At 36.1% G+C, this 288,358-nt stretch overlaps 1 protein-coding gene across 5 annotated transcripts; it reads right to left on the bottom strand.

The window, feature by feature from the left end:
• Nucleotides 1-62,444: 62,444 nt before the first annotated feature.
• Nucleotides 62,445-190,288, bottom strand: CDH7 (cadherin 7). 5 transcript variants are annotated; one of them, XM_033087710.1, is made up of 12 exons: nt 190,168-190,288; nt 177,644-178,050; nt 137,906-138,200; nt 133,903-134,022; nt 126,912-127,079; nt 123,996-124,183; nt 107,783-108,036; nt 93,792-93,928; nt 92,650-92,771; nt 91,859-91,976; nt 89,237-89,488; nt 62,445-69,383 (listed from the first exon to the last, which is right to left on the bottom strand). In XM_033087710.1, exons 2-12 carry the CDS (start codon nt 177,851-177,853, stop codon nt 68,890-68,892), a joined length of 2,358 nt encoding a protein of 785 aa, XP_032943601.1. In that variant the 5' UTR covers nt 177,854-178,050; nt 190,168-190,288; the 3' UTR covers nt 62,445-68,889. The 5 variants fall into 5 exon arrangements, with proteins under 5 accessions (XP_032943601.1, XP_032943600.1, XP_032943603.1 ...); XM_033087709.1 differs by lacking the exon at nt 190,168-190,288 and adding an exon at nt 189,360-189,580; XM_033087712.1 differs by lacking the exon at nt 190,168-190,288 and adding an exon at nt 188,841-188,974.
• Between the last annotated feature and the right edge of the window lie 98,070 nt (nt 190,289-288,358).

Raw genomic sequence — 288,358 nt, 5'->3', positions numbered from 1 at the left:
CAGTGACAAATCCAATGGTTTTTACCTGATTGTAATAAGCACAACTGAATTTCATTTTGCTTAACTGGACAGCAGAATGTGGAGATTTTATAGAACAAATGTATATTTTCTTTGATATTAATCTGGATTTTAGTAATGGTTACACATTTTTGCATGTGTTACACTTTTAGTAAATTGGGACATTACAGCCTAGAATAGAACGTATTTTATTTTGTTGTTATTATTAGTTTCAGGTGTACAAAACAATGTAATAGTTAGATGTTTACACACCTCACAAAGTGGTAACCCCTCCCCCAATCTACTACCCCTCTGACAGCGTATATAGCTGTTTAGAAAAGAACATATTTTAAAGGCTCAACCCTGGCTGTAGAGATGAATTCAAAATAACGTGGTGGAATGAATCTTTTAACAGCAGGGAATGACCAGATTAGAGCCGTTTGTGTGTGTGTGTGTGTAGAAAGAGAGAGAGAGAGAGAGAGAGAGAGAGAGAGAGAGAGAGAGAGAGTGAATGAATGTATATTTATTCTAAGGAACTGGCCTATGTGATTGTGGAGGCTGGCAAGTCCACATTTCAGGCTGGCATGCTGGAGACTCGGAAGAGTTGATATGGCAACCCAGCCTGACTGCAATCTGGAGCCATAACCCTTTCCATTTATAGTGGCAAGTGCAGCAAGAGGTTTCACTCACACTGGTTAGACTGCAGTCTGCATGGTGGTACGCGACTGTAGAAATGGCTTGCAAGCCGATGGGAAGCATAGGACTGTTTGGTGACCTTAAACATTTTGTGAAAACATTAAATATTATGGTGCTGGTATGAATGCATAGGGAAATGAAAAAAAAATAAGAGTAGTGTTTTCTTAGTACACTGAAATTTAACATATTAAAATGTTGGGAACTAGACTCTTTTTTTCTTTGTAAAATGTTACCCAGACTAGGTGAACAGTTCTTGCTTCCTTCTGATCATATAACTTACATTAGAGGAGAACTTTCTTTGGATCATTTAAATATTTTTAATATTCTACTTTGTGAATCTATTCTAGCTTATTTTGCATCTTTTGTTATTCTTTTAGTAATTACTCTAAGATTAAAATGTATACTCTTGGTTTTTAAAGTCTAATATAATTTAGTTTTATTACCATTTTCCAGAAAAGACAATTATTTTAGAAAACTTTAACTCCATTAGTTGCCCTCTCAGGATTAAAAATAGTAAAACAATTTTTCATAGATTGTGTCCAATATTCTATCAACCATGACCAAGCTTACCAACAAATAAAACTACATGACTGAAAACAGAGCATAAAACAGACCATACAGCATACCTATAAGAGGTTCTGGTATCAGAATACTCAGGTACAGTTCTTAAATGTGTGGGATTTATATATTCCAGAAATTAGATGACATGATAAGGAAATACATCAGAGAAGTCTCTACTATGAAAAATATCAAGTGGAAATTCTGAACTTCAATAATGCGGTAAATGAAACTTAGAGCTGAACAGATAGATGGATCTAACAACATTTTAAAATAAAGGAGCAGATTCATGAACTGGAAGATTAGTGCCAAGTTGGGTTTATTCCAGAAAACAAATTTGGATTACCATTCAAAAATCAAATACTTTAAGTTGCTGCATTGATAGAATAAAGAAAAAATATATGTATTTCAATACATCAAAAAAAAAATCCATAGCCAGATAGCCATTCTTGGATACAAATCTTAGCAAATTAAGAATACAAGGGAACATGTGCAATAGTATAAAGAAGACATATCAGGTAAGTAAAATTTCAATAGGATGATTCAGTTGTGCTTTACCCTCATTTCTATTTGGCAAAAATACTTGGTTTAGTACGCAAACCTCTCTCTCTCTCTTTTACCTTTTGTACATAGTTGGAGTTTAATTAGCATGAGTCTTTTGTGCTGCAATTCCAAACACTCCATCTGGTGGGTCCCTGAAGATAGAAACTTGTGCTTGTGTGAAGACACAAGCACACAACTGTGCTTATATATGGATTCTCCTGACAACCCTCATTTTCCAAATCTCATGTTCTTTGTTTTGTTTTTGTTTCTGTTTTTTCAGTTTGTTTTGAACTCAGAGATAGATGGGAAAGATGTGATGTGTCATCATACCTAAATCCAAATGAAAAATATATTTATGAACTTGGAAAAGATAACTTTCTTAAGGAAAATATGTTATAAATATCAAAATTTAAAAAGTAAAACTGATGCTTTTGACTACATGCAAATTAAAAACTTTCTGGGTAAACAAATAAAAAAATGAATACAACTTCTGTTGGACAAAAGATTTATTATGTCAAAAATATTTTAAAAATACCTACAAATCCATGAGAAAAACTCCACCAAATGTGGAAGTTGGCTAATTATCCTACTAACTGAAAATACTGTTTCTCCTGGGGCAAATTTAATTTCTTGGGTATGTTAGTCTACTGATGAGTCCATCAAAAACATTGTTCATTTCTTCACAGTGTGATTGATTTCTCGTGTTTCCTTTTAATGTTTTAATTCGCATGTCTATCTTTCTGTTTACATGACCCATCTGTTCTTTCATGTTGTCTACTTTTTCTGTTAAAGCTCTTAGTGTGTTAATCAGTTACTTTTAATTCCCTGCATAAGAATTCTAAAATCTGTGCCATATCTCAGTCTTATTCTCATAAGACTTTCTTTTAAGACTGTTCTTTCCTTTTATAGTATGCCTTATGATTTTTGTTAAAAGATAGACATGGTTCATTAAGTAATAGGAAATGAGGTAATAAGTCTGTAGTGTGACATTTTAGTTGGTCTGGTTGAATTGGACTGTGTTTAAAGTTTGGTGTAGCTGTAGCTGTCAGAGGCTTCAATTCTTTTTTGTGTTCTTGTTTTTGTCTCCTTTGCTGTCTTTGGATATCCCCAAAAACTTCTTACAGTCTGCATTTCACAGCTCTTATAGCTACAACCCACTGTTGCTGTACTGGGGTCCGCTTGGTGTGGTAGAAGGATGCAGGGATTTTTATTTTATAAAATTATGATTAAATCTCAGTGTTTAGTTGACCTAAGTTCTTCATCTATGACCTTCACATCTGTGTCTCAACTTTGTTCTTCCCTTATATGAGACAGGAAGACTAGAGGGGACTGGAGTCGAAGAAATGCCCTCTCCAGTGGGGGATAGGGTTCTAGCAAATTTTTTCCCCTTGGAGATCAGGCCTTACTTAAGGAGAAGACTCTGTGTTTCCCAATGGTTACACTTTCTCTTCCACTGCCACAGCCACCGGGGGACCTTTCTGGGCTCTCATTATGAGAATTGAGTGGGGCTAATAAGAGAAAACCTATGAAAATCGGGCCCATCCTTAAGAACTCAGACTGTGACCCTCAGAGCTTCTTGTTTTCATGCTGGTCCACACTCAGCCTCTAGCAAGTTGTCAAAATGAATATGGAAGTTTTCCTGCCAGCTTATGGCAAGGGCTCCTATTCCAGATGAGGTGATGTGGCTGTGAGTCTCTGGATCTGCCTGTCTTTCAGATTTCGGGCCGGTGGTTTGTCCTGTGATCTCAGTTTTTAGAGAGGTCCAAGAAAGCTCATTGATTTTTCAGGCTGTTTTGATTTTTTTTTTTTTTCCTTGTAAGGATGGAACAGAAGACCAGCTCATTCCATGTTGGGCCTTTAGATGGACCCTTAATAGTTCAGTGACATACACAAATACGAGCCCATTAGACATTAAAAGTAGCTTCTATTTGTGTGTTGAAAGAAATGATTTACAATTTGTCCTGGCGACCAAAATTGTGTTACACAGAATGATCTTAATGAAAAATTAGCTAAAGAAAGCCAGTATTAAATGACAGAGTCCCATTGATTAAAAAAACTGTTGAATTAGTTTGTTATAAAAGCCAATTCGTAGACCTGCACAATCTCTGTGTGCCTCAGTTTGTAAAGATTTGTAAAGGTTCAGTTTTAAGTGGCCATCTGATGGGATGTATTCATTTACTTGCAGTGGGTATGTTTTGTTATTGTTGTGTATTAGGTACCAAGCACTGTTTAGGCACTTGGGGTGCGGTAATATACAAAACAGGCAAGGGTCTTTGCCATCATGGAGCTTACTGTCTCACGAGAAGATAGAGCAAAACAAGTAAAATATGTAGCATGCTGGGAAGTGATAAGATACAAGGGGGTCAGGGAAAAGTAGGGAATAGAAACCTGGCAATGTCATTTTAAACAGCATGATGAGAAAAGGGCTCATTAAAAAAAGATGATATTGGAGTAAAGGCCTGGAAAATGTAAGGGACTCAACCATGCAGATAAAGGAGGAAAGTATTCCAGAGCCTCACGGGCAGAGGCTCTGAGGCAGGTGTGCCCAGTATGTTAAAGAGAGACAACCAGGAAACCAGTGGGGCTGGGGTTGCATGCGGAGGAAGGATGATAAGTCGGAAAAATAAAAGCAGGGTCGGGGAGGAAACTGGTTGTTGTCTACCGCAGATCATTTTCACATGGCAAGGCCTTTCATTTCAAATCTTAGTAAGACATAAAGCCATCGGAGAGTTTTGATCAAAGAACTGACATAATTTGCCTTCAGTTTTAGCAAAATCATTAAGCCAGCCGTGCCTGAATGGGGACCAAAGAATTGAGAGATTTTTTTTTTTAAAAAAACTAGCTTTTATGCATTTTTTTCAGACATGTTGCTAGCTATTTATCACAAAATAAAGAGAGCTTCATCTTACATCAAAAGCCACTGTGGCCATGACAAATGGTGAAAGTGGTGAACTCTAGGTCTAATAACATTTGATTGGAAGAAGATGCAGGAAGGGCAGAGGTACAGATAAGAGGCAGACAGGACCGATGCAGTTGTGTCCTGAGGGTCCCAAGGGCAGCATGGTGACCTGGGACTGGGGTTAGAGGTCAGCAGAGGAGAAGAGAGGCCAGTGGAAAAAGGGCAGAGAATCGCAAGCAGAAGAGATAATACACTTGGAGTTTTGCTAAGATTCGGCTCTGAGAACAGCTTAGTTTGATTCTAGTGCGATTCCTACAGTCAACCAGGCATGTTTACATAACATTTTTTTTTTCTTACTGGCTACCTAAGATATAGTTGCCTTGCTATTTCATCTGAAAGTTTTTAGCTTGTTTCCTTGACTCATATATAATTTTTATTATTCCCTGGCTCAGTTCCCCAACCTCTCCATATAAATACTTCCTTTCAGACACATTAACGTGTGACCTCATTTTCTGATAACCGTGTTTCTCATGTGTATCACAGCACACCCTTTTTAGGAATTCAAGAATGATATATTTTATACTTGCTGAGTATAACTTTAATTTTCTATGGTGATCAATGCAAACAAAATAAATTCCTTTAGGAACTGTGTCCCTGGGAGAAGAGAGAAACATAAGTGAAACATGAAACTGACAAGAAAGGAGAATGCAATAAATATTTGCACATTAACTTGAGAGCACTTTGCAGCTTGTTGCTGCATTTTCCTAAATTAGGAATTGATATAGTGAGGCTTTACAAGAGATTTTCTCCTGTAAGAGCGTTATTCAAGTTATTCACGCTCCATCTGAAGTCTTGGATTATGGAGCATCATCATCTCTCTGTCAAAGCAAGTATTAACTAATTGGTAACAGGGGAAAGAAGGTGGGAAAAAATACACGGTGTATTAGAGGTAATTTATTTCTTGAAAACAGTTGTTGACAGTTGACATTACATTCAGTTAACACTTCTAGGGACTTTTTAAATTATTCTCCCTGTCAGGCAGGGTACAGGTTCTATGCTTTCACAAGACTTATGAACAGATATTCCTTTTTCTCTTTTCGTGCATTTGAAGTGAAAATGCAAACCACTGCTTTACTGTCTTTCCAGATGCTATATCAACAGTTTTAACAGCTGCAATGTCCTCTAGATACAAATCTAATATTTCACCTCTCAAAATGATAATTATTTTCCATATTTCAAATTTCTCTTTGGTGAGAAAGGAAGATCCCAGAGTAAAGCTGAAAATCTGTCCGAAATAAATTCAAGAAAGGGGAAAAGCTTAAGCAGTTGACAGTAGCACCATGAATAAGGGCTGTTTTTCTTGTTATAGGAAACAGTCTACCTTTTTCAAGCGCCGCATATTTTAATGTAATTTCTACAGTTCCTCGGCTGGATGGTGGTGACCTTTCCTGATAATAAAATTTTTGTAACTGAATTCTGATTTTGAGGTTTAAAACCAGCTGGAACTGGGCTTTGCTGGAATATTTTAGGGATTGTAAAAAGTGCCTAATACTTTTACCTCTCTGCTCTCGTGACCACAGCTGCCCAACCAGCTACGTAGCTTAAACCCCAAATGACTTAAGAGTAGCATTTTTTTTCCATGATTAGAGATAAATTTGGAACTACAAGGTTTTCGTTGGCCTGGTTTTACATTAAAAATGATTCTGATTATTTCCTTTAAGCAAGTAACTCTTAGTATGTGAAAGGAGGAAAATGAGAGCCTAAAGGAAAAGGGCACTGTAGAAGCAGAAAAAACAGAATCTCTAGCTTGGGCTTACTTTCCAGGAAAATGTAGCCTAGCTTTCATTAAACATAGTTTTTCAGTGAGGTGCTTTGTACACATGAAATCTCAGCATGAAAACACTCAAAATGAGGAGACAATGAGATACTAAGGATCATTCAAAATCCAGTGGCTAGATTACCAATTCCAAACCTCTTAATTTTTCAAATCCGTCATATATTCTGACTCTATCAAGAAAACAAAGGTCTTTTGAGTCATTTTAGACTTGAACCAAAGTTTCACTGATCAGGAGGAAGGCATGAGTTATAGAAGGTAAGTGGAACCTCTCCTACTTCTCCCACAAGGAGACGAGTTTTTTCCCACTGTTCTCAAGGTAAAAATTGTCTCACCTCTAGGCATTTACTGAGTAAGCGATCAGTAAATTCTAGCTAATTTTTTTTTTTAAAGAAAGATACATTGCTTATTTAAAGACCATATATAAAACTAAGCCATCTGTACCGCTTTATTGTTTCCTGCTGTGAGAAAACTGTCACGGATTGCTGAAGAGAAGGTTGTTTAAATATGAACATTGAACACCACTGCATCTAAGTATTTCAGTGTGTTTGCATATAAACTGATTAGTACATATTTAATTTATGTTCAATAATAAATTGGAACTGCCATCAGGACACACTTCACTAAAATGAAAATCAGCAGAAAAGCTGTAATATTCATTTTTAGGGACCAATTTCTATGTCAAACATGTTCAAATGGATAGTTATACATTTAAAATGTAAGTGAAACAAAATAAACTTCACTGAGACTCACTTAAAGACATTTAAAAGTCAGTTCAAGTTACTGATACCTTTTTCAACATTTCTAATAGATCAACCCCAAAATAGTAATGCTATTGACAAATATTAATAAACATATTATCCTTTAAGTCTAAAAAAGTAGATGCCTTTTTATATTTGAAATGGTGTATTTATTTATGAATCCCAACATCAGCAGTAAGATAGAATTTCCCTTGTAGGAACATCTCTGAAAGTTTCACATGTTGTATTTGCATTCTTGATGGAACCTGTAATTTATCTCACAAGGAAAATGCCACTTATGCAAAAAAAAAAAAAAAAAAAAAAAACAACAACAAACCAAAACAAAACAAAATCCCTTTTTGCACTGATTAAAGAAGAATGAGCAAAATTGACACCATTGGATAGCTCATCTTCGAATGGGTGGTAGGCCTCACACATACTGAAAACAGTGTGGATATTCTCCCAGCCTTTGCCCAATGAGGGCAGTCCAGATGCTTGCTATCAATATGTTGTTACACATTTTCTGGAAGACAGCTGAGGTTTTTTTCCCGCTAACAATTTGAATACACAAAGAAATACCAAACATATAAGGTATTTCACCACTGGCCTAGCCTGTCATACAGAAGTTGGGTTACGGCTGCCTTGCCAGAGACTTCTATCTTTAGTGAGACACTGAAACATCACAGATGAGTCAGGAAAGCAGAGACGATTTAGTCCTAACCTTCCTTTTCAAAAAGAAAAGTGGAGCCTAGTTAGATAAATTTCCCAAACCTCATCATTAGTGGCAGAACTGAGACAGGTCTGACAACTGCACACCGACATCTGTGCAATTAGGGGCTTGCATATTAGATAATTGTGGATCCACTCTCCAACCTACCTGGTTGTGATACAGGAATCAATGGTATTGGAGTATATGATAATAATTCTACATAAATAGAACCTGATAATTCTCACCATTAGTTGATCATGAGAAAGCCAAGAAGTCTGAATGTAAAAGGTACTGAATTCCTAACAGCACGACTTAGTTATCCATTCTTTCCATTAAAAAAAAGTCTCAGGTTGATGTTATTGATCTTTCAAGCATCAATTTTTAGAGATATTTGATGAGTATATAGAAAATCCATGTACATGATTCAATAAATGAAACCTTGTCAGCTAAAGAGTTATCTTATAAAGCACAGCACATATCTGTGACTGAGACCTCTCATTCTGTTTGAGATTGAATCCATTAAATTAAAAACAAAATATAATTGGCCACAGTTCTAACATAAAATGTAAGGATGCATTCTGTTAGGTATCTGCCTTACATACACAATTCCATGATTTTTTTAAAGAATGTTTCTTTGGTTAATTGGAGTTATTTCAATGAAACTAGAAATGGAATAATGCAAAATTTTAGCAGACTTCAAAAGAATACACCATTTCAACAAAGAGACTGACTCCCAACACAATTCAACATATGGAGATTTAGGACAAGGGAACACATATAAATGACCACTCTTTCTCTGTCAGAAGGGACTTTAATACATATTACTAAAATAAAATGTAATTTAAACACATAGACATGTAACAGACACAGAAAACAAGACAAACTGTAATGCAAGATATTATAGTCAGTCCAAAGGGGATATTTTAGCAAGCAGCTGTAACACCTGGACTTGTTTTTACTAAATTATCTAGAATTACATTAAAAAATACATTGCTTTGAAAGTTTAACAAAAGAAAAATGGACTAAATAATTTTGCTTAATCTGAGAAGATATTCTAAGGGATCCATAAAAATAATAATTCTCAGTGGTAGTTCCTCCTGCCAAATCTACCATTGAGGAAAGTGCGATACATAGAATTGCCCATGGTCACAGTCAAGAAGACAGAACTGGCGCTTCTGCCCAGGAGTACAAAACTCCAAGGTCCAAGCTGAGAGTATGTTCAGAGATCGTGGGAGAAGGAGAAAGAGACTGGTCAGCTCCTGTTAGAGCAACTCCAGCCCCAGGGCAGACATTGAAGAAGAATCTAGAGAAGTATAGCTATTGGAGCTGTGGCCACAGAGAACAACTCATTCAATTCTTCCATCTTTCACTGAACAGATATCGAATGAGCTCCCAGAATGTGTTAATGCTGTTCAAGATGTTGGCGATCGTAGTGAGACAGACAGGCGAGATCCTTATCAGCATAGAGCTTACGTTCTAGTCAGAGAGACAGGTAAATAGACGTTAAAGTATACACCACTGTGCTATGAACAAGTCACAAATTAAAAGATAAATAAAACTAAGTAAGATTATGGACTGTGTGCTCTCTTAGAGAGCTTCATCAGAAAAGGCATCTCTGAGGAGATAACATTGGAGTAAAGGCATGAACAAAGCAAACAAGGTAGTGACCCATGAGAGCATCAAGAGAGAAAATGTTCTAGGCAAGGGAACAAGTAAGAAAGCCTGAGATAAAAGTGAGTTTGGAAGACCTCAGAGACCACAGTGACAGGCATAGACTGGACCAGAGATGAAGTAATAAGAAATGGTGCCAGAGAAGTAATAGGGAGCCAGACCACACATACGGCCCTGAGTCTATAAAAAGGAATTTGATTTTGTTCTGCATGGTGTGAGTAACCATTGGAGGATAGGGGGATGGGAGCCACGTGATCTAATATAGACTGGGGTCACCAAAACAATGTATACAAGTGGACACTTTGGTTAAGTTGCTCAAGCAGTAGTTCGCCGTAATCAGAAGTGTCTGGATGCTGACGGGAACCACTTTGAGCACCTCTTTTCATGGCAGAAGTTGAACGTGACTTGTATTCATCTTTTGCTATTGGTATATATTCAGTATTACAATTTCAATACAGTTTTCCTTTCTTAAAATGTGTACACATTTTTTTGGCACCCTCTGTATTTTCAGAGGCCACTCTGACAGCTGTAGGATGAATACACGGTGAATGACCTTGACTTGCAGTGGAGACACCTCTTAGGGGGATGAGATGGAGGCATCTATTATGGGGATTAGGCCAGTTAAACAATGACGTATTGGTATTACATCATTTATGTATGTACTCTGAGACTAGACAATAATGATTCAAGTAGTGAGAAGCAGTGAGATTTAATATATGTCTGATTATAAATTCAACTGTGGTTTGTATATGGGATGTAAATTCACAAAATGGATTAAGAAAAATTCCATATTTTGATCTAAATAGTTCTCTTCTGGAAAAAAAAAAAGACACTAGAAGATAAACAGATCTGGGTGAGGGAAAGTCATGTATTCAGTGTGGGCATGTCACATTTGAGATGCACTTCGTTTTCCAAATGGAGATGTCGAGTAGCAAGTTAGATATACAACTCCAGTGTTCAGAAAGAAGTTAGGGCTCAAGATTTATCTATGCAGGATTCATTGAGCTGATGTTATTGAAGCAATGCGACTAGAAGATTTCACCTAAAGACAGTTGATTTGAAGACCAAGACTGGAGTTCCTATAACTCTTAGCTTTGGCAAAGACATGATGGATTTAGTCCAGGGGAATGACGAAAAGTGGCAAATGATGTAAAAGGGTAGAGTGTCATGTTCTGAACACCAAGTGACATAAGTGTTTCAAGAAGGGAGAGATTAGCTGTGTCAAAAGTTGCTGAGGGAATGAGAAATTTGTCATTCGTTTAGTTCACGTGGACCTACTGTTTGCCACCAGAGGGGCAGAATGATTAACTTTCACAGTCTCAGTGGATACTAGGAGAAGAGAAATATGGAAAATTCCTAACCTGAATTCCTCCAGAGAAAGGGGAGAAGGTCAGAGAAGCTGTACTCTACCAGCACATCAGTGAGGTATTCCTTCTCCCAGAACAATACCCTCCTTAGGCTACTATGTAAGGCCCTCCCCTAACCCCCAAGACAGAGGATCAGAATAAGTGACAAGTGTGGTGTGGTAAAAGGAGTATATTGAATTTGTGGTCAAAAACTGAGATTTTGAAGTGAAGAATTGGGTTCAATGGCTTCGTTTATTAATTGGGATATTCTTCCCAATTTGCTTAACTTCTCTAGGCCTTTTCTTCAACAACAAAATTTAAAAAAAAATGTTGCTACCACATAAATCGGCTTTAAGAGTTCAGTCAGTAGTATTTTGGTTATAATTCTTGTAGTGGCAGCAGTAGCGACAGGTGAGACCCACAGAAGGAACACCTCACACACAGAGCATCATCCCTCCCGGATGGATGCACTGTTCACTTTCCATCCTGAAACTAGAGTAACTTTTCCAAATTCAAATTAATTTATTTAAAATAGCTCAGGGAAGTCCCATGGTGTAAACATGGAGACCAAGATTCTTAACATGGTCTACTCAGCCCTCTGTGTTCTGGCCTCGTCTAACTTTCTGGGGCCACGGACGTCGTACTCCCCGCGCTCTCTCAGCTCCGGGCAGCGTGGTCTTCTTTCAATGTCTGATGTATCTAGGCTCCTCCTGTAATTCGTGCATTCTCTTCCTTGGTTCTGAGGAGCCCATTCTTCTGTGCATTTTGTCATATTGTCCCTCAGACATCACTGCCCACGGAAGATTTTTCTTAACCCAAGTATCTGAGTCAAATCCCCAGATCATTATCCCTTTTAACTCTTATCAGAGCTGTGACTAAACATTAATCTGAGTCATTAATTTAAGGCATTCTCTGAAGTACACCTTCCTCTCTCATTAGCCAATGAATAGAAAAGGGCAGAAACTGAGTCTGTTTTGCTGGCTTGTACACATCCCACTCTGCGCCTATTTCAGAGGGGCTTATGGAGGCAGCAGAGAAGTTGGCAGTGTCCAGATAGGGTTCCTGCCATTGTATAGGTGACATCTGGTGGTAGAGGATCACATCATTGTGTTGTAAGGAATTTTATCTTTTCATAGTTCATTGTTTTGTTTTGTTTTCTTGCTAATACTATAGGCTAATTCATGTCCTCTTGACTTCTCTCCCCCAGTTGTGCCCAAAAGTAAATTATTTAGGATTCAATTAATAACTATTGCACTTAGAAAGTAAAACCTCAATTTTAGGAGTTTATTTACTGTAACAAGAAGATGATAGAAGGCTGTAAGGAACATCAACACTCTGTGTTGCTTCCATATACTACAGGTGAGGGATGAGTTCTGTAGTAGGAGTGACAGTGATTTACACAACCTCGTGAATGGAAATGGCCAATTTTATTTTACTATTTAAAATTTGAAAATTTAGAGTGTTACCAAGAATTATCCGAATGTGCAATTGGAAAATTCAGACACAAAAATTAAAATAAAATATAGCTCTATATCCTCAGCCAACAGTGGATAAAAGTGTATGTCATATGCAGATAAAATACACTGTTCATTGAGGCTAGAACATTCTGTTAACTGTGAATGAAGGTCATAGCATTAATACTAAAAAATATTTGAAGTGTATAATAAGTAAAACTTTGCAATAGTAATATCACCACCTAGTCAAGTATCAGGCAAAGTAGGGGGGTCCAAAATGAATATATTTTGAAAAAAAATGCACATTGGTAGAGTACCTTATTATGAGAAATAAGAAAATATTTAGTTTATGGTATGTTATAAAAATTACAAATTAAATATGTTGTATTTAGTAAATTATGTGTGCATATAAAACTAATTTGAATGTTTTAATAGAGAAAAGCTCAGGAAACATTAAGTACTGCTATTGTCTCATAGCGTAGCTCTGAACATATTCAAGATAAGAGTCCTGTGATTTAGGGAGAAAAATTCTCTGGATTAGTTCAAGGATCTTGTGCCTTCCGAGTTATTATTCTATCACATAATTACCTTTCTAAAGATTGAGTAAAAGAAATTTGAACTGAATTATTATTTTAAGAAGTGTATGAATGTGTGTGTGTGTGTGTGTGCGCTCAAACTCTTAATGAAAAATAAACAATAGTGATCCATTTATATAGTCTCTGAGGACTGGGTGGCCAGTAGTGTAGCCAGGGTGCTGGGGGGAAGTGGGAACGTAAATTGGAAAATTGAAGTTATTTTCACCTTGACTTGGACTTAGAATGGTACTATGTTCACTGATATTCCTGAAATGCAAAGAAAATTAAAGAGACAAATCACGTGTAAAGCAATGATTTACATTTTCCTCTTGTCCAAGCTGCCATTGGATTTTAAGATGGTTGTGGATGATGATGATGATGATGATGATGATGATGATGATGATGATGATTATTATTTTTATATAACCCCCTGCTTTAATTATCCAAATACTTTAATATCCTGAAACAGCTAATTCAGCTGGCTAAACTCACTAGGATCAAGGAATGTTTGAAACACTATGTAACTCTAGTATAACATTACAGCAATGGAAAATGATGAAAATAAGCTTTAGTGGTCCACATCAATGAGATATATCACAGCTCCATTTTTTAGTAAGAATAATCATTAACACCTCTCTAAATGGTATCTTGGCAATATAAACTTTAAAAAACTTAAATTCTTTGTAATGAGAACATGGCTATTTTAAATATGCTTCTCAAATAATTGAGGCTCCTGGCCTTGCAATTCAGTAATGTCCAGATAATCCCACTAATGTATTTAAATGTGTAAAAATGTATTTCATGGCTTTCTGCAGACCATCTTTTTATTTCATGAATGTAAATGGCCTCATTAGCCAAAATTGCCATGGGCATAAAGCATCAACCAAGTCTAACAGTGCATCTTAAGTGCTTTAATAATTCTGGGGCACCTTTTGAGAATTTTAATGTTTTATTTTTAACGGTTATTCATGAAATTAACAAAACTAAAAAGAAAATAGAACCTTTCTACAGCATAGAAGGAACAAGGTAAAACTCAGAAATGCATGCCAGAATGCAAACGTGGCTCCTAGGTCTCCAAACTAAAGATCCCGTTTAAATTTGTCTGAAAAGATTTTAGAGGGAAATGAAGAGACTGGATTTTTGAAGTAACATCTCTAAGGGAAGTCTTGAGTAAAATAGAAAACTCAGAAAATCCTAAGGGAATTGGAAAGTTGAAATGACAGAATGCTACCACCCACTCCCCATATGCCATAATCTTTTGTCAGAACTTGTAACGAATAACTGTTTCTAATTGAGATTCTAATAAATGCTAAGGGAGCCTGACTGTATATTTGGTATTTAAAGGGGGAAAAATGGTAAAATAAATGTTTTAACAAAATCCACAAACTGTAATGGGTCAGTGGTTAATTGATAAATTATTAGTCTTCCAATTATCATGAATTTACTTTTCAAATGTATAAAATCCTAGCATTCACAAGTTGGGATCACATCATCTGTTTGATTCAGTGTGAAATACGTAGGTGTCTTTGCTCCTCTTCTTACCCACTAATCCACTGTCATCAGCATAGGGACCAGGCAACTCTCATTTTTTAAATTAAATTTATTATGGTGATCTTAGTTAGTAAAATCATATAAGTTTCAAGTGTACATTTATATAATACATGATCTGTATATTGCATTTTGTGTTCACCACCCAGAGTCAGTTCTCCTTCCATCACCATATATTTGACCTCCTTTACTCTCCTCTACCACCACTCCCCCACCCACTACCCTTGGTAACCACTAAATTGTTGTCTGTATCAGTGAGTGTTTATTTGTCTTGTTGGTTTGTTGATTTCAGTTTTATATCCCACACAGGCAACTCTCATTTTAACAAAGCAGAACCACTAGCCTGCGGTTTACCTCCTTACTCAGCTAGCTCTGCCATCTTCTATGCATTGCATATGGCTAACATCCCGTTGTCAAATTAAAGGCTGTGAAGAAACTTCTCTTTAAATAACAAACTATGCAATCCCCAGGCCAATTATATTCTTATGTTAGTAGTAAGGCTTTCTCTAGGTGGCAGGAAGTCATGACCTCCCTGAGGTCTAAGTCCTGGAAATAAGTAGGAAGTTTTTGATGATGGTAATGGTGACTTACCCTGGGCAATCTAGAGAACTCTACTAATTAAGGAGGAAATGCGTTACAAGGATCTTCTCTCTGACACTCAGGGTATTAGCGCCTGGGTGCCTGATAGTTACTGAATCCCGGAGCCAGTCAGAGAATGAGGTGGGAGAAACGAAGGAGTTTTTGCCTGACCCCAGAGCCTACATACCCTTCCTTCTTCCCCAAACAACATAGCAAAACATGATGGGACCTCCATTCTTGGGCCTTCGTTCATTTTCACCTGCTCACCTGAGCATTTGTTTGTTGAACTTTCTTTCCCCTAAGTAAAAATTCTGTAATATTTCTCTTCTGCTGTCTTTCTAAATGGCTACATATAAGAGTTTCATTTTGTCAAATGAAATAAATTAAAAAGGAAACTTTTTTTGTTTTGTTTTGTTTTGTTTTTTGGTGGGGATAGTAGATGTTGGATATGTTACAGTCACTCATGAGCATAAGAAAGAAAACAAAAACAAGAAAATCACTGAGTGGCATAACATGATGTTCTCCAAAATTGTTGCATGCGACAACAGCAGGTAAATTGTTTGACGGTAGTTTTCAGTCTGCTCCCACCACTGAATTTACTGTGGACAAGTGATCCATCTCTATAGCGCCTTCTATCAAGTTTGCTTGGTTTAGAATTTTTTTCTCTATTTTGAGGTGGGGCATTCCTGTAAGTATTGAGTTTTTGGTAGAAGTTTCCATTCCTTCTCCTCAGTATCTAACCAAGCAGGACAGAAATTCATAGGGGCTAAATGGCTGTAGGAAGGTCACAGAGGGATTTGAAATTCTAGCAATTACTAACGAGGAGAATTTGTACAAATTGATTAATCTCCTTAAGCCTCAGGAGATTTAGAAAATAAGTAGTTACCTTATCTACAAGCAGTTTCCTTATTTACTAAAGCAGATAGAGAACCTTCCTCATTTTGTTGCTAGTTATCTTACGACACATATATATGCTGCAAAATGTTAATTTGAAAATATTTTGTGAGATTTTGCAATATAGTCTACTAGATGATGGGATTATAAAAATGAAGAAAATACTGTGCCTTTCCACAGAATGTTTGCAGCTTACTTGGAGATTCACACAAATCTGTTCGAGGTTACCCTATGGGGAGAGTTAAATTAAATGTTACAGAAAGGGAAAGTGAAGCATCTCTTGATCTCTATGGTTATTGTGGATTGTGGACAGCAAGGAAAGGAGACGAAGAGAGCCATCTTGGGAGGAAGTTTGAGAATATAATCTTTGTTTATGAACGTGTTTCTTTCCAGCCATTAGTTTTCTACTTAGCACAACAGTGTCTGTATTAAAATAGAACAGAATTTCTTAAAAGGGAAATAACTGAACATTCTATCAAGAACTGACTTAAGTAGGTGGGTAAAATGTAATGTAGAAAATTACGTTACCATCACTGTACAGTTCGTATTTAGATGAAAAGGGCAAAGTTATTTTCCTCACAAGAAATAGTCATCATGAATGTAATGAGTTTTATTAAGATAGAACTCTAATGCTTACTTTAAACAATGGGGACTAAATTGTTTAAAGAATGTCATATGTCTCAAGAGTTCTTTTCCTTCTTTACCAAATTAACTATTACTTGCTCTGCAAAACAAACTCATGGACTACCTCTTTCAAAGACTGTTTCGAATTTCCTTAAATGTCCAACCACCTGTCCCAGCTGAGTCTGATCTATACGCTCACATATGATGACATTACACTACTAGTTAATTTACTAATCTGTGTTTCTAGCTAGACTTTACTCTGTTGACGAGATATAATCTACCCTTAGTTTTTTTTTGCATTTCCGTTTCTAGTACAGTACTTGATTATAACTCTCAACAGATGTGTGTTGATTTAATTAGTGAAAGCATTAAGCTAATCAGAGTCACATTTTAATGACATGCATGACATAAAGATCCTGGAGATCTGAATAACGTCCATACTCCTGAAGATGCCCGTATCCTAATCTTCTGAATCTGTGACACCAATAGGAAACAAATACCTTTAGCCACTTTGTGCCATGTACATTATTTTTAACTAAAAATAATGTCTAGTATTACTTTATGATCGTCTATGTCCATAAAGATATTGTGCATTGTTATGAACTTTAATATAACATTCAAGTATCTTTTTGTGTAATTTTATTTATTAAATATATTACATTTGTCAAATGAAGGACTATTTTTTTACAATCCACATATTTAAAAAAGTTTAACACCTGTCAATAAATAAGATTTTCATCTACTTTTCTCAGAAAATAACACAAGTCCTAAAATACAAAAAGTAAATCCCATTGATAAAACACATTGTAATTTAGATGGCTGAAATATGCCTAATGCTTTTCTGTAAAAATGCTATATGATTACTTAAAATAACTCAGTTATAATTAAATGAGTAAGATGATAAATTATGTTTCTTTCAAAATCAAACTTCTAATTAATTTTATAAAATACTTTATAACACTGGCACAATTTTGTGAAAATATTAAATTTAATATGTGTACATATATATATGTGTTTGCTCAGACTTGTATCAATATATAGTCTCAGTAATTTCTTATTGATTGGATTATTATATCTTAAGTTTACACACATCTATCTTCCATATATAACATGACTTCTATAAATTATTTATTACACATCTAAATCAGAGCATACACTGTACAAATGGAACTTGCCCTTAAATTACTGAGTTTCATAATATAGATCATCACAATTTAAATATATGTGAATTATATCTGACTACAAAATAATAGTTGAGATTGTTATTTCTCTGTCCTGCAGTGTCTATTAAAAAAATTATTTGACCATAAATTAAAAATGTGCAGTTCCTAATATTTTCAATTAATGATGTTTCTTCTAAAGAGCATTTCTCGTAGATTCAAAGAAAACTCCGCTTGATGTGAAATTGACTCCAAATTATTAAGAAATTGATATTTTGCCTGAATTTATATTTTGTTTGAACTTCAGGTTTAGTTGTTTGCATGTTTTGTCTCATTGTTATAAAACCCTTTAGAGTTTTAATGAGCATGGGTCTGTATGAAGCCTCTTTTTCAATTCATTTATCAGAATGCTGACTTATTAATATCTACCTTTCACTAAATTGTAAGCAATGTGAGATCTACAATTAGATTTGTTCTCCTCATCATTGTTTTCCCAGCCCCTGACACAGTAACTGACATAACTCTAATAGGAACTAGTAAGGATTTTTCAAAATGAATGAATAAATAAATAATGTTTGCCAAAACATGATATCGAGAGGTTAGTAATTTTGAGTAGAGAGCAGCAGTTCCATTAAACTACCCTGCAATTCTAATTATTCATTGCATCTGATTCTCAGCCTTTTACCAAGATAACGTGTTCATGATTTCTGCCTTCCCAAATGTTTGTTTCTTACTGTTTAAACACGGCTTTGGGTGAACATATAATGATATTTAGTTTAAAGATAAACTGAGGTAGACTTGTTAGGTGACTCAACGAAGGAAAACCCTGGTGTTACAACCCTGGAAATAAAGCTCAGGTTTTCTGATTATAAAAAAAAAGTACAATTTTCTTTGAACTAGGTGTGTATTTCTAAAACAACCTGACTCAAATATTGATGGGGACATTCATTAGGTATTCTAGACTAGTGCCCACTTTTTTTTTTTTTTTCCCTTCTGGGACATTATCAAGATCCTGTCATCTTAAGACCTCAGAGCTCCAAAAGCATGTAAAAATTGAGTAGTTTAAGAGCATATAAAAATCAACATATTCCAAGGGCTTTGAAAATCTCATAACTCAGGAGGCAATACAAAATCCAAGGTAGAGAAACTAAAGAAATGTGATGAGTTCATCTAAATAATGCCAACATCATAAATTAAATATTTGTATGAAAGTATTACCAGGTGATAGACGGTCAAAAAGAAGAAAAATTTAATAACATAATATAAACATTAGATTTGTGTTGAATTCTTAAGATTTGATATTTTGATGAAATTCTAAAAGAAGTCAGATTGAGTTATACATATATATATGTATAACTCTGAAAATATTACCTTTAAAATTAGTTTTATTAAAGTATAATTTACATAAACTAAAATTCACAAATTTTAGGGGCATGACTTAATTAATTTGGACAAATATATACACCACAATCTAGATATGGAACGTTGCCTTCACCAAAAAAAATTTGATTGTACCCTTTGCAGGCAATTCCATTCTCTTTCCAGGCCCCTGTTATCTACAATCAACTTTATATCTCTATAACTTTGCCTTTTTTAGAATTTTACAGAAGTGGAACTACTCGTATATAATCAATAGATTTTTGTGTCTGGCTTCTTTCACTTAACTTAGTGTTTTGAGATCTATCTGTGTCATTGCATGTATTATTGGTTGCTTTTTTTTTTCCAATTGGTTATTTTCTATCTTATACCAACTTTCCTTTCATATTTTAAGCAAATATTTTTTTTATATAAATGCTTTAAAATTAATGGTAGAATTAATTTAAAATCAATTGCTTTGATTTTAACTCTAAAGGAACGATTCCTGATTTTCTGCTTTCAAGTACCTCTCCTACCCATAACTGAGGTCCTAAGACTTTGACTTTCACCGTCCAGTACTATTACAGGACCTAAAAAGGAAAACTAGTTCATTTTTGTCCTTGACCAACTGTCCACATAAATCTATGTGTTCTGTATTCCTCTGGACGGATCTTCTTTAATCACATTATCTTCGTCTCTTATATACTGAAGACTGACAAAATTGTATGCTCAAACCTGCCTATTTTCCTGAGTATCTTGGTCTTAGATATCTCTACTCGAATGTCCCACAGACAAGTCTGTCAAGAACTGTGACGTGTCTAAAATAGTATCCTACTTGCAAGCTAACAAGTTAACCTGTTACATTTTCATGGATCCTGATAGAAGACATGAGACTCCTGGGTCAGAGAAAAAGTCCCTTATTACTTATGACACAGAAGTAGCAGGAATGAAGGTTTTGTCAGTATCCCTCCCCAGAGCCAATCCCTCCCCAGAGACCAGGGAGTGGCCCTGGTCCGTGCTGTACACACAGCAGTAAATTGAGTCACAGTTGAGATGCTATAACCTTAGGAGCCTCCGAATTTTAAAAGGGATTGCAAGCAACCCTGTCCAATCCTTGCCAGATATTATTAGTCACTCAATTATCCTAGATAGCAAACAAATCTGTCCACAGGGAGACACGGCATCTTTATTTGGTGTGTATATATCCTTAAAAAGATAACCTAGAAAAAGAGCTGCTATACGAAGAGCAGAAACTTGAGAAATTCATGGAGAATTGTCTCTTGATAATTTCAAATGTCAAAATCCCAAAGTGTAACATCTTCCGTGATCTTTCAAAAAATGGTTGCCATTGATTTCTTTATCCCCGTTAATAATACCACCCAACCTGAAAATATGAGAATAATACCAGATTTTATTTTTTTCAAAACTCAGTTATCTCATTCCTGAAAACTGAAGTTTTATAATCTAAATACTTATCAACAATAGCCCCTTCTCTCCATCCTTATTGTGTATTCTTACTTTGTGTCCTAATCATTACTGTCCTTAACTGTTGCCAGAATCTGGATCGGTGATTCTCAAATTGTGGTTTCCAGACCACCAGCAGCAGCAGCAGCAACATCACCAGAAACCTTTCTAAGAATGCAAATTCTGGGGCCCTCTCAAGACCTACAGAATCCGTAGAGGTGGTTGCTCTCTCACAGCTTTTGTAAGTTCTCCAGGTCTTTCTGATGTATTCAAAGTCCAAGAGTCTCTGTGCTGTATTATACAAGTATTATCTCTACCCTGACTTTCCTTGAATACAGTCTCCTGTCACCAGAGTAGGCCAACAAAACACAAACCTGATGATATCATTCCTTTTAAAATTTTTTAGCATCTCGGTCACCAGAAGATAAAGTCCAAGACTCAGTTTAGGTAACTCCTCCAGAAATCCCTTTGGAAGCCGCAGTCTGTGAAAGAGCCTCCTTCTTACCTCTGGAGTATCTGTGCATGTTTTTCATGCAAAACTTTAGAGATGGCTAGAGCTTAGGCTCAAGTTAGACAACCCTGGGTGTCTTTGCTTTGGCATGCACTCGTTGTGCATCTCTGATGAAGTGACATCCTCTTGAACCTCGCTCCATATGGAGAATTCTGTAAAGTTGAGACAATACTGGTGTCTGCCTTACAGTGAGTGTGAGTATGAAATTCAACACTTAGCACAGTGCCTTCTGCTTAGTAAGCACAAACTTCATTGTCATTACTTATGTATTACTTCAGTAATTACTGTTTATAATAGTTTTTTAGTTCACTATGACTAACTATTATTATTATGGCTGTAATTCTGGCAACACTTCACATATTATGTTGCAAGTACATGCTTCCAAAACAGTGTTCTCTGGTTTGAGTGATATCAGCAACCCTGGCAAATAGTGTGTTTTCAATTAACGCTTCTCTACTAAATTCAGTTAATGTATCATCAACCAAACATAGAAGAGATACCAGGAGAAAATAAGCAAAATCAGCATAAGATATATATAAATAGAAGCTCATTCAGGTGAATGGTAATTTATATATTTAAGTCACTGTAGGTAACAACACATTTCAACTTGCATCGATTGGGCACTTGTTCTGTGCTACCTTTGAGAATACGGCAATTGTGCAAACATAATTCTGTCCTCAAGGAGCTGGCGGCCTGTGGGGGAAGACATACACAAATAGGTAAATTACAATGATGTATTGTATAAGGATAAGAGCTATTGAAATTACACAAAAATAAATTTGACAGGAACACAGCCTGGGCAGGAAGGAATTGGGAAAATGCATCCACACTCATAAAATAAACTGCCACATATTGAGGATATCAAAAATACAAACTGGCAGCGAAATGTAGGATTTAGTCTCTTTAAAGTTTTTCTCTCTCTCTCTCTCTCTCTCTCTCTCTCTCTCTCTCTCTCTCTCACTGCCCAATAAATTTGGTGACAACAGCTTCCTGTTGCATGGAGAAGAAATAACTTACTCAGGAAATATTTCTCATCCAATTGGGACTGAGGATTGATAAGATCTTGACAAATGCTATGTTGGGAGGTTTGCCAAGAGATATTTCTAAGTGAATAGCACCTTCAGAAAGTAGGACGTGCGTACACATCAAAATCGGGGCAAAAGCACACTCTGTCCTTCCGGAAGTAGAACTCATTAGCAGAGAGGATGATGTGCTTCCCATACTGGACCTATTTTAATGTTCCACGATCTTCTCTGATGTGACTGAGGCTATCAGACACCATGTATTACAAATTATGACTAAGTATATCGCAAACTGAGTTAGCCACAAAATGAATAAAATCATCACGCCCAATGAGGCTTCTGAATTCTTGTAATTTCAAAAGTGCAAATGACACTTTTGTGTAATTAAAGGTTGAAGTTCCTGGACGCTTGAAAATTTACTTAATATTGTAATTTACATCAGGTATCCTTTAAGATCTGAGGATTTCAACAACTTGTCCCCTGATAATCACATGACATCGTTGCTGTCATTGTAAACCATGTTGAAATGGTCAGTCTTTTCCTTAACACTTGAATTTGATACACAGTCCTTTTTTTTTTTTAATTGTAGGCTATTTTGCCTTACACTCATTTTCAAGTTGGAATATTTGCCTAGACTGCTTGACTAGGCTTTCAAGCAGAACTATCACACACAGGAAAGTGGTTTTCTAGAATAAATAACTTTTTGGAACTATACATCCTTCAAGGAAATGGGATAGGGACAGATTCTAGAGTGCCCCTAATATACAGCAATGTCTTCAATTTGATGTCACCTTTAATAACCACAAATTATTTTTTAAAATGTGAATTATATTTACAAAGGGTTTATAAAAACTTACTGAAAATATTTGGACAACCCACCGCAGTCAGGTGTCCAGCTCCATGCAGCGTGAATGATGGCTGTCGCGCACAAACATCCCCTTTGTGGATTAGGACACACGTCTGCTCAAGTGAGCTTTCCAGGTTTTCTTGGATCCTCCTGTGCAACTAAGTGTGTTCCTTCATAACCCTCCTGAATGCTCCTGGCCATGCATTATCCTGCCACCTCCCTCTGATGATACGTTCCTATGATAAATCATCACAGCACACCGCTGGTCTGATGAGCTGTTGCTTCAGCACACCACTGAAGCTGTCACACGGATGATGTATGAGAAAGGCGTACTGATGGTGTTTTACGCAAAAGATGGTGCTGCCCAGGGAACAAAAGGTTTAGGAGAAAATTCAACATAATTACCTGATAAAAGTCAACCTGCACACAGCATGCTAGGAAATGCATTCACGGGAAGTCTTTGCTGCCTAATGTGTGGTTTTTCTGGTGCTACTGTCATGAGCCTCCTTCCCCGAGCCATAGGTTGATCTAGTGTAAACATTTTTTTTTATTGTTTTTAGTGAAAACCAAAGCTTAAAAAGTGCACTTAAAATTTACCTAAAACTCAAATGTGTACGTTAACGCTGAGAATCTGTATTATTTTCCACTTGCAGGTAATTTGCCATTGCAATCAATTAGTGCTGAAAATGTTCTTGTAATATCAGAAATGGAAGGACTCCCCACTTGTAATAACCATGCAGGACAGTCCTAGCACAATATCAGTGCCCGGCCTGAAATCAGGGATTACATCTGGTTTACAATAAACCCTTACCTTATAACCTTCAAATGTGGGCAGAGCCACCAGTTTTCATCACGGCTGCTGAGACAGTATCCCAAATAATTTATTTAATTGAAAAATAACCTCTTGATCCTCATTCATCTTGCTAAGGAAAAGGAACACATGATTTGAGGGGAAAATGTATAGTTTCTTTAGGTTCTCAGAGAATAAAATGATTGACTCTTTCATACAGTTCTCCACACACAGTCAATGCTATATAAATATTTGCTGATTTGAGCTAAACTCCATAAATATTTGTTACTTTATGATCTCAGCTCTAACCCATGATAGGGAATGTCAATCAACCCAACATGGTGAACAAAATGAGTAGAGAGTATTCTGGAGGAGGAAAGGAATTTTCGTTCTCGGTTTTAGGACTTTTTTTTTTTTTTTTTTAAGTTAAAGCCTTTTAAAGGAAGATATGTAAAAATACCTTAGGACCTCATGGAATCAGTTAATCACTATTTTGCTTATTTTTTCAATAAAATTAAAGTGACAGGGAACTTGTTATTCATGTCCTGTTTTCATTTTCTCTTATGAAAATTCATCAAGGCTGGTAGCGGTAGGTTTAAACAGAATCATCAAAAGAATACCTTTGAAACTTATATTTGCTAGAACTGTTAGAAAATGTAGGCTACTGTCAAAAGAAGCCATGAAAGTCGTTTTTAGTGCTTCCTCCTGGAAAGTTCTTAAGTTAGCTCTTCTCTGGAAAGTTGACAACTTAAGGCCTCTCATTCTTAATAAGGTTTTGGCAACCTTATAAATAAATCTTTACCTCACAAATCTTTACCTCTTCATTTTTGCTGTGTAAAATTTACCTCAACTATGCTGACATCCTGGAGGTGTTGCTAAATAGCTGGTCATTTGTTGGAACAAACCTCTCTTGTGACCATCTGCTTTCTGGTAGAAGCCAACAAACTCTCAACGTCTAATATTCACTGCCAGCTTGGGAACTAGGGACAGCAGGGGGTGATAGAAATCAAACACTCTGTGACATCATTTACTGTTGCCTCTCTGTTTGATTGTTCAACATTTTCCATCCATAATGAACTTAGGAGATTTAAAGCGCCAATTTACTTAAAAATAACTGGAGACTAAAACCAGTTGCTTATACTTTCTCTTGAGTGTGATCTTCATGTTTCAGATGTTTTGGTAAAAGTCCAAGAAATGTAGAATCATAGGACTAAGTACAAAATATTTAGGAATTGAATTCAGTCCATACTGACTCTTCATAAAATGAATGGTTTGGCGGGCTTCCTATGTGGCAAGCACTGTGCTAAAAATAAATAAAAATAATAATAATAACATGATCCATGAGGTTGATAAAAAGAGTTACACTGAATTAATAGTTTTCTTTTATTAAAAAAAAATAACTGGAATTGGTATGTCTGAGTATTTGAGAGGCTAAAAAGTTACCAAACAACATCCAAAGGAATCAGTTGACACCAGAATTATTTGAGAAAAGCAATGTATCAGATAATACACGTGAAATACATTTTGTTTATAAAATGCTCTACATTTTGTTGCATGCCATTTTTTATATAAATGGTCTGCTCCGATTGTATGAGTTGAAAATTCTGTCAACTTTTTTTAATTATAAGGACCATATGTCAGGAAAAAAGAAGAAGGAAATAAATTTGAAGCATAAGAAAGAGAAGAGGGACCGCTTTTTATAGTAATTATTTGTTTATAAATATATTTTTCCATTAAACTGTAGTTTATTAGGATGGAGCATATTTTCTTACTCTTCTTAAATCTACTTTACCAAGTCAACCTCAGGATTCAAATAAATCTTGAGTCAGTGGAGATGCACAAAGAATATCATAAGCGACAAAACATGAAGTGTGAGCATACTACATTCAGTATTCACTTTAGTATAATATATAGATGTCTATACAGCCAGCCTTGGTAAGTACATCGACTTAGACGTTGTATATAATTACCCCTCACCCATGCATATGTGCTCAGTAAATATTAGTCCTTCCTCTTTCTGAAGGGAAGCAAGCGTATCTACATCGTGTAACTTCTGTAAGGGACTGTGGCCGGCAACCACCTTCCAATGGAGAATTGGAGTGGGCTACTCAAATTTTGATTAACATAGTGGGATGGAAAGAACATGTGCTGTGAATTCAGGTAGACCAGGTGTTTGTAACTGTTTCAACCATTTTTGAAAGTGTGAATTTGAAAGTGAAACATTTTTGAATCTCATTATTTTTACATCTAAAATAGAAATTATAACACCTATCTGAAAGGGTTACTGCAAGTGTACAGTGAGTGACTTTAGAGGGTATAATTCTGGTTGAAATTAGGCACTCAAGGATGTCAGTTGCATCCTTAACTCAGTTAAACCAGTTTAATAGATAATTGGCACATCCTTAGATTGGTGTCAGGATGTTCTGTTATGAGACTTCAGGTGAGGTTACTAATATTTTTGGTACTCTGTCAAAAATAGATAGTTACTTTATACTTGCATAGCACATGTGCTAAATTATCTAGAACTCAGTGACAATTCAGAGCACAATGCAACATACAGGAGGGAAAACCAGTTGCAATTTTCGTCTATGGATATGTGAAATGGGTAAAATGGTTATTAACACTTGGTTTGTTCAAATCCAAAGCACACACCCTTTTTATTATACTAGGTGTGTGTGTGTGTGTGTGTGTGTGTGTGTGTGATTTTTGCTTTGTAATTTGCAAAACTGTTTCAATCTACCAAAATCTAGATCAGACTCTAAGTGGCTCAGCCTAGATTTTATATACCAATAAAATGCTCCAGATATTATCAACTTATTTATCGCGGTCCAAAACCATTATATGATATAAGTAAAAGTCTCCTGGTGAAAACTACTGAAAGACAGACTTCCCATAACTTTTGTGATTATTGCAAATCTGAAAATCCTGATTTCATAATAAGAATCTATGATATGACATCTGTTTGAGCACAGTGTGGTGTGCTTTTTAGGGAGACGTCATTTTGAATATTATTGCATTTGGCCTTATACATACATATTTGGTTCAGCAAATAAGCAAAACCAAGCATTAACAAAAATAATCCAAAACATTGCAAACTAAAATATAAATAATGAAGATTGAACAGTGCTGCACAACTGTCATTTCGCTAGAGTAGTAGATGATTAAAGTATTTTCAGAATTAGGAGAAAAAATAGGCCATAAACAGAAAACACTTTGTTATAGTAGTTCCAGCTTTTAAATTTTAGCACTCCATCTGCTTTTTGCAGGGTAATAGTAAAATACCTCCAATTTTAACACCAAGGAGAGAAATGCATTGATATTTGTGAACATCATTAGTACTGTTTTATGTAATCTATATCTATTTATTTATAACAATATAGATATCTAGTCATATAGCTGGAAAACTGTTTCTCGTTCCTACCCTCATTTATCAGTATTTTAGAAGTCATTCACTTCATAATAAGCAAGTTAGTGTAAAAAAAAAAAAAAATCACATGACCATAGCATTGCACTGAGTTCAAGATTCACTAAAATTGGCAATTCAATTATTTTTCAGCTTCAGTTCTTTTAAGCGCATCCTAACTTTATTCTGATAGTTTGGCTGATGATTCAGGCTCTGTCACTTTGCTTCCTCTATGTCATGTTCGTTTTCTATTTTCATCAAACGAGTCATATTATTATGTGCATAACCCAATAAATGCAGCCTAAAGTGGAAAACCATCATTTATATAACAAAAGTACCTTGATACCCATGATAGTTTTTTCCATGTAGATTTGGAATTTGACATAGCAACTTACAAATTGACATAGCAATTTGTAAGCTCACAAAAAGGAATTTTGGCAAACGTGGGAGTACATTACTTTGGTAGAAGTTGTATGCTCTATTGTATTGTCTTGTTAAATAGTGGTATCTGTCACACATTTTAACTAATGAAAATTTCAACAGAATATTTTGTTGTACATGTGCATGTGCCCACGTTTTAATGGTTGGAGAAGGAAAGGAACTAAAGGAGAAACAATTTGAGTACTGCCTATGCATAATGTGCTGTTGCATCTCAAGGCAGAGTTTATAAATGGGGCGATGCTTGCAATTGTTTTTGTTTCTGTTTGTTTTTAGATGGCACTTTCCCTCTACACTTATACATTAGAAAGTCTGCACAAGTTCACCAAATTTTCCTTCTTGAAATAGTCTCTCATGGCTGTTGCCACCATCTACCATAACCATTATGTTCTCTGCTTTCAGTTAGGTACTTTTTTTATAACACTGTTTTTTTTTTTTTTTTTAAATGAGTGATATGAAGGAGGCCGGCTGAGTACTGGTACACAGCCAGGGCTTGAATTTAAACCAAAGCAGAAATGTAGGTACTTATAGACTAAGCATGGTGATGACACATGTCACATTGCCATTTGAAGGGAACTTGGTTGTGGAAAGCAAAGATCCTGGACCGGGAGACAGAAAATTTGGTTGCAGCACTGGTTCTATCACTAAGTAATATATGATATTTAGTAAATGGTTTAATGTCCTTTGTCCTCAGTTTTATTATATTTATAAAGGGGATATAGAGTTTATGATCTTTGTTATCCCTGCCAGCTCTAATTTTCTACAACATGGGTATGATTTCATAAGAAAAAGTAGAGGTGACTTTTTTTTTCCAGCACAGTTTTGGACATAAGAGTTTTTCTGGCAAAGTATATATTAAAAGGCCCAAAACAAAAGTAGCAAGTCAGCAACACATATAATGCAATCTTGACTATAGGATAACAACCAGTCAAAAAAAACTGTTAAATCATTTAGTTTTATACTCTGCAATTCGTTCCCCTTCAGAGCTGTGTCTTTGAGGAAAACTATTTAATGCTGTGACCCACAATCCTATATGCTCCTGAGTCAATGTCTTTATGTGGTCTTTGGATCATGTAGTACAATTTGCGTGTCTGTGTGTGTGTGTGTGTGTGTGCGCGCGCGTGTGTGTTTGCTTCATGAAGAGCTTCATGTTTTATTTCACTTGTTTGGCTCCAGCAAGCATTAAGTCACACCTATTTCTTCCCACACTGAGTGACCCACTACACTCAAAATTGAATCTGATAGAAATTACCATACCAGTATCAAGCCCAAGTGTAATACACACGCTTACACACACACACTCACGTACACACAGGTCAACATTAGGCAAAGAAGAACTACTAATTCTAGGTACAAAGGAGTAAATGGTGGCAGACCAACAGTTTCACCAAGAATAATAAGAAAAATTAAAAATGGTACAAAAGTATATTTAAATCAAGGCTCAATGGCATTGTAACAGCTATATACAAGGTCGGACAATTAAGTTCACAAACTCATCCTAGAAAAAGTGCTCCATACCTCATTGCTGAATATCACTGCAGTCGCCTTCAAAGAACTCCCCTTGGGAAGCTATGCACAGATGCCAGCACCTAGTCCATTCTTCAAAGCAATTTTGGAACTCTTTTCCTGGAATAGCCATCAGAGCTGTCATCGTATTACCCTTGATGTCCTGAATGTCATCCAAATGTCTTCCTTTCAGTGTTTCCTTTATCTTCGGGTAAAGAAAGAAGTCATTGGGGGGCAGATCAGGTGAGTAGGGAGGGTGTTCCAACACAGTTATTTGTTTACTGGCTAAAAACTCCCTCACAGACAGTGCCATGAGAGTTGGTACATTGTCATGATGCAAAAGCTATGAATTGTTGGCAAAAATTTCAGGTCATCTAACTTTTCGTGCAGCCTTTTCTGCACTTCCAAATAGTAAACTTGGTTAACTGTCCAGTTGGTACAAATTCATAATGAATAATCCCTCTGATATCAAAAAAGGTTAGCAACATCATTGCAACAAGTTTGCAAACTATATGTCAAATCTCGTATATATGATGTCAGAGGGGTAGTAGACTTGCAGGGAGGTTATCACTTTGTAAGGGGTATAAATGTCTAATCATGATGTTTTGTGCACGTGAAACTAGTAATTAAAATATAAATAAATAAATACATAAATACATACATACATACATACATACATCAGGACTGCTGAAACAAAGAAGAAAAAGGTGTTAAGATTCTGCAGATGAAAGTGCCTCAGAGGTGAGCTGACTTTCTGAAGTAGCTCTTCCTTTGGAAATGATGAATCTTTGCACAGGACAAGAGACTAGAAATAGTTTTACCACAACAGGTAGCTATGACAGAGGCCAGGGAAACCAGTATAGCTATTTGTAATCGCTGAAATTTGGAGAGACAACATATTAAAATTTGGGGTCTCTCAAATATGGAATCAGTGCCCTCCACAAGTATTTACTCAATTCTGAATCCAGGCTGGGGAAATGTCTAAAATTCTAAGCAAAGAGGCTTTGGAAAGCTGTGTGTAAAGCGGTCTCCTGTGGTCATGACACAATGATTAGAACAAAGGTGTCTTGAAGAGCAGGGTCTGATAAACACACAGGCTCCGAGTTGAATGTCCGATGGGATGCCTGTAGCAGAGGGGAAACATCAGCCTAAGCTTTCCCCAAATTTACCTCACCTGTTAATTTTAAGTTCCTAAGGCAGTGATGTCTGGTCTCCTCCTGATGCTCTGTTGCTGCTTCTGGAGCCTGACTGAGGGAATGGGGAGACAAGTTGAGGGGTCTTTCATGTGTCCTATCATTTCCACATTGTGTCTCTGCCAAGTTCAGAATTCATTCTGTACTTGGTGGACACTCATGAAATAAGCATGCACATCTTCAGGACTTATTGTGTAGACCAAAAGGTCCCGTCCTCAAAGATGATAACTAGTATAAAGCAACACATTTCACAAATGAAAAACAGTGTATGTGGTTAGTTTCAAAATGTCTTCTGGCAAAACCTTAGACTCAATAAATTCACCTCACAAGGAGTTGTATGCAAAGTCAATAGGACAATAAAATCATTTTTTAGAAACAAATGATGGTCAAATTTTAAAAGTGATACTATTTGGAAAAGCATCAAAGACATTATATCGCAAAGACCAAATCTAAAACACTACAATTGTAATGGAAAGAAATTGAAGAAAATGTAAATACATGGAAGGATAGTTCAATGATCCTAGACTGAAAGACTCAATATTATAAAGATGTCAACTTTCTTTAAATTGATATGATTCAATCCAATCTCAATCCCAGCAATGTCGTTCTCCCCCCACCACCACTTTTATGGTGAAAATTGACAAACTGACTCCTAAAGACATATGGTCGAAAACATTCAAGAGACTCTTCAACAACAGCACTGGGGTGCTTATACTACCATATGCTAAGGGTGATTATAAAGCTATAGTAATTAAAACAATATGGTTGTGGGTCTAGGGTAGACAAATATGAAAATGAAATAGAATACAGTCCAGAAACATACCGACTCTTACAAGGCATCTAATTTATGCCATTCCCCAAAAATGAACATTGACCCACTTCACATCACAAAAAAGGAAATAAATCTACATTAAGTGTTGATTTATATGAGTATGTGAAAGCTAAATGATAATGAGGATATTTTAGAAGTAAATGTGAGAAAATACCTTCATGTCCTTCAGATAACAAAATTGCTTCAAGGAGAACAAAAAAAGTACCAACCAGAATAGGGAAAAATATAAATTGGATCGCATTAATGTTAAAAACGCTGTTTGTCAAAAGTCACTATTAAATGAATAAAAATGTGAACCACTAGAGTAGGAGAAGATATTTGAGAAACACATACTTAACAATGACTTTAATGAAGAACACACAATAACTCCTAAAAATCAGCCAGAAAAAACAGACAAAATACTTTTAAAATAAAAATTTGGATGTGCATTTTATAAAAAAAAAATGCCTAGAGCCAATTAATATATTAAAAGGTGTCCAATTTCATGGTTGTCAGGGAAATGCACATTAAAGTCATAATTCAATCATACCACACATTCACCTGAAACGCTACAAGAAAAGAAACAAAATATGCCAATTATCAGCAAGCATTTGAGGCAACCCTGCCTCTTGTATACTACTAGTGGAAATGTGAGTTTTCTGACCATTATGGAAAACCAGCACCACCTATAATTCTGAAAAAAGATATGTTTCCTTATGAATTAGCAATTCTTTTCAGATACAAGGATATCCAAAATAAATGAATGCAGATGTTCATCAAAAGACATTTACAATTATATTCTTAGCAGCCCGATTTATAGCAACCAAATTGGAAAAAACGAAAAACAAATGTACAAAACTGGTAAATAATGTAACATTCACACCATTAATACTGTATTGCAATGAAGAAATAAACTACATTTAACACGATGGATGGATCCCTCAAACCGAATGTGGAGTGAAAGAAGCCAAAACCAAATGGTACACAGATTTCATGATTCTGTTTATATCAAGCCCCAAAACTGACAAACTTGTCGATCGTGTTTGGTCAGAATAGCCACTCCCCTGAGAAGAGGGGATTCTGGGGACTTGGTGATGTTCTCTTTCCCCTTCTGGGTACTGTTTATAGTGCCGTGTGAGCTTGGTAAAAAAATCACTGAGCTGTGTACCATTGCTATTTATATACACTTTACTTTATATGTGCTTTCAAAAAACGTTTACTTATCAACACTAAGACGTGGTAGCTCTAAAGGGTTATGTGTGTAAGCATGTGAGCTGAGTGTCACAGGCTGGGTTTCTTGGGAAGCTGAGTCTGAGTGGAGATGAGCATTCGAGATGCTTCTGAGGGTGACTTCTTGGGGTTAGTACCCGCATGTGGAAGGGATGGAAGCAGGATTGGATGGTGGGAGAAGTTGAGCTGCGATGCACTGAGGGACTCGGCTGTCCTGTGTGGAGCTCTGAGGCTGGGCAGCCCTTCAGGAAGCTTCTCCCAAAAGTGTTGCCAGGTCTGTCCTTTATCCTGCTGTGGGACCAATCACAGCATGAGGCTGCCATTGAAGGAGATGTGATCTGAGTGAGGCTGAGGAAGTTTTCTTCAGTTAGGGTACCCAAAACGGGATACAGCATCTAGCAACATTCTCAGAAGATGGGAAAATAAATCTTCGTTCCTGACGGGGCTCGGGCAGCAAGTTGCAGTGTCTACCACACACGGAATCCCATCTGAGGACCTGAAGAAAATAAGAGGTGACAACAAAGGGAAGCGAAACAGTTACACAGTGTTAGAAAGGGTATCTCCCATTTAACCATCCCAAATTCTCAGGGAAATTCTTCCCTTTAACTAATCCTAATCTCTCATGGGGCATTTTTAAATTCTTTTAATCTGGCATCACAAAGTCAAATAGCTGCTGAACAAAAGAAACTTTACTTCTACCCTTTCAAAGCCAACGCTATAATCTACAACCTAACACACAAGATTTTAAATGGCTGAGCTAAACATTTCAATCCGCAATGACTTCTCCATTCTTTCTTAATTTGTAAAAGCCTTTGAAGGAATTCAGTGGAGTAGCAACCTTCTTTCATTTGCCATACTTATGATAAGAAGTGAGGCAGATTAGAAAATAGAAAAATCACCCTCTTAAACAATTTAGCAATGTTTAGACTTAATATTTTCCCAAATTCGAACGTGAATACTTGGATATTTTTGTTGCAATGAACTATTTGGCAATAATCAGAGGCATGGATGAGGTTGATTAAATGACTGTTATGGTTTGTTTCCTTAAGGTTGACCGAGATAGTAAGAATGCCTCAAATATTTACTTTCACTATGTATGCATATTAATTGCTCTGCCTATTATCATCATAAATCATCCTTTCAACTAATGACATACTCTTCACACTAATAAGGGAAAATTACAAGAGCAAACAAACTCATCTGTAGCAGGAAGGCGCTTGATGATTTAGTAAATTAAATGAAGCTGAGCCATATATCTCTTTCTAACAACTGTCTGGATTATTTTGTTCCTGACCCCTGTGCTACAAACGCCACCTGCATCTTAGGACACATGGAAATTCTGTTTTTCTTAGATATATTTAAGGTGCCACAGGAAAGAAGGAGATATGCTATCACTGGAGAAAGGGCCAGGCCATGGTGCCAGCAAATTAATCAAACCTGAGGGAGACAGAATCTTGGTACACGAAAGCATCTCTACCTTCCTGGAACTTGATATGATAAACATCATATCAGATCATATGTTTCCCTCCTCTGAATTCACCCATACGTCCAAAAGTCAGGAATAAAGCCCACATTTATGTGTCCTACCCATGGAATTAATGCCACTGTCATTAATTGAAAACTTTCACTTTGCCAGACCGCAATCTAAGGTTTTACATTCGTCAACCATTTAATCTTCCAAAGCCCCTATCAGATCGGTTTCTATTTTTATCTCTGTTTTAGAGATAAAGAAAGAAACTCACCGAGAAATGTAATACCTCACTCATCTGTTCCAGAAACGAGATGGTGGTGGGATTTGAACCCAGATATCCATAGAGGAGCAAGAACTGAGTACCGAGCTGGTGGACTGCACTGCACTTGCTATAGTTTGAAAAGCAGTGTTCAAGTCATTATGTTCTTCGAAAACCATATGATTTCACTCATGTGTGGGATATAAAACTGAAAGCAACAAAGGAACAAGACAGACAAACGAAGAAACCAAAACTCATAGACACAGACAACAGTCTAATGGTTACCAGAGCGTAAGGGGGCAGGGGGATGGTAGAAGAGGATAAAGGGGGTCAAATATATGGTGATGGAAGGATAACTGACTGGGTGGTGAACACGCAATGTGATATATAGATGATGTAATACAGAATTGTACACTTGGAACCCATGTAGCTTTGTTGACCATTGTCACCCAATACATTTTAATTAAAAACGTCATATGTTCCTGTCAGTCACATTTTTTATTCATCATGGTATTTCCATATTAGTTCTGTGTAGTAAAGGATGTGATTTCTGCTAATCTGTGTAGTAAAGGATGTGATTTCTGGTCGTGGGAGTGTTGTCAGTGGAGTTCTGCTGATGGGGAGACTGAGCACATGCCCAGTGTGGGAGAGGCTTCCTCAGGCTTTCCAAGGCTGGGGACCGGTGTTCCAAATGCTTTGTTGCGTCACTGTCAGAATCATCAAATGGCATTGTGTTTTCCTTTGTAAGAACTCATGATCTCTTGATGGGTGAAGGCATTATGCATTTTAATCATCTGGTGATCAAATGCCCCTCAGAGCTCCTGTCCTGACTTGAGTGCAGGGAACAGGACAGATTGTACCTGTTATGTAGCACCTGCTGCCTGCTGTGTTCCCCAGAGAAGCAGAGGACCCCATAGAAGCTGGACATCAGCAGATGCCTTTCCAGTGAGAAATTTAGAGCCTTATTATTTTTTCCCTCCCAAAACACTCTGCAGCATCGTCTACAATATTCGAAAAACCTGTTACATTGGTTAGTAAAATTACATAGGTTTCAAGAGTACAATTCTATTATACATCATCTGATATTGTGTTGTGTGTTCACTACCCAGAGTCAGTTCTCCTTCCATCACCATATATTTGACCTGCTTTACCCTGTTTTACCCTAATCGAAGACATATTATTTAGAATGATTTTTTTTAGGGGGAAAAGTAAAGCATTATAAATTGCACTCCTACTTATTGTCTTGTCTCTGCTTCTTTATCACTGCCAAAACCCCTTTTCCTGGCCTGGGCACATATAATGAAGAAAGAATAAGATCACTCACAAAATCAATATACAGTTCCCATACAAATTCTTAGAGTAAATTAAGTTGGTCTAGATTGAGTAAAAACGGTGCCTTTCCCAAGGGTGGAATTTTCCTATTTGGAAAAATAATGAAAAATAAAAGTCAATTTCATTTTATTTCTTTTCCAAATTTAATATATAAGGAATATAATTCCTAATATAAATCATCATGGTTTTTTTTTTACTTCCTAGAATCCAAAGAAGTTCAGAATCAAATTTTAAACTCAGTCTCTGAAAACAAATAAATAATATTTTCAGGTAGCTTATTTGTATTCTTCATGTTTTCCTCTGTCCTGATTTTTTTTTTTCAGCTTCTTGTTAAAAGTGAGTTCAAATATGTTTTAGAAAATGTCAAGGAATAAATAAAATTAAAATGTTTAGGTTTAATATGTCAATAAGCAGAAAAAAGCATGAATGCATCGTGGAAATGAAAGTTGTACTTTGATGGTGTGAACAGAGGTCATAATAGTTCCACAATATTTATATTCATATTCTGGAAGTAAAACTTTTATGCTACTTTACTTATTGATGCAGGTATAAATGTAAATATAATGCCACCTTATACCGTTACATGGTAGCTGCATATGCCAATTTTAGTCTGAAAATTCATTCAATGTAGCCATAAAATAAGTTTCACTAGATGATTGTCATTCAAGAAAAAGAGTATACTTTTTCTTATATTCAATTTTCCATTACTGCTAATCAACCAAACAAATAACTTTTACTTATTGTTCAGAGGAATAATTATCTAGGTCTTCAGTGGAAAAAAGAACTCGAACTGTCCTAAGGGTGATAAAGGGAGATCAGTAGAATCAGTAGTTTGAGTGGTGCTGAAGCTTCAGAGTGGGGTCCCTGTGAGTCCGATTATCCACGGTTTGTGGAGAAGATGAGACTGAGACTATTTCTGAAAGTGACTCAAATTACAGCAGATGAAAAAACAAATTCTCAGAGCTGCAGAAGCTGGAATGTTCAAGGCTTGAACAAGGTTCACGTGACAGCACAGTGAGGAACCTGAGGTGGAAACAGTGTCACACTCAAAGAAATGGCAATTATGTAAATAAAAATAATAATTTCCCCTTGATTCATACCTGCCTTGGACCCAATTCTCCATTTTATTTCTCCATAAAAGGAGCTAGTTTTAATCCCATAGACTAATTTTCCCCCATGTGCTCTGTGTCTGCAGACAAGTGACAAACTCTCCGTGCCTCTGTCTCCTCATCTGTAAAATAAGGATACCAGTATCTAACTCAGTGTTGCTGTGAGATTCAAATGTGTCGATGCAGGGAAATAAACACTTAGTACGGGGTCTGATACATAGGAAGCCATCAGTAAACATCAGCCCTTATAATTACGTCAACACTAACTGAAAACCTCCTTGAGCCCATATATACTAAGGCCTCCTGTATCAATCAGCTCTCTTTCCTCACCAAAGTCTAATAATATCTCACTATCCAACCTTACTCGATTTTAAAGTTCGTATATTTCACTGTAATGCTTTCTAAAACCTACTGCAAAATTTGTTGATTTCTGAGTATCCCACTGAAATTGTCGTTAGTCATGGATGATATTCATAGGCTAGCTGTCATTTGTTTCCCTCAGCTAAGTTGTCCTCTCAGCTCCACTGGACACGCTTTCACTCCCTTCTTGGCTTCGGGAAAACTACCTGGTCCTTGATTTCCTCCCACAAGTTTTCTTATCTCGGCCCCTTTCCACCTAATCTCGACATTTTGAGTACTTTGAGCATCTTGCCCTTTTAATAGTACATGTGAAGGTTATTCACTTATTATCTTTTAACTGCAAAATTGTCCTTTCATATTGTGCTCTGTGACATGGACTTGGAACTTTACAAAAGTACAATTCTCAGACTCCTTTGTCTGATGTGTCATGGGTGGTCTGCCTCTTTGTCAGTCTCTGGAGAGAAAAACACTAGAGGATGGAAGAGGGAGGTTTGATATTCCCGTCCTGGCTCTCTGGTAACTGGTCATTCTCAGAATGCATGTCGTTGTACGCCTTCCAGTACCACCAGGCAGGAGCCCTTTCTCCAAGCCCTCCTGTCACCTTTGGAACATGTTACAGTCCTGCTGTTTGCATTTACAAATGGGTTTCTGTTTTCCTGACTGGTTCCTGACTGATACATCCTTACATGTTGAATACTCCACGTTTAGATAGCCAGCCCCGAGCTGGATTCCTACTCACCTAATTCATTTCTTTTTCTTTTTAAATCTTTGCTGTGGTATCATTTATATGCCATCACATGCATTCACTGTAAATGTACAATTCAGTACATTTTAGTAAACGTACAGAATTGTGAAACCACCGTCACAATCTCATTTTAGAACCTTTCCATGAACTCCCACCCCCAATTTCCTATGCCCGTCCGAAGGCCCTCGCCATTTTAACTTCAGCTCTAGGCAACAAGTATTTTGTTTTTCTATAGATTGTTTTTTTGTGAACATTTTATATAAACAGAATGAGGCAATATATAATGTTTTGTGGCTGAACTATTTTATTTAACATAATATTTTTTGAGGTTCATCCAAATTGTAACATATATCAGTACTTCATTTATTTTACTGTCAAGTAGTAATTCATTGTGTGTATATGCCATAATTTGCTTTATACATTTACATTTTGATAGACATTTGCTTCTCTTTTTTTCCCTACTTAACGGCCACTAGCAATAATGGTGCTATGAATATACACAAACAATTCTTTTTCTGGACACATGTTTTCACTTCTCTCGGGTACATACTTGGAGTGAAAATGCTAGATCATATGTTAACTCTATTTAACATTTTAAGAAACTGCCAAACTGTTTTCCACCATTTATACCATTTTATAATTCCTCCAACAATGTATTAATGTTTCAATTTCTCCACATTCTTGCCAAAACACGTTTTTGATTATAGCTATTTTTGTGGGTGTGAAGTGATATCTCATGGTTTTAATTTACATTTCCCTAATGACATGATTTTGAGCATCTTTTCATGTGTTTATGGAACATTTAAACTGCTTTAGTAAAATGTCTATTCAAATATTTTGCCCAATTTTAAAAGCTTATTTTCTTATTATTGAGTTGTAAGAGTTCTTTATCCCTTCTCAGATATATAATCTGAAAATTCTCACCGTTTGTGGCTTTTCTTTTTACTTTCTTAATAGTATCTTTGAAGTATTAATGTTTTTAAGTTTGATAAAGTCCTATTTCTTTTTCACTTATGATACTGGGGTTGTATCTGAGAAATCTGTGCCTTACCAAAGGTAACCAAGATTTACTCATTTGTGTTTTTTGAAATATTTATATTCTTGGCTCTTACATTTGGGCTGTAACATCTAGTCTTACAAAGAGTACGATTTTACCTACCTACCTTTTACTTGATGTCTTCACTTGGATGACTAGCAGAATCTCCAACTTAGCATTTCAAAAAGAGGGTATCCCTGGAATTTTTCACAAATCTTGGAATTTTTCTCTTTCTAGTCACCCCTTTCCAAGTAAGTTTTGCAATTTTGTCCATTTATTTACTAAGCGACAAACCCTGAATCACCTTGAGTACCGTCTGTTCTTCACTTCTCCCCATCAGCGTTTGATCTCGCCTTCTTAGCATCTCCATTCTGTCCAACTTCCCTTGCGTTTTCGCTACCATCCATCCACTACTCAGCCACTTTCCCAACTGATCTCTCCACTTCCTTCTTTCTAGCCCCAATCCATGCTCCACAAAGAAGCGAAAGTGGTTTGTAACACTTGTAAGTTTTGATGGTGTTTTTTATTTTATTTTGTTTTGTGCTGTAGGCCCCTTGGCAGTCTGGGGAAACTTACAGGCTGCTTCCCAGAAAAATGGTATTAAATACCATGGAATAAAATACATAGTATAACAAAGTAAACTGCCAAAAGATAGCCATGAAACCATTCTTAATTTGTGAGATCATAACATAAGGGCTCCTTTTTAATCTATTGAGCAATAAAATTAGTGACATGTTGAATAACTATCGTACTTACATTGTAGTGACAAGCATACATGATTATGGAGACACATGTAACAACAATATTGTGCTACGAAAATTTCTGGGATTTCTTTTGGCGACAAAGTCACAGGTTCTTCAAATACTACTCTAATTTGTTCAATTTTATTTCGAGGTTAGGGGAAGTAAAGATGTCATGTTGACTTATTCACGTTAAGGACCCCTTGACTTCTATCCACATACCTCCAAGGAAGCACGCCCATAAGACTCCTTGTAGATAACTGCATTTAGAATGAACTCCTGACCGTGGCTTAAAAGACCCATGTGATTTAGCACCAGCCTTCCTTCGCCCTTTCGAGCTCATGAGCTCAACTCTAGTCTGACTCTGTCTTACTCTTATTCTGTCAGTTGGTGCTAGAATATACCAAGCTGGTTTGGCCTAGGGTCTCTGCACTTGCAGCCCCTCCTACCTGGAAAGCTATTCTGGCCTCATCACCGTCTCTTCCTCCTGAGAGTAACTTCAGGGTCTCCTCTTTGGAGAGACCTTCCTGATCAATCTCCTAAAGTAATGGTGTTCCGTTAATCTTCATCAATGGTTTCCGTTATTTGCCTTAATACAATTACAGTATTAAGAATTACAGCCTTTTATTAGTCTATGCATTTGTTTGATTCATTTAATAATTTGTTTTTCTCTCCCAATAAAATGTAAGCTTGTTAGAGAGCATATTTGTGATGCCCTTCATTCTACCCAAACCCTGGCCTAGTGGAAGGGCACAGTTATAAGGGCACATTGATGGGTTAGTGTTAAATTTAGAAACAATGGCATGAACCTCTACAGCCTGTACCCCAGATGTTGCCATTTCCAAATGGACTGTACAATAACTGCAATCCTTGCTTTCTTTCCTGTCTCACTCCGAGTGTACCAGCTGGGATGGTGCTTATAAAATGTATAATGCATTGTACTCTCTTGCTTTAGCATCACTCAGCGGCATACTTGGACGAAATGCATCATCCTTACTTTGCTTAGGAGGACATTCCTGGCCTCCTTGTTGCTTTACTTTTTCCACTTCATTTTTCCCAACTCTTATTAAGATCCTTTAATTTACTGCTTTGTGCTACTTGCTAGTGTTATTTATTCTAATGGGATTAAGTTTTTCTGTCTTTACTGAAAGGTAAAGATCCTTCAGTTCTCAACCTAAATGTCACCTCTTGAGAGAGAACATGCCTGAACATGCTAATGAACTAGGTTCTGCCCTGGTTTCCATGATCTGCAAATGTGCCAAAAAGGTACCGCGCTTTGCAATGGGCTTGTGACACTGAGTGTAGATGAGGATTTATCATGAAAGTACTAAGAGGGCTTAAATTTCAGGGCCCCCTTATTTGCATGAACCCTCTTCAAGACTCTTGGAAAAGTCATAAGTATTTTTAAAAGGTGATATGTCTGTAAAAATCTAACTGCAGTTGGTTCGGACAACTCTTTCTCTATATTCTGGCTTCTTCTTTATCAGCCAGTCACTAACACTTCCAGCAGTGCCATAGTAATAGCTGTGGCCATTTGTCAACTATTTATTCTCTTAAAGAGAACCAGGGAAACTTAGAGTTACCCTGGATGAGCAGAAAATGGCATGGTCCACGCTAGAAAGTATATAGCAGTATAGTTTAGTGAGAGACATTAAGCAAAGAATAACACATATTAGTGCAAAAATTAATGTGAAGAGGCGAATCATGAAGGATTCTAACAGAGAAGGTTAACAATCATTTAAATAAATCTGCCAGGTAAATGTGAGAGATATTATCATTAACTCTTTTAAAGAATGAATCATAGATTGGAAACATAATTTTACTACAAATCAAGGCAATGCAAATTAAAATAATGAAATACTAGTCTTCACCTATCAAATTGGCAAAATTGAAGAATAATATTAAATGGTGGAGAAATAGCCATGTGACACTATTTCCGAGAGTTGGGAAACAATTGGGCATATGTATCATGAACTTTCAAAGATTTTATAGACTTACACCAGTCTATCAAGGTTAGGAGAAAAAATTATGTTCAAAAATCATATATTTCAATGTTATTTACAGTAGCACAACTTGGATAACTGTAAAGTGAGTAAGGGAGGAATGGTTAAATGTTCCACATCCATAGGATAGTGAATTCATATTTTGTTTTGTAGGATTAATGAAAGGAGAGAATATGCATTATGTTAGGCAAAGGAAAAGAGATAAAAAATCTATATGCACAGTATGATCATTTACATGTAATTACTGGAGACATATATATATATATATCAAAATGATGGTAGTAATCTCTAGGCAAAGACATAATACATTGTTTTGATTTTCCATTTTTAATTTTCTATATTTCAAATTGTAAATGATGTATTATTTATAGAATTTGGCACAAGTACATACTACATCATATTAGTAACTGAAGTCCTTTTGTTAGAGAAAACATGCTCAGAGTTCAGGCTGCACCCATTCAAGCAGCCAGGTGGAAAGCAGATAGATTCATCTTGAGGGATAAACCTTGCCTCTATCAGAGATCCCCTTCTTTGATATTCAGGTGGTGTTGGGTCATTAGCATGATGCTTAAAGATGCTGACTAGAGATGTTTGAAACAAAGTTTTTGAATTATTAACGAAACTACAAGGGCAGAATCAAATGATTCAATGGAACATGTGCTCCTAGAAAAGACCAATGACGAATACTAAATTTTAATGAAGTCCATGGTAACAGTGAAATGCATCATTTAATTTGCTGTTAACCTTTCTGATATGCTACTTGGAGGTCTTTAAAGTCTTAGTACAGGATGCCGTTTAATGACAAGGGCAGGTGACTGGTTCCTGGAAATGAGCATTCTAAGTGGAAGATGGCAAAGGAAGAAATTCAGGGATGGTGATATGCAAAGAGATATCGAAGATTTAGAGAGAATTATTGCAGGTAAAACAAGCAAGCAAAGGAGTGTTTTTCACAGAATTTAGCCAACGTGTGATACTCCTGCACATGTTTCAGACATAACACGTCTATTTTAAAAAGTAATACAAATTTTCAAATGAATAATATCTTGTCAGATATCTAACAAGAAATGTACTTGAATCGCACAAAGATTTCTTCAAGTGTTTATTCAAATAAAACCAAATCATTTAAAATTTCAAGAGAAGTCCTGTGAAGGGAGCAATTCAGGAGTGGGATCTGAGTTGGACGGGAAATTGTCAGAAACTGGCAGCATTGAAACAATTTGCAACATCTCTTCTAACACATTTTATGGCGATAGAATATTGTAAACATCAAAGTTTCACTTTCGCAGCCCAGGTTCAGGATGAGCCAGGTGGCACAGTGGCATGATAGATGAGTCAAAAACACAGGGCGCTATTTCACACTGAACTCAAAGTTTTGAATTGATTTTATGTTTAACTCTGTCGTTATCGAAATGTCACCAAGAATTCAGAGGCAAGGCCTCCAGTCTTCTCCTCTCTCTTTCTCTGTTCTCTCCCTGCAACTCTGAGTCAACCCCCCAGTGAGGGCAGCTGATCCATACTGAGGGCCAAGCACTTAACTGAATTATGGTGACTCCATATGATACCTGCTTCCTGAAGCAAGGCTATTCATTTTCATTTGTGCTGTAACGACTTCCCACAATGCAAATGCATTACTTCACGGTTTTTGTAAGTCAGAAGTCTGGTGAGTTGAGTGGATCGTCTGTTTAGGATCTCAAGCCTGAAGTCAAGGTGTTGGCAGGACTGAGTTCCTCCTGGGAGGCTGTGGGGAAGGGTCTACTTACTTCCAAACTCATTGAAGTTCTTGGTAGGATTCCGTCATTGCAGTTGTAGAACTGAGGGCCATGACTTTTACTGGCAGCCAGCCAGTCTAGTCTTTGCTCTGAGACACTGTCCCCATTGCTTTTCATGCTTTCTATGTGCCCCCCTCCAGAACTGGGGGATGAGACCCTCTCATACTTCAAATCTCTCTGAGTTCTCCTACTGCCACATCTCTCTGATTCCAGCCAGAGAAATTTCTCTCCTTTTAAGGAGACATTTCTCTCCTTTTAAGGACCTTTGTGAAAACCCAGATAATCTCACCATTTAAAATTAGTACCCTTAATTACATATGCAAAGTACCTTTTCTCATATAAGGTTATATATTCAGAGGTTCCAGGGAGTTGGACATAGATATCTTAAAGCAGTCATTCTGCTTACTACACAAGAATACTGGACGGGTGTCAGATAACATATTAGCTCTCTTTTTGTGTGTGCATGCGTGTGCATGCACACGGAGTTTGCAAATTAGAATGATAAAAGTCAACCAGTTTTGTAACATTTTGTATCTTTTCAGAATAGCTTTAATTATTTGGTCATTTAGGATTTATTATAGCTTTAAATTATAAATTCATCAAATCCGTCAAAGCCATAGGACTTCTGAGAAAACTTGTGGCATTTGCTGTTTCATTTATTGGTATTTTGACAAAAACTAACAAGCAAATCAGCTGACAAGAATTATTCAGCCATTAGTAGCTGCTTTTCCATCATTAAATTCAAGAAATCAAGCATGAATTGATGACCGGTATTTCATTAATTTCTCTCTACCACAAAACACAAAATCATTTCCAAATTAGTTAAAATACATTAGAAAAAGGGCTAACATCTATCCAATTTTTAAAGATTGAATCTGTGTTTTGACCATAGAGGCCACTTCTGTAATTCCCGACCAAATGTCCTATGTTAATATACTATCCACGCTGGGCCGTATGATAATATGTGCAGATGTGAGAAGATCTGCCCCTCACTCGGGACTGGCTACTGTTCAGGGAGAACCTGAAGACGTTTGAACCAAGTGTCAGCATTAATTCTGCCTTACTTACTACACAAACCCACTATTATAGATGTAGTAACTGAATCCCGGCTTTTCATTTTCTCTTTGAAGAAGCTATGCCTCCAAATCAAATTATGGAGTGACAAGAATTATAGAATGTTTCCCCATGCTAGCATCTTACCCATATTCATTTCCTATTATTGCTATAACAAATGACCACAAATGTAGTGGCTTAACCCAATACTAAAATTTTACATGTCTGGAAGTCAGAACTTTGAAATGGGTTCCATTGGGCAAAAATCAAATTGTTAGCAGGGTTACATTCTTCCTTCCTAGAGTCTCCAGGGGAAAATCCATTCCCTTGCCTTTCCCAGGCTACAAACACCACCTACATACCTTTGCTCACAGCCCCCCACCTTCCCCCTTTCAAGCCAGGAGAGGCCAGTGATGTGAATCTTCCTCACAGCAGGTCACTCTGATACCGACTCTTCTGTCTCCCTCTTCCACGTTGAAGAAGCTTTGTGATTATATTGGACCCACAGGTATAATCTAGAATAATCTCCCTATTATAAGGTTAGCTAGTTAGCCACTGTAATTCTGTATCTTACCTTAATTCCCTTGTCATGTAACATAACATATTGACAGGGGCTGGGGGTTTAGGGTACCTCTGAGCAGTTGGGAGAAGAGATAGAGAAGTAGCCAAGGCTGTACACCAACCAGGCATTAAATATTCAGGGGATTAGTTTGATTTTTTTCATAGAAATTAGAAAAATCCTTTGAAGGATTTTATGCAAGAAATTGCCATGATCGTGTCCCCATTTTAGGAAATCATTATGGAAAATTTCAGGTTTAATTGATTGGGCAGGGTTTTGGTGAAAAGGTTACAAATGAGAGATAGGAACATTAGTAAATATGCTGTTATAATAATTTAATAGGAAACAAGGTAATATATCATTCATGGTGATAGAGAAAAGTTAAGAAACATTTCAGATCTTATCGAAGAGAATGTGTCTAAGCTGGGGATTAGTGAATGACAGGAAGAGTCTATGACAGCTCCCAGTTTTTAGGCTGTGGGTTGGATTCAGGTTTGTTTCACGTGTCTCTTACAGAGATAATCAGCCTAAAGGTGGCATGGCTACCTGGGCATGTTCTTCTCATAGTGATTACATGAGCCATGCAAACCAATTTAAAACCTCTGCATGTATCAAATCTACTCATTACCTTGGCTAAATTAAGTCATATGACTATGGTCCTAATAAAAGTTGGATCATATATATCCTCGTATTTAGGGGAAAGCACTGCAAAATCACAGGAGAAATGTATAGATACATAATGCTACTTCCAGGAGAAAGTGAAAGATTCAGAAAAATCTTTTGACAACACACTACCAGTTTGCTCTGTAAAATGGTGACACCATTCCACGCAGCCACCAGCAGTGCCCAGGCTACCACTTCCCCACATGTTTAGCAATATTTGGCATATCAATCATGGTTGTTTGTTTTTTGTTTTTTGTTTTGTTTTGTTTTTGTTTGTTTTTTTTTTTAAATCTGAAGTATGTTAAATAGAATCTCTATGTTTTAACAAGCATTTGTAAACTGAAAAGTAATTGGAGTAAATTTCATATTCTTTTTAATCATTTAGAGTTTGCCCATTTATAAATTTAGGTTTTGTCTCCTTTCTCATTATTTTCTAGGACTTTGTTTCGTATTCTAGATATTAGATGTTCCTGTACTTCGCTCATATGCACATATCACCTTCCAAACAGCCAGTGATCTGTTAACCTTGTCTACTCTATCCTTTTAAAAACAACTCTTTAATTTTGATATAATCGAATCCATTAATTTTTAGCTTTATGTTGTGGAGGGTTTTGTTTTGGTTTTGCATCTTGTTTAGCCGGTCTTTACCATATACAGCACAGAGACATTCTTCTACAAGTGACATTACCTGTATAGTAATACTCGTCACATTTGGGTTTGAATCCATCTAAAGTCTAAAGTAAGGATTAAGCTTCATTTTGTCTCTTTCTGACAAACTAGTTTTCCCCAGATGTTTAATAGTTCATTCTGTCCTTCTGATTTGGACTACTTTGTCATAAACCAAGTTCTTATAAAGTTATATTTCCAAAAAATATGTGTCACTTTTCTGATTAGACTCTCCAAAACTTTTATATAGTTTAAATGAAAAATTCTTTAACATGGAATTTATTTACTCTTTATTCCAAAAACACTTATTGATCGTCTACTATGTGTTAAAACAACAGTGTCAGAATTAAATGCTGCCTCTGCCTTCATGAATCTTCCTGTCGGGTTTTCTGCCATTGATCAAGTAATTACAAATGGGTGGTGTTACGAAACAGGATGACTAGAATGCCATCACATTGAGCCAGGAGTGCCTGCGGAAGCATGGGATAGGACAGACCACACTGTGGGAATGCCATTTCTACCTGAGAAGCCTAAGTAGGTGTGGGATGTGACCAAATGAGGGACAGAAGACATATGAAGCATGTTTTGAGCAAATGCAACACTATTTTGAAGGCTCTGGAGGGCGTGGAGGTTGTGGGCCCCTTCTTTAGTACAGCTGAATCTGAGAAAATGACAGGAAGTCTCTTCTTATACAGAACTGAAGGATGCCTTCTCCCCTCATGGGCTCTATCTTAATAATTCAGGTGTACTTTAGATCTCTGGCAACCATGGCTCAGGAGATATCAACCTTCCCCATTTCAAAATAAACTTCACCATGATCAAGGTCAAATACTTGAGTGCTAATCTAGTATTTGCTCAGTACCTTTGCATCTGGTTATAGGTTCCATGTATAGGTAAATCCATATTTATTTTGCCATTTAATTTTTCTCAGAGCAGTTAAAAACACTAGTGTTAAGTACTAAATTATAGGACACATGGGATTACAAAAATTATAACAAACAAATTCTAGTGTTGAATTACTAAACATAAGCTTAAATATGATTAATATGTACCCCTTAATGAATTCCTATGGTAATAATGACTAGATTAAATGAAGCAATAATAATTCAGAGGTGATGTAACATATATAATGTTATAATATCAGATATTTTAATCCCAAGCCCAGACATAAATTAGAACTAGTAATAAATTATTGTTTAGCTCAATACACTGTGTGTTTATAGTTTAGATTCTAAAGAGACAGAACTAGGTAACAGTCAACCATACACTCCCCTTTAGCACATTCTTCACTTTGCTCCATTTCTATTTTTTCTGCTCAGTTATAAATTCATTGCTGCTCAGTTCAGACACAGAATCAAGCACCAAGGGACCATGACAACAAAGCGATGTTAGAAGGTCAGCATGAATCATACTCACTAATTTGGACCTCCATAAATGAAAAAAAGATAAATGTGACAACCTATCCATAATTTTCATATTATACCATAGTAGAGGACCAACAGATGTGGACAAATATTTGATATCTGCTAAGCACTTATTTTTCCAATCCATGAAAGTGTACATGAGTTTAAATTACCATTTTATGTTGTAATGGCAGTCTTTGGAGAGTTATACACAAGATGTGTTGCCAAGCAATACACAGGAGAATTGACCTTGAGCCTTTAGAGGTGGAGGAGGTAGGAAATGTGACACTTGGCCAGAGTCAAGAGAATATATGATTAAAAATAAAAATACGAGACTGGAATTTTAGAAACTTAAGCATTCAACATTTAGACAGCTTTAAGTTTGAAACAGGAAACTAAAGGGAGACTCTATCCACTGGTGTTATTTATACATCATACTTGAAGAGTAGAGGTAATTTAGCAGTTAAAAGACTATGTGAGCTGAAATCTAACATGAAAACCAGAGGGCATGGACTTAAGGGTGGGATGAGAGCTCAGAGAATGTGAATATTTTCCTTTTCAAATGGAAGTAGTTACCCTGCACTGTAAATGACAAAGACAAGATATTAACATAAAGAGTTTTTGAATGTTGTTAAAAATGATCATAGTATTTGAAGAACTCATCAAGGTTATATACATTATAAGGATTATATGGAGCTTTTCCATCTTTTCAATGTACTTCATGGTCATTGACTAGTAATTAGCAGAAAAAGTTGTTCCCTCAAGAGATACACATGGAAATGTATTATTTGCCCTCCTTACCATGTAAAATCTTCTACGTACCTTTACTTAGCTTGTAATGGACTTAATTCCTTGTTTTTCTTAGTATCTACTGCAAGTCTAAACCTTTATGATTTATACTAGTGTATTTACAGAATGATTTAAAACATCCTTAAGAAGTTAGTATTCAAACACCATTAAATATTTAATACTGAGGGGATGTTAAAAGTTAGCTTCTGTTCTGTGAGAATAGCATTAGAGAATACAGGAAAAACTTATTACAACTGCAGAACCATAACAGCACCAACGTAAGAGAATCAGAAATTAAAATAATTGCCTCGAAGAAAACAATGACTAATGGAAACGCACAGATCACAGTCTTGCAAGTAAACTGCTTTCATTGACAGCACATAAACTCACCGCAGGAGGTACTGAGGGTTATAGGAAGGAGAAAAAACAACATAAATTAAATCTCACGGTAACCATTTAATTTACAGATGAAGAAACAGACTGAGAGAGACTGATTTAATAGTCCAAAGAATGCAATAAGTGACTGTCAAAACAAGGATTCCAAGTTTATCTGATTCTAAACGTCCTCACCTCCTTCTCCTTCTGTTTTCATTCAACATCTCTGCCACTTTGTCACGTGCATGTGCTGGGTCATGCATGCTCTAAGGATTTGGTCCCTTGAAGAATGGCCTGTCTCCAACTTCCTTTAATGTAAGCTTCAAAACAAATACTTTTCAAAATGAGTAGCATAATGAGATAAGGAGGGAACACCAGAGTTGTGCTGCTGTTGAAAATTCTGCTTTGTGGCAAAGCCTGGCGATTTTCCTATATACTGCCTTGTGTTAGTTATATACAGACAGGACTACAGACGTACCTTCAAATAGAAAACTGGATGCTCTGTGGTGCTTTGGAAATGATTAGCCAGCTGCCAAGATTAATTCACATCTGTTTATCCTTGAAGTACCTCAAACATGGCTTAACTCTTACTATTATCTTTTTAGATTCATGCTTATGCCTTGTATCTAAGCGGATACTCAAGCAATCGATCAGAGTTCCAATTTATAAAGCTATCATTTCTCTGTATATTGAAAGCTGGTAAATATTGGAATCAACTATACTGACTTTACCATTTTATTGCAGTATATTGAATTGGATTCTTTGAGATTCTTGTTTTCCAAACAGTGAAAGGACCAGATATAAACTATGTCTGACAGGTAAAGAAAAGATGGAGGGGTTCAATAGGTCGTTAAAATGACTTCAATGCAAGCTATAAAAAGGAAATTTTTATAGAAAAATTTAGCTTTGTCACCATCACTGGATAACCTTCTTTTATATGTTGTCATCATTTAGGGCATATGTATATTATCACCTGTATTATTTTAAATTGAACAGTCTTCACTATTAGAGTGATTTCTAGAACAATATTTAAATGCACACAGTAAAGGCTGATAAGAAGGTCAAGGGAAGGAAGGAATTAATTTTAGGAGGAAAAAATATCATAATTACTAGCCCATTTTGCTTAATTAGAAAGAAACTATTTAAACTTATTTTACAAACCATGATATTGTGCTATGTTATCAAATGCCTATCCTAAATTTTATATCATCCAGTTTCATTCTTATCAAGCTCTGTTTTGCCCATATCTTTAAATTGCTTTGATACAAGGAGATCTGTGCAGGTATTAGTTGAACAGACTCACAAGACTACTATTTGAATAAATGTAATGAATAAATGATAGACATTTTCCTGGGTACATCACTTTATGGCAGTCACAAACTCTTGAAGTAACAAAGTAAGATGATTTACAACAGTAGCTCTCAAACTTGAACTGTTCAGAATCACCTGGAGGGCTTGTTAAAAGATTGTTGGGCCTCACTCTCTGAGTTTCTGATACATTAGGTCTGGGAACAAGATGCTGGGTGAGTTGGGCGGGAGCAAGAACTGGATCACTAACAAGTTCCCAGCAGAAGCTGTTGCTTCCCCTTAGTGACCAGACTTTAAGGACTACTGCTATACAGAAAGGTGTTTAGCCACCAGAATATTCTGTAATATACATCATAACATTTACCAGACATATCAAAGTAATTGTGAACCCAATAATAGAAAATATGATTCCATTGTAATGAATAATTCACAATGTAGTGATTTCAAAAGACTTCACCATCAGGTGAAGGAATTTTATAATATGGATATATCTTCTAAGTATTCTTTGAGCTGACCACACAGATAAGTCTTTCTGGCTGAGTCCACTCTCAAATCTAAGCTAGTCCAAATCTGTTTAAATTAAGCTGAGGCTGAAACACTGAAATGCATGAAACCCAGAAACCAAGTGTTATTCTACTCACCCTTTAGTCATCATGCAAAAAATAATAAAACAGAATAAAGCCAAAACAACAATGACATTTATTTCAGCTCTCTCTGGGATTTTTTTAAACCTCATAACCTGACATATTTTGGTGTTTGTTCTGTGGTTTCTCATATGAGTCACCCACATCAGACATCTCCTTAATGGGAGATAAAAATGGTAAAATACAGGAAATAGATCAGACTCACACAGTAAGCAGGTTACTGCCTCATATGTATTTGACCATGATCAATGTGATGGGACCCGATGAGATAAGACTTTCTCAATTTATCTGTGTTAAAACAGAAGGAAGTGATAGATTGGAACAAAATATACATGGTTCATTAAGGGAAAAAATATTAATTTGCTATGTTCATTGCTTTGAGGTGAACTACTATAATTTATTCAACAAAAAGATGAATGCAAAAAAAAAAAAAAAGAAAGAAAAAGAAACTTCCCTTTGACCAAATATGGTAATTCTGGTTTAATTATCTAGGAACTAGACCCAAAGAAAAGAGATAATGTTTAAGGTCCAGGACACACTTAATATGTAGCTGACTGTGGGAAATACAATTTAAAAATCTAAACAATTTATAATTAGGAAGCTTCTAGTTGATTTTCTTTTACCACTATATTCCTCTTTTCTTGTTACTTGTGTTGATAGCTTCTATAGTTTGAAGTTGTAGTTATGAATTCATTTAATCAGAATCACCCAGCTCCCTTTCTGTATAGTCCTGCAGTGTGAAAGCGTCACTTAAAGTGATAGAGAAACAGTTTTCAATATATTTGGCAGCACAAATGGACCCAGTAAATATACATTGTTTCCCTATGTTGGGGTGAACCATAAACAGATTAGCTATGGATGCTAATTATTAATTCCCAATCATTTTCGTAGTGCCATATGAGAATACATTCAACTATGGAAAACACTATTATTCAACTGCAGTAATTAGAGAAGATAATCAATGACTTGAAACAAATTTTAATGATAGTTCTTTGAATAGACCCAAAGCTGGCAAATGGGAAATGTGTACAGATACAGTAAAAATGTACAATTTAACAACTTCAGCAGTAGTAGAGGGTAAATTCCATGTTTCTAGTAACAGAGAAGGTCAGAATAAGTGTAGAAATCCCAGATTAATTTATTTATACCTCAAGTGTGAGAAACTGAATCAGTATGATAAAAACAGAATAACGTGTGTAGAAGTTATGGTCCCTGGGACCCTTTTGATGGCAAGTCTGAGAAGCATATAAGAAACAAAAAAAAGTATTGAAATACTTAAGTCTAAATGACTGCTGTGTAGGTAAACTGTACATGGATTCATTGCAAGGATAATAATTTAATCGGGAAGATAAGAACTTCTACTAGCCAAGATGGAATAACAGACTAGATTTATTCTTTCACCTGAAATAACTACAAAACAGAACAAAAGATATAAAACAACAGCTATCATAAGGCATCAAGAAATAAAGGCCAGTGATCTCTGAGTGACACAAAGCAAATTAGGTCAACTGTACAATTTCCCCGGACCTTTCACCAAAGAAGATACATGGATAGCAAAACAAACAAACAAACAAAAAAAAAATGTGAAAAATGCTCAAGATCATTAGTAATTAGATTAGTGCAAATTAAAACCACAACTCCTACTATAAGTAAATCTACTTAAATGTCTAAAGCTAAAAAGACTGACCATACCAAGTATCGGTGATGTGAAACACCTGAAATGTCCATACACTATTGGTGTAATGTAAAATTGTACTACTATTTGCAGAACAGTTGGTGGATTCTTATAAATTTAAACACCTATCCACCACATGACATAGTCATTCTACTCTTAAAGAAGATGAAAGCATATGTTCATGCAAAGACTTTTTCACAAATGTTCATGGCAGCTTTCTTTGCCATTAGTTTTTAAGCTAGGACTCTTGAAGACCATCCACTAGTTAGAATTTTGATAAAGTCATTTAGGATCCATGTGAAAGGTAGACTAAAACATCTTTTTTAAAATTGAAATAAGGACTTTAAACTCTTCCACATGCATTCATAGATAATCCCCAAGATTCAGATGTTCACACTTTGCAATATTTCACTTTTTCTTTGTGTTGTCGGTATGTGTGACTCAGTTGATATATATGTATCTATTTGTGTTTGGAAAGATTGTTGTGTAACCTGTAACCTCTCTGGGTTTTTCTTTTCATCGTCTTACAATTATCTTGACAAAAATAATTAAATAAATAAAACCAATAAACAAAAAACAACCAACCAACCAAACAAAAAAACAGAAGAAAAGTACTCAGTTTGTTTACTGTGCATCTATGTTTCACACTACATCTAAACAGTTAAATGTTATTATGGTGATTGTCAGAAAACTAAAGAATTTGCATGGATAAATGAATTTTAAGATATTCCATCCAGAATTGAAATATACTTGGTAGATACACCCCTAATCTGAAAAAACCTAGTTTTCCACTCCAAATAATAAACTATCTGTTACTTCTGAACTGTTATTCTGTTAGAATATTTGTTGTTATTCTTCAGGTTGATGTAGATTTATTCTACATAATAATCTGATATATTTATATTACACTATCAAAATGCAAGCACAGTTTTCAGAATACAATTTGCGTTATGCATCTAACTCAGTTCCTCCTTAACACATTTTATAATATGTACCGTATATCAAACTTATTTCAAAGTAACTTAGCTCTTCACTGACTGGAGTGAGAAATTCTCATATAAAAAGTGAAAGAGCACAAGATAGAGCGAAATAATCAAGAGTCAAGTGAACCACCATATATTTTCAAGTTGCTCAAGGGCCAGGCAGCCTTGGAAAACTAGCAATTGCCCTCAAAATGGTCTCTTTTCATCCCTCTGTGTATTTTACGCTTATTTTAGAAGCTCAAAAGAGCTGGATTTATTTGCTTGTAGAACACAATTTATATATTAGTCTCTTGTGTTCAACTTTACATTTTCCAAAATGCACTAAATTTAATAAATCTAAGTTAACAGTTCTCCAGTGAATACAGGCAATTGTCAACACAACGTCTTATTTCTGAGCCATTCAGAGGTTGTGGCACAAACTCTAGAATCATGACACTGGGACTATATAAGCATAGTATTCAATGGCTTTCTGTTGCTAGCAAATGATGTACAATTAAAAATTAAGTTATTTGATTTGATTTTAGCTTTAAATACAAAGCTTGGAAAACCACAATAGAACATTTAGAAATTGAAGGTCAAGGACCAAGGATACCTGCAGAAATACACAAAGAAATATTAATGTATTTTTAGAAGCTCTATTATATGAACCTCTGAATTACATCCTGTTGTTCTGCACAAAGATAATGAATATACTACTTGAACCAGTACGCACTTTATACAGAACAAAAGTCCTCAAAAGTGAGCCATAACTACAGCTTCAAAGCCAACTTGAAAAATAAAAGTAGAGGAATTTCTTTTGTATTAATGTAGAGAAGCACCTAGAAAAACAAATATTCATAATTTTTTGAGGAACCTCCATACTCTTTTCCATAGTGGCTGTACCAGTTTACATTTCCACAGCAGTGTATGAGGGTTCCTTTTTCTCCACAATCTCTTCAACACTATATGACCCAGCAATCCTTCTTTCTGGGTATTTACTCAAAAAATCTGAAAACATTTATCTGTAAAGATATATGTTCATTGCAACATTATTCAGAGTGGCCAAGACATGGAAACAACCAAAGTGTCCTTCAATAGATGATTGGATAAAGAAGATGTGGTATATATACACAATGGAATATTGCTGCGCCATAAGATTACATAAAATACTGCCATTTGTGACAACATGGATGTATCTTGAGATTATCATGCTAAGTAAATAAATCAGACAGAAAAAGTTGAGAACCGTATGATTTCATGATATGTGGGACATAAAACTGAAAGCAATAAAGGAACAAGACAAACAAATAAACAAAAACTCAAACAGGGACAATAGTTTAGTGGTTACCAGAGGGTAAGGGGGGAGGAGGCTAGTAGATGAGGGTAAACGGGATCAAATATGTGGTGATGGAAGAAGAACTGACTCTGGGTGGTGAACACACAATGCAATATATAGATGATGTATTATAGCAATTTACACTTAACCATATATAATTTTACTAACCAATGTCACCCCAAGAAATTTAATAAAATTTTTTAAAAAAGAAAGGAAAACAACTATTCATGTAAGTTCTTTTCACTGTAATATAAAAAGTTTACCTCTAAAGATAAAAAAAAAAAAATCCTGAATGATATAAAATGAATTTCATGGAATCTGTTTAATGAATCTCTTTCCTAGGAATAAGAAAATGGGAAGATATCTTTAGGGATCCTTTAACCAATTTTGTTCACAAACGCCCTTTACACTCATGTGACCGGTTTCATTAAAAAGGGGCACGGGCTTGCTTGATTTTCCCTGAAATATACATAATTATGCTAACAATTTGCAAAGGGACAATAATCTGTTGGCTTGCAAACTATCCCATTGCTTGCCATTCAGAATTGATTCTTGGAATTCATTTTGATATCATGGCAAAATACAGATATACATACACACATGCATGCATAAAGAGATGCATATTTGACATCCATCTTCTTTTCTTTCATTAGTAATTCTGGTGGTATTTAAAACATTTAAAAACTTTCCAAATCCTACGAGTTTGCATAGTCTGAATAAAAAACAACAACATTGACTCTTCAATATCTGCAAGCTGGAAAATAAACCTAATTCTCAATATTAAATATTTAAAATAACTTCTTAAGTTGTCTTTTCTTCTTTCTTTAAGTGGTATTTCTTATTTTTAATTTAATTATTTTTCAGAAAAGTAATTTTCTGTAGTTTAGAAAAGATTATTTTTCCTTGAAAACAGTATCCCAAAGGCTTTGAAATTATTAAATATTTTTTTCTTTATTCCCATGTTTCAACCTAGTTAACTACTGGAGCTCTATTTTCTCTATACATACAAAGAATAAACGAATGAATAATTATCAAGAAGTTTCCAATAATGTCTTCTTAATACTTTTGCCATTATCTCTAGGCTTGGCAGGGCAATGGGTATGGTAGAACAGAAACACATTGTTCAACCTTTTGTTTGTTCTTGGGAAAAAAAGGAATGTTTTAATTTTTATACAATTCACAAATCCTTACTGTGTCCTTGACTGTAAAATGCAATGTAATATCACACAAAGTTACTTATTTCTGTGTGGGTGTTTCCTGTAAAGCAATGCAAAATTCTTTGAGAAGCAAAGGAAACCTTTGAACAGCATGTTTTAAAGTCAAAAGGGCTCTATCACTAATACTTCCCATGGAACGCATTTCCAAAGAGTGTAGATCCGTGCAGTTAAATGCCCTGTTATATCTTAATAAACACCTCTCCTGGGTAGAGCTCAGCTCTTGCTGTGCAGCTTTTAGGCAGCTCTCAGGCACTTTTCTTTGTCTTAATTCTTTGCTTCTGAATTACGTGGATTTGGACCACTTCAGACCATGGCTAGCCCCAAATACCCTGTTTCCCCAAAAATAAGACCTAGCTGGACCATCAGTTCTAATGCCTCTTTTGGAGCAAAAATTAATATAAGACCCAGTCTTTTATATCATATTATTATATTATGTTATATTATATTATATTATATTATATTATATTATATTATATTATAATGATCTGGTCTTATAGTAAAATAAGGGTCTTATATTAATTTTTGCTACAAAAGATGCATTAGAGCTGATGGTCCGTCTAGGTCTTATTTTCGGGGAAACACGGTACTTTATTAATAAAATTCTCACATAATGTTTTCTTTCTTTCAACAAGTTTTATGTGCTTAGAATGCCAGGGTCAATAAAATCCCTAAGAGAAAACATTTCTTTTAGAAGTCTGATGTTTGTACTTTTATAGATTTGAGAAAGAATTTTCATTCATTCAATAGACCTGGTCTTTTAAGATTCCCTAGACCCATCTACCCTCGTATCACTATTTAAGGACTGCCTTTTGCCCAAGCTAAAGCCAACCCTTATGTCCTTAACCTCTTCTCCTCTCACCTCAGAACTGTAGCTTCAGAAATTATCTCCCTTTTATCAGCTTAAAATACTGACCTACAGTCCCTTATCTGAAAAACACTCTCTTGACCCCACATTCTCCTACAGCTACTCCCTCATTTCTCCATCATTATCTGCACTATAACTACTGTCAGTGCCCTATAGTTGAAAGACTACCAGTAATGGACCTATAGTTCACCAAAATCGTGTTTAATCACACAATACAACAAAGGAGAACAAACAATGCAGAGTTGTTGGGAATCTCAGTAAGAGGGTGTTAGAAAAAACTTAGGATTTATGTTAGATGATTTGGGGAAGAGCTCAAGAAAGCAGAGCTCTGCTATAAATTAGTCGCTGTCAGAAAAGGAGGATAATTCTCGGTTGGGGTATCTTAATCTTATCCAGAAGGCAGATGAATAAAGGGAAGATAAAGGCATTGAGTACATTATACAGATTGATAATGTAATCGAGTTAAGACATAATTTAAACTTCTTCCTGGAAAGACATTTGAAGATATTAATAGTACTAATTGCATATAAAATTGTAATTATATTATATATTTTGCCAGCCATTAAAGAGGATAAAGTACAGGACCCCCATTTTATGTTATTTTGTTAGAGCATACTTTGTCAGTTTTACTCTCTTATTAGAGATAATTTAAATTTCTTTAAACATTTTAATGTACAAAATGTTTCACTCATATTCTGGCTCTATCAGGAAAGTGTTTGACAGCAAAATATCGAACACCTACTTAGCAATGGCTCAAACCAGTAAGACATTTATTATTTTCTTAACAAGTACATACAATGAATGATAAATAGACCACTTAAAAATCACATCATAAGTTTTGTTACAGCAGGTATAGTTCCACAGTTAACATTTTCTAAAGAAAATTCTAATCTTAAATGAATATGAAGGTTGCCAGTAAGTGAATCTATACCGATCCAATCAGATACCCTGTCATTCCCATCATGGGAAAAAAAAAGTGATAATGTCCATTACTAATTTTATAGACACATGTGAAAACTAATGGGATTGTAGGAAAATTAGCTAATGCCAACTCACATTCTCTTGGTGAATATAATACCTTGTGAAGCATCTTTTAGAATTTTATAACAAAAAATACACTGTCATATGGAAAAAGGAAGGAGTGCTTGGCAGCAGATTGGGGTAGAAATTCTACTCACATCTGTATTGTCTGCAGTAGCATTGCCATGGGCAAGTCTCTTACTATGTTTTATTTAATTACCTATTTAAATTTACCTTGACTACTAAGATAATGCTATCTCTTTAACATTCTGTTTCTACCATAATCAAAGATTCCTTTGGTTATTCACCAAGTAGATAAAGGGGACGTCACGTTGTGGTCTGGCAGAGGCTAAATTGGCCTTCAGTTAGTAGTTTCATAAAAGCACTTGAAAAAAAAAAAGCCTTCTAACTCTAAAAGTATATGCATTTATATCTCTTTATTTTTCCTTAATCTAGAACATTCTTTAGCTTTTAAAAATCTTGATTTTACCATTTACAAAAAATACACAGGCTCATTATTTTGGAGAATATTTCTCAGTTTGAGTTCATACTATGTGTCTTCCTGATTAGAAATAGATGGTGCACAATCCATTAGGAATGACACAAAAGTGGTACGTCCTTCTCAGTGCCTCATATCAAGAGACATTTGATAACAGTTTGTCCTAATGTTGGTGATTAATTAGCTGATTAAGACAGCGTCTACCAGATTTCTCCACTTAAAGCTATTCTTTTCCCTTTGAAATTATGCTGTGAGATGGAGTATGTAAATAATATGTTTATCATCAAACATTATACACTAGTTTTAATATCACTGAAAACTTCCTAGCTTCATTATTCCTTTTTATACTTACTTGTTTTAATTCTATCGCAAGGAAGAACTTTTATTTACCCCTAATTTAATTTTGTATTCACTTATACCAACATGAACTCATGGATTTTTTTTTTAATTCACTATCTATAATCCATACTATTAATATTTATTTTAATATTTAAATTGCAAAAGACAATTTCACTGACGATCACTGATTAAAAATCACTGACGATTATAAGACTTTCCTTTCCCAATGTAGAGATCAGTTGGATCCATGGATAGTTTTAGTACTAACACGTAAAGAATTTTATCTGCTGGTCGCCATGGTGGACAGTCTGATGTTGGTGCCTGTTTTCACTCCCCTATGGCAGCTCTTGACATTTTAGATGATGTCCTGAAATGTAAGGGCTCCCACTGCCAGAAATTTTAATTCAACGTACATTATGAAGTCTGCAGAAATAAACTTTCTTAACAAGAATGTCATTACTTAGTAAGAATGGTTTCCTTTGATTTAGGTAATCCAGGAACCACATACAAATAAAACTGTTTTGTATTTGTGTAGTCATAGTATGTCTCATTGGTTAAGGGATCTGTGTCTGTCATAAAAACGTGCCCTTATTAAATTCTTACGAGACCAAGTACTAGTAACACCATACTCACCTCTGATCCTCTTCTGATGCTCAAAAGAAAAATAAATAAATCTTTGCCTTAAAACAGTACTGAACAAATCCTCTTTACTCCCAAATTGTGAAGTGGCAAAACACAGTTCTGCCATCTTAATGAAATTTATAGACAAAAACATCTAAGCCCCCTGAGAAGAGGTGCAGGTTAGAATTGGTGACTGACATCACCTGAGAACTGCAGAATGACCCAGTCCTCAACGGGCTGCATTTTCTGGCTGTAGAACACATTCATGACAGGATCTGGGGTGGTTAAGGAACTGGAGAGAGTGCACTTGGGAGAAAAATAACCACCGTCTTGAATTATGTCCTTATTATATTGTATCCTTTCTGTCTAATCAAGATAAACCCCTTTCCTATCAGCGGAGCAATTTAGGGCTTCATTTTGATCTTCAGTAATCACAGATGAAATAATCCTAACACTCTAGAGAGAAAGATAAATTAAAACGCAGAGCCTATATTTAATTACTGAGTTTCATTCAGATTGCTTAAACATCCGGCTCACTCTTCTTAGGTATGCTATGAATTTTGATGAATGTACACAATTTATTTTCAATAGAATTGAGGCTTCATACATTTATAACAATGTTTGTTAAATGGATTACTGAGCTGAATAAATCGAGCTCTGTAGGATAGCAAGAGTACAGCTTGCTGTAAAGTGAGGGGCATAGGTGGCTTCGGGCAAAGTTGAACTATCATTCAAAGATAGGAGTCAAATAAGGCAATAAAACATTCTACTTAAATTCTAAGTAGAAGAGATCACAATAGGTAAAGACATGTTAGATCTTCACATTTTTTTCCTTGTCCCTTAAGCTTTTGCATATATCTTTTTTTTTTTTTTTTTTAATCTATTCCTCAGCCTCGGTAATTTCTTTCAATCTATCTTTTAGTTTACCAAGTCTCTCTTATGCGGTGTCAAACGTAATCTATAGTCTCTCCATTGAATTTTTAGCTTCAAAGATTACATTATTCATTTATAATTGTAAAATGTGGGTCATTTGCAAGTATACCCCCTCATTCATTATATTATTCATGTTTTATTCCATCTTTGATTTCATATTTTATACATGGCTTTTCTTTTTATGTTTTTGATAATTACAATATTTGAAGTTCTTGGGAGTTTCTGTGAACCATTTCACTCAAGTGGTTTGTCTCTTTATGTCATGATTAATTGTTCATTCATATTTGATTGAAATAATCTGGGAGCTAGTAGCTCAACTAGCCTCAAATGATGTGAGCACCTTGCTTAATGCAGGTCCCTTGCTCTGTTCCTCAAGGCCAGCACTGGGTTGACAACTGCCCACCGGGCAACTTCCTGTCCCTGATGGTTTACAGTTCATCTTCATGGTATTCTGCTTTTTCTCTTTTTAAATTATTTTTCTTTCGTTTTGCAAAGGTATAAGTCTTGTTGGGATTTTCCTTACACTCTCATGAGACAACAAGGTAGTAAAAACTATCTGCAGAGAGGGTGACCTTCAGAATATCTCGTCTGCCATATTGCTATGATATTGTCTATTCCTGGGACAACGAACCCTCTCAGAGAGACTAGACAAGGATCAGAACATAGTGATGAAGTGTCAGATTATTGGCAAACTAAATATTGATGTTTTCTCACTACCTTGGAATATAATTTAATGCCATTTTCTCAATGAGAATTTTTTTAAGAATAAAGAAATCTCACACTCTTTGTTGGGAAACTAAGGTCTAATTTAAAATTGGAGAGTCTGATTTTGAAATGAGTTTCAACTTCCTTCTTATCCTCTGAAAGAAGAATACCAATTTTGAGGGTCTATAATAAAAGAAACACACACAAACACACACACACACACACACACACAAATAAAATCAGGCAAAATATCTTAAGGGTTTTCTTCTTCATCTCTACCACTTCACATGTTTTCTTGGATAAGTTACAAGTATCCTTGTCTTCATTTCTTTCTCCTTTGAAAAAAGTATTAACAACACCTTCCTTGTGCAATTTGTACACTTGTAAGAAAATTGAAATCACATATTACATTAGACTGTCCTTAAAGTGAAAATCGCATAGCTGTGGAACATTTTTATTAAGATAATCGTATATAAAAATCAGTCACCTGGAAGAAAACATCAAACTTTCATTACAATAGGGCTCGTTTTCTGTATCCAGTGGTCAGGAGGTGTAAATCAGAAGTCTGGTCGGCGTTACCAGGCTACAGAAGTTGCATTGTATCTCAACTCTTTTGAGTTATCAAAAATTTGGGAAATTATTTTCTTTTATAATAACTTTATCTACTATAATGTTTCTTTCCTTTCCTTTCCTTTCCTTTCCTGCCTCCCCCCTCCCTCCCTCCCTCTCTCCTTCCCTCCTTCCTTCCTTCCTTAACACAGAAAAGCACACATCAAGAAAACATGGCAAAACTGAGCTTTTTTTTTTTTTACATCACTACCTGGATTCTGACTTGATTCATATCCATTGTGTACAGGTATACACTTACATAGTTCTGAATTGGTACTTATTTCCTATGTCTGCCCCTAAATATCTCAAATACTTAATACTATAAGAGAGTATCTGCTTGAAAGGCAGTGCTTGAGCTGAACAAAAATGATCTCTTCAGGTTCTGAATACATTCAGACTTCAAGTTCTTCCCTAATGTCTCATTTCCAAACCTAAATGAAACTAGATTTTCAGGATCAACTTTGTGGTCAATTGAATAAGCATTTTTGAAACTCTTTTATATCTATTTATTCAAGTGACTCTTAACATAAGTAAAAGCATTGCGGGAAAAAATGGATTCAATTCTTTTTATATAGTTATAATAGAGCCTCATGAATATGCACTAATAGTTTCATTAAAAGTGATGCTGTGTGGTTGACTTATATGAATTGCTCTAAATTCTGAGAAATTATGAAATCTATAGCAAATAACAACTTTACAAATGTGCAGTATTTTTTCAGCATGCCCACATAATTTAATTTTAGAGGTTGGATCCAATAGCTATAATCATGTTTAAAAATAAAAACAAAATGTTAAAAGCCATTGCTTCACTTTAACATTTAACCTCTGTGTGTGTGTGTGTGTGTGTGTGTGTGTGTGTGTGTAGGCTTGATATACATATAAGCTCAATATATACTTAATATATACAATTTGAAGCCAAATATAATATAAAATATAGTATAAACTTGGATAAGAGTTATTTTCCCTTTCATTTTTTGCCTTTAAAATTATTATTATAGATAAAACGAATCTGTTATATTGTTATTTGATCTGTTGCTTTAAAAAGTTGATTACTTTTGAAGTATTGGTCATATTCAACATGCCACATATTCCAGATCTTGGCATACCAAAAAAAGTAATGTTTATATGTACAACAAAATAAGCATGAAGCACTAAGGTAGTAAATCATATGATTTCCCTGCCTATAAAAATGTAAACCATTAGCATAATCTCATTAATTAATGCAATGATAATGTCAGAGTTAACGTTTTGAGTGTATGTTGTACTTCTCAACATTCTCAGTGCTTACATAGTTATTAATGTATTTGTTTGCAATGCTTGTTCACATGAACTTTAAATAACCAGATAACTAATAGCTAAAGTTGAGTCGAAGGGCTTATTAAATCTCATTTTATGAGTAGGCGATCACTGACAAAGCAGCAGTATCCTGTGTATATTAGTTTTTAATCTCCAATGGCTTCTTCATTTATAAAAGGCTAAGTTAAGCTACTGTGAGATATTGGAAGTGCTTTTGAATTATCAAAACAAGAGTACAGGATAGCTTTCATGTAAAGTCAATATTAATGTACTCTAATTCTTTGAAGTGCATGAATTATTAATTACACATACGCCACTCAGGACTGACAAAATTATTAAATTCTCTAGAACCTCATTTTCTTTATTTCCTCTGGATGTCTGCAAGATCACCTAGCTTGTACTCATTAATTGTGTTCTCCATTCCAGTGTATTTGTGATTTGTAACGAGGCTAAAATCATCGAAAGGCCTTCACCTTCCACTCAGTCATCATGAGTGGGAAAGAATTGTTTTTCCTTTGTAATCCCTTGGCCATGCTGATATCCTTAATTCTTATTAATGATTTAATTAGTCTGGGTTAGACTCCAACCTTTAAAAGCCTGATAAAATAGCTGGTTTTCGGCAGTGACTTCAATTAATTACCCCAATTGTTTCTTTGAATATTCTTTCCCAATTTAGAATAATTATTGTTTGGGTTTTTTTTTCCCTTAATGTGTATTTCCAAAACCAGAAATGATCTGTGTTTACCATATAACAATAAATATAATCAACCTTATTACATAATTTCCATTATTTCCCCTAATAAAGTCATATATTTTTACAGTGTTTTACAGTTTACACAACATTGTCATTTAATCATCTCACAGGTCTCTAAAACAGACAGGATGGTACTTAACTCAATTTTAATCATGAAGCTCTAAAGGTTCAGAGAGTTATAATGGCAACCAGGGCCACGCCAAGAGATGCTGGACTTGGCCTCTGATCCAGAGTGTATTACCACAGACTACCGATACTCTTACACCACACTGATACTCAAAAGGCCAGAGCCCAGGACACACCATAATCAATACTTCACACTCCGCATTGTGTAACAATGAGTTTGGGCACACACAATAAAAATAAAATGAGGGAATTATCCAGATAGTTCAGCTAAGTGCTCTCCCTTTAGCACCAAAATCCTTCTGATTTAAATTAAATTAGATTATGGAAGCAAATAAAATATTGTTCCCTTCAGTTAGTGTCAAATTTTCTAGTCTTATTGCCTATCAGGCACCTGCCAAATGATAATAGTATACTGGCATTAACAAGGTAATACTAGGCAATATTTTAAAGGTCGCTGCAGACATACTTCCCAATGCACCCCAATCTCTCTCTCTCTCTCTCTCTCTCTCTTCCTCTCTCTCTCTTCCTCTCTCATCCTCTCTCTTTCTCTCATCCTTTTCAGTTAAACTCTGAGCCAGTACAAGTTAGCATATCAATGAAAAAGTGTCAGAATGTCACACATGCTGGCTGTCTTGTTTTTGCCTAAAAAATTACCCCTGGAATTATACTTTACAATGCCTGCCAAATCACAACCTCAGATAACTCCCATTTTTCTTAAGGGCTTATCCCACTTCTCTGAAACAATATCAATTACGTTCAAAATGTAAATGCTATTACTCCTTTCTTCCTCTTTTGATTATGATGATGATTTGTCAGCAAGCATTGTATTAGTTTTCCATGTCACACTTGCATATATTATCATATACACACACTATACATTATCATTAATTTAACAATAACTTACATTTTTAATATCAGATGAACATAGATTAACAGAAAATATTTTCCTTACCTATTGTCAAACATTTCACATGCTTCCAGCTGCCTCCAGACCAGAAAGAGTTAAAAATCGAAGCTTTTTATTCAATTTTAATTAGATCAATTGTAAATAAACCTTTAAATAGTGATTCAGAAACAATTATGGTAATGAAGAGTTTATGAGTCAACAGAGGTAAAAATTGGAAATTTGAAAATCAATATTTGCAACTAGTGTTTAAAAATTTTTAAATATTTGAACTAGTGTTTTCTGCCTCTTCCAATATATTTATCTTAATTCCTTTTGAGCTCCTTTAGATTTTATATTTGAATGCTAAGACCATCTGCATGTAAGTTTCTTTGGACATGTGGGCAATCACACAAATAACACTCATACTTTGTATAACTACACCATTTACATGACAATAATTTCTGAAGCCTATTCATCATCCAATGTAATTGTGCATGATGTTAAAATAATTTAAAACATTCTCAGAGGGCAGAACGAAAAGGCAGCTATCATTACCTAAACATTATTACTTCCTGTCTATCTTGTAGTTATCTAACCAGGATTCATATCAAAAGGAAACTTTGTTCCTGGCTACCTCTAGGTAATTGATCTACTCACCGCCTTCCCCTAGCCAATCTTTTCGTGTTGTCTCCCTCCTACCTTTGCTCTGCATCTGACCTTGGAATATCGTTTCAACATAGAGACCAATTTGTGAATCCAGAATGGCAATTTAGGCTTGATCTGTTCAAGTTCACTTTCTGCGTAAGATTTAGTCTTCGTATTTGTTATGCTGGCTTAAAATTATGCATTGATAACATTTCAAAATAGGGGCTTGGACGTATTTCTGTGACGTGGACAGTAACAAGTAAAATGCAAATGATTTTTCTTAAAGAAGTGAAATTGTTCAAAACATGCATTACTTTGTGTACCTTGAGTTTCCAATGGTATCCCCATATTGACAAATGGAAAATATGTAAATGCATTTCTTCACTATTGTCTGGACTTGAAATTATTAAGCCATTGCTTCCCATATTGAAGTGCATCAATCCTTTTCCTTTCTACTCATAGCTCCAAGGATTTGATACCAGGAAATCACCACCACATGCGTATATAACTAGTTGTAAGAAAGAGCATAAATTCCTTTCATTTCATTATTTGATATTCTATTCATTCATACTGTATTTACAATCATGAGTTTTCCTTTTATAAAGTAACTTAAGCAGGGGAGCATTGGTATTTTTTTTTTAAGTTTATTGGGGTGATAATTGTTAGTAAAGTTACATAGATTTCAAGTGTACAATTCTGTAATACATCATCTATACGGTGATGGAAGGAGAACTGACTCTGGCTGGGTAAAAATTTAACAACTGGTTCTCCCAAAGAAAAAAAGTAGTGTTTGCTGATTTCCACACTGGTCTAAATATAACTACCATGGCTGACTTCAATATATAACTAAATATAACAAAATGGCATCTCTGGAAGTGGAGTTGAAAGAGATGGCATCATTGGTTCTTGGGAATTGGTTCTAGCTGGCTCTGTATACCACTGAATTTTAGTGACCAGATAGTACTGTGTTTCCCTGAAAATAAGACCTAACTGGAAAATAAGCCCTAGCATGATTTTTCAGGATGACATCCCCTGAACATAAGCCCTAATGTGTCTTTTGGAGAAAACCTTAGTATAACACCTGGTCTTATTTTTGGGGAAACATGGTAGGTATTTATTTAAATGTTTTTGGAGACCCTCTTGACTTGTTTTGACATTTTTTTTTTCTTTTTAATCGATCAACAGTTCTACTTTCTGGTTTTAAAACATAGCGTATCTCTCAACTATTACACTAGATAGCCATATGTAGCATTGGATTTCTGAAAAGAAAAGAAAGCTAAATAACAAATTCACCATCATTACAATTAAGCTCAACTAGAGTACTTCATATAAATTCCACCTATGTTACGGAAATTCTTCCAATCACATCAAGCATTTTTTAAAAATACCATTGAATTAAGTTCAATACTGCACTGATACATAATCTTCCACATATAAAATGGCAGTTGGGTATATGCAAGAATTTCAAATCTTTATTTAATAACTTGAGTCTTTTCCCAATATATTACTACCAATATGAAAAAAAACGAAAAACAAAACAAAACAAAACAAAACAAAAAACACAAACAAAAGCCAAGAAAATATATTCTTTAAAAGGAGAGAAAGCAAGGTGAATAATGTGGTATTTCTTTTCTAAAATACATCCAAACCTCCATTAAGTGATATGTGCAACAATCAGCAGTTTTGACATCATAACCCAAATGTTCTAAAGTATTTTATTGTCTTGCAGACAACAAGGGGATTATTACAAAACTGTTGTCTCAGCACCTTCCTGACTCAATACCTACATAATTCCTACACCACATAGTGACTTTCTTGAAAAGGATATAAGTATACTATGTTTTGTTGTTTTTAATTTGAAAAACTTATGTATGTGACTAAAAGTAATGAACAGTATCTCTGTTATGAAATTGGTTTTTCATATATATATTAATACTGCAAGAAGCATATCTATTTAGTCATGAAACAGTGTCTACAAAACTTTATTCAAATGAAAGGACTGTTTGCAGATGATCAAATTTATTCAATTACTTTGATGAATCTGAAGGCCACTTTCACATACTTCATTTCTAAAGGTGGACTGCAAGTTCACAGACTGCTACGTGGTTTCTCCTACTGTCATCAAAATATTGATATTCTAGTTATATCATTTGTCTTTCAGGAAGAAGCAGTTTTAGAACATAATTTTCTATAGTGTCCACCATCTATAGATTAGGAACCCTACAATTCTTTATAAAAGAACAAAAAAGAAAAAAAAATTCCATTTGTCCTTGTATATATGCACATTAAACTATTTTTTGGGAGAAAACTGATAGGTAGAAATATTACTTTAGTTGTAAAATTCTTCTTTTTAAAGAAGCACATCTCAAGCTTAAACACATGTAATCATTTGAAATTTCTCTCCTCATTTTGGCACATCTAAACCAGTATAGAAATTATACATTGCATGGTTTATTCTTGAGGAACAAAGCTGCATCAGAATTTAAAGATGGGTTTTGAAATTTATAACATTATATTGTTTAAGATATATTTTTAAAAGTCAGTCTTTTACTCAATATGTTTACAGCAAAAGAGGTTGGGGTAGAACAAATTCTCAAAAGTCTTTGAGGCATATAGAACTTGTGACCTTGAAAAAATAAATCTTGCATCAAAGAACAGCTCAATTCTCTCTGAAATCTTTCTAAAATACAAATATTTTATTCCGATGTTTTGTATATTCCAATGGCTCAAATGACTTCTGTGTCCCTATAGCTGTGCTCCTCTCTGAGATATGAATTGCAACAGGACTCAAGCACTCTACTATTTTTCCTCCATTTCCATGTTTCATTTCCTTTGTGTAGCTCAGAGTGGAGAAAAATCAGCATGTTCTGACGAGCTAGACAACTATGAGGCAATAAGATAGACCTGAATTTAATGGAGATTGGAGCTCCAAAATAAATATAACACCATGTGTCAAATAAAAAAAAGAACTTACATATATTCTCCTGTACAAATCAGAAGAGATAAAAAACATCAACGAATAGACAGCAACTTTTTTTCATACCTACACAAGCATCTCAAAACGATTGCACACATTAAGAATGATTTACCTTTTTATTTGGAATACTTCACATTTATTTGCTAAACAATGGTTTATGTTGCCTTAAACCAAATTTTAGTGGCTTGTATTGGAGGATTGGGGAGGATTTTCTAAGAATTTATATATTGCTAAATAAAATATACTTCCTAACTCACAGCAATAAAATTCTGCTGGATTCTCTAATCTAACAAGCTAAAAGCATCACTATAAATTCAATCTGTCCCAAGTTTTAATATGCAAGAAGTTGCAGGACTTTTCAGTGGCACATTGTGTTCTATTCTTCTCACTAGCAGTACCATGAAGGTATGTACGGGGCACCCTTGGTTCACTGACGACATCAGGCACTACTTTCTCATAGAGGTTAGGTGCCTTTGCAGGTATCTGAGAGTTGCTATCTATTCACAAACCACTGAGCATTTCTTTTTATCAAAAAAGCCTTCAAACGCTCAGAGTCTGTGGTCAGTGCGGTCCCTTGGATAAATCTAATGAACATATGCTTCACCAAGGCAGAAACCTAAACAGTTAAAAATGGAGATATATTTACAACCATTTTCTCTAGTAAGTGGAGTTCTTGGGTTCTGCGTGTAGTGTTTTTTGCTTTTACTTGGTCTTCAGTACATTCCAAAGGAACGTTCCAAGGCTATGAGTACAAACTCTCCTGGCCGGTTCCATACATGTCTGCGAGTCGTTTAAAACGGGGCCCCCAGTCACTTAGGTAGTCGTAATTCTGATCAGAGTTTGAGCTGATGGAATCTAAGGAGCTCAGGGATTCAGCCACGGAGCCATTGCCTTCAAACGCGTACGTCTGCAAGGAGTCATACGGGGGGGCACAGGGGTCCACGTCAGCTTCTTTCAGTCTTTCCCAAATAAATTCCCGAAAAATGACATTATCCGGGATGCTTTTAAAAGTCGGTCGACTCAAGAACTGAATTTCGGGCGTCACGTCCCTCCGGGTCTTGGTGTCTCTGATGACGTTGAGGTTTCTCAGGGCCGCCATGTCAAAAGCTTCCGTGTCTTCCTCTCCTCCACCCTCGTCATCGTATCGGACGATATTTTCTCTGATATCTCTCTCTTCATCAAAAATGAGGGGCTCTTTTTTCCGTCTTCTCATGGTGACAATCAGGAGGATCAACACTGAAACAATGAGAAGCAAAGGGAAGGAGTCAGCAAGGTCTCTGTCCCTCATCACGCCCCCAGGAGGCCTCTGATGTTGATTCAGATTTTCTGCCCTTTAAAAGGAAATGAATTGGCTGCCAGCTTACATGGGAATTCACAACAAGCAGATGTGTTAAAACTGCTAAAACGCCTTTAAAATAGAATGCTTTATTACATCAAAAGAAATCCTTTTCCACACCTGTTCAGAATTGATTGCCTCCCTCTTCAACGTAACCACCACAGTATTTGATAGAGTAAATTGAAGGGCCAGTTCAGGATAAATATAATAATTTCAAAGCTATGAAACACAAAGGGATTTTTTTGAACTCCTTAATTGCTGGAAAGGCAAAGCGACATTCATAAATGTTTTGGGTATAATTTAGCAACTGCAATTTCAGAAGGAAATGGATTACAGCATTTGGTCAGGTTCTTTGAAGAAATGCCTAGTGCTTGTCTATGAAACTCAGCTGTTAAAGAAAACTCAGCGTGTCAGGCCACATACAAAGATTAAAAGCGTCTCTGTAATAAATTGAGTCCCACATTTAGTATGAAATATTAAACTTGGTCTTTATGTATTATACCAGGAGAGATAATGTAGGTTGTGAGATTTTCAGCATTAGCTAAAGATAGATTTAAGAAATCAAACATCCCTTCAATGTTAGGAATTTTCCTTCCCATATCAACATTAATAATTAGATAATAAACCGCATGTTTGTACCAGAGAGCAAAAAAGATCAAGGACCCTCGCTATACACATGAATAAGGAGCCGGCTCTTCTGTGAGTGCTAGCTGAAAGGGGAGCATTAGATTTCATGGCACCTTGATTAAGTCAAAATGCAGTAGAATAGATATTTTTAAATTTTGAATTTTAAAGATATACAAGTTAATGAATTATCTTTAATGGATTTTTTAAATTTTAAAAAGTTTTTCAATTACAGTTGACAAGTAATATTACGTTAGTTTCATGTGTACAACCTAGTGATTAGACATTTATATAATTTACAAAGTGAATACCCCATTAAGTCTAATAACGGTGTATGTGACACCACACATAGTTACTACAATCTTATTGACTGTATTCCTTGTGCGGTACTTTACCTCCCCACGACTATTATTATAACTGGCAATTTGTACTTCTTAATCCCTTCACCTTTTTCACTTATCCCCCAATCCCCTCACATCTGGCAACCATCAATTTCTTCATCATAGACATGAGTTTGTTTCTGTTTTGTTTGTGCGTTTATTTTGCTTTTTAGATTCCATGTGTGAGAGAGATCAAATAGTATTTGTCTTTCTACAGCTGACTTATTTACTTAGCATAATACCCTCTAGGTCCATCACATTGTCGCAAATGGCAAAATTTCATTCTTTCTTATGGTTAATATTCCATTGTATAAGTGAGTATGTACCACCTCTTATTTATCCATTTGTCTATCGATGGATACTTAGGCTCCTTCCATATTTTGGCTATTGTTAATAATGCTGGGACAAATATAGGGGTGCATATATCTTTTCAAATTAGTGTTTCAGATAAATACCTGGAAGTGGGATTGCTGGGTCATATGGTAGTTCTATTTTTAATTTTTTGAGGAACATCCATACTGTTTTCCATAGTGACTACACCAATTTACAATCCCACCAATAATGCACAAGGGGGTCCCTTTTCTCCACATCCTAGGAAACGTTTGTTGATTTGTTGATGATGGCCATTCTGACAGGTGTGAGGTAATATACCACATTGTGGTTTTAATTTGCATTTCTCTGATGATTAGTGATGCTGAGCATCTTTTCAAATGTCTTTTGGCATCGGAATGTCCTCTTTGGAGAAATGTCTATTCAGGTCCTCTGCCTGTTTTTTAATCATATTGTTTATTTTTTAGTGTTGTGTGAGTTCCTTACATACTTTGGATATTTACCCCTTATTGGATGTATCATTGGCAAATATCTTCTCCCATTCTGTAGATTGTCTTTTCATTTTGTTGATGGTTTCCTTTGCTGTGCAAAAAATTTAGTTTGATGTAGTCTCATTTATTTTTTCTTTTGTTTCCATTGCCTGAGGAGACATATCCAAAAAAAAAAAAATATTGCTAAGATTATGTCAGTGTTTACTGCCTATGTTTTCTTCTATTTAATCTATTTTGATTTTGAGTTTATTCTTGTATATAGGAAAGCAATCCAGTTTCATTTTTTTGCATGTATCTCTTCAGTTTTCCCAACACCATTTATTGAAGAGACTGTCTTTACCCTATTGTATATCCTTGCTCACTTTGTCATAGATTGATTGACCATATAGGCGTGGGTTTATTTCTGGGCTCTCTATTCTGTTCCATTGATCTGTGTGTCTGTTTTTATGCCACTACCATGCTGTTTAGATTACTATAGCCTTGTAGTATAGTTCGATATCAGGTACATGCTATCTCCAACTTTGTTCTTTCTTAATATTGCTCTGGACATTCAGGGCCTTTTGCAGTTCCATATAAATTTAGGATTATTTGTTCTAGTTCTGTGAAAAATGTCATTGGTATTTTGATAGGGATTGAATTGAATATCTTGCTTTTGGTAGTATGACGACTTTAACAATGTTAATTCCTCTGATCCACGAGCACAATATATCCTTCCTGTTATTTGTATCTCCTTCAATTTCTTTCTTTAATGTCTTATAGATTTCTGAGTACAGGTTTTTCTACCTCCTTGGTTAAATTTATTCCTAGGCATTTTACTCTTTTTGAAAGAATTGTATATGGGATTAGTTTAATTTCTCTTTCTGATAGTTTGTTATTGGTGTATAAAAAACGGAACTGATTTCTGTATATTTCTATCCTGCTACTCTACTAAATTCACTGATTCATTCTAATAATGTTTTGGTGGGTTCTTTATGGTTCTCTATATATGGTATCATGTCATCTGCAAATAATGACAGTTTTACTTATTCCTTTCCAATTTGGATGCCTTTCATTTCTTTTTCTTATCTGGTTGCTGTGGCTAGGACTTCCAATACAATGTTAAATAAAAGTGACGAAAGTGAACATTATTGTCTTGTTCCTGATCTTAAATAAAAAGTTTTCAGCTTTTCATTGTGGGGTATGATTATTAGCCATGAGTTTTATATGGCCTTTATTATGTTGAGGTATGTTCCGTCTATCCGCACTTAGCTGAAAGTTTTTAATCATAAACAGATGTTGGATTTTGTCAAATGACTTTTCTGCATCTACTTGTATGATCACATGATTTTTATTCTTCATTTTGTTTATGTGATGTACCACATTAAGATTTGAGGCTATTGATCCAGCCTTGCGTCTTGGGAATAAATCCCACTTGATCATGGTGTGCAATCTTTTTAATGTTTTATTGAATTCAATTTGCTAAGATTTTGTTGAGGATTTTTGCATCTATGTTCTTTAGAAAGATAAGCTTATACTTTTCTTCTTTTTCTTTTCTCTCCTTTTTCTTTTCTCTCCTATTTTTTTTTTTTTTTTTTTGTAGTGTCTTTTCTGGCTTCATAAAGTGAGTTTGGGAGCCTTCTCTCCTTTTCAGTTTTTTTGAATAGTTTGAGAAGGATATGAATTAATTCTTCTTTGAATGTTTAGTAAAATTCATCTGTGAAGCCATCAAGTCCAGGGTTTTGGTTCGTTGGGAGTTTTTCAATTAGTGACTTGATTTTGTTAGTAACTAGTCTGCTTAGGTTTGTTGTTTCTTCCTGCTTCAACCTTAAAAGATTGTAGGTTTTTAGGAATTTATCCATTTCTTCCAGGTTTTATAATTTGTTTGCATATAAAATTGTAGTATTTCCTTATAACCTTTTGTATTTCTGTGGTGTCAGTTGTCACTTCTATTTATGATTTTATTTATTTTGGTCCTCTTCTATTTTACTTTGATGAGTCTTGCTAAAGGTTTATCAATTGTGTTTATCTTTTCAAAGAAACAGCTCTTGCTTTTATTGACCATTCTGTATTTTTTAGGCTATATTTTGTTTATTTTCACTCTGATCTTTATTATTTCTTTCCTTTTACTCACTTTGGGCTTCGGTTATTCTTCTCTTTCTAGTCCCTTTAGGTGTAAGGTTAGATTAAGATTTTTCTTGTTTCTAGAGGTAGGCCTGTATTAGTATAAATTCCTTCTTAGAACTCCTTTGATTATGTCTTATATATTTTGAGTCATTGTACTTTTGTTTTCATTTGTCTCCGTGTGTCTTTTGATTTCTTCCTTGATCTCACTGTTAACCTATTCATTGTTTAATGGCATGTTATTTAGCCTTCACGTGTTTGTGTGTTTTTCAGTTCTCGTAATTGATTTATAGTTTCATACAATTGTGATTGGAGAAGATGCTTGGTATGATTTTAAGCTTCCTACATTAATTGAGACTTTTTATGTGGCCCATCACATGGTCTATCCTGAGAAATAGTCTATGTATTCTTAAAACAAATGTGTATTCTGCTGCTTTGGGTTGAAATGTCCTAAAATATCAAATCCATTTGATCTCTCTATTTATGTCCATCAATATTTGCTTTATATATTTAGGTGTTCCTCAGTTGGGTGTGTAGATGTTTGTGAGAGTTATATCCTCATGTTGGGTTGCTCCCTTTATCTCTTTAGTATGGCTCTGGTGTCAGCAAAATCCACCCTTTAGGTGTGTCGCTTATAGAGCTGGTTAGGTGGTACTCTAGTGTGGTTTGAAGCTGGCCACCAGGTGTGTCGGTTCTGGAGCCTCTTGGGAGGGCCTCCAGTGCAAAGTCAGCTGCAGGCTTGTGGCTGCCTGGTGGGAGCTACAATTGATCTTTGGTTGGTTGCCACCTATGCTGAGCTTGCTGACACTTGCGATTAGCTACACTGTGAACCAAGGCCAGCTGCAACTAGTGCTGGGCTTGGGACCATTTGGTAGGCACCATACTGTGACCTGAGGAGAGCCACCAGTTGTATTGGGTTTGTGGCCACTTACGTGAAGCTACATCCCTAGCCATCACTGGCTGTGGCTTATACTAGGCTTTTGGCCACATGATGGGAGTTACAAATTGAGACTGGTTACCACTTATATCCAGCTTGGGACTATTTAGCAAAAAGTGCAAGACATGCTGGGGCCAGCTGCTGCTTTTGGGGGATTTGTAGACCTTTTAGAGATTTTTGGAAAGCCCACAGTGCCATCAGAGGCCAGCCACTTGTGTGGAAAAGCCCCTGGGAGTGGCTCAGGCCGGGTGTGTGAGTTGGGTCTCGTGGGGTATCAGGGAATCACCAGGACTGGGCAAACTGGTCAGCCAGGTTAATGGAGAGATCAGAATTAGTGCCCATTTGTCTGCTGGCTGGGTGGGGGAAAGATTCAACAGAGGAACAATGGTGACTGCCAGTGCTTCGGTCCCCATAGAGAGCTGCCCTGTCCTCTGTCACTCCAGCTCTCACCCTGTAGTCCATCGATTCAGTCCCTCACCATATGTCTCTGGTACTTTTCGAGCTACTGCTCCTGCACTGGAGACGAGAGTGAGTGGCTTTGTGAGTGAGTTTGGGCAGGGCCCCTCAAGAGAAACACCTGGGACTCCAGCAGCCGTCCATCTCACTCAGATTCCATCCCCTTTGGTTTTCACAGTCAGATATTATGGGGACTCCTCTTCCTGGCACTGGTGCTACCATCTGGGAATGCAAGTGTGGGGCTGGGACCCCTTGACTGAGATATCCTGCCTAATGCTTAACTGCAACACGTGGGTGGGGAAATGCCAGTTCTGCAACTACACCCCTCCTACCAGTGTCAACATGAGGTCTTCTCTGTATCTTTAGTTATAGAACTTCTGTTCAGTCAGTCTACAGGGAGTTCTCAGGGATGGTTGTTCTATAACTTAGTTGTAATTTTGATGTCACGGGAAGAGGTAAGCACAGCATTTACCTCCTGCGCCATCTTGACTAGAAGTCATAAGTGGATTTTTTTCAATAAAAATGGAAAATTTTTTTGGCGATTTGTGACAATTTGACAAAATTTGCAGGTAAACCATGTAGTGTAGAACTATCAAAACAAATAAGAACAAGCTAGGTATGTCATGCATGTATACAGTATATATAGCTATTTTATCATTTACTACCATAAAACATACAAAAATCTATCAAAAAAAGTTAAAATCTATCAAAACTTACAGAAACACAATACATGGTGCCATTCGTGGTCAAGAGAAAGGCAAACAAATGTAAAGACGCAGTATTAATTCCGAAGTGCATACAATTAACTGTATACTTACTACACTATAGTAATACTTTCGCAGCTACCTCCTGTTGCTTTCGCAGTGAGCCCAAGCGTTGCCAGTATCTGCTTCCAATGCCACGTGACGTTAATCATCTCTGTGTGAGCATTTCATCTCCCCAGTTAACTGTGGTATCTCGTGGTTCTCACATATTTTTCACAGTGTTTAGTGTAATACCATAAACCTTGAATAACACCATGGGACCCATTTGCAGTACCACTAGTGGTGCTGGGAGGACTCCCAAGCAGGAGAAGTCATGACATGACAAGAGAAAGTGGAATTGCTTCATATGTACTTTATATTGTGGTCTGCAGTTGTGGATGCCTGCCATTTCAAGATAAATGTATCCAGCATAATGACCATTGTAAAAAAAAAAGAAAAGGAAATTCATGAAGCCATCACTGCAGCTATGCCAGCAGGTAACAAAATCTTGCACATTTTTTGTGAAATACCTTTTCGTCAGTACCTTGTACTGAAAATACAGCTTTTATGTGGGTGCAGGATTGCTAGATGAAAGGCATACCTGTGGACTCTAATAAGATTTGAGAAAAAGCAAAGTCATTATATGAAACTTAAAGCAAAAAGAAGGTGACAGATCTAAAGCTGGAGAATTTAAGGCCAGCAAAAGATGGTTTGATAATTTTAGAACAGTTTGGCTTAAAAAATGCCAAGACAACAGGAGCAGCAGCTTCTGCCAATGGAGAGGCAGCAGAATAGTTCCCAGATGCAATTAAGAAAATAATTGTGGAGAAAGGATATCTGCCTGAACAGGTTGTAGAAACAGACAAAAGTGCCCTATTCTGGGGAGAAAAATAGCATACAGCACACTTATTAGTAGGGAAGAGAAGCAAGCAGCAGAATTTAAGGGATAAGCTAACTGTTCTGTTTTGTGCTCATGCAACGGTCCAGTTTTTGAGCCGCACTGCTCTTATCTATAAAGCTGCTAACCCCCAAGCCTCAGGGGGAAAGATAAACACCAGCTGCCAGTCTTTTGGTTGCACAACAAGAAGCCCTGGACAACAAGAACCCTTTTCCTGGATTGGTTCTAGCGATGCTTTGTCCCTGAAATCAGAAAGTACCCTGCCAGTAAAGGGCTGCCTTTTACAGTTCTTTTGATTTTGGAAAAAATGCCCCCGCCACCTAGAACTCCATGAATTCAACACCAGAGGTGTCTTAGTGGTCTACTTACCCCCAAACACAACGTCTCAAATTTAGCCTCTAGATTGGGGGGCATGAGGACCTTTAAGTCCCATTATACACGGTGCTCTTTAGAAAGGATTGTCAAAGCTATGGAAGAGAATCCCGGTGGAGAAAACATCGTGCAAGTCTGGAAGGATTACATCATTGAAGATGCCAACATTGTAATAGAAAAAGCTGTGCAAGCCATCAAGCTGGAAACAGTAAATTCCTGCTAGATACAACTGCAGTATGTTGTGCAAGACTTCACAGATTTATGACAGAACCAGTCAAGGAAATCTGAAAGAGATTGTGGAGATAGCAAAAAATGGTGGGGAGGTGAGGGTGGGTGAAGGGTTTCAAGATCCGGACCTTGGGGAATTTCAAGAGTTAATAGACACCAGGCCAGAGGAACTAACTGAAGATGACTTGATGGAGATGAGAGAGTCCAAACCCGTGCCAGACAATGAGGAAGACGTAGAAGCAGCAGAAGGGTTCTGATTATTCAAGATGGCTTCTGACTTCATTTACGACATGGACCCTTTTACTATGATATGGGCACTGAAACTAAAGCAAATGGTGGAAGGAGTGGTACCACATAGAAACATTTTTAGACAAATGAAAAAGTGAAAAGGTCAGGTAGCATTTTCTGTGCATCTCTGTGAAGTTACACCAAGTGTGCTTGCCTCCCGTCCCCCTTTGCCAGCCCCGAGGCAGCAAGACCAGCTCTTCCACTTCCTCCTCAGCCTGTCTCTCTCACTCTCTCTCTCACACACACACACACACACACATACACACACACACACGTAACAATTCTTTTTTATATTCTATTGTAAATATATTTTCATACTACCAATACATTTGCCTTTTGATGCTCACGTAGAGTGTTCAGTAAAGGTGAAACACAAGACACCCCTGGGTGTTTCAGTTCATAGATACAATACACGTTAAGGATATTAATATATTATGAAATTTATCTTATTTCCCAGACTTACTTGAAGCTGAAAAAACTGTGAAGTGGTTTAGAAAGTTAGACAAGTTAACATTTCAATGACTTGGGAGAGTATTTTTTTCCAACTATTTGAGGATGTAAAAAAATAAATTTTAACCTTTATGTAGAGTAAGAAGTAACTGCTTTTCAGGATCTATGGAGATAATTCCTGTATTAAAATTACTTTCTAAGTAAGCACAAGATTATGCAGTTTAAATGTTTTGTTACATGTCTTTTCTGTTCCTATAGACTATAGGTGTGAGCAGAGACTAAAGAAAAGATTTAGGTCTAGCTGAAATCTAGACATGTACTTATATTGTGCTGCTTGTTCATGAACTTACATATCCATTTAACAAACAAATATATGTTAACCATTTAGTATATGCATTAGGTATGATGAGATCATGTTGCACTTACAAGCAGGGATAATACATTTCCTCACGGAACTCACACTTAAATAAGGACAGTTAAATACGACGACTAAAAGTAAAAGTATTTTTCTGAATGAAAGAGGGAAAAAGATATATATCTTTAAAGATATATGTTAGGGGAAACAGGTACAGACAAAGAAAATTTAACTGAGGGTAACTGAACTTGGTTTAGGGGGGCAGAGGTGATATTCTTGGCACAGTCAACCAATGAGTGACTTGGCACAGTCAACCACGTGACTGGAGAATAGATAGAGAAAGAGTTAGGAGGTAAGGTTGGAGGATGCAAGCACCTAGAAGACCCTGCAGGCCCAAGAGCCAACGTGCTTTATGAAATACGTGATATGATCAGATTTGCTTTTTGGAAAAAATCATTCTGATTGGACCGAGGATAGGAAGACGGGAAGAGCAGATGTTAGAAAAGCATTAAGAATGCTACTGCAGCAGTGAAAGCACAACGCCGACCTAAATTTCTGGTTTTAGAACTCAGTTTCATAACATTCAAGTCAACATTTCGTGAGTATCCCAGTGTGTAGGCAATAGTGCTGGGTCCTGGTGAAACCCTACCAAGAGTTTTGTAGGCTTTGTAGGCTGTATATACACACAGTAGAAATCCGAATGCAATTCATGTAAGAAGGCACAGAGACACACAGATGTAAAGAGGCATGCAGGCCAGAACAACACCATTCTGCCCAAAATGAGAGAAATAAAATGAATGAGGGAGAAAAATACAGAAGCATAAAACACATCCCATACTATAAATTACTAGGCCCCTTTATTCTCACTTTCACTGTGGTCTGTGACAGATATATATCCAGACATTTAAACAGGAACATGGTTTTTACTTAGTCATCTTGAACGTATTTCAGTCCTACGTTCCTAACCAACTTCCTAGAGGTTAACCATGACATCAGTGGCCCCTACAATTAAGAAGCCCTTATCTCCACTACACTTCTATCAAAAGATGTCTTATCATCTTGAAGACGCAGACACTTTAAGTCATCCAGATTTGCTATAAAAGAACTTGGAGTGTGGTCCTCAGCTCAATATCTCAGTGTCATCCTGAATGCCCTCTGCTTATGAATGTATGCATTCTCAATATCGAGTCTTGGTATCCAGAACTTGACAGAATTCGGCAGATGTGGTACAAAACTAAATAAGGTTACTTATATTGAAGAAGGGCTCTTTCCTTTAATGTATTTAATTATTTTTTTTTACACGTATTTCAATGTTGAGTCTGGGGTTCATTTACACCTACTCAGTTATCAAGCCACATCTTTTCCGTTCTAAAGCTCTGTAAAAGGTTGTCATTTTAAAACCAGTTGCAAGAATTTATATGTATACCTGTTAAATATCACTTTCTTAAGTTTAACCCATTGTTCACAAACTATGACCAAAGTGTTAAAGCTGAATTTCATTTAATCCAACAGTATTTTTACGGAACACTAATTTGCTAAAACTGTAAGCTTATGAGGGCAGGGCTATTACTCTGAACAGATGTGTCTTATGCACAAAGAACGATACTTAATGGTAAGTATTCACTGAATAAATATTTGTTACAAAAAGTACAGGCAATGTATTGTCACTAGAGATGCCGACAGCCCTGATCATTAATAAGTTCAATATTCTGTATAAAAAAGAAAACAACTATTATATAATGCAATAATTATGCAGATATATAACATTTGCTAGGAAAATATGTATGGGAAGGTATGTTCTGGCCAGGATGCTCAGAGAAAGTCCCACAAAAATGATGACATTGAGGTAAGACTTGAAGGATGAGCTAGCCATCATCAAGAGAAAATATTTTCTCTATAGTCTATATGATAAATCAAAATGTATTAGTCATAAAAGAGTTGCCTAAATCTTCATTATCCAATATGGTAGCCACATGTGGATACTGAGTGGGCTATTCTGAATTGAGACATGCTCTAAGTATAAAATATCCACATGACTTTAGACTTAATTTTTATAAATGAAAAATATGTTAATTTTATATTAAAATGATAATAGTTTGGTTATACTGCTTTACATAAAATACGTCTGCATTTATTTCATTTCTTTTTATTTTTGCTAATGAGGTTCTTTGAAAATTTAAAATTACATATGTGATTCACAATTCACACTTGTGAAGCACAATATATGTCTTTTGGACAGCTGATGTAAATGAACGATTCAGAATACTAGAACAAGTTTAATTGCATATGGTCTTAAGGAATGCTACTACAAAATTTTATTGCCAAATGACATACTAAACTGTGAAACAGCAATTATATTACAATTACTACTGTTATCTATAAGATGTAACTGAATATGACCTACTGTAAATGAAAAATCTGCTAGAACAATCTGTGTGCAATTTCACAAATTTATTATAAATAACTCTGTTTTTTAACTCTTTGCTCTTGATCCTGTTGATTTGCATAAATATTACTAAAATCGGTTACTTAGGCAAGGTATTTTATCTCCCTCTGCCTCAGTATTCTCCTCTCCAAAATGTAGATTATAAATAGAACTTATCTTAAAGAAACTAGTCCATAGTAACATAATGAAGATTAGTGAGCTTACAGCATTTGTAAAGTGCTTAAATAGTGCTACACATAGTAAGCATTACCTAGTTTTGTTAAATATCATATATTGTGAACTTCCATAATCAAGTCAAAAAATTCAGTTCTATTACTTTGGGTCTTATAAAAGTTTTAGTCATAGAGCTGGTTCACAGAAAGAAAGAAACTTTACATGCACTCACATGTGATTTTGATAACTCCCGCCTCAGATAGCCTGATACCTTTGAGAGGTGAACAGGTATCAGGATATGTCTTATTTTGTGAGCTATGAGAAACATGTGGATTTTATGTAAGTACATTTGATGTATATGAAATGTTTCAAGAAAATAGTTTATGTTTTGAAAAGTGAAAGGGTAAGAAAAACGTAGGGGTTCTAGTTCAGTCTAGCCGTGATCACAAAAGGATGTCACTGGAGGTTAACATTGAAGCTTAAATCTAAAGGATGAGAGAAGTCAACTTTTGTGCTACAGAATTACAGATATATGCAAATCTCCAGTAATCGAAGGCCAACATTGTATTTTTACATATGAAGCTAATATATTATTTATAGTCACAACGATAAGTAAATATGTATAACTAATAAAATCCAAGTGTGTGACTGAGATAAATTTTAACAAATGAAGTATCCTTGAAATCTCTACTGCAATATTTTCTTTATATTTAATCAGATTCTAAACTTTACATGTTCTCATTATTTTTGTCTTGAGCCTTTACATAGTTCTAGGGCCATTAACCTGAAAGTATAATTTGAAAACTTTTAACCTGTGCCATATCCATTTTGTATAAAAATTAAACAGATAGGCTCAAACTCAGAAAAATGTCTTAAAACCGTATAATCTTAGGAAATGGGAAAATCAGGGTCCAATAGAGATACTACTTGTGGATAATGGGAAAAATAAACTCAAATGTTCTTTTCCACTAATGATTGCATTCAAAGCATTCATGGGTTCTTTCGGCATGCAGGTACAGCTTGCCTTCTATGTATCAGATCTGCATGTTATGAAGTTCCAGGTATATAATGATACAATAATGCTCAGAGGACTGGGTCAAGATTGCAGAGTACATAGACAATGAGGTCACCTCCAGTCACGGACATACCAAAAAATCACAACTAAATATAGAGCAAAAATCAGTGAGAACCACCTGAAGACTAGCTGAACAGAATTTCTGTAACTCAAGATATAAAGAAGAAGCCATGCCAAGTAGAAGGGACGGGGCTGGTCAGGTCCCAAACCTGCAGTATGGCAATTCAGAAATGGGGGGTATATCCCTCCTGAGCCCCACAACAGACTCCCTCGCCCAGGGTATGTGTGTGGGAAGAGGAATCCCCACAGTATCTGGGTTTGAAAACCAGTAGAAGTTGTGTCAGAGAGAGATAAAGGGCTGTGGGAGACAGAGACACAGCTATTAAAGGGCTTGCACACAAACTCATTCACACCAAACTCCATCATGAAGGTAGCAATTTGAGAATCTCTTGGGTCCTATGGGTGGAATTAAGAAGGCTAACCTTTGGGCAAAGGCTGGAAGGGCAGGAATTGGTGCAAAGTCTCTCTGGAGACAGAAGCACTGGCAATCACAACTGTTTCCTTCTTCTGTTGTGTTCTCCTTCCACCTGTTTGGCTCAGCACAGACAGGTGCCAAATCAGTCACTCTCCATTAACCTGGATAACACTGTTCTCCCTTCCTCATCATTGCACTGAAATGCTGCCCGCCAGAGCCTTCCCCAAGTGGCTCCAGACTTGCCAAACCTGGTGACTAGCCTCAGCTTACATATTAATAGTAACCTTTCCCACACAGCCCCAAGCCTTGTACAAGTGGTGACCTGATTCAGCTTGCACCACAGGTAATACCAAGTAGCTCCAAGTCCAGCACAAAGAGTGACCAGCCTTGGCTTGCATCAGAGCTACTACCAAGCAGCCCTAAGCCTGGCACCAGTGGCAGCCAGCCTTGGCCTGTACCAGAGCCCCTCCCAAGAGGGTCAAGATCTAACGTATTTGGTGCTGGCTTTAGCCTGCATTAGAAATCTCACCCAAGCATCTCAACAAACTGCACACCTGACAGTTGGCCTGGGTCAGCACCAAAGCCCCTCCAAACCAATTTTACTCCATGGGGCCAACTCTACACACCAGATCATCCACAAGATATAGTGACAGTCCTCAGAGCCAGTTGACCTGAGGGTCAACTCCACCCTAAGATCAGGTATAAGACAAGGGTGCCCACTCTCACCACTTTTATTCAAAATAGCATTGGATGTTCTAGCCACAGAAAGCAGACAAGCAAAAGACATAAAAGGCATCCTAATTAGAAAGAAAGAGGTAAAACTGTAATAATTCACAGATAATATGATATTATATAGAGAAAACCCTAAAGACTCCACCAAAAATTATTAGAAATAACGAATTCAGTAAAGTTGTAGGATACAAAATTAACATACAGAAATCAGTGCCATTTCTATACACTAATCATAAATTATCAGAAAGATAAATTAAGAAAATAATACCATTTAAAATTGCATAAAAAAATACTGGGGAATAAATTTAACCAAGGAAGGAAAAGACCTATATTCTGAAAACTATAACACATTGATGAAAAATACTAAAGACAATACAAATAAATGAAAGGATATACCATGCTCATGGATTGATTGAAGTAATATTGTTACAATGTTCATACCACCTAAAGCAATCTACAGATTCAATACAATCTCCATCAAGATACCAAGGGCATTTTTCATACAGCTAGAATAAATGATCCTAAAATTTATATGGAACCACAAAAAACCCAGAATATCCAAAGCAATCTTGAGAAAGAAGAACAAAGCTCGGGGTATCACGCTCATTGATTTCAAACTATACTATAAAGCCATAGTAATCAACACAGCATGATACTGGCACAAAAACAGACTCATAGATCAATGAAACAAAACAGAAAGTCCAGAAATTAACCCACATTTATATGATAAATTAGTCTATGGCAAAGAAGGCAGGGATATGCAATGGGGAAAAGACAGTCTCCTCAAAAAATGATGTTGAGAAACCTGGACAGATACATACAAGATTACTTTCTAAAGGTGGATCACTTTCTTACATTATATGTAAAAACAAACTTAAAATGCAAAAACCGACTTGAATGTGAAAGCCGAGACCATATATTATAGAAGAAACCATAGGCAGTAAACTCTTTGACATCAGTCTTACCAATATTTTCTGATTATGTCTCCTCAAGATAGGGCAACAAAGGCAAAAAATAAACACTGGGATTGTAACAAATTACAAATATTTTGCACAGTGAAAAAAAAATCTACAAAAATAAAAAGACAACCTACTGAATGGAAAAAGATATTTGCCAATGATATAGCTAAGAGGGGGTTAATATTCAAAATATATAAAGAACTTATACAACATAAAAAAAATCCAATTTAAAAATTGGCATAGGACATGAACAGAAATTCTCCAAAAAGATACAGTCAGATAGCCAGCAGGAATATGCAAAGAGGGTCTATGTCACTAATCACCGGGGGAAATGTAAATCAAAATCCCAATAAGATATCTACCCATATCTCCCGGGAAAGATCTTAACCAGAGACTTGTTAATCATCTGCACAAAGGAGATAATGCTTTCCATGTCTCAAGACAGGGAAACGTTTAATCACAACAGGAATTGTCCTTCCCTTTCCCCTAAACAAGTATCAGAAAGTTCCTCTGCATTATATGTGCGAGTTAGAATCATTTCATGATTCTCAAGTAAAATAGAGAAAAAATGACCTAGATACAAAGACGATTTTATGCACAAAGTTGATTGGTATATTATATTTCAGTTGTACTGAAGTATGATCTCAAATTCAACACAGACAATTCTATCAAGTTTGGAAGAAATCGGAGGATCCCTTAAGTTAGGCACTCAGAGTTGACCAAAGAAGTGGGAAAGCCTCTGTGTGAAACCAATCAAAGATACTGTGGCCTCTCATTTGTCAGTGCCTGGGCTGCAATCCCCACAGACCTACCGGCCATTTCCAGAGACACACAGGGTTTCATACTGCAAAACACACAGGGGGAAATCCCTTGGAACGGGCTTCCAGAAGGCAGACTCGTCTGCGTCTGGATCCTGGCTCTGACACCCTGTAACTCTGCACGTTTTCTCTAATTTACAGTTTCCTCATATAAAAAGTGGGCATAATGATACCACTTAGTAATACTTGCCTAGGAAATGTGTTATTAGAATTAAATTAGATAATGCTTGTGAAGCACTTGACTAATGTCTAGCACTCAGTAAGTACAAGCTCATTAAATGTAAATTAATTTTACTATGCTCGCACTTGTTTGAAACAGGAACACATCTGCTACCATAAATTAGCCACTGTCATCTGCTGTTTATCATCACTAGGACTGCTATGGAAATATGTGCTATGGTCGGTTATACATTACAATGGTGATCAATCTTTTTTTTTTTTTTTGTGGTGATCAATCTTTTATAATGTCATCATTTTTTCTCAGCAATCTAATATATATATTACCTAAGTATTTATGTAATACTATCACTTATGTAACCAGGAAATGTTTTCTTGTTGAATAAAATCATAAATGGCCACAATAACAGGAGAGAAAATATAGTTTAGCCTTTGGTTGATCAGGGAAGAAAAGTGAAAAGCTGCATGACAGCAAAATATCAAGCTGGCCATCCTGGTCACTCTGCAAGAACATGAATTTGTGGGAAAGTGCTTCCCACAAATGCCTTATTTAACCTGAAGCTGGGCCAGTCTAACTCATCCCGATTGTGTCTGAAGAGCCAAGAGTTGGAGGAAATGCTACGGGACTTCAGTTACTTGGACCTAAAGGTCCAACTAGAGAAAAAAAACAAAACTTAATATAATAAATAATGTGACAGTTTTAGTGAGCAGGATAAAAGCTTGTTTTTCTATACTAACAGAAGAATCTAACTGTAATATTCTCTGAATAAAGGCACAATATTTAATAGTGAAACCGTATTTTAAAACAAATGAAATTCTTTCTCTCTGATTATTTCTTAAAATCCACTGGTGTAATAATTTAATGTACCAGTCATTCATAGAATTTGTTTTTAAATGCTTTCAGCCTGGTTGAAAAATAACTGCATATATATCAATAATTATTAAACTGTGCTAAAAATGAATAATGAAATTGGAGTTGGAGCAAAATACATATTTTAGCATTACAACACTAGAGTATCTTGCCAAATATCAATGCAATTTTTATACATGAAAAGTAATTGAGGCATCTGATTAATCACTTTTTCACGAACCTTGAATATGATACTAATGTCTCCCTTTCAAGTCGTACTTAGTATAAATAAAGGAAACCATGTCCTCTAATTCTGGATCATCTCTTTCATTTAAGAATTCAGGTACAAGTACATTAGAGACAGAGGGTGAGAGCAGGAGTGAGAATGAGAGAGAAATCAAAAGATATCACCCATAAAGCTAGAAGAACACAGATATAGGTGAGCCTCACAAATCCAACTTCACATATCATAAGTTTCAAATCTTGAGACAGGACTACATGTGAACAACATTTTTTATATTTTCAAGGTGAATTCCCTTTGTAGTGAAAGCTAAGAGCAGGAACTGAGGATACGGAGAGCTAGAATCACACACACATTTGCCTTAACGGCCACTAACTTGTTATACGGAAATCCTTGAACCTGACTGTACCTTTTCTTCACCCAATGAAAACTGCAGAGGTTGGGGATGGATTGATTTCTGTGCCACCTCTCAGCATTCGCATTCTGGGAACGTCAGTGCCTCCCCTTCTGTCATATTACAAGTAGCTATAATTTGTCACATCCCTGGAGCACAAACATGCAGTAAAGCATGCTTGTCTTACAAGTATAAGGCTCAGACCCTTCTCTAGTTTCATCCTTAAATTGAGCTTGATTCTCAAGTTCTTCTTCACCATTCCCAGCTCTTCGCCTGGCGTCTTTCTAGCAATATTTGTTCAGAAGCCTGAAAATGTTTGAGTTATCAAATCATTATACCTAGTGTCTAGAAATAGGATCCACACCACTTCCTGAGGTGTCGTAAAGAAAGAGTCATTTGTGCACTAGAAGTCAAGTTTCACACCTAGCTGTGCATGTGTCAGCTCCCCCTCTGAGTACTCAGTCCCATTGGCTTCAACACCTATCGTGAAAACCCAGAGTCTATAATAGAGGAGACAGAACCAAAAGAGTATGAAAAGTCCTGATTTTCTGCTTGGAAAGACCCAGGAAATGAGACACAAAGAGACCCAATTCTGAACTGAAATGCTAACATTTGGACATACTGATTACCAGGCAGAGTCCCTACAGGAAAACAGAAGCTGTGGGCAGAAACACCAGGTTCAAAATAGTATTTTAGTACAATGAACTATTTTGACATATTTTTGTAGACTTTCAGAAACTTTAAAAAACTGAATAAAACATAGGACATAAAAATCTGATCCTTAGAAGTGGAGAAAGCATTCGTAATTTGGGGCCTATTTAAGAAAAATGTTCAAATTTAACTAAAAGAGTAGTCACACTTAACTAAATTTTGACAAAATTCCCCAAATCTATAATCTTACGCTGATATATGTATTTATATACACACACACATACACTCACTCACTCACTCACATATCACATGTAAGACTGAAATCTAGTAAAACTATTTTCCTTACTTGCAGTAACTGCTAGGTAATGAGTCTTAACTAAGTAGAATCATCAAGCAACCTAAATTGCAAAGACTCTTGAAGTCACAGGTGAAAATATTCTGTAAAAATAAGGCAGGCTTCATTAAACAGACAGCCTCTAAAAAAAAAATTTTTAAAAATCACAAGTTAATTAACTGTTGGGTAAGATTAAATTCTGGAGAATACAATTTTATCTTATTCCTTTGAAGTGAAGTATAATCTAAATTTTCTATGATGAACTGGTCAAGTTAAGTTTAAAGAGTCATCCTCACACCATCCACCTATCCCTTCATTTATTAATTTTTTTTTTTCTGATTCTGGGCTAAAGACATTGTCATTCTTAATAGTAAGAAAAATCTTTATCTTTTTATCTAGGTTATTCAGCTACTATAAAATAAATATGCAATTTACATCTTTGCTATTATGTTTTGGAACCTGGCAGAGCAATAAAAAGTAATTTGAAATGGTTCCATCTTTTTCAAAATTTATTCTAGCCCCTCACGTTCTAATCAGGCAATAACTGGGAATTACTTGCCATTTCTAATGAATTTCTGCCACCTGTGTGAAGCTATATGGAAAAAAATATGTTATTCCCTTTTAGATTTATTTGATTAGCTGAAGTTATTGAAGATAATATCTTCCATTTTTTTAATGAGATCCTTTACACTGTATTAGTAAGGCTTAGCTTGCTTAATAGGTTGAAAACTTGCTTCATCAATAGCACTTAAAATTTATGAAACGTTCATAATATGGTAGGCACATGAATTAACTCATTTAATTTTCACAACAACCTTACAAGTCTAGTTCTATGATTTCCCCCTTTTAGATTAAGAAGCCAGCCTCAGAAGAATGGTCCCCTGGTGAAAAACCAGCGCAAGCTGGAGGCACTAATAAAAGCTACGTTTACCTAACTCCATAAATCCTGTTTCTAAACATTGCACCATGATGACACCCATTGCGAAACTCCGCTTTTACAAAACTATATTATACATGAATTTACAAATTGTAATGAAACCCCAAGTAAAGGCATGGTACAGTCTCAGATGCAGCGTTAAATGCTTGCTGCCCTTGTTGCAGGAAGTTACACAGGGAAGGGGAATGCAGCTAAGGAATTCACCCACTCACTACCCAATGCCCACGATGGATGTCTCCCAATTCTTAAAAGGATGCTGCGTAATCTCTTACAAAACAGCAATTCTAATGAGAGTTATAAATCTAATTTCACCACATAATAATCATGGAGTACCATTAAATATGTTAGCTCTTCTTTGGAAATTAGGACTCTGGTACTGCTGAAATTGCAATCTTTTAAAATTTGCAAAAAAAAAAAAAAATCCACCTTAAATCTATTCTGAAAAGAGGTAGGACATAAAGTATGATTTCTAAAATAAGCATATTATCAAAACAACATAGAAAAGATTCTCTGTACTATGCCTCCTCTGCAGAATATTCTATGGCAAATAACTTGGATATGGTAAATCAAACAAACAAACAAACAACAAAACCTGAAGACAATTTTAAACGTAACCCATTTATCTTCACTGTTGTTTTAAAAATAAAACTGATATTTTGTTTTCTTCTGAGTTATACTTTAAATATACTACTGGAAAGTGTAGCTAGAGATCCCGCGGTGCTCAGTGCACAAAATACCATCAAATAGAATATATGTCTATGTTGTCGAACAGGTGCCAAGAGGCACAGAAAAGAGAGACGTCATGACATACGGTTATTGTGATTGTTCTTACAGCGCAAGCGCTGAGAACAGGACCTACCCAGTAACGTCAGGACACAGGCAAGGATCGCGATCAGGGCCCCGGTGCTGAGGCCGGCGGGCAGCACGTAGGCCTCGGCGTTGCAGGTCTGGGCTACTCCCTCTGCGTCACAGTCACACACGCGGATGGTGAGCGTGTTGGTGCTGCTGAGTGAAGGCGACCCACTGTCCACGATGAAGACGGGCAGATAGTAGACGGATTGCTCCTGCCTCCGAAAGCCGTTTCTCCTGGTGAGAATCGAGGCCGTGTTGTCTTGGAGAAGGAAAGCAAAGTTATGACACACGATTCCTGATGGGATCCGTCCTGCCAACTTCATCCCATTTCAGTCACTCTGTTTAGTTTCTTTTGACCGAGCGCCCTACTTCCCAATACTCGTTCATTTTCATACATTTTAGTCTGTTTGTCACTCTATACACTTATAATCAAAGAAACAGTTATAAGCTAAAACTAAATATGAAAATATTTATGCGTTACTTATACTAACTGCAACTTGGTAAAAAAAAAATACGTATAGTACATACACCCTTTTACTTACCTTAAATTTCAAACCATACACTTAGGATGATAAACATTAACAGGTTAAGTATTTCTGGAGCATCACCAACCAGCACAAATGAAATTCCCAATCTATCCTTTTTTGGACACATTCTAAGCCCCATATAGAAATAAGTGAAATAAGCCACTCTCGCTTTATTTGAATTGAGTATGCACAGTTATTCGAGAATTATTGTATAGTTTTAAAAAATCCATATTGGTATACATTGTTACCAAAACCTCATGTGCATAAACATTTTGTCAGTGATAAAATGCGTCATTGTATTTGATTTATATTCAATACTTTATTTCTTCTACACAATCATAGTAATTATGAAACATTTAACAGTAATCATAAGTTTGTATCACAAGACTGTGGTTTCCATATCTGAAATAGATTTCTTTTATCTGCTAGCAATTTATCCAACTAACTTGCCTTAATTAACTAATTAGGAATTTATATGATTCTTTAAATTTACAGCTATTAATCAAAATAAAGGAAAACTGGGACTATAGGTTCATCTAGTGTGCTTTAATATATATTTCCTTTCCAAGCCGTCAAAAAGAGATTTATCCAATGTTACTATAAAAGAATTAATAAGATTTTAATGAAAGAGAAAGCTGAAATCTCTCCCAAACAGCACAAAACAGCAAGCTTCCATGAGCCTGCAGAAAACATACAGCCTGCAATTAAAAACGTGGCAGGAATAAAACTTTGATTTTCAGATTCCATCTGGTAGGCTTTTATGTAAACACATCTTTTCTTTTAAAATGGATGAATCTGAGAAGTATTCATTAAAAAAAATACTACACATGGAGTTGTTAAAACATATTGTTTGGTATGTTTCTATACAGTAAACAATAACACACATGCACATGCCAACACACATCTGCGTCTCTGCCTCACAACCACTCAGATGTTATAAATGTTTATGATTTGACGTACAAAGTTTTTTCGAAGTTGTTGATTAGTAATCTAACATGGCTGACATCAAATCACACACACACAACGAACTGAAGAACACATGCTGAAATGCCCAATAGGTGAGAAGAGAACCCTGTGTTCAGGAAAGAGATCATAAAGTTATTTATGTTTTGTATATGCTTCCTGAGATGGAAGCCACTGTAAGAATTGACGTTCTTCCTATTCCTACATGTTTTCCTTCCAAGCTAGGGAGCTCTGGACTTGACTTCGAGAAATCTTTCAATCATGTCCTGAAAATGGTGGTACGGGATGATGTCACATAGGAGAACTAATCACAGTTACTTTAAAAGTTCTTATAATTATCTATATACTGTCTATATGTCTATCATTTTATATAGATATAGATATACACCTATGGCTATATGTATATCTAATTAAGCAAGACCAGAATTTACTTATAGGTATTTGTAAAATCATTTCTATACATAGGAAACTGGTGACACATAGGAAACTGGTAAGTGTGTTCACCTTTGCAGCAGAAAAATGGGATTTGGGTGACAGGTAATTCTTTTGTTCTTTTTTTTTATATTTTTTTGCATCAGGGGTATATATATATTTTTTACTATTTGCATGGATTACCTTTATTTTTAGATTAAAATCAAAAAATAACTGACATTAGTTATTGAAAATATAAAGTCAATGTTGATTTAGGTTGAAATGTGTAAAGTCCAATTATTTTCCTGATGTCTCAAGTTATACCTATGGAGTATAGTCCTGATGAAGGCATTTAGCTGCCCCTCAGCTGATCAAATAATTTAGATAGAAAGGTAGCATGCAAATTAAGAAGAAAATGTCTAGAAGAAAAGACAGAGAGACTTGGTTCTGGCTTCCTCCCCATTCGGATTTAGGCCTAAAATTATTTAAGCAGCAGCTTCTTCTTCATGACAGCAAATCCATAGATAAAAATTACTTGAGGGCCTTATTGCCCTATAATTAATGTCCTTACTGATTTTATATATATATATATATATATATATATATATATATATATATATATATATATATATATATCATATTCATATTCCATCATCAGCATTTCCGTGAGGAAAAGCACTTGTTTAGAGTTTATACCTCTGCCTCCATCGGTGACAATGACACCTTACCTTTGTTATCTTTCAATGAGAAGTTGTGGTTGTTGGTTGCATCAGTTGTTAAGCTGAAATAAAACTGGTGTCCATTGGATGGCTCGTCTTTATCAACAGCGCTGATTTTCTGGATAACCTAGGGACAGAGAAGGTAAAACAAGAGGGCACGCTGGTGTGCTCTATGAGGTTTTCGGAGGCAGGACAGAGCAATGTTACACCTTCTAAGAAGTACCACCTTCCTGAGTGAGCTGGGGGGGAAGGAACAGATACACTGATATGAACCCAGTCTCAAAAGGGCTCTGAAAAACAAGGCATGTCCTTTTCAAAATTCATGTTTGAATTTACCTTTGTGAACCTCAGAAATAATAAGCTAGCCGATCGATTATTCCACTTCAGTAAAGATCACAAGACACTGAGCAATATGAATGTGTAGCACAAACCACAGCGAGATTAAACCACATTTAATTCTCAGAACTTCAAGGTACTTAAGCCCTGCTGTGTAATGTGGGGAAACAGCCCCATCAGGCTTCATATGCTGTATTTCTCCTTTAAAGGAGGTTAAGCCTTTAACCATTTGCCCTAGCTTTTACAATGTTTACCTTTCTTCTTGAGGAATTTTCATCATCCCAATTAAACCAGAATTTGAAAGTTCCTTTAATATTAGTTTATGCTCCACATCAAAGTGTTAGTTTTGCTGAAACACGCTGATTATATTTTATCTTAAAGCTGGCAGAATTTCAAAGGCAGCTGCTGCTGGTGCTTTTTAAGGCAGTCACAAATGAGGAGCGCGGTGTTTTGAAGCTTCTTACCTGCCCTGGCTGGGCATTCTCACACACAGTGGTTTCATAGTCCATTGCAAACTCAGGGGCATTGTCATTGATGTCCAGGATGGTGATAGCCACATAGCCTCTTCCTACTTGAGATGGATTCTCTAATCAGGAGGAAAAGCTTTTGTCATTTATTCTCAGAGTAATGCTATTATTCTGCTGCCTTTTATTCAGTAGAGCTACTTCTAGTCAAACTTTTTAATATGTTTCCTTTTACTCAGGAAACATATTAAAAACAAAATGGTTTGCCTATTCCAAGCATAATACTAATAAGAAAAGGGTTAGTTCTCAAATAAAATCCACAATCATAAATAACACTGTAGACTTCAAAGGGTGCTACAGAAAATCTGATCCAAATGCCATAAAAACATATCTAGACAGAGATATAGATATAGATAGTATCTCTTTCGTCCCGGATAAGAAAATTGTCAAAAGAATGAAAAATAAATCATGCATTTCAATATTCTTTGATACTAGAGCTCCTATGTGTATGGATATACATATAAAATGTACATATTATATATGTACATATACTATATATGTATATAATACACAGAGGGTGCCAACAAATGTATACATATTTTAAGAAAGGAAAGAAACTGTATTAAAATTGTAATAATATACACCGATAACAGAAGATAAACACAAGTCATATGTATACAGTTCTTTGGCACCCCCAGTATATAGCAATGTATTATAATTATACATTGTTCTTTAAGTGCTTTTCTTATTAGGAACTAAAATTAGTTCAATATCAGAATATGCAAATCTCGGTGTCTCAGAAATCAATTTATATACTAATTTTTGTTCGCTATTTCACCAACTCCATGTCAGCATAAATGCAGCATATGAAACAGGACCACAAAACAACAAGAAGCTCTCTGAAGGTAATTCAGACCCTTTATCTTATAGTAGTCATCTCTTTTTATTAACTTTGTAAGTATTAGCATATAGAATCAATACCTATTAATATAATTCACATCTTAAAATTAGGGATTTTCAAGTTTCTGTTCAATTGAAATAAGCACCTAGTATAATTCAAGTTGAAACCATAACTTCATGACAACCCATTCTCCACGCTCACTGTCATCCATCCTAATTTAATTTTAAACCTTACAACTTACGGCTCTCCATTGCGAGGACTGTGATGTTATGCACAGCATTTGTCTCCCGATCCAATGATTTGGCAGTTGTGATAACTCCACTGTTGGCATCGATATTGAAGTATCTTTCCAAGTCTGTGTTTCTGTCAATTGAATACCTAATTGAACATAAAAAACAAACAAACACACATACAAAAAATAACAAAACAAAAAAAAAAAAAACAAAGAACCTTCAACATTTATGTTTGGTTATGATTTGCAAAATTTATTTCATTAATTGCACAGCCAGTGACCAAATCCCGTTGACTCCAAATCCCATTCACTGTCATATTAGTGACATAAATTCATGCTTAGTTTAAAACTTCACCAACATTATGGTTGGTTCTTAACCTGCTTGTCAGAAATCTCTTTACTTTTCTGTCAGATGGTACAAAATAACACCATTGAACAGTGATTGTCACAGTAGCTTTGAATATGCCATTATAAACTTCAAATAATTCATTTATTATTATTATTATTATTATTTTGGCTTCTAAAAATCATTTACAATAGCCCTGGTCATGCTGATGGGTCCCTCTAAAATGAAACATACAAACACCTTGCCTATTCAAATATACTTAGTAACATCATTTGTCTTGATAATACCAACCTGATCTTAACCCTTTTTTTTTTCTCATTCAGGGGTCTTGACATGGGTTCCATAGATGTTTCAAAGTTGAACCCCTAAAATGTCATGACTACTTTGATGGGTAAAAACTTTTCAGAAAACATCCACTCTCCAAACATTAGTGAAATACCACTGCTCTACTTGTATTCTTATTGTGTGTAATCATTTGTTCCAATACAGAAAATTCATTCTTCCAACAGAAATGAGTAACTTCAGATTCCACTCTGACTTTTTATTTGGGTGAAATAATGGCGTTCATTTGTAAAGAAGTAAATAAACAAAAGAACAAACAGATAAACAAATACACACCCTATTTAGGTTAAGCAAATGTTTTAAGTTTATGTAGTACTCTATTGTTAAATAGAATTCATTTCCAACTCTGCTGTATTACAAAAAGGAAGAAACATGAAAAGGAAAGACGTGGCAACAGAAAATGTTAGAAAATTAAGCATAAGCCAACAAATATCATTGTCTTTATGCAGTACTAGGCGTTTCAGTGTTGAGAATATAAGGAAGTTATTTTTGATGGCTTCTATAGTCTCGACGGCATATGAGACAAGGTTATCAGCTGAGACAGCATGGAGAAGAAGGTAGTTTGAAGAGAAGGAGAGAGTAGTAATGTTTTTAGAATGGACATAAATATGCACAAGCACACGTGAAAGAGGAGAGCTAAGCATTGTGGGTTGCCCCTGAGGTTTGTGCTCATTAATTTAATGTGCAACCAGTCATCTTGTTTGTCTTACTCCATTGTCATCTTTGTGTCTGAAGGTCCATAAAGGGCACAGGGCTGGATTTAACCAGTTGTGGACAATGGAAGGGGTGAGGGGTAAAGGAGGAAAGGATCTATGCACAGGAGTGATAATAATGAAGGCTCATGCTATGTAAGATGGTAAGAGAGAACTGAGGACATAAAACACAGATGTTGAGAAGTTGCCAGTAGCATCAACAGATTGCCGGTCTTGATCAGGATGCAGAATTGCTAGAGTGGGTGGTGGCAGGCAGAGAGTGAGGCACTTGAAGTAGCTTTTAACAGTAGTATGTGTATGAGAGTTGACAAGCCCAGAACATGCTCATGAGACTCTGTGACTGAATTGGGGCAGAGGAACAGATCACAGGAGCCAAGAAGACCAAGAGAGTAAGACAGCAATGAGTCTGATGGGTCATGGGTGTCGCTGAATCAGTTACTAATCATCATGCCAGGAGTCATGGTGGGAAGAAATAACCTGATCTGGGTACTGAACTCCTAAGTGAAGCCTGTGCTCACTGTATCTTTGGTGGTTGATTGCAAATGGCGGATTCCGAGTAAAGTCTGATGACATAGTCTACGAAACAGTTAAGAGTTTTGAAAGAAAAAGAATATTAAAAAGTTTGGAAATGATAATGGCAGTACAAAATGTATTCATTCTCACCTATAGGATATGTGCTCCGTGGGACAAGAAAGGAACATAAATCTTACTTGAGATTCCCCATACTCCCTCCTTACTTTACTCCAAATCAAAACTCAACCCTTCCACTTAAGCTGCACATCCCACCTGATCTGACCTTCTCAAGAATGTTTTTCCTTGGAATTAGATATTTTCTCTCTTATACAGCTTTATTAGAATCAAAAGCAAATGTGATATATATATATATATATATATATATACACACACACACACATACACACATATGTATATATATAATATATATGTATATGTATATATACACATGTATGTGTATATGTATGTATATATACATATATATATACATATATATAACATTTGCTTTTGATTCTTATAAAGCTGTATGAGAAAGAAAATATCTAATTATATATATAAAATTATATATATATATATCTCCAAACTATATATATGTATACCAAACAATATAATCTATCTATCTATCTATCTATCTATAAATAAATATATATATATATATATATAAAGCAAACAAAAAACACAAGTTTCCTTCATTTGTGGCAAGTTCATCATTGGCCTCATATTATCATATATACTACTCACTTCTCTGTTATTTCCTTACTGTCTATCTCACTTAAATATATACAGTTGAATACTCACTCCTCCTCAAAACACATTCTCCTTTTGCCCTTATTAATAATACCACATCTTCCCTGTTTTTTTGCTAACCTCACCATCTGCTCATTTTCCATCACCTTGCCTGGTTATTCCTCTTCATGATCTCTAATTACTTGAACTCTCCCAAAGCTCTCCTGTGGGTTCTCTTCTCTTTTTGATATAAACACTTTTTCTTGGCAACTTATAGTCACATGACTTAACTACCTTGGATATTTTTGATGGCTCCCAAATTTCTATAAAATCTCCTTGGCCCACTAGACTAATATACTGAATTACCTACTTCATATCACCATGTAGATATACAACATGAACTGAAATGAAACATGTCCAAGTGGATGTTACAATTCCTACAGTCTCCCAAACCAGCTCCTCCTTCACTTTTTCCCATCTGAGTAAATGATACCACCAGTGACTTGATTCCTCAAAATAAAAATCTAGATTTGATCCTTGATTTGGTTTTCTCTCTTACCCCCAAATAAGACTGTCAGCGATTGCTTTCATGTACTACCAGCCCAAGTTACCACCGCCTTAGCTTAGTTCTGCATTATTTTATCCTTTATGTTTCCATTCTTACTTTTTACAATCCACTTTCCACACAACAGCCATACAAACAAGAGAGAAGTGTATTTAGTGTTATAGACTTTAATTTTCAATTACATAGAAAAGCTACATTTCTTTCCTCTGAAATGCTATGAGTCGAGCCATTGCATGCCGATATTTCATATTGTTAACATACTGTACCTATAACTATATATATGCATGCATTGTGTGTGTATGTTTGTGTGTGTATACTAAAACATGCACAAATATAGACACATATGTATATAACCAATGTACACATATATTCCTTTATTTGTTATCCAATGATAATAGGATAATTGATATTAATGTTTGACAAGAGGATTATAACTTAACGCCCACGAACTCATGCATCGATTGAGCTAATACTAAAAGCCTGAATTGTTCATTTATTCAAATCACTATGATAATGTCTGTATATTCAGGAACAAATAGACTTCTAGATTATAACAAACAAAAAAGTCCTTGAACTTGACATGTATATCTGTCAAAAGCAGTTCATTTAATCCCCGACAGAGCTAAAGTCCATGACTAAATCATTTGCCTCTATTATCAATCATCCAAAAGTTCTCAGGATTAGAATAAAGGGCAATACACTTGAGAATTCATTTAATATGTTAAATGTCTCCAACTTCTATCCCCCTCACAGAAAAATCTCTAATCTTTTAGAGACCTAGTTATCAACTAGGCCTCTATATGTTTTGAAGAATGGACACCAAAGTTTCTATCATTCAAATATTAGTCATTTCTAAATCATAAACCGTGTAGCGTCCACTTATAAATGTGCATATTTTTTGATACCTATAATTCTCACACAGGTGTTACTAAAGAGCGTAGCTTCATATATACATACTTGGTAATTTGTGGGTTAATCTGACATTCTTATGTTTCCCTTTCATTATTCATGCAATCAACAATTATTCTTGAGCAACTGCACCTGACACTATTTACGAAAAAACGGTATATAATTAAAATATTTTTTTTTAAATAGCAACCTATAATAAACATTTAGGAGGAAACCAACACATCGCTATCCAAGAGTCTGATGAAGATGTCCGGGCAGATGTGGGAGAGAATGAGGCAGGAGCGTAAGAGATGGAAGACCTCGGCAGATCAGGGAGTTGACAAACTGTCCAGAACGGCTATCGCGGTTATTATGTTTCTTAGTCACAAGGACTTGGGATCACCCAGTACTAAAGGGGTCCCCTATTTTCTACAGCCCCTCTGGAAATGCAAAAGGCTAGGATTTAGGTATGAGGCACTACCTAATGTGTAATGGTATCTGAGAAAAGCAACCCTTTAACCAAGAGAGAGAAAGAAAATATGGGCACTTTTTTGAGGGAGAGGTGCCAAATATCTCCAAATTAGAATCAGGGAGGGCTGACCGAAACCAAAAAGAAGAAAGACCCTGAAGAAGTACGGGGGACAACACTTAGCAGTTCTAAATCTACTGGCCGATGGAAAGAGAAATGCAGATGCCCGTGTCAGAGGCTGAACAGGAAGGACTTGGTGTTGCTCTAAACAAGAACCAAAGTTATTTTCCACGTACCTCCTGATGCAGTTAGTGTTGTGTGAACCCACACTGGATCCCTTTAGTTTCTGCAAATTACAGCCTAAAATACTTGGCCTCTGTCATTGTTTGTCGGAGTAACCAATTAGAGAGATCACGCCCATAGTTTTGCAGCAACAGCAGCTGAAGCTTCTGCCTTACCTGTTTATTATGTAGACAGCGTAAAACCTCCATATCCAGCCTCAGTCTCTTCCCTGAGATTTTGTAAATTACTCTACAGACCTACACCATCGTCCACTCGAGATCAGATGTCTAAAAACAGATTCATCAGCCTTTCCCCAAAACTATCCCTCCCTCTAAACTTTCCCATTTTTACAATGTGTTGAGTATTTAAAACACAGTTCACTTGATTTTTCCTCATCCTCAAACAATGAAAGGTCATGTAAAACACAGACTTCAATTTGCATGCCTAACATCCACTTGCCCTTAATTTTTACTAATAGAACCCTGCTTTTGTTAGAGGCGGCCATGTGTCCCGCTGAAAAACTACACTTGTAGGATGTACTGTCCTTATAGCTAAGTTTTAGCAAATGAGATACAAAAGTAAGTTGTTGGGTTGAGCATCATTGAAAAACTCCTCAGAGGACAGGAGAGAGTTGCTAATTCAGCTGGCATTTGATTTGTGCCCCTTCTCCTCTATCTCACCTGGGACACGGACCCAAAGTAAACATATCCAAAAGCCATCTGGTACATATGAGGCGATGAGCACTTAGTACAGGCAGCCGAGACCCATGATGATGTCACACTGCCAAACGGCCAGTCTTTGCATGCAGAGCTCCAGACTTCTCATTAGTAAGTCAGTAGTAGTAAGCTCTGTTGTTATTAGCCGAGCACAGTCTCTAACTAAGAGGAGCAGGCACGATAAGCACCTATTTCAGCACTGGACTCCAAAGTCTCACCGTTGGCTGTTGATAAAGCCAAGAGTCAGAACCACGTCTGTGTGAGCCGTCTTTGCAGTTTCTACCACATTACCTAGAAATGAGCTTCTAGTCTCTGCCACCTACAACTCCGTGACCCAGCTTCTTTTTGTTGGTTCCCAGGGCTCCTTTATCTAAAACCCTAAGCCAGTCAGACTGATGCATTATTTGACTCATAAAATATCCCATGCATCTCCATTTCTGTGCTTTTCCTCATGTTGCTGCTCCCTTCCAATTATTTTAGTCCTACAATTCCTTGAGGACAATCCCCCAGCATGAAAGCAGCAAGCATTTCCAATTGCATCAGAAATCATGTCTTTTTTGTACTCAGGGCCTCTCCAAGGCCCCCAGGTGAGGCACAGGCTGTGAGGGGTTGTCTTAGCCTGTCCTCCAACTCGCCCCTCCCCCCAACTTTCAGCGCCCTTGGAGCCCTAACACCTGAGAATTAAGTGCCCTCCCAGGGATGGCACTCCCCTCTATAATCGGAGACCCTCAGGCCACCAGGATTTGGAGCTCTGCCTGTGGAGATGCACAAATGGTACAGAATGTGGTTGATTAATCTGTGATGCAAACGAAAGTTCAAGAGACATCCTTTTGAGGAAAATGGATAATGCTTTTAGAGCAAGAAAGTCCAAGAATTGTATCAGAAAGCAGAAAGATTTCATCTGAAAAGCTAACACCTTTAAATTTTTGTCAAACCAGTATCCCTTCGTTTTTCAGAGGTTTCTTTACCCTCAATTTACCCCACTGCAAAAGTATCAAGTTTCTGTTAAATCACACCAGTAATAATTTTGGAAAACATCATAAAAAATAACGTAGTAGGATGCAAGATGAATAGAGACCACAGGATTAGAAGTGAAGAGACCCTGGGGTGTTAGTGCCAGGCCTGATGTGATTTCCTATAAGAACTATCAAGCACTTACTCCCTTGGCTCAAATTAATCAGCAAAGTGAGGGAGTTAAAATAGAGATCTCTAATTTTTTTTAAGTGTCTGACCTTCGCAATCATCCTACATTATCATAGATAGCCATTGCTTATTTTTGTAACTGGATCAAACCAACAATTAGGGCACTTAGTATAGGGAAATCAAGGATGTACATACAGCATATGAGCAACAACAACAGAAAAAAGCCCAATTCTTAGTCAAAGTAAAATATCTAAAGCTTAGTCCATCAAGCCATTTGGTTTTTAAAATACAACAAAAGAAGGTAATTCAAAAGTGGACCTTGTTGTTTGTATAAAGAATGCAGGCTGTCATTAAATTATTTTACGCTTGAGGGACTGAAGAATAGAAAGAGACACATTTAGATCTATGTTCCCTAGATCTTACAACTTTCTTTTACAATGAATTATTTTCTTTTATTCAATTTATTTAAACCAAACACACCAACAATTCCCAAGGCATGCCCTTTTAAGGAAGACTGGCATACGTATGGTCTGTGAACTGCACCAGAAGCACCTCATGCTATCCCGCTATGAACCAGACCGGGGATTAAAGGACATGAGACCCAGGACCCTGCCACTGACCCACTGTATTAATTTGGCTTGCCAGTCACGAATTGTACTCTTCTGTTTCTTTGTGTGCAAAATGAGAAAGTTTTAGAAGATAATTTCTCATTTCCAGATTTAACCCTGGTTTTTTTTTTTAATAAGTTTGTGTGTAAGATCTCTTCCACAGCTCGGCAACAAGACGGGTGGGAACACACAGTCTACATCTGTATAGCCTCAGTGTTCTGCACATCTGCTGCAAAACCAAGTCCCTAATAAACGCCTATTAGTTTCACTGCTGCTGTCAGATAACCATGAAGATCGACTAAAATGCTCTTTTTCATATTCACAAGCGGCATTCTTGCCGCCCAGCTATTGATATGCATGTCAAGAGTCTCAAATAGAATGTGCAGGTGAGGGGTGAGATTAACACAAATGCATCATTGCTTCGCCCCAAGTGGTAAAAGATAATGGAATAAACAAACATGGAGAAATCTGAACAACAGAAAGAGCGGAATCATTTAAGTCAAAACCTTAATCTTTTAAGAAATTGTCGCATATGTGTCTGTGTGTCTGTGTGTGTGTGTGTGTGTGTGTGTGTGTGTGTGTGTGTGTGCTATGAGTGTGCAGGTTTTGATACAGACCTTGCTAAAATCCTGGAACCTCATTTTCTAACTGCGTGACTGAGCTTATGTTTATTTATAACAAAGGAATGATAGTGCTGCCTTTTATAAGACTTTAATGAGAAATAAATTACTTCCAAATAAACGATTGAGTTCAGTATTCAGCACTGTCCCTGTTCGTACCCTCACCTCCTCCTTCTGACAGTGGCAACTCAGTTTGCCTTTGGGAATTTAAATCTCCCCAGACGCATGCAAAGTTGATGATACTCCAAATCAAGATGTCCAGAACTTCCTGGGCACGAGATGGACACATGCCCGAAGATGGGCCAAGAAACTATCCAAGAAATGTGAAGCTGAAAGAGAAGCCCAAAACGGTTGGCACTGGTCCATCCCACGACCCCATCCTGTAGGGACTGCCTGCTCATTCTCACTACTCACGTTTATAGACAAACCTTTACGCCTTTCTTCTTTGAAGATTGGCCTTTCAATGTTCCCTTTAATTCTGTGAGCTATCCCCAATTATTTCAATAAATGCCTTTTTGTTTCAGTTCCCTCTGGCCAATTTCTGTTGATTACAATTAAAGAATGCTTCCAGCAGAGTACAAGATAAATAAATATTAGCTCCCTAATCTTTCAACCTCATACATTTTTCCCAAAGACTCACACCAAAAACATTACGGATGTTGTATTCTTCTATTAATCAGACTTTTCAACAAGCATTTTAAATGCGGAAAATACTGCAAGGGACAAATCAAGAGAAATGTAATCGTCAATAAGCTCATTTTACCTGGAGTCTTCCTAAAAGCTAACTCCAAATATCTTTCCTCTGAGTACCATTCTAATTTTACAGCAATACAATAAAAGATGAAAAAAATGGCTCAAATAAATGAGGACTCTCCTACTCAATCAGTTTTGAAAATTATCTCTGGATAGATATTAAGTACACTAGCTTAATAAAAACACATTTTTCATTTTCACCATACCTGAACATATGATCATTTAAAAAAAAATTAATGATAGTTATATTAAATGGAGTAACGTTTTGAAATAGATTATAGCTCATATTTTCCTCATGGAATTGATTTCTGCTACTTTTCAAATGAACCACTACTGTTCTGTATATACCTGGCTTGCTAAAATTCTTAAAATAATCAGATACCAATAATTTAGATCAAAATAATATGTCCAAATATACACATGCATACAAGCTACTTACAAAAAAAGCACTGAATTATTCAAATACCCTAAATGTGCTCAGACTAGTCACACTACATAATGTAATATCTGATACTATTTTATCTCCTTTTATCTAAGAACATACAATAGCAAGAATACCAAAAGAGCCTGCAGGTAAATATTATCCCAGTATCCTGGAACATAAACACAAATGTCGTGCTGTTCTTAAACTGGTTAGAAATGCTGAAAATGAGACTCATTAATTTTTATCCACCCCTCTTCTCATGGGCTCTTACTTGTAATAATATTATGTTGCAATTCATTGGCTATTGTGGGCATAGGGGCTTTGGGCTCGCTGTGCTGCCCACAAAAATAAATTAGCTGATTTCATAATAGAACACTAGACTCTGAGGCCATAACTAAATAAAATAAAAACAGATTTTGCATAATGTCTTCTTGGCTTGTCCAAATCCAGCCATCCTCATACCCTGTTTTTGCCACCACTCCCCGAAATGAAGTTTCATGTCCAGTGAACTCTTAGTGGTGATTCTTTATCTGACAATTTGCCATGTCGCAGCTCTGGAACTTTCCCCTGTCATATTGTTTAACTTTTATGGGATCTTCCTCCTTCAATCAGATTGCAAGTTCCTTGAGGTCAGAGGAAATGTTTTATTCATCTTTGTTTTTCCTGTCAGTGTTTTCCCCAGTGTCAACCATAAGGAAGGCTCTTAATGTGATGATTCATTTATCAGTCTACCAATTCTGACATGAGGCATGAACAGTCCTCCAGACTCTTACCTGCTCTTACTGTTTTACCAGCTTATTGATGAGAAATACAGAGGTGAAGTTTCTACGCTTCAGAAAGATGATCAGAAACAGAACACAATCTGTCCTTTCAAGTTTAATAGACAAAGCATGATATTTGGTATGCAGGGCCAGAATTTACATGAAATGATAAGCAAGTGGTCCAAAAAAGAAAAAAAGAAAAAAGCCAGAACCTGCTGATCCTTAATTATCCACTTTTGCTTTCAAAATGGCCTCTTATTTGTTTTCTGGCTAAGTAACCTCAGGTATTACATAATTTCCTATTTGGGCTTCTAGTTTCTATTTGGTAACAGAGGAAAGCAAAGTGTACCTGAAACAGTGGGCTAGGGAATCTGTCTGGCTGCTAGGCAAGCTAGATCAAGGACATAACATTTCACCTGGTGTTGTATTCTACCCAGTCACTCTGTTCTGGGTTTCTTTAATCTTTCTGCCTAGTGCTACTATACCTCTAAGGAGCCCAAAGCCTCGAGGGTGGTGCTCAGTGTCCCGTTCTTTTCTTAAGGAAAGGGCAGATGCACAGAGAAGAGTTATGCATAGCTTTTGGCTAATTCCAAAATTAGGTAAACATTTTAAAATGCTAGGCAAGGCCAGGATCCTGTGGAATGAGGATCTCAATTTTACATTGCTGGAGGCAAGTCAATGTATTCCTTGCTAGAATTCTAATCTCTTGCAGTACATATCAGTAAATATTCCACATATAAATGAAATATGCTAGCTTTCAGTATTCTACTACAAAGCATGTTAATAAATTCAGAGGCTAATTATCCAACTTCCCATACTGCTTTACAATTCAAATCCTAGTGGCCTAATTTTAAACAATTACAATGAAACAAATACTGCTTTTCCATTCCTCTAAGAACTTGGTACAATATTTCTAAATGTGTAGAATCACAAAGCTTACAATTGTAAGACTTCAGGCTCCATTTCATTCTGGAGAACACTTCCCAGGACCGCAAAAGATTGCACTGTCTACTATGCATTGGCGTTTGTGGAAAGGCTTACATTTTGGTAATTACTTGAGTGCCCAAGGCTAATACACATTTATGTCCATTGAATAATTACATAATATTTTCTATACATTGGAACATATGTGAATACAAAACAATCTTCGATATAGGTTGCCAGCATAGTTACTTGTGATATATGTCTCCTGTTACTGATATTACCGTGTTTCCCCAAAAATAAGACCTAGCCGGAAAATCAGCTCTAATGCGTCATTTGGAGCAAAAATTAATATAAGACCCGGTCTTATTTTACTATAATATAAGACCGGGTCTTACATTATTTTTTGCTCCAAAATACGCATTGCAGCTGATTGTCCAGCTAGGTCTTATTTTTGGGGAACAGGGTATTGACTTTGAAATAAAAATGGCATGAAAACACGACTTATAATAATAGTAATGTAAAATGATACTATTTCCTTACAAGTCACAATTCACAGTTTAAAAACATTAGTTACTTTCCCTTTCTTATTTAATCCTCATAAAACCAGGAGTAAAGCAGGGATAAGCGTTGCTTTTCCTTTTCACTGGTTTATATGCAAACTTAGCAGGCTAAGTGACATTCCCTAGGTCACTCGGCAAATAGCAGTGCTGGGAAGAGACCAGTCTTGTAGAGAAGACACAGTTCACATCTACTCACCACACTACAGAATGAGGAGACTGGCTTAAAGGATATCATAAATGGACAGGGAAGGAGAAAGATGTGAGAGACAAATCCAGAAAAATGTGAGCTATGAATGACTTTGCTGACCTTGCACAACATGGTATAAGGTAAATAAATGTTTTTAAGAATACAAGTATTAAACGTAAGTCAAGAAATTAATTTTACAAAAAGCAATAGAAATATTCACATGCAAAATAACATTTTCATCCACTCTGAACAAAGTCTGTCTCTCTCTATTTGTGAGATTGAGGGGTTAGAGAATGAAACAAAATAGTACTAACCTGAACTTTTAGGTCACTTTCATTAGTTTTAAGAAAATGAAAACAAGGTAGATATATGGGGCTGGCCAGCTTCTTTCATTGATGAAGGTCACAGAGGTCATTGCCTCCAAAATCAGCAGAGGTCACCCTTTGCCCTTTCTATACCTGGAGCTCACTCCATTTCTAACTCACTCCATTTCTAACTCGCTTGAGCCAGCTCTTCCCTCTTCTTCCCCAAATTATTATATACTACATTTTTTTATTCAAATAAAATACTACAAAAAGTGAAATATTTACTCTACAAAGCTTTAACCGGATGGTACCTAAAGAAATGGGTAAAGGAAACATAAGAAACAGGATAAAAATATCAATGCAGTAAGCCAAAATTTCCTTAAGTCCTCTTACTCATTTAAGTACTGAATTACGATATTTACTAGTGCATCTCTTTCTTTTTCCACAGCACCAACTTCAGGAAAGCATTCCCTCTTCCTCCCCATGAAATTAACTGATTGAATCCTAAGTAGCTGATGGATGCCTACAATTGTGCTGGGTTGACTGTTTGTGAGGGAAGGAGACTGAACTTTGTCACTAAGCGATGCGAGGCTCGAACAAAACCCACATTCAAATTTGTGCAAGTCGAGAAGATGGAGTGGATGGAGTTGAGCATAACTCACGGAAGGCTGGGCTATTACAGGGGGGAGGGAAGGCTTATTCTCACTGGTATATGTATGATTCACAAATATTCTAACGCACAGATGATATCTTAGAAAAGGTTTATGATCACTGCATTTAAAATACAACCATCTGTGTAGCCTGCATTTCTTATATAGATAGGGACACGATGACTATGACCAGTTCTGAAATAACAATTACGTGTATTTTATATCCATTCTTTACTAGGCTATAATATTAATGTCAGACAAAGGAGAAGAAGAAATAGATAGATAGATAGATAGATAGATAGATAGATAGATAGAGATAGAGAAGATATGATAGATAGAGAAGATAGAGATAATATTATATATATAATATGTATATATAATATATACATGTATATATGTATATATATATATATATATATATATGGGCTTATAATTTTAGGGAGATAAAATTTATGAGCTTTTCTGAACTGATAATCATTGCCTAAATTATTGATATTTTTCCATAACACATTGTAGTCAATGTCCAGACATAGCTCAGAAGTTAGATCAAAAGCACTTAGAATTGTTAAGTATCAGTTAAACCTAAAAGGCTGTGGGTGGCTTATAAACTGAACATATCTGAATATAAAACGTTGATTTTTTTTTTTATACTTCATAGACTTTGTAATCAAAATCCAGACTGTCACATTGAAAAGTCTTACTTATGAACCCAAATTATGACCTGTAACACAATGTAACTTCAAGCATGTTCTATACATAACATTCACTTAAAAAGACATAATTTATCCTATGTACACACACAAACACTTGCACACACAAACACATACATGTAGACTTCAGACTGTAAATTATAGGTAAAAAGTGTGAAACGGAATACTATGATACTTTGAAATGCTCTAGGACTAAATTATCTTAGTTCTAAAGAGACTGGTTGCTTGTCACAATGTGCCTAGTCTCTGTACAGGACTGCTGAAAGGACATTTTAAAATAATCCTTCTATCTAGATAAGGAATTATTTCATTTTTTATAAGTGAAACTAATAATAAACCGAGTAAACATATACTATCCAAATAGACCAATATGAAAAAAAAATGATTAGTCTAAAAATGAATCCCTAATTTCAATTATTTATACAATTAGTTTTCTAGCACGTGCATAATCCTATAACGAGGACATGCATCACTTCATCTCTGAACACAGTTTGCTGTGAAAGAGCTCAGGATAATTGGTTGAAAAGAACACCAGCTATGTCTTGTGGATAATAATGGATGCCTCACAATACTGCTACATAGTAATGGCCTTGGAAAATCAGGTGACATGTGTTGAATCAGTAAAATGTGAAGTTGGGCTGGTCCTGTTTCGCTCTTGCTGCTATGGCTCAATACGTACACAAAATTGGATTTGATTTCCCATGAACCCAAAGTATCATAATGTGGGAACGTGCGTTAGGACTAAAGCACATTGTTGTAAAATCAGAGACAGAGAGAGCAGGGAGCTGCTGTTACCTGACGGGGCTGTTGGAAGAATCTGGGTCATGAGCTGCCACCGTGCCGATGATGTTCCCAACCTGAGTGGCCTCTGACACCTCCATGGGGTACAGGGGTGCAGAAAACACAGGGGGCTCGTCCACATCTTCTACGATTATCTTCACAGTCGTCGTGTCACTGAATGGCCCCAAGCTTAGAAAGCGAGGGTCCGCATCTTTGTTGGCAGCTTCTATCCGTAGTGTGTAACTTGTTTTGGCTTCAAAATCCAGGTCCTGCAAGATAGTGATTAGGAAAATTAAATCACCCATGAAGTGGTCAGGAAAGCACAGCCTTTTCATTTATGAACGTCAATAAGCCTAGGAAGCGCTCGGCCACAAAATGCACCACCAGCATTCAAAAGTAATAAATGATGCCAGGCAGAACCCTCAATGCCTCCCTGGCTCCCAAAGGTACCTGCTTTCGAGCAACTGAATCCACTCTGCTGCCCTGCACTGCTTGGGCAAATACAGGTCTTTAGAATATTATTTGAAAGACAACAGGCAATACTTAAAACCTTGTCCAGTAGGAACATCACAATAATCATCTTCAACCATGTAATTTAACTGCCTATCCCCGGGGGGACATTAAACACAGAAAGAGAAGTGTATCTTTTCATTGAATTACTTTCTCATTTAAAAGGTGACTTTCATTGATTTGGGGGTTCCGTTACAATCTTGAGGGTTCAGATGCTCCACATGTGGTCACAGTACCAGAGGGGGCGTGGTGACACTGTGCAATCTGACAACCCAGGGACTCTCCTCGCTGAAGCCCCCACTGTCACTCCCTCAGCTATTGCTCTGTCAGTACACACGAACCCTCTCCTTAGTTGTATTAGGTGGTTGTCAGCTACATTCCAGAGTCTCTATTCTGTAACTTTTCAAGAGAATTAACATGCTAACGCTGTCCTCAAAAATACTGACCCGAGTCAAAGAGTAGGGTAGCTTAAAAATACACACACACACACACACACACACACACACACACACACTCTCTCACACACACGGTGAAGTTTTTGTCAGAATAACATGCTTCTCTTTTTTCAAAGGGTACAGTCACAATTTTTTGTGATTTTCAATCTCTATCTCACGACTGAAAAAGTGCCCCCAAATAGTCTTTACATTTAAAGATGTAAAACAAAAATTTTAAAAAGTAAAGAAATTGCCAGAAGCACTATCAGATACAAAGCATAACTTCAGTAATTGTCAGTATTTAATTAAAAAGCATGAAGAAAAATGGGCTGACAGGTAATGTTGAGAATTATAACCCACATCAACCCATGTCTCTGAGCATGTGTGCACACCTGTAGTTATGGATATATTCCATCTCAAAATATATAAAAGAATGTAGTTATGCAAATATAAAATAGGATATATGTATACAAACACACGTACATGCAACATATATGTAACATACATGTTGCATATACATGTACAGATACATATACAACCTATAGTATACATACACTACTTATATAAAATATAACACATACATGCATATACTCGTGTACATATATAAAAAATAAAAATATACACTGTACATGTGATATGTGTGTACATAGGTTTGCACATAAATATTACATAAAAAGATAACATGGCTCATGTCTGATTAATACCGAGTTAAAAATATATAAATCAATGCTCAAAACCAGTTTGTGTATCAGTCTCAATATCGAGACCAGGACACACCTACTGAAATACTTACTGGCTTAATATCTGTCTCATCCTGTAGATTGTAAGTTCCAGACTGCTTAGTTCATCACTAGCATTCTCTGTGCCTATTATGAATTTGGTACATAGAAAGGGGTCAAAAAATTCTTCATTAATTAGAAAAAACGAGAAAGCAGCTCTCCAGGCCACAAGAGCTGTAAAACTGATGGCCAAAGTGGGAGGTGGGGAAAAAAAGTCAAATGTACCGTTTTTCTTAACCACAGAAAACTTTATATAATTACTGTGGGAAAATATTTAATTCTTATCTGAGGTTTCACATGAAAATGTTGGGGCACCTAGTCGACAGCACCCTAAATAACACCTTATTATTAGATCGGTACAAAAGTAATTGCGGTTTAGAAGGTTAAAAATTACAAAAACCGCAATTACTTTTTTACCAACCTAATAACAAATTCAGTGCTTTTTTTTATAAGGCTACCGTTTTCTTTTGTCTGTTATCTAAAAATATATCTAGCCCAATGGTTCTAAACCAGAGGTGAGAGTCAGAACCACTCTGGTACTTTCTAACACATGCCTGGCCCCTTCTAAGATTTTGATTGAGCAGATCCGGGTTGAGGCAAAGGCAGGTGTTATTTTTAAAAGGCTCATCTGGTATGGGATGCAAATCATCTTGTAAGAAACCTGATCTCGTCATTACAATTTTCTTGGGCCTATACATACAAATCCAAAATTTAATTTGGGTGCTACGAAAAATAAACCAAAGCATTCTTACTTATCTAAATATTAATACATTTACTTAGAAACTCTACACATACAAAGAGCTTGTGTGTGTTCTTGTATTACTTATAAAACTGACAAATTATGAGAGAAACCTTACTTTCATATCTTATGTGTCCATGAATGACAGACAGTGTTTTCTAAAAACATCCTGTTCACCATCTCCTTTTAAAACAATTGAAAACCACCACAACTTTTAAGACAGTCATTCAGCTTTACCCAAAAGGGATACCAAGTATTTCTGAATTCAAGTAGAAATTTGACTGACTTATGAATAATTTAAAGTTTACTGAACAAATGAGTGCAATTATTTTATAGCAACCTGCCTTTTTTTAATGTGTCTAAAAGGCAACAACATGAGGTACAGACATCTGGATGCCACTAAGTCCTAAAGAAACACAGTATCATGCATTATGATTGGCTGCCTAAAAGCTATTATGAAAATAGAGCAATAAAAGAATTCATATGAAAGGCTATGAATCAAAATTACAGACAAAAAGAATTGCTGCATGAATTGATTGCCAGAGCAAATCAGAATAAGCCAGGCATCTAGTTTTCAAAGAGGGGTGTGGTGTGATGGATAGGATTGTTAAACTAATTGAAGAAAAGGCTTTTGCAATAAAATTTTAATTCCTGTTTCTCTTTCTTATTGATTTTTGCATAAGACATTTCATAACCATTAGATTTAATGAGCATGGCTATACTGGGGGAAGAAAAGTTACAATGACAACTGAGGAAAGACGAAAGAAAAGGAAAGGGAAAGAGATATAGGTAATGTCTAAACAGATCCTATTTGATATTTGAACCCACATATCACTGGAGACTATATATGTAATTGGAAATGTAACCAAAACACTGTTAGCACTGTCACCCACAATAGCAAGCGATATGCAGGATTCATAAGAATTGGGTATCAGACGTGAGTGATCCCACAGAGCCATTCTGGGGGGGTCTAGAAGCTGCTCTTTCATTTGTCAAGTGGCATCTATGTCAGAGACAGTGAAAGAGACAAGCAGCTTGTTTGGTATAGTCTTTCCCAAACTATAAAATAGAATTGTTTCAAGTTTTTGCCATCAAGGGATGATAAAAATTTAGTATTAAACAATACTAAACACTGTAATTAAGGCAGGAGTTGGCGACCTTTTCCTGGAAGGACCGGACAGTAAATCATTAGGCTTTGCAGGCTACACGTTCTCTTCCACATGGAAATAAATCCCTGTGGCCATGTGCCAATCACATTTCATTTACAGGCACTGAAATTTGAATTCACGTATCATGCACACGACATTCTTCTTTCGATTTTTTTCAATCATTTATAAATGTAAAACCACCCTTAGCTCTTCAGCTGTACAAAAACAGGCAGGCTGCTGTTTGTCAATCTCTGATCTAAAGAACCCAAAATAATAAGCTTATTCTTACAGACTGGATGCTCATCCCTTGTCCTCTCACCCTTTTTATAATAAAAAAGCACTATTCACTATAAACAGGACACTTCATATGACCTGCTGCTCCTTTCTAACTTTTCCTGCCATGTTTTACTGAAATCTTCCAAGACCAACTATTACCATGTTTATAAGTGTTCCCATAATCCCCTTACATAACTAGTAATAAAACTTCTTTATGTTGAGAGCTATCTTCAAACAAAGAGTTTACACACATCTTTAACGTGCACTAAAAAGATGCAAGGTTGGTATTACTAATTAATGCAAAATCTAAATAGCAAAGAGTTCCAGTGAAAGCCCACAATGATATGTGTACTAGGGGTAGACATTGTACGTGAACTCAAGGCCATGTGTGTCCACCACACATGCCCTTTCTGCTCTAACAAGCAGGTGTTCCTGAGACACCGAGAGCCATCAGGGCTTCATACTACATGGAATTATCTCATTTAGGTACCTACCTACCTCACCAACCTCATAGGGTCACTGTAATTTATTTATAAATTTAAAGCACCTGGGAGCAGTGACTGCCGCCGAGTAATCACTGTAGCGATATTAACTGTCTTACTATTACACTATTTCCTGCTAGATGATGAGCAACTCAACAGGAAAGCAAAGTGTATTTTCATTGGTTCCCCTATGACACCTAGGCCTGTATCACTGGCAAAGTCGGTTTATAATATTTGTCTCTTTAATGTAAAATAAAGTAATAATAACTGTCACAAATAGTGGGGGTTCAATAATTCCCCGACATTGTTTAAATCTTTTCAATAGTAAAAACTAAGTTAAAATACACTTTTGAATTAATTTAATAAAATCATTGCACTGCATTTTTTTCTCCCTATTGCTCGGCTCTGGTCTGTAGCCACAGATGCTGACAGTAAGCTCAGTGACTTCTAGCTTTTTCACTTTCGACCAACGCTGTTGTTGATGTGTCAGCAATGTATCCCAGTGAAATCCTTCTGGAAATTTTTCATTCTGTTCTTCTAATCAGGGCATGCTTCCATGAGGCCTGTGTGTGTGCGCGTGTGTGTGTACACACACGTACACATGTGCATGTCTAAATTTGTCTTATGCTTTATGTTCATTTTGTATGAAAGCACTAAGATTGTCATCTTTAAAACATTTCTTTCACTGGAGACTCCACCTGTCTTTTGGATCAAAGCACATTTGGTTGCTTTCAGTATCCTCCATCTCCTTAATCAAATCAATACAAATCTTTTTTCCTAAGTAAGTGGCTTAAATGAGCCTATCCAAATGGAAAAAAAAAATCGCCCTCTGTCATGCGGGGTCTCCAGTCCCTCTCCCCACACCAGAACACAGGATATGGTGAGGCCAAAAAGGAACACCAACGGAGCCAAAGACAGGGGAGTCATACCACTAGATAGTCTTGCTGGTGGCTGGGTTGGAGACACAGGAAGCAGGAGCCACACTATCCACAATCTGCCGTCCGCTTCTCTGGCAACCAACCAACCCCTTAGCCTGGCAATTATACCAGTGGCCAATGGCTAACCGGTAACAGCTGACGGCCAACTAGTCACAGCTGATGGCCATCTACTACCTGAGCCAGCACCTTTCCACCTGAGGCCGAGAGCCTGGAAACTGCTCTCTGGGACTCTGCCCCCATACCCTCAGTCTTCACTTTCCCTTTATGATTATTTTACTCTAAATAAATCTACTACCCAGAACCTTAGAACTCATCTACAACCTTTAAAAAGGTGTCTCGGCAAGAATAATTTTGTACATTTAAATACAAAAATGTTCTCAAGGTACCCACAAGTACTCTCAAAGGTAAAGCACACCTCTCTTAGTCACAGCTGCAGTCTTGCCTTTATGATCTCCCTTCCCTGGCTTGTGCCCACGAAAGCCGAACATGTCCCTCAGCTTGACTAAATTTAGACAGGCTTCTTCTCGACTCTAGGCCCGTGGCCTCACTTTTCTTAGAGCCGTTACTTTAGAAAACTGGTATTGTAAAGCCGGGTTCTGCCCCTGTCGGATGTAAATGTTTTAAAAAGCGTCTTGCCATTTCATAGCCCAGAAATGTCTTCCTCCAGGAATGGGGAGCTGCCTCTCTGAAATGTCATCATCCAGAAAGACAGAGGTGCCAGGGGCCAGCTGTTGTGATGGGAAGGAGAAGCCAACCTTCAGCAGGAGCCCCCAGGTGTCAAACTACCTCCTGTCAGGAAGCTACAACATTCGCTTTTCCTTTGGCTAAAGGCAATTTGCAAACACAGATGAGCTATGATCCACAGCCCCAAGCCGTCTCCCAGCTCTTAAAATTCTTTAAGAACAAGTTGAGTTCAGGCGGCAGGCATTGGGGTCTTGCGCCCCTACTACAATATCCTTGAACTCTGTCTTACCTGCTTGACTGTGTCCAATGTGATTTTTGCTTTGACAGTTGAAAATGATTTTAGCAGCTATATGAAACTTGTACAAGTCTTGAAATTTTTGTGAATCACAAACCCTACATCCAGATTTAGTCAATAAGTTATTTGTTATGGAGAAGATAAGGGAAAGGTATCTTCCTAATGTTATATACACAGGAGTCCAGATGTGGTTACTCCATGTGGATCTCCTCTTAGAGGTCTGTGGGTTAAGAGAGAGAAGAGCTCTCAAGGTCTGGTCAGCTCTGTGTGTGCAGGGGGACCCCTAATACCTGCCTCTCTGTGCTAGACTTTGAGATCTGTGACAGGAGCCAAAATGTATTAATCTTACATCTCTCCATTAGTAACGACGGTCTTGGACATAACAGGGATTCACTGATTGCTAAATGAAGAAAGGAAAAGAAACCTAAGGACAAATCATTTGAAAAATAGCGAAATAAGTGTAGGCAAATTTAAACAAACAAAAAAGATTACTGGGTGTCTCCATGTGCATTTTATATTTCTTAGAGAGCCATTATTTTAGCTTTAAAAATTATATTTTGAAATAGCTGCTTATTGGGTGCTTGATATAAATATTCGTGTTTTGCCAACAGACTATTACCACTACATAGAAAGTATCCGGTGCTCTGCAAGTAAATTGGGACCCTGACAAAGGTATTATGAATAATTGCAAGAATGTTTAAGCCTAAAACATCAAGTTACATTAAGGTATTAGGAATAAAATAGGGATATAAATATCAGGATTTCCATCAGCTAGCTATACAAGTGTCCTCTGACTTCAATGAGTACTTAAATTAACATTTTAATCTAGATATAATGAGTCCTGAACATTTTAAAAAGGCAATTCAAGCAGGTATCATATCTCATTTTTGTAACAATTTTTAAAAAACATCTAAGATCACCAACTAAATGCATATATATTTCAGGTTGTTAGTTGAATTTATTAGCACCGTAAACTGCTAAACGTATTTCCCATTAATAGGCATTTTTTAGTCCTTACCACGTTTGGGTTATTGTTCTAAGAGTTTTACAATATTAACTTAATTGCTCATGCTCATTGATTCTCAAACCACCTATAATATGTAATATAGCTTTTAACAGATCTTTTTGACAAATTTGGAAACTGACTCAAAGAGAGGTTGAGTTTCTTGCCACAATCACACAGATAGCGTGACTCCCATGTCTGTGTTCCCACAGACTAAGCAAAAATCAGGATGAACTGGAAGTAGGACTCTGATAATCCACAACCAAAAAGAGTAGTAGTCGTTAAACCCAGGATGATGCTGAAAGAAGAAAGTGGGATAAGCTCTGTAAAACTGATGTGGAAACCAAGTCCATATTGGAGAGGTGAGATTCAAGAGAGAGAGAGAAACTGAGAGCTGCTATCACTGACACACATACTGCCATGATATATTATTTTAGCCTGAACACAGAATGTTTATGTGAGCCACACGCATTCTTACCCAAATCTTGTTAATGAATGTCTTGCTTTCTCTTTTATTCATAACCTCCAAGACATATATTTACCCGGATATCACAGGTACCTCAAGATGTAACATATTCCAAACCACCCATGCTGAAGGGACAACACAACTATTCACCAAATTACTCATACTAGAAACATTAGAATTGTCCTTCAATTCTCTCTCTAGCTTTCTTTATATATTCAATAATTCCTCTCTTATCTATTTATGAAATATTTCTTTCTTGGAATGTTACTCATTGAAACTAAGAAAACAACACACCATGGAAAAAGACAGAAGGACGCTTTTACATTATCTGTGATTTGTACTAAGCAAAAATATAAGATAAAATTCACAGTGGATTCATGGGAAAACATCACGGACATACACATATTCTGAGAAAAATGCCCTGATAACTGTTGAAATCAAAGAACACAGAAAATATTCCTAAGCAAACAGGGTTAGTCTGATCATGTCTGTCATATATTGACATTTGCATCACTGTCAACTTTTTTCAGAGTGTTGATTTCTTATTTTCCTTTTAAGACTCTACATCCATCTCTAATCTGGACTATTCAAACACAGGTAAGTTTATATCATAATAAGCAGATGACAGTCTATATGCATGCACACATGTGCAAAATGATTCAAATGATTTTAGGATCTACTTATACATTACACAGTAACCATGGGTTGAATAAATTGGAAAATATGATCTGAAATTCAGAGGTTCACCAAATACAGTTACTGTATTAATCTTATCCAGCCTTTAAGACTAAAATAATCCAAAACATACTATGCCTGTTCACGGTCAAATGAGAGAAGCATCTGCTCCATTTTGAGAAAAGTGCATCCACAGCATCAGAATTAACTGAATAAAATATTTGAATGAAAAAGGTAATGAAAAGGAGAAAAATAAATTGAAAGTGTTGTTTTGATTTTCCTCCACCACATACGTATCAGCAGTATTTTTGTGCAATACTGAAATACATACTTGACTCTGGGATTCAGCCCCTCGTTACTGCAAGTCGTAAGCAACAGACACATTTCAATAACAAGATAGGAAACGCCAGAGCTTAGGAATCTGTGCCGCTGAGCCGAAGGTTCACAGGACACTGGGTATTCTAGCCTTCCTCCCCTACAGTGAATGGAGGTCAGCCACATTATCAAACCCTCCACAAGGCTCTATGATTGGATGGTTTTGACTGCATTAAACCTTTTTGAAGGGGATGGGCATGAGGAAATGATGAATATACTACAGCAGAACTGGCCTATCCAAACTTAAACATGTTATTTAATAGAGTGAAAACATGAGCCCACCAGTCAAGCCAGGCACTGGCAGAGACTGGATGTGTTCTTATATTTCATAGGAAAAGCCTTTTGAAAATGCTCATTTTTTTCTTTTTTCGTACTGTGCTGTAACTCTATAGTATTTTAGAGAAGAAAAATTCCACATTTAATCCCCACTGAGGTCTTATATTGAAAACAGAGGTACATTGGAAGAAGGATTGCTATATCCTAAAGGAAAAATAAAAGACTAAAGTTCCTATAGTGAAAATTATGACACAGAAATGGAAAAAGAAAGAACTCTATGTGGAAAGAAATAGTTTTCACTCACATGAGATCATATTTATGTTTATACATTGTGAATTTGAAAGCCGTTTGTAACTGGTGATAAAGGATATCATCGAATCATTCAGAAATGGCCATACAGGAATTTTGACAGTGCTTTAACTGTTTAAAACAAAAGTTTTGTCATCATTTTTTAAATATTTAAACAATATAATCTTATTTATTCTTAAGATATGGAAAGGGTAATTCAATTATAAAAAATAAAATTATGTGACAACACCTACACCAATCGTTAGCCTTGTGGAGTCTCCATTTGATCGTATTAATAAACATTTTCTATATGAAACATTGGAATATTAATAACATGACTAGAGATAATCTTTCATAATTCTATACTTATTTTTTCTTTCTAACATATCTTTTTAAAAAGATTGTTTTTATGTTCTTCACTCTGTGTTCCTAAGTTTACCCTATGCCAAGTATGGCATATGTTGAATGTTTCAAAATATCATCATACTTTTCTCAAACTGGAATAAATCTCATTATAACCATGATGGTGCATTGTTTACAAAAAAGCAGAGGGTTCAAGTTCTATTAGGCTGTTGAGAAAAAATAAGTTCATATGGTGATCAAGCATGGTTCACAGGTACAAAATAACCTAATTTCAATAGAAATCACTTTATCTAAATGGACACCGGAACTCTACTATCCTAATGTGAAGTATTATTTAGAGACATTTGGAATCATCAGAACATATACATTTATGTCTTCAACAAAAATCTTGTCAACATCCGCGCGGTGCCTGGTTGTAAATGTTTTCCTAGAGTTAGGAGAGACTGCAAAACCTATCAACAAATGGTGCACTTTTTGTGGACTGCCCAGAGCTTCCTATTGTTTATCTCAGTGAAAATTTAAAAATGTTTTGAAAACAATGGAAGAAGGCCTCATCTGTCTTCTTTTGGATTTTCTTGTTTTTAGTCAGAATGCTCTTGTGACTCGGATTCAGAAATCCAGTCTCAGTTTCGCAGATGATTCCACTACTCGGTGGCAGAGAAAGGACACTGAAAGGACACAGACTCCACGTGCTGTGAGGGGTCTATGAAAATGTTTTACCGGGGAGGGAATGTGGACCCCAATTTCATGGACATCTTGATAAACAGACCTGAAAATCAAAATCCGGTCCTTGAGGACCACAAGCAGTTGTTAGCTCTGACAGAGAATCAGAAAATTTTAGGGACAGACGTCCTTCATTCTGAGAAAAACCACTCCAAGGAGATGTTAGTTTAAAAAAAATGTAAGCAAAGACACTTTTGAAACGGAGACGGGAGATACTGTAGGTTTCGTGATGGAAAAGCACTTGGACTTGGGGCAGGATTTTAGGGGTGTACACAGAGGGATGGAGATTCCATACGCAACCCCAGGAAGCTGAAACCCATGGCTGCACTGAAGGTCAGGAGCTTATACTATTGCTCTCATGAGCTATCGTGAAGCTATTGATTTTTAACTTACTTTTGTAGCTCTCATTATTGAAAGCTCTCCTTAATTTTAATAATTCTTCAATGAATTCAGTGACAATTTCTAAGTTATGTAACCTCAGTAGTGATTATTTCACCACTTTCTTTCAATTTGCTGTGTTATCACTCTCTCTTATTCCCTTGGTATAAGGTAGGTGATTTTCAAACTAGTTAAAATGAGAAAAATAAAATGACATTGAGTTTTGAACAGCAATTTAAAAGGATGGATTTAAGAACTGAGGAGGTAGAAGCAGGCTGTGAGCTCAGGAGCTATTAAAATAATAGTTTGGGAGTGAACAAATGAGAGCTAAACTTAGGATAAGGCCGAAGAGAACAGAACAACAACAAAATATATAGCCAAGAGACGTTATGGATCACAAGGGGCAAGAAAAGCAACTAGAAATGACTTCAAGGCTTTAAACTTAACAATAATGATAATAATAAAAGGTACACTGTTTGACTATGACCAGGAAAGTAACATTTTAAATAAATATGGGTACTCATTATAATACAGCCCTTTGAAAAGAAGAGAAATGCTTGAAATGAATTAGAATTATCACAGATAATTCCAATAATGAGGTTCATGAGAAATTAGAAAATATTATAATTTTATATTCCACAGTATACATTTTATTGTAGCTGTACCTAAAATCTCATCTCATTATTACTATTTGTAGTCCATTCTTATTTGCAAATTATTGGATACATACATTCCTATTTACTAATAGGAGTGAACTTGCAAAGGAGGCAGGAAGGTATGAAGAAGCTCTGTCACTTACATTGCTTCATCTGGTTCGAACATCCCCTTCCACGTTACACTCCAGTAAAATTTTTCTACTTCTAATTCTCTGAACTCAACATGCTATCTCACATGCGGAATCTTTGCACAGGTGGTTATCTTTTTGAGAAAGTTCCCCTTCCCCTACCTGGGGAAGACTCTTATGGGTCCATTATTCAACTCCTTTCTCGGGCCATGTTCAAATCTTTGAGACTAGGTGAGACAGACCACTTGACTGGCAGATAGGGCCTGAGCTCTCCTGGTTACTTCGACAGAGCCTTGGGTATTTACCCACATCCTCATGGCCACAGCTAAGTCCATGAAAAACCCACGGTGTTTGTGAAACTGAGACAACTTCATTATATTTTATTAGACCGGCTCCTGTCGAAAGGAATCTCTCTCTCTCTCTCTCTCTCTCTCTGTCTCTCTCCTCTCTCTCTCTCTCTCTCTCTCTCTCTCTCTCTCTCTCTTCCTTGAACAGGACAAACAGTTCCTATAATTTCACTCCTCCTGTTTACCTATTTGGTTTCAATAAGGAAGTCCAGGAGCAATTTTCCGGACTTGAAAGATGAGTGAGAGTAAGTGGACAAAGTTGCAGAGCATAGAGGACTCCTACAGGAAAACAGGATGTCTGAGCAGCTAGAAGAAAATATATCTTGTTTCCAGGAATGAAAAGTAGCTCAGTGTCTACCCTAGATCTCTGGATGGAACTGAGGAATGGTGGGATACATAGCAGGCAAATACCAATTTAAAAAGTTCTAGGAGTCCAATAGTTCCTTGATGTCCATGTGAGAAGCTGGACTATGAGCCAGCTGGACTATGAGCCTTATTTAAGGTTTTTAAAGAGAACAAACCCTGGGTTCACACAAGACCTGAGTACAGTGCTACACATATTAGCTGCATATAAAATGTGAGTTACATTTTGAATAAATTAATGAAAGAATTCTTGAAAATGAGAAAATTATGGATTAATAGTTTTACATCTAAAAACTAGATGAATCTATGCCATACATTTTTCAAGTGAAAAAATTCCATACTCAGTAAGCTTGAAATTCAGAGAAAAATAAATATATCATTTCCACTATTTTTAATCAACTCTTACAGAAACCACTTATTTATATTTGTTTATTTCAATATCACTAAGAATTCTGAGTTGGATTGGTTAGACACTGGAATATATTAGCAAACCATGAAAAATAATAATTTTTCAAAATGAGTTTGGGGTGGATTCTGGAAATAAAAATTACGCTGATGTATAACCAGGTAATTACCCCAGTATCTATTATTTACTCAAAATTGTGTGGAGAAGGAGGGTAAAAAGAAAGTGTAAAGCAACATATGCTAACACTAAAGAATTTTAGCATGAAGAAAACTGTGAGATTTTTATTTCTATTTAGTTCTATGTAGGTATTATCTGTATATTATAAACACCATAGGTTTGTTTAAACTTTACCTTTTTCAATTAGCAGAATTTCAGATAACCTGTCCTAATATTCATGCATTGTATTATAATGAGTTAATAATTGTTAAACTTTGTAGAACTATACTGCTTAGGCTCATGTCAATCTGTTGCTGTAGAGTATTTTGCTTTCCAAATCTACTGGTTCTGCCCCAATATGATTGATATACATCCACATGAAGATAAAACTTAAACATCAGATCAATCTTCCATATTGGCAATGTTAGAGCAAATGTAAGCAACCATGTTAAAAGTAACAAACCATTACTCATTTCTTAGTCTAAATTATTTTTTGTATATATAAAGTATTTTACCAGACTCAAAATGATACATAAAATCCAGTTAGCATTTAATAGCTGGGCTTTCAAGGGATTTCTTTAAAAGTCCTGTATTTAACTTAAATGTGATTTTTCTACCCATCATAGCTAGATGGGCAATTCGGTTCTACACTTTACACAAGTTCAGAATAAACATAATTTGCTTTATTAATTCTTCAATTACTTGCTGGTTACTTATGCCACAGCAATAAAACTGTGAAACTCCCCACCATCATTCCTTCTCAAAGTTCTCCTGTACCCTGAGTATGCTTAATTATTCCAAAACAATCACTGACATTATGGAAGAAAACAGGTAAAAGAGGAGAAACAACAAAAATTAAACAGTATTCATGTATTAGAAGTGGCAGGAGAAAATAAAGTTTATTTTTAGTTGCCAGGAATTTAAACTGAAAGTAACACAATTTTGGTCTTATATTTAGCATAAGAAATTATTAAAGTACTTTGTTAACTTCTCATACAATGATTTTTGATAAATCTCTACCAATTATTAAGTACTTATTAGGTGCAAAACATAACTCGGGTTGCTGTGCAGGGGTACAAATCTCTAGTATCAAAAATTAAAAATCCATTAATCTAAGTGTTTAAAGATTCAGATTTTTTTATCTTAATTCATTAGCTAGGGAATGATTTCGTTTTTTTTTTTGTTTGTTTTTTTTTTAATACCTGAGAGAGCTTCAACAATACACTAAATTTGAACCCACTATCTGACATCTCTGTGACTTATTTTGGCATTTTGACAAGAGTTTTCATTCACAACAATATTCAAAGTAAATAATAAAATGCTGTTAATGAGATACTTTATGGTTTGGCCTTTTAATAATGTATTCATGCATCTAATAACATTGTAGCTATAAAAAATAACTAATGGATATAAAAGTTGTACAGATAAACTCCAAAACAATTACTGTTAACATTTTCACATTTTTTAGTGCAATGAAAAATTTGATGTAAATGCTATTTTATGTTTTATTCTATGTAAATATACAATTGTCATAAATTTAAAATAGGGTTTATAAAATTTTGGATACTGCTTTTTTACATAATGTTTTTATAACTATTTCCCAAGTTACACATAGTTAATATGCTAAGGAAATGTCACATCATTGTGATGATGTCAAGATTCCATAATATGGCAATATCAAAAATCACTTATCCTTTTCCTCTTTTGTTGAACATTTTATAATATTTTCATATTTTTGCTGCACTAATAATATCTTGATGAGATTGTTGAGAAAATCAAGTAAGATAAAGCCCTTGTATTACTCAAAATAAAGCCTAATAGATATTGCGCATTACCTATAAAAGTAATAACAATTATTTATGTTATCTTTATATTATTATAAATTATAATTAATTTTCACCTCATAATTTTTTCATGAGTTTTATGCTTTGAAATTAAATGAATTTTTATCCATTTTTTTATAGCTTTCTTTTTAACAAATAATTCTATAAAACAACTGGATATAATATTAAGGAATTGACAATATTTTTTTCTAATATTGAATTAAATATCTATTATTTATATGTATACATATATACATACATATATATGTGTCTAATTATTTATGGTACCTCATTATAATATATGAAATATATGTAGGTGCTTATTAACAATAATTTTCATACATATTTAAAAATTCCTGAATATGAACAGATTGATTTCATATGAATCTTTGAAAAATTTGAGTAGCAGTATACTTTATTGTGTTCCTTTTATTTTAGACAACAAAACAAAATATTTTACCAACAGTTGGCCAATCATAGTTATTGTAGCTTTTTTACAGATTGTCACCAGCTGAGCTAAACAGCAGCTGTCCACTGGAAATAATTGCAGAAATGTTTTGCCCATTGGCCTGAAATCAAACATATGTTTTCCTATAACAAGTGAAAGAGAACTTTTTATTTATGTATGTTAATTATTGAGGAGAGTTAATTACAGAGTTATATACCGGGACAGTCAGACTGGCATAAAATTCCAGCATTTTGGAGGTAGGGATTTTCATAAATATTTTAATTTTTCATGTTTCAAAAATTTGAAATAAGAATATATTCTGTGATAATTCCTTTTGATACTTTTCAAATTTAACACGTGTCAAAGATCATGTCTATACAGAGGAGTGGGAGTGAAAAGCTCCATTCCCCCCACATCGAATCAGTGTTGGGAACTAACTGAAATACAACATGGCAAATAGTCTTTAGTTTGGATGATAACGATTTTCTATCGCCTTCGAACTTACATAGAAGGAATTATGATAGGCTTCACAACTTTCCAGCCTCTGTATGAATTCTTCAAGCACTTCAATTAGTATACATCTTAAAAAAGAAAAAATGGTAATATAGCAAGTTTTCAGCATTTTGGTTTCTATTTCCAGTTTAGTTTGATTATTTTCTTGTATGTAGAGTGCTTGTCTAGTTTGCTTATAAAAGCTTTTGGTTGATTTTAGGGTTTCATTACTGGAACAGTCAACAAAGAAGCATAATTATCTCTCCAAGTAAGTCACTAAAAATAGCACATTTCCCAATGTGCTTTAATGTTATAGAACTATAGGTAAGTGTTGTGGGTTTACTCAGAGAATAGAATCAATAAGGTGTGATTACATAAATCATTCAAGATTCCCTAATCTTCTGACACCCAAAAATAAAAGCACAGCATTTTTTCCTAAAAGTAAAACAACAATGATTCCATATATGGCTATTCAGTTTGTCTAATGCATTCTTCCATCAAAGCAGACATGACTTCTCAACAGAGTCATCTCTGTGATATTACCGTCAAAGAAAATAAAAATAAAAATAAATATTACCTTCTGTATAGTAATGATTCCTTCCTGTGTGTCTCTGTCAACAGAAATCTTGAAAACCCCTAATCCATCACCATCCACAATTTTGTATTCCATTTCAGCATTAGCTCCTATATCTGCATCGACAGCTTTAATTCTGGCCACAACAGAGGCCATTGGCAATGATTCTGGGACATTATATTGGTAAGATCCTGTAAAATTCAAAACAAAAAATGAACAAAACCTTGCACCAAGCTAAGAAAAATGTAACTCTTCAGCTATTTTGCATCATCTATTCAGCTATTTTGCATCACCTATGCTTGTTTTTATTTTTTGGTAAAGAAGATGCTAAGGCAATATGAGGCAGACACCAAATTTCATAGAGCTTCAAGTTATTTCATGGGGATGATTAGATAATAATCTATATGTGACAGCAGAAACAGATGGCCTGAGGAAAAGCAAGAGAAGAATTTTCATTCCTGTATTTCTAGAGAAATATGCTACTTTAAATACAAGAAGAAATTTAATATAACTATACATATAATATATAACCACTGAATATAAATAATTAAAATATAATTTATATAAATATTACAAATAAAAAATAGTATAGCTTAGACTTCAATCAGCGATTATGAACCTAAATAGTTCTGATTCCTTAATGCTGGAATGTACATAATAGTTTCTTTTACTTTGAAAGTTTCAGAAAACAGGACAAGGAAGTTTTTAAAAGACAATATTAGTCTTGTTATAGTTCATAAATTTACCAAGGGTAACAATTACTTGTGTGGGTTATAGGTAGGACTGATGTGGCGCACAGAGGTACAAGAGCAGAGGCACTATTATCTAAGTAGGAGGAAAGAGAAGAAAAAAAGGGAAGAATAACTTAAAAAAAACAAAAAACAACTCTTTTGTACAAATTTGTCTTCAACATCCCTCAACAAAAAAAATGAAAACTAAAAAGTTTGGGAAGCAGATGAAGTACATGAACCATCCCCCTCAAAACTGCAAAAGTCCTTAGTATATTATTCTCCTTCACCATTTTTCTCTAATCATCGACTTTTTCCTGCTTCCACCACCCTATTCCATTTCCTTGTGGTTGTTAAATGTGGTGAGCATTCACTTTATTATAAAGAGAGAAAGATTCTCTTGGAGAGGAATACAGAAAGGAAAATGTATCTATATGAAGGGATCACATTTTAGGCTGAGAATTGTTGCTGTTTTCAAGTTTCTAAATTTTGTGAGTAGTTACTGATTTTTTTTAAATGAATACAACATATACTTAAAATTTTTGAGTGACCTTTTTCACATATCCAGAAGGGCCCTTAGTAGAATCTAAAATGTTCAAGGTTAGAATAGTAACCAAATGGTAGAGAAAATCCCAGCAAAAATGAAAAACCGAATGACAGCCCCTTGACTTGCCTCACTTGAATAAGTAGGAGAGGATCTAATAGGCTAGAAAAGCTGTGCTCTATCTTATCAAATCATGACAACTGAAGCCACAAAAATACTAAGTATCAATTCTTATCACAGAAGGCTCAAAGAAAAGAGGAACAGTTAATTTTACTATGAGCACAACATAATTACATTATTGTTTGTATTTTTTTTTTTAATGCTACAATCCTCTCCTCCCTCGTTATAAACCCTTAAGAGCAAAATCAACTTCAGGTTCATTTTTTTTAAATGCTAAACTCAGGGAATTTTTTTTTTTTTTTGGCCAGGAGATATTGAAATATCTGTTGTATAATAATATAAATACTAAAATATGTAAAATAAAAAGGAATATCTAAAGAAGCAGTATTTGAAGAAAACCCAGTAACATTAATACCTCCAGAGAAAGCTTCCTTCTTTGACATTATTTGCTTCTAAGATCTGTTTGTAAGAGAGCTTACTTCCCCATTTCTATCAAACAAACATTTTAGAGATACTGTATGTAGTTTGTACAATTTCCTTACATTCGTGAGCATGCTAAAGCAGTACTATGTACACGTACAAAAAAGAAAAAAGTCAATTAAAAGACAGTAAGATCAAATGCTTTTTTACAATCAGGACATCTTTAACTACAGAATTTTTTTCTCCTGTTTTTGGTTAAGTCTAAAGTAGGGTTTCCGGGAGGGAATTCACGCCCGTTCTCATGAATTTTTTTTTTTTGCTTTCCCATTTTTTTTTGGATCCCGAGAAAAGATGGTCAGGAAATCGGGAAAATCAGCTCCTTGAACGCTGGTGGTTGGTAGTATTGGCCATCACTCTGTGGAAATGATTCATCATGGAGAACAGAAAACAGTTTATATCTCAGGATTCAAGAACGGGAAAGCGAAAAAAATTCCTGAGAACAGGCGTGAATTCCGCCCAGAAACCCTAGTCAAAAGCCACTTTGGTCAAAGAAACGAAGTTGAGGGCATGTAGTTTTCTGGTTTTTTAGATTGATTTCCTTTGAAACACTGAATGTTTGCTCAAGAAAGATGTGTTAGAATTGCTAAATGAATGTTCATTATACATAAAATGGTTAAAAAAGGTTTTGAAAAGAAAATGAACAAATTCGGTATTCTTCTATTTTGATCTTTAAATATAAAGCCATATTTTTATATTACTAATCGGCAACAACCACGTAACTTACAGAATGTTTAAAAAAATAAGTCTTAGAATAAAAAGATTAACATATAACCAAATGTAATAACTGTCGAGTATTCAAATAATGTGAATGAAAGAACCATATTATATGTAATATAGAAATAATACAAAGATATGATTGTTTCTATTTATTTTCAGTAGCTTTATTATTCTATATTTCTGAATTAAAATCATACCCCTGGTAGAACAAAATTGTGGGAGAATGTGGTACGATAATTATTTGTTTGAGAAGAATCTGGAGAAATTCCGTTTTAAAGACATTTTTATAGACGAGTGCACTTGTGACACTGAACAAAATGGCATACTTACTTCGAGGAAAGCGAGGTGGATTATCATTGACATCAGTTAGGGTCACGGTGACTGATGTGGTCCCTGAGAGTCCTCCGTTTTGCCCAACCATATCCTTTGCCTGAATAACAAGCAAATACTGGTCTTTAGCCTCTCTATCCATGTTTGGGAGGGCGGTCTTGATGACTCCTGTAAAATTTCAAATCCCAGTAAAAGGCATCATGATCCACTGAACTCGTACTAGTGAATTCACTGACATAGGCAGCAAGTTGCTCTTGAGGTGTTGCCTTTTGTTGTTTTGTTTATTTTTAATAATTTTCATGCATAGGGAAGACCAAAGGGATATGATACTGATATACAATATTACAAAACACAGAAAATGCTAAACTGCAGAAGGCCAGGACTTCTTAATATTGGATAGAGAAAATTATCTTTAGTTCTTATGGAAACGTGGTTCGGGCATACCAACTTATAAATAAATAAACTGAGCTCCTTATCTAGAATAATGGGTAGTAACCATTACAAGTATATGACAATGAAGCTCTCCTTTTCTTCTTTAACCCTCTCCAAAAACTGAATTCCCAGTGGTGGCAAATCACTATAACCCCTTCAGCTATGGTCCCTACTATCTGTCTTTTAACAAAATAATTTAAATGCTCTACAAAGGAAAGAATGAGAGGTGTGTATGTTTAATAAGCAAACACCAATTCAAACTGTGGTTATGATGCTGGTTGAACATTGAACCTAAAGGTCGGAGGAAAAGGACTAAAGTTGAGAATCACTGTAGTAGTACAGAGCAACAAATCAAGTAGTACAAATGAAGTAGTAAAAATATCGGTGTGTTTTACTGTTGTTCATTTCTAATCAATTGCATTTAATATTGAAAGCGGTTAAGAATTGAGATGTATGACAAAAATTGATTTCAGAATTTCATGTTGCTTGATGGAGAAACTTAACTCAATAGCCATTGTTGCAGTGAATTAATTATTTTATATTAATAACTATGTAAGTTAATTACCGTTGTTTCCCCAAAAATAAGACCTAGCCAGACAATCATCTCTAATGCATCCTTTGGAGCAAAAATTAATATAAGACCTGGTCTTATTTTACTATAATATAAGACCAGGTATAATATAATATAAAATAATATGATATATAATATAATATAATATAATATAATATAATATAATACTGGGTGTTACATAAGACCACATCTTATATTAATTTTTGCTGCAAAAGAGGCGGTAGAGCTGATTGTCTGACTAGGTCTTATTTTCGGGGAAGCAGGGTATATGTAAGTATATTATGCAATAATATCTAATTATGGGATGGATTTTAGTTTACCTATGTCATATGTAAATATACAAAATAACATACATACATAATATACTTAGTATATGTACACCTAGATAATATTAAGAAAATGTATTTATTTAATTTAATATTGATTTATATAGACATTGAAACTAGCAATATGAGACCATATTTACTAATTTAATGTAAGGAGTCTAGGTCCTATTTAATCATTTCTTGCACTTTCATCTTTTCCATCAAAGTCAACGCCTGACCTATGTACCTAGGTTCCTTTTGTTTATTGTCGTAGTTTAAAAAATGTCTAATTTATTTTATTAAAGATATTCTAACATTTAGGGGGAAGTCAGGATTTACTGAGGAAGAGGCACTCTGATCTCACGGACTTTTCAGGGGCAAAATTGATAGAGGATGATTATTTAGGAAGAAAATAATTATATGCAAATTGGGGTAAACATTCTTTTTTTCCTCACGTTCAACATAAAAATGATTTCATACCCTCCAAATTTACCATTTTTAAATTTAATTTTAAATTTAAATTGTTTAAAGGCTGATTCTTCAATGGACACATAATGGTCTGTGTGTGTTATATATTTCAGCTCTACGCATAAGTTATCAGCCTGGGTTATACTATACTAGTCCTGCCCTATACTTCATAATATTCTATAGTTCTGTAACTGTTCTATGGATGGGAAACAGATGAGAAAACCTTTTCAATAGTTTAAAAATAATTTAAACTATTATTGGTTCCTAAGATTCCAAAATGCATTATAGGTTCCTACTATCTTAAGTAACCATATGTTTGTTTAGAGCTGAGTACTAGGTATCAAATACACACAAACACACACACACTAACAATAACACATCAATATTTTCAGTGTTTAAATTACACTTCTTTGAGCAGACTGTGTTTGCTTTATCACTTATTCTAATACATTTACTGTATTGGACACTTGCTAAAGTCACAGTTAATACAGGGTCATTTTAACTCCTTCACTGAATTCTTTTGGTTTTCAACACACCACTTACAGTTAATTTTTAAACTATCACTATGAAAATCAAAAGAAACATAGCATACACCCATTTGACTCTGTTGATAATTGTTTGATATATAAATATTCCTAGAGCCATAATGATTCTATGACTACTTCATGATTGTTTTTCAATACTTCTGTTAATTATAACACAACGAACGCTGACCTAAGTTAACACCCATGATCAAGCAGAAACAAGCTTTGTCTAAGAGTTCTGGGACATACATGTCCACCTTTTTCTTTCTTCTTCTTCTTCTTCTTTTCCAGATGTTAATCATCCTTTATTTATTTATAATACTTTTTTGGTAAATTGATCATTGACTATCATAAATGTCTGACCAAGAAGAGTATTTAATCTAGATGACAAAATATTAATGTTTTTTAAAAATGTCCTACTCATTCAATTGTAATTTTTAATTTCTATTCATTTCTCATTTTCCTTCTAATGTCAATACATCTGAGTTTTTATTCTTTCACATTCATTATGGTGGAGAGAGGTCCACAGCCTTTCAACTATCAGCAAAGAAAACACTGCAGCCTCATCCTCTCATGGATTTGTTTATTGTCATTATTTTTTAAAGGGAATACAGAATTATTGGGCGAGAAGTCCGACAGTCAAAGTTACTGATTTATTTTGCACACCTCTAAATGTCTCTTTACAAGTGATCCTATAAATAACACTTTTTCAAAGCAAAAATCATGATAAAGTTTGCAAAGTAATGCAGATGGCAAAGGTAATTTCTAAATACCTCAAATATTAAACGTAGTTTTGACAAGAATAAAATAATTGGGAGAGAACTGAATTTAAATAAGGACATTCAAAAATAATAGATTTCCAGTTCTATGACTTTTGCTAGCTTTTCACTCTCAAGTATAAACTGTCTATATTTGGAAAAGAAGTCGCATACGTTGGATTTGATTTATATTTTGCTTTGTATTATGTAGACACACACATTAACAGGGTAAGGAAGGCCAGTCTTGTCTTGTTGGATCCCTACAGTTCTATGAAATTTTATGGAAGATAGTAATATTTAATTTCAATAATCAATAATTTTAAACTACTTATGATGAGAGGGATATATCCTGTAGCTTTTTAGAAAAGAGACTGGCTTGGATTTTAGCCTTTCTGAACAATAATTTTTCATCTGACCCAGTACCCCAGAACTTTCTATTTATTTATAATCCATGTCCACAAACAAGTATAGTACATATGAAACATACACTTATCACTGTTATTATTCAACAACTGCCTGGTTTTTAGTCTGGAAATAAATTTTGAGATGATGTTCTAATGTCCCACCAGCCATTGATGTTTTTTTTTTTTGTTGTTTTCTTTTTCCTTTAGCATATTCTGTTACCCTAGAATCTTCCTGGGAATGTATATGTGTAGCAACGCAGTGTAGGGAACCAAGCAATCATTGGAGCCTGCATTCTGTTAACTCGAGCTCTGGATTAGTCTCAGGAATCTAAGCAATCATATGACCCAAGTAACACAGGGCTGGGTGTATTCATGCTGTAGGGGGTCAATATATATTAGAGGTACAAAGCGCATCACTTCCAATAATTTGCATTTCTTTATAAATTTTCTGTCTATGCCTTGTCTTATTTGGTTTCTCTACCTGTAAGTGAAGCATATAACAAAACCATAAAAAGACAGAGAAGAGCAAACAATAATAAAGATGGAAGCCCCTAGAATATCAAAGAATTCCAGAGCTGGCATCAAATAAAGCTTCTGAGGAAGAGTCCTGTAATCTGTGAGGGGCTGTCCTCAGCAAACCCTGACAGGAGTGAGGTCCTCCACACCATGAGCTGTGCCACAGAATGTCACAAGTGTGGAGGGCGTGTTTGCAAGGAGAGCTTTGTTAGGTTGGCGCAAAAGTAATTCCAGTTTTTGCAATTATTTTTAACCTTTTAAACCACAATTACTTTTGTATCAAGCTAATATATTACATAAAGTTATGAGGTAACAAAAAAACATGCAATAGATAATGCAAGCACGATGTAGTCAGTCACGCCTCAATGTTTATGAAAGAACCCCAAATGACAAGTGATATTTAACACTCAATCCATTTTCCAGGGCCGGCTTCATGGCCTCGTGACTGGTGCAGTCACGCTGGCCCCATGCTTGGTTTCTTGCTATGCTGATGACTTCTTGAAATCCTTCTAATGTTAGAACAAGAAGACTGCATTTTCATTCTGAACTGCACATTACGTAGCCAGTCCAGTCACAAATGAAATAGATAAAAACACGAGATCTATTTGTGTGCAGGTTTACAGAATAGATGAACACATTACAATAATCCTCAGTCTCTCAATAAATTGGGGGACACTGGGAGTGTAGGTGCTAGGAATCTTTGCAGTCCTTTTAACAGTGCATCACCTTGTTTATAGTGCCCTTCCATTTTCTTCTTGAAGTAAATTATCAACATTGGTTTTTACAGCGACTCACGTTCTTGTTTCGTGGATGGAGAAATTAAGGTAGAAAGCATTGTAACCCTCTGGCCATTTGGCCTGTAAGTGCTACAGACACAATATGGGCTTGGAGGCTTCAGCCATGCTAGGGTAATGATAAGAGATTAATAAACAGTAATAGTTATTATTAGTATTACCTTCTTAATAAGAAGAGTAAAATTCATCTTATTCTCTTTATGAAAAGAAATTAAAAGTTAAACAAATGTATAGAAATGTACACAGTGATTTCCTGGGCCTTGATTTAGCTGATTTTCAGCATTTTTTTGTGTATGTGTCAGAAGTTTTACTTTCTTCTCAAAAATCCTTAGATTTAGAGATGAAGAAAATAATGGGATGAAGAAAATAGTTACTTCTCACATAGATAAAAATCATACTGACACCAAGTAAAGCAGCCTAACTCAAATTTAATTTATAGCTTTTCATGCCCCTAAGGTCTGAAAATTTTCCATTTTTGTTAGAAAAATACCTTTTTGTTCAAAAAGTGCATTCTCCATATTATGAATTAGCAGAGAGGACAGAAACCCCCAGAATATCTCTGAACTAATGACCATAGAAAGAGAAGTTCCAATGATTACAGCACTTAAAACTCTAAACAACACAAAATTAAACTTTATCCATCTCTTGTAATACACGATCCTTGAGAATCTGAAATTAAATTAAGTTTGAAGGACTAATGATATGATCCTATGCAATAGTTCATTGCCCAGTTAATCAATCAGGTAGGTCTTACGTACACAGGGCTTCTGGAAATTTATCTTACAACAAAACTAAAATCACAAGACAGTCATTAATAGCAGCAAAATATTTAACCTTCAGAATTAGTACAGGCTATTTTTAGACAGGTTATATAATGCAGGAGTATATAATTTGTGAGCAAATTGTTAGACATTTGTCAATGTCTGTTGAGGCTGTGAAGAGTGGATACATCAGGGAATTGGGTAGGTGTCTGAATTCAGGTTCCCAGGATCTATCATGAAATCAACCTCACACACACACACCTGCATTCACAGGATCCATATCACAGATCGAATACTTGCATTTACTTCTCCTTCAATACTTGCTTAATCAGAACTATTTCTTCTCTACTAGACTTTTCAGGTAGCTTCCAAACTCGACCACTATAATGGTATAGAATATGCAATGTAGCCTCTATGAACAGTCTAATGAATGATGAGCTAGGATTAAATTTACTTCTCTGTTCATGCATGATTACAGCTGTCATTCTCAAAAGACATTTAAAATAGTTATCCCCTGCAGGGATTTGAGAATGAATTAATATTGCCATTTTTTAAATATGAAAAACAGAATAAACTGCATTAAAATATTCATTTAGGATCATAGGTACTATTAAATATTCATAATCACAAACTTGGCTACTTGAAGAAGAATTCTCCATGATAAAGGCAAAATTATTAAATTATAGAGAAATTTTGGATGTTCACGGTGATGAAGAAAATCCATGGCACACATCCACCGATCTTCACACCTGCTCACTCTTTCCCACCCACAGAGCAAGATACACAGAATCAATAAAATATCATTTGATAACCAAGAAGACAGTGCTCCAAATTACACTCTTACTTAATGTAAACTATTTCAGCCTCAAAGCAAAATACAACATCTAGCCAAAGAACTACATATTCTATCCAGGCAGTCTTACAACTCATCATTTTTTTTTCTCCTAAAATTAAAAGAATAGTTATTTAATTTCATTTTTGATTTAGCAGATTATCATCCTGTTTGTTATGTTTAAACTAATTTCCCTAAGAAAACCAGCCTCTGGAAGGAGAAGCTGAACCTACTACCTATTCTACTGCAGGTCACGGAGATTTCTGCTTGAGAACTAAATTTGATTGTGAATAAGTCCTATGTGAATTCATTAAAGAAAAGAAACCAAAAATAAAACTTAAAGGTGAATAATCAACATTTCCTTAATACAGTCAGGAGAGAGCAGTGGAAATGCTTTTGAATATAAAATATTTTATAGGTAGGAATACCGATAAATATAATAAAATATTCTTATAAGGTGCTATTGCCTCTGTAAATAATATGCTACTTCTTACCATAATACACATATTGAGAGAAGTACCATAAAAATGGTATCAGTGCCAACTGCATTAAGTAAAAATAATGAATAACTAATATGCCAACACAGAAATAATGGCTTTACAAGGAGCGTCGCATTCAGTGTTTACCTGTCTTGGGCTCCACCGAGAAGTATGGCTGCCCTTGCAGAATGCTGTAGACCACTCGGGCGCTGTTACCGTAAGTAGGGTCATCAGCATCCGTCGCTGTCACTTGTACCACGGAGGTCCCTACAGGCCAACCCAAAAACCAATGAATTAAAAACTTCCAAATGCCACAAAACATAAGAACTCACAAAATGCTGGTCTTAATTTTGGATTTTTGCTTCAAGGCCCATGAAAATGTAATATACATGCACACACACACACACACACACACAACACAAAACCAAACAGGTAACAAGTGTTAATTAAGTCCTCAGAAATATTTAAGGGGTATGAAAAGAGGGTGGCAAAAATATAGGATTGATGATGCACGTGGGACTTGGATATACTCAGAATTGGATGGGACTCAAATTATCGGCATCTGATCCATCAGGGTCAGGTACCAAGTTTTTATCAAGAATAATCTCTATATGTCTCAGTTACTATCCAGAAGGCAGCGTGAGAAATAATAGCATCCTGACACCCAAATCATTGAGGGAATCTTACTATTGTAGCTAAGTAGAGCCAGACAAAAACTGAAACTTCATTAATTGGAAAAAGAATATTGGATTCATCCTGTTCACTGGATATTAGTTAGCTACCCTATCTCTTCAAATAGTTTTATTTATTTTTTATTTGTTTCCACTGATTGTTTAAAGCAAAAACATGAAATAAAAATTTAAACCCAACCCCCAAAAGAGGAAAAGCATGACAATTTTGATAATTCAATAGTTAGTTGTTTTACTACATTTCATGTGGTAGAACGTCATATAGTTCATTTTATCACATATTCACTTATTCCCTATGGAAAGTATTTATTGTTCTGTTCTTTCTTATTCCCATTTAGAACATAATCTTTAAAATATTAGATACTTATATTTGCTAAGTTTATATTGTTAAGCACATGCTATTTTATCATTTATGTCTTATTTGATGGGGATGGGAAAGTTCCCTCTTTAATGTAGTCTTCTAAGATTCAAGTTTGGCTCTAATAATTTCTAGAGAATATTGCATTTTTAACTATGACTTTTAATATAGTCCCATATAGATCTCCAAATGCCGTAAATAGTCATTAATGCCCATTTTGTTATAAATCTATTCTCTTCTCCACACTGATTTCCCTTACCAAGTCCATTTGTTTTATATTTGGGTGGAAATTATGAAGTGATATATATGGCACCATTTTTTTTTTTATCCTGAAGATGTTTTGTTGTTATGTTTTTTGTTTTTTGGGTTTTTTGTTTGTTTGTTTTTGTTTCTGACAGACTTAGGTGATGATTGTGCCTTGTGGATACCTGGTAGGACCAAGTGATAGATGATTGATATTTGAACATTATTTTAAGAACTAGATTTTGATTTATTTAAGAATTTTAGAATCAATGACATCGATGTTCTCTATATTCTCTGTAAGGCACCATCTTTAAAGCAATATCCTTTCTGGCCATAGGTTTAAGTACTGATTTCCTACTTCATTTGAAAACTTTAAACAAACAAAATGATGAAAATTTGGTTGTGAATACTATATGGTTTTTCTGAAGTGTGGATTAATTTATTGTACCTACACATATGTCCACAAATAATTTAAAACTTCCCATGCTTATCTATGCTCCTCTGGCAATGGATACGCAATCCTAAGGGCTTATGAGTGTTTTAAATCTTAGTAAGCATGTAATGAAAAAAAGACTCACTTTTAGGAAAGCAATCTCTGTAGAGTAAGCGAATTGTGTTTAAAGGCTCAGAATATTTTGTCATACTTATCAAGGGGATCACTTCATAGACTGTGTAGATGCATGACCAATGCTCTGTACAACTGAAGCTGAAGTAGAATAATATTGTATGTCAACTACAAGAATATATATATAGCCATGAGAGGTGGAGCATAGCATAAGGAAGATAGTCAATGGAATTGTAACAGTTATATACGATGTCAGAGGGGTAGTAGCTTGGGGGAAAGGGGTTATCACTTTGTGAAGGGTGTAAATGTCTAACAATTATGTTGCTTTGTACACCCAAAACTAATAAAAAAAGTAAAAAAGAAAAAAAATAGCCCTGAATTAAACAGTGAAAGCTTGTGTTGTATATACCATACTATGTAGTGGTTATTATAACTATTTTGGTTAGAATTCAATACTTTGATAAACTATGGCTAAGAATCCATGTAACATATTTTATGTAGATCTTTATTGTTCTTAGTTCAAATGTTGATATTAACCCAGCAATCTCAATTGGTGTCAAGTAAATCTTGAAGCCGTTTGAAAATCATTTTCTAAAATATCTGAACCCGTTGGAATGATTCAAATCAATAAAATAACTGAACTTGTATGTATAATAATCATGCTGTTTGATATCAGAATGTTATCATTGAAACCAGAGCTGCACTGCATCATTTAACCCCTAAAAGAAGAAGTTCGCCTTAACCCGATTTGCACTGTTCCATTCTAGGTTGGAAAGGACAACTTAGCAAGCCCGTGGAGAGTGCCCACGCCCGTGAGAATGGTTAGTTGAACTGAATGGCTCAATGGCTCCTGAAAATGTCCTGTTTTTCTAAACACCACTACTTTCAGGAAGGACAATGTGCCTTCTCTCCTCCTCAAAACCTCCAAAATCCGGTTGTTGCTACCGTCATGGTTGTTGTGTTTGAACATACTGTGATGAAGCAACAAGAGCAAGGAGCATTCTGAAGTTGTGGATGTTACAGACCAAAGTGCCCACAGCCTGTTTGGTCCAAGAGACGCTCACAAAGAAGTGAACTAGCGTGAGGTGCTGCCACTGTGTTCCGATATTCTCCTGACCACAAGCAGTGATTCCTCTGGCTCACTTTCCATTTGGATTTCTGTAGCAGAAAGAGCCATGGTGCCCTACATCATTCTCCCTCTCCCATCTAGTAGGTACAGAAATCTAGGATCACTAAATCCTGACCCCTCTCCCTAAAGGGCACGCACAACACACATCTTTGTGAGGCCACTCCCCAGCACAGCAGATGTGTTGACTGAATGCTGGAATGAATGAAGTGGCCTTTATTTCAAGTAAAACAAATCACACTGGGTAAAAGTTTTACATGTTAAAATACAAGTTCCATTGTTATTTTAAATAAAAGTCTTCTTTCAATACTAAAAGCAACAGGTAAAAAACATAAATCAACTGGTCTCTATTCCAGCCCCATAATATTTTATTGTTTTATATAAACATCTATATTTAAATTACATTCTGGCTGAAAACTACTCCAAAGGCACCTGAATACGCGGGATTTAAAAGAGTATAATATAGTTTAATACAAATTATACATTAGAAGTACTTTACTTTCTATTTTTTGCAATAGTGGGACAATGTCCAAGGGCCCTTGAACAAAATAACCCTCATCCTTCTTTTTTGTATCTCTCAAACTGAGGATCACTTTACCATTATTATAAATTCGACATAAAGATTCGTGCATTTACGTTTCTGGAGAAATTGCAAGAATTTCTCCAGAAATTTGTGGCTTCAAGAATGTTCTACAACAAGAAGCCCAGTGGATCCAAATGCGAGGCTGGCTAAGACACCGATGACCTGGCCACAGAGATGTGCATAGAATCATCATCATCTTACTATCAGGACCAACAAAAGTAAAAGATCCCAGGTCTGTGTTTGGAAGGATTTTTTTCCTGAACTTCTTAAGCGTCACTTGAATCATTTTTAAAAATGAAACTGAAAAGGAAAGGCAAGATCTAAGTAATTTCCTGAAGACAATGAGATAGCTGTGTGAAAGGAAGTCTTTCCTACTGTTCCATACAATAAAATAATGTGTTGAAGAATAGGATTTGGGTACTGGCTACTGACACAACTCCCACATTCCCTTCGGCCTAACTGGCAATTGCTACACAAATACTACGTGATCCTTTTTTTTTCTTTTTCCCCAGGACATATGATGATTTCATTTTTAATGCAAACCCCCAAAAATCAGACACCGCAAATCAGCGTGTTCCTGACTTACCCACAGGAGACATTTCGGGAACCCCGGCGGTGTACGGGCCGTCCAGAAATTTGGGTTCATTGTCGTTGATGTCCTGGATCTTGATGACAAACTCAGACTCGGGTTCTACGGGCTTGTTGGTGAGCCTGTCCAGCGCCTGGGCTCGGAGCGTGTAGTAGGCCTGTTCCTCACGATCCAGCCTCTTGGTGGCGTGAATATCCCCCGTGTTCTCATCAATAATGAAAATGGAACTTGCCCCTTCGCCTGACAAGATGTATTTGATGGAACCATCTCCTTTATCAACATCAGAGTGAAGCTGGTGAAAAATTCATGTGAGATGAGATTAACTTACAAGAGGGTCAGTGATATGGAGCTACGTCAAAATAATTCTTAGGTCACGCAGCAGTGCACAAAATTTTATTGTTCTTGGGAAGATAAGCGGCCGCTTAGTGCGCACAGCAGAAAGTCTATTAGAATGTGTCAGCTTGCACTGGTGAGCAAGACAATTTCATTTCTTCCTGTAAATAGTCTCATCTCCAAAGGTATTTTAAATCATTCCCAAAGTTAGGAACTTGTGGTGGTGTTATATTTGATTTGGGCTGTCCTTGCCAGTTTGGGCCATCTTCTTTGAACAGAGCAACATTCAGTAAGCACATATAACTGGTGGATTTGATCTTACCCCAAGCAAAGGGCCTTGCTATAGGATATCTGCAAATTTAGATCTAACGTAGTATGTAATGTGCTTAGAAATCACCACATTCGTAAGGATACCCTTCCCTCACGCGCCCACTCTCACTCATTTTTATAATTATCTAGTATGGATGGATGTCCATCATGAACTTGGTCTCCAAATCCTGTCCTATATTTTGAAATTTGAAGCTGGAAAAATTTACACTGCTCTCTGAAGTAGGAATTTTAAACTAATATGTGCCTGAGACTTCAACGAAAACCTTTCTCGAAATACCAAGAACTGTATTCAATTTGCATGATTAACCCGGACACCAGCAGCGGGGGCAGCGGTATTGATTTGCATTTCATATCTGGAACTGTCCCTTCTGTATGTCAGAACATTATGTTGAACAGAGGAACCTTAGGAAACTCAGAAATAATTACACATTTTCCTGAACTTCATCACCTGAGAAATACAGGACTCGATCTGTCATTTCAACAATCTTTCATCCCCTGGAACGGCCATCATTCTGGACTGTGATTAATTTGAATGCAAAAGCCCAATTTACCAAATGACAGGGCTTTTCACTGCCCTACAGAATTACGTTTGCATTCTTTAAAAGACAAGGGGCTGAAAATATAAAATAGGGAAACTGCTTCGGAAAGTGTGTGCCCAATGTGTCGCCATCCTTCGGTGGGAGCCGGGGAGGACGTGTTTTTGCACCAGATTTCTGTAAGTGATGCTTCCACTGCACTGGAACAGCTGTGTTTATGCCCTGCCTCAGGATACTTACATACCTGATTTATCCCTTAGTTTCTGTAGTTTTTAGTCAGGACTAAATAATAAAAAAACTGAATTTCTAGCACAAGTTATAATTTAGATCTGTTCAGTGAGGAATTACCTAGTGGATCGACGTGCTGTATGTTTCCCAGCACAGGGAGAAGGTGCATTCTTGAAATACAGTGAATTACTTAACTTTTTAAGTTCTTCTCAGGGGAACTCTTACGTACATATCTCCTTCTAATTTAAGACGAAGAAAGCAGAGAATTATCATGGTTTGAATTTCTGAGTGCTTCCTATATGCCAGGCAACATTCTTAATGTTCTCTACACAGGAACACATCCCAGGCTCACACTTGACTATCCCTATTAACAGATGAGGAGACTGAGGCAGAGAAAGGCTAAGTACTGTGTCTGAGGCCACACAGCCAGCTCTCTGTGGCTACACCAGGATTATGAAACCCAGAGGCTGGTGGAAAGTCTCATCTCCACTCCCTACAATGTGATCCTCCCTTTGGGAACGGGGCTGCTGTCCTATGAGGTGCGGACATCAAAACCTGCTGTGCAGAACTCAGGGGAAGATGGGTACATGCAACCCACCCCACCTCATCACTCCCCAAATCTTAAAGAAATTCAGTGCCCCCAGTGATTTCTATCAACAGATTTTAGGACTTAGCAGAGGGTAATTACATAACAGCAGTGAACTCTACCAGCCTCAACAGCTCAAAAAGCTTGAGTCCTGAGACAAAGGTGGACTATGGATGAAAACAGTTGTTTTCAAGCCACTAACACCTCCAACTCCTCCCTTACACACTTCTCACAGCCACTCTCCTAAGCCCGCCTTTCCCTTACCTGTGCCTCTATGGCTTAGGAGTGTCTGCACACTATTGCCGACACAGGTGTGAAATGTTAAAATGTGATGACCACAGAAATACATAAGTAATACACGGGTCATCGTTAATCAGAGGTTTGCTGTATCTCTAAATCTCATTAGGGACTCTCATGTATAGAAATAGCCCTTAGGATTCATTGAACTAATTCCTGTCAACTGATTCTGTTTTCATGGCATCAGCAGTTATGTAGGATCAGATTCCTTCTCTTCTGAATCCCAACACACACACACACACACACACACACACACACACACACATCTGTTTCAGGGGCCCTTGAACGTTACTATCCTCCCATCACTGACACTTTTCTCCCAGCTCGGCCCATCACTAGGCTTAGTGATGGTCGTGATTACCAGCTCGGTAATCACTGCCAAAATTCACAAGCAGAAAATCACTGTGCGTCTAAGCTCAGCCTCCTTGCAAGGGTTATTATAAGCATCTGCAGTTAAAAGTGGGTGCCCAACTTTAAACTATTGTGCTGGATACATGATTATCAGACACATTCAGATATGCAATCTGTGAGACTATGTGCACTACACTAATAGTATTACTAGGTGGAGTGAAACCCACGCTGCTAGTGAAACTTTTCTTCTGTTCTGACAAAGTATGCTCAGTAAACACTGCAAGTGGAGAACTAATGAATGGTATTAGTAAGTTGACACGTGTGTGTGTGTAGGCATGTTCACACACACACACGTATGCACACACAATCTTTGCGAATGACTATTATAGAATGGAGAAGTTCTGCTCTCCACAGTGAAAACCTCCAGCCAGGGCAAAAAATAAAATAAAATTCTGAGGTCCCACAAGATGATAAATGAATCAACAAACAATAAATGAAACACACAATCAAAAATAAATATTTGCACTCTATTTGGGACACGAAACTCACGATGTTATGTCTATTTCACTGGCAAATATCCTTGTAAACATCTTGTGATGCATCTAAACAACAACAGCGACAAATCTCAATTCATTAATCACTAGGCAAAACTCTGGGTTCCTAAACCCTTTTCAAAATATTTGTTGTGACTCCGAAGTAAATATTTAAATCAGCATCATCATTGTTATTATTGCAAATGAGCACAGTGAGAAGCACAGACCCCTTAGCTGAGTCTAGCTCATAAGGTGAAGGAACAAAGGAGACAGAATCATTACGTGAATCCTATACGCCTGTATGCCAGCACTGTGTGCGGTAGGAATGTAAGAAATATCAAACTGCGCTGGACTCTTCATAATCTGCACAGGCCAGGAGAACAAAGCACACTTTATAGGTACCCTAAAATATAATCTGTTTAATAATGCATTGTGGCTCCATCCTCCCCTGTTTGATCGACTACTCACCCATTATCTCTAATATACCAACCAACCTTTTCTTTTCAGTCTGTCTGAACAATAATCCTCATTTGGAATCTTAAAATCTTTCCCTTGGGCTATTATAAAACTCTCCAGTTTTTCTCCACCTTTAATAACTCACATCATCTAGGCTGTCATAATGCTTGTCAGAAATTATCTCCCTAAAATGTACATTGAATTATATCACACCCCTCATCAAATATATGTAACTGCTTCCCATGGTCGATGGATTTAACCCCGGATTCTAAGCATGGGGCGCCAAGTGGCCGTATGCTATCTCCCCGGCCTCTCTTTCCCACATCTCAGAGTACACGCCGTGCTCCAGAGGTGGACTGCCCACCACTGCCTGAATACAGCAAGCACGTCCATTCTTTTCAAGACACATCCGTCATCATCCTGCCCACCAATCGACACCCAACATGGCTCAACACAAGTTCCCTTTTACTGAAGCCTTAACAATCCTTCTGCTTTCTTCCACGGCATGTTGTTTGAATTTCTATGACAGAATGCATTTAATTCTGTTTTATATTGAAAATCTGATTTCATTGTTTTCATATCCAACCCCTTCTTGAATGTATACACTCCTTCAGAGCTGGGTTCTTTTTATCACTGTAGTCCACATTCTTAGTAAACAGATTATTGAATTTAATTTAGCAGTGTATAATCCACTTTGCAAAACAGTCATGCTTGTTGTATTTCAGTTTCTATCCTTTGAAGTTTTAACAGCATTAGGCAAAAAGAAAACAAACAAAACAAAACATCCTCTATCTCCTCCCGTTTGTTCTCCCTAAGCCTCCGAACTGCCTAGATAGAGCAGATACCATGTTTGGTATGCCCACAGTAACGCTTGGCACATTATTTTGTAGTACCTAGGCATTTACACGCTTCTGCTCCCCAGGAGACAGAACCCATGGGGGCAGACATGCTTTCTTCTTCTTCTCTGTCTCCCTAGGTCTTACACAGTAGTACACATGGGGACAGAGAAACACAAACACAAACTCACACTCGCATGCACACATGCTCCAGGAGGGTTTTACAGACCCTTGGATGTGCTCGCACGGCAGAATCTCCATGTATTTGATTAATTTTTTATCCACATTTTTTCTTTAAGATTGTAAAGTCCAAAACCAAAAACAAATCAATGCACTGCATTTCTGACAATTTTCTTACCTGTATTTAATCAACTAGTGCCTGATATCAAACTATCTGGTCTAGTACTTTCAACCCAGCTGCTTAAAAAAATAAAAATTCTGAAAATGGAGAATATTCTTCAATTTAGCAAAGACTAAGGTTAAAACAATCAATTAAATAAATATATTGATCAACTTTTCTTCTGTCCATAAACATCTTAAACTCTCCTTGTTAGGTGATCTCAGCGATGATCTGGTCTTCACTCTCTGACTCTTAGTCTCCTCATCTATAAAATAGAGACCAAAACATCTACACTGGAAATTGTCCGAACAATTGTGGCTACTACTGGAGATGATACAGTAGAATGTGACTCATAAATGACTACAACATGATGCTTGTACTTTTTAATGTTTTTGCCTTGAAAACACTACATTTTTATGTCACAAAAAAGAACAAATCTACACATAAGATGAAACTATTTGGAAAGAGATAATGTTTATCATGAAAACTTTGATGCTAAAAAAATAAAGCTAAGCAAAAAGCTTCTGTGATCCACACAGACCTATGTATGAAGACGGAGTTATAGGTTTACATTCAATTTTTCCTTGTAATGAACATTTAAATAAGAAAAATGTCAAATGCATTATTATATAAATAAAAGATTATACTGCTACTACATCTGTGTACAAAAATGGAGTAATGATGTCTGAGTAAAAAATAAGCATAAGCTGCTTTGAGCAGCATGTTAATAAATCTGAGAATAATTTATACTGAATATTAGCAAAGGATTGCTAAGGTGAATTTTCTACTGTGGGTTTATTTATTATAGAGACCCAATTTTTAAAGTTTAAAAATATATTACAGATTGTCAGAACTGCAGTTTATTCTGACTAAACTTCTACAAGGTTAAAATCACAAGTATGAAGGGAAGATTTAAACAATAATCAGCAGACATAAAACTGAGTATATACATTACATGCAAGTTTTCTTTCCTCATTATGCTTTTCAATAGATATTTTCCACATGCCACCAGATACCATGTAATTATCAAGCTGTTAAAGAAACATTACACATGCAAACAGGGGTATGAGTCATTTTTTTTCTGGTTGAAGTATTCCTAATTTATAATTATGATTGTGGTCCAGGGTAATGGAACACAATTTACTTACAAAGCCTCTTTGATGAACATGCATAGTTTAAGAAGTATAGGTATTAATTATTATGCATCGAGGAATATAGGAAAAACAATTTGGGAAGTGTTTAGGTAAGGTTAAAATTGCCAAGAAAATCACCTATCTTTTTTTTTTTTTTTAAACTAACAATGAATAAAAAGAAAGGAGGGACTACTCAGATTGGTTTTATTCTCAGAAAAAGTTCACACTAATTCAGTGGCAACAAACATTAATTGTGGGGTCTTAGTTCATTTGCTTAGTAGCAGAGTGGTACAACTGTTAGGTCAATGCAAAGGACCCAGAGGTATGGCTACTGAATCTCTGCTCTGTTTCTTATGTTCCTGTCTCTTTTTGCTCGGAAGTCCCAGTTTACCCATCTGTGACAGAGCAGCATCTGTAAATGTACACCTGGCCTTGATCACTGAAGCGAGGATAAAAGGAAGTCATGCATTTGGAAGTATTTTGTAAAATGTAACTGTGTACCCATTTGTACAAGGGCACGTATAGTGGTATAATGGAAGTACCTGCATTCCTTGGGGGGAAACGTGCTTTTGTTAGAAAAGGTTCTACATCTGTGCCTATGGCTGGCTACACTCACCCCATTAAGAGGCACGTCTTTTCCATCAGGGAGCCAGTGATAACAACTCAGGAAAGCATTCCCGGTTCCACACAGCTGCATGCACCTCTCTAAAGAAAACCCCACAGCTCTCATCTCCTCCTCTCCCCAGTAGCTGTCTCCAGGCCACCTCCCAAACTTTCAGACTTAAGCAGTCTTGAGTCAAAGTCTTCCTTCCTGATGCAAACGCCATCTGGGCGAACGGCACTGTGTGTACGTTATGTTCTCTAGTTCGGGGGTCCTGTGTAGCAGCTCACTCGTTTTAACTCCAAGGATCGAACCAGAGGCAGGTAAAAAGCAAATCCCTCATAAAGGGTAAGCTTGCAACTTTTAATCTTGCTTTTTAAATAGAGGTTAGAGGTTGAGCAGAATAATGTATGTCACCACAGACTAGAGCAGTGCTACTCAAAGAATAGTCCAAAAACTGGGTACTGTCTCTCCAGGTGCAGGTAAGTATGGAAATTGAGAGGAAGGGCTTTCATACTCATTTTACAGAGAAATTTAATATGTGTGTCGAACCCATTAATAATAATGAAAAACCAGGCATTGGATTTTTTTCTTTTAATCTAAGTACTTCATTATTTTATGTAGTTATAAAATCATGAGGAGGTCACAACAGAGTATGTCCTGTATTCCTAAAAACAAGTAAGCTTGTGAATAAACAACAACAACAAAAGCTTGGCCGTTCAGCACACATCAGTTGAGACGCCTCAGGTCAGTGATAAAACCCTACAGGAAAACTCTTTTGAGAGCATCTAGGCAGCAATTAGTCTAAAACTCTTTTCCTGCCCTAACTTGAGGGGAAACTGGAAGTCACTGCCCCCACGGAGGCCTGGGACAATCTGCAGAGGCCATCCTTCTGACTGGCACAAATGTTCTGTGCGTGGCACTGTAGAGAAGCAGCTCAGGGAAATGATGCAGAGGGCAACAGCCTAATGTGTTTGCAAAATAGTTCCCGAAGTCTTCTGCATTGCCTTGCCTTGCCTTGCATATTCAGAAACAGAAATAGTTAATAGTTACAACCATGGAAATAAAAGTTTGGAGTCTACATGTGGGTGAGAAAATGACAACACTTGCCAAATGGCAAATCGGGTAGAGAGATCCACTTTGCCAAAGGTAATACTTCTTTTGGGGCCATCCCACCTCCAGCAACCAGCTGATGGAGGGCTTCCAAGCTCCTCTTCCTCCCCTAATTTAGGACAACGCTAAAAAGCCTTCCCAGCTCCAGAGCTCTCCAGAGGTTGGCCAAAGTCTAGGATGCAACTGCACTGTCGTCCAGCTCCTACCTGCCCAATCCTCCCTCCCTTCCTCGCTCCCTCCCTCACAAGTGTTGATTCCAAGAAGGCACTCCAATAACCTCCCGATGGGCAAATCCGTGTCTCAGAGTCTGTTTCCTGTGAATTTGACCTACAACACACACCCGGGTAGCTGGCGCAGGAAGTCATGAGTGGCAGAGCTTGGCTCTCTGCATACATCTGTCCTCTTGCATGCCAGGATGTCTCCTGCAGAGGCACAGGAGGGGAACGGCACATTCACAAAATCGGTGAGATGTGTACCTGTACATCAAAAGCAGCAGCGGCTGAGGAAGAAGCTGCAGGGTGGCAAACTTCATAAAAGACATAACCCCGGGCAGAGTGCTGCTTGTTTCCTTCAGTCTACACCTGCTGTACTCTTATTTTTTCCCAGGCTCCCAAATGCTGTAATACTAGAATCTTCACACAGTGAATGAAACAGTCACAAGAATGAGGGGGATTCACTGTGATGTTTTTCTTTGGGGAAGAGAAAGAAGTAAAATGGCCTTAACTCAGTGAGCTCAGGGGCCAAATCTGTATGTATTTCTCCTCACAAAATGTCCTCTCCACTGTATTTTCCAGGCGCAGGGCGAGTGTCCTGTGTTCACTCCAGTGGTATGATGCCCTTACCTGCTACAGACTACTTCAAACAGAATATGTGTCTACGTCCCGGGCTTTTTTATTATTATTATTGTTATTACTATTTTAAAACCTCTCCGGGTCATGCCATTATACACCCACTGTAAGAACCACTGGCTTAAAAGAAGAAAAGACTAGAAGAAAAGCTGAGGGAAATGTGCTTCCATTTTACTGATATCAGTTTGAAAGATAGAAGGGGAAAAAAAGGTTTACCAACTAGATAAAAAAGGAGAAAACAAGCATGTCTGCAGAGAGTAGGCAATCACTTGCTGGAAAGGTACAAATTTTAAAAACATGCCTCAAAAAATGTCTGGCATGAACTCAAAAAACACAAAAGCCTCCTAAATGAAGACAAGAACCCATTTCACATGACAGGACCCTCCGTGGGCTATGGAACTGTCTCACCTAAAATATAGAGGGTGCACAAAAAATGCATACACATTTTAAGAAAGGAAAAAGAAACTATTAAAATTGTAATACAATGAACGACGCCAGCATTCATTTGATTAATGCCATCTTTGGAGCAAACATCATACTACACATCGCTACTGTAATTCAACTTCTAAAAGTAATTCATAGATAACATCTCTTAATATGTGTGCATTTTTTTGGCACCCTCTGTATAGTAGGCATAAGAAACAAGAATGCCACATTCTGGCTCAGGGAATCTAAGAAGAAACCAAGACCAGTTTTCTTCTCTTAAGCAAATTATTTAGAAATAAATGAGGAGAACAAAGCCCCCTGAGCCATCTTGGCTCCCACTGCAACCACAGCGATTTCAATGTCCTGCCTTCAGCTACTGACAATCTTGACCACAGTGTTTAATGTCCTAAGGATAAAGGATCTTAAGATTATCATGCTAAGTGACGTAAGTCAGACAGAAAAAGTCGAGACCCATATGACTTCACTCATATCTACGATAAAAAATGGAAAGCAACAAAGGAGCAAGACAAACAAAAACTCATAGACTGGGACAACAGTTTAGTGGTTACCAGAGGGTAAGGAGGGTGGGGTGGTAGAGGAGGGAAAAGGGGGTGAAGAACTGATGACTCTGGGTGGTGAGCACGCAACGCAAAATACAGATGATGTATTATAGAATTGTACACTTGAAACCCACATAATTTTACTAACCAATGTCATCCCAACAAATTTAATTTAAAACGTTCCCATAACCAAATGTAATAACATTAGTAAATCTACAGGAAGTAAAAGGAGAAAAAAAAAGAGAATACGGTGGAAGGGATGCACAACAACAGAGCAAAGTCCATAACTAGTTGACACCAGTGTGACATATCCTCCAACCGCTCTCCTCTGGCGGACTCAGGGAAGGCATCCTTGGTTTTCCTGGGAGAGATTGGCCTGGACTGTCTGTCTTTGTTTACAGGTTGACCTGGTATCAACAGGAGGATTCCACTAGCACCATCCAGAGAGAGGTGGCTGCTTCCCAGAGCTAAGCGAGCAGCAAAGGAGGATGAGTAACGCCATTGCATAAGACCGATCTGGGCAAAATTCTCTTCGGTGTTTAAACTGATGAAATTCTGTCTCATATTAAAAATGCAGTAAGTTCTCTGAGGATTTTCTTAACAGCCCCATGTATGTCAGAGTATGACTCTTTGTCCCTTCTTTTCAAATGGGCATTGGACACTAGCACTGTGCTCTCCATTTAATCCACCAACTGAGACTCAAGACGAGTAAGAGAAGCTTTCTGGCAGCACATCCACAATTGCTCTTAGAATAAAACCAATTCCCATCTGTATTAGCAGCATGACATAGGACAAGATGGGGCTAGTACCACAGATGCTGCTGAGATGTTGGACGACCCAAGGCAGTTAGGCGCTTCTCGGACATTAGTTTGTTCATTTACAAAATGGATCGAACTCGGGGCTTTAAAGGCCCCATTTATCCTGATGACTCTCTATATCCTCTCTAAATACACTTTGGGAAACTGTAAATATCCACCCAGACTCCTGGTATAGACTGGCCATTCCAAGAACTGCAAAAGACACTGGGGCTGAGTGTTAGGTGCATCAGAATGCCTCAGTTTAAACAATTTTATAAAATTAAAAATAGGAATTGTGTGATTATGCCACCTGTGAATGTCAGGAGAGCAGAATATATTCAGACGATATATCCTCAGAAAACCCCAGAGATTTATTTTGTAAGATTCTATTCTATAATTTTTTTAAGTTTATTGGGGTGACAATTGTTAGTAAAGTTACATAGGTTTCAGGTGTACAATTCTGTAATACATTATCTATATCTCACACTGTGCACTCACCACTGAGCCAGTTCCTTTTCCATCACCATATATCAGACCCCATTTACCCTCTTCTAGAGACCCCTCCCCCCTTATCCTCTGGTAACCCCTAAACTATTGTCTACCTCTATGAGCTTTTGTATCTTCATTTGTTTGTCTTATTCTTTTGTTGTTTTCAGTTTTATATCCCACATATCCCACATAGTGAAATCATATGGTTCTCTTTTTCTGTCTGACTTATTTTGCTTAGCATTATAATCTCAAGATCCTTCCATGTTGTCGCAAATGGTACTATTTCATCTTTTCTTATGGCCAAATAGTATTCCATTATATATATACCACATCTTCTTATCCAATGATCTATCGAAGGACACTTTGGTTGTTTCCATGTCTTGGCCACCATAAATAAAACTGCAATGAACATTGGAACACATAATGTCTTTATGGATAAATGTTTTCAGATTTTTTGGGTAGATACCCAGGAAAGGGATTACTGGGTCATATGGTAATTCTATTCTTAATTTTCTGAGGAACTTCCACACTGCCTTCCATAATGGCTGCACCGGTCTGCATTCCCACCAACAGTGTATGAGAGTTATTTTTTCTCCACAGCTTCTCCAACACTTGTTACTATTTGTCTTGTTGATGATAGCCATTCTGACTGGGGTGAGGTGATATCTCATTGTGATTTTTATTTGCATTTCTCTGATGATTAGAGATGTTGCACATTTTTTCATATGTCTATTGGACATTTGTATTTTCATATGTCTATTGGACATTCTCTTTGGAGAAATGTCTCTTCAGGTCCTCTGCCCATTTTTTAATCCTATTGTTTGTTTTTTGTTGTTGTTGTTGAGTTGTATGAGTTCCTTATATATTTTGGATATTAGCTCCTCATCGGAGGCTTTAAAATGCCTGTTTTGTAGTGGCTTGTGAAAAATAGGGATTAAGATGTTTATTTCAGAGAATTTGGGAAGGAGGGCCTGTTTTCCCCATGTGTACCAGCTAGCAAGTTGGTTAAATAATTCAACAGAAGTAATTAGCTTTTGACTTAAAAATGTATATCAACAACATACACAAAGTATCTTTAAAGGGTACATCAAAATAATATGCCACCTAAACACAACTGTAAGGCCAAGTTCACTTATTTAAAGGGAAATATTATTAATGATACCTACCTATATCTGAAATCTTATGCAACATTCAACTTGTATCACAAATGTACACCCATTTGCTCTCTCTCTGCCTGAAATTTACAATGTTATACATGTTTTATCCTGCCACATGCTAGATACATGGCTTCGATGTATTATCCTATTTCAGTCTGAACTACCCCAAACTCCTTGCAGCAATAGTGGGATGATAATGATTTCCTGGTAGAAGCCTGCTGCCCAGGAATATTAATCCACAGAAACATTCCTGGAGGGCACTATTTTGGGTGGGTCTCCTCCTACCCTTGTTTTGTTGCTTCCATTAACTAAAACTTCCTTTACTGTGGACGAAAGAAAAAAAAAGTAATAAACAAAAAGAGTGCCAACTGAATTTCCTTTTACATTACTTGTGATTAAATTTAAAAACAAACAAACAACAACAACAAAAAAACTCCCATAATGAAATAGGCACATGCTGTCATATGTCAAATACAACACAATTAGTAATGACTGGGGAATTGATTCTGGACTGCAATCCTATGTGAAAAGGGACCATTTTAATCATGATGAAGTCATGACAAAATTGTCCTGCAGGCTTGATCCAATCTAACTCAAATCCCATCACTCCTCTTCAGAAAAACGTAGGTCCCCTAGTCCTTTCTGTAATCTTACACTTCTGTGCTGTATATTTGCAGTCCTGTTATCCACTCTATATTGTTGTACAGTTCTCTTCTTCAAATAGCTAACATGCATAGTGTGTAACTATGTGCCAGACACTGTGGCAAAGGGGACATTGATTCTCCTAACACACTTCAGAGGTAGGCATTAAGCATAGGCCTAATTTTATACACCAGGAAATTCTGATTTCACAGGATTAAGTACCTTGACCAAGGTTACACACTACTGTCACAGACTTGAATCTAGGTATTCAACCCTTTCTTACCAATACCACACTATCCCCACTCATTTCCACCTATAAGAGATGAATGGCCTAGAAGACCCTGGATTCTTGCATTTCCCCATATGAAAAATCCAACCATAAAACATGAATTTATACCTACTGAGTTTCTGAGTTTTTGTTACAGATCCCTCCTTCTCCTTTTCCATCCCTAACCCCTATCAACGGTCACTTCCTAATGCTCCACCTTAATAGACTTGCCAACTCTGGCATTTTGTCCCTGCATTGCCCATTACTGCCCTGAAGCAGGATTTCATTATTTCTCATATACATGAACAGCATAGCAATTTATACTTTACAGAAAATGTGCAGACTCTTAACTGGTCTCCCTTCCTTGAACAGCTCAAACACACAGTATTATATGATTGTCACATGCATCTTATCAAAGCACAGTGATTTTATTGCTCCCCGGCTCAAGGTCACGAATGGCTCCTACAACTTTCCATATTAAAGCTCAGCTTAGCCCTTGATGTCTTCAATAGTATGAGATCGATGACTGTACCGTGTGCCATAATCATACATCCTGCCAAAAAAGAAAAAGAAACCTGTATATGATCATTTGAAGATGTCACTGATTGTACCAGGCGTCCTCATTTCTGAGGGTAAAATGTGAAAAAAAAGTGCATCTTATCCCTGATAGACTGTGCTGCTTACTTTTGCTTCTTATCTGCTATTTTCTTTCTCTAAGTCTCCCATATTCTTCTTCTACGTTCCTTCTTCTGCCCTGGAATGCAATAGGCTCTTCAAAGCAAGAACATATTACCTGAGGCTTCCTACAATCAAAGCCACAGATTTCCATACCAAAATTATCCATGTTTTGCATGTGTCAAATAGGAAAATCGAGACAGCCAAATAAAAGTGAAAAGAGCACATGAAACGTTGATTGTTATATGTTGCTCAAAGAAACAGGATGACAACAGCTTGGATAAATGACAGCATTTTGTTTAGCACTGCCATTTCATGCGTTTTCTCCAGAACATCTTTTAAGATTATTTTATTCTTATTTTTTTTTACAAAATTAAGTATCCATTGCAATCTCACTGAGTGATAGTACACTTTGGTGATAAGAACAGTGTGATGAGATGCTATAAGCCATTTATACTTACCACCAGTGACAAAAAAAAAACCTTATGTAGTTCTTGGAGCTCCAATCTACAGACTGGGGTTTAATGCTACTGTTACACAGGCTTTTTATGTACTGAAAAAAATGTTTCTGTTTTGTAATGAAATGTAAACACGTATATTCAGTGGAATTTCTCTTAGGTTATCTATGTAGAAGAAAGGTCTCCTAACTTTATGGGATGGAGATTGACACATCCACCTCCTCCTTCCAAACACGCAAGTTATAAAAGATAATTACTATATCCCTCTGCACAAGTAAAACAGAGAGAAACCAGCAGCTGGATCCTCCATGGAGGAAGTGGAAAAGAAAACCCACTAAACTCTTCAAGACAGGGTCCCAGGGTGGGACAGCCAAGGCCAGATGAGAATTTGTTATATCAGATATCAGATGAGAATTTGTTAAGTGGGGTGCTATATGGCACACCCCATGGCTTCACTTAAATTTAATGATTGTTCAAAAAATGTTGCAAAATGCTTGGTGTAATTGGAGTCTTTATGGAAATTAGTAAGAACCGAGTTTTGATGCAGGCCAAACTAGCCTGCGTTGAAACTGGGTAACAATGAAAAGAGTGAAGAGAGTTTTTCGGTAGTCTGCTGCTCTGGAGAGCACAGAGATGTAACATTACAATGGAAGTCTGGAGCCATGGGAGAGATAGAAAAGAAAAACATGGAAAGGCACATTGTTCTAGAATACAGAATTATTCATATGCTTATTAACTGAAGAAAATATACACAGTCTCCCATCTGCATTGTCTTCTTTTTGAATATATATATATATATATATATATATATATATATATAATAACACACAGCCCTAGCATGGAACGGTGCCTGCTATTTCATCCATAAGCTTCTGTGAGGTGGATGACAACAGAGTTTTTTTTCAAGGTTTAGGTATTTGCTTATTTACACTTCTACTCAACAGACATTGACCTCCTTTTGAGCCTTAGAAGACACATCAATTCATTCCTCTGGAGCATAGACATCAGGAAACCCTCTCTTTCCCTTCCTTTCTTCTCCCTTCCAAATTCTCTAAGATGTCCTCCATATATTTTGCCACACTTGAGAAAAGACTGGCTGCAACAGGCATCCTGAGACTCTATGGAGTGCAGCTAGAACTCCAAAGGGCCGAGTTTTTAATGCACAGAATGTCGGCCTCAGGGATTCTTAAGAAAAATATCTCGTACACCACCATAAAATGAATATTTAATGTAGTTTTCAAAACTCAACATCCAAGTGCTATATAAACAAATCAGCATACTAAACAGAGAAAGGCTATTTAGTCAAATATCATTTAATTAAAAGCCAGAGATGCCCATTTAAAATAAAGGCCAAAGAGAAACAGATGAAAGATCAGGAGAATTGGCAAACACTGTACATGAGACTACTAGGACAGATGGAATCCAAACAAGTCAAGTTGTATTTGTTTTCCCAATAATTTTGTCATATTCTGAACTAATGATAAAATTAGTGACAGGATTTGTTGGATGGAATCCCAGAGTGAACATCAAATTATTATTATATATGATGTCATTTAACATGGCCCCGAAGAATTTTAGTGGAGTGTCTGGCATCAGTCTAAATAGACAATGACTAACAGTAGAAAGGAGAAGATGGTCTGTGATCAGAATTTTGGGGCCAAGGCTTGGGTCTATTGCTAATTAGCTATGTACATACCTTTCTCTCAGCTTTATTTTTCTTATATATAGACATTAACCAGTAATAATCATGTTTCTCCCAATTTGAAAGAGTTTTTGTAAAACTCAAGTGAGATAATGTGAAAAACATGGCTTAAAAACTACAAAATAAATACTAAGTAAATAGCAGTTTTTATTATGTTAGTGCTATTTGATTAAGAATACTATGCAGAAAGGACAGAGACTCAGACCAAACTATTTTAGTAATCTGTAGCCATAAATATGTGCAAAAGGCTGACTGGTTAGATGTATGACACTTAACTATACACATACAAATATACATATAAATATATGCAATGTGTGTATATGTGGGTTTGACAATTAAGTTCACAAACTTATTGCACTGATGTTGCTAACTTTTTTTGATATCAAAGGGACTATTCATTATGAATACCAACTGGACAGTTAACCAAGTTTACTATTAGGAAGTGCTGAAAAGGCTGTGTGAAAAAGTTAGATGACCTGAACTTTTCACAAACAGTTCATGGCTCTTGCATCACGACAATGCAACCAGCTTACTCTGCACTGTCTGTGAGGGAGTTTTTAGCCGGAAAACAAATAACTCTATTGGAACAGCCTCCCTACTCACTTGATCTGGCCTCCAATGAGTTCTTTCTTTACCCGTGGATAAAGGAAATACTGAAAGGAAGACATTCTGAAGCCCTTCAGGACATCAAGGGTAATACGATGACAGCTCTGATGGCCATTCCAGAAAAAAAGTTCCAAAATTGCTTTGAAGGGTGGACTAGGCACAGGCATCAGTGCATAGCTTCCCAAGGGGAGTACTTCGAAGGTAACCATAGTGATATTCAGCAATGAGGTATGGAGCACTTTTTTTAAGGGTGAGTTCATGAACTTAATTGTCAGACTTTTGCATATATGTACACATACATATACACTTATAAATGTTTTATGTTTCAAATGGAGATGATAAACACAGAGACTAAAACACAGAAGTATTGTTTCTCACTTTTAGATTAGATCCTTCTTAAAACATTTTCTAGATTTAGAGGATAGTTGCTTCACAAGGAAGAACATTAATGAAATCTTCAAACATTTTTCAATGTTTCTGGAAGCCCTTTTGTAAATAAATAGATTTTCTTCTGTTCAGGGCGTCTAAAAATGAACATATACAGAGACTCATAGTATGTACTTCATAATTTAGTGAGTATATTTGGACCTAGTCAATTACCTTTCATAAATAGTCCATAACAATAGCTTTTTTACAGAGTATTAAGATTTAATGCAATATTTAAAAAAAAAAAAAAAGGTTTCTGACTACCTGCACAAACAGGAAGAGAATGAAGAGGGAGTGAATATAAAAACCAGTGTATTGTATTGTGTTTACCCTTCACCCCTAGTGGGCCCTGTTAATAACCAAGCTTAAAAGTCAATTCTTCTTCATTGAGTCATCAAATCCTACATACTTCACTTTCATCCTGGTTCGATAAGTTGTTTTTCTCATCTATCTCCTGTATCCAGGGATCTGAGTGTTCCATTAACAAATATCTTTATGTGGATATCCCTCAGGCAACTTCAAGTTTAACATTAGCAAATTGCAACTTAATCTGATATTGCCTGTCTTGCGCCAGAAACATCAGATTTATCATCATTGCACAGCACTTACTATGTGGAAGGTCCCTTTGCTGATGTTGATCATACCACAGTGAATAAGATAAGCAAACCCTCGTCCCACCTCCTGTACATGGTCCTGACATTCTCAACTCCACATTTAAGTGCTAAATATCTCACAACTACTCCACTGTCCAAATAACTGCCATTCACCTCGTCCCTGTTTTCCTCATTCCCACTGCCACATTTCAGTCCCAACCACCTTTCGCCCGGAATATTTCAGCATCACTGGATTGACCTTCTGCCTCGAGCAGGCTTCTTCCAATTGAAAACCCTTTGACACTAGCAGAGTTGGCTTTTCTTGAATTCAGATAGGCTCAAAACCATCTATGTACCAAAAGACAAACCAAAAAAAGAAACAAGAAATTCCTTAGCAAGTATATTAAACTTTCATGACGTGGCTCTTGGTTGATGCTTGCAGCTGTTCTTCCTTTGCCCTAGCTTTTGGCCATCTTGGTCACTTACAGACCTCTAAACAAATTGTATTTCTCACATTTCCACACCTTTCATACACCCCTCCTTTGGGACAAGAGTATCTCCTTTTCTTCTCTCACTGACTGGGGACTCTTTCTCATCCTTCAAGGTTCAGATGGAATATTAGCTCCTCTTCAAAGATTCCCAGGCTGATTTTTGTACTCTTTCCTAACCTCCCATTGCATATTTACAAAATCCAGGATCAGACAACTGTGAGATGACTGTGTTTCCTTATGCTATTGTGACCTACAGATAGGACAAGATTATTTCATTGTATATTTATATCCCCAATACATAGCCACAAGGGTGTAAAGCTTTTGTATAGCCTGTGTACTTCATAAATATTTGAACAAAAAGTGAATGAATGCATGTCTTGAAGAATATTCATAATTACATGACTTCTTACAAGACCATTCCAGACCATGAATTTCTTCTTTTTTTGTGCTTTTTTAACCCATAAATTTGGTTTTGAACCAGGTAAACTGTCTTAGTTACAGGTCAAATCTAAACTTGGAAACAATGGAACTATCCAGAGTAGATTCTTATTGAATACTTTGACTTGTCACTGAGTGGCTTACAATCTGGAGACTTCCAGCTTAGTAAAGGCTTTTCTCTCTTCCCATGGATGACACGCTATGTAGCATTCACTTTGCTATTCTCCGGATTATACAGATGTCTGGTAAGTGGCATCATCAGAAATGGCTATGAGGTCGGTGAGGTGGTGACTTAAGGAGGCTGTGAGCTGCTAGAAACTCAAGCATTTGTATCAGTGGAGCAGACAGACAGATGGCCCCTGTGCGCTCTGAGCGAGGGATTATCTGTAAACCTACCTGCTCATACCACATAGCAGGGCCTATAGCTACCAAAATGAACTTGAAACATAATGGGACAGGTAGGGTTCCCTCTTTCTTTCTCTCTCTCTCCATGTCTTTCTTCCTCCCCTCCCTTTTTCCCTCCATCCCACCCTTTTTGTTTAATTTCATATTTTGCATTTATAATTTAGGATGAGCAGATTCAATAAAGTACTCAAAGTCAACTATTCTAGTGATCGTGACCCCCAATGGTTTCCTGTTTTTAAGTTTTGGTCTTTTAACCTCTTTGATGATTTGAGCCAATAATGTAGAATTTGCTATACGTTTTAATAGAACTAGCTCCAAGTAACAACTTACTGGGTTCAAAGATTGCAAGGGTGCACTGTTTATTGACTTAACCACATCAGCGTACTCATTTTATTTATTTTTATTTATTTTTGTTTTTATTTTTCTTTTCTTTTTTTTAGGATGCTCATTTTAAACCAACATGCCCTTAACCAGCCATATCCCGGACAGTTTTATTCACTTGAACTTGGATCAATTCCTGATTACACGAGCTTGTTTTCAGAACATCCAAGTGAAGGACAGAGTTCAGGAAAAGTACTATAAAAACAAAAATGCTTATAGATAGTATCTGCCTTTCCTCTTGCTTAATATGTTAAGGCACATTTTCAGTGCTTTTATTTTACTAAGATCCATCCCGCCAAAAAGAAAATTTTGAGTAACAAATGATTTGCTCTTCTCCATTCTTCACATCACTGGGTTACTCCTTCTGCCTTGAATTTCACCAACTTATTTGGGAAAAATAGTATCCACACATCCACTGAGAGCATAGTACTACTCAGTCTCAGTCTACTTAGAAACTGTAGTTTCTTAGCTATATTCATCTGTGTAATATATTTTTAAAATACTTGTATCAGACCATCTGCTCAGTGATGAAAATGCAAAAACCAAAGGTACAGACCCCTCCTCAAAGAGCTCACCCAAGAGGAGTCCCAAAAGCAGGTGACTATAGCTCTGGCTCCTTACATTGTTGTTCCTGCCTTCTGAACACCCATCAAGTCTTTCATGGTATAGAATTCAAAACTAAAGCAGCTCTAATTTCGTTCTTCTATCTATACCCTGCCCACTTATCCCAAATCCCTGAAATGTAGGCTAAGAGTTCCTTAAAATATATTACTTGTATTTGATAATTACTTTCCATCCTCATGTTTGTAAGAAAACTCCTGCCGTAAATTGTGGAATGAACGACACGTACTCTGTAACTCTTGTCCAGTTACATGGAATGGATTGCAATGCCACCTCTACCTGCAGCAACAACAACAATGCAGAATAGCCGACGGCCACGTCCCCAAAATCAAAGCTTCAGCAATCCTTCCCCGACCCACGACCACCTAGATGGGTGCTGCATAATTCAATGAATTTAAAACATGGATTACATGAAACATTTTGCAAGAAAAGCTCTTTCTACATATTCTCAATACACATAGATGTCAGATTTCTGCTAAAATTAAAAAATACGTAATTTTTCATAAAATGTAAGTATTTCGTGTATGACTTTCAAACCACATGTATCAATAAATGTTGCTTATGATAATGATCTTTAATTTGTCTTGGTCAACACACATAAAAATATGAGTTTTGTGTCAGAATTAATGGGTTTTCAGTAATGGGCATGAAAGCAAGGCAATGATCTGACCCAGCGAGCTGTCAACCCTGACAGCTATTCTTGTACAACAGCATTGGGAATGAGAAGCCAATGCCTTCACAGACATCACGTTAGTCTCTTCAGTTAAACGTTTTCAGTAAACATGGATGGTTGGCTCTGCAGCGTGGGTTTCCTCTGATGATAAAGCAGCTTGTGTGTGGGTCCCTGCACTTACACAGGCCATTTTTCAGACCTAGGCAGTGGGAGGTGGCAGGCTTAGCAATGCAATCGCAACTTTGAAAAATGTCCAAAAGCAACATTTATATTTTTTTTCTTATGAAGCTTTAGAACCCACAAAACTCAACTTTCCTGGTTGTTGTTTTTTTCCAACACTAGGGATGTTCCTGAAATGTTATGTGTCATATCAAGACATGTAGCTGGAAAAGTACTTTGTCATCAATCTCCATTATATAGTCAGGTCCATTCACTGTTGAAACACAAACCTGAATATGTGTTAAATGCTACCATGAAAATGGCTTCCCTACCAGTTCATGGTTATAACCGTATTAATGGGCAGCTTTAACTCAGATTAACAACCACAATTTATTATATGCCAGGTAATATCTCTGGGCCTAGGGAACCACAGATTCTGTATACCAGTGGGGGAGAAACATGAAGTAGCAATAAACTTATAACACATTTAATTACTTATAACACATTTTAACGTGAATGTTCAGTACCTTATTCTAATATGTTACTTTAAAAATTCGGTTCTCTATTTATGATTGAAATTTTTTATTTCTTATATTACTTAAAAGTTTAATTTTGTAGTAATCTTTGTTTCGTTTCCTTGTGTAGGAAATAAGTCTCCTTCTAAATGAAAGCACTTAATCATACTCTTCATGCTTTCCTTTCTTAGACAATATCAAAATCAGGATAAAATTAATAAATATTCCCTCCATGAGGTACACAGTGAACTCTAGAAGTAATGCCACTGGAAAATGATATATATTAAGTTCCCCAAACACCATTAGATATTTTTTCATTGTCTTATAATTTGGTTGTTTTCCCAAGAATTTTTTATTTTTATTTTTTTCCTACATATTATGCAATATTTATGCACTGGGCAGAGCTGTGTTGGAATGCTAGTGAAGAATTTATTGTTAATGTATTTTCTACAAATAAGTATTCTGAGGTAGAGAATGTGGTTCTTAAATGACCAGCATTTGCCTCAATAATGATACAATGAATTTCATGCTATCACTATAACCAGACACATTTTTACTGAATTGTACTGAACACAGTATATAATCTTCTCTACCAGATTGTCAGCATATTTGAAGGAAATGATCCAGTTTTCATTCTGTCTCTGTAGAGAACTATATGTTATACATGTCCCTTTGGTCTGAGAATTACCCAACACAAATATGTATATATCAATAAGCACATGTGTCATATATATCATTTAAATTATATATATATATACACACACATATATATCTCACATATATCATTTAAATGATATATGTGACACATGTGCTTATTTTGTACATATCATGGTTTTCTAATAATTAGTTTCATTATAATTGTTAGATAGAATATATCGGACTCAGTAAAATCATAGTTTAAACATACTGTTTTGTAAGTGGATTGTTGCAGTAAATTAACCAAATTCCAGTTAACTGAAGATCAACGCAAAAGCCATTAATTGAATTATAGTTGCTGAAAAGGTCATAAAAGGACACAAGATCAATTTCCTCATCATCTGTGTATTTCTCCACCTGTCTATCTACTGAATACCTGGTTCCAGAGGGGACTTATGATGGCTTATAAGGACACTAAATAAGAGACAACATACATGAATAGCAAGGATGACATAAAAATAGCAAACGTGGCCACACAAAAGAATTTAGTGATGACGGAGTCAAAAGACGCTACCAAACGTTCTTGACATCTGTTGTTACTGGACAACAAACTAAGTTCTACACATTCTGGCAGGTCATGGACAATATCTCCACAGCAGACCCGGGGATGTGTTACCTAGGACTTATTTCCTTAAAACACGCTTGATCTGTAGTTTATTGCCATTACAGCAAGGAGCACTACACTACCTGGATTTATAGAGCTTTTCAGAATTTTCCACTATCGCTATTCGTGCTCTGCAATTATCTTGCTGTTAATTTATCTTCATCATTATTGATTCACTTTTCCCCTGATTTATTTATTTGTAGGAATCTGTTGCCTAAAAATTAAATGTTCAAATGTTCATGCATTGTGTTCCAAAATATCGCTCATGCTAAAGTAGACACAGCTAATCTTGCTCATTTCTGGATTCCATATTTGTGATTTTGCCTACTTGCTAACATTTATTTGTTGGTGGTCATTTATGGACTCAAGCAGAGCAGCATAAAATTTAAGTCTCCCAGTTTGCCTGTTCCCAACTAAGGTTGAACAGCGTAATGCTCTGCCTTCTTGTTTCAGCTCTCTTACTGTAAACAAGTGCTTTTTTTTTGCTCTCCATAGAATATTGTTCATTATTTAACTTGAAAGCATTCCAAGACCCAGATACACAGGTGAACTCAAGTCCACGGGATTTCATTTTGGAAATCTGAAACTCTTTGGCATGTCTGTAGGATAGAGGTATGACGTAGGGACAAGTGCTCATTTTGCAGTCTGTTTCGTGCCATGTTTTTTGTTTTTTTGTTTTGTTTTTGTATTTCGGTGCTTTTTGTTGGTGCTTTTGCATTTCAAATGGTCCCCAAATGTAGTGTTTAAGAGAATGCTGTACACTTTCCTAGGCACAAGACAACTGTGATGTGCCTTAGGAGGAAAAAAGTATGTGTTCGTTAAGCCTTCTTAAGGCATGAGTTACAACACCACTGGCTGTGAGTTCAATGTTAATAATCAACTATAAATATGTCCATATTAAACAAGGTGTCTTTAAACAGAAACACACATAAAACAAGGTCATATGTTGATCAGTTCACAGAAACGTTATGACAAGAGGCTCACAAAAACCAAACCCTGTATTTCCCACAGGAGCAATGGTTTGGTATTTGTTAATTCGGTGCTCGCAACGTCTTTCCAGAACATAATGATCATAAACACGAGACTCAATTGTGCATCCATAACCACCCTTCCAACAGAAAATTCTGCTCCACTCGAACACATTTGTCATCCTTGAATTCCATTTCTACCTGCAAGTACATATCAACCAATATGGTAGTGAGGAAGGCAAGGTCCTTTTTGCCCTATTTAAGATAGTATCTTACGCATCAGGCAGGTATCAAAATGTGGCAGAGGAAGGGTAGGGAAAAAGGGATAGAGAAGAGAGAGGAAAAGAAGTGAGAAAGGTAAAAATAAAAAGGATTTGAATTGTATATAGTCTTTCTGTTTTGTATTCCCTTCTTTCTGGTAATATCACCTTTTAAAATGTCTAAAAGGTTGACTTGTAGATGCAAAATTATTTTTTTCGCAAGTAGCTCTAAATGTGTACCAAGAAACTACATTTAAGAATAAAACATGCTTAGAGTAAAAAATAGTTATCATATGTACATTTGCATATATTTGCATGAAATTTATATGCATGGTCAGATTATAGTCATTCTATTTTAGAGAAAAATTTAAATGATGTTAACCTGATTTCTTATTTAAATCAATGTTTCTCTTTTCAATTATTTTTTATCATCTGCTAACTGTGGTTGACACAAAATTCAGTCCGTCTGAAAGGTATCACAAAACGAAAGCTTGAATAGGACCAATCAAAATAAAGGGCACGAAGCACCACAATCCAATCTGAGTATTCAGTGTCAATTCTCTGATAAAATGGCAATGGTACAACCATAAGGCAGCCTTAAATTCAAGGTTGGCAGATGTTCCTTTTGGAGTACTGAAAGAGGCTGTCAGTTCTCCCCATCCTATCACCATCTTGGGCAGTTACGTAATGTGTTTTACAGCTCTACTGACTTCCAAAAGTATTGGTGAGGACCGAATGTGCCTTAAGTGGAGACCATAGCTAGTGCAAATGAATTTGTGTCAGGGATTTGCAGAGTAAAATCCTCTTCTTGGCTTCTTTGCCAAAAGGCCAGGACTAGAAGCAAAACAGTTCAGGGTGCAGGGTCTAAGAATGAATTTGCTCTTAGACAAGTGCTAACTATCTCTATCCTTGCGTTTCCCTGACAGCAAGAACCTCCTGAAGGGTGAGGCACCTGGGGCACAAAACAGAAAGAGGTGCTCAGGCTCATTCGTGCAAATTTGGATGGGGGAAAAAAATGAAGGGTGACGTGCATCCCTAGGAATAAAAATGAACCAGTTTTCTCTGTGCAGGTTTTCCTATTTTGGTTTTGTAATGCAGCCTATCACGTTTACATAATTCTGTATTAGTTCAGGGTAATGTGCTTTTGAATCCACATGGCACAGTTTTTGAAAAAAATATGATGACAGTCACTTAGGTATACTTAGCATTTTCTTATAAATCGGCATAAAGTAAATACAAAAGGAAAGTCACTGACTCCCTGAAATATACAGATTAAAATCACCAACTGGCTGAAGACACCTTTCAATGAGATATGATCAACAATCAACGCTGAAAAAAATGAGTAAAGAATTCAGTCTCTCTCTGCAGATATTGTTACAAAACCAACAAAAGGGTCATTTGTAAGATTCTTATGTACACTTATTTTTACTATAAGAATATGCTCCACTTATGTACCATACTTTTATACACCTTTCTGCAAGCTGAGTAATAGTTATCCTTTGGTGGTGTATGGGAGCGGGGTATAAATTCTCATTAGTATTCTCACTTCTTTTATGGCAGGGGATAAAGGAGAAAGAAGATTACCCCAAGTTATGGTGTCAATGAGCAGAGAAGCATTTGTGAAGCCCAGATGTGTACTGTCTGCACTCAACTAAATACTTCCATTTGGATGAATAAAACACAGATTCATCCATTTGTGTGGACAAATTTGAAGAGTTTTTTCTTTTCACCTACAGGCTTCCCTCACTGCCGAGATCATATAACATGTTTTCCCGAAAATAAGACCTAGCTGGACCATCAGCTCTAATGCATCTTTTGGAGCAAAAATTAATATAAGACCCGGTCTTATATTATATAAGACACTACCAGTATATTATATTACATATGATATTATATATTATATTATACCCGGTATTATAATTATATTACACTACATTATATCATATTATACAAGACCCAGTCTTATGACATATTATATAAGACCCAGTATATTATATTATACCCGGTTTTATATTATATTATAGAAGACTGGGTCTTACATTAATTTTTGCTCCAAAAGATGCATTACAGCTGATGATCCGGCTCTTATTTTTGGGGGAAACACAGTAATAAGTCTCCTATGAGCTTTTGGGTGGATTTAGCATTCATTTTATTGAGAAACCTTGAACATTTTCATGCTCAAATGTATAGGCTTTTCCCTAAAATCCATGTAGCTTTTGTTTGGATATATTCAACTGACCTGATTATTTTTCTACATGAATACTTATTTACAGATTTATGTCTTCAGCTTTATGTAGAATTGTTATTCAGGAAATCCTTTGTCCTTTGTATCACATAGCCTTTTGATGGTTTATTTCAGAATCCTTATTTTATTTAATTTATAAAAGGAGGGGGTGAAATAACTTTGAGCTTTCCTTTTCCTTCTGTTTCTTCTTTAATTATATCTGCCTACCTGAACTGATTCCTTTGCAATAGCAATTACTAAAAGTTCAGCAATATTACCTAATATTAACTCTCTGTGGCCCTCCTTCTGCATATAAGGCTATCAGAATTGCAAAATATTTGCTTTCTTTTTATCTGTCCAATGACACAAAGGAAAAAAAAACTGTTAATACAAATATTCTAATTATACCAAGATGTTCAGTACCTTTTTTTCCCTCTAAATGTCAAAATTTCAGTACTCCAAAAATGTTCTGCAAGCAGTATTCATTCTCAACACATAAACTGGAGATGTTTAAATGTTACCATATTCTGGAACTGAATGACTAAATGAATTAGTCAAACTCGGTTTCTAAGTTCAGGACTTAATGGACTATAAGATGGGTAAACCCTTGCAGTAGGTTTGAGCCAAACTTCAGACTAAATGAAGTTCTGACCTAAGGCACAGTCGTAAGAGAAAGAAAGAAAGAAAGAAAATTAACTGAGAGATTAACAAGCAATCCCATTTATCTAGTTCTATTAAGCATCACTTTTCTTCAGTAGAATCCTAATGGCACAGGAATCTCATGCCCCCTGGGAAACTCTCAAAGACGTCATTAGCGTCCTAGATTTAGAATGTATTTGAGAATAAAACAATCATGTGTGCGTGTGTGTGCATGTGTGTGTGTGTGCCCTGCCCTTTCTTCAAATACATGGTTTGAAAAGCTGTCCTACGTAATTTTAAATCTGACTATATAGATTCTAAATATATAAAATATAAAACAGCAGTCAAATCCTGGAAGAGTTTTTATGGTATACATCAAAGTATCACACATCAATAATTACCAAGAGAGATTATCCAAATATTACTCATCAATAATTAACCAAAGAAGAAGGGTACAGGTTTTGTGACCTCTGTTCCTACCTTAATATTCTTAAAGATAACTAATAACTGCTCCTCCCATTAAAAATAACTTTTATTTAAGGTTGACTACTTTATATATTTCAAAGCACTTTAACAGATATTATCCGTCAGAGGTTCTGACTCGAACTTTGCACGTCGTAGGGCGATCTGGCATGGCCATCCCTTTGTGATAGATGAGAGAACAAGAAACAGTAATTTAAAGCACTTGTCTGTGGACACGCGGTGTGCCAGTGTGATGAATCTTGCTTGGGTTTATCCTTGTTTTCTCCGTAGACTCTGTGTTGTTTTAAAAATATGCTTTGAAAAGAAAATACCTGACTCAGATCAATTATAGAAAGCAGTGATTGAAGGCAGCAGACAGGCATCACTATTATTAACAATAACAGCCAAGCCTTAACGAACGCTCTCTCTCCATCAAACGTGAAGTACTTCACATATATTATCTTATTTAGTTCTAAGGACTTTATCACATAAAAGCTATTTTTAAAACCCATTTTACAGAGATTAAGCGGGTAGAAGCTGAGTAATTTCCAAGCAAATGGTGGCTCTGAGATTCACACCGAGATCTCTCTGATTTGTGAACCTGAGTTACAGGATTTAACAACTAGTTCACCTTTCTCTAAATGTACTGGAATAAGCTACCGATTCATTACCGCATGTATTAGGTAACATATCCAAAGATGACCGTGTAACATACAGATTGCCGTATCAGTTCCAATCCCTTAAGAGAAAACAAAACAAAAAGCTTTCATTTTACTTTCCTTAAGCCCTTATTTGTGGGATCTAATCCCCATTTCTATTATCCTCTACATGTTTCCTCTCAGGAAACCAACTGAAATATCCCTGCTATCACTTGCATTGAACATTCCAGACAGCTCCAAAATAGCCTAAGCCTTTCCCTCCACCTCTTGTATCTTTATTTCCTACCACTGGGTTTATTATAGATTTTAAAATTAGGCCAGGGTCCTCACAGGGATTCTAGGAATGCTAAAGTCTGTGATCCCGGTCATCAGGTTGCGCTAACTATCATTCAAATCCAGGCCTCTCTGCCGCTCGGATCCCACCTCTTTCCAAAGGACTAAACTGTATCCAAGAAATGGGTGAGGAAATGGTAGGAGCTTTAGGTAATACCAATGACAGCCCCAAGGAAATCGTGCCCACTTAGATGCATCAGACCAGTAACGTGGAAAATGTAGCATCCTGGCCCCACAACGGTACGCTACATCAGCAATGCAATGGGCTGTCTCTCTTTCTGGAGCAGAGAGCCTATGATTTATGAAAAAGGCTGTTTTAACTTGTAAAACCAAAGGAGAGTACTGAGAGACCTGGAGGGAAGGGTCAGAGAAAGAAAACAGTGGCCTGTGCAGGAAGTTTTCAGAGTTTGCTATGGAAGAAGATATTTTAATCTCCTCATTTAATGTTTTTTTTCCCCCCTGGGGAAAACAATGTTTGGAGAGATCACTTTTGATTTTCCTAGTTAATATTCAATTTTATTATAGCTTCCTTTCAGCATATACACTAGTTATTTTATGATCATATAGATTGAATCTCAAGCCCTAATTTTTTCTTACATTCTTTTCCTCAAGACATATTCATGCTAACCACAATAGGTAATGCAATCATGGTTTGTGTTAATGACAGAATTCATAGCAAGAGAAATGAAAATCTTGATTTTTCTTGTTTGTGAATTGACTGCATCAGTTATAAACTATTAAAGTTTAATCCCTATAGTTACATTTCAGGACATTGAAAAACAAGTGCAGCCTAATCTGTGGACAGTTCTGGACATGACGAATAAAATGCTTGTGATGCAGTTACTTAATCTTCTCAAGCATTTATTTTAAATGGAGCAGGGAGTGCAAAATAGAGGCCTTCAAATATTTTAACAGCTAAAAATAATTCAAGTTCCTCAGGTTCAGAGTTGTCCTAAAACCCACTATCTTCTCACAACAACACTCACAGTCCCACAGGATTTTGTCAGCTTTCCATGCATTCGATAACCACTCATGGAGGACATCCAGGCACTAAGCATGGATGGCACACCATTCCTTTCTTCACAAAGCTCACTCACTTTTGGTAATGCGCTCTCTCCATTTTACACTTTGATTCTTTCATATTTACTCTTTCTTTTTACACTTACAACAGCCTTGCGAGGTTATTACTGTTGTTCCTATTTTATAAGAAAATGAAAGAAAATAAGTTCCTTGCTCGAAGTCACACCATTGATGAGTGCCAGAGCCAGTACGCAAGCCCAGCTCCTGTGACTCTAAAATGTGAGCTTCCAACACAAGTCCAACTCTAAGAAGTAGAGCCCAGGTTGCCAGATCACTACCCAGGGTACTGTGCAAAGAATCCCTGAATTCAGAGAGACTGGAGGAAATGAGCTTTAAAGCCCCAAGCAGCTGTAATATTTAAAAAGTAATGTGTGACTTCTCTTTCTCATGCAAATATTTGTATTAATATTTAGATTTCAATATAAGGGCACGATTTGAAAAAAACATTATATGTGACAATGTGTATCTCACAACCAAAATTACATTTTTTGCTGAATTCCAAGAGAGGTCATTGCTTGGAAAACTAGTATGAACTATCGTATGACTGCTGAAGCCTCTGAAAGAGCTTAAATTCCTTCTTCTTTAAGCTTCTACTTCTCCCACCCATCCCTTAGCTCTAAGTAGAAAGTTAAAAATGAAATACCGTGCAAAACTAGATTTTATCAGTGTGCCTGGCGTTTACAGAGAAATCAAATTTAAACATAAATGAGAAGTTACAGATAGTGTGAAGAGAGAGGCACTCAGAAAACAATATATTACATATTACCAGATATTAATCATTTCAATATTAGTACCCTATAACTTTTGTAATGAATTCCATTGTGAAATCCTAATTGGATCTTAAGAATGCACTTTCTCCTCTGACCTTAACCCTGAATTCTCATTCATTTGTGTATATTTTCCATCATCAATTGTACTCACATCTTCCAGGAATGATCTAATCAATGGGAAAGCAGTCTTGTTTCAGATCACACCACAACTACTCTCCCAAATCACTGTTCATTTTGGAAGACAGCTGTTGTTCCACAGGTAAAAACCTACGTGCTGGTGTTATAATGACTGACCGAAAAGATAGCATTCTTTAAGATAAAGCTTATATTTTTAATTTCAACATCAAGTTTTATACTATCCCATCATTCAATACTAATCTTTATATAAAGAACTTTTCCAAGGTTGTGTATCTGCTCTACAATTTAAGTTACTTTTCTTTTAGACATGGCTCACTTTAGTCTTTCTTCATACACTCCATGTATGATTTCAATATTAGAAATAAGCTCTCGCTATGTGTTATGGCCATGTGATAATCCTGATCTATTCCATTAGTCACCAACCATGTTTTGCTATTCATGGAGTCACTTTTCTTAGAATTAAACTGTATCACAGTGATGACAGCTTACCAGTACCTATTTCTCCTAAATAAGCAAAATCAGTTAGCCTCCTCAATTCAGCTCTGTTATAATTCAGTTGAGAAAATTATATAAACGGTGTGAGGGTTAGAGTAAATGTGAGACAGAGCTGAGTTTCTTCAATCTGTTAGGGAAAAGAAAATACTGACTTTCATTTCTTCCTCATTTCAAAGAACCGAGTGGAGAATGTATAATCTTTTACACTCTACGCAGACTCTGCTCCATTGCGAACCCTTAAATGACTCACAAGTCAGAAAAATCTAATTTAAGCATGGGTTGACTAATTTCACTAGTGATCATCACAAATCTCTTAAACTCACATCTGTTGAGCATTATGTATGTGTTGTCCAAATCTTGATTGTGTGTTTTCAGTTAAATACCTTAAAACATGTCGGCATTTTAACTGAGAAGTAAACATTCTAAGGGAAGCATTCTTATCAGATAATTGTGCACTGTTTACACACACAACTTGCTGGAATGAAGTTAATCATGTTGCTTCTTGTAATTACCATTCCTGTAACACAGCCCCTTCTTGAGAAATTGCTCCTCTGCATTTATCTCACAGAAGACAAGATTCTAACTTAACTAGAAATGTAGATGGCCTCACCGTACCGTCTTGCTTCCCCTCCCCCCCCCCCGTATATTTTGGGCTCTCTCTCCTGTGGGTGGGGTGGACAGAGGCTACTTCCCAGGTTCTTGGTCTGAAAACACCTAATGCAGGTTGAGTCCAACGTGAGTATTTTGCTGGCAATTTCCTTTGCTCTGGCTATTATTTACGGAATGTATTCAGACCTTCTTCCCTTTGACTGAAATGTTAAGCTATGAGATGCAAAAGGAAGCTGAGCTGACTTTTGAGCCTATCTCAACCCACGCCCACCTCCATGGGTCCACACCAGTTCACTGGAATACGGCACTGCAGTGTGGATCCAACTAGTTACAAATGGCTCTTTATTTTTTTAACACCTCTTATGAGGTGGGTTAATGGTCTTCACACTTATTTGAAAGTGTATTTGCACCAGTTAAAACTCCTTGAATGTATTGTACATTTCATATACCAAAAACTAGAATGCTTTTATTAAAGGCTGAGATGTTTTAAAAATTGAGCAGAAGTCCTAAATATTTTCTTTCCAGACTGTCAATAGTTTGTTCTTTTTGAACACCCTATCCTAGAAATTTCTCTTCTAAGATTCACTTCTAATATTTCTCTGTCCTGGCTAAATACCATTTTAACCTCCCCATTATTACCATTGCTTATTATTCTAACTATTCAGTTTCAAGATTTGTTAAATTTTAGGAAGTAACATGTAATGATTTGAGAGCCCTAGTAAGTGTATCTCTTTTTCTTGAACACATGCCGTTTTAAAGGTAACGATTTCAAAAACATATATTAAAAGGGCTTGACAATAACTCAAGTAAACCTGATTCTTTGCAAGCAAACAAAATATTTTCATAGTCATAAAACATCTTAAATAATTTTCAGAAATTTACTTTTCAGAATTGATATGAACATCCAAATTTGCTTTCAAATTCTTTTAAATTATAGCTCTCATGATTGTTCTCTATTTGTTATACTTTCAAATGTATCTCTAACCTCATCTCTAGTATTATATAAGAATACCTCCTTTCTAACTCACAAGGTGCTTCTAAAGATGCAGTCAGTATTGACCATGAAACAGAAATGTTATAGATCTAAAAAATATTATTAAGAGGAATCTTTTCAAACATCAAAAATAATTCTATTCATTGTTTAGATTCCAACTCTCATGAATATATTAAAACATAACACATTGGATTGTATTTTCTTGAGCCCCTTCTATACCATAGCTGACTGTATCTATTATTTTCCCAAACCATGTTTTATTTATAATTGCGAGTGTTAAATTGCAAGTGGCACACCTTACAGTGTAAAACAGTTCTTTATATTTTGTACGCAATGGGGGAGAAAGCTCTGGTTTTAACTCCAGATCGGTAGACAGCTTCTTGGAATCTTGGACTATAGAGAATATTATTGCATGGTTAAGGAAAACAAAAATGATTTCCCTGATAAATCCTAAATTGATGTGATTTTTGAGAAACAAGATCAAGTACTACATAAATTTATAGACGGGACCTGATAGTAGTATAGATTTCAATTTGACGCACATTTCAGATGAAGCCACTCGTCATCCTAAAAATGGACAATGGCCCTTAATGAATCATCCAATGCATCCCCCTTGAACCAGCGGTAGTATTTACTCCAACCCATTATGACAGCTTAGATAATTTTATACCTCTTCCAAGATTTTAAAACTTCCAGATATGTGTTTTTGTGTTGGTTTGGTTTGGTTGGTTGGTTTGTTTTTGTGGCAGAATCTGGCAGACACCCCTTAACCAATTAATCAAAGTCAACATCACCAGGAATGAGTCACATCAATGTCCTGTACCTCCTGACAAGGTGTCCAAGCTACAGTGACCTGAAATGGATAGTTAAGAGAAAACCAGAAACTAACTCTGATTGTGAGTTGTGTCACCAACTTACTGGTCAACAATGACAATCTGAAACTGCCTGACAGAAAAAGAAGGGGACAAGACAAAGTCAAGATATAATTCCAGGTTGCCTCCTACCAGGAAAAAAAGAAACAAAAAGACATTTTGTTGTAACAATTGGACAAATTTGAGTATGATCTGTTGATAGGTAATCAGTATTATACCAATGTTAATTTTCTGGTTTTAATAATAGGTGTAGTCATGTAAGATTAACATATGGTGAAGCTGGATTCTGAAATAATACTTAGCAACTTATTGGTAAGTCTGCAATCATTTTCAAAATAAAATGTTTTAAAATTTTACCTATTTGATCTCCATCTTACCGATAAGAGGATAGAAAACACCGAGAAGCTTGCAAGTATAACCTAGGGTTCATATTTACTGATCTTTCTACTACATAAAGCTTTCCCCAATATACTCTTAGAAGACTTTGTCCTACTTTCTAAAAGGATATTTTTTTTTGCCTTGATGTGGAAATTGTATAAAAGGACAGAGGAGTGCCACGTTATCTCATGCAAGTGTTTGTCCACAGATCCATGAATGAATTCCTCTTTCCCACCCCACAGCTGTAGATTAGCTGTACAATTCACCACTTTCCCTTGTTATCTGGTTACCTACACAGCTTATCAACCAGACTGTGAATTTCAAGAAGAGTTTACTTTTATAAACTCGCCTATCTAGCACAACACCTATCACAGAGTAGGTATTTAAAAGCATTTGAAGAACAAAGGACATACCGTGTTTCCCGGAAAATAAGACTTAGCTGAACCATCAGCTCTAATGTGTCTTTTGGAGCAAAAATTAATATAAAACCCAGTATTTATTATATTACATTATATTATATTATATTACATTATATTATATAAGACCCGGCCTTATATTATAGTAAACTAAGACCGGGTCTTATATTAAGAAGAGAACATGAAAGGACAGGCTGAATAGCATGCCAGAGAGAACTTCTGGGGTACATTGTTGAGCATATTTACATAAAACACTGTTTCTCTCCTGTGATCATAATCACTTTAGCATATAATCAGTATAAATCATGTAAAAACCAGGCAGATTAGGATGAAATTTCTCCCAGTATTGTAGTTATCTATATACACTGGAATCAACAAAGGTTCAGTGACTGTCCTGTTTATCTAATCCTGTCACTTATCTTGGTGAATTACAGATACTGCTGTGGATCCTGTGACTCCGTACCAGGGAGCACTGCACTGAGAGCTTTTCAAACAATTATAGTTCACTTACTATACAAGGTCCAATATCATCATTTTAGCTTATCTCTTGTCTTGCACTTAAAAACGACAAAGGAACAAGACAAACAAATGAAAAAACAAAATCTCATAGATACAGACAATAGTTTAGTGATTACCAGAGGATAAGAGGGGGAGGACGGTGGTAGAAAAGGGTAAAAAGGATCAAATATATGGTGATGGAAGGAGAATTGACTCTGGGTGGTGATCACACAAAGTGATATATAGAGAATGTATTACAGAATCGTATACCTGAAACCTATGTAACTTTACTAACCATTGTCACCCCAATAAACTTAATAATAATAACAAATGAATACAACATAAATACAATGTAAAACACAACTAGTGTACTTTTTAAAAGAAAAATATTTGCATTTTACATCACCAAATGGTTGCAAGCGTGTATTAAACACACACAAAAAAAAGCAGTAAAGAAGACAGCATTTTTAAATGATTTTGATCAATACAGACAATCGGAAAAATTAGAGCCACTCTAGACTATCTAGTTTGACTACAATTAGGTTTATAACTGTAGGCCCCTTCTCCTTCCACTCTTAGCTATGTAGTTTCATCTGACAAACCTTTGGTGATCATAACCTTCTTTCTAACCTAAGATAACTTGGAAGACAAAATGAACAATATTAAACTGAACTAATGGCAGGTTTCTGCATTTTAGTGGCAAAATCAGACATAGTTTATTTCACTGTGGTTGAAAAGAAATAAAACAAAAACTTTGAAGTGTTGATTTTATGTGGAGAAAGTGCATTTAATACTTTATAGCTACACTGGAGTATTACAAGGGCTCAGAATAACTGCCAAAAAGCATTTCTAAGAATCTGAACATATCCACGTCCCATGGAGCTGATCCAGGTCCAAATTCCCTCTGAAGTCATCAGGAGTTCTCCATTCCTACCAGCAAAGTAACAAGAGAAGGACAAAGTCTTCACAAATCACTCTGGTTCTAAAGATGCTATGAAAAGAGGGTTTCTGCACATGCATAGGAAAAACAAACTCTGTTTGCTGTCTTCTAAGATCGAGGCCAATTTTCGGTAATCCCCATAATAAGAGGACACTTTTGTAGCTGTTTCCCCTCCATAATCTATAAAACATAAATTTTGCCATGATGAATATGTGCTTCCCTAAGTAATACATATTTGGGATTCATTATTTTCTTTTTGTGTATCTCATATACATTTGCCCAGTAAAGGAACCTAATTCCTAACTCAATTTTTTTTTTTTTTAAACACACCTTTCAAGATGAGACTTTCTTTTTCTGGAACACTGAACCTAGCTTTACTGATCAGGAGACAGAGAATCTCATAGTGAGCGACGCAGCGGAGCTGTAATTAAATGCATGGAAGAGGCTCGCCGACACTTTCGAGCAAGCTGAAATTTAGAGCAGAGTGAATCTCACACTGCATGCCTATGTATTTGATTTTGACCAGGGTGATAGCAATAAATTCTGCCTGAATGAGTGGGGAAGAAAGGGGAGAAGCAGAAAAGGCCAGAGTGATGTTAACGGCTGAAGAAGCAGACTGTGGAAGAGGCACGGAGCACACATTTCAGGGAAAGTCATGGTCTGGAGCGCGGCATTTGGCTGGCAGCCCATGATGGTGAGGCGAGATGGAACACACTTAACACCCGGAACAGAGGCTGGCTGGTTTTGTAGACAAAAATTTTTGTCAGGTTGTTGGGAGACGTTAAGTGAGAAACGTCAAGGTGAGGAAAAGACTGGACTAGGAAAATGATACAATGGTGGCTGTAAACTGTCAGTTCCTTCATTCTGCAGACAGCCGGTTCAGGCTGACATAGTCACGGGGAGACAAGGAAGGCCTCTCCAGCTCATCCTCCCTATAAAAGGACAAGACAACAGGCCTGACAGTGATTAAGAAACACTCCTAAGGAGAGGCACACAGTCATTCTTTAACACAGAACTCCATGCAGCACGGTGACTATACAGTTAGTCACACTGTATGGCATGCTTCCAAGTGGCTAAGCGAGTGGTTCTCACTACGAGAAAAATTGTTTTTTATAACTATGTGTGGTGATGACTGTTAACTAGACTTATCGTGGTGATCATTTTGCAATATATACAGATACTGAATCATTACATTATATATCGAAAACTAATGTTAGATGTCAACCATACCTCAGTTAAAAAACTCCATCAGAGTAAGATCTAATGACTCTTTCCTTAAGCCTTTAGAGTCAGCAGCTTAGCAACTCACAGCACAAGAGAAGGTGGGATCCTAATGATAGAGGTCAGATTCGAGCACAGCCCAGGAACTCCGTGCCCTGGATGTCTCTTGGTGAGGGTTCTAGAATCACTCCTGGCTCCCTTCAAAGACTGTCCTACATTGGTCTTGGGTTACCATGTTAAACAAACCCAGTGAATTGGCTAAATAAAGTCACAAATCATCTTGTGACTTCATTATCTTCAGTGTTTTGAGGACCAAATTTTATTTGCTGTACAGTCATTTAAGCTATCTTGTTGCCCACCAGCCATGACCATGATCTCCAAATTCAAAGGTCTAAAACAATTTACAGACATGATTTCTCTGATATTTGACAGCCCTGTGTTTAAGGATTGAATCATTCACCCACAAACTGTATTTTGCCACAGTCTAATCATAAACAAATATAAAGACATGATGTATTTCTAAGCACATAAAGCACAGACCATTCCTCTAATTAATTGTCATAAGTTTAAATACTACTTAGTTCATACACTAATGCCTGCTTTCATCTGAAGGATCACAAATACAACATTTGAGACAAAATACAATAGAGTATCCATAACTCAGTTCATTTATAATATGTAGTGAAGTACACACATATCTTAATGTCCAGATTAATTGAATGCATGTTCCAAATATTCTGACCTCATTTACTCCCAGCAGGAGAGTTGAGTTGTAGAAAGCATCGTTCCCATTTTACAGACGAGGAAGCAACTTGCCCAAAGTTATACAACTCGTAGGAAGTGGTTGCAATAAAACTGAAGTCAATCTGACACACACTGTACTTATCCATTATGTGATCAAATTAAGCCATCAAGTTCATCAAAGTCATCATCTGTATGTTCCAAATTACCTAAGTAGCCAGATTTTGTCAGAAAGACTAAAAGTGTGGCCATCTAACTAGTGTAGGTTAAGTATATCTGTGAGAAGTTCCGATGAGCTTCCCTCTTTCTTCCCATGATCACCTGCCTGGCCATCCTTTCACATCTTCATCTCTAATTTTTCATCCCTCTCTTATAAAAACTCCTGGTCATAGTTACTACCTCCCTCGACTTTGCAAAACTGGAAATATATCCATGCCACCTACCCACGCGAATGTACCAAGGTCAGATTTGTTCTCGTACCTCTGTTTATTCAGCCCACAACCTTGACAGACTCATTGTGATACCTCATGCGGACAATCCCAAGTGCTCCGGTTCTCTACCACCTTTCCCCGAGCAAATCCATATCGCTCCCGTAAGGCCGTTCATTTGTCTCTCTTGTCTATAAATTCTCTCTCCGTCTCAAGTTATTTTACTGCCTTTGTTCTGTATGTTAGTCATTTAAGATTGTTTGTTTTTTTTTTAACCCTCTTCCATCCTAAACATTCTGCCGTGAGCATCTGTACTGAATTCCAAGTATACATCATGCTAGACATAAACACAAACTCGTTTCCTGTCATATAAAATCTGCCACGTGATTGCTCCCGATTAAATAAAAGGTAAGCACAAAACACTTCTTGTTACCTAATCAGGACCCACACAATCTCTGTTAGAAAAAGAACAGCATTGCCCACTGGCTTCATACGCTTTTGGAATTGAAGGAACCTTAGGGACATGCATTTTCATAACTTTAAATTGACTCATCGGGATTAGTTGCATATAAACATTCTGAATTATGTGAAGACTGTTAAATTTAAAAAAAAAAAAAGAGTATTTTCAAATGTTTTAAATTACATTTATCGCAAAATGTCAACTTCACTCCGGGAACTCCATTTAAAACCAAATTAATGTGAATATTTTAGTTGTCTTTAGAAAATTTTACATTCTCACAAAAGCGTGATTTTACCTAATAACTCCTGACTCTTTCTGAATTAGTTCAACATCATAGATCTGTGCATTTAAAAGAAGTTTGATGAATTTGTTAAATGTTCACTAAAAAATGAATACAATTAAGATCTAGATTCTTAGTCACTAACATTGCATAACGGTTACTGCTCTTACTTTGTTTAAAAGAAAATGAGAAATTTCGTACATGAACAGTATATATGACAGTACTATTTATAAAAGTAGAATGGCTATGAAAAATTTATATGGAAACACTTATGTACTTACATATCTTTTCTTAGTGCAGAAAAAGGTTGACTCTGGACTAAAAAATAATCCTAAGCCACATTCCTAGAAACCATGAATTTATTCACATCCTTTTGTTTGCAATAAATGTCTGTCAGTGTTAGTAAATTATACAGGCATTAAATTAAAATAATAAACATTACCTTGATATGCAGGCACCCATCAACAAAAATTGATTTTTTTCACCCTTAAGGTTGTTCAAATGTAAACATAACCCATCCAATAAATAGCAAAGATTCTTCCTTGATCATTTCAAAGTTGAAAATTCACTCATGGATAAATTCAACAGTTTTATCAGGAATAGACACATAAAACTGACAAAGTAAAAAAGTAAAAATGCAGATGTATCGATTTCTTCCCAATGCACTCTATTTACAAAACATTCGCCAGTGCTCATCACCAAACTGAGAAATTCAGGAAATCTTCACAAATATGAAAATTTCAAACCTATAGTAGACGAGGGACTGGAGCCATGATATGAGATATTAGGGGGAGAACCACATTATCCTGATGTGCCCTTCAGTTCAGAAGGTGCTCACATGAAAAATCCTGCCCAAATGTTCAAACAGAAAGAAGCTTTGAAAAACAAAAAGGCTCAATTTGGCTATCATTTGGCCACCAAACAACTGTGCACACAGTGCTCACCAGTGGTATGATATCACTTCTAACCGACTTCTGTTTACATTCATTTGTAACCAAAAAGAAATTTTTAAAAAGCAAATTAAAAAAAAAAAAAAAAAAAACATCAAAATGCAAACACTGCTGGGAAAAGTAGGTTTGAATTGCTCATAATTTAGAGGCAATAGGCTCAATAACTTCATTTTGCAGTTTTTCAACTGCAACAATCAGGAAAGGATAGGTAAGCATAAAATTAGCATGGACACCATTTACATAGTACCCCCCAAAAGAAACTAAAAAGTCTCCTGACTATAAGAATCCACTACTCTTAATGGATTAGTGAATATTCCTGCTCTAATTTTGGAAATGATAGTTTTCCTGGCATGCCACAATCATGATAAACTAGTCATCTGTAGCACCGTCATCTATTTCTAGGAATAAAGCATCACTCCTTAAGTGATGCTTCAGTTTTATGGACAATACTTGTATTATAATTTCAGAGTGGCTAACCAATGCCAAAAACTTCAAAAACTATTTATAGGAGTGAGAGTTTCACGTGTTCCACCCCCAAGCAAAAACTTGCAGTTCTCCATCCAACCACAGACATTCACAATACTCGTTTGTGACCTTGGAAAGGCGAAATGCCCTACCTTTCCTACATAGAGGGGGTCTGAGCCCATGTACTCCTCCAGCACAAAGAACTGGTTCCACACCCAGCTGCGCTTGGTCCGGGACCTCCCCGATTGGAAATAGGGTTTGGATCTTGACCTTGAGAGTTCTGCTTGACTCATCCCAGAAAAACACAGGAAAAGAGCGATTAGCTGCAGAAAATGGCAGAACTCCACTTTGCCCAACTTCATCTTTTTTTTTTTTTTTCTTTTTCCTCTGCAAGAAAAAAACCTTGACAACAGAAGAGGCACAGTTCCAGTTGGCTTAGCAGCTCTTGCCTCCGGCAGGGTGTCAGCTGGGAGTCCAGAGATAATAATTTGTAGAGTATTCGATTGGAAGAGGTCACCACTGCTGAACAGCGTTCGCCAAAGAATGGTGTAAGAAGTTCCTATCAGAACAAAGAGAAGAACAAGTGTCAGAAACCAAAACACATAACTTTTAACTTTCATTTGCTAACTTCAGATTTATTTTCCCAAGATACTGTTATTTGTACAATTATTAAAACAAAAATGGTAACTTAGATAGAAATGTGCAATAACCATTGCCATATATGGAAGTTGCATAAATACTGCTGATGGAGAATTACTCTCATTCCATAACAGAATCTTAAAATTCTGTGTTTCTTCTAGGGCATTCTATTTGAGCATATGGTTTATTGAACACAAATGGAGCAACAACAGTTAAAAATTATTTCAATGCTTGCTTTTATTTATATTTATTTTATTGTTTATATTAGTCAGTTTCACTCCTTGGTATTAGAACATGAAAGCAAAGGAGCTCAAAACAGTGATTTAACCACAAAAAAAAAAAAAAAAAGAAGAAGAAGGTCATAACACTGGTTTAAATCTCTTCTGTGAAACTGTAAAGAGAAAGAAGTATGAGGTGCTTCAACACCGGTGGATTGAGTCTGAGTCACAGAACACCAGCTGTTTTGATGTGTTCTGATTCGATTGTGATCAGATGAAAAGCTCAGGCATTTCCATTTTCCATCCTTCACACATATTGTCATGGACGCTGTGTAGCGAGTTGGGTTATGCGATTATACTGTAGTTATTTTCAAGTCCATAGATGTTTTCCGAACACCTCCTGGCACGTGTATGCATAGTGGGGCCTTCCCAGCAAATATTTATGGAATTGGATCATTCTGGCCATCAGAGGGTGAGGAAACTCAACTGTATGTGTGAGCCCCGTTCTCCGTTGGCGTGCGCCCAGGTGGTGCTTCAGCAGCACAGGAAAAAACCTTTTTTCTAAATGTCTACTTATTTCAGTTACAGAATTCTGATTATGCAAGAGATATAAAATCAGTTATAAAACAAATTTCTAAACACCCCAAAACACAGAGGAATGAGAATTTATGACAAACTGCTCACTTAAATTACTATAATGCACTGTGGCTTATGAATTAATTTGACTACCTATAAATAAATCGACAATAGAATAATTAAGGTGAAGGATGAATGTTTGTTTTTTTGTTTTATGGTTGCTGTTTGTATTTTGAGGGAGAGGAGAAAAGTACAGTTTTAAGAACTTGAAGCCAAAAGATAGCTCCCTATCAAAGCAGACAATACACTGTATTAGAAGCTTTTCCATCATTTTACCTGTCCCTCCTATAACAGGAATGTCTGTTACTCAGATGATTTCTGACAGTCAAATTGCTTATGGAAAATGCCATATATTGTAGAAGAAAGGTGACATTTAATATGTTAAAATAAATAGCCCACACAACAGGAAGAAACAGGTTGCACTGACTTCAAGCTCTATTCAAATGAATGTATTCATGTTACAAATATTTCTATAAAGTTTTGAAATTCCAGAGGACACTGCAGAATACTTGGGTGTATCGCTACTTGATGTATACTGAGAAGCACCAAAGTGGGTAAACTATTGGAGCATATTAACTGCAGTCTGTGCATTGGACACTCTGTCCAAAATCCAGATCTCGCATCTAAGGAGCAAAACTGAATTTGGTCCATTGAGAAATCACCCTGGGTGGGGTGGGGGGGGAGGGGGCTAATTGTTCTAGACTTAGAATTATAAACAAGTAACTTGGGGTCATGTATTGATATCCTACTATAGGCCCCTCCGTGAGATTGAAAGTCCATTGTAGGGAGATATGAGCTAACCCACCCAACGGAGTGACAGGCTACCTGGAGTTATAGAAGGTAAGTAGGTGCTTGGACAATGGTGCACTCGTGTACAGGATTGTCTCTGACCAGCCAGGAATCACAGCGGGGTCCTCGTGGTGAGTGGCCTGTAGTAGGACCAACTGTCATCATGGTGACAGGTATGATCACTCACGTAGCTTCCTTTCTACTGGTGGCAAACCAGGTTCCTGGGGACAGGTGGGTGGGGTTATAGCTTTCGTGACAAGACTGAGACTGGCAGGTGAAACCAGAGGCCAAAGAGCATTTCCAGTTTCACTCTCTCCTTTCTCGGGAGAGAATAGATTTTCTCATAAAAACAAGGACAAACACTTGGATCCCTGACACACAATTTTTAAAAATGTCATGTGGCTAAATTATATTATTTAGGCTACTTTGTGGATTAAGTGAATTTGATAACATTGTTTCAGTGTGAAAATGTATCTAGCTTCTTAACAACTAAGAGGCAGATGCACTTTAGGAATTCAAAATTGGGGGAGTTCTAACTCAACACGAGTAAAGCCTGGGCATCGGCGTCAGATAAAGGCTCAATTCTGAGTCTGTTATGTCTGGGCTATGCAATCCTGCACAAGTTATTTCAGTTCTAAGAAGGTATGTTGCAGAGATAAAGCCCCAAGCCTCTCCCTTACACAACGAAAATGAGAATAATGGCATTTACTTCATAGGCTTAAATAAACAAATCATGAAAAGCTAAGGATGGAGGCTGCCACGACTAGAAGCGTCAAAACAATAGCTGTTGGAGTTATTATTATCTGGATGATATCTTTTAAGTTGATGGTAGTTAACATTTGTTTGTGAAGTGACGTTAGTTGTCATTTTAATGTGATCTATAGTAAAATGTTTTAGAAAACGCTTATACTGAATGGACACATTCTTGATAGTTCTAGTCAGTGCCAGAGAACTATATGGATTATGAACCAAAAAATCTAGATGGATACAAACAATCACACAAAGCACTTTTTTTTTTAAAAAAAAAAAAAAGAAGAACATGCTGCCTGCTTTCCTAAATGCTTGTCCCCTGTAATTTTTATAAGTTGAAGATTGGCATCAGAATTGGAGAAATTTATTTCAGCTCACTCAGGATGTTCACTGAGCAGGGAGACGAGACACGTGGAGGGGACAGGAACACTGGCGTCTGTCCTAAAACCGCCACTATTTCTGGAGAACCTTGCATCCTTCTGGGATTAATTTTCCACCTTCGCAAAAGAGCTGCTGAACGAAATTATCCTATCGTCTGTCTTTTGCAGGTCTTACGTTCCTGCTTTTGACAATTATATAGAATTGCTTTTGTGGGCTTTTTCTAAGCTATGGAAAGTGCACACTCTCGTTCACGATATAAATTATACAAATGTCTAAGCTCTAATGCTGTACACCTGAAATGGATATAAAATAATAGTGAATGTCAACTGTAACTGAAAAATAATTTTTTTAAAGATCAAAGGTAGAGAGATTTAAGAAAGCCATAGGAATGTAAAAGAAGCATTTGGCATAGTTAGAAAATTGAACATAAATTTTAACGTAAGATGTTTCAATTACTCTTCTTGCCTCTTGAAGATTGTGTGTCCTTAACACAAGATTATGGATTTCTCAAACTAGCTAAAACATATAAAATAAGTGAGTTACAGAGCATGCCATGGGTGATTTACAGCCATCGAGGTGACACTAAAGAAGGAAAGATTCCTGGGAATGCTATTCGTTCCTAGTTAAACCAAGGGTGTTAAAAGCAGCTGATCTGAGTATAAACCTTGAAGAACAGGGATGTCTGCCCTGTCTTTGTATCACAGTACCTAGAACAGAAGCAGACGCATAACTGGCTTTCAGAAAATATGTATGGAATGTTTCTTTTCATTATAATTGACTTCATTTTTTTATATGGAAAATTAACCATATACTAAGTCAGAAGACAAACTCCTTGGTACCTCTATCCTGTTTATGAGTCACACTCATTTTGAAAACAATTCCATTACGTATATTTCTCTACAGTATCTGAAGCATTTGCCAGATTCTTGAGCCAAATGTTCTTTACCTTCCTTGAAGGTCTATAAGAGCGTACAGGATACTTTAACTGGCTGTGTGTACATTACTGGAGAATGAAATGCTCTGATGAAGCAGAAAGATGCCTCCGTAATACCCTTTGTAGAGTGCACTTGTAAAACTAGGAAATTATGTATGGATGATTGTGTTCCGAGTGGGTTTGTTTCATAATGAGTTCATCAATTTGTTTGGTAGTTACTAACTCAGGAATGCACACCCATTATAACAGGGGAAAAGTTGTCTGGTCACCGATCAGCTGTCCCCTTTCTTTATCAGTCTTCTCCCAAATCTTCCTTCCTTTTCAATCAAATCTGGTTTTCAAGGTAAAGCCCAGTACGGTAGTTCAACCCAACTCAGCTTGTCCTGTGTTGGGATATCATGAAAAAAAATGAAGGGCCCTGAACCATAATGAAAAACCTCCCGTAATCTACGGTCATCAAACAGAAGTAACCAACATTTGAACTTGAGATTTCCTATTGCATACCCTCTCCAAACAGACTCCCTATCTTCCCACATACGTGAACATGTATAAAGGTACACAATAATATTTTCAGACATAAATGAATGTGAGCACACAATCAATCACAATCGTTGACTTTTTACACAATGTGTTAAATATTGCCTCACGAATCTGTGCCCCAAAGCAAAACCTGCACCCTTCTTTCTTAGACTTCCAATGTTGTTTGTCTTCTCCCTTTCTTCTGCTTCCTCTCCTATCTGAATTTCACATGCAGGCATCCACCTGGGGCAAGTCACAGCAGAAACAAGCAAAGACCTCTGCACCCAAATTGTGTCGTGTGTCATCTTGTCCTCCGTGGGAAAGCGTAGCCGAGCGACCTTCTGGAGATCCGGGTCGCTGACCTGTTCACCATTACTAGCTCAGAAAAAAGACAGTGCAGAGACATGATGTATGGCATGTAGTTCAGGTAACTTCTGCATATCTGTGCCAACTTCTGGACAGTTACAGATATGTAGCCTTATAACTTTGAGGAGGAAAACAACAGGAATAGGTGATATCTGAGGAGAGAAGAACTGAATAGGGGCCAACCACAGATGTTTAAAAGTGTAGTGGTGGCTACCGAACTGACAATCTAAAATTTAAAAAATTATTTAAGATTGAAAATGTGTATTTGGCTGATGCTGTAAACCTAAAACTTGTATTTTTAAACATTTATAACATTTAATTTTTTTCAAACTATACATACATGAAAAATCACCACACACATAACAACTGTGATCAGCGTGACACACCTTAATCAAGAGAATAAAAACCTCGCAAAGGAAATTGTAAACGGATTGAAGTAAAAAGGAAAAAGACGGGGGGTGAGATTCAGTCAAGCAGTATTTACGAAATCAGCATCACTCATTCGACCTGAAATCACTTTATCATGCTACCTTTTGTTCGAATTATTTCTGTTCAGCTAAGTGGCAAAAAGTATTTCCTAGTAGATGGCTTATTATTCATTTAATCTTAATAGCTGATATTATTTTACCAAAACAAATTACTTATTATAAAATTTTCTGGGATTTTCTGCTCCACTGGAAAACTCTGGGAAACACTTTTAAAAATGAGTTCAAGTAACTATCATACTCTGAATCAACGTTTTGTTCATATCTAAAACCAATGACTAAAAATCCCTTAATAACAAAAACATATTGTGCATCAGCATACCAACAACTGTTCACAAGTAAAAGCAAACCTTCCAGAGCCTGTTCCATCTAAATGAAAGCAACAAGCTAAGAATATAATGAGCAGCATAAAATGGATCCTATTCAGCCACTCCCACTCATATCTAATCATAAATAGTTGTAAACACATGCCTAATTAACAAATAATTTATACATGCTAACCTGCTTTTAAAAGGCACAGTGCTATAGGCCTTCTAGAAATAAGTTGAAGTATAAAATATGGCTATCAATGATATTAAAATAAAATACATTACTATTTTAGGTTTTGTGGCACTTAAATTTAAGCTGGAATGTGTTTTTGCAGTCCAGTATAAGTATCCGATGGTTTTTATTGGTTCAGGGTTTCATTTCATCACAGTTTCTCTAAATGAACAAGATCCTCACGCTTTTGAGTCCTGAGTTTCCATCCGAAGTGGGTCTTCTGCAAGTGTTTTGAAAGCTACTTGGTGTGTATTTCAACCCTAACACATTTTATTATCTATTGGTAGTGCTATCTTATAGTTGTGCCTCCCTTTTAAAGAGACCTACAGTTCACAATTAGGTAGAATGTGATAGCACCAAAATAAATTCAATAATTTGCATTTTCTAGGAAAACAATGGAAAAGATGACACTTGAGGGTGGTCCTTGTACTTGACAGAAAGTAATCCATGAGAATAATAATAATAAAAAAATCCATAATAGATGACTGGCAAACATGCCAGAATCTAACTGATATTCCCCATAATGTTTGCTGGCTGACCTATAAAACATAACAGTACAAGAAATCAGAGTTTTGTAACAACAATAAAATGAAAAGAAAAAAAAAATCTCACTGTTGGCCTATTGGGAGGAAACTGTCATTTCTAAAAGCTGAATACATTCTGACAAGCAACATGTTTTTAAGGAATACTTATGAAGGGTGAACAATATACATGCTTAAAAGGGGAAATGACACCACTTCGCAGCAGTGGTTAGAGGGCACTGTGACGATATTACCATTGCTTTAAGAAGGACCTTCCATTTACTCGTTCTGTTGTATAGTCTGGGGAAAGAAGCATGTTCTTTTTCTGGATATTCCTTGGGTATTAAATGGTATTATTTAAAGTCAATGACAAGACTGCCTCCTGATTCATCCAATGTCTTTTTTAAAGACCTTCATTTGCCCTTGCTTTCCCCAGGACAACTGTCACCTGTCACCAAAGGGGTCCCTCAATGTGATTTATCTCTGTACACAAACTCAGAGTAGTTTGTTTTGCAACAAGGATACTATTTCTTCATTGTTACTTTTCTCTATTTTTAAAGTAGTTCTACTGAATACATTTGGGAGACAAGAAGGGAAAAAGATATATTCTAATGCCTTCCCATTTGTGAATGAGCAGATACTCCCCCAACAGAGAGAAAACAGTCCTGGACCAGGAGCATTTTAAGAGCTGTGTCCACACTATTTCCGACCATAACATACAAGCTCAGTTATTAAGGGCAATATCTACGGGATAAAGAGAATGTCACTTCAGTACTGAAGAAGCTAATTGCTTAGTTCTCCTGAGGGTTCGTGTTAGAGAAACGAACATAAAGAAGTCCCCGAACCTGCGGCTCCACTTGTCTGAAGATTCCTCAAGTAGTAGAAACACAGATGAAGAGCATACTTGAACTGGAACAGACATTGGAAAACCTAAGGCAGTCTCTCCTTCTTTATTAAGGACAAAACTGAAATCTAGAGCATCCGAGTGAAATGCCCAAGGTCACACAGCTAGTTCCTAATAGGAATGAGCGTGACTGGATGCAACGGATAATTTAAAGTGCCTGTTAAACATTTCTCACTCTCATAATGAAGATCTATATTTTTTTAATTCATTATCTTTGGAATTTACCATCTTCTCCAAAATTCAAGAAGAGCTGATCTTCCTTACATTATTATATGACCATGAGTTTGAGTTTTCAACGTAAGAAATAATCACAATTTTCATCCAGGAGGGTCAGGAATGCAGAATAAGAGGGTGAAGGATCTATTGTTTAAGATTATATGTCTTTATGTAACAAATAAAATGGGCAGTGAGCAGTATCCAACTTTAAAGTTGCCCTCCCCCCTTCTAAACATCCCTGGTGATCAAAAAATATGTTCCTACTGTACTGTAACACTGTAGTTAACTGTTTCTGCTGAAATGTGAACAATGGCCCATTCGATGTTTTAGAAACAGGGTACCAACTCGAGAAACTATCTTAGCATATAAGAACGTACGTGTATGGTTACTTGGTTGTTGCTACAAATCCTATCATCTTTAGAGATGACGGTCTGTTCCTAATATGCCCATTATAATAATTCTAGATTTAAATTGCCACCTTCAGCTTCTATTACAGAAATATACTACCATTTAATTTGTCTCACCTATATACCATTGAGAGTCGAGCATTAACTTCAGTAAGTTTAATACTGATGAAACAGCCCTCTTCTTTTGTACATAAAAGGTACATTTTTTTTTTTACATTTTAATGAGTAAGGCTGGGGACGCTCCGTGATATGTGACTTCTCACGTAAAGAAACTGTGATCGAATCCATTAACTGCCTGGGTCAGATAACATTACAACCACAGACCACAACCTCCTACTGTTAACTGGCCTAAATCCTCAGGCAGGGGCCTTGGAAATGAATCACAAGGCTTGTAGTGTGCATCTGGTTAACAGACATGGAATGAAAACTTCTCTAAGTGGATAACAGTCAATTTCAACTACACACAAATAACCTCTGTCATGGGTGAAAAGAATGGGAAAAAATGAAAGGAGGAGCAATAGTTTGTAATTAACTAGAAGCATCCTGTGTCAATTAAAAAGAAAACAAAGTTGCAAAGCACAGTCCTTCTGAGCTATTTACATAATAACAAAGTGATACAATTATATTTAAAGGGTGTTCCTTCATACTTGTACAAGCTATCTTAGCTGTAACAATTTTAACTGTGAATTTACCCTTGCATTTATATCTAGCCAGGTATGACTTAAGGTGACTTTAATAAAAGGCATCATGTTTCAATAAACACATTGCAAAAGAGCTGAAAAGAAATTCTACCAGGATGGAAGTCTGAAGCATAATCTGAAATAAATGTATGGACAGATGTCTGCATATTCATTTGCACTGATCATTTTGTCACTGAGGAGTCTTGCAGAAGGACGAGGGGCATATGTTGGCAGGGGTAGCTTTCTGCAGAACCCACAAATTCCCAGAGGAGGCACTAGAGTACTGCTTGTTACAGCGAGCTCTGCTCTGCTCGTCAGAGGCTGATGGTCACACACAGGACTCTGATCACATGGCTTCTTTCCTTGTCCTCAGCTCCCCTTTAGCACCCCATGTAAAAGCAACTGATTCCTTCATGCCAAGGAGAAAAGCTTCTCTGTCACAGTCAGTTTGCCATCAACTAACACGTGTTAGTTATTTTCGAAGTTTCTGAAACTCCCAACTTAAGCTAAGGCTTTTTGAAGCTTCCAAGCAAGTTAAAAAAATAAATAACTAAAAAATTGGTGTGTGTGAGAGAACCATGATGTGATATACAAACGACTAATGCAATGAATGCAAACCCTTACAAAATCGAGGAAGGCTGAAATCTCGGGCATCTTCACTCGGGCATGAAGAGTCACAACATTCAACAATTCATGGGTTCGGTACATCGGAAGAGATTCTTAAAAGATCTGACAAAAAGTATTTGCACACAAAGACGTATTCACTGCCTCGTGTCAGGATACATTCTGAGAAGTTTATATCAGCTTTGCCCTCCAAAAAACCTAAAATGCAGAATGATAAGGAGCCCAGCAAGGACAGCATGCCTGAGAAGACACAGTGGGATGATGTTTCCATCTAGGAAAGCTGAACGGTGGCTGGCAGGATGCTCCTCACCCTCTCTCTCTTTCACTGGACATTAAAAAAAAACTAGAGTCAATTCAAGGGTAAACTGCAGTAATATAGATGCTTTACAATGACTCTTTTATAAGAAAGGAGAAAGCTCTGTGCTATTAAATCACTAAAAGTAGACTTAAGAGTTGTGAGTCTGTCAGCTGATGGTTAACAATTCTCATGACCTATTGCAGCCCTTAATTACAATAATATGTCACGTGGCAAGTGCACAATGCCCTTTTATTAAAGCTGCAGATCTTAATAGCTTTTAGCAGGGTGCTGGTCTGCACTACTGATTATTGTTCCCTTTATTTTTCTTTCCACAGACTTTCAGCTAGCTTGACCAGATAAGACTATTAACATTGGATGCTACCTAATTGCGTTTGCCACTCCACTCCATATGAAACACTAACCTATAAGTAAGATTTCCACCAAGCTGCCAGTTTGACTACTTGCCTCAATTCTTTTGCATTTTAATTCACTCTGCTCCAAGTGGCCCTGCAAATAATGAAAGGGATTCTTAATGTATTTCCCCTTTACATAGGTAACAAGAAAAGAGCTTAGGTAAACCTAAAATATAACTAGTTCTTTGGGAAAGAAGTAATGGTTGGTGAATTACTGAAAGCTTCCAGTGCAATTCCTTTCCTCCTTAGCTCTTCCCCCTCCTACCAACTTGTCTTCATAAAGACACACTTTAAGCTATTTACATGTTGCTGGCAGTACATGGATGAAAACTTTCCTTAAAAAAAAAAAAAATGCTGCTTCTTACAGCTCCTAAGCTCTTTTAAAATACACGTTTTTGTGATGTTAATCTGACTTTTAAAATACATATTTGTCACTCAGCAGGAGCTATACATTCACATGTCACTTACATTTCTCTATTTTTCCCTCACAAAGTTCTGTGTCTGTACTTCTGCATTGAAAATGATCTGATCACCTGTCTGATGACAGGGATTATGAAGGGTGAGTCCTACTTCAAGATCTGTCACTTAATAAATGATCTAAGAAAGAGGAGCTATTTCTTGCAAAATAAAAGGTGTTTTAAGTATATTCATGCTTCTACTTGCAGATCTCCAAAGCTCTGAGACACCCAATCCTTGACGCCTTCTTCAAAGGGTCCCATTTGCCCAGAGCTGGGTGCACTCAGTGCCAATCCTTACTCACCTCGACAACATCTAAGACATTCGTAAGGTTAACGATCTAAAACGTGCAGCCACTACAGACAACGGGCCCTTCCTCATTAATCCACGCTGAGAGGTCGAATACCAGCAAGCAGCCGGAGTGCCATGTGCAACCACGAAGAAGTCCACCCCGCATTCAGAGCACCCCTTTCCCCAGCGCACCCCTAAGGAACAGTCAGGCGGAAGGGACACAGGATCCCCTGCAGATTCGCGGTAGCAGCAGAATACTAATTACAGCAAAAAGCAAAGCACCCTTAGATGAGTTCTCCCTTCACCGCAGGTACAAGGAGTCCAGAGCGGATGGCAAAGGGCTCCGGCACACGCAGACGCACACCCCCTTCCAGTCTCAGACCGCCGCAGAGCCTGGCGGCCCAGCCGGTGCGGAGTTTGGCCGCCACATATCCCAGGTCCAGGTAGCGGCCACTGGTTCTCCCCTTTGAGGACAGCGGTCCGGACCGTGTTTACCGCTTCGACTGGAGAGCTTTCTGGTCTGTGCTTTCCCTGAACTCCCGAACTCGCGTTGCCCCTGGTGTGGGCCAGCACCAGCTCTCCGGGCCGGGCGCCCACCGCTCGGTGCGCACGCCCGTCCTGCCCGGCAGAGCAACGTCCCACGGCCACAGAGCAGTAACTTGGGGACGCCAGAGAAACTCCACGCGGATCCCCCCACCCGCTTTCCGCTCCCTGCTGCGTCCAGCTTCCAAATGCGCACGCCGAGGGCGCGCGTCTGCCCAGCGGCGCTGTCCCCAGCCCCCAGCAGCCAGACACACTCACCTGGGGCCTCGCTGCCCTCCCCGCGGCGTCGGGCACCTGCCACCCGGGCGTGTGCATCCGAAAGGACGCGCGCTCAGCGGCCGGGCGCCGGCTGGCGCTCCGGGACCCCAGTGCGCGCAGCTCGGCGCGCGGGGCGGACGGGCGGCGCAGGTTCGGGCCCCCCTGCGGCCGCGGGACGCGGGCGCCCGCCCCGATCACAGCCCCCGCCGCGGGGCGCGGGGCGCGGGGCGCGGGGCCGGGCCCAGCCCCGGCCGCCGGCTTCCCCGGGCGGCTCCGACACCGGGTCCGAAGCGGCGGGGGCGCGCGTCCGGAGAGAGGGCGAGAGGCGAGAGCTGGAGGAAGGGGAGTGGGCACCGGGGCCCGGCCCGGGCGGGAGGGCGCGGATCAGGAGGGTGCGCGGCGGCGGGCGCCCGCAGCCAGGGGCGTGCGCGGCCGGCCCGGGGAATCACTGGGACTTGGACACTTCCCGGAGCCCCAGTGAGGGCTGTTGGAAAGGCAGCCGCTCCGCCGCCACGCGCGCACACACACGCGCGCACACCCGCGCGCCCCTCCTCCACCGCCCTCCTGACAGATCGGTACAGATGGAGTCCTTCGCAGGAAAATCCTGAGGAGCGGGGAAAGTAGGAGGGGCCGCAGCCCATCCATCTCGGGGCGAGGTATTTGCATCTGAAAGCGCGGAGCGAGAGGGGAGTTTTGAGAATTTTTGAACGCGCCCTTCCCCCTTCGCCTCCCCGAGCTGTCCTGAAAGCCGTGATCAATTGAGCTCCCGAGGCATGTAGGCAAAGTCATAAAACTAAACAGAACTTACCGTTTCCTTGCGTGATAGTTTTGCCCTTTCAATCTCCTCGGACTGCCCTAGTTCCACTTTCTTTACTTGCAGAAAATGTCCTCCCCTGCTGGGCTCTCTAATGCAAAACTTCCGTGGTGCATGATTTACGCGCTAGGGGGGATGGAGGACCCTCTGGAGGTGGGGAAGGGGGTCCGGTCATTTATTTAGAACGCGCCGCAGCGGGTGGAGTTGAGCACGCTTTGTTTTCCTCTCCCTGCTCTGGTGCTAGATTCCACCTGATGGCTGCGCGTTCCGTCCTAGAGGTTAAGAAGGTAAATAGATCATTGGCAATTGTGTTTGTTAACATTTTTCTCCTTCTGCCAAAGGAACTCGCCCTGCTTCTCTTATCCATCCTTCACATCCTTAACAGCCAATGTTCGGATGATGGTTACGTGGGCATAGGCTTGGTTGGTCAGTCAGCACCTTGGTTCACTCAAGCACACTTGCTTTTCCCCCAATCCATCACCTCCCGCCCATTTAGCGTGCATTTCTCCTCCTCTATTTAGTATTTAAAACTGAATTCTATGCTAGTAATTCTAACAGCAAACATTTTTTGAGCTGAAGTTCCAGATAGTAGGCTAATCTGTGTACTTAACACTGTGCTTCTCTGTCTGGTCAAACCAAAACCTTCCCCGCTCCAGACCTGCCTGGATGGCCATTTCATGGTCCACTTCCACTCAACTGCCCATCGTCACCCAAACTCAGGATGTTTAACAAAGAGTTCCTTATATCTTAGATATCACCTTGGATTTCCCACTATGCACTTCTTTGTCTGGGGCTCCATGGTTCATCAGGTATCCAGACATTTAAACCTTGGCTTCATCATTGAGGCCTTTCCTGTGTGCGTGTGTGTGTGTGTGTTAAATCCTCATTTTTTCCTTAATGTCATACATCTATAACTTCACATTTGTCTTGCTTTGTCTAATGAAATTCCTTCTGGGCTGGGACCTGTTTTTACCATTGTTCTGGACTAAAAGCTTCAGAAAGGCAAAGAGTGATATTCAGTGTGATGAAGACCAAGTGTGGCCCGCGGTGAATATCCATTAAATCAGGGAGTGAATATTTGTCTCTCCGTCAGCCATAACATAACTCCAAGCACACCAACCTATCTGTCACCTGCTTGCTGATGGCCTGGGTCTTCCACCTGTGAGAGATGGTGGTGTGATCAGGAATCAGGTACTGTACCATGTTCATTAAACTAGCTTTTTTTAATGAAAAGACATCACATAAGGAAAAAAATAATAAATTACCACATTTTTTTAAAAGTTATTTTTGTTATACTTTTCCTCAAATTTTTCCTCTTTTGGTGCCTCTGCATAAAAGTTCATCACGTTGGGGCTTCCGTCTTGAATGAGATGTTTCCATGCTAAACTGCCTTCCTTTAAAAAAAAAAAAATAAAAAGAATTCTTAAGCCATAAACTTGACACAGATTCTAGAAGAGGTCAAATGTGTTCAGTTAACCAGAATATTGCTTCTGATCTGACATTAACAAGCTTAATCCTCCAGGAAGGTCTAGTTTCCTCTACACACAGAGGATACAACGTAGCAGTAAAGGTTAAAACCAGGGATGATCAGACAGTAACTGAAGGACACATCCTTATCTAAAGAGGTCACAGAGGTCTCTCTCTAAGGACATGGCACGTAAGCTGAGATATGATGAGAATGAGTTTGATTTGTGAAGCTCTACAGGAAAAAAACAATCTGGGTAGAATAAACAAATGTCTGCAGAAGGAAAGATTTGGGTGTATCTGAGAAACATCTTGGTTTGGTAGCTAAGGGCAGAAGAGAGCTAAATCACTGAGAACTAAGAAGTTCTAGAAATTCTGAGGAGTTATGGGTAGGAAAACATAGACGTGGTAGAAAGTAAAAAGCACTTACATACTCCTAAGGCAAGCTCTCAAAATGTTGGACCATTATGGTTTCTTGTGAATGTCTCTCCCAATCTAAAATTGTAAATACTAGAAATATACCTTTTCATTATGCAACGCTTAGCATTTCCCTGAGGATGCCTATATTCTTCCAATTATTTAATTAGCTGTGCTTCCATCATATAACTTTTAAAAAAAAGCACTTAGAGAGATTTCTAGTTGTATACACAAGGTCGGACAATTAAGTTCAAGAACTCATCCTAGAAAAAGTGCTACATACCTCATTGCTGAATATCACTATGGTCACCTTCAAAGTACTCCCCTTGGGAAGCTATGCCCTGACACCAATGCCTAGTCCACCCTTCAAAGCAATTTTGGAACTCTTTTTTCTGGAATGGCCATCAGAGCTGTCGTCATATTACCCTTGATGTTCTGAATGTCATCAAAATGTCTTCCTTTCAATATTTCCTTTATCTTTGGGTAAAGAAAGATGTCATTGGGAGCCAGATCAGCTGAGTAGGGAGGGTATTCCAATAGTTATGTGTTTACTGGCTAAAAACTCCTTCACAGGCAGTGCTGTGTTAGTTGGTGCATTATTGTGATGCAAGAGCCATGAATTGTTGGCGAAAAATTCAGGTCATCTAACTTTTTCATGCAGCCTTCTCAGCATTTCCAAATAGTAAACTTGGTTACCTGATTGTCCAGTTGATACAAACCCATAATGAATAATCCTGTGACATCAAAAAAGGTTAGCAACATCATTGCAACAAGTTTGTGAACTTAATTGTCACCCCTCTTACTCACTAACTTGGTAAATGTTCACTGAACCCCTGCTGTGTGATCCTTAGACTAGGGTGATGGGAACATGGAGATGAATAACACGCAGTTCTGATCTTCAGGTACCTTCTAATCTGTTGTGACAAAAAGGAGGTGGATACATCTCCATACACTATGATAAGCATTGTGACGAGGTATGCACAAAATGTCACCTATGGGAGAACATAAGAGGTCAGATGATTAAGTCTTGGAAGGGAAGAGGAAATGTCTGCAATGCACCATGAGGATAATGGGTACCACAGGAGTTTTCCGAAGAGAAATTACCATAATTACAGGAGAACAAGGAACAGCCGGGCAGCCTTTTACGTCAGCTTTGGACTGGAGGTGAAGGATATTTAGGAAATTCCTGCAGAAATCCAGAAGTGAAAAGTGTTGGCCTGGATTCTAGTTGTGGCTCTAATGTGTGAGAGTCTCTTGGATGTAATCAGAAAACATAAGTAGATTTAAAGACTTCTTGATTACAGTTTTTAAGAAGGGAGCATAAAATAAACACTGAAAGAAGATAGACATGCGTACATTTGCATCATGGAATCACCCTAGCCATCTCACTGGTGACGGTGCCTCTCACAGAATGCTAGACTGGAAAACTCCAAGATCTCAGATAATACAACTGTTTTGCTGCCTAGATGTTCTCAGAGGCTCCTGCTTCATTATGCAAAAAGTCAGTCTGTCCAAAACTGAATGCCTACGTGGAGATTATACTTCTCAGTTAAAGGGCCCTGCAGACATTCACAGAATAAAGGAATGCTGAGACAGCACAGAATTATTTAGGAAATGCCAGGATGCCTAAGTGGGTCTAAGGAATTCTCTCCTTTGAAGTTCCTCTGGCTGAAAAAGAGGGCGCCAGGCCATTCAGGAGCCTCCATCCTTAACCACAAGGACAATCAGCAATCAGCAGTCTGGAATGAGGGACGAAAACCCTAGGAGAAGATTTCTTCCAGTCGTTCAATTTGTGTTGCGCAAGTTGCCACATGGGCTCTGAGGCTGCAAATAGCTGACTCCTTACCTGAAAAACAAACAAACAACAAACAAACCAACAAAAAATCCTCACAGAAAGGAAATGGGCACAAAATGACACATAGTGGGCCTGGAAACCCAAAGTGAGGAATCCATCTTTCCCCTCACCTAAGCAAAGGACGATATTGGGACTCTCAGTTCCGGTCTCCTCCAGATAGCCAGGACTTCTCGGAGCTTCAGAGTATCTGAGACTTTATGGGTCATCGGTTATCATCTTTTAGCAGAAATAGAAATTTCTTCTGCTACAGGTCAAATTTCTCAACATGCTTTCTTCTGAAGTGCAAACTCAAATTGATAAATGTGTGAGTTGGTTTGGGTATGGAATACCAACGCAAGGGGAAGTTGACTTATTTAAACAGTAGATGATACTATGGTGTGCCAGTGTATCTCTGAGGGCATAATAGTTGGAACACAAATTACGTCCCAAAAAGTAGCTCAAATCAAAAATGTCAGAAATATCATAACAGAGAGACCTGTGCTGTCTCTTCCATTTACAGTTGCTTTGTAAAAGCCTTCTAAACCCATCAGAAAAACAGTAATGTACATTTCTGCTAAACATTGCTCTATCACTCTGCGATAAGCCATAGAATCTTTAAAAAAAAATGGATTTCCCCAAGAAACTCATTTCAAAAATATTTATTGAGTGTGTGCTGTGTCCCAGGTTTAATGGTGCACACACCACACGCTGCAGGAGCTACGAAGGGAGGTAAGGCCAAGGCCCCAGGGAATATTCCAGGCACATACACAACTGTAAAAAGAGGAGAGAGGAAGCTAAACTCAGTAAGAGAACAGCGAGCAGTGAGGTATGGCCTTTGAAGGAGAAAGATAACAGTAGTTTATGGTTTAAACACCATAAACCAATATGACTTTTCACTTGGGTCTGGGACATGAGCTGTATATATAGACAATAAGAGACGGAAGACTATCAGGAGAGTATTCAGAGCACTTTAATCAATCTCCAAGGAGCAAATGGATTTAATAGGGGAATTATTTTCCCCAGATAAAATTAGATTCTTATGCATAATCCTCTATTCCCCCTAGACAGTTTGGGGGCTCCCTAAGCATGCATTCACTTGTCCCACGTATCTTTGGGACACTCTGTCACCTGTGCCCATTGCACTCTTCTCAGCAGCAATGACCTGAGTGTCCCCTGCGTGCAGATGCAGAGCGAGATTGCTCTGGCTTCTGCAGGTTTTATGGCTGGTGCCACGCAGTTCTGTTTAGTGCCCTTGTAACACACATAAAATGTGCATGTAGGAATGACCCTGCTTCCGGCAGCAGTGTGGAGCCAAGAGCATAGCTCTCTAGAGTACATGACTTTTCAGGCTAAACTCAGATTCAGAAGGAAAATCCAGGAGGGAACTATATGAGAGGATACTATATACCTTACGAAGAAAGATTACATGAAATGAGCCAGTTTCTTCAAAGGTGAATTTTTAGGAAGGTAAGCATGCTTGATAAAATACTGAGAGCAGCCACTCCAGAAAATACTTATGGTTAAGGAAAACAGTAGTCTTTTTATGAACTTGAACTACTTCAGGCACAAAGGTGAAATCTGACGCACTCATTATCTTTCCAACTGTAAGTGGTTCCACTTTCCACTTTTAGGTCTGAGTAATTATAAAAAAACAAAACCTGCATCTCTCCTTCTAAATCTAACAAAATGGTCACTGTAGACTCCAAATTAAGGGAGGACCCTTACTACAAAAGATTTAAAAAATAACGATTGAGACTAATATATTAGCACCAACATAAACAAATGAGACCTCATGAACAAAATAAAGCACAGTATTTCCTAATGCATTTGTCTATTTTGAGAATAAGTTGTGGTGAAAATGAATACTCATTATGCCATGTTTATTTAGTTAGGGCTTTTTACATCTAATGCTGAGAAAAAAATATTACAGTAAGTAACTTAAAGATTTCCTTCCAAATAATGGTCTAAAAGGGTTAATGAGCCTCAGTAAACAAATAAATTACCACCAGTCGTGCGAGGACAACTGGGCTCAATACTTTATGTGTGAAATGACCTACATAAGACAGCTTTGAAGATACTTATGCATATTCCCTTATTTTATCAATGATGAAACTGAAATTTAGAAAAATAAAGGGATTGGTTCATACTCTCATGACACAGGTTTGGGAATAAGAATCAAAACCCAGGAATGAAAGCATGCTGGTTGGTCCATGTTTCAATATCCAATGTGGGGTTCCCAGAAATGCTAGATATTCAGACGTTGTTATTATTTGATATTTTGCATTTCAAATACCAAGAAGTACTTTTTTGTTTACATTTCATCGTTTTTCAAGGCAATGGAGAAAAAAAATTGGTTGTAGGCTTTCTCGTTTTTAATTTGATATTTTTTATAGCTTGGACAGTAATGAATTCATAATTATAAAAATGAAAAATATTTTCATAAATAATTCCGTAGACATGGCTTTCCATCACACCTTAAAATTTTATTTAAATACCAAAGTAAATGATAATTCTCATTAGGAGAACATGAATTGAATAAGTTGGTTGCTTTGGGGTAACAGGCCTATAATTTGGAGGCTCTACAGTCAAATGAAAAGCTCATAGCAAGAAAGCCATGTGGTATTAGAATCCACATTGATTGATGATTCACTTCTTTACCATATGAAATATCAGTATGAAATACCACCCCAAAATTAAATAATTTAAAAAAACTAAATGTTTATTTAAAATATAGTTATGAATAAAAATAGTTCTATCACTTGTTACCAAATTATTAGGTACTCTTTAAATATTTAAATGTTCCTCTACAGATTAAGGCAAAATATATCTTTCTGAATTTCTGAAAAATGGCTCCTTTACTGACCTAGCAGATTTGCCCAGTTTATGTCTCATGTTTGAGTGAATACAAAAAGGAACAAAACAAATGCTTTAGGTGTTTCACTTATTGAACCAAGGTGTACAGTTCAGGGCTCCTGTGATTACACACAATCTGCAAACATGTTTGGCCCACATAGTTTTTTTTTTTTCCTACTTTTTCTTTTTCTTTTGTCTTCCAGAATTTGGTACGGGGAGAGTATACATACAAATCTCTATTTCTGACTTCTAACACACTGAAAATCTGACCACACTGAGGCTGCGTTTTCATATTATAAAGTGTGACTGAAGTTGAGGATTCTCTAATCCCTTGAGAGGAGACATGTACACTCCAGTTTACCTTAGACAGCTTACTCCTTAATTTAACTGTCGGATCTTGGTAGGTATATACATTTAGAATTCCTAGTATGGAAGGGAAAGTGTCTTAGTCTGCTCTCAGTGCTGTAACACAATACTGTAGACTGCAGGCTTCAAACAACAGACATTGAGTTCTCAGGTCTGGGGACCACAAGTCTGAAATCAGGGTGTCAGCATGGCAGGGTTGCAGTAAGCACTGTCTTCCTGGCTGGTAGACAGTAGCTTTCTTGCAGTGTCCTCACATGGCCAAGTGAGAAGTCTGTTGTCTCCAGCCCCTTATGTGGGCACCAATCCCATCACCCTCCGGAGCCTCATCCAAATCCAATTACGTCTCAAGGGCCCCACCTCCAAACACCATCACATTGGGGATTGGGGCCTCAACATATGAATCCAGGGGGAAACCACATACTCAGTTTTTAGCACGAGCTGTACAAGTAGGCAGATTAAAATTCTAAAGACTTTTTTTTTTTTTCATTTAACCATTAGGCACAATTAGATCTTACTTTCTTGTGTATGGAAGTTACCTGTATGGTGTATCTGAAGTGATTGGAAAGCTCACTATTGGCCCATCTGCATGACCACATTGCTTAGTACCACCTACGGGGGGACACATCTATTCTATCATATGGCAGTCTGCAAGTGACTTTTGATTTTTTTAATTTCCCATTTTATTTATGCTATCATGGTTTTCCAGGCTCGGCACACCTATGGATTTAAACGGGATCTCAGCATTTAGATAAATCTGTTAGAAGCAAGAAAATCAACACATGAATCATCCCATCTCATGACACTAATTATGAAACCCTCTAGTAATGTCAGCTGACCCGTCCTGATGGGATGTTCTAGATGGTGATTAACACCCACTTTGTATGAATCCCTTTCTTGAAATAATACCACTATTGCAATTGTGTTCACCATATTCTTCCATATTTATAATGCACGATCTTTACATTCCTAAATTCTACTTTTTATACTGAATTTGTTTTATTATTTTTACTTTTGGTTTTAAAATAGGCAAACTTGATCATCATTAATGGAGTCATAGGAGGTATGAATACAATATCGTACTTTCATATTGTTGATTGCACATATGTAAATAGGATTGGAAGTATAGAAGTATAATTATGCAGTTAAACGAAAAGGAATGTTGTTAAAGTCTTTGAGGCATTAGCATTTTAATTTTAATTTTGGAATAAAATACATTATTACCGATTTTAACTAGTAAGTGTAAAGGACATTTAGAAACAATTATGAAGTACGTCACATGTGAATATACTATGTTGGCACAAGAATCAAAGGACCCATTATATTTTTTAAAGAAATGTATAAATTCAGATATTTTCAGAAACATGTCTTTATTATAAATAGGACATGTATCATGCTTTTAATCTATACAAATCTATCAATCTCTTAATAGACAAAAATCTTTATCTTTAGATTTTTCAAAATTATGTGAAGGATTCCAAAAACATATATCAGGTCAACAAAAGTATAGGTATTGGCATTGGGTTTTATTTGTTTTGTTGCATTTTGTTTGAAGAAACAGAAGGCTGCAGGAGGTAATACATATATCAGCTGCATCATATCTTGTTTATATGGCAAATTGTCATGGTTGGAGTGAACAAAATTGCTCATGAAAAATACGTTGTGGGAAAAAAAAAAGCAGGTAACTGTTCCTACATAAATTATCTAAATTGAATGGTTATTGCAGCCCAATTGTTAGGTAATTGGAGTAAGATGAACAGATCAAATTCAAGGCAAAAAAAATAATCAGTGTGAAATAGTCATTTTTACCAAAAAAAATAAAGAAAAAATAAAGAACCTAACAATTGCTCCCTAAACTGTCTGGACTGAGTATAAAAGTTAAGAAAACTCAAAAGTAACAGATGTGAAAGAATGTACACCATAAATTCCTTCACATTTCCGATTAACTAAGTGTAAGACTGACATATCAAGAATGAATGCAAGTAGGGGGAAAATGTAACTTTGCTACATTAAGTCCATGAAGCACTCATTAGAGAGGATTTTTTTTTTTTCCTGGCAGTTTCATCAGGGGGAAAAAAAAAAAAAAAACTCCTTCATGCCCATTCTGACAGAAGGCACAAAGGCCTCCTCTGTGTGTGGGGAAACATGTCCACACTCCTTTCAGTTGAGGGCTTTTATTTCACCCCTGTCAACAGGAACTCAGTCCCCTTTTGAAACGTATTGTCCTCAGCTAAGACCCTTGTGAAAGGCAACAGATGTTGCTAAGATTATACCAGCCTGTCCTGCTCTCCTGTTTCAGTTTTAAAGGAAGGCAAATTGAACCCGAGAGGAGAAAAAAAAGAGAGGCCAAGCCCGGCTTTAAATCATTGGACCATTTGGCACTTGAGGGAAAGTGTTTGCACATGCTCTGCCGGCCTGGCAGGAAGAGCTGAGCCTTTCACGTTCGGCTTGAAGCCCGGCCTAATGGGATGCTCAGTGGTCCTCACGCCTTTCACATGAAGCAGCTGCCTCTGATTGCCAGAACAAATTGAGGTGATTCAAGCCACCAGCAGGGCTTAAGTATAACTTCCATTCACCGGGAAAGGAGGAAAAAGCTCAGAACAGACCAACTAGGGTTGCCCACAATAAACCGTAGGATTAGATTTGATACACTGGCTATGAAGACATGTTCATTTTGAAAAGTAGGCCATAATGACATAAAAAACTACAAGAGAGGTATATGAATGACAATGAAGGGAGCCAGTACTTGGCCTTTATTAAGTTATACCTAATTATTAAATGCTCTATAGTCCTGTGTCTTCCTGACACCTGAGGAATTCTCAATGTCAGTTAGATAAAAAAAAACTCTTTAGGCGTACATAACACATACGAGAAGGCTGAAGACATTTATAAAGAAAAAGACACCCATTAAGTAGGAAGTGATTTTAAGCAAAGTGATGGTTAGGAAAAATTTGATAGATCGTATACTGATTTAAGCATAAAATTATCTGAGTAGTTTAAAACTAATATGATCAATTTATTCCCAAAACAAAGAAGAAAAAGTAAAATGTTCTTACGATAACAGAAATTAATTACATAAAAAACAGCATAAATTGATTGAAAGGACACTATCATTTTTAATCAGGGCTTACGAAATAGTTCACGAAATTTTAAAGGACATGCTTCCAAGATCTCATATTTACTTTTAAAATAAAATGTCCCTGATGCATTTGTTGAGATAAAAACATTAAGCAAATATTGTCTAAGAATAGATGAGCCTCTTTTTCTTCTTTGATGGAATTATATTCTTTAAATTAGTAGCATCAATTCCACCTTTTTCAATTCCCCCGATTTATTATTGTGTTAAAGTTCAGGATAATTATTCCATGAGCTCCATTCAATCCCACGTCTCCCATTTATCTGTAGTGGTGAGCTTTTTATGTTAGAACTTTTGCCTCAGAATATTTTTCTTCTTATCCCCACTAGAACTGCCATTATGGAGGATGGGTAATATTCCTCGTTCATATTCAAAGAATTTAGTAGAAAATCCTGCATAGTATAGGCACTCAGTCAGTAAATGAGTTATGTTTAAATATTAATTTAAACTACTTTGGTGTATAATATCATCACAAAAAATAACATGCAAATATATGAAAGACACCGCACATTTTCCCAACCGTCATTAAGCATACAGGACATGTTTCGACTATGGTAGTCACCTCCTAAATTATGAGGGACAAATTATTTTGTCAAGTGAGAAATCACTGGCCTTTGCTTCACTTAAGTGAACACTGACCTTTCAGTGAATTCCATGGTCATTTAAATAGAGATTGGCTCTACTCTTTCAGAAAAGATTATCTAAATTCTGAATAGTATTTAATACTGGGCTCTGTTTCATGTGGCATCTATATTTTGCTCCTGTGTGTAGCTCTTTTCATGATAGGTTATTTACATATTCTTCAACTTACTCCTTGCTTAATATATCTTAAAATTGTACTATGCCAAGAAATGATGTCCCTAAGGTCTAGAATTCACATGGACTTTGGAATTTAGCCACGAGTTCTTTTGATGTGAATTAGATGCAAATGGAAGTATTTCTTCAAGAAATACTTGAAGAATGGGAAATGGCATTTCGGTTTTGGAAGTTCATTACCTTGCTGATACTGGCGCTAATAGCTCCATACCAAATATAAATTCACTGTATTGATCTGTTAAGAGTTGACACCAGAGGATGCCTGGTAACACAATGAAATTTACAGTGAAATTAGCAGCAAGGAAGTTAGTTCCTGAGTATAAATTGTCATAGAAAATGAAGACATTTGGCACGGGGGAAATGGAGCCAGTGACATATTGTGAAAAAAACAACAACAACAAAAAAAAACAGTTTATCAAACACATCTCCCAAACCACTGGGGGCAATATATTATAACACAAGTATATAAAATATAAATAGACAGTTTTTTTAAAAATCAGGTGACCTGTAGTTGGTAAAACACGACAGAGCAATGTATTAATCATTCATAAGTGTTCTTTTTTTTTATTTTTAGAATAACGTTCAAAGATTAGTAACACTTTTAACCTGTGTAACTCTAGGCAACAGGATATGAATGAGAGAAAATGATCCTAAGATAATTAGACGTTCACGTGAAGAACGGTAGCACTTGCAGTTACAGTACACGAGCTAGGATACAATTACAGCAGCTGTCAATCTTCCTGCTTCTGGCAGAAGCTGCTCACCAGACGGGTCAGGGAGATATTCCCCCTCCCCCATGGGATCGTATTGTGAAATTAAGTGTGTTATGGGAGACTTATTCCTCTCAGAGAAACATCTGGCATTGGCCGCCAGATGAGATGGACCCTCTGTCTGTTCAGGATGCGAACTCCATTTTTTCTCACAAAAAGATTGCTTCTACCTATTGATGTCCTATGGGTTTTACGTCTGTGTTGTGACCCAGTCTTCAATTCTTAAAGAGTGTTGAATTTTTGTTGAACATCCAAAGGAACAAATGGGGAAGCATTTGGAAGTAGGGCCCAATTATTACTGAATTTTTATCTGTCTTTATTGAACACATAATATAACACAAACAAAAGATGAAAACTATCCACAGTGACAGGTCAAGCCTGGCAGCTGCCCATCAATAGTGGTCTTTGATTGACTTCACGGGCATTTGAGCAGAGGACATTTTTCTGCCTGCCTTGAACTGCACGAGGTCAGGAACCCAAGTTCTCCTCGGTGGAATGGGAGCAGGACTCACACCCACCTCACTAGCTTGAGAGGAAAACCCTGCTTGGACTCTTCTGCTCTTTCCCTTCCCAGAGTGACCTTGGAGGCTGCATGGAAATATGGCAGAGCCATTGTCCGCCTGGGTCATTTGGTGGTTTTGCTTATCTTCCCTGAAACATTATCTGAAAGCTAAATAACCTTCCATCTTTTGGGTCCATTGCCTCTCCATTATCACAGTTTTCCTACCTTCATGCATTAACAATTTTCATTTTTACAAGTTCTGATTCCCTTTCATGGGAACTCAGAGTCTCTAAATAACTGTAAGCATAGTATACTTATTTACTTTTTAAATTTAATATTGAAAAATATACCATATATATAGTAATATATATATTGTATAGAATTTAAATACATCCTACTGATTTGTTTTAGTACCTACCACCTTTTCAAAGTTCTTTCCCCTCCAATTTGCTACTTCCAGATTGAGGCGCTCATCACGAAACCATATAGTGTTGGGGTTGGGTATCTGTCTGTTGAAAGTCAAAAAGAATGGAAGGCCATTTATTTCAGAGACACTGTAGTATCTCTGTTAGAAGCCAAGAAGCCTTGTATGTAACTTACTTCTTACCTGGGATCTCTATGGTGTAAACCAATGATTACTGGAGTGAGTCACAATGGAGCTTCTCTCTTTGTATTAGACCTTAATAATATATTTTATGCAATCATTGATATAACTGAACGCAGCCTTCATCCTGGAACTGATTTTAAGCAACAGGAATTTGCAGTGGAGTTTAAAATTGTTTTTCTGTACATATTCACCCACATGTGTATGTTTTAACTTTAATTAATTCCACTTTAAGAAATTTAAAAGGTACTATTTAATTCAACATGATGTATAGCAGCTGTCTTCATCTGCAAAGTGTACTCAAAGGAATCTCTTTCAGCAAATGGAGTCTACACCCAGACATCTCACTTTGCATACTATGGGGACGTCAGCATGACTTCTCAGTGACAAACCCCAACTAATCAGGAGAATGAGACAAATCCAGTGTAGAAATAACAGAGTAGGAAGTTGCAAATCTGATGATATGTGTGTGTGTACTACATATATATGTTATATATATATACATATATATATACATATGTCTATGTAATATATATACATATATATGTATATATCATGTATCTTATATAGTGTTATACAGATGGTGCAAAAAATGTATACACATTTTAAGAAAGAACTGTATTAAAATTATGCTGATGGTAACCACTTTGAGCACCTCTTGTAATTGCAGAAGTCAAATATGACTTGCATTCATCTTCTGTTAGCTGTATATATTATTACAATTTTAATACAGTTATTTTCCTTTCTTAAAATGTGTATACATTTTTGACACCCTCTGTATATAATACATATTAGCATTTTGTTATGCATATATGTTATATTATTTTATAAAATATATATTTTATTTCTACTAGAGCCAAGGCGTAAGTCCCTGTGATACTCCAGTAGTCGGATATTTCTGCTCTTCTCAAAAGCTTATGGGCCTCCAATAGGGGTCATCATCGCACAATTACACAAGTCTGCAAGAATTCTGGAAAGGGTAAAATGACTTAAAAAATACTCTCATTACAAATTAAATGAATTCAAGAAAATCCAAATAGTACAGAAAATTATAAACAAAAAGAAAATGTTTCACTTCCCTTTTGATTACCATCCCCTCTCCTCCCAAAAAACCACTTTTAACACCGTGACAATTTTTCATAGACCTGAACTTCATTTTCCCTCCTTAGGGAATACATGTCCTCAGCTGAGACACAGGAAATCCCAGTGAGACACAGTGGGCACCACTGAGGCCAGCAGGCCCAGAGGTCATCTGTAGCTTGTGCTATGGCATACTACATGCAGAAAGCCCAAGGGAGCTGTTCCAGGAAGTTCTGAGAGGGATCTGTGCCTAAATGACAGAGAAAAAGCTGTATCTTTTGGTACCGGTTCATTTTAGATTCACAAAAGAATCATAATGAAAATGTCAAGATCAATCTCAAGATTGGTCCAGCAACCTGAGTTCTAAGTAGGGCGACCATATACCCTGGTTTTCCTAGAACCGTCCTTTTTTACAACTCTTTTCCTATTGTGTTTTCACATTTGCTCACTGTTCCATTTCACTCCCAAAAGTGATCTGGTACAGAACTCTGAATTACAAGGTCACTTATGGGACAGCACTGGGTCCAACATGCTACCATGTGGGTTATCTATTCCTGACCTCCCCCACTGCCAACAGTGGCAATTACTGAATTAAATTCACAAAATTTTCAATCAATGAGATCTCAGGAGTCTTAAAGGAAGACATTTCTGTCAAGGAGCTTCATAGGGAGGCAGCCTCAAATCCATCCTGATTCAAGGGTTGGCTCTAAGTCTTGGTGGCTTAGAAAGCTGATTCATCAACACACCCCAGGAGCAGGGGTGGTCTCACGTTATCCAAGCTCAGAAAGAATGATGCACACCAGTTTATCAATTTATAATGAGTAATCTAATTGGAGAGGCAACCGGACACTCCACCTGCAGGCATGCCAAACGGGAAGCTACCCTGTGATCAGGCTGTTACTTGGCAAGCTTTAAGTCAGAATGTTAGCTATGTGATTTACAAGTGTCAAGGTGTCCAGCTAAAGTAGACTCGTGCATGTCTACCCAAACAGGTTATTATTCAATACTGTGCTTCCTTTGTTAACCTCTCTTTCTTATTAACCCTTCTCTAGATATGTTCATCAGCATCGTGTTGTTTTGTTTTCCTGAGCCCTGTTTTATCTGGGAGCTATTGTCTCCTCTTTAAAATGGCCTCTCTGATGTCACTCAATCCATCCGGTGCCACAGTGGCGTCTGTCCAGTTCTGAAGTCCTTCTTTCTCCACTACTCTCACCCAGAGCAGTGCTAGAACCCTGAGCAGGAATATTTCCCCGTAGTTTGAGAGGAAAAGATGTGGGTGAGAGCTTATAGAAAAGCCCAGGGATGGTCACTTATATTTATTGCATATTAGAATGAGGCTGTCACATAGAAACAAGCTTTGGTATCTGAGTGAGGGGCACCTTGAAAAACAACAACAAAAAAAAGGAAACTATTACCATTCAGGAAAAGGCTTTATGAAAGATGGGCATCCTTAGAGTAAAAGAGGAAGTGGCTTCTTAAGATTGATTTGGGGAATGTGCGTAACTATAAGTATGTGCTCTATTGTCATGCACTTCATTTGATTCCTCTGCATCGTATCATATGTCCTACCACACATGAAGTAGTGTAAACTGCTGTGTTTTACTGTCAGACAATATGTACATTTTTTAAATGACAGCATTTGTCCAAGAACTTCTGCAGTATTTGTTAATAAAGTGTACATGCAACAATGATGGCTCTAGGATTCAAGTCCCTTTGGAAAAAATCATGACAGAACCTTCTTTATATTTTAAATGGGGGGTATAAAATCAAAGAAAGTCTTTTGCATTCCAGTTTTTCAATCTATTTCTTCAGTAGCTTCCTTTTTCCACTTGAATTAATTTCAAGTAAGACAAGGAGGAATAAAGTAGCAGGCTAATACTATTGCAGCCTTTTCAAATACTATGAATAAGTAACATTTATGGAGTCCTTACCTTGTGCCAGGCTATTACTATCAGTTCTGAAGGTGAAGGTTAGGTGTAGGTGCCAAGACAGCAGATAGGGGACCTTTTGGAGCTTCCTCCTTCTCTGGAGATACTAGTGGCTTGTTCCCTTATTCGTGATAGGTTCCAAATCAGCATTAAAATATTAATATAATTAAGCTCTATGGTCATAACTTTGTAGATTAAGTAAATCTTTTACATCATATAATTCAACCCTCTCATTTTACAAGTGGGGGAAACAAGTCCTCAAGAAGTTAAGTGACCCCCAAGATCTTTCAGCCTGTTGGTTCCAGAGCCTGGCCTGGCACCCACGGCCCAGAGCCGTTTTGCATATAATGCATTGGCCCCCTTCACTGTGGGCAGGTTAACTCCTCCACAACTCTGGGGCACACAAAGCCTTTGTAAGCCACCTTTATTTCCTCAAATAGATTTTCTTCCCATGGTTCCCCTCCAGGCACATTTCTTCTACTAACCTGTAGCACAAGGATAAATATAAAAAGTCAAGAGTTCTCGTCTGAATTGGCCTCTAGATGTGTATCTTTCTTCTCCCTATATACCTATATTCTTTACTTTCTGTCAGTTCTCCAAGTCACCTGATTTGACTTGAGAGAGAGAGAGAGAGAGAGAGAGAGAGAGAGAGAGAGAGAGAGAGAGAGTGCTGGACTCGTTTTCTGCCTTAGGCCATGCACTTTATTAGGCATGTAATTATTGCTATTTTAAGAATCCATTTATTCATCTGTGCAAGACTGATAATATCTGTATCTCCTAGGGCTCCTGGAAGAATAAAATGATAGCATGAAAGCACTTTGTAAACTGTAGGGCACTGAACAATATAAAATACCTGTTTCCTTACTTCCGATTTCATAGTCACAATCAACAACTCTGGAACGTCCTTTCAGTGCCTCACCTTCTGGGTCATATTGGGCGAGCTGCATTTCCTTAGCTTGCTGCTTTCCCACCTGCAAAGTAAGTAAATCTGTATTACAGAGTTATGGGGACTAAAGGAATATGGGCATTGTGGTGCAGGCCCCGGCGCATGGTTTAATAAATGGTATTATTGTTATTATTGTTATTACTTCCCTAGAGCCTCATTTATTTTCTGGTTTTCCCTACCCATGCCTTAATACTCATAACATTTCCATGATGTATTTGGACGGGTCATTTTGTTTCTATTTTAGAATTGCATCCTCTTGACTCACGAAGTGGTTACTGAACAACCCTGTAAGATTCCTTAGTTGCCATACATGAGGCAGAGGAAGAACCATGCTAAGATGCTGCTTTATCCACTCAGTTGATGGCTGGATGCAACTTTCACCTACTTTCCAACACTTTTCATAACACACTTAAACAAAAGCCGATGCCTATGGAAACGCTGAATATCCTGGTTGCTTCCGATGTGTATTGTTATTGATATATCCCTACACAATACACAAAGGAATTAAAAAAAAACCAGAAAGCAAAGGGACTTGTGTTTGAAATACTTCATCTTAAAGCTGACATTCTTGACAACAAACAAATGAGAAGGAAAGTTGAAAAGGAGAAGAAAAATATTATTCACCATTGATTTCTGTTTCCAAATCGGATACTCTACTATCCCTGCACCCTTCTCCTTTCATTTAAAGAGAGCATGTCTTGCCTCTCTGACGAAAAGAAAAATGCAAAATTAAAAACTCTAGAAACATCATTTAAATGTACTAATTTCCGTTTAGCCCTGATATGTTTATAGTGTTATCATTTTCAGGTGTTATTTCCACACACGTTACCAACATGAAAAAGGGAGCCTTCTCTTATATGTAAAACTATTTTTCAGGCAATTTTTCACATCGTCTATAGATCACAAAAGTCTAAGGGGATTAAACTTTTCACTGTCCCGAACGTCCAGGCATCGGATTCCGTATATGGGCTACTAGGTAACACTATATCCTACCTGAATCTAACATTTATATAGTGTACTCATTTAAATTCTTCATAGACACAAGCACTTTCCCCAATCTAAAGAAAATCAGACTAGGCGCAAATCTTGCAAGAAATCTGGAGGCAGAAAATGGCTCATCTGCTTTTAAACATTAGAGCTCACTGGCTCCCTCCTCGAAGTCCCCAGCTAAGGGCTCATTCCTGCACGTTCTCTTTAAGGGATTATAGACACTAAATGGCCACAATCATGTTTCTGCATATGAATGTGGTGTTTGATGAGTATAACTACAACAATCACAAAGCGACAGAAGGAAGGAGAGAAATGCAGTAAACTATCATTTTTAAAATTGCCACATTGAAGCAAAATTATAACGTACACACTCAGAAAGACAAAAAAAATGCCCAGCAAATACGATGTAGTGGAGAGGAAATTTTATTATAAACGACAATAATAACTTGGTATTCTACTTTGTATTATACAAATTAATGGTTGTGTTTGGCCCTTAGACTGAGGTGTGTGTTGTGTGTGCGTATGCATGTGTGACACGTAGTCTCCTTAACATGTATAGAGATATATGCAATAAATAAAAACATTATAGAGGAAGTATGCTAGATAATGCAAATTCAGACCTTAACTTAGAATACGAATTGGAGCCTTTCAATTTGCTTAAAAAAAATGAACTTGGGCAAATACTTTTAATTTATCTCTTACACTTAATTCAGTGTCCTCTTACAAAGTATGCACTTTTGCCCCACCCAGTGGCCACCTCATAAATAGCCACTGTTTCCATGACAGAGAATCCTTCACCGAGGTAGGTTTGGTAGCAGACACAAAAGGACAGAACTGTCCCTGTGGCTGACTTTCATACAGGAGGCTGTCATATCCGTCAATGACTCTGCCATCTGCACGGAGCTGGGGGCAGTTACCAGAGTGCCAGCAGCTACAGGGCCACCACTGATGCTTCTTCATGCAAGGATGTCTACCAAGTCAGCTATGCATCCACCCAAACTAGCACAGGGACAGGAGACGTACATCTAGGCTAGGGACAGTGACTGATGACAGGAAGAGGAAAGAGACAGATCTGGAAGCGTCCACTCTCTGCTAACTATTTACATTCGGACAATTCATGACACCATTGTTTCCATATCTTTAAAACATGGAGGGCTGTATTTTTATTGCTTATACATTACTGTAGGGAGAGAAATGATACATTTTAAGTATAATAAAGTAACTGGGAAAAAGTACAACATCTGAAAAATTGCAAGAAAAGACTTTGTTAATAAAACATCAGAAGGAGAAATTAAAAAAACAATCCCATTTACAATCGCTCCAAAGACTATAAAATACCTGGGAATAAATTTAACCAAAGAAGTAAAAGATCTATACTCAGAAAATTATAAGACACTGAAGAAAGGAATGAAGGAAGATATAAATAGATGGAAACACATATCATGTTCATGGATAGGAAGAATTAATATAGTTAAAATGTCCATACTGCCTAAGGCAATATACATATTCAATGCAATTCCTATCAAACTGCCAACGTCGTTTTTCACAGAAATAGAACATATAATCCTAAAATTTATATGGGACCATAAAAGACCCCAAATAGCAAAGGCAATCTTGAGAAATAAGAACAAAGTGGGAGGTATAACAATACCTGACTTCAAATTATACTACAAGGCTACAGTAATCAAAACAGCATGGTACTGGCATAGAAACAGACACATAGATCAATGGAACAGAATAGAGAGTCCAGAAATAAATCCACGCCTATATGGCCATTTAATCTACGACAATGGAAGCAAGAATGTACGATGGAGTAATGACAGTCTATTCAATAAATGGTGCTGGGAAACCTGGACAGACACATGCAAAAAAATGAAGTTGGACCACCTCCTTACACCATATACAAAAATAAATTCAAAATGGCTTAAAGACTTAAATGTAAGATCTGAAACCATAAAATACCTAGAAGAAAATATAGGAAGAAACTTCTCAGACATTACCCGGAGTAAGGTTTTTACTGATATATACCCTCGCTCGAGGGAACTAAGAGAAAAAATAAACATGTGGGATTATATCAAACTAAAAAGTTTTTTCACAGCAAAGGAAACCATCAATAAAACAAGAAGGGATCCTACTGAATGGGAAAAGATATTTGCCAGTGATATATCTGATAAGGGATTAATATCACAAATCTATGAAAAACTCACTCAACTCAACTCCAAAAAAACAAACGATCCAATTAAAAAATGGGCAGAGGACTTGAAGAGACATTTTTCTAAAAAGGACATACAGATGGCAAACAGACATATGAAGAAATGCTCAACCTCACTAACCATTAGAGAAATGCAAATAAAAACCACAATGAGATACCACCTCACCCCAGTCAAAATGGCTATCATCAATAAATCAACAAACAACAAGTGCTGGCGCGGATGTGGAGAAAAGGGAACGCTTGTGCACTGTTGGTGGGATTGCAGATTGGTGCAGACACTATGGAAAACAGTATGGAGGTATCTCAAAAATCTGAAAATGGAACTACCCTATGATCCAGTAATTCCACTCCTAGGTATCTATCCGGAGAAATCCAAAACTTCAATTCAAAAATCTTTATGCACTCCTATGTTTATTGCAGCACTATACACAATAGCTAAGACATGGAAACAACCAAAATGCCCATCGGTAGATGACTGGATTAATAAACTGTGGTACATTTATACAATGGAGTATTATGCAGCCATAAAGAAGAAAGAAATCTTACCATTTGCAACAACATGGATGGATCTAGAGAACATTATGTTAAGTGAAATAAGTCAGACAGAGAAAGATCAGTACCATATGATCTCACTTATTTGCGGATTCTAAAGAAAAGAATAAGTGAATGAACTAATCAGAAACAGTTTGGGAGACAATGAGGAAAAACTGAAGGTTGCTAGATAGGCGGGAGGGGTGGGGGGTGGGGGGGAGGGTGAGGGGATTGGAGGGCAGTTGGTGACCATAGGATGGCCACGGGTTTGAAAATTAATCTGGGGAACGTAATTTGGTGGTTACCAGAAGGTAAAGGGGTTGGGGGGTGGGGGATGAGGGTGAGGGGGATCAAATGTATGGTGATGGAAGGGGAGCTGACTCTGGGTGGTGAACACACAGTGTGATTTATGGATGATGTGATACAAAATTGCACACCTGAAATCTATGTAATTTTACTAACAATTGTCACCCCAATAAATTAAAAATAAATTAAAAAAAAAATGGACAAAGAAAAGTCTCAAACAGGAAAAAAAATAGAATAATAGCCTATTAAATTAAAAAAATAAATAAAAAATAAATAAATAAATAAATAAAATATATAAATAAAAAAAAAAAAAGAAAAGACTTTGTATCTGTATTCTGCAGGCCATATATTATTTTTTTCTCTCTGCATCTCTCACATGCATGCACAAACTCAGAGACCTAATTTTACCATCAATACTAAATCAGAAGAAAATAAAATAATAAATAAAATGCACTCGCAGAATTATCCTGTCAGGCATTGGAGAGAGGTGTAATAAGCCTTCCTAAGCTATCTAGCTGTGTGACTAGAAACGATGTTTTCTCTTTTATTGTGAGAGTTAGTTTTTTGTTTGTTTGTGTTGTTGTTCTTGTTGTTGTTTAATTGTTTCCATCATATTATCTCCATGTAGGAAATAATTTCCAAATAAATTTCTAAATAAATTAAATTTCTAAATAAATGAAATTTCAATAAAATATTTTTTCAGGTTCCAAATACTAAGATTAGAATAAAAGCAATGCTACTTTTAAAACCACATTAGCAAACCAAAATAAAAAAAGGAAGAAACTTGCTTTTTAACTGTAGTGATAGCCAGATGTCTGTAAGATGTCAAATTCTTCACCAGTGTAAATAAATACAATTTTCTCACTTGCTACGCTTCCAAATCTTCTCAGAACATGGACACTTCTATTATTTCCAAATGTTACAAGGTATAGTATTCCTTTTTAAACAGAATTTCAAACATTTTCCTTCATCCACTCATTAGTTAATTATCCATGCTTTTTTTAAAGAGTGATTCATTGTACTCTTAACTTGTGACTTGGTCCTAATGATTGGAAGGACTTTCCCAAGCCCCATAAGGGCTGGCAGTGTAATGGGTGGGGACAGTAACTAAAATTGATTATGATGGGGTAAAGAGAGAGAGAGGCTCAGATTTTGTTGGAAAACAGAAAAGTGATCTGTCCTGAAATAGGTATATTTGTGGTTGTTTCCTAACAAATGTGTCATTCATATTAAGTCCTGGAGAATGGGAATAACCCTAGGTATGACACATCTGTATCTACCAGAAATGAAGTCTTTTTGGCAATTTGGTTTCTAGATAGATCTGTGGTTTCAAAATGTGGCTAAAAGTTCCCTGGCATCTGAGACTTTTCAGGGGTCAGCTACATCCTCCCTTTCTGACTACATATCCAGGTGAGGTTGGATTTTCTTTATATTCTTCAAACAGAGCAACCCATCTAAACAAATAGGATGCAGAAGCAAATATTAATATCTGTGTCTTTTACTAAGCCAGATGGTAATAGATTTGCAACAATGGAAAACACTGACAATTTATTTTTCAGAAATATTATTTCACACAAAATATTTATAAGAACACGAATGGGTCTTTATTGTTTTTGATTAGCTAATAAAAACAAATTTAAAATTTTTATGTTTGAATTTATAATATGGTAACTATCAGTAGGTATAGTTACCAGATTATACAATAACACATTAATGAAAGCTCTTAAGGTTCTCAGCAATTTTAAAATATGAAATGATTCCTGCCCTCAGGAGCTCATTACCTAATGTAAATTTTTCTAATCAGTTATGCAACTTTGTATTTTTAATGCTTTTAAAAGTCACAATGCAGAAAAGTCAGACTTTCGTAAAAGATAAGTTTTGTTTCTGCTTCATTTGAAATATTACATTAGAGGAAATAATTTGTTAATTACTTGTCAGTATATTTCTATAAATCAAAGATTTCTAATATTGTTGCATCGCATTTTTGATTAGCAGGTTGTTGTTGTTTGCTTATTTTATATTTTGTTGGATTGGGGGATTTTTAATTTTTTATTGGGGCAAAATATATGTAACTCAAAATTTGCCATTTTAACCATTTTAAGTGTACAATTTAGTAGCATTCTCTATCACAAATTTGTGCAAACATCACCACTCTTTCCAAAACTCTATCAACAACCCAAAGAGAAGTTTTGTAACTATTATACCTCCTGTCCCACCCTCCCCCCAGCACCTGATAACCTCTAATGTACATTCTGTCTCTGAATTTGCCTAGATATTTTATATAAGCGGCATCACACAATATGTGTCGTTTTGCATCTGGCTTATTTCACTTTGTATATTGTTTCAAGATTCATTCATGTTGTAGCATGTATCAAAATGTCACCACTTTTAAGGCTGAGTAATATTCCATTGTTTGTAAATGTCACATTTTGTTTACCCATTATCTGTTGATGGATGCTTAGGTTGTTCTACCTTCTGCTATTGTGAATAATCATGCATTAAACATTGTTGTACAAGTAACTGTTTGAGACCTTATCTCTAATCCTTTTGGGTAGTGGAATTGCTAGGTCACGTAGTTATTCTATCTTCAGTTTTTTGAGGAACTACCAAATTGTTTTCCACAGCAGCTGTACCAGTTTTCATTCACACCAGCAGTGTTCAAGCTTCTTTCTTTGTCTTTGTCTTTTGAAAATTTGATTATATTTCTTGGGTTCAGTCTCTTTTAGTTCATATTACTTGAAGTTCTTTGAGCTTCTTGGATGTTTATATTATTTGTCTTTCATCAAATCTGAGAAATTTTCACCTCTCATTTTTTCTACTATCCTCTCTGCCCCATTTTCTCTCTCTTTTCCTTCTGGGACTCCAACAGTGTGTATTTTAGTTGCCTTCTGGTGTGCCACAATTTCCTTAAGCTCTGCTCACTTTTCCTCATTTTTCCTCCCTTTCTACTTTCAGATTTGATTGTCTCACTTGTCCTAACTTCAAGTTCTCTGGTTCTTTCTTTTGCCTCCTCAAATCTGCCACTGAATTCCTCCAGTGAACTTTTCCATTCAGTTACTGTGTTTTATGCATCAGAATTTCTTTTTGGTTTTTGTTAGGCAAAATGGTTTCTGGTACTTGACTTGTTAACCTGACTGGTACCCTCTTAAGAAGCAAGTTGCTCTCAGTGACCACCAGTTCACTCTGGGAGGAGTGGGCTCCTATCACCTGAAAAGAATGTTCTTCCATAGATAAGTAGGCCCATTAAGTTATTTACCATTTTAGAATATTAAAAAGTAAGTGCCACTTTGCTACAAGCCACCTGTATTTCTGGATGCTATATATATGGAGCTTTCATCTCATTTCAGGTGCATAGATCCATCATCTTGCTGACTCCCAAGACTTTGCTTTTGTCCATAAGTTCCATTAATAAACTCTGTTTAATTCTGGAGTTATCAGCCTCTTTCTTTATTCTCAAAGCCACATCCTCCTTTGGAGGTTGGTTCCAGTACTCCTCAGGAAATTTTCCCAACAGGTTTTTTTCCTCTTTATTGGTGTTTCTATTTTGTGTATACATAATTTTCTTGACGTTTTCCATATCTTCCATTAGTTCTTTGAGCATCTTTAAGACTGTTGTTTTAAAGTCTTTGTCTAGTATATCTGCCATTGGGTCTTTTCCAGGGACAGATTCTATTTATCCCCACCCCACCTTTAAATGGGTCACACTTTCTTGTTTCTTTGTATGTTTTCAAATTTTTAGTTGGATACTGGATATTTAAATCTAATAAGGTGGTAACTCTGTAAATCACATTGTCCCCCTTCCTAGGGTTTGTTGGGTTTTACTTGTTATTTCTTAATTGTGTTTGTTTATTGTAGGCTGCCTCTGTGTCAAGGATCAGTGTGAAGTGTAAACATTAGGTCTTTCCAGTCTTTCTGAGCCCATGCCTTTCTCTGAGCATGAGTGATCACTTTTCAATTTTCCCTGTATATGCAGTTGTCTTTAAATGTCTTATTCTTTGATGTCTGTCTTTCAAAAGGGGGAAAGGAGCAAAATGAAAGGGGGAAAAAAAAAAGAGTGAGCCCTTTAAATCCCCTGGAAGTCACTTAAGCAGGAAGGGGAGATACTTAAGTGACTTCCAGGGGACGGAGTGGGGGGCTGGGAAGGAGTGAAAAAAATGTCCTCATCTTTGTTGATACCTCTGTGATTAGAAGCACCAATCAGAACACAGGCCCACCATATTTTTAAGACAGGGTTATTTTTTGCCTATCCTGGCTCCTGCAAAGTGTCTGCAAGCTGCTCCACAAATATGTGCACAGCTGCCTGCCAGGGAGATAAGGGGTGGGGGTTGGATAGCTGTAATGGTGCTGATAGCTGAAATTGACCAAGCTAACTGTAATTTCCCCTCAAAGCCTTTCCTTGGAAACTGCAGGCCTTCAATAGACTCAAGATTTCCAAAGTAGTTACATCAGACAACTTCTGCCAATGCTACTGTTTTCTAGGTGTAGAGAAGGTTTCCTGGTACTTTCTATTTTACCATCTTCCCAGAATCCACCTTATACTTATGCTTTTAATTGTCACAGCTTCTTGATGAGTTAATGCTTTATCAATACATAATATCCTTCGTTGTTTCTTATAACTTTTTTTCACTTATAATCTATTTTGTCTGATATTGATATAGCCACCCTGCTCTCTTTTGGTTGCTATTTTCTTTTTATCCATTCTTTCACTTTTAATCTATCTGTGTCTTTGGATCTAAAGTAAGCCTCTTGTAGACAGCATATACTTATTTATTTATTTATTTATTTATTTATTTATTTATTTATTTATTTATTTATTTATTTAATTAATTAATTAATTCTACCAACTCCTGCCTTTTGGTAGGAGAGTTTAACCCATTTTCATTAGAGCAATTATCGATAAGGAAGGACTTACTTCTGCTAGTTTGCTACTTGTTTTTTGTGTGTCTTAAAGATTTTTTGGGGGAGTGGGTCCCTCATTTCCTCTAGCAATTCCCTCATTGTGTTTATTGTTTATTAAACTCTTTTGATTCCCCTTTCATTTCTTTAGGTGTATATTTAAAAAACGTTTTATTTGTGATTTTTATGAAGATTACATTTAACATCCTAAATTTGTAACAGTTCAAGTAGACACAAACTGAACTCCCGTAGTATACCAAATGATACACTTCCATCCCCCTGCCCTCCTTTCTATTGTTGTTACAAAGTATATCTTTATATATTATGTGTTAAGTAACATAGATTTATGATTACCTTATGCATTTATCTCTTAAATCCTGTAGATTTTTTTAAAAAATTCTTATTTCTTACTTCTACTGGGAATAGAGTGTCTTATAATTTCTGTAATCTTATTTTTACATTTCTCTGTACTTTGAAAAGAAATCAGCCATTCAGGATTTCTTACTGTGGACTAAATTTATAATGCTAATTGCCTTGTCATTTTTTAAAAAAAATACAATCAGGTCTTAAAACTGAATTGGTCCTGAAGTGTTCTCTTCTCAGTGTATTATCTATTAAATATAATTTTACACCCACTTTCAATACTACCTTATTATACACAGAAAAGTGAGTTGAATTATAAAAGCACTATGGCAATCTAAATATTATCACATAATTTTCCATTTAAGAGAAAAGTACCTTTAATTTATTTTTGCAAGTTGTTCAATTAATAAAAGATTAAAATGAGAATACTGCTATTATGACACCATTGAGCATTATATGACTTTCTGTGTGAGTGTTTTATGTCTAGTTTCTCCATATGCAAATTAGCAATTATGATGGATGCTTATTTAAAAGGGAAGATACCATCTCAAAATTAAGATAATTATTTTATTCTAAAGTTTTATGATATATATATATAATATTTCAATGAGGTTCAAATATTATTGTATTATAACTTATCTTAAATTTATAAACCAAACAAAAAAATGTGAAGTGTTTATCTGATGTCACTTTTATTACATAAACCCTTTTACTTTTGGTTTTCAACACTAAAGGCACATTCTAAAAGATTTCAAAGGCTAAGACAATGCTTAAATGAGGTAGGCTCTCCTGTGTTCTGTAACCATAAAACATTTTTCTCTGATGTAGTGCCTTCATTTGCTAGTTTCTTCTTTTCCAAGTCTAGGTTTCAATCTTACAGTTATTCCTTTCAGTTTGTCAATAAATATAGGCTTAGTCACCGAAAGGCTTCCACTGAAATACAACTCAATTAATTTGGAGTCTTGGGGGTGGGGGTGTCTCTTCTGATACTTCTAGAATCAGTCTATTAACTGTTTGCCATTTGTAGATGTACGTAAACGTTGAATAAACGTGTACCATTAAGAGTCAATACCTTACTTTGGTGTCTGGCAGCAGACTAGGCACTGAATGATATTAGATTTACATTTTTTAATTGTTTGTAAAACATGCGCACATACACACACACATACATACACACACACAAACATATACACACAACCGAAGTGAAATTAGTATTACAAAACCTTGGCACATTTCTCCCCCAAATCCCAATGTTTTGATTTTTATATACAGAAGTAGAGACAGGTATTCAGGCTTTAAAAAGTGATAATACTAACAATAATATTATTAAGAGTCATGAATGGAAACTCGTCTATTGAAATGAGTTTGACCCAGCAGAGGGAATGGGAACATGGGTGCCCAGCCCACGAGGGACACAGAGCAGGCATTTGTGCTGCGTGGGTGACCCTGGCAGAAGCAGTCAGACTCATGTCCAGCTCTCTGCAGCGTACTTGGTCCTCGACATGCTGCAGTGTGCAGAGCATGGCTTCTCCAGTCATTCTGCACTGACTGTCTCTCAACAGACATTTTGAACTTAACATTCTCTTCTAATTGGTAATTTATTTCAACTCTGACTTTTCAATGTTGAGTCCGAGTATATGAATTAACCCAACAAACTTAAACCCAGAACAAACTTAAACATAATGCTCCGTAAGTCACCAGGAGCGATGTAGATGGTGATTAAGTTAAGCTTCCTGTTCTTTATCTTTTGCAGTTATGATTACAAGTTGTCAGTTCATTTGGATTTCCAATCTTAGCCCTCATGTAAAACATAGTTAAATATGAAGGTGTAGTGTATTGATCTGTTAAGACATCCTATGACTCCATTTCAGTTGCTTAACTTCTCTGGAATTCAATTTCCATTTCTAGAATTAAAAATATTTTATCTTATGTATAATTTGACAAGGTTACTTTTGCTTCACTTTTTGGACTGAGAGCTATGTAGGCCCAATTTGTAACATCCATATAATGGGATCGTATGAAGGGGTTTAAAAAGGGAGGCATGGCTTTATTCCTCTTCGGGAACATGACTGCAATATATTTAGTGGAGGAAACGTAGTGCCAACTGGTACCTATGGGAAACTAACTAACATATGTTAATGCCCTCCAATATGGTGGCCACCAGTCACACATGGCTCCATGAAGATAGTTCAAGATAACAGGGGATCTCAGTATAAAATACACCAATTTTGAAGATAGTATAAAAAAGTAGAATGAAGGAAGAAGAAAGAAAGAAAAAAGATAGATAAACATAATCTCCAATTCCAGGTTCATCTCACCAGATGATTGACGTCTCATTCTATCTATGCGCAGGGAGAATACAAAGAGCTCAGAAAAATCACCAAGGATCAATATGAAGCCAATCTCATTGCTGATATTACCTAATATTGCATGTGGTTCAAGCAGTATATATATTTATATATATATATATATATATATATATATATATATATATATATATATATATTTTTTTTTTTTTTTTTTTTTTTTTTTACCCCCCCTTGATTCTGAAGGACAAGCACTACATCCTTTACCCTTAAACCAGCGAATGGAACCTGCTGAGCTCACATGATGGCACAACACACCACTCTGCCCAATCTGTCTATCACAATGCCTCTGGCCCTGCCCATCTCTTTGGGGGAAAGAAGTTCTGTATCTCCATGTCGGTACTCCGGCTCTCACTGACCAGGTGTTTCTCCACTTCCACCCACCCTGGAGCTGATGCTCGGACTGCTCCCGATCTCTTCCTCAATCATTCTGTCATGCATATCATTGATGAATATAAATGAATGATATTCACGCCTCCCCGTCCATTGTCTGAATCTCAACACACTCTCTCTTCTCATTCCTCCCCAACGTCAAGTGCTGGTTTAAGGAAGAGAGATAACACCAGTGTAAGAGAACTCACAGAGCTGTCAGGACAAATCATCTTTAAAAAAATCTTAATAGAAATGAATATTACCTGTTTTTCTCAATCTTATTTAACATTATTAGATTCCACTATGTGCTAGGCATTGTGCCACTGGAACCAGCCATCTGTTTTATTATTATTCTTTTATTTTTAAATGTTTTAATGCACGTATTTTAATTTTATTAATGTACTTACATATCATACTGTATTTCTTCACTACATTAAATCTTCTACAAGCTTATTTTAACAATTTTCTTCATGGACATTAGATTACTTCTATTTTCATTACAAACAATTCTATAACCATTAGCCTTATTGTTACCATTGTGCATGTAGCCTTTCACATCACGTTATTGCCACGATGACATCTTAGCAGTTTAACAACTGAGTTGAAAGCTTTACACTTTGGGGCATATTGCCAAATAATTTTTCACTGATGTTACACCCATTTACTAGATATGGAATAGCATGCCTCTATCATTGGACATTTTCCAGTCTTGAATATTCACATTAAATAACGGCATTTCATTTTTAAATGTTTGTTTGTTTGTGTATGTGTATGTATATACGTATGTATGTATTTTAATGCGGTAAGAACATTTAACATGAGATCTACCCTCTGGAAAACTTTTTAAGTGCACAATACATTATTTACTATACAAACAACGTTGTACAGCACTTCTCTAGAATTCATTCATCTGATTCATAACTGAAACTATATACATGTTGAACAGTAACCAATATCTCCCACCCTCCAGCTCCTGACAACTGTGAATGTACTCTTTCTACCAGTTCAACTTTTTCAGATTCCACATAGAAGTGACATCACACAATATTTGTCTTTGTCTGACTTATGTCACTTAGCACAATATCCTCCAGCTGTCATATGTGGCAGAAGTTTCCTCTTTTTAGGATGAATAATATTTCATATATAGAAAGATATAGATAGATAGATAGATAGATAGATAGATAGATAGATAGATAGATAGATAATCACATTTTCTTTATTTATTCACTGGTCGACAGACACGTTGGTTATTTCCATGTCTTGGCTGTTGTGAATATGCTACAATGAACATGGGGGTGCTGACATCTCTACAAGATCCTGATTTCAGTCCTTTGGATAAATATCCAGGAGTGGGATGGCTGGATCATATGGTAGTTCTAGTTTTACTTTGTTGAGAAACTGCAATTTTCCATAGCAGTTGCATTATTTTGCATTCTTAACAACAGTGTATAAGGGTTCCCTTTTCTCCACATCCTCAGTAACACTTATCTTTTGACTTTTTGATAGTAGCAATTCTGACAGGTATCAGGTGAAATCTCATTGTGGTTGTGATTTGCATTTCCCTGCTGATCAGTGATGTTGAGCATCTTTTCATCTACCTGTTGACCACCTGTATATCTTCTTTGGAAATATTCAAGTCCTTTGTTCATTTTTAATAAGTTTATTTGTTTTTTGTTTGTTTTTGCTATTGTGTTCTATGAGTTTCTTATATATTTTGAATGTTAACCCCTTATCAGATATATGGTTTGCAAACATTTTCTCACGTTCTCTAGGATGCCTTTTCACTGTCGATTGTTTTGTTTGTTTGTTTTTTGTTGTGCAGAAGATTTTTAGTTTGATACAATCCCACTTGTCTATTTTTGTTTTTGTTGTCTGTGCTTTTAAAGTGTCATATCCAATAAATCACTGCCAAGATCAAAGTCATGAAACTTCTCCCCTATGTTTTCTTACAGGAGTTTTATAGTTTCAGAGCTTATGCTTAAGTTTTTAAATAACCTTGAGTTTGTTTTTGTGTGTGGTGTAAGATAATGGTCCATATTCATTCTTTTGCATGAGTATATCTGGTTTTCTCAACTCCATTTGATGGAGAAACTGTCCTTTTTTCCATTGCCCCTTGTCAAAGATCAGTTGACTGTATATATGTGGGTTTATTTCTAGTCTCTCTATTGTGTTACATAGGTCTATTTTCTGTTTTTACGTCAGTGCATTCCAATAGTGTACCTTTAAAACATTTAACTAGTTTAAAGCATGCTAAACCCACCACTTTTGGCAGGACTTCAGTTCATTTTTCATTAAGATAGACATAATGATTGTGTACAATGTGGGAGATTATCACGACAATTTATTGAATTATTAAAAATTTCCTATGTTCCAGAAGGAAGTGGTGCCAAATTAGTAGGTTATTGATTTTTCCCTCCTTATATTTAGCCATTTGTGGATGGTATGAAAAATCCAAAAAAAAAAAAAAAAAAAAAAAGACATCTTTTATCAGTTCCTTGGAATTAAGCAAATTTAACAATATACTTGAGTGAAATGTTGTGGCCTTTTATTAGATTGGTGCAAAAGTATTGCAGTTTTTGCAATTATTTTTAACCTTTTAAACCACAGTTACTTTTGCACCAACCTAATTCCTGCGACATTATCTATTTTTGAAGCTGCCTTCTTTTAGCATCCATCAAAAAACTTTCTTTGCTCCTATTAATGAACGTTTTCCCTTTAAAGGGTTACATTTGAAGGGGTGTAAAGTGTCTTTAACTGATGTGTGAAACAAATGCAAAAGACAGATTGCCTGTGAAGCAAATAAATAGTGTTTAGATCAAGTTTATAATATTTAGACCAAATTTTTACAATGTAAGATGGTGATATTTATTTCTTGACTAGTTCATTATAAACTTGTCATTTGTCCTAACCCCATTTCCAAATGCTTGGCTCCATTTTGAGGTCCTATTACAATCAGCTAAAGGAGAATCAATAATTTTAATGCTCTTATATGAGTATTGTCTTATTTGTGATCCAAGTATACAGTAACCACAGAGAAGTGAATATATACTTCTACACCATTTCCTCAAATAGTCATTTATGACCTGCATATAAAATAATTAAAATTTATCAAAAATTGTTGTTCAGAATATTCTCTACATGTCAGCAGAGCTGGAATACATACTGGTATCTTTAGTAATTTCTACAAATTGATATTTATTTACTATACCCCAAATAATTGGAACTCATCAAAAACTTTTTAAAAACACTCTAAACATGTCTTATCAATATCTAAACATGTACAATTTGTATCAAAAAAATAAAGAGAAACCAACCACAAAAAGCTAAATTTACACATGAAAAAGTAAACTCTTTAAAGAGTTTAGCCAGCTTAAACAACTAATTCTACAATCACATCTAAAATAGCTAGTTAAACCAGTGAAAAAATTTACATGAGAAGTGAGTCAAAGAATTTGAGTTAACCATTGTTTAACTGAGTTTCAGCCACAACAGATGAACCACTGTGGAAACACACAATGTCTCCGATTCCTTATTGTTGATGTGGACACAATGGATTCATTAAATTCACCAGCAGTTCTGTTGAGCCTGAAATATACAATTACTCAGACACTACCTCCAGTTCCTTGAAGGAGTCTCTCCATTTGAAAGCCATTCAACTTTTTGAGATGACATGAGCATATGCCATTAATTATTTTCTTACCTACAAAAGAATTTACTAAAACAAGTGCACTTGCTAAGTGAATGAAATAAGTAAATTAAATAATTAAATACATTTTAAGAAAAAAAAAAGACTAAAAATGGGTGATGAAAAATAAACTGGTAAAGTATTAAAAGAAAATGATGACACAGAACATATCTATTTCTAGTATTATTAAGTATAGTGCACTATTGCAAAGACAATGTTTTAAGAGTGTTATATATACATTGTGTGTAAATTGTATATAAACAGGTAAAATATGATAACATGATGTTGGAATACTTTGGAACAATATAAATACTTTAAAAACAAAAATTCAAGCTCCACTTTGAATATAATATATGCAGTGGGGTATAGTATAAATGACTTAATAACTTAGACTGGTTTTACGTAATGGTAAAATATTTAAGTGAAAATCGAATGATTTAATCAGTTTTGTCCACACTGTGGTCTATCAAGGACAAACCACTAGATTTTGAGACATTGCCTTCAGAGCTTTTATGTTCTACAGTCAATATTGATAGCGTGATCACTTACTATAAATGATAGGTGTGCTTTCATTTTGAAAGAAATAATTTTGATTAGAATGAGTAAATAATCAGCTTCATCTCAATCACAAGTAAATTTGCTACATTTTTTTGTATTTAAAAAAGCGTATTTGCTCAAGATTAGTAGGCCAACTGTGAAATATCTCCCTGAATCCCTGTTAAGATTCACAGGAGCTTTGAGCTTATTTATTTTACAAAAACAATCTACAGCCACCATAAAAAAAGAGTGTTCAAACTGGTGACCTCTCTTTTGGTGACATTATATAATAGACAATTCAACATTTCTTCCTTTTGCTGTTCTTTCAACAATGCTCCACTTTGAGATCTTAAGTTAACAATATTCAATATTGTACATACCCACACATTACATTTATGAATATTTATATTTGATTTTATAAACGACATCTAAGTGAGGAGTACAGACATCCTTTAAGAAATTTTTACAATGCTTACAAATATTTAACTGATGGGTAAAAAGCAATGTTCTCCAAAGCAGATGGCACTCCCACTTCATATTTCTAAGGCTTCATAGTAGGGTACATTTTTCCCATTCTTTATGTCACCACTCAATACACCCACAATTAATTTGGAAAAAAAATATTATCTGTAATTTAATCTTTATAAATGTGGGATGTATTATGCACTCTTAATCTCCTGCAATTTGCAAATATGCTGCTGTGTAAATGGATGATTAAGTATTTATTTTTTAGTAAAAATATTACAATAGGAATAATCCCATTGGTTAATAAGAATGTCAACAGTTTGTCTATAAACATTTGGTCCCAAATGATCCTCCCCTTACATTCTTAAGAACTGAAGTCAATGATAATATATAATATCACATATGTATATATAATGCTTATGAAATTAAATACATAAAATTAAATTAAAAATATAGATAGAATACAAATATCTAATAAAATAAAAGAGGAAAACTTTGTAGTTACTTTGTCATTTAAATTTTAAAATCCCAGTTAGACATATTTTATTATTGCTCTTTATTTTAATAGTAAGCCAACAATTTCTAACTCTCAACTCCAGAAAAAAGTTACTAAAATTTACATTTTATTTATTTGATGTGTATTAAACAATCTTAGATGAAACAATTATAATTGCTTCATAATATTTTATTTTTCAAATGGACACATAGATTGTTCTTAATTTTTCATTATTATGATATACTTTATTATAATAATTGAACTAAACATTTTGGTATTTGCAAAGAAATCGCAGTTCTTGTGAAGAATGATCAAAGTGCAAAGATTTTTTTTTAAGGCATGCACTATTTTCACATCAAGACTATACTATTAACTCTACTAGAAAGAAGTTCTGTTCTGTCACTTAGAAGTCAGAGGGCATGCGTGTGAAGTTCCTATACATAGCTCTTCTTTCTTGTGCATCCCTAAACACATGGCAAAATCTGTCATCTTCTCAAATAGTGGCCCAAAGGACACTTTCTCAATTACATCTACCCTAACAACCCATTGCAATTACAAATCCCTCTCTAGGATTCCTCACTCGCCTTACTTGGCTTCAGTTTTTTTTCTATAGCCTTAATCAGCTTCTCACATACTACATATTTATTGTAAGAATAGAATAGCAACTCCAAAAGGAGAAGCTGATGAACAACTTCTGCTATGATTCTGAACAAAATAATTAAAATGTCCCTTGATGCTTAGAGCTTAAACTCTCAGTGTTTACACACCTGCAAATGTGGTAGACTACGTCTAAATCAGAGGTGTGCTGCACGTTCATATAATTACAAACAGAGTTTTCAACTCTTTGAATTTTAGAGAGACATTTGAAAGTCATGGCAGGAGATGAGACATCGCCAGTAAGGGGTCTTCCTGAACCTTTTAAAACTTCTAAAAAGTGCCTTTTCTATTGTGTGTTACTGCTTGGACAGGAAAGACACTGTTCCACCTATAATAGGAAGAAACAAATTCTAGTAACAATCCAGATGATTTTTAAGTTTGTTAATTGAAATTGGAATGTATTCTCATCTGATGAACACTATGTGTTTTGTAAAGCCAGTTTCTACGTTGAGAGAAAGAGTGGAGTTGAGATATGTTTGAAGACAGTTTAGAAGACATGCCAAACCACTCAACTGCGTGGAAAAAGAAAGAGTCTGAAAATAAATATATATGTGTGTATATATATATATATATATATATGTTACATACACTGTGAATATGCTGTGTAACATATATATGATATAGATATAGGATACATATATATAATTTGTCATGCTGTGTGTGTGTGTGTGTGTGTGTGTGTGTGTGTGTGTGTGTGATCAAAGGCCCATCAGTATAGGGAGGAGGACATAATCTTTGCAATTATATCGTTTGTTTTTTTTCTTTTGCTTTTAGCATGGCTCAGTAGACCTAATGTGAGCTTAAAGAAGGCAGATACTGGGTTTATCCAATTCTGAAAGTTTCCAGTTGGCTACAACCAGTGAGAAAGAAAAGATGAGGTTATTCACAGAGTAAGGTTAAGAAGAGACCCTGGAGTCTGTGCCATAGGAAGTAACACAGATAAAACGGGATTAGAGCAAAAAGGAAGAAGAAGTCAGGGCTTGGAGGTCTCGGTGATGTTGAAAATCAGGAGTAAAGGCAGTAAATGACTCTGAGCAGTTAGACCACGTGGTCCTACAAAATATTTGATTTCACGATTTCAGAGAATTGAATAGTCTTTGTAAGCAAATTCTTTGGATTTTAAAGCTACGCTACTCATTTATTGTCCTGTATTTAAAAAAAAAAAAATGGGGATATCATGTGGAGTTTTGATTCTGTTTTTTCACCTTCGAAGGAAGAGCTGTCTAGCAGATTCAGTGTTTAAGAAAAAAACATATATATATATATATGTGTATATATATATATATATATATATACACATATATATATATATATATATGTGTATATATGTATACATATATAATGGCTTACGCCGTGTTTTCTCACTGTCCGTTGGGCACACTCTTCAGATAGCATCAGAAAAGAATTGCTGGGCTGATGCCTTATGTTTTTATATTCAAGGAGCCATTTGGCAGAATTTTGCATGGCTCAAGCCAATGGAGTAAGGGAGACCATTTTAGCATAAGCCACATTACAGCACTTGTTTGTTTTCTAAACAGAAATCTCACATGCCAACCTGTTCAGCAGGGAGTCAAAAAGCAAGCAAACCTGGACTTCTTGCTTTGTATACATTAGATCGATGCTATAGAGTTTCTAGACCCATTTCCTGGGCTAGAGAAACCTTTATGTAGTATAATTCTACTTGACTGACGTACAATGCTTTCAACACACTGACATCTTTTTCTGTCACTGTGCTCAAAGAATTCAGAAAAAAAACCCAAACAAAACAACAACAACAAAAAAACCCTTTAGTCCAGCAGGTACAACTAGTGACACACCTATTGATCCTGCCCACAAAAATTATCATGTTGGGGCAACACCTCACAGGGTGCAATCTCTCAGTCCTAGTGCCTCCATCCTCATTCTTTGCTTTCCTGGGTTACATTTTGCATAATGAGAAGTGCTTGGGACAGGGTAGCAACAGGAAAGCCAGTATACTATGATCCTCTGAAAATCTTCTATCTGTGCGGTAGGAGGGCGGCTTCCAAGTTTTTCTGAGCATGAAGTCTGGTCTCTTACAGGGGGAGGTTGTGGCACAGAACCAAATCAGATTCATGCCATCTGCTCCAACTGGCAAAGCTCATGTCAGCTGCCAATTGTGATTCTCGATTCAGCCCCTCAGGTCTTGTACTTCCTTCCAGATTATTGTAATGTTTTGTAGTTTTCAGTGTTCTTGTGAGATTTGGTGGTTCTGAGTCATCCTAGGTGTTTTCAAAAAAGTTGATAGAAGCTTAGTACATTTTACATAAAGATTTATAGATATAAATATATCATTTAAAATATCATGTTTCCTCTTAGGTTGCTTTTATTGTTTTGTACGTGGACATTGTCAATTTGTCTAAAATATCTTTTTTTCTCTAATGTAGTTTTCTTCTAAAGCCTTTAACTTTTTTTGTTCATTATAATGTTTAAAATCGAGGAGTTTAATAACCTTGGCTAACATTGTATCCCCTGATTTACTGGCTGTGTAACCTTGGGCATGTTATTTAATCTTTCTAAGTCCACCTACTAAGGATCATAAAATCTAATTGTTCCTGAGCCTTACCAACTCCCATAGTTACATTTCAATTTTCAAATTTCCTGATCTGAAATATTCGATAGAACAGAAGACCCTGCCTATTGGAATTTGTTTTTCTGACTTTTGCCTCCATGCTATCCTGAGTTTGCTCTGCACACACTTCCTTGTATTCTCTTTTTTCTGTCCATACTTTGAATATTAGTGTTCCCCCAAGTTCTCTGTTATTTCTCTTCTCCCACTGTTTGCTCCCTGGGTACCCTTAATTGCTTTTATGGATGGAATTTACAATGATTCCCAAATCAACATCTCCACTTGAGTTTCTCATTTGCATCAAAACTGGAATATGTCCCAAACTGAACTTTCCTAATCCCAAAAAGTCTACTCTTCCTCTGACCTTATTTTTGAGAAGTCAACATCATTGACTTTACTTTTAGGAATATAGTAAATATTTTATTTTTAAATTTTAAAGATAATTCCCTGCTATGCTTAGGCTGCATATTATTTTTGTTCTGTTTTTTTTGTGTGGTGTTTTTGTTTGTTTGTTTTTTTTCTTTCACAGGGCTCAACAATTCACTTATTAAGACAAGTCAAATACTGGCAGGAAGTGCTCCTCATACATAATTACCAAACAAACACATATAGATCTATCTTCACTGAATATGAAGAGACTTGAACCATAAATGGGATTTGAAATTGGCCATACTCTCTTGAGGCTTACCCCAGTAAAACATCAACTCTATTCTCGCTTAATTTGATGAGTATACTTCTTCATTACTTCCTCAAAAACAATTATGAAATTTGAAAATTTCAACATTTATGTGAAGTCTGAATGAATTTCAAATGTAAATGTTTTATGATATAAATGCCAATGTCCATTTTAAGAAAAAGAAAGACATATGGCTATTTTGTCAAAGTTATCCATCTCTTTCTTACCTATGTCCTCAACCGGCATCAGTTTTTATCACCACCAATGGAAACAGCACATCCTAGATGCAATCTCCATGATATTACCCACTGTTAAAATGCTTCCTAATTCAGCTTTAAAAAGAAAAGAGCCAGCTCACTCTATTTGAATAAGCCCTAGTTTATTACAAGCAAGGAGATGATTAAATAAAAGACCAGCTGAATCTTAGTAGCAGAAGAGATCAATTCATTTATTCTGTGCACTGAAATGAAAGCTGTGTCAGCGTATGATAGTCGTTTAATATTACTAATCTTGATAATCCATTATGTTTTTATAACAATTGTCTCTTTCTTTCGTTAGACATGCAAGTAGATTTGCTAATCCATGCTAGATTGAAAAAAACAAAACAGAATAACATTTCTTTTCAAGATTAATACATTTGCCTTTGTTAGTTTTGTAATTAAAAGAGAAAATAGCATGAACCATAATCACATAAAAACAAAAACTGCTCTAATTGGATTATATATAAACACAATTCATCCCTCAATTTCATCTAAGGATACTGACCAGCAATTTTACTTCTATTTGTTAAGTGAGGCAGAAATACTGGGTAAGACTGATTAGACTTTCCATTCCTACTGGCATTTATTTCTATAAACTAATGATCTAATGCAATATATAAGAAAATTTCCAAAAATCTGTTACTCACCTCCTGATCAAATGGTAGTTCAAGTATTCTTTGTTTAGTAGAGCTAATCAGTTCCTGAAAATTGACTGGATAATGAATCTTTAGATAGTGGATATCTATGATATACGCCACTCATTTAAATAGTAAAAGCAAGAATACATTTCCAATCTATACAAAACCCAAAATTTTTTCACATATCTGAAAAACACTCTAAAATAATTATGTGAAAACCCATGAAGGACTTGGAAAACACAAATTATGCAACTACTTATCAATGAATGAACTTGGGTGGGTGTGTCTTTTCATTGTTGTTTTGGCCTATCATGATATGGTACACAACATCAAACACAAATCCATTTTTTTCCTAAGCTGCAACAAATACATGCCATAATTACAATTATATCATTTAAGACACGAATTACATGAGTTTTGCATGTGAGTCATGTGATATTAAAATTACTCCAGGACCACAGTCAGAAACTGTGACGAACAGTCATCTAATTCCAATATTATTAAGAATCAAAACAACATGATAAGGACACATAAGGGATTCAAATAACAAAATATCACCAAGCAAATCTGCTACTTAACAATGGAAGAATTACTTCAATGAGGTTTGGTGACAAGATGACAGAGATGAAGGAAACAGTCCCTACGCCTATGAGTGGCAGGTTTAGGGTAAATGCCAGTGAAGGAGCAAGGGAACCAGTAAATGCTAGAGGTTCATCAATTACCAAACCCAAGAAACTCAAGGCTTCTGACAACTCCAAGATTCCTGATAGCATAAGACTAACTTGTCATCACACTTTGTTTTTTTAAATGTCATACATCTGCTCATGTTATGATTATACTGACTAACAAGATCATTTTTTTCTCGCAAAACCCAACATTTCAACAAAACTTTTGGCAACGATGTTGTCAATTTTTTGAGTCAATTAGATATTGTTTATGATTTTGAAAAGTTTTATAAGATGGAGGTTTCATGCAATACAAAAATAAAATAAAGTTATACTCAGGCCGGACATTTGTCCCATTTCTCAATGACAAAAGCAAACTGCTGTTTCGTGTTCGATTTACATTTGTTAGAGATATTCTACAGAAATCTGTTAAGGATTTACTCTTAGTAGTTAAAGTATGCCATGCCGTCTTGTCTTCTATCCAGGAAGAGGGTAATTATTTAAAGGTATAGGGTATTTTTAAATGCTATCAGTACTTTATAAACAACAGAGCCTAATGCGGATCATTTAGTCACCAAAGACAAGGAATGTCACTGACAACAATCCTCACAATTCACTTCAGGAAATAATTCTCTGTAGGAAATAATGCCAAACAACAACACTATTAAATATGATGGGATTGTTTTCAAGCAAGCCTATTCAGGAATGATATTTTAGCTTTTTGCAATTGAATATAGCAGAAATTGATTAAATTTTTCTCAGTGCCTGCGGTGCAACAGCTCAGCGATAATTTGCTAAAGGTCTTCTGTGGCTCTTAAGAAGGTATTTTATTTAACCACATATGTGTGAACTTGATGTTATTCTGGCATTTCCCTGTGGCTTTAAGCCATGCCAATAGAGACAACTGTAAGAGAGGGAAATGATTTTTTTTTAAAAGGAAACAAACTATATGATGTTTTCAAGTGATTTAGACCTTGCAAACTAAATATTATGATCTTGAATTAATCAGTGAGGCTTTCTTACCCTCAGATTTTCCATATAATTGGTCTCACTCTCCATAGGACACTCCTTACGTATGTTATTATGCATCATGCCACTCTGTGTCTCCCCCAAAATTTACATGCTGAAACATAATACTAACTTAGCCCTCTGCACCTCAGAATGTGAACTTATTTAGTTACCTCTTATTTTTAAAGAGGTAATTAAGTAAAAGTCTTCAGAGTGGGCCCCAATCCAATGTGTCTACTGTCCCTATAAGAAGAGGAAATTTGGATAGAAACACATACAGAGGGAATGTGAAGATGGGATTTGAAGACACAGGGAGAAGACAGCCATCAACAAGCCAAGGAGAGAGGCCTGGAACAGATCCTTCCACTGGGCCTTCAGAAGGAACCAAGCCTGCTGACCTTTTGGTCTTGAACTTCCAGCCTCCAGAATTGTGAGAAAACTAATTTCTGTTGTTTGAACCTCTCAGTTTGTTGTACTCTGTTACAGTAGCCCTAGCAAAATAATACAGAAAGTAAAGCAATATCTGTAGTATTAAAAAATTTTTTAAATGTATCCAATAATGGCCGTATGACAGAAATCCAGGTGAGACAACTCATCTCTAAATACAACTGAATATAAAGTGTTGCAAGAAGGATCTCTGTGGTTGAAGTCGAACATCATTAATACAGAGACCCTGTGAGTGGGCAAATGATCAAATAGGACACAGAAGGAAAGATATGGCTAAAATAGGGGATCAAAAACAAACATGGGGACATAAGTGATTACCCTTTATTAGGCAAGAGGAGATCATGAAATTGAACTTAAAATGATTAAAACTTTTAAAAGTTCCAATGAGAATATGATAACACTTAGCTGTAGACATAGCAAAAACGAGGTTATGTGCCAAGTCATGTGGCGAGTAATGAGCAGACAACTTCAGAGAAGATAAAGGTTGGAAAAATTGGTAGAAGATAGAAAAGTTGGGAGATTTGAAAAATGTCACATAATTTATAGTTAATTTTGAAAGTAACAGGGAAACCTCAAAAATGTGGACCAAATGTTGACCGTCTTAGCCCAGTTTTAATGCAGATAATGCCATTGGCACTTTAGACAGAGCTGCAGCGCAGGGAGTACAGATTCAAAAGAAGGTCCAGGATCCCTGTCTTTGTCAATACTGACCATATTAAAACATGCCAATTGGAGAATTTTTCATTTCATTAATTTTCACTCAATTGCCTTTTTCTTAGAAATTGTTGAATGTCCAAGAAGGATGCACCTAATTTTGTCATATGTTCGTTATTGCCTTGGCCTATTGGAGCTAAGGCGGGGAGACAGGGAGCAAGCACATTATGTTACCCCACGTTCTAGTTAGCCTGGTAAGAAGTTTGGATGCTTTGAATGGAAACTGATAAACATAAAGAGGTTGAGGAAGACACACTGGTGGTCGGGATTAGATTGGAGCTTTTTAGTGGAATGGGAAGGTTTCTAAGCAGAAGGAAAACAAGAAAATAAAACAAAGACAGCAAAAGCAGATATCTGGGCCCCCCTCCCAGAGTTTCAGACGGTCCTGGATGGGATCTTGAGAATTTGCAGGTAATGCAGATGGTGCTCATTCCAGAAAACACCGAGAATGTTGAGTTCAAGAATTGGAACTAAGAACGAAAAGCAAAGTGGGTGGGAAGGAGCAATTTTTAAGGGATTCGATTGTTTTAGTTTTGTTTGTTTGTCTAATGGAGCATACTATAAGGTACAATGCAGTGTCCACTCGCTGCTGGTTCAGGAATTACATCATTTTCTTCTTGTTTTTCTTATTATTCACTCTGTATCCTTTCATCTTTTCTTCTTTCTATTCTTTTCTTTATTTCCCCCTTTTTTTTTACTCGTGGAAGCTCTGACCTCCTTATCTCTTTTATTCTTCATTTTTCCAGATTGGCAATTTTCAAAAGGATGTGTCTCAGAAAATAACATTTGTAAGAAATTATAAGTAAACTCTCTTTTCTTACTCTGTGTCAGTAAAGAACTGTACGAGGTGTGTTATTCATATCTACTTTGAAATTATCAATAATTACATTAGTTAAGAATAGATAAACTTCTTTTTGATGATTACTTTCAGTACCTTTAAAGATGCATACATCTAGAAGTGTATTTATGAAATTGATACGTAACTAGAAACATTTTATTACAATCCAGGAAAATTACACCATTATGTATTGGAATACCAGTGCAGCTTCAATAACACTTTTAACAGTAATTATTATGTGCTACTGTGCCTTGTGGGTACCTAGAAGTTTACTGTTTTTATGAACATGTCAGAACATTAGCAGGTGGTCACAGTGGTTTAATAGTGTTCATGGCATCTGATTCATTTGGTTTTTAAGTAAATCATGGCAATGTTCAGTGGCATTTTAAAGTACTTCAAATAGCTTTACTTCTGGGAAACTTCTGTCTTAATCACAGAAAAATAAAATATCATTGTAGAAGTTGTCTATGTTATTTATTTTTAAAAGTACTCTAATATTCTATAATTTTGTTTTCCAACTCAAGATGACCTCTCTTTCAAAATGTATTATTTTAAGTATAGGCGGCAGAGAGTGTTGTCAGAATACTTTTGTCACTCTCTTGCTTGTTTTGTATCACTGCTTGACCAAATGATAATAACATTTCTGAAAAACAGTGAGCCCCTTGCAACTCATTAAATTAAATTAGTCATAAAGACCCATACATTATTGTAACAGACAACTAAAAATGGAATTTATGAAAAAAACCTCTGTAATTCATATATCTTCTAGAAAGAAATATAAGGCAACAAGAAGTTGTAGTCACATGTATTAAATTAATTAATTAACTTAATTCTCATGCTATGTCTGTCTGTGATATTATATCTGAGTGCTAAATGTTTCCCAGTTTGAATGACTTGCATTGTGTGATATCAAACAGTAAGAAAACATTCTTTATTTTCCTTGTCTGTATGCCACTACTGCTTGGAGAAGTAAATCTGGCGGCAGGAACAGCTATAGGAGTAGCCAACTTTCAGTTATTATTTCTAAAACCCAACCAAGATGCTATATTGACAGTTATGAAAAGTTGGCTGATTAAATTGGGAACACTTGAGGCAAACTATTGGCAAACTGGATAAATCCATGTTTAAGAATTTTTTACAAAGGTTGTCTGCATTTTTTAATTGTTCACTCAGAGTTATTCAAATTCAACACAAAATGATAGCTGTGGTTTTGCTCTTGATAGATCAAATCGATTCTATCTGATCTACTAATACATGAATTAATACCTTTGTCTAGTATGAAAAAGATTCATGTGGAGATTTAACAGGAATTTATAATTACTATAAGACTATTAGTAAAGTGTAGTGCACATGACTTGTAGAAGCTGGAAAAGAAAAGGAAACAGATTTTCTCCTAAAGGCTCAAGAAGGAACACAGCCCTACTGACATTTGGAATTTAGGATTTTTGAACTGCAGAACTCTAAAATAATAAATTTGTATGGTTTTAAGCCTCTAAATTGTGGTAATTTGCTACATCAGCAATAGAAAATGAATACACATACTTTCTCAAATTCACATAATCAAGAAATACCTAAATCCTGCCTTTCTGTAGTAGGAAACCTTATAAACTTTGTTATGATTCAGATTTTTAAGCAACACGGATGGCATATCTACAAATGAAAATATTTAGCTACTGAATTTCAAAATCTTTATAAGTATTTATAATTAATATATTTTTTCTAAATTCAACTTTGTTCTTGACATAAAATAAATGTAGAATTCTAAAATATTTTAAGTACTTACTGAGTACAAACTTCATGTGAAGAAATAAACTTGTTTGTGTTTTATGCTTATTACAGACTCACCTGACAAATTCCTGCTGTCTGTGGATAGCAATAATGTTTCATCAAATTATGCAGCCAACTTAACACTAATTGTTCTATTTAACTCCATGTTGCTTTCCAATGTAATGAAGTTTTACAATTAGAAAAAAATCCATCATACTTTCACATCTGACAGGTTTTAGCCGCACAAAAAATTTCAATTAATTTGAGCACTAACATTGCAGCTAGCAATACTTTTAGAAAGTTTAGTGTTCATGCAAAAAAAGAAAATACCCTTGCAAAATTTACCACAATTGTTTACTTTCTGAAAATGAGCGCTACACCATTTGCATAACATCTGCACTGCTTGGAGGGTTGAAACACTAAAGCAATTAGCTCGGTATTCTATAATGCATGTCGCAACTCAAGCAACGCTGAAGTTGGGCTAACCTAATATTCAGTTAGAAAAGGAAAAGCACTTTATTTGTCCTTTACTGTTGGTGCTTCCTGACACCACCCCATCCTGTTTAAAGAGTTAAGACTCTTGTTTTCAAGATAGTTCCAGGAAACATAATGTTAACGTAAAAAAAAAAAAAATAAAATATTCTCTACTGGACATTCACTTAGTCTTTCTAGTATGTGTTTGTTTACATCTATTTCATGTACTTGCACAGAACAGACTTTACACAACACTTCTACTATAGTCTATAAAGCTGCAAACGTACTATAAGAAATTATAAGAAATAATTTATAATAATCAGACGACAGAAGAACTATGTTAGCTCACATTAGATGCATTGACCAATAGTTTTCAAATTGTGTTAATAGTTAAGTATCAGTATCTACATTTTTTGCTCAGCTCACCTAAATTTATATCGAAGTGGATCAAATGACAACCAACTGGTGATGCTGAGCAGGTTTGCTTGCACGGACAACTGGAGTTCCATGATTTGGCATTTAATCATTTCAGGGACCCAATAGGGAAGCAGGACGTGTTCCTCCAAAGCACAGTAGTTCTTTGGAGAAGAAGGGCATGATGTAGCTCCAACCCTCGTTGTGCTGGCACCACGGCTGAGATACGAGACCCTGTCGAAATCTGCATACAATGCCCTGTCCACTGAAACACACAGCAACCGATTCCATTGGCTGGATTATATGGACCAAATGTTGAAGGGGCTTACACCCTACTCTGAGTCCGCTGGGAGCTTTTATTTTTCTCTTGTTCTGTGTTCCAATTAAATTACAGCATTTTGCATTATGTGTAAATATAACATGTAGTATCTTTAATGTTAAGGCATGTTTCTTCCAAAACCAAAGAGGTCCAATAAGAGAAAGGTGCCTTTTGACGTGCTGTATAGTACATCTTTCTCTGTGATGTAAAAACAATATCCCGATACATTCTACATGATTGTAGCCCCCTTCCCTGCACAGAAGCTGTAGCAAGGCCCAACATTTTCATGGGATTTCTTTCTGTCCTTAAAGCCCCTGATATTTTCTGTTCTCTAGATCCTATCAATATGCTATGATCCATAGAATAATTTGGCTTGATGCTCCTTTAATGATGAGAACAATTAAGTTCTTTTTGGACTGAATTGTGAACAGAGCCGTAGCTTGACGCAAGGTTGAGACAGCACGGTGAATGGAGGTATACTGCTGTACTTGCCATGTATAAACCTCAAATGATTTCTAGTGTTTTTGATTACTAACCAAGAGGGGGGAAACATACATTCACCACACCGCTGGCTGCATACCAGATGCAAAGTGCTATATATTTGCTTTAGAAAATCAGACAGCATCTGGGGCAATAACTTCATTTGGAAGCATCGGTTAATTAAGCTTAGAAAAAACACTGTCATTCTCCACCATCCTTCTGACTTCTGAACTTACAAAAACTGACAATTAACTGGCAGAGTGATAGAAAATGTGACTACCTCTGAATCATTTTAATTCTGAAATAATAATAATAATAATAATAATAATATCTCTGAAGCCCAGGGATACACAATTTCTTTGCTATGGAGGGACTTTGGGAAACTCAGGAACTGAGGAAATGAGATGGAATTGAGGTCCCACTGGAAACATTGTTAGTTTTCTTAGACGAGAACTTCACTTCACTCCTGGTATCAATTGGCCTCCATTGTGACAGGTAATCGAAGGGGTTATTTTTGGTCTCAGAAGTTAACGTTGTTTCAGACTCACAATCAATGTCTAACAGTCCCAAGACGATCTGCATATTTCTCTTTTCCCAGTTTATAGTTAGCCCAATAAATGGCTATTAGACCACTGAGAAATGCTAGGAGGAAAATTTGGAGCACATGTGATTATTGAGGTCTCTGAGCTTTACTTAAACTCCTTGCAAATAGGAGAATGAGTATGACCAGTGAACACACACAGACGTGGACAGCCCTTGAACTACTTCTGGTATAGACTGCAGGGAGGGAGACCTGTACCTGCAAGAAGCTTACTTTCAAGAAGGGGTGAGAGAAAGAGACTGGGAAATGCACAGGAATAGAAGTTAATGAAATACTAAATAAGGTATAATATAAATCATTAATAAAATGCAAGTAGGAGAAGACATGAGACTATATATTAGCAAATATTTTTAAAATGTATGAGAATATTCTATAACTACCTTAATACTATAGGTGTAAAAGTTTGGGGTAACAGACAATTTTCTAAAGACAGTACTACAGCTTATGCAAACTGACTGAGAAATGAATTTAAAAAACTGGAATAGGTTTATAACACGTGAAAAAAATTGTATAAGCCAAATAAATCACTTAAATGCTAACAACAAATCAAACAGGTGATTTGGGCCTTCAAAGAACATATAATTACCACCTTGCAAACACTGATCCAATGATTATGTACACACATACATCTGCAATTTACCTTATGAATCTTGCACAGCTTTTATACCAAAGGCAGTAGGGCAAAGAAAAATTAAATTCCAAAGTCAATAAAGAACATATGTGTGAAAATTGTAATTAGTATATTAACAAACTTAAGCCAGCAAATAAAGTTTTAAAAATATAATCATATAGGATTCATCCCAGTTAAAATATGTAAGAATTTTTTGACAATAGGAAATACATATTTTTGCTACATAACAGAATAAAAACTATCTCAATTAATACAAAAAAGCATTTAATAAAACTGGATATCTATTTATGATAAACACTTAGAAATATGAAGTAGAAACTTCTTTCACCTGATAAAAATCTGCACTAAAAATTGTATAATAAAATGTCTATAGTAAACATCAGATGGCATGCTGAAATACTGGAAGCACAGCAGGCACTAAACCTAGTTTCTGCCTCACTTCAGAACCCTTGCTTGCCTTGATACCTGAACGTGTGTGATAGCAATAATCCTCACATTATCTAATCCTACTTTAGAGCTTCAGGAAGTTTAGAAAGTGTGTATTGCAGCTTCTTTATTTTACTATGAGGAAACAGGTCTGATTGGGCTTAAGTGATTTGTTTAAACACACTCAACTAGTGATGAGAGGAACCTTGACTTACAGCCAGTGTTCTGTGAAAGAAAAAAAAAGCCATGCTGAAAACATGCTGGTTTATGTTGTCTCTCATTAAAACAAAACCTCACAACACACACACACACACACACACACACACACACACACACACACACAAACACACACACCACTGAAATAGTTTCATAGTTCATTATTTATTCAATAAAGTTTGCAGAATGAATGAAACTAAGTTTGAGGTCCTTTTCACATACCTCAGGTTACCTCTACATGGAAGCTGTTGTAAATCTATTTCCTTAGTTGATTTCTGTCCTGCTGGAATAAATATCTAGGGTTGGGAGATTATACAATTTGTTTAAGATTCCGGAAGCCTAAAAACTTATGGGAATATTCTGATTTTTAGCAAATTGAGCAGGTGAAATCAAATCCACTCTCATGCCTATTATGATAGAATGTGTAACCTCTCCATTAGGCTGTGAGAACATTAAATTAGTACTCATAACTTAGTAAGCCTTCTTATTTATATAATATGTCCTTTTCAAAAATTATATTGAGATCTTGCCTTGTTTCTCCTTTCCCTTTATTTTATTTATTTTTATTATTATTCATTAATTTATTTTGGCTTCAAGAGACGCAACCTACAAATCATGGTTCTTATCAGTCCAGAGTTTTTTTGAACAGATTGAAATAGACTGAAAGACAAAGGGAATGACAGACATGTAGATAGTACAGATATGGAAGAGAGAAAAACTTAGTAACTGATACAAAGCAACATAGCATTGGACACTTATTAAGTGTCCAGGAAGACTTTATTCAAGACTATTGCAATAGAAGAGAGAGACTGAACTCAATTTTGCTGCAACAAAATGAAAAAACACATTTAAATGCTGGGGTGAAGTAATGGAAAATGACATTAGGGGCTGGTTGGTCAATGTGATTAGACAATCTGTTTTTGCTAATTGTAATTTATGGAATTTAGGCTCCTGCCCTCTCATGGAGACTGGGAGACAGGGGCACTATCTTTTCAGATGATTGAATTCCAAAGGGATAACTCCCAGGTCTTCGAGCAAAACTTTCTGGGTTATAAAAGATTTACATCTCAAGGAAGTTGGAAAAGAATTTACAATCAGAAGTTTCCTAAAGTAAAAGTTCTAAGGGAGGTCAGGGGTTTATAGTTAGGAAGAAACCTGTCTAAAGTTTAGTCAAGCTAAAGGAAACATTAAAGCCATTTTGTTACTGATAACCATGATGGAAGTGTGGAGATTATCTTTGTCAAGTATATTACCGTGTTTCCCCAAAAATAAGACTGGGTCTCATATTAATTTTTGCTCCAAAAGACACATTAGGGCGTATTTTCAGGAGATGTCTTATTTTCTCATGTACAACAATCTACATTTATTCAAATATAGTCATGTCATCTTCTGGAACATCATCATAATGTAATAAATGCGTCCGTCTGGCTGACGATCTTAACTGGGGTGTATTTTTGGTGTCGGTCTTATTTTCGGGGAAACATGGTAAGATAAAGATTTCCCATGGGAAGTTTCAACTGACTCTACAGAAACTAAATTGGACCCCATCCTCACAAGGCAAAGCACAAAATGTGACACAGATTCATAGTCCTACACATGATTTTTTTTTTTTTAAACTTTAGTTTTCCAGTGTTTTTTTTTAAATTAGCCTCAGGTGTACAATACAATGTAATAGACATTTACACCCCTCACAAAATGATAACCCTGCTCCCCCAGTCTACTGCCCCTCCAACATTTTTTTATATATAGCTGTTACAATTCCATTGACTCTATTCCCTATGCTGCACTCCACATTTTGTTACTATATACATATATCAAATTATAGTTGACATTCATAATTAGTCAGCTTCAGCTTCAGGTGGTGTAGATGCCTGACCACTGTAGTGTACATATGATTTTTAACATTAGATGAGACACCATGAAAACCAAACCCTTATTTTCTAGTTCTTGTAGTTATTAAACCCAAAAAGACATAGCTCAATAAAGTGATAGAACTAAATTCTTACTCAACTGATTTCCCAAGTACATAAATTCTTCCCACGAATGTTGGGGACTTTTTAAAGAGCATTAATTTCTCACACCACTAGGGAATTATGCACTGCACTGAACAAATGATGCATTAAGACCTGGTGGATTAAGAGTGTTGATACACTTTTAAAAAGTACCATAATTGTTCCAATGTATAGATTAGGCATTAGGAGAATGGAGAAGTAAAATTGAGCATTGATTTCCTGATTTAAACACTGAGCTTGTTTGGACTATAGACACTTTTAAAATTCAAATGTACCTAATGCCAAATCATTTTAGTACTTTGATTTACTTTGCATTAATATATTGCCACATCTTTTTAAATAGTGTACATTTTCTTATTGAATTATAGTTGATTCACAATATTATATTATATGAAAGGCACACAATATCTTTAATTTCTTTCTTCAGTGTCTTATAGTTTTCAGAGTACAAGTCTTTCACCTTCTTGGTTAAATTTTATTCCTAGGTATTTTATTCATTTTGGTGCAATTATAAATTATATTGTTTCCTTAATTTCTCCTTCCTACAGTTTATTAGTGTAAGCAACACAATACATTTCTGTATATTAATTTTTATCCTGCAACTTCACTGAATTCTTATTAGTACTAACAGTTTTTCAGTGTCATAAAAAATGTAAGGGGTTTAGTGACTGAAACTTTAAAAAGGACCTTAACAAAATACCTTCATTTCTACAAAGGTATATTAGTGTATATTTCAATGAAACCATTAAAACTGAACTCAAAAGTTTAGCTTTTAGTTTTCTTAACAAATCATAAAAAGTCAACTTAAAAATTGTAATATAACAAGATCAATATGTGTGAGGGTCATATTTTAGTATTTTGAATCTGAAGAAGTTATCACTCTCCCTAGAAATAAATGAAATACTAATCTCAAAATGTAAATATTAATGTTATCCAAAAAGAGCTAATTATCAAAATTATACTGATATTTTTACTTTAAAACTAAAATTTATTTTTAAACAAAAGTTCATTATGTTTTTCATTAGCTTAGAATAATTGTTAATTTGAGATTATAACTGCTCATATTGTCAAATCATAGACAACCAAACTACTGTATAGAAAATCATAAGAATACACAAGTAGAATAATACCAAAAATAATATTTAAAAACATGAAGATACAGATATTATTTTTTTTCAAATACAGGCCTGCGTTACAGTGGCTGAAAAATTTATACCACACAAATATAATCTCTATATTTACATTAGATCAAATTTTAAAAATTAGTTTAAGAATTAATGAGAAAACATAAAGCTGAAATTATTTTAAATCATTTGTTACAATTTCGACTGAAACATTTTAAATACAATGAAATTCCAACAGGTTTATTAAATTATGAATTTTGACATTTAGGCACTATTTTACTATATTTGTCCTTGACAAAATATGTGTATGCCGCCATACACATGAGGCTCATTTGTATAATATAGTCTCTTTTCAAAATAAAAGGATGCAGTGAGCTTTCTAAAGAGACTTGACTTCTCAAAACACATTTTCAATAGACTTGCCAGTTTCACATTATAAACAGCTGGTGGTAGCGTGCATGGCTAACATAAGGAATAATGTGTGGGTCAGATTTCCGATTCTTTTTAAGTTTGTTTTCTGATCAACAGCTTCACTTCCATTTGCCCTGATTCATTTTATAAGTCAATACAAGTTTACATTACCGATGCAAGCTAGAATGAAAAAATTGATGTTAGCAAATAATTATATACATTTAAATCACGGTACTAAAATGCTGCTGTAACTCAAAGCAGAAGCAATTGACAGATAAATGGAGAACAACACACTGTGTCCATGAGTTTTAAGTAATACATTAAAAAGTCATTTCACTAGTCCTTTTACTTAATTATGAATAAAAGTAATTTTTAAATTGGAAAAAAAATATGAGTGATTTGTCAATTTTCGTTAACTTTTGATCATTCCTTTATGTAAGTACACAAAGTTAATTCCCCTTTTATATCACCACCACTTTTGGATGATAACTATAATTGATGTTTAGAGGTGGCAAAACAAATTTTCTCTCCCATTATCTTCCATTCTTTTTATTACCTGATTGCCAGGCTTGTTGAAGCGTAGTTATGTGGAAAGATTTTCCCTAATCCCAAAGAATACCAGCAAGTAGTGAGAGAAAAAGCCACGCATACAAATGCACTTGGGCTCTTCCTGGAAGCAGAAAGGACTCATGACTCCCAAAGGAAGGAGGAGAAACACCATCACCCAGGACGTGAACATCAAGGCACACACAGAGCAGGTGTTCCACAGAACAAATGGGGCGATTTCAGGAATGGACTGCAACAGGCTGCAGGAATTGAACTGCACGACACCCATTTCCCATAAGAAATTTTTTAATTTCTTCATAAATTTTTGCCTTAACCACCTTTCACTTCATAGTAAAATACCCTTGGAAAACATATCGCTCATCTTTACATGTATTTATAGCTCAAATATATATTTGGGATTGTCCATTAAGAATAATATACTATTCTTACTTTGCCTGAATTCACACAGGAGTAATTCTCTATAGAACTACACTTCATTTACTTTTTGAGTGGGTAACTCTGGAAATGATTTGAATATAATGAAAATGCTATTAAATGCACTTCTGTTGAACAGCATAATAAACCTCACTTTAATAACTAAAATGTAATCCAGCCATTCATCTTCTTGGAGAACATTGCATGCCTGGTATAAAAGGTAAAAGAACTCCGATTGTGCCATTTCTCCTATTTTAATGTCAAACCAAAGCCAAAAAAGCATTATAAGTTATGACATGTACATTGTTTGTTAAAACCAAACTCCTAGTAGCACTATACTTATGCCCTGGGTGCAAAAGTCCTAGGAGGATAGAAGCTTAAGAGTGACTTTCTTTTATAACTTTACTGGTAAGAATGGCATACAGAGTATGTAAGAAATGGGACTTTTAAGACATCTTGGGGAATTATGATATAAAGAAAAGTACATAAAATTATAGTGCGAAGAAATCTGAGGAACATGTCTTGTGTTCTGGAACACTGGTAAGACCCAGATCGAAGGGTGGTACTCATTCAGTCCTCCTCAATCACAAAATAAGAAATCCTGTGGTTTTGCTTTTGCTGAATGCTCCCAAATAACTATTCTCAGGGAAAAACATTTTCAGAATACTACTGAGCTTTGAAGATTCATTGGTTAAAAGAACATAGAATTGAACACAAGACAAAGATATCTTTTAAAAAAGAAAATGACTTGTCTATTCCACAGTTTAATCTCTCCCTAAATGAGATCACTGTGTAATATTCTCTTAATTTGAATATCAACGTTTTCCATTAGAATTGATGATTCTTCCTTAGTATGACGTGGACTCTGGTTGCTTTCATTCCAAAAATAATATGATTAATTGTAGTCTCATGTAAAAAAAATACAGAAAACTAAGTTTCTAAGCTCCCTGGCTGCATTCATGTTAAACCCTGCAATGACCCTTAGTTATCACAGACATGTTACGGATTATATGTAATTAGCTGCACTGACCATTCATTGCCCACTGCCTGCCCAAGCCAGGAACTGCAGGACCGACTGACTTTGATTCCATTTGTAATATGCTGTCGCTTTCTTGCAGTCAGAACACTACCACATTTGACCCACATTGTTTGGGAAAGAACCATGAATCTGAGCTCCTTATAGAGGTCACGGTGGAGGCTCAAGAAGTCATGGTTTGAATTAGGACCAGGTTTGCGTTTGCTGAAAGCTCTAAGGCCACAAAGCTCAACTTTGCAAGCAGATTAGAACCACTTGGGGAGCTGGGGGAAAAAACACTGATGTCTGAATCCCACTGCCAGAGATCCTGACGTAACTGGTCTGGGGCGTGTCCCAGGCAAAGGGCATTTTGGAAGATCCCCGCATGATCCTAACGTGCAGCCAAGTTTGAGAACTACTTCTCTTAGCTTATAATTGTTTTGTAGAAAGTAATGTGAGCATGGCCGGATTTGGAGAAGATGTGTGGATGAGAGAGGAGAGAACCTCATCCCATTGTGCACCTTAAACACATACGATTTCTCTTTGTCTATCATACCTCAATAAAGCTGGAAAATAAAATTAATAAAATTACATGCATGGCTCGCATCTGTGATTTGCATTGTATTTCTGTTGAGCAGATATATTTTAATATATCAATTTTAAATGCATATTTTAAGAAAATAGAATCACTTTCAAAGAACTACATAGACGTTTTTCTCCAATTTCTTCAGAAAACAATTACAGATTTTTAATAAGAAAGTATATTTGCTATTTTCCTTGGAACTTAGCATTTAAAGCACATACCTATTCATCAAAAGCACTTACAGAGGAGATAATATTCTGTTTTTCTTTGGATCAGAGAGACATACCATGCAACTAATGAAGCTTAAGCTCCAGAACCCCTCACGTCAATACCCCAGAAAGACCCTGTCAATGTATTCATGTGATTTTATACACACACACACACACACACACACACACACACACATAATTTACACATGTAAATTGAATTTATATATATATATATAAATTGAATTTTTACATATATTTATATAAATTGAATTTTCAAAAATTACATATTTTAACCAAAAGTAGCTGATGGCTGCCCCTTTCCATTATGACTTTCCTCCACAATACCTTTCCTTATTTGGGATTTCATCAAAGTGGACCCAGGTATCACAACAAGGAAAATAGGCTGGGAGACCTACAATTTGAAACAACAAAAACAAGAAAACATTGTTTGGAAAGTTTCAATAAAATAAGTAAGAAACTGCAAACTCCTGAATTGGAAATACATGTGAATGAATACTAAATTTATTTAGTAAAAACCTGAAAGAAAAATGTAGGTAAAAATAATGGAATGCAAAACAAAAGTAGTAATAAATTGAAATAATTCTGACACCGAGGAGCTAATTGTAATGAAAAATGATTTCAGATCACACTCAAAGCAGTAACTCATGGAAAGGAAGAGATGCATTTTGAATACAAGTTAATTAATAGGCTTTTGTATTGTTTGATAATCCTATTAATGAAGTGGTATGAATCATATAAGCAGGTTGGAAAATATTTAAAGTTTTTGCTGATGTGATATGACATATGGATAACATCAAAATCACAATATAGTACTACAACAAGGACATCAGTGACAAATTGGCAAATGACTTCTCAATACAAAGAGTAATTAAGATTAGGTGCTGCAGAAGAAAATTTGAAGTGCCCTGAAATCATATATCTTATATGTGAAAGACACTCAAAGCGGTTTTCTCAAATTTGACAAAAATTCTAAAATGTACTTGAATTTACAAATAATGAAGAACTGTTGGAAAGCATAAATAATAGTAAAACATTCCTAAACCTGTCTAGAAAAAAAAACTAGTGAATTACTCTTCTATTCTCTCTATAGAAAATATTACAAAATTGCTGTCAAATGAGGCCTTTAAATACTCAGCCAAAAATATAATGAAAAACTATTATAAAAATATGTCAGGGAGTTGGGGGTTGATAAAAATATTTTTCTGATGTTTGTAATATTTGCTAGCTTTCAGTTTTAACCTGTTGCTATTTGTCTTCATAACCTAACTATTCATTTTATTGCTGGTTTCACATTTGTAATTTTTCATTCTTTTTTTATAAAGAGTTCCCTCACCCCTGAATTGATAAATGCTTCAGTGCTCACAAAACTGGATCTGCATCTGCCTTTGCCTATTTTTCAGGCTTAGTCAAGCATATTAAAAACAACAAGAATGCAGTGAGAATATATAAATCTACAAAAGAAAACACTTTTGCTTTAAACCGTGTAAGATGTTTTCAAAAAGGAGATTTCACAAAGCAATACTGACTGAATCCAAAATGGGTTTACTAACTGCCATTTCTTAAAACTTATAAAGGATTGTTCTTTGCAAAAGACTTAAAAACAGCTAATGGTGGCTTTTTAAAATGATTTTATAAGAAAGTGCAGCAAATCGAGATTTGTTCAAACTTTCTAAAAGACCTACTCTGTGCAAGGCACTTTTCAGTGCTTTTGACAATGAGGTTCAATAAAGCTCCTTAAGCCTTTCTCTTAGTGGAGGTGGGGCATGGGAAAAAATAGAATAAATGAATTTAATTATTAATTGTATATGTCTTAGTCCGTTAGGGTTGCTATGACAAATACAATGCAGTCTGGATGGACTAAAGAATAAATATTTATTTTTCATAGTTTTGGAGGCTGGGAAGTGGAAGTGTAGGGAGTTGACAAATTCAGTGTCTGGTGAGGGCCCACGGTCCCTCTCTGGTTCATGGTGGAAAGAATGAGAGAGTTGTCTCTTCTTCTAAGGGCACTAATCCCATTGATGAGGAACTTGCCCTTATGATCTCATCATCATACTACCATACTGAGGATTAGAATATCAATATATGAATCGGGGGGAGCATACATTCAATCCATACAGTTCATAATGAATGAAATAAACAGTCTTGGAATAGAGCATAATGGAAGAACAGAATACTAATTTAGGTAAAGTGATAAGAAAACCTCCCTAAGAATGAGAAGTAAAACCTCCGAATGATGAGAAGGCGACAGCAATGAAAGAAAGAAAGAAAAAAAAATCCAGAAAGAAATTCATGCATAAGAAAGAGCAAATAAGAAAGCCTGTAATAATATTTGGGTATTTTAAGTTTTTTGCCTACTTCTTAAGCTACTTACCACCTCCATTCTTATTTGGTTTTAATTAGACTGACTTTTACAATATTCCCTCTGTCGATCATAGTATTGTTCATAAAAGGTACTTGAATGTGTTGAGGAATGCCTCGTACACATTCAGTTTTGCCCACCATCTGTGTGCTTCAATTAGTAAATCTGGAAAGACCCTGGAATCCTGTTGCATATGAGCTCCCATGCAACTTCATATTTGTCTTGAATTAATTACAAAGAAAGAACATATGATGGGTCTGACAACTAATTGCATCACTAGCAAAGGCAGAGTCCTTGTTAGGGTTGTAACAAGACAATCCGTGACCTTAGCACATTCTGAAGAAATTTTGTACTTGACAGCTCTTTGGAAAGTAATGCCGCAATTCATCACCTTCATAATTGATAATGTGTCCTATTAAGTGATTTCACTTAAGGACAGACAAATAAAGGATATCATTTGGAAGGATGTCATGAATATTAAAAACCAAAGAAATTTGAAATAGAAAAGCACATTATGAGAATAATAGTCTGTATAAAGTCTATTAATATGCACTTTATATCGGTCATGGGTCTCAGGAGTCAGTCTGAGTTAAAACCCCTATTCTTTCACTTACTAACTCTTTAAACTTGAATCACGACTTACACTGTACCTCAGTTTCTCAACAATGATATAATGATATTTACCACGTGGGTTTATTATAAACATGTAACATAGAGCTTTGCATATAGTAGCCACTATCATTTCTTTGATTTTTAAATATATTAAATTTCCTAATTTTAACGGTTTCAGACAAGTCCAATAAATGAAAATATATCATCTGATGCCCATTCGGTAAAACATGTTACTTTTAGGCATTGGTCTTAATTATGATTCCTTTCCTTTCTTTTGGTTACTCGTATATTTCAAGGTTTAGAGTAAACCAAATGCATTGCAGTGAATCTTAAATATAAAATAACAACAAAGACTTTATCTTCCATCAACAATAAATTCAGTGAACTGAGCTAATGGAAATGTACCATCTTACTGTAATGCTACCCCTGTGGTAATTCGTGGTGATGTAAACATGTACCGGTATGATTCTTCCAATACCCTGGGTCCTCTCTAGCATCTAACCTCCTCTTGTTAATAATCCTGTTCTCCATCATACCTCAAGTCTCTCAACCTCAAATCATATTTTAGACCTTGTCATTATCAATAACTGCAAGAACACCCCACTTTGTAGTCACCATCTTATATTCCAGAGCTACTCCCTTTTTCTGATGCTAAAAAATCCTTAGATCCCACCAGAATTTAGAATTTATAAACTTGTGTTTTCACTCTTTCTCACCTTCTTCATTTTCTCCCTTTCTCCTTACAGATAACAGAAAGTACAATTATCATAAAAATTTTCTTGAATCCATCCTGAATGCTCTTGCCACTCCCGACCTTTGTCCTTATTTAGCTAAACCTCAACCATGATCAAATCTAACTCTCCACCCACTCTGCCCCTGTGCCCAAAACTGTGCAACTGAGTGTCACAAAATGAAACAAACAATTAACTGACTGGTCTTATTAAATTCAGGATGCTTCTGATCCACAGTTCAGTCTTTAATGTTCCTGGCAATCATACAATGTTTTACTGGTTCACTGAGACTCACACATAAGTGTTTGTTCTCTCTTTGCATCTTCAATATCTCCTCCCCCATCCTTTTTCTCTGCTGACCTAGCTTTCTGCTTCACTGAAGAAATGGAACAATCAAAGTACAACATCCATCAACCCCACATCAACATCATGTACTGACTTTCATGCAATTGTGCTAACAGAATCTATGTTTTCTGCTGATAATATGGATGCCTTCTCTGTGCACTTGATTCTATCCCCTTTCAATTACTCAAGGACTTTAGTCTAGCAATTTTTCCATGTTTCAATAGATTGATTCCCCTCTACTGGATATTTCACATCAGAATATATATTCAATTGTACTTATATCTCCTTAAACATCTATTGGCTTCATTATTACTGTCAGTGACCACACAATTCTGTCCTGTACTTCACATTAAAATGCCACAAAATATATCTTCAGTAGTTATCTAATCTTCTCTCATTCTCTCTACAAAAACTCCAACTGGGCTTTCATACCTGTCACACCTATCAAACAGGTATTGTCATGACCAAAATTAATCCAATGTTTAGTGCTAAAGTTTATTCTCAGTGTTTGATATTCCCTTCTCTTCAAACCTTTCTTCAATGATTTTAGGACGTGAAAATCTCTTGGTTTTCTTCTTACTTTTTTGGCCTTTACTTTGCTGTCTCTTTTTTCTACATCTCCTTTTCTTCTGTATTGCCTAACTTCCCCAACTCCTTCACATTGAACATACACAGAACTTCATCCCCTCAACCATATTTCAAACAGAACACACCCTATTGTCAATCTCATCCAGCCTAACGGCTTCATGGCTTTTCCTTGAAAACAAGAGCAATATTAGCTCAGGGAGTTTTCATTTGCTCTTCCGTCTGCTTAGAAAATTCTTCTCCTATGCAATTTCGTAGCTGATCCCTTCATCTACTGCAGGCCTTCACTCAAAAACACCACCACCTCTTAATTTCTTCTCTGTGTTATCCAACCATTTAGTCTGGATATTTATTATATTTTTTGATATATCTTCTAGTTCACTCATTCTCTCATTTGTTGTGCTCAACTTCTGCTAAAGGTATACACTGTGATCTTAGTTTTGGTTATTGTTTCTTTATGTTTTACAAGTTTTATTTATTTTTTATTGTTTCTCATTATCTGCCACACTTCTCAATTTTGTGTTTTATTACTTTTTTAAATAGATTAAGGATAGTTCATTTAAAGTCTAGGCTTCAAATATACTCGTAGACTCCAATATGTGGAGTTCATATGTGCGTGTTGTTTTCCCTCTCCTTTCCCCTTGTTGTTCTTTCTTACTCATGCAGTCTTATCTCCTTTCATGCCTAATTAATTTAGATTTTGATTGGGTACTATACATTACATATGCAAAATTTGTGAAATAATTTGAGGTTATATTATAACTTCCAGATAGAATTTTCATTTTCATTTGGGAAGTGGCAGAGAACAATAGAAGTTTGGAATTATTTTAATCCAATTTTAGAGATTGTGATGATTTGAAGCTGAAATTTTGTTTCTGTAAGGGCCAGCTCGATTTCAAATCACTGTTACTTTTAAAGTATATATCTTTGATGTCTCAAAGCTTAAATGGGAGTTATAACAGACATTCCTCCTTAATGAGCTTGGTCTCCAAGAATTTCAAATATGCTTCTAAACTTCTCAGACTCATGCCACCTCTTCCAAAACAAGCAAATACACTTAGAAGAAAAACACTTAGCAAAAACATTTAGCAAATACACTTATGATATTGGATTCACCTCTCTAGTTTCCCTTATTTTTTCCTAGTTTTTGGACTTAAAATTCTTTACAATCTTGTTATTTCTCTAATGACATTAAGGAGATTTAAATATGTTTAATCCTACTTTTCTATATGTCCTTAGCAGGGATGTTGGTGGAAATTACTCTGTATATATATTTTTCTGTTATTTCTTTATCTCTTATTTTCTCTTTGTTCCTGAATTTCAGCATGGTTTCTCCAAGTATCAGACAAAGAAATTCTTTATAATGAAAATGTAAATGAGGTTTAAATCATATCACTTTGGAGGAGGAAATAATGAATACCTCTCTGAATGAAATATTAAAGTATTAGTTGTCAAATAACTAAATAAATATAAATAAAATTGAAAATTTGAACTGCAATCTTTTCTGGGCCTACAATTACTTTTTCTTTTCTTTAATCTTTCACTTTTTAGGTTGACATTCTTTTTTATGCTTTATTTGTAAGAAATAACTGCAAATTTTACAAATGAAAGGTAATAACTGAAAGCATTACATATTGCTCTAACTGGACTTCTGGCATAGATGGAATGAATTACATCAGAGAAAGTTAAGCCTGAAGTTCAAGAGGCCTAAACTCAGGGTCTTGTGCCCAAATGTATTTCCAAAGACAAGTAAAATAAAAAGACCTTTTCTATTGGTCTTTTAGTCACTGTTATTCTATTTTCTTCTTCCTTATTGAATATTTCAAGTTTCTAATCATTCCTCTAATCTGAGTAGAGACCAAATAGCATCATTTATATTCTATTTGCTAATATCTAAGTAAAGGTCCCAGTAGATGGTCACTTAGGTGACATAGGATGCGTCCAGAAACTTATTCTGCAAATTTAGTCAATACATTTAGGACCAAAATCACAGTCCAAATATAACAAGATGAAGTTTGCTAAGGACAGTAATGTTGCTGACTATTAGCTTCGCTATTATGGAAAGCAATTGAATTTACATAAGGTAAACAATCTGTTTTGAATATATAGATATATTTTTCAATTCAGCATTCACCGAAGAAATGTTTATTGATAGCATTTCTGATCTTCTGTAAAGAGAGATGCAGCTTCCAAGAGCAAAAATAGAATTATAAAAGAAAGAGGAGCTGTCTAAAACCTTTGTTAAGAATAAGCATACCTATTTCCTGGAATTTCTCTTTGTAATGTACTCTGTCAAACCAAAACCAAGGCAATGTTTAAGGCTGAATCCTCATTGTTGTCAGTAATGGAAAAAGCAGAGACCGAGCTATGTGATAACAATGAACACTGTCAACTAAGGCTCATACACCTGAAAAATTAGCTTCATAGACTAAAATTTTATGCATTTTGTTCTGTCCTTCAGGAAAAAAAAAATCACCATCTGCTCCTACTTGCTTTTGCATGCTGATGAATATGGAAAACAGAATAGAGCTCCACAATTATCTAGGCCTTGTTGGGCTGCATTTGATTGGGAAATTGGAAGATGATGATGGCAGAGGTGTGACAGAAGACTAAAGGGTATCTCCATGTATTTTGTACTCAAATGATGTGGGTGTACATTTATGTGTCTTTTATTCACATTGCTCCGTCAAAGGTATCACCTACATAACACTAATCAGCAGTCTTCCTCGTTAGTATTCTCTAACATGTGACCTCAGCAAAATTAATTTCTTAACAAATTCTGAAAAAAATATCTGACTTGAAGAGAAAATTAGATTTTCTATATGAAATGCAGAACATATTAAGAAGGAAAACTTTCAGAAAGAGCCATAACAATTTCTTCATAGCTCCTGAGTACTACGACAACACAGCCAAATTTAAAGTAGTCTTGGGTCTCACATCTCTTTATTTTGCATACCTATTCCCCCAATTGGGAATCTATGTCATTAAAAAAAAAAAAAGAAAGAAATGCCCTGTTAAGTTTTTTTTCAACTTCATCATTAGTGCAGATACTTAATTAAAACTTTAGATAATTAAATTTATGAATTTCTGAATTATCCTAAAACATATAAAAAAGCACATTACCTGTTCATGGTTGCATTTGATGTATAAAGGTGGCTAGGCTGACCCACAGTCCCCAAAGTTTTAATCAAACATACTCCTAGGTGCTGCTGTAAAGAAATTTTGTAGATGTGATTAAAGTCTCTAAACAGTAGACTTTAAACCAGAAAGGTTATCTTGGATGGGATTCACTTAGTCAGTTAGGAAGTCCAAAGACAGAGGTGAGATTTTCCTAGAGAAACTGCCAGACTGTCTTCCAAAGAGGCGGCACCATTTTTCATTCCCTCTAGCAGTGAATAAGAGTTCCTGTTACTCCTCATCCTCCTCAGCATTCGGCATTGTCAGTGTTCTGGATTTTGGCCATTGAAATAGGATTTCAGTCGTATTTCACTGTTGTCTTAATTTGCATTTGCCTGATGACATATGATATAGAGCTTCTTTTCATGTGCATATTTACCATCTCTATATCTTATTTAGTGAGTTGTCTGTTAAGGTCTTTGACTCATTTGTTAATCAAGTTGTATATTTTAGCTAACAATCCTTTATCAGATGTATCTTTTGCAAATATTTTCTCCCTGTCTCTTGTCTTTTTAGTTTCTTGACAGTATCTTTTGCAAAGCAGAAATTTTTAATGAAGTCTAGTTTATCAATTATTTCTATCCTGGCTCATGCCTTTGTTGTATCAAAAAAGTCATTGCCAAACCCAAGGTTACAAAGATTTTTCTTTTATGTTACCTTCTAGAAGCTTTAGAGTTTTACGTTTTACATTTAGTTCTGTGATTCATTTTGAATTATTTTTTGTAAAGGGTATAAGGTCTGTGTCTATATTCTTTTGTTTATTTGTTTGTTTGTTTCCATGGGGATGTATAGTTTTTCTGTCATCATTTGTTGAAAGGACCGATAGATTTTATGGATGTTTTCATTGACTTTCATCAAGAGAAAGGCAAACCATTCCTTTATTTCTTATATTGGTCCTGGTCAAGATCCATCACAGTGATTTTTTTTTTTTTTTTTTTTTAAGGATCAAGGGGAAAGAAATTATTCTCATATTGCTCTCAGGTCTGTCTCCTTATAATGCAGTCAACTTCATTTCTTTTCTGGGCATGATAAATGGAATAAAATTTAAGAAACAATGTAAAAGTTCTTCAAGAAATAATTTTCCCTCTGCTACATAGACTATGATAGATATCTTTTATCACATAGTTATATATGCATCTCATAGTTTGTGGATTAAGCATATTTCAGCAAACTTATTATAAACTATAGATAAGACAGATATAGATAATTTTATTATTCCATACACTCTTAATATTTTCCAATGAAAATAAGATTAAGTTAAAAAGTTTTGGAAAAACAGTGATATGACAGTTTTTTTGGTATGTGGCATAATGTTAATACAGAAGTCAACTTTAACCACTAAGTTTCGTCACCTATCAAATCATTTTCCCAATGCTGCAAGTTTTTAACTCCAGTAACTTTTCTGTCACTCAGGCTAGTATTCTGTAGACCACAAGAATATCTCATATACATAATGAATATTTTAATGAGCCTCTGATTCCAACTTTGGAAAATTGGTTTTCTGTTTTATAATGGTATTTATATTGCCTAAAGTAATTTAACCCTGCCTATTTGTGCCTCAAAATTCTTTGAGTGTTATAGTTTCATAAAATAAATGATGTTACAACCCATAACTATATCAAGTTCAAATAGTTATAATATTAAGTTTTGGAAACAGTATCTATACCCTAAAACACACAGGGTACTTTGTCAATGTATGATTTTTATTATAATATTCTACAAATTGTCAAACAGTAGTTTTATTTTGGGTTACTCCATATATTAAAAACAAAAATTAAAAACATGCACAGATTTACTTTCTCAAGAAAAGCTGATGGCCTTAATATCTGCAACATGTTTGCCAACTATTCGTTTTAATGAGCCTCTAAAAAGTAATATACGTTTTTAAAATGACCACCTGTGGGAGGCCCGACATGTTTTGTTATTCTAGGAGTTATATGGAAATGGTGATGCAATAATATTTTAGAATAGTTCTAGTTCCAATGAGAAACATACATCTATGTTACATCAATATTATTTAGTAATACATTTGTCTTTATATAACAGAAAACCTAAGCAAAACTATCTTAAAGAAATAACAATTTATTTGTTCCATTTAGGAAGTTGAAAGATAGAGGTCCGGGGCTGTTCACCGATGCCCTCAGTCATTCAGGCTCTGTCTTTTCTGTCTGATATCCATAGAGGGTAGACCTCTAACACCAATTAATCAACTTCCAATTAATGGGAGTAAGAGTTTTTATATTCATGTATATGTTCCAGGAAGAAGGCAAAATGTTCCGCATAGCAAGACTTTTCTTGCTTTTTTTTGTTTTTGTTTTATTTTGTTTTGATTTGGGAAGATGCTCCATATTTAGAGAGTTGCACCTCCATTTCTTTTTTTCTTAAATTATTTATTTATTTACTTTTTGTGCCTACATTTCATTGAACATTTTAACGTTTTGTGAACCTCCTAGTTGGAAGATGTTCAGTGAGGTATAACATTGTTCAATCCTTTGTTCTGTTTTTTTGTTGTTCTGTTTTGCATTTTAACTATTGTGTAACCAACTATCTCAGAACCTAGTGGTTTAAAACAAGTTTTATTTGATAACCAAATTAGATTTTCAACATTTTCTTGAGAATTTAGGAAACCAACTGCTTAATTTGCATCTGATCCACATGACACACACCAGGCTGTGGGAGACATGTCAGAAAATTACAGCAAAGGGCAGACAAGCCATCAGAGTTTTTTGAAATCTCACAATGTTGCAGAGACCAAGTTTGGAGTTTGAGTTTGGGGATGCCAAGTAATCTCAAATTTGGAGGTTCAAAACCTGAGAGAGAATGGAGATGTTGAGATGTGAATCTGACATTCCGGTTTTCCCAGGATGCATATGCCAATTTCTTAAGCTGCATTGAGCAACATGATAAAAAGGCAGCACAGTGCCTCTCAAAAGCAGAGAAGAGTTTTCAGTCTTATAGTGATATAGAGAAAAAAATTGGAGATAGAACCTGCCAAAAAAGAAAGAACCTAGGATCTCAGTGGGGAGTCGTGATGGCTAAACTGTAGATAGAAAGATTAATCAGAAGGAGAATCTTACAAAAGCTATACTCAACCTAAAGTGAGCCCCGTTCCTGCTCTATCTACACACACACACAAAGACAAAAATCCTTCTAAATGAAAATAAAATTATCAAAATTCTCACAAAGCCATCAAAACGGATATGGTGCTGCACACGCCTTGATTTCAGACTCTTAGCTCTCAGAACTGTGAGAGAATTTTTACTGATTGTTAAAATGCTAGTTTGTGGTACTTTGTTATAGCAGCCTGAGGAAATGAATACATCACCATTCAATTATACATTATCAGGGATATTAAGAAATGAACCTAGAGAAGTTCAACAGTGGATTCAAACAAATGACAGTCATTAAAATTATCACAATAATTACAAAAATAAGTGCAAGTAATTATATGACATTTTGGAACATTTTATCAAAGAATTAAAATCTAAAAAAAGAAGGGTCATATGGAAAGTCTAGAATTTAAAAACAGATATTTATATTACATTTGATTCATAATTATAATATTAGAATTATGCAATATAATTACATATATTATATAATACTATATATTGCATGGTACTGGAAATACACACACATACACACACACACACACACGATAAAAATTATGATCCAAATAAATAATTTTACAGCACATGGGAATCAACTGATCAACTGAAGAGAAAATTAGTAAAATATTGGAAAGAGTAGTAGAAAATATTCAGTCTGAATAATGGAATTCCAAAGGAATGGAAATATAGCAAAAAGATTAAAATATCAATAAAACATGGTAAAGAAGTCTAACAGTTGTATAACTGGAGTCCCAGCAAAGTGGGAGAGAGATAATGAAGCAGAAACAGTATTTGAAAAGATTATGGTTAATAATTTTCTAAAATCAATGAGAATCACCTCTCTATATCTTTAGGAAACTCTGCTGAACAGTAATGGAGTGAATGGAAAGAAAACCATCCTAGATTTTCATATCATAGTGAAACAAACTCTGACAACAAAAATAATGCCTTAAAAGAAGTCAGACAATAAAAGTATTGTGTCATAAAAAAGGAGCAACAATAAGAAAGAAGGTTGAGTTTTTAATGAGAGCCATGGAGAAATATACATATTAAAATTCATCATCAAAATGGATATATAAGAAAAAACAGTTGAATAACAAATTATATATTCATCACAGAAACTAGAAAAAAACACAGAACATCAAAGAAAGTAAAAAGAAAGTAATATAATGATAAAACCAGAAATGAATAAAACAAAAATATACAATGGAGATAACCAATCAAACCAAAGATTCTTGGGAAAGTGATTATTAAAATTTATAAATTATAGCAAGATTAATCAAAAAAGAAGAAAAGAGAAAGAATAAAAAAGGAGACAATAGCACAGAGTCTATGGTAAGAAGTTTATAAGATGGTATGAACTATTGTCAGTATCTTTTGATTTTGGAACAGGAAAAGATTATTTTTTAAACTGGTTTAAAATAAAGGAAAATATAGACCAACTGGACTACATTAAAACTAAGAATTTCTGTCAATTAAAAGATGTACCCATAGTTAAAATGGCCACATTACCCAAAGCAATATACAGATCCAATGCAATCCCCATCAAAATCCCAATGGCATTTTTTTAAGGAAATAGAACAAAAAATGATCAGATTTGTATGAAATCACAAAAGACCCCAAATAGCCAAAACAATCCTGAGAAAAAAGAACAAGGCCAGAAGTATCACACTCCCTGACTTCAATTTATACTACAAAGCAACAATAATCAAAACAGCATGGTATTGGCTGAAAAACAGATACACAGACCAATGGAACAGAATTGAGAACCCAGAAACAAATCCACATATAAATGGGCAGATAATTTTCGAAAAAGGATACAAGAACATACGATGAAGAAAAGAGGGCCTCTTCAATAAAGGGTGCTGGAAAAATTGGAAAGCCACGTGCAAAAGAATGAAACTAGACTGCTATCTGTCACATATGTCAAAATAAACTCCAAATGGATTAAAAGCCTAAATATAAGACCAAAAACAATAAGTTGCCTAGAAGAAAGTATAGATATTAAATGTGTGGACCCTAGGTTCAGGGAGGATTTTATGCCTTTGACCTCAAAGGCAAGGGAAATAAAAGCAAAAATAAATGAATGGGACTATATCAAATGAAAAACTTCTGCACAGCAAAAGAAACTGTTAACAAAACAAAGAGGCAGCCAACCAAATATAGGAGAAGATATTTGCAAACAACACCTGCAATAGGGGATAATATCCAAAACTTATAAAGAACTAATTACAAATTCAACAACAAAAAAATCAAGTAATCCAATTAAAAAATGGGCAGAGGACATGAATAGACACTTCTCCTAAGAAGATACACCAACAGCCAACAGATATATATAAAAACAATGCTCAACTTCACTATTAGGGAATTGCAAATCAAAATCACAATGAGATACCACCTTACACCTATTAGAATGGCTATCATCAGCCATAGTAACGAGTGTTGGAGAGGCTGTGGAGAAAAGGAACCTTTATACACGCTGGTGGGACTGTAAATTATACAACCACTACGGAAAACAGTGTGGAGGGTCCAAAAAAATTAAGAATAGAACTACCATAGAACCCAGTGACCCGTCTTCTGGGTATCTATCCAAAAAATCCGAAAACATTTATTCGTAAAGATATATGTACCCCTATGTTTATTGCAGCATTATTCACGGTGGCCAAGACATGGAAATAACTGGTGCCCCTTGATAGATGATTGGACAAAGAAGATGTGGTCTATACATATAATGGAATATTACGTGGCCATAAGAAAAGATGAAATACTGCCATTTGCAACAGCATGAATGGATCTTGAGATTATCATGCTAAGTGAAATAAATCAGACAGAAAAAGTCAAGAACTGTATGATTTGACTCATATGTGAGATATAAAACTGAAAGCAACAAATAAACAAGACAGACAAAAAAAATAAAAAACTCATAGACACAGACAGAACTTAGGGGTTACCAAAGTGTAAGGGAAGAAGAGGGTGGTAGAAGAGGGAAAAGGGGGTCAAATATACGGTGATGGAAGGAGAACTGACTCTGGGTGGTGAACACACAATGCTATATACGTATACGTGTGTATGATGTATTATAGAATTGTACACTTGAAACATATATGATTTTACTAATCAATGTACCCCAATTAATTTTAAAAGATGCACCATTAAAATTATGAAAAAGAAGCCAGAGAATGGAGGAGGATATCTGCAATATTCATACCTGTCAAAGAACCTGTATTTGGAATATATAGAGAACTTCTACAAATCAGTAAGAAAAATCGAAAGTCCTAACTTTAAAAATCGGTGAAATCTTTAGTACCCACTTTACAAAATAGAACATGCATGTTGTCAATAAATATATATAAAGCTGCTCAACCTATTAAGTCATTAAAAATACAAATCAAAACCATGATGTAATACTATAATACCAATGTGATAACCACTATAATAGCAAAACAAAAATGATTGACAATCAAGATTAAGAAAGTGTTAAGTATACAGGTCAGAACTGGAATGCTCAAACACTACTGGTTACTCCTTTCATATCACTTCAGAAAACTCTGTCATATCCTGATGTAGCAGTTTCTATTACTAGATAAACACCCATGAGACTGTTTCCGAGTTTACAAAGTAGATATGCACAAGTTGGTAATAGCAGTGCTATTTATAACAAACAACTGCCACTAAACGTTGGTCAGCATTAAAATAGAAAACAATAAACTATATTGCAACAAAATACTACATAGCAATGAGAATAAATTAACAGTTTCTATGCTCACAAGTTTGACTCTCACAAACACAGCGTTGAATGGATGAAGGCAGACACATATGTACTGAATACCTCCATTTATTTAAAAAACAACTCAAAGACACGCAACAAATCTTGAGTGATAGAATTAAAAGATAATTGCTATTTTTATGTGTAGTTTAATTACCGGGAAAGGGTAAGAGTTGGGATTTCTGAGGCACTGATCATATTCCATTTCTTAGTATGAGTGCCCATCACGTTAGTTTTCATTTTGTTATATACTTTATCATTTTTTGCAATTTTGTGTGTATATATATTTATAATATATACATATATGTGTATATATATCAGAAATATGTGTATGTGTATATATCTATATATATATCTTTGAGACATCAATTGTCTTCCACAGTAACAGAACTTACATTGTATTGTAGATGACAATGTGCCTATCTTTAAGAAAAAACAAAAGAAATCAAACAAAAGTATTATTGATTGTGTGCCACTGAAAACATTTTCAATGTATTCTCGATGGACAGTGCCAGTAACTGTGTTAAAATTCTGACACTAAATTGAATAATTTATGGCTCCTTCTCCTAAGGAACTCACAAGTTCTTAGGAGAAACACAAACATACTCTATGTCTCACTTTAAAAATGTTAGTTCCAGGACAAGAATCACGCTTGTCTTGTCCGCCGCCGCCTTAGTGTCGTGGCCCAGCATGAACATGTTTATGGCACTGAACAGCAGTCAGTAAATACCTGGGAATTGAAGGAGTGAGCAGATGCGTGAATGCAGTGTGCTGTGATGGAAGGTCCCATGTGTTGTAACGGGACAATGAGCAATCGTGCGCACCTGTATCCAGGAGGGTTAGAAGATGCTCGACTCGGGGCAAACTGGCCTGAAATCTTAAAAGATAAGTAGGTGTTCACCAGCCTGGGTTGGTGGGAGACGAAAGTGAGGGCAAGATAGAGAAAAAGAGAAGGCATTCTAAGCAAAGGAATCATAATAAAGTACTGAGTTATTTTTCTTCTGCTAAGCAATGGAAAATCAGAGCATGCTGAAATTAAGAATAACGAAAGCAGCAGTGTTTCTACAGGCTAAATTCTCTTTAAATTCTCCCTAAAATCACCATGGCCTGAGTTGCCAATCTGGGCGACTACCTTTGCGGCAATCCTGGTAACTTCCAGGACCAGATGCCTTCCAAGTTCTGCATCTAGGTTACCCTGGACTCCATAATGTGGCTGAAAAACTAACGTGCTCAGTGCGTTTAAATCACAGGAATAATAGATTGCTTTTAATTTATGAAATAGTATCAAAGCCGTACGATCTTTTGATGCCCTCACCCAAAGGAATGAATAATTTGAGAAGACCTAAACTCTATGGGGGATATGCCTCACTTTATCCAGTATGACTCAGGCTTCACTTCTTTTTCTTTTTCCCCTTTTTTTTTTTTTTAGCTTTATTGAGATATATTGGCAAATAAAATTGTAATACAGGCACATCTCATTTTATTACGCTTCACTTTATTGCACTTCGCTTTATGGGGCTTCACAGATGTTGTATATTTTACAAATTGAAGTCAAGACCCTCCACCGGCAAAAAAGATTAAGACTCGTGTTACGGGGATACATGTTTTATTTTGGTGCTCTGGAACTGAACCCACAAATCTCTGAGGTAGGCCTCTGTATTTAAAGTGTGCAGCATGATGGTGACTTGATATACATATACATTGAGAAAGGATTCCCAGAATCAAGTTAACTTATCACCTCGCCTGGTTACCTTTTTTTTTTTTTTTTGGTGAGAAAGCAAATTTCAGTTATACACTACAGCATTATCAATCATGTTATACATTAAGTCCCCAGGTCCATTCATCACTTAACTGAAAAGCTGTGCCCTTTACAAACTTCTCTGCATTTCCCCTACCCCCCAGCTTCCAGCGGCCTCCATTCTACTCTGCAGACTTCGCTGTTGTCAGATTTCACATGTAAGTTACACCATGCAGCAGCAGGCTTTCTGTGTGGCTTATTTTACCTAGCAAAATGCCCTCCAGTTTCATTCATGTTGTTGCAAATGGCAGGAACACCTTCTTTTTTAAGGCTGCACAATATTTCATTGTGTGTGTTGTGTGTGCGTGCGTGTGTGAGTACACATGTGGCAATATAGGGCAATAGTGAGAAGTGACAGTTACTACGCCATTGCTGTGATCTAAATATTAATTAACAAATACACTGCTGCATCAGACATTGCTCCTTGGTTTCTAAACCCCATTTCATCCCTTTCTCTTTATAGCATGCTTATAGTTTGGGTGAGATGGACTGGTTGATCTTCCCACTGCCTGGTGGATATACAACATATAATACAATTTCCCTCACTTTAGCAAGCAAATGGCTCCATGGTGGGCAGACCTAATCCACTCATCACACCAAGACAGGACGCTGGCCACAGTGATGGGTTCTTATCATGGAAGTGAAACCAGACAGCTTAAAGCAGTGTTGACAGAAATAGAACTTTATTTCTGCCATCACCAATACATTTCAAATACAAGCATAACACAGTGCAAACATTTCTGTCATAAGGAGTGTGTAATTTACTGAAAGATACCTGTTTTTGTTTGTTTGTTTGTTTTTGATTGAGAGTGGGTTACCACTCTGAATATCAAACGACCTCAGTGGGAGTGACACTGTCTCCAGTGAGGTGAAAGTCAGTTCTTGTGGGAGTAAAAGAAACGTTAAGTATTACAATAGTACGTGGCCTTCCAAACCACACTACGTAAACAGATGCACAGGATATCTGCCGTAGGAAATTTCTTCAGGGAAGGGAAATTAGGAAAAACAAGTATATCTTGAAAGGCTATTTAGAGGGGTGATAATAAAAAAAAATAATAAATAAATAAAAGTTGAGAAATACCTGTATAGCTGATTTGTGGTAAAACGGCAATTCTCTACTAGGCCGTTAGGATCTTCCTTTTCTCCTCCCACCCTATTTCTCATTTTTAGGTGGTATACGCGTATGCCAGCTAATCTGGTTCATAGTTTAAGCAGGCCTCTCACTGGGAAGTCAAATATACAGAAAATAAGTGTAAGACCGTGACGTGTCTGCACACTAATTCCACGTGCGCTGGGCGACCCTCAGTTCTGCGGTGGGCGTGGCATCAGGGCTCAGCTCCCTGAGAACAGAGCTGGTGTGCAGGGAATGCAAGTGCTGGCAGAATGCCAGTGTTTGATTGGCTGGCTCAGCAGGGGCAAAGGAAGAACTGGGGAGGGTGAAAAAAGAAGGGAGGCGAGGGTGAAGTTGGGGCGAAGGAGAGAGGAGAGAGACCCATTGAGGTCGAAGTCAACAGCTTTTTGGAAACTAATGTCAGAAGTGAAAAGCTATCACTTTTGCACACTCTGTTCATTATAAAATGGATGGTATCCATGTAGACCATCTGTTATACCAGGAGGCAGGAATCCACGGGGACCCTCTCAGAGGCTACCTACCAAACCCACTACCTTGAGCCTTTAGAGTTGGACCCCGACTCGGCTTGGTGCATTCACCTTAAAACACATCCCCTCACACTCTCCGCATCTACCTCTGATTTTCTTTCAGTCCTTTCTATTCTCCATGACTCTTGCCACAGTACCTTTGTTCATACCTTTGTCTCTTCCTGAAAATTATTTCCCTTCCATCTTTGTATACATAACTCTTCCTCATCTTTTGGATTTTAAATTTATTTCATTAATTCCTATTGTCCTCAATTTCAACTTAGGTCTTATGAGTAGGTTTGCCAGATAAAATATAAGATGCCCAGTTAAAACTGAACTGGAGATAAAGAGGATTTTTTGTTGTTGTTCCTTTATTTTTTAGTATAAGAATGTTCCAAACATTTCACAAGACTAAAAGGTATGTGTTCTTTACCTGGAATTCTTCTGGGCATCTTGTATTTTTATTTGCTAAATGTGGCAACTCTACTTGTGAGGGGCATAATAAATTCCGCAGTTCCTAGGTCTGGTCTGGCCTGTAAGAGGCACTCCGTAAACATTTGTTGAGTCGATGAGACGTAATTTTTATTCTTGTAGGCTTTCAGAAGAAATTAATTTTATAAATCGAGTATAATATTTCTTAGTTGCTTAATAATTCGTGATCAGTTAGAAAGATTCGTTTACCACACTTTTTGGCAGGTTTCCTTTTCAATGAGCTAATTTCATCTTTCATAGTGAAATGGAAATTTGTGTCCAATAGCTCTTCATCCAGCAAATTCTGTTTTTATCATTCACTATCTACTGGAGAAAGGAAACTTATTTTAAAGTTATTTGATAGAATTGTAAAATAGAAAGCTTTGTAATTTTGATAGAGCAACATAAACACTTTGAGCCTCAGTTATTTTTTCATTAAAATGACAGTAAGAGTAGGATTGATGTGAAGATTAAGTATGTCAATGAGAATAAAACAGTAAGAAAAGCACATAGCGCTTAAAAGGTACTTAATGAATTTCCCCTTGAGCCATTCTTACCTTCTCATCCCATACATATTTTAAATTAGTTGAGACAAAATATATTCATGAAGGACCTCACTTAAAAATCATGGAGGACCTCAAAACCAAGTAACACATTTTCTTTTATGTTTTCAATCCATTTAGGGAATTAGCAAAACCACTATAAAAAAGGTAGCTAAGACCTGAATTAAGTCTGTTTTATTGCTTTGTTTTGTTTTACTTTTTTTTCTTCCTTCCTCCCTTCCTCTTTCTTTCCTTCCTTCTTTCCTTCCTTCCTTCCTTCCTTTCTTCTTTCCTTCCTTCTCTTTCCTCTCTCCCTCTCTCCCTCCCTCCCTCCCTTTCTCCTTCCCTCCCTCCCTCCCTTGCTTTCTTCCTACCTTCTTTCTTTCCTTCCTTAATTAATTAGAGTTGAAGTATGTAACAAATCTTCTTGGGAATAAAATGGGTATATAGAGTATAAAAAAATGTTCTACGTAATGACTTAAATCTGAAGCTGTGACAGGAAATAATAATGAGCTTAATAATGTCAGATTAGGAAACGTTGACTCAGAAGGCTCACTGAGCAAGAGCAGGCAAGTAGCCCCCTCCTCACTCAGACTGCATCATTTAATCACTGGTTCAATGCCAGGTTAATAATCACTATGAACTGTCACATTCACTTAAAGCTTCTCAGAGAAGATATTAACAGTGTACTGACATTGTAGAGCTTAGGATTTCTATTCAGTAATTATGGCAGGGCAGACAACTGATGTTGGGGACTCCGGATGCAGGCAAATTTTTTTATTTTTTTTTAAATTGAGATATAATTGACATATAACATTACATTAGCTTCAGGTGTACAATTTAATGATTTGATATTTGTATATATTGCAAAATAATAAAAACAGTAAGTCTAGTTAACAACCATCGCTAGTTATAATTCTTTTTCTTATGGTGAGTACTCTCTTAGCAGATTTGCTGAAACAGTTTACTTGGTATAAATAATGTTTGAAATATCTCAAAAATCTGTAATTTGTCATATTTAACTCCTCCTAATGAAATCTAGTGAGGAATAATACAATTAGGAAGACTGTCAATCAAGATAGCCAAAATGCACCATATTGGAAATTAGATTAAGGGGAATATTTTTCAAAAATGAATTAAAAATAATTTAATGAATGTTAAATTATTATACTTAAACATATTAATAGTTTTTATTAATATGCTAAAGAGAAAAGCAAAACATTTTTTTCTGGTACAAGTCTATAATATGATCAATCCAAAGTGACCTGGCTTGTTTGATTGGAGTTTGTAATTTTGAATGTACAGAATTCAAGCTGGTTAAGTAATTGGAGACCTGACATCTATTAAGAAAATACTCTGTTTTTGATTGACTGGGAAAAGTTTAACTTTTCCTTCATATACTAAAGAGAATTTAAATAGACTGATTCAAGAAGTTATTAATGCCCAAATATGCCTACAATTCTCTTCATGAGGACTTAGGAGGAATAAAAAAGCTCAAATTTGAGAGGAAAATAAACATTGGGTTTAGAAAAGATGTGAATTATATTGTACAATATTTACCAGGTAGTTTTCAATACACAAACCTTTCATTTGTGAAACTAATGCTACAAACTGTTAGACTTTTTATAATTCACTTATTTTTCCAGTTAAAATTTTAGTTTTTTAACACATATTTTATATCTTTTTTTCTCTTCAAATATTTCATTTTACAAAAAAGTTAGCTGTGTTTTACTCATACGTAAAAATTTTACTCCTATAAGTTTATCTGTAAAATCTCCTTACTTGGTTTATCTCCCCCACAACCTGTAACTGGACCACACTTCACTACTGCCGCCTCCTCCTCCTCTGCTTCTCCGCTGAATGTTCCAGAGTCCCAGAGACAATTACATCAAGTTCATGAGCCAGTCATGATCTCTCATTGACTGCAGATGCATATCTAGGACCTTGACCAGACATCTCATGTGAACATTGAGCAAGTGTCTCAAATTCATTATGCTCAAAACAATACTCTTATACCTTACTCCCCTTCACAAAGGTTGCTGTGTCCCAAATCTTTGGTCCCACAGTTTATCCACTTCTTTAGTTATAAGACTAAGCATTGGCTTGGGTACTATTTTTTTTTCTCCTTTGATCCAATATCCTGTCTTACTGAAGTCTTGTTACATATACCTTTAAACAGTATCCCGATCTGGCCACACGTCGCCACATCCATTGCTAATATGCTGGTATGAGCCTCCATGACCTGATATCTGACTGGACTACTTCCTACGTGGTCTGTATGCTTATGTTCTTGACTTTCCTTCAGTCTGTTCTCCACTTAGCATCCAGAATGATCCTTTATAAGCAGATCAGAACATGCACTCCCCTAGTGAGAATGGCTTCTCCTCTCATAAAGAGCAGAAGATAAGTGTGTAAAATGGCCTACACAGTTCTCCAGGACCTGAATATTTTGCACCTCACTTGCTATTCTTCTCTCAGTCTATTTTAGCTACACTGAACTTACGCTGTTCCTAAAACACACCAAGTCCATTCTGGCCTCATAGAATACGGGTGTTCCCCCACACCCCGACTGTATTCCCTGATATTTTATAATGATTAGTTCTTCACATTATTCATATTTCTATCTAATCAAATGTCGCCTGCTCAGGAAAGATTTTCTTGACTACTTCACCCCAAATAGTATGATCTCTGTCAAAGCAAAAATTTGCATCAGACAAAGTTAAGCAGGCAAGGAGACCTTATTCAAGGATATTGAAATAGGGAAGGAAAGCCACAACTGAGTCTGAGCTCAACTTCACTGAAACTAAAGGAATACAGCTTTTAAGACCTGGGGTAAGAGAGGGAAGATTGTAAGTCATTTGTTTTACTAATTGGTTTTATCTAAAGGAAAAGTAAACATTTTATATTTCCGTGACAAGAAGTAGTTTTACAACTTGGATCAATATACCTACCTAAGTTAAGTTCCTCCTACCCTATCTTCCTTGATGATTGCATTTCAAAGTTGTGGCTCCCAGATCTATGACAAATACTTTCCCAGATGTGAAACTACAAAGAGGCTTTAAAAAGGTATATATGTCCAAGGGTAGAGAAAGAGTTTACAATTACAAATTTTCTAAAGTAAATGCTCTCATAAAAGTGAAGTCAATCATTTTCCTAATATACCAGCGACGAACAAGTGGAATCTAAAATTAAAAACACAATACCATTTATATTAGCACCCCCAAAATGAAATACTCAGGTATCAATTTAAAAAAAACATATTTATAAGATCTAAATGAGAAAAACCTACAAACGCTGATGAACAAAATCAAAAAACTAAATAAATGAAGTATCCATGTTCATGAAGTAGCACACATGAAGACAGTGTGATATGGGTGGAAGAATTGACAAATGGATTAACGGCACAAAATAGAGAGCCAGGGAAAAGTCCCTCATAAAATTAGTCAACTGATCTTTGACAAAGGAGCAAAGACAACACAATGGAGCACGATAGTCTCTTAGAAGAGATGGTGCTGGAACGATTGGACATCCCCATTGAAAAAGATGAATCTAAACGTAGACCTTACACCCTTCACAACAATTAACTCAAAATGGATCGCAGACCCAAATGTAAAATGCAAAACTATAAAATATGTAGAAAATAATACAGGAGAAAATCTAGATGACCTTGGCTATAGAGATGACTTTTCAGATACAACACCAAAGGCACAATCCACGGGAGAAATAATTGATAAAATGGACCTTGTTAAAATTAAAAGCAATATCCAGAGAATGAGAAGACAAACCACAGACTGGGGGTGGGAGGGAAATATTTGCAAAGGACACATCTTATAAAGGACTGTTATCCAAAATACACAAAGAACTCTTAGAGCTCAACAAGAAAACAAACAACTTGATTGAAAAATAAGCCGAAGACTTTAATAGATACCTGACCAAAGAAAATATACAAATGACAAATATGCACATGAAAAGATACTCTACATCATATGTCATCAAGGAAATGAAGATTAAAGCAATGAGATACCACTACACACCTATTAGAATGGCCAAAATCCAGAACACTGTCAACACCAAATGCTGAAGAGGACATGGAGCAGCGGGGACTCTCATTCATTTGCTGATGGGAACGCAAAACGGCATAGTCAATTTGGAAGTTGGAACTTTTTTTTCAAAACTCAACATAACCTTGTGATGTGATCCAACAAGTGTGCTCCTTGATGTTTGCCCTCAAGTTGAAAACATTGCTTCCACTCCAAAACCTGGATGAAGATGTTTTTAGCAACTTTATTCATAATTGCCAAAACCTACAAGCAATTGAAATGTCCATCAGTAGGTGAATGGATCAACTGAGTTCCATCCAAACCAAATATCATTTACCACTAAAAAGAAATGAGCTGACAGCTCATGAAAAGACATGGAGGAATCTTAAATGCATATTACTACTAAGCAAAAGAATGTAATCTGAAAAAGGAACATATGATTGCAACTATATGACATTTTGTAAAAGACAAAAATATAGCGACAGTAAATAAAGATCAGCGGTTGCCAGGGCAGTGGGTCAATGGGAGGGAGGGATGAATGGGTGGAGCACAGAGGACTTTTGGGCAGTGAAACTACGCTGTACGAGACTATGACGATGGATACACGTCATGGTACATTTGTCCAAACCCACAGAATGCTCAACACCAGTGGTGAGCCCTAATGTAAACTACAGGCTTTGGGTGATAATGACATGGCATTGTGGGTTTATTGTTCATAACAAATGTAGCACTCTTATAGATGAGGTATTTGGGATATCTCTGTGCTGTTCTCTCAACTTTGCTGTGAACCTAAAATTGCTGTAAAAAATAAAAGGTATTGAAAATTTTCACATTAAAAAAGAAGAAAGAAAGAAACAAAGAAAGGAAGGAAGGAAGGAAAGAAAAAAGAAAAAGGAGGAGCCTAGAGTCAGGACGATGCCTGTATAAAATGCAATCAAACTGAGGGGAAAATTAAGGCTGTTTTGGCCACGTCCTTCCCCTGTAAGTGTAGCCTCTTACACTTCTTATTTTATAAAAAAAAATTATTATTTACTTATTTAATATGCATTCCTCATCTTATTTGTTTTGTTGTTGTTGTTGTTGCTTTCTTTTAACCTGGCTATACTTTTATTTTTCCTCTATAGACCCTGAGCTTCCCAATGACAGTAATTTTGCCTAGGAGGTTCAGAGCCCTATCCCCATAATACATATTCCCAGCATACACTATTTAGTTACTATATAAAAAAAAAAGAATTAATAAGATCAATCAGTGTATCATAAAAATATAATTAGTTGGGAAAACATGAAACAAAATGTTAAGATATCACTGTTAAGGTTATATGAAATGCATATCAGAAAGTGCTTAAAATTAATTGACAATTTGAGGATAATAAAATTAACAAAGGCGCTTTTTTCTGTTATATTTCCACCATCTGTACTTACACTGAAATCCATGAGCTGCCAAAGTATTTCAAAATAAGCTGCCTCTATGTTTAAAATCTCCAAATCTCAATTATAGGGTCTCAAAAGGTGAGGATAATACAGGTCTTTGAACGAATCTGTAGGGAAGGATGAGAATGAAGAAAATGACTTTCGTGGCCCAGGGCTCTTAGAAACCAGGCCTGAGGCGATAGCTCAGGTGGGAAGCTTTGCTGAGCAGCAGGAGGGAAGCAGAAGAGGGAGCTGCGATGAGCTTCCTGCTCAGGCTCACTGTTTTCTGCACTGAGGCTCCACACAGCTCTGCCATCATCCCTGAACCACACCTGCAGTGGAAGGCAGGGAGAAGACGGTACCTACCAGTGTCACATGGCGTGGCGGGAATTGCGGCCCAGGTGGGACCTGAGGGACCTGTGAGCCGCCTGAGGGACCACCAGTAGCTGCCCCAGGAACCCCTGCTTTCTACAGAAGCAGCAGTGGCAACAAAAGTAGGGAAACAGTACAAACCCTTTCTAGGGAATCCCAAGCCCCAAACCAAGGGAATTACACAGATTTGTGAATCTGCTATCGGCACCCTGGGGGCCACTCAGGCCAGCCTGCACTATCTTAGAACATCTAGGCCTTTCCTGGAATCAAACATGACTTTTTTTCCCCTGAAGTGGGCTGTGAGGGTGGGCAGCAGAATCCCCAAGGTGGAGGCAAGCTGCCATATCCTGACAAGAATGAAGAAGCACGTGGTCTGGTTCTGAGGCCGTCAGATAACCAGCATCCCCTCTTCTAGCATCAGAACTCAGTGTCCTTCACCTGGGCAGCACTTCAGCTGTTCTGCTTTGCTTGTCTGGTGTGTGACCAAAATCCCTGAGGGTTTGAGTCCTTATTTGTACCCTTTTTGGGGCACAGTTGGCAAAATAAGCTACTTATAGCTATCACTGGGCATGGAGGCACCAATTACTAATTGATGTTGTTTGCTGGACACACACTGTGATTTTGGGTAAGCGAGAGGCCTTACAAAGGTTTAAGGTGAAGGTTTGTAATGCACGCATAGAAACTACTTGAAAGTTCATGCAACGTGCCAGTGAGTACGAATGATAGAATATTCCTAATCTTAGCAACAGCAATCAGACCTCAATTAAACAAAATGAAAATGATCATGGATGAAATACAAATGGCTTTAAAAAATTTTAATGGGAAACCAGGATTTTGGTTTTAACATATCATTTTACCCAGGCCTTAGCACAAGTTACAGATGAAAAAGCATTTTATATCCCTCTAGTGTTTCACATAATAAAGATGCTTGAATTGGGTTTAGGCATATGCACCTTATAGGATACTGAATTCTCTCTTTTTGTACACTGAAGCAGTGTGACTTTGAGACTTAATTTGCTTCTCTTTACGTGTATGCTTTAGATATAAAGAAAAAGATAAGTTTACATCTAAGTTTTTAACTGGAACTTTTCTCCCTAGATTTAACACAATATCTGTCAATCACATGCCAACAGCACTTTATGAGGTGACTAAAGAAAGGAAACTAGTTTCTGAATTATTTAGACCCTGTCACTCTGTACCTGACAGCATCGTTGCTTTCCCCCACATTGTATAATTTGTGTATACAGAAGTCACTTTGTCCTCAGATGTTAGAAGATGATAGGCCACAAAGAATACATGCTTCCCACACAACTGTGTTAGGAATTTGAGCAAAAGAACAGAAGGACGTATTCTTTTGTCATTGCTAGGGAATGACAACTTGGCTGTGTTTCACTGTCTTTGTCAAGCTATTCAATCTCACGTTACAACTTCTCTACTTGTTCTCAGAGTATACATTTGACAAAAGGAGTGGCCAGGCTGCCATCCCGGGAGTACCATGAGCAACATTCCTCAGCGAATGGTGAGCCTGCAGTGGGGTGTCAGCCTGCAGTGGGGCAGCCTGGCTTCCGGGCACACATGCTGCCACTGGGCCCCCAGCACGTTGTCCAGCCTGCAGGAAGCTCTGAGTCATGAGTCACAGGGCTTGGCTCTTCTGAGTTCTTCACAGGCAGAAAAGCTCCGGCCTGGAAATCTGCATCCTACTAGCCTGTGTAGGACAATTCCGACAAATGTAAACTGATTTGTCAGGTGATGCTTCGCTGTTACATTTTCATTTATCATTAAACCCTTCAGTTCAGTTATTATTATGACAGAAAATATAATAATTAAAAGGCCATTGGAAAAAAAGGTCCGTTGCTTTTACATCAATAAATACCTTAGGCCCATGAAATCCAATAATCCTCGTACATTGTTCTTTGATGTCAGAATATTAACCCATAACCGAAATGCCTCTTAACATTTCTGTCCTACTTAGAAAACATACACTTATAGTTGAGTCAAAGTGTTCATCTTTTTAACACTAATGCAGAACAAAGCATCTCTAGGTACTGATCATGTATGTGGCACCATCCGTTTTTTCTTCAATCTTCCCAGTAAATCTGAACAATCAGAGAGCTATTGGCTCTAAAAATGACTTTTTACATTGTTGAGGGTATATTTTTCTCTTTTATAAGCTGTTCAAGGTTCTGTTGCCACCACCCACGGGCTCCTTTTCTACTCTGACATGGTTTATAGTCAATAATGAGCCACAAAATTCCATTAACTCCTCAAAATGGTAAGAACTGAAGCACAGAGAGAAATCCCAAGTTCTCTGGGGAGTTGGCACCATCTCTACATCGTTCACAGACTCACTGCCCCTATTAGTCTTCCCTGGTTCTCTTGGAGAAGAGCCTCCTGATAAGAGACATCTGGAAACATTACTGGAAAAATTATGAAAGCAGTGAAAACTATTGTGTTTTCTTTCTCTTAAACATTAATGAAGCCCCTTTCTTTTATGGTAGTAAGGAGATGGAGTTGTTAATTTTGTTTTAGGCAGCGAAGGAAGATACTCTACTTATAACAGAGAGGCCAGAGGAGTGAGTACGTAAGAAATAGAGCTATGGCTTTTTTTTTTTTTTTGGTCTAGAAAGTACATGCTACAATGGACCCTGGCAATATTGCCTTCACCTCTAAAACTGTTACGAAATAAGATGGACTACGATCTGCAGAAACAGAAACCATAAACGTTAACCACCATGCCAAAAAAACCCAAAAAAGCTTTTCTAAGTATTTGGTCATTTTCTGCTTGCAGTCTTGCTCCAAGTAACAAACACAATATATGCTTTGTAGTGTTAACATTTTTTAAACTGCTCACTTCCAAACCCGATTAAGGAGTTACACAGGGTAAAATGATTTTGGCACTTAGAAAATTATTTGGTTTGAAACTTCTTTTAACGTTGAACATATTGGTGAACAAAATGAAAATTAAAGCTTTGTATAATTCAATAAAAAAAACAGAAACACCAAATTAGCACTTGGATATTTTTAATTCAGTAAAATGTGATGATCTTCATTAGATAAAACCAGCATTTCAGCAAAACTTCATTCCTAATATTTTGAGATAATTTGGGGAAGAATACCACATAAATTTTTTATTCAATCTGCACTTCCCAATTTTTGCAGCACATCATTTTATAAACCAAATACCCTATTAAAGATTTACTTTACAGTATATGAAACAGTACGTAAAAATATGCAAACACATATATTGTAGAGCAAAAACATGTGTGTCTCTGTGTCTAAGCTAGTATGTCTCTTAAGAGGGTGGGAAGAGGTAATTAAATGAAAACTGTAATGCAATATCTGATTGCATTTGCCCATCTGAAAATGTTTGTAATATTTTAAACATCTAAATTATTAAACATAAACATAGATGAAACTTTCAGAATAAAACGTTGGTTTCCAATAAGTATTTGTTGAACTGAATTTCCAAATGTGATTTCACAGTGCGTACCAGCCTGGGGCTTACCATACGCATAAGATTGGGACACATTCCGTGCTTTGGGGCATGTGCCTCACTCCCTGGCACATGGTGGTGCATGACAATCAACCCACATGGACCTTGTAGTCTGCAAGGTGTTTTTTTTTGAAAATTTATATAGCTATTTAGCTTAATATTAGTGGTGAGATGACCTCTATAAAGAATATGGAGGGGAAAAGACTGGTTCTATACTCAAATTCTTAGAATCATGTCATCAGTATTATCAAATACCACCATGACAAATATTTATTAAGTGTGCGCTACATGGAGTCAAGAGAACCACAGAGGGTTTTCGTTTATTTGTTTACTTCCATCCTAGTACATTAAAAAACACTTTTAGGGTAGAGGATGGTTTTCCACTACTTCTTTGAATCACCAGTTCCTAACACATTGTCTAACACATGGAAGAACTTTAATGAATTCGTTTTATAATACCAAATTGCTTGGACTACAGAAGAAAATATATGTAGGTATATCCACCATGCAATAAACTATGCCATATATATAGTAAATCCTAAGTGGGATTTTTCTCCCGTGTTTAGGCATAAGTTTCTGGGTTTAAATTGTGTATTTTTTATAGAACACTGAGTGCATCTATTCGCAAATTTATTGTTGTCATTTCAGCATAATTTTTAATATTTTTCTACAAAAATATTTTGGATACTCCTTACAGACTATTTGAATGAAGAATTTAGTATACTGTAATAAAAAGCCATTCATTGTAAAGTGTTGTACATTATGTTGTGAGGCTCACCTCATTACAGAAAGCTCATGGCATGTGAGCGAATACAATGAGTCCTCTGGTTCTGTGACATGTGAAATGTGAACATAGTAGTGTTCACCATCTACATGGCCATTAAAAAATAGATTTCAGCACTGACACGAAAAGAGCTTGAAAGTTTTCACTCCAATCTTTACAACAAGAAAATAGCAGGAAAAACACTGAAAATTCAACAACTCTTCTTGACCCAGAGAACTGAGGTCACAGGGAAAACACACCTAAACATATCATACTTGGACAGCAGAAAACCAAAGACAAAGAAAAACATCTTGAACTAAGGTAGTGGAAGAAAAAGGATGTAGAACAAGGATGAGAATTATATTAGATTTTTCTTCATAAACTGCATAGGTAATAAAAGAATGAATTGAATATTTAATGTGTTTGATGAAAAAGAAAACTATCAACCTAGAATTCTGTATCCAGAAAAAATATCCTTCAAAAGTGAAGGAGAAATAAAGAATTTTTCAGAGAAACAAAAACTGGGGGAATTAATTCCAGCAGACCTTCCCTGTAGGATGTCAAAAAAAAAAAAAAAAAAAAAAAAAAAAAAATGTTGTTTGAGGACAAGGAGAATGATACAGGTAAGAAGCTAGAATCAAATAAGGAAACAGCAATAGAGAAAGAATAAATTGAGCTAAAATAAAATACTTGACTTTTCCTATTCTTTTAAAAAATATTTTTTAAAATTTTTCAATTACAATTGACATGCAATATTATATTGGTTTCAAGTGTACAACTTAGTGGGTAAACATTTAAATAACTTACGAAGTGATCACCCCAATAAGTCTAGTACCCTTCTAACATCATACATAGTTATTATAATATTATTAACTATATTCCCTCTGCTGTACTTTACATTCCCATGACTTTTATAACTGTCAATTTGTACTTCTTACTCCCTTCATCTTTTTCACCCATCCTATTCTTAATTGATCTAAAATAGCTATTGCTTTCAAGTAACGATATTAATAATGTGTTATAGCATTGGATGAATAAAGCATATGAATAAGTGAAATTAATGTGTGCTGTGCCATAAGGAATGGAGAGGGGAATTGAGAATACTCAATTATAAGCTCCCTGTACTACATGTGGAACAGTATAGTTAATTAGAAGGTGGAGTCTGATTAATTAAACATATGAGTATATATTGTAAACTCTAGGGCCTGCAGTAAAATTTTATAAGTATAACGGACATGTGTAAAGAAGAGATAAAATGGAATCATGTCAAATGCTCAACTAAACCAAGGTACCACCAGAAAAGAGCAGAAAATGTAACAAAAAAAATTTGCAATGAATAGAAGATATTTACAGACAGAATATATATTAATTCAACTATATTGATAATGACTTTCAGGGTAAAGGATCTAAATACACAAGTACAAAGACATGAATTTTCAGAGTTTATAAAAAAATAAGACCTAACTATGTGTTTTATACAAGTAACCCACATTAAATATAAAGACTCAGGTATGTTAAGGGGTGCAGAAATCAATATCACATCAAAACTAATCAAAAGATAGCTTGAGTAGCTATAGTAATTTCAGACAAAGAAGACTTCAGAAAATGGGTAATTATCAGGAATAAACAGAAGTATAATATAATAATAAAGTTGATTCTCCAAGAAGATATAATAATCCTTAACATGCCCACAACAATAGTGTATCAAAATAGGTGAGGCAAAAATTGATAGGTCCTGCAAGGAGAAAGACAAATTACTTTTATAATTGAAGACTTGAGAACCTCTCTTTCAGTCCCTGATCAAGCAGGTGGGCACGGACTCACAAACAACACAGGCAAATCCTTGCTTCTATGGAGCATACACGCCAATTGAAATAGATGAAATATAAGCATATAAATACATAAAATATTTAGTCGATCAAATGACAATAAATAACTTAGAGGAAAAAGCAGGTAGAGAAATGGAGTATGAAGAGGTGAGTGACTGGTCTAAATTTAAACTAAAATGTCAAAAAAAACCTTATAAGATTGGTGTCAGGAAAGAGAAGTTGATGACTGAAACAGGCTACAAGGGTATCTGGGGGAAGAATATTCAGGACAGAATTAACAGTTCAAAAGTTCTCAGTTTTCTATTTTATTGCTCAGATTTTCTTTTATTAAATGAGATGACCAAGTAATTACTATATGTACTCATTCTTCCCTTCCCAGTCACCTTGAAATTTTTAATAACATACACCAACATTTGGTGTAAAACAGATAAGTTAGCGAAGCACATATAAAATCTCTTTATACAATGCACCTGGAATGTAGATTTAGGTCCAGCAAACTTGCTAAACTACCTGAGTGCATCAGGCAATGGGAAGCAAAGAGCTAAGACTCACCTTTCTTTCTTCCTATGTAATTCCAAAGTGTGAGACTATAATTACATGACACTTCAGCATATCATAAAAGGTTAAACCAAAGGTTTGCTGCCTTTGATCAAATGTCATTTATTATACAACTTATTTAACACAAAATAGTTTCAATTTGATCTTTAATATAAATTATAGAAATGATAAGAGAATAAAGTTTGAGTCTGCACAATGTTCCCATTTGCAAAGGTCCTTGTAAAGTTGCCAATGGAAATCTATAATTCATCTATGTGCTTCTTTTGAGCACCTTTCTAGAATTGTTGTGAGAGTAAGAAAATTGTAAGGGAATCAAGAGTAATGAATAACAATATTTCAAAGAAGAAAAGAAAAACTGTACTGAACCCATGAGTTACCTATACTAGAAGAAAATCAATGTGAGGATGCTTATATTTTATAATGAAATTAATAACTCTTTCATACAAAAATATCACGTAATAAACTTGTAGAACGAACACTAATGAAGTAACTTTGTGGACAAATCTTATTATTCTTAATCAGATATTTGCAAAACTTCCAATTTCTACTGATAGCTTCAAATAAAAATTAAATAAAAGTCATAGTTCAGTGATGTTAATTTTTTCAAAGTTATACTTTCTTTCTTTCTTGGATACAATTTATAATTATTCACAGTACTATGTGTTTCAAATTAAGTAAAATTTTAATGTAAATTGACAAATGAACTCCTGAAAACTTCATTGATTTACTTGTCATTAAACAAAATGTAACTTGTTAGAATATCATCTCACGGATCACAGGAATATTTTTTTGAGATTTATTTATTCTGCTTTAAGTAGGTAATCTACTTATATTTTTTTCAATTTGGGAAAATTAAACTTGGTTAGTGCCTAAAATAATAGATTATTTAATATTCAACATATTCTAGTTTTCTACCCCCTAAAAAAGATACTCAATTACTCTACAGGGCAGAGTTTAATCTTTCTTCAATATATTGATATTACTCTTATTGGATCATATGTATTAACCTAATATATTGGAATAAGTCAAATTTGCATAACTATTATTTTTCTTAAATATAAAGCTATGGAATAAACAATTTCCATTTATGAGGAGATATAAATCCGAGTTATGGTTAAGCGGGTAATTGATGCATTACTTACCTCTGTAGTTATCGCAAATGTATATACAACATACAGTGCAGGTAATATATATACATACCCCATTATAGATAATATTGCAGCACTTTAATGCTGGATAACAAACCTGTACAATGAATGCATTTTTCTAATTGCAATTGATACAAGACTAGTAACTTGTGTGAAAGCAACAGTGGCATGATACAGAATTCAATGGCTTTCTATTGGAGCCTGCTACAATCCACAAATGGAAGAGGAAAAAAAAGAGTTTGATCAAGGTCACACCAGAATTGAATCTCTCTTTGTAAAAGAGCGTCGAGATGTTTAATATCCACATACAGCAGACAAGACCTTGGTTTCATGGTCTCACCTGAAAGACCCTCACATACGCCACTCTAATTAATTTGCTTCAGAAAAGATGGAGGGTAAGACACACAGGATTAGAAAGGAAGTATAAATTCTTCAACTGTACACTTAGGAGAACTCATACTCATGTATGAGCCATAATTCTTAATCTAATAAAAGTATTTTAAGTGTAATTCACCTCTTTCTTTCTTTCATTATTTCTATTTTTATGACAGGATATAGTTTTGGGGCAAGGTCTCAGCTCACGTTAGGTGCTTATCCTGGCACACAAGCTGGGGTGTTATCATCTTCCACGACATTTCAAAGAGATGGTTTCCAGGACTTTGAGAAAGATATTCCTGATTTGCTAAACTGGTGAGAGACTTGTTTAGCTTCTGAAAAGACTTACGTACATTTCAAAGAGACTTGAAAAAGTTGTTATAGTTGCAAGTTTTCTAAAGTACATGCTCTAAGAAAAAAGAGTGGTGAGAAATCTCTTCCGCTATTTTCAAAAGGGAAAATTAAGCCTCTTATTTTTAATTTTTATTTGCCCTGATAGCTGGTTGTTTTTTTTTTTTTTTTCTGTTTTAATGGGCTTTCTTTTTATTTGTTGAGGTATAAATCACATTGATTTCTCTGTCTATCCTTACACAAATATCACAGTCTCCCAATTTTTATCAATTTTGAGGAAGTCTTGATTTCAGGTAATAAGGTCTACAAATTTGCTCAACTTTTTAGAGATTGTTTTGACTATCTAAGCCCTTTTATGTCCCTATTAATTTTTTAATATGATTATCAATTTCTTCAAAAAGTGTCTGCTGAGATTTTGATTGGTGTTTCATTGAAACTATAGATTAATTTGGAAAGTATCTCTAACCTAACAACATGAGGTCACCCAGTCATGAAGGTGACATATTTTCCGTTTGTCTTCTTTGATTTTTCTCAGCAATGTTTCTTGTCTTCAGTGCATCTACTATATGCTTTGTTACAAATTTTATAATTTGTGAGGCCAATGTAAATTATATAGCATTTATAACATTTTCCTTGTGCTTACTGCTATTAGATAGAAGCACAATTGATCTATGATTTTGCTCAGCAATGTTACCTAATTCATTTATTATTCTTACCTAATTCATTTATTATTCTTAATCATTTCTTAGGAATTTCCTACACATGCAATTAATCAATCTGCAAATAAAAGTTTCACCCTTCCTCTCCAATCCTTGTGACTTTCTTTTGAAGCTCTCACTTCATTGCTAGAGCCAGGACTACAATCAGCAAGTTGAATAGAAACATTAAGAGTGGGTGAAGTGAGCAAGGCACCTGAGGTTGCAAAATTTAAAGAAACACAGACTGCAGACCCTTTACTTACAAGCCCCTGACAGTGAGTGCCCCCTTAAGAGGGAGGCGCCTGTTACCTTGTTGTGAGAGGATCATTTTTAGGAGTTTACTCCTCTATAGCAGAAGTGCAGCCATCCGTACAAATGAATTTCAATTATTTCTGTTGTAATAAACAAATAAAATCCTTTAAAAATCTTTATGTCTAAAATTACTATCACATTAATCAGATTGCATCAGTTTTGAATAAAATCATAATTATGTCAGATTTTCTGAGGGGGCTCCCATATTTTCAACCTATTTTTTTAATAGTAATAGTGCATAAGAGAGTTAGAGTCATGATTTTTTCCTACATTTAATAAATAGTTCAGATCTCATATGCTATATTTGGAAGAGAATTTAGGAATCATCCAAAAAAAAAATACATGAAAAAATTTCCATTTACTGGATCTCTTATTCCAAATACTATCCCTGTTGTGATATTTTACATATATGTGAGTGTATTAATATATATGTTTATGTGTATACACATATATATATATATATATATATATATATATATACACATATAATGTAGTCTTTCCAATAACAATGCAAATTTGGCGTTATTGATATCTACTTTACAGTGAGAAAACTAAAGATCAGGAAAAAATAATCACTCCACTACAACCACACTACGAATTATTGGTGGAGACAATCCTTGAGAGCAAATATTTTTATATTTAAATTTTTGTATTTTGTCCAGAACCTAGAAAAGTGCCTCACAAGGAATCATCACTCAATTAACATTTGTTAAATGGATAAAATAATTTTGAGGCTTAAGTTTCATTTCCATTGCTCCTTGTTTGCTAGTGATGATATTTAGTAACATATTATATGTGAAAATAATTTTCGTATTTTGCAATTATAGTTGAGGTGTATCTGTTCCTTTGTAGTCACACAAGGCATTAGGGAAGGTTCAGGACTATCCTTTAGCCTTATAAGGCTTTCCATTATAAGGTCATTTTGGAGCTGTAGTGTGATGTCTTCAACTTATACTAAGATAAGGCAAAATGCTCAAGTCACACAGCTTGAACCATAATAAAAGAAATGTCTCCCCATAGGTTAGCGTGCTGTCAGAGTATGAGCCAGACTCACAACGAAGTTACTACCACGTTGGTCCCCAGCCAACGGATGACAGAGAAGGCTTCAGGTCCATAGGAGAAAACTAGCCAAAATCAAGGCAGTTTCTGAGAACACGGAAAAGAAGAGACTCTAGTACAAAAAATAATACACCTAAAAAGACCATAGAAAAAGAGCCATATGCCCTGTGGAACAAAGATGAAACAGATGAGCAGTGGTTCACATCCTGTCCAAACGTAACAGAGACAGGAGCTCCGTTTTCCTGAGTGAAGCTACTGATAGTCCTGAATGCTTTAAGTCAAAAAAAATCTTGCAACTGGCAAAAGACTGAATCTGAAAATTGGAACTTACTGGGTTTATTGAAAATAACTAAGTGGGTGTTGTCAGAAATAATCTCAGTTAAGAAGGTTATTCAAAAAGTACATTTTATATCTAGCCTGGGGAAATCCAAATCATTCCTAGGACTCAATTCAATGACTTTCAGCTCTATTGGAATTCATGGCATACAAAATACCGTGTAACAGTTCCAGCTTTCTGCAAGCATATAGCCTTTCTTGTATGGAAGACAGACATTAATAAAAACAGCACTGTAATTATGAATGTATTACGGAAGACTTACAATGTGAGATAAGAGCTGTGAAGGCAAGCAATGGGCTTCTAAGTGTGTGGAGACTCATGACGCACACTGGGGCTTTTGGGATCTTTCCTGAGAAAACAGCTTTTAAGTTAATGTTGAAGCCATGGATGACGAGATTTCCTAGGATGCATACAGAATGAAACGAAAAACACAGTGTTGAAGCTTGAGGAACTCAAGGTCATCATTTTCCCCCAGAAAATGAAGAAGGAGCAGCCAGCCAGGTAGGTAGAGGATAAGAGAGAATCAGTCCATGGAAGTCAAAGGAAGAGCTACTTTCTAGAAATTCTCCTCCTGTGAGCTGCCCATTTGAGCAGTGGTTCTCCACACAGCACTGGGGTGATGGTGGAGAGAGTGATTTTGCCCTCTGGGGAAACTTGACAATATCTGGAAACATTTTCGGCTGTCACAGCTGGGGAGGGTTCTACTAGCATCTAGTGGGAAGAGGCCAAGGATGCTGGTAAATACCCTACAATACAAAGGAAAGCCTCCCACATCGGATAATTATCCACCCTAAATGGCAGTGGTGCTCAGGATGAGAACACTGAGCACTAGGTTGAGTGCAAAGACAATGAAGTGAGAGAAAGTCCCAGGGAAACAATGAGTATTGTCCCAGTCCCAGCACTCCTAAGAGTGACAGCACAAGAGCTGCTAATGAGAGGTGTTTTGGAAGGGAAGGAGAGGCAGAAGTTACAGTAAGAGCTGCCATTGATGAGAGCAATTATAGAGAGCCACTGCTGCCGGGAGAAGCTGAGACTTAATGCCTTAGGGCATCTCTGGGAAGAAAAACTTGCACAGTTGTTAAGAAATTCAGGAAATGTAAGCTATATGTGAAAGCTGAATGAGAAGAGTCAGCTTGTTGCTGTTAGCACCCACGATTTGTATTTCCTCATTTTCTTGTTGACATTTTAGGAAATGGTAGGAATGGTTGAATCTATTCATTTACTCCTAATTGGGCTTGTCAAATTAAAAAAAAAAAAAAAATTAGAAAGCTGGGGTTGAAACTCTAGAAAATACACTTTAACTTGATTCCAGAATGAAAAAAACTATTTATAATAATGTCCATTTATTTGGTTTATTTAGTAAATCTTACTAAGCCCATCTTATATACTAGGTTTTCTAGGAGAGGAAGCTTCAAGAATCAGCAATGTTGACAATGACCTTTTCTGAAGAATAAATTCCAGACAGGAAGAAAGAGACAAAGAAAAAGTAAATGAATAACGTCAGACAGAGACAAGCTCTACGAAACCAACAAAGCTAAGAAGTGGTACAGAGGCAGCCCCTGATCACCTTAGTTTAGGTAGCTCCCCACTCACTTTCCATTTCATATGATTCTATTGGCATTTGACCTAAGATTGGAGGATTGAGAAAGATCTGGCCATGGGACTCTCTAGAGGCAGAGTATTCCAAACTATGGCTAGAACAAGGAACAGAAAGAAAATCAAAATGGCTAGACTGTATACGGGGGGGTGGGTATAAAGGTAGATGTAATAATAAAAATCCAAGTCATGGAAGGCTTGTAAGCCATGGTGAATATGCTGGATTTAATTTCAAACGCTTAAGGGATCATTGGAGAGTATTATGCAGTAGAGTCATATGAACTGATGTCCATTAGAAGACCATTCTGGCTGTTGTATGGAAACAATGAAAGTTTACCATAGGTCTAGCGTAGTAAGAGTGGAGATGGAGAAAAATAGGAAATGTTCATGTACATCTTGGAGATGAGGTTGGTAGACCCTGTCGTTGAGTATAAGGAAAAGAGATATGCACCGTTAGTCCTCCATATCTGTAGGTGCCGCATTCAAGAATTCAATTTAAAGCAGATTGAAATAGTTAGGAAAAAAAAATGTTATATTGTTGCTAATGGGTACTATGTAGTTAGGCCTACAATGGCTGTGTCTATACTGAACATGTACAGAATTTTTTCCTTGTCATTATTCCCTGAACAATACAGTATAACAACTATTTACAAAGCATTTACATTGCATTAGGTATTACAAGTAATCTAGACATGATTTAAAGTATACGGGAGGATATACGTAGGTTATATGCAAATATAATAATATTCCATTATATGTAAGACACTTGAGAATCTGTGGATTTTGGTTTCCTCGGGGAGCTTGCCACCAATTCCCTGAGGATACCAAGGGACAACTGTACAAAATTATGCCTGGGTTTCCTCATTTTTGTTGGTAATGATGTTTTTATAAATTTTAACAGAATTTGGTATTGTGTCTTTTAATAATTTTTATTATATACATTTTAATACATTTTCTATATTTAGACAATATATTTCATATATTTTAAATAAAAATTTTAATAAATTTTAATAAAAGTGAATAATAGTATATTTATCAATATTCTTAATATTGTAAAGACTGGAAAGAAAAAGACTCGGGGAAAAATGAGAGTCATGTTTTGGTATGCTAGGTTGTGCTGCTTATCCAATAAAGCAATCAAGTCACTGTGGCACTATACGTGTATGCATCTGGATTCCAGAGAATTTTCAGTGTTCAAGCTATCAATTTGATAGTGAATGACCTGTAGATGATGTACGTTTCCAGATTAAATAAACTCTTCAAGGCAGATCACACTTAGAGCTAGTGTCTAGACAGAGAGTATGTGAGGCCAAAGCCTGAGCCTTGGACTGTTCCAGTATTAGGACTCAAAGAATAAAGCAACTGGCATGGGAGACCTAGAAGGAGCAGTGACTAAGCAGGAGGGGAACCATGATAACGTGTCACAGAAGCCAAGAGAAGAAAATGTGTCCAGGCAGAAGGAACGTTATCAGGGAGGAATGCTGCTGTGGGTTTGACTTCTCCAGGACAGCACAGTGGAGGCAGGACTGGGGAAGAGGCAGGCTATGAGTCGTCAGACAAGACGTGTTACCATGAATTCATGGAAACTATTACTCCCCCCTAGAGTGACCTGAAGAGATTAACGGGAGTAAGGAAGTATAGTCAGCACACATAGGCAGCTTTATATATAAGGAGTTTGGCTATGAAGAGGAACAAAGAAAGGAAATGGAAGCTGAAGTTTTTATAATATTAAGATTACACACACACACACACACACACACACACACACACACACACACACATTTTCAATACAGTCAGAAGTTACCTGGTATCTTCATTTGGATATTTAATAAGCAGATAAAACCTAGTATGCCAAAACATGACTTTTTCATTTTCCTCCCCAAATATTTCTCTCCAGGTTTTCACATATCAGTAGTTTTAGTAAATGACCTATCATTCACGAACTTTTAAACACTTGTAAGTTTTATATTAGAACATTTTATGATTTTTGCTTTTATGTCTCCCCTCTACTTACATATGCTTTCTTTTTACCTCGAGACAGCATTCAGTTGAAATTCCTCTGGAAAACTGGTGAAATCAGTGGATTGGAAAGTTTCTGGGATACTATAATGTTGCATTGAGAGTAACTGGGTTTCTGAGCTAGGAAAATAGGGTGATACGCTCGTTTTAGGGATAAAGCTATTAGTAATGTAAAGATCTAGGCCATTCTCATGGAGGAAGGTAGTTGAATGAGGTAAAGGAGACATGTTAGAGATGAGGAGGAAAAGGAACTACACAACCTGCTTGAGTGGATAGTACTTGTGATGTTGAAGTTATCAGAAATGATCCCAGAAGTGGTGGAAGGGAATCTAGTCATACAACACATGAGGGGAAATACTAATTGAAAGTAATAAATGAGAATAACAAATCGTACAATCTAAGGTCATGAACTTAAAAAAATGTATATGGCATTTGGACAATGGAAGATAAATGTCTAAGAGATAATGTTCACTCATTTAATATTGCAGATTATTGTTCCATTTGTCAGTATTGACGCAGAATTAAAATTCTCATTGTAGCCCATTTAAAATGGATACTTTTAACGAATAAATGTAAATAAATTTTAAGAGAGACATCACTGAGAGCTGCTTAGTTAAATATTTTTGAGAAATTTTAAATTTTTGGTAAAAATATTATTTTTGAGTTCATATTGCCTCATAAGGCTGTAGAATTCTACAATATAAATGGTTTTATCATTGTTGGAGCAAATGAATTGACAGCTCACTGAGTTTTGAACTATCTGGAACTGTTCTGGATATTTATTTCTAAGGCTAAATAGTGTGGCACCGTAATTATTGAGTTTATATGAGGGAAAAGCAACAAGGACACTCTTGAATAAATGAAATGTCAAAGCAGGGTTGAAGGCAACAGTCATGCTTAGCATGGAGGAAATCCTTAATGACACTTTTTACGGAGTTCAAAAAAATCATTGCAATTCCCTTTAACTGACATGAAGAAGAGTAATCTGTCAGCTAGAACACTTAAGGCTAGCCAACTAAATTGGTTTGAGGCATCCTGAAGGAAACAAAATCTAATCTAATCAATAATACTGACACACCAAAGAGATGTAAGTGCAAAGAATGATATAAATTTAAAAACAAGGAATAATATAGATTTAAAAATGTAAATGTTCCCTTTTTAAGATCCTGATAAGTAAAATTTAAAGTAACATTTATGTACTTTCATATTCTCTTCAATTATAGCATGTAAATCGTTGGTATTGTTGGTCCCCTTTGAGGAATAAATGATTTAACATATACATATTTAAAATACAAATATAATTTTATAAATAATATACTTATATATGTATGCAATATTATATATAATTTTATATTTCTATATTTAATATTTATATTAATGTATAATACATTATTTTTATATTATAAAATATAAAATATGTGTATAATATATATTATACACACACACATGCACACATACACACGAGTATATATTCCTCTGTCCATGTACATATATTCCTCTACACACAAATGCACACAAATACATACATACACATGCACATACATGATATACAATTTTACCCTAATAAACAATAGTATTTCATTATGGCTCCCCTCCTTCCCCCAGTTATGTTTTAACCTCAGTTTAAAACATTGGCTAATCAGAACCCCAGTAACTACTAAGCATAGAAAATTCTCCTTATCTTTTACTGGCTCAGCTGTCTTTCAGCTTCCTTTATGTGAAACTTATAAATGTCTCTAATTGGGCTATTTGCCCAACATTTCCACATTTCAATATTATGATTGACCTTGAAGAAATTGTTCTGGGATTCCACCGATACTAGTAATTAGAGCTCCATTATGCCCTGTACTTAACTCGGGAGATATTCAGACTTTGATCAATGTATTCATTGCATTTATTGATTGATAATTATAAAGCATTACCTGCTGACTTTCCTGCCTCCTTCATTAATTGTCTTGCCACAGTCCACAGATATAGTTGTAAGACCCTGGCATGCATTTTGCCAGAACGTATCCTTCTATTTTTACATTTACTTGCTGTTCATTTGTTCATTTCCACCAGTAAATCCTCAGTTTATTATTTATTGCAACTTCCTGACCTTCTCCTATGGATCTAAGGAGACTTTACCGCTCATACGTCCCCCTGCCTGCTTCTTAGCTGTGCTCTAATAAACTTGTGATTTCCAGAGTGTTATAAAAGAGCCCAAAGAGACCTTGTCTGTAATTACTCTAGGATTTAGGAAGAATCTATTTTTAAATTTTAAAGTGTAAACTGAAACCTTAAATATATTGAAGCTTGTGAGTATTACTATTTTTCCTTGAATCAAGGAAGTTTAAATATACTATTCCCTCTTCATAACAATCTATTAATAATTTGGGAAGTAGGGGGGATTCAAGATTTCCATCGGTATACAAATATGTTTAAACAACATATTTGGGCAAGGAAACTGGGCAAGTGACACACGATTTTAGTAATCATTTTACTTCACCACTTACTCATAAACTACCCTTAATGATGGTCCAGATCCTGATAGAGCAGCTTGTATTTATCTGTGAGGAAAATGTAATAATCTGTGTATTCCTTCTATCCAATGGATCATTAGCACCTCCTTTTATAGACACTTCAAATCATACTTTTCCCATGTGAAGCCATGTGTTTAATGTCTGCTATTTTTCTCATCTATCCATTTACTTAGTCATGTAATTAACACATTTATCACTGATGCCTGTGGACCATCCCAAGCAGTTAGAGGCTTCCTATGAACTTTCAGGTATGTAATCCTCCCTTATCCAAGGGGACACGTTCCAAGACCCCCAGTGGATGTCTGACATCATGGATAGCACCGAACCCTATTTCCTACGCATAGATACCTTTGATAAACTTAACTTAAAAATTAGGCACAGTAAGAGATTAACAATAACTAATAATAAAACAGAACAATTATAACACTATACTAAAATTCATGTAGATATGTTCTCTCTCTCTAACTATCTGACTGTACTCACCCGTTTTCTTGTGAGGATGTGAGATGATAAAATGCCTACAGGATGAGATAAAATGAGGTGAATGGTGCAGGCATTGTTACTTAACCTTAATATGTCAATGTGCTAGTAGCATTAGGCTACCACTGACCTTCTGACCACATCTTCCTTTCGCGAAGGATTTCTCTGTAACATGCAATGCAGTTTAATAGCATTTTACCCACAGAACTTCTTTCAAAATTGGAGTCAATTCTCTCAAACACTGATGCTGGTTTTTTTTTTAATCTTTATTGCATTTATTGGGGTGACAATGGTGAGCAACATTACTTAGGTTTCAAGTGTACATTCTACAATACGTACTCTACTAGTATGTATTGCATTGTGTGTTCACCACCCAGAGTTAGTTCTCCTTCCGTCACCATATATTTGACCCCCTTGGTAGGGGGTGCTTTGTCAATTAAATTTATGTAATAGTCTAAGTCCTTTGTTATAATTTCAATACTCTTCACTGCATCTTCATTAGGAGTAGATTCCATCTCAAGAAACCATTTTTTTTTGCTCATTCATCGAAGCAACTTATCTGTTTAAGTTTTATCATGAGATTGCAGCAATTCAGTCATATATTCAGGCTCCACTTCTAATTCTAGTTCTCTTGCTATTTCCACCACACCTGCAGTTATTGCCTCCAACGAAGTCTTGAACTCCTCAAATTCATCCATGAGGGGTGGAATCAACTTCTTCCAAACTCCTATTAATGTTGATATTTTGATCTCTTCCCGGGAATCACAAATGTTCTTAATATCAAATAGGATGTGAATCCTTTCCAAAAGTTTTTCACTTTGCTTTGCCAGATCCATTAGAGAATCACTCTCTGTGACAGCTGTAGCCTTATAAAATGTGTTTCTTAAATAATAGGACTTGAAAGTCAAAATTACCCTTGATCCATAGGCTGCAGAATGGATGTTGTGTTAGGCATGAAAATAGCATTAATCTTATTGTACATCTCCATCAGAGCTCTTGGGTGGCCAGGTATATTATCAATGAGCAGTCGTGTTTTGAGCAGGGCTTAAAATATTCAGTAAACCATGTTGTAAACAGATGTAGTGTCATCTAGGCTTCGTTGTTCCATTAATAGAGAGAATACAGGCAGAGTAAATTTGGCATAATTCTTAAGGGCCTTAGGATTTCAAAACGGTAAGTGTTCACTGGCTTCAACTTAAAGTCACCAGCTGCATTAGCCTCTAACAAGAGAGTTAGCCTGTCCTTTGAAGCTTTGAAGCCAGGTGCTGACTTCTCTCCAGCTATGAAAAGTCCTATGGTATCTTCCTCCAATATAAATCTGTTCTGGCTACACTGAAAATCTGTTTATAGTGTAGCCACCTCCATTAATTACCTTAGCTAGCTCTGGATAATTTGTTGCAGCTTCTCCATCAGTATTTGCTGCTTCATCTTGCACTTTCATGTTCTGGAGATGACTTCTTTCTTTAAAACTCAAGAACCAAACTTTTCTTCTGCAGCTTCCTCACCTCTCTCAACCTTGGTAGGATTGAAGAGAGTAAGGGGCTTGCTCTGGTTGAAGCTTTGGCTTAAGGAAACATTGTGGCTTG

This window comes from Rhinolophus ferrumequinum, chromosome 19 (assembly GCF_004115265.2).
Source record: "Rhinolophus ferrumequinum isolate MPI-CBG mRhiFer1 chromosome 19, mRhiFer1_v1.p, whole genome shotgun sequence".
NCBI lineage: Eukaryota > Metazoa > Chordata > Mammalia > Chiroptera > Rhinolophidae > Rhinolophus > Rhinolophus ferrumequinum.
The sequence above is the reverse complement of the archived record's forward strand: the minus strand, read 5'-3'. Positions and strand labels throughout refer to the sequence as shown.

Excerpts from the sequence above, each read along its gene's own strand:
- CDH7 (XM_033087710.1), bottom strand. The coding sequence starts at position 177,853 with ATGAAGTTGGGCAAAGTGGAGTTCTGCCATTTTCTGCAGCTAATCGCT. Across the intron at positions 124,184-126,911 it reads TCCACCTCGCTTTCCTCGAA|GATCTTACCAATATAATGTC; the intron begins GTAAGTATGCCA and ends TGAATTTTACAG. Across the intron at positions 93,929-107,782 it reads TCTTCCAACAGCCCCGTCAG|GTATTCAATTGACAGAAACA; the intron begins GTAACAGCAGCT and ends ATGTTCAATTAG.